At 48.1% G+C, this 288,358-nt stretch overlaps 7 protein-coding genes across 13 annotated transcripts in view; 4 read left to right on the top strand and 3 right to left on the bottom strand.

Annotated features, from left to right (window-relative positions):
- The window catches only part of LOC140187822 (bridge-like lipid transfer protein family member 2), a 109,563-nt gene extending 24,714 nt beyond the window's left edge, over nt 1-84,849 (bottom strand). Inside the window, exons 1-32 of one of the 3 annotated variants that reach the window (XM_072243609.1) lie at nt 84,741-84,849; nt 68,778-68,904; nt 68,188-68,237; nt 63,209-63,365; nt 62,945-63,063; nt 62,105-62,165; nt 59,930-60,134; nt 55,997-56,117; nt 55,277-55,389; nt 54,809-54,876; nt 50,625-50,755; nt 49,459-49,577; nt 47,276-47,439; nt 46,100-46,394; nt 42,646-42,851; nt 39,743-40,757; nt 35,242-35,433; nt 34,960-35,162; nt 34,105-34,223; nt 32,913-33,133; nt 31,340-31,530; nt 27,011-27,110; nt 23,343-23,542; nt 17,946-18,267; nt 17,353-17,510; nt 16,228-16,434; nt 13,999-14,098; nt 9,746-9,925; nt 8,760-8,881; nt 8,277-8,432; nt 7,725-7,846; nt 5,500-5,680 (exon numbers count right to left, since the gene is read on the bottom strand). In XM_072243609.1, the coding sequence (XP_072099710.1) occupies nt 5,500-5,680; nt 7,725-7,846; nt 8,277-8,432; nt 8,760-8,881; nt 9,746-9,925; nt 13,999-14,098; nt 16,228-16,434; nt 17,353-17,510; nt 17,946-18,267; nt 23,343-23,542; nt 27,011-27,110; nt 31,340-31,530; nt 32,913-33,133; nt 34,105-34,223; nt 34,960-35,162; nt 35,242-35,433; nt 39,743-40,757; nt 42,646-42,851; nt 46,100-46,394; nt 47,276-47,439; nt 49,459-49,577; nt 50,625-50,755; nt 54,809-54,876; nt 55,277-55,389; nt 55,997-56,117; nt 59,930-60,134; nt 62,105-62,165; nt 62,945-63,063; nt 63,209-63,365; nt 68,188-68,237; nt 68,778-68,904; nt 84,741-84,805 (5,790 nt within the window). In that variant the 5' untranslated portion in view covers nt 84,806-84,849. Of the gene's footprint in view, nt 1-5,499; nt 5,681-7,724; nt 7,847-8,276; nt 8,433-8,759; nt 8,882-9,745; nt 9,926-13,998; nt 14,099-16,227; nt 16,435-17,352; nt 17,511-17,945; nt 18,268-23,342; nt 23,543-27,010; nt 27,111-31,339; nt 31,531-32,912; nt 33,134-34,104; nt 34,224-34,959; nt 35,163-35,241; nt 35,434-39,742; nt 40,758-42,645; nt 42,852-46,099; nt 46,395-47,275; nt 47,440-49,458; nt 49,578-50,624; nt 50,756-54,808; nt 54,877-55,276; nt 55,390-55,996; nt 56,118-59,929; nt 60,135-62,104; nt 62,166-62,944; nt 63,064-63,208; nt 63,366-68,187; nt 68,238-68,777; nt 68,905-84,740 lie in introns of those variants that run through there. The other 2 variants (XM_072243610.1, XM_072243611.1) reach the window with 2 other exon arrangements.
- A 10,053-nt stretch (nt 84,850-94,902) lies between these two features.
- Nucleotides 94,903-120,140, bottom strand: rskrb (ribosomal protein S6 kinase related b). Its single transcript, XM_072243247.1, has 12 exons — nt 120,038-120,140; nt 119,219-119,467; nt 118,812-118,895; nt 116,756-116,824; nt 113,174-113,243; nt 108,928-109,035; nt 104,035-104,075; nt 103,622-103,649; nt 101,883-101,972; nt 101,673-101,761; nt 99,218-99,328; nt 94,903-97,233 (listed from the first exon to the last, which is right to left on the bottom strand). The coding sequence occupies exons 1-12, from the start codon at nt 120,062-120,064 to the stop codon at nt 97,027-97,029; spliced, it is 1,173 nt and encodes a 390-aa protein (XP_072099348.1). The 5' UTR covers nt 120,065-120,140; the 3' UTR covers nt 94,903-97,026.
- Nucleotides 120,141-129,569: 9,429 nt separating this feature from the next.
- On the top strand, nt 129,570-148,080 carry LOC140187522 (vitronectin-like). Of its 2 annotated transcripts, XM_072242876.1 has the most exons (8): nt 129,570-129,650; nt 133,573-133,689; nt 139,466-139,798; nt 142,607-142,746; nt 143,401-143,557; nt 143,648-143,803; nt 144,958-145,296; nt 147,839-148,080. In XM_072242876.1, the coding sequence occupies exons 1-8, from the start codon at nt 129,590-129,592 to the stop codon at nt 147,946-147,948; spliced, it is 1,413 nt and encodes a 470-aa protein (XP_072098977.1). In that variant the 5' UTR covers nt 129,570-129,589; the 3' UTR covers nt 147,949-148,080. The 2 variants fall into 2 exon arrangements, with proteins under 2 accessions (XP_072098977.1, XP_072098978.1); XM_072242877.1 differs by lacking the exon at nt 133,573-133,689 and having other exon boundaries at nt 129,586-129,650.
- A 10,043-nt stretch (nt 148,081-158,123) lies between these two features.
- Nucleotides 158,124-168,325, top strand: LOC140187529 (vitronectin-like). Of its 2 annotated transcripts, none has more exons than XM_072242889.1 (8): nt 158,124-158,202; nt 160,332-160,448; nt 162,285-162,680; nt 163,547-163,686; nt 164,867-165,023; nt 165,114-165,269; nt 166,984-167,250; nt 168,084-168,325. In XM_072242889.1, exons 1-8 carry the CDS (start codon nt 158,142-158,144, stop codon nt 168,191-168,193), a joined length of 1,404 nt encoding a protein of 467 aa, XP_072098990.1. In that variant the 5' UTR covers nt 158,124-158,141; the 3' UTR covers nt 168,194-168,325. The 2 variants fall into 2 exon arrangements, with proteins under 2 accessions (XP_072098990.1, XP_072098991.1); XM_072242890.1 differs by having other exon boundaries at nt 158,127-158,202; nt 160,332-160,370.
- Nucleotides 168,326-173,221: 4,896 nt separating this feature from the next.
- sarm1 (sterile alpha and TIR motif containing 1) lies at nt 173,222-202,990 on the top strand. Of its 3 annotated transcripts, none has more exons than XM_072242819.1 (9): nt 173,222-173,918; nt 182,217-182,832; nt 184,608-184,820; nt 186,881-186,972; nt 187,489-187,724; nt 190,652-190,751; nt 191,758-191,947; nt 195,596-195,717; nt 199,475-202,990. In XM_072242819.1, the coding sequence occupies exons 1-9, from the start codon at nt 173,368-173,370 to the stop codon at nt 199,581-199,583; spliced, it is 2,229 nt and encodes a 742-aa protein (XP_072098920.1). In that variant the 5' UTR covers nt 173,222-173,367; the 3' UTR covers nt 199,584-202,990. The 3 variants fall into 3 exon arrangements, with proteins under 3 accessions (XP_072098920.1, XP_072098919.1, XP_072098918.1); XM_072242818.1 differs by having other exon boundaries at nt 187,489-187,754; XM_072242817.1 differs by having other exon boundaries at nt 187,489-187,769.
- Nucleotides 202,991-205,278: 2,288 nt separating this feature from the next.
- On the bottom strand, nt 205,279-220,626 carry slc46a1 (solute carrier family 46 member 1). Its single transcript, XM_072242809.1, has 5 exons — nt 220,312-220,626; nt 214,909-215,746; nt 212,391-212,474; nt 208,077-208,233; nt 205,279-206,370 (listed from the first exon to the last, which is right to left on the bottom strand). The coding sequence occupies exons 1-5, from the start codon at nt 220,594-220,596 to the stop codon at nt 206,262-206,264; spliced, it is 1,473 nt and encodes a 490-aa protein (XP_072098910.1). The 5' UTR covers nt 220,597-220,626; the 3' UTR covers nt 205,279-206,261.
- A 17,817-nt stretch (nt 220,627-238,443) lies between these two features.
- Nucleotides 238,444-274,788, top strand: LOC140187644 (solute carrier family 13 member 2-like). Its single transcript, XM_072243168.1, has 12 exons — nt 238,444-238,596; nt 250,168-250,296; nt 253,396-253,532; nt 256,084-256,352; nt 258,528-258,714; nt 260,955-261,077; nt 267,318-267,533; nt 267,615-267,736; nt 269,781-269,902; nt 269,980-270,141; nt 272,663-272,800; nt 273,670-274,788. The coding sequence occupies exons 1-12, from the start codon at nt 238,495-238,497 to the stop codon at nt 273,796-273,798; spliced, it is 1,836 nt and encodes a 611-aa protein (XP_072099269.1). The 5' UTR covers nt 238,444-238,494; the 3' UTR covers nt 273,799-274,788.
- Nucleotides 274,789-288,358: the final 13,570 nt, after the last annotated feature.

The following is a 288,358-nucleotide window of genomic DNA, read 5'->3' as shown; positions in this document are numbered from 1 at the left end:
AATGAACAAAATCAGCGCAGACACCTAGTGTAAATAATGGACTACCTTCATACAATACTATCGACAATTGCATCCTCTAAATCTTCATTTTCATTGTAACATTCAAGATAATTGTTGATAACTCCAAATTCTTTGTAGTTCCTAACTCACTGAAGTAGCGAAATTGTTTCCTGTTCACTCCCAGCCGTTTCTGGCATCTCAAGCCTGAATGCTTGAAACCGCAGTGAGTAAAACTGTTCTGAATTGTCTTACTGCTCATTTGCTGCCAACTATCAGTGACAAAAATCACTGCTTTTTGAGTACAAATACATGTGACTGATGCTAAAGACTGTTTGCTCTAAGTATGGTGCCATGTCTAATGGCCATACAAATGGATGTGGCTAAGGTTAGTTAGAAACTGTTCAGCAACCGTCTCCTGTCCTAATTAAGTGGCATAGTGTCCCAAATAAATGGAGAACTCCCGCTATTTTTGTTATTTAAGACTTGTACCAAATAAGCAGCTGCCCTGATTAATCGATAGCCCAATAAACTGGAATCCACTGGAAATAAAATTACAAGAGGCAGAAGGAAGGGGAGAATCTTTTTCTTGTGGTGTCAACATTGGAGAGTATTAGTACAAGTGAAAATGTGCTGTAAAATCTGTTTTACAGCAGCAATACAGTGCAACAAAATATACCATAATTTTAAGAAATATAAAAAAATTAATAGGTAGCACAAAAGGAGAGCAAAAATAGTGAGGTGGTGTTAATAGGTTCATTATACTTTCAGAAATCTGAAGAGTGGGAAGAATAAGTTGATAAGTTGGTTTATCATTGTCTCATGCAATGAGGTACAGTGAAAAGCTTGTCTTGTGCACCGTTTCTTACAGACCAATTCATTAAACAGGAGTCTGAAGACACACACTCAGTGTTTCAGGAACAGCTTCTTCCCCTCCACCATGAGATTTCTGAACAGACAATGAAACCATCAGTACTACCTCACTATTTTGTTCTTTTCGGGTGTTATTTTTAATATATATTCTTATTGTAACTTATGGTAATATTTTAATGTATTGCACCGTACTGCTGCTGCAAAACAACAAATTTCATGATACATGTCTGATATTAAACCTGATTCTGATTCTGGGTGGATTGGAAGGCTAATTTGCATTTATATTATTGCAAGGAATTGGTTGAATAAGGCAGATGAATTTAGAGTTTTGATCATCACATGGGAATATGGGTGAAAGATGGACAGGAACAGTAACACAACATTCTAGGAGACAGAAACTGCAGACATAACAATGCATTGTGACATTGCAGTATTGATCAAGGAAACCATCATTGCTCTACGAAGGGGGCTGTCCAACATATTGAAGTTGATGGAGAGGATGATTCTTATAGTGGGGTTGTGGATCTACGACAGGATGGCACAGGCTCAGAGAGATGTCCCTTTACAGAGATGAGGAGGAATTTCTTTAGGCAGAGGGTTGTGAATCTGTGGAATTCTGTGGAAGTCATTGAGCATATTTAGAGCAGAGGTTGATAGATTCTTGATTAGTCAGGGTGTCAAAGGTTATGGGGAGAATGTAGGAGAATGGGATTGAGAAGGAAAATACACAAGCCATGATAGAATGGTGCAGCAAACTTAATGGTCTAAATAGCCTAATTCCTATGTCCAGTGGTCTTATGTCTTATGATCTTGCGTCTTATGAACTTGGAAACAAAAAGGGGACAATCATTTCTTCGGCCCCCTAACAGTTAGTAGAAGGTACAGAAGATGATGCATAGGCACATTGCAGAAAGAGGTCACAGCAATAGAGTTAGAGGAGCTGGGATCACAATGTCCTCAGTATTAACTGGGTGACCAACAGTGAAAGGCATTGACACGGTGGAATTTATTAAATGCATTCAGGAGAGATTTTGAGTCAGGATGTAAACAAGTAATCCAGATGGTGCTGAGCTGTGGTCTCCATGAAGGCTCAGATTTAGTTAGATTTTAGGGTTGTTTTTTAGGTTCATAGGGATGGTTTTGGGGACAGAGAGGGGAGTTTGGGGTCAGGTTACAATTTGGGCACAGTGATGTGGGGAATTGGAGTCCAGACTGGTCCAAGTCCAGGTCCAAGCCTTCACTCCATGTTCCAAGTCCAGCAGCATGGACATGGTCAAATGTTAGGCAGCAGACCAGCAAGGACTTTCGGGGCTCTGTCATCGGCAAGACTGGAGTTTCGAGGCACAGTTTTCAGGTTCCTGTATTCGGTGAGCTCAGCGTTCTAAGGCCTGGAGTTTGGGTCCTCATCCAACATCTGAGAGTTCTGGGTCAATTCCGAAGATTGAGGCCCAAAGTTTGATTCCAAGTCCAGAAGTTGAAGCTTTTTGACCGGAGCCCTGAGCCTGCAAACCTCTGCAAATTCACTGGGGAAATCAGGGCCCAGTGTTGGCAAATCCATGAGTTTGAAGACAGCCATTCCTGGGGTTAAAGGACTGTGTATCTGCATGGGTAGGACGAACATCTCGCCCACCTGTTTTGCTCTTATTGTCTTGTTGTTTTCTGTGTTCTACTTTGTGTTCTGTGGTGTTCTGCTGAGCGTTGTGGACATGCTTTGGACACTTGCAGGCTGCCCTCAACACATCCTTAGGTGTGTTGGTTGTTAATGCAAATGATGTATTTCACTACGTTTCCATGTACGTGAGATAAATAAATCTGAATCTGTCCCACAGGAGAAGGGGCAGTACTGGACTAATTCAAAGGAAATGTAGATGGGTAACAGGTTAAAGCATAAGAGAAAGAGTATTTAGAAGAGAGTAACCATAATGTCAAGGTAGTCATGAAAGGGAATAAGGATGGTTTGGGAATTCAGGTTGCATATCATCACAGGACTAGGTGAGGTTGTAAATTAATACATTTTTATCTCTATTTCCTTCGGAAAGGTATAATGCAGTTGGAAAATTTCAGGGACCTTGATGTGAAATTCTAGAATGTGTTATCGTAAAAAAAATAAAGTAGGGATTCTACCGTACTGACTTCTACCTTGCCAAGGCACAGCGACAACTCATGGATACCTCCTCTTATTTACCCCTCGATCATGACCCCACGAAGGAGCACCAGGCCATTGTCTCCCACACCATCACCAACCATATCAGCTCAGGGGATCTCCCATCCACTGCTACCAACACCCCGCACTTCCCAGTTCTACCTCCTATCCAAGATCCACAAACCTGCCTGTCCAGGTAGACTCATTGTCTCAGCTTGCTCCTGCCCCACCGAACTCATTTCTGCATACCTCGACACTGTTTTATCCCCCCTTGTTCAATCCCTTCCCACCTATGGTCGTGACACTTCTCACGCTCTGAATTTTTTCAATGATTTTAAGTTCCCTGGCCCCCACCGCTTTATCTTCACCATGGATGTCCAGGCCCTATATACCTCCATTCCCCACCAGGAAGGCCTCAAAGCTCTCCACTTCCTTTTGGATTCCAGACCTAACCAGTTCCCCTCTACCACCGCTCTCCTCCGTCTAGCGGAATTAGTCCTTACTCTTAATAATTTCTCCTTTGGCTCCTCCCACTTCCTCCAAACTAAAGGTGTAGACATGGGCACCCGTATGGGTCCCAGCTATGCCTGCCTTTTTGTTGGCTTTGTGGAACAATCCATGTTCCAAGCCTATACTGGTATCCGTCCCCCACTTTACCTTCGCTACATCGACGACTGCATTGGCGCTGCTTACTGCACATATGCAGAGCTCGTTGACTTTATTAACTTTGCCTCCAACTTTCACCTTGCCCTCAAGTTTATCTGGTCCATTTCCGACACCTCCCTCCCCTTTCTTGATCTTTCTGTCTCTGTCTCTGGAGACAGCTTATCTACTGATGTCTACTATAAGCCTACGGACTCTCACAGCTACCTGGACTATTCCTCTTCCCACCCTTCTCGCAATTCCTCCGTCTCCGTCGCATCTGCTCTCAGGATGAGGCTTTTCATTCCAGGACGAAGGAGATGTCTTCCTTTTTTAAAGAAAGGGGCTTCCCTTCCTCCACCATCAACTCTGCTCTCAAACGCATCTCTCCCATTTTATGCACATCTGCTCTCACCCCATCCTCCTGCCACCCTACTAGGAATAGGGTTCCCCTTGTCCTCACCTACCACCCCACTGGCCTCTGGGTCCATCATATAATTCTCCGAAACTTCCGCCACCTCCAATGGGATCCCACCACCAAACACATCTTTCCCTCCCCCTACTTCTGCTTTATGCAGGGATCGCTCCCTACTCGACTCCCTTGTCCATTCATTCCCCCCATCCCTTCGCATCGATCTCCTGCCGGCACTTATCCTTGTAAGCGGAACAAGTGCTAAACATGCCCTTACACTTCCTCCCTCACCACCATTCAGGACCCCAGACGGTCCTTCCAGGTGAGGCGACACTTCACCTGCGAGTCGACTGGGGTGATGTACTGTGTCCGGTGCTCCCAGCGCGGCCTTCTATATATTGGCGAGACCCGACGCAGACTGGGAGACCGTTTCACTGAACACCTATGCTCTGTCCACCAGAGAAAGCAGGATCTCCCAGTGGCCGCACATTTTAATTCCACATCCCATTCCCATTCTGATATGTCTATCCACGGCCTCCTCTACTTTTAAGATGAAGCCACACTCAGGTTGGAAGACCACCACCTTATATTCCGTCTGGGTAGCCTCCAACCTGATGGCATGAACATTGACTTCTCTAACTTCCATTAAAGCCCCTTCTCCCCTTCTTACCCCATCCCTTATTTATTTATTATTTTTTCCCTTTTTTCCTCTTTTTTCTCCCTCTGTCCCTCTCCCTATAACTCCTTGCCTGTTCTCCATCTTCCTTTGGGCTCCCCTCCCCCTTTCTTTCTCCCTTAGCTTCCTGTCCCATGATCCTCTCCCTTCTCTAGCCTTGTATCCTTTTTGCCAATCAACTTTCCAGCTCTTAGCTCCATCCCTCCCCCTCCTGTCTTCTCCTATCATTTTGGATCTCCCCCTCCCCCGCTCAAATCTCTTACTATCTCTTCTTTCAGTTAGTCCTGATGAAGGGTCTCGGCCTGAAACGTCGATTGTACCTCTTCCAATAGGTGCTGCCTGGCCTGCTGCATTCCACCAGCATCTTGGGTGTGCTGCAGGGACTTTAGTTGTCTTCAATGTGGATAAATCCCGAGGGGCAGATAAAATTTATCCCAGGCTACTATAGTAGACAAGGAGGAGACTGCAAAGGCCTTGAAAGGAATTTTTAAATCTTTACTGGCCACAGATGAAGTGCCATACGAGTAGAGTTAGTCACTGTACAGAAAATTGTTCTGTATTAGGTGAGGGTTAATCAGATTTGTGTGGTGCAGAAGGGCCTTCTCTGCATTGTATCGCTAAATAAATAAACTAGAGGGTTTCAGTCTGTGGCCAGCATGGACACAGTGGTCCAAGTGGCTTGTTTCTGTGCTGAACCACCCCATGACATGATCACCAAGACAGCCCTGCACACATTCTCCTTCATCCGCAATGTACCTTGCTGTACAGGAACCGCTGCAGCTCCAGCTCGGCGATACCCAGCTGCCCATCCTCCTCCGTCAGACGCCAGCGTGCCTGGGCAAAGTAAACCTCGGTGCGCCGCACCACGCTCACGTCCTCCTGCTGCTTGCGGAGTTCTAGCTTGTTTGCCCGCTGGAGTTGGAAGTCCTTAAAACACCTGGAAGGCACGGGGGTCAGACACAGGGTCAAACAGAAAGCATGGTAGCATTGCGGTTAGTGCAATGCTTTACAGGGCCAGTAACCTAGGGTCAATTCCTGCCGCTGTTTGTAAGGAGTTTGTATGTTCTCCCCATGACCACATGGGCTTCCTATGGGTGCTCTGGTTTCCTCTCATATTCCAAAGACGTACACGTCAGGATTAGTAAGTTGTGGACATGCTATGTTGCCGCCGGAAGCTGGCGGCCCCCAGCACATCTTCAGAGTGTGCTGGTCGTTGACGGGAATGACGCATTCAACCATGTTTCAATATATTTGTGACCAATAAAGTTAACCTTGTTAAATTTTAACTACACAGAATCGTGTCAGGATAATGGGATATAACAGTGTGACAGACCACATAACCACATATTTGCTCTATGAAACCATAGACCAGCATACACACCTGCTCATTAATGCAAATATCTAATCAGGCATCCACGTGGCAGCAACTCAATACATAAAAGCAATGAAGATGTGTTCAAGGGTTCAGTTGTTGTTCAGACCAAACATCAGAATGGGAAAGAAATGTGATTTAAGTGACTTTGACCATGGATTGATTGTTGGTGTCAGACAGAGTGGCTTGAATATCTAAAAACTGCTGATCTCCTGGGATTTTCGCACACAACATTCTCTCGAGATCACAGAGAAAGGTGTGAAAGACAAAATACATCCCGTGAGTGACAGTTCTGTGGGCAAAAACGCCTTGTTAATGAGAGAGGTCAGAGGAGAATAGCCAGACTGGTTCAAGCTGACAGGAAGGTGACAGTAACTCAAATAACCATGTATCACAACACCAGTGAGCAGAAGAGCATCTCTGAATGCACATGTTGAACCTTGAAGTGGATGGGCTACAGCAGCAAAAGACCATGAACATACACTCAGTGGTCCTGTACCTAATAAAGCGGCCACTGAGTATATACCACGCACAGAATATAAAGCATGATATGTTCTTCCTGAGCAGAGGCAGAGACCCATTGGACATTGGTTTGGTCTGCATCAATGTGGAGTCTGAATTTTAGGTCCTGCTGCTCTGTACATCAATACTACCAGCTTCAAATCCCTTGGCCACAAGGCCCCATCGATCTAACTCAGAAACAGGACACCAGAAGTCGTTATGTCAAGGAATTTTGTATTCTTGCAGTAATTGATAAAATCCCATCTTCCCAGAATATCCTGGAACAATTCTACACAGCCATCACAGACAGCATCTTCACATCGCCCACGACTGTCTAGTTTGGTGCAGTATCCTCTCACTATGTACAAAAATTACAGCAAACTGTCTGGCTACCAGAAAAGGTCATTGGCTGCATGCAGTTTATAATCACTGCAGGACTTGTACGTGTCCAGGACAACGTGAGCAAGAAAAATCATTGTGGGCACTACCCACCCTGCAAAGTGCCTTTTCCAAAAGTTCCCTTCTGGAAAGCGCTATTAAAACAAAAACTTCATGCCATCTTAAAAGTTTCTTCCCCCAGATAGTTCCAGATCAGCTACTCTAGTTAGCCTCTCCCCCACCCCCCCATTTACAGCATTGCACTGTAAACACTTTCAAGGAATCTACAACTCATGTTCTCAGCATTTATTTGCATTTATTACTTGCATTTTTTTATGTTTGCACTTGTCTATTTTAGCACATTGGTTGTTTGCCAGTTTTTCTTTATGTGCTGCTTTTCATTGATTTGATTGTATTTCTTGGTTCTGTGAATGCCCACAAGAAAGAGGATCTTAGGATAGTGTATGGTGACATATACATACTTTCATAATAAACTCACCTTGAGCTTTGAACTGTTCTTATAATGTAAATACATGCTGGTATTTATGTATTGATGCACATTTTATTTCATATCAGTCCTTTAATCTCTAACTTTGTTTATATAATTGTTGAATGTTGCTTTTGTTACATGTCACACCCTGACCAAATCACCCCAGCAAATTCCTTATACATATAAATGTATACAGTGAATATGGTGATTTTGACAGCCCTCTCTTCCTTGCATGCTCACCTGATGAGGATGTTGAGTTCCTCGCTCTTGGCCTGTAGATCCGTCTTCTCTTGGTTCAGCCGCACCTGCAGCTCGTGGCTCTGGTTCAACAGGGTAGTGCTACGGCTGTCGTCCTGCAGAGACTGAAACACAAAAACCAGCCGTCAGCATCCAGCAAAACTCCCCCCTTCAGGCTCAATCTCCCAGTACGCACAATCCTGCTCTCTCCCCACTACCCCGCCCCCCCCACCCACACACAAAGTTCACAGCCACACCATATCTGGTGCCTCCCAGCAATAGGCTGAGAGTTCAAACCGGGAGATTCAGGGGCAGAACTCCAGAGCACTGCACTGGGGGGAGGGGGAAAGGGGGGGTCCTTGTCTCTGGAAGTCTTCATAATTCTCAACCCTTACATTACAATGGCCTAACCCAGGCCACACCATGTGTTCAAAGTGAATGCCCAACATTAGTCTTGCAGGATTCCAGTGCAGTACCTGTTACCATTCCCTCTGATCACTGCCCCTGCCCTGATAGTGCCAGTCCCACATGGATGTAAGGGAAGTGGGAGGTTACCTTGACAATCAGGTAGATCTCTTTCTCCCACTGCCGGATCCGGGTCACGTGCATCCTGACCGCATCCTGCAGGTGGAGGATGCTGTTCCGCTGCTCTTCTGGATTGCTGGAAATCTCCAGCTGGAAACGCACTCGCTGCTTCCTCTCACTGTGCTCCTGGAACCAGAGAAATGGATGTAGCAAGCAACATCCCCACACCGGTGCACACAAAGCAGGAGGGAGGTGAGGGCATCTGTGGTTGTTCCCTTCGGCAGGACATTGTGAGGAGTGGTTTAGTGACTGGGCAATAAGTATTATTTTGTCTCTTTCACTATTTTATCAATCATTTTTCTTTCTGCATTTTATTCTTGATATAACTAATAAAGTAATTTATTATAATCTTCAACACGTGCACAGTGTGTCCTTTGTTTGTGGATACCTCTTGCTGCTGAATCAGAAAAAAACAAAAAACAAAGTCTAAGATATTTTCGTTACAGAGCTTACTTTGCGTTTGGGTTCAACGAGCAACAGCAGATTGTTAACGATATCCAAGATCATGGCGTACTGCACTGGGTTGGTGGATATCTCCAGGTCATGGTGGATCAGGGTGAATGTGTCCACAGCACCTACATGTGTAGTCAGAGCAAAAATCAGCGCAGGAAATACGGCAACTCAGCAGACACCCTCTGAGTCTCTCCCAGCCAGTCACTCCCCACCCAAATACTACTCACATCAAGGCTGTCATTCACCGACCTGCTAACTTAGCAGTAGAACATAACCAACTACCATAGTCTCCTTTTTGATTGTAAACACAAGAGGAGCATGTGTGATAGGATCAGTAGATGTCTTAAATTTTTTGGTCACTAATTATCCTTAAACAAAAATTGTGTTTAAGGATAAATAATATCCTCAGAGAAAACTTTGTTTCAAAGCTACCTCGTCTATCTGAAAGCATCAATGGTTTCTTGGGCTTCATGCTGAGTGGACAATGCAGTGTTACCTCAGTATGCAGTGGGGTAGATTCATCTGGCTGAATTGTGATTAACTCTGCCATTGACAGTCCCAAGCCCAGCTGTGAAAGCAGAAGGGTTGAGCATGGAGTGAGCAACCTCATCCTGTAAAGTCCCAGAGCCAACACAAGCTCCAAAGACCTCATTCATGGGAGAGGAAGGATCATTGCCTAGAAGACATATGAAATTGTGTGGTGAAAGCAGAAGCCACAGGGTTGATCAACCTTCAGCCCAGGACAGGGGAGCAGATGTCAGTGGTCCATGTCCCGGTAGGGGTAATGAACTAAAGAAGAAAACTTTGACATTGTGATAGAAAGTGAACAGGAATGGGAGGGAGTTAACATCTGAGCCAGGGCTGATGTCTTGTGGTGGGTTGCTTAAGGTTTGCAAGATGCAGTCTCGCTCCAGATTGCCAATCCATGCCTCTGGTATCAAATCCCACACCCATGGCCTGAGTTTAACATTGACTCTCAAACCCACCATTCTGCTTCTTCAGCAAGTCCTCCTTCTGGTCTTCATGCAGCTCAGGGGGTTTGATCTGGGTCACCAACTCAGGCTCAATATCGTGGCTGTAACTGACATAGAACATCCGGCAGTTACAGCGCGAGATGATCCTCTGCACTTGCTGGGTCTGATAGCCTTGGGCAGGGAGGTTCCAGTCTGAAGGAAGAGAAACCAGGCACAGAGTTAATCAGCCAAAACTGCTGTCAGTTCCACTCCCAGTAAACTGCCAAATCCTTAGGTATCCATCTCTGATTGGGAAGGCAACTCTCTCCAAGGAGGCTTGGCAGAGTGAAGCTCCCTTTCCCATCACACACTCTCAGGATCAGAGTGAAGCTCCCCCCACACCGTCTAATCACACACTCCCAGGGTCAGACACAGAGTGAAACTCCCTCTACATTGTAATGGTAGTTAATAGGGCATTCCTATTCCTCTCAGTTAGCCACTCCTACATGGGAGTAGGTCCCATACTGTTCAAGCAGAGTGATCAATAAAGTTCAGTTAAATATCCTGCATGCTGGCATCGTGGTGTGCTCTGCACTCTCCCTCAATATCAAACGTAACTCCGTGTCAGAAGTGGTTGATCATCAATAAGTTGGTGCTACAGGCCAGGTGAGAGTCCCAACAAGAAAGAATTTATAGTAAGACTGTTCTTGTTCACATATATCTATGAAAAATATTCAGAGACCTATCAACCTAAACTGCCTTTGCTAGTACGCTAAATTGTATGCACCATGAGGAACTCAGTCCTGGCCAGGGTTGCTAGGCAATGCTTTCAATCTACACTCAAAAGTGGATATATTTGTCTTTCTTTTCAAATCTTTTTATTGTTATATTATACAGGAAAAAAACATGAGTACATTGAAGTAACAACACTTACAATGTCTCAAAAAAGACATTATCTTAAAGATTGAAAAAAAAATTTTGTGGTAACAAAAAAAACCTACTAAGCAGAAAAGTGAGGAAAAAAAAGAGAACCCATTAGGTGTACAACCCCGGAGTCATGCGTCATACAAAAAGCTTCTAAAAGTAAACAGCAAACCGCCAGCAAGGAAAGAAAATATACTAAAAAATTTACAATTAGATCGTGAAAAAATTAAATCAATTAACTCAAATGATAATAACGAGCAAATGAGCCCCATCTTTTCTCAAAATCAAATAAAGGTTCAAAGGTTCGACTTCTAATTTTCTCCAATCTAAGACATAGCATCACTTGAGAGAACCATTGTGACAAAGTGGGAGTTGATGTATCCTTCCACTTCAACAAATGGCCCTCCTAGCTATCAATGTAACAAATGCAATAACATGTTGGTCAGACACAGAAATACCATGAATATTTTGAGGAACTATTCCAAAAAGCACAGTTAATTTATTAGGTTGTAAATTAATTTTAAGTGCTTTAGAAATTGTTGAAAAAACCGACTTCCAGAACTGACTTCAAGAAATATTCTCTTTCATACTCACACTTTCTGCCAATACCTTCAAGTTAGACATTTTTTACAAAAATATTTAAGTAATTTTCCTTACATATTGGAGGCTGACCTGTTAGATACTATTATGAGTATGAATCCTTTGATTAAGGGTTCTATTGGAAGAATTTATAATTTATTATTACAATGGGATAAGCATCCTTTATCTAAGATTAAACAGGATTGGGAAAAGGAACTTAATTCGACTTTTATGACGGAGGATTGGACGTGGATTTTGAAATTGGTTAACTCTTCTTCAATTTGTGCTAGCCATTCATTGATTCAATTTAAAATTGTACATCGTTATCATTTGACAAAGGAGAGATTTTCTAAAATCTTTTCTAATGTTGATTGTCATTGTGATAGATGTAAAACTGAGATAGCTACACTGACACGTATGTTTTGGTCTTGTTCTATATTGGAAAAGTGGATATATTTGTAATGATCTGTGGGCCACTAGCGCAGAGACACAGTCATAGCAGAAAAGTCAGTCAAACTCTCAGGGAGAGAAAAGACTACTTTTGTAGTCCAAATAAATAAAATAATAAACAAACAAACAGGAAAATGGAGCAAATACCTGCAGTACCTACCTCTACTTACCTAATAAAAGCCCTCCCCAAGGCACTCAAAAACAGTTCTTCAGGAGGTCAAAGAAAACCATGATTCAGATGGAGAGAGAGCCTTCCTTGGCACTCTAGATTCAAATAAACAAGACTGGTGTACTACCATTCAGTTGCAAAATGAGGCAGTGACATTCAACATGACACTGGGGCAGATGTCACAGCCATCCCCAATGTCTGTTCACAAAACTGGCGAAGAGAACAGGCATTACGCTAAACCCAACAAAGAAACTGCCCATGGCGCCAGGGAAACATAAGCTCAATATGAAAGGAATGTTTACTACTTCCATCCATAAAAATGAGAAACAGTTAGAAGAGGATGTCTACGTTGTCCAGAATCTCTTCTCACCACTACTGGGACGACATGCCATCGAGAAGCTGAACCTTATTGCAAAGATGGATTCACTAAACAATGTTCACTGGAGTTGTTCGCAGGCCTGGGGTACTGAAAGAAGAGTACCTTATCCAGTTAGGGCTCAGAGTGACGCCCTAATCTCTGACCACCGCAAGACATATACCCGTCCCATTGAGGAACCAAGTCAAAGCTGAACTTGAGAGAATGGAGGCACTTGACATCATAACTAGAGTGAACAGACCTACTAACTGGTGTGTGGGAATTGTTCCTGTTCCCAAGCCAGATGGCGCAGTTGAGGATTTGTGTTGAATAATGCAGTGAGTCAAGAGAAGTTTATTCTGCCCTCTGTTGAGCACACATTGGGTATGCTGGGTGGAACAAAGTTCTTCACCAAACTGGATGCAAACTCCGTTTAGCTCCTGAAGAGGAGATGTAGTGGTAATTTATAGGTTATTCCTATGCCACTCCATTAGCCACACCCACATGGGAGGAGTTCAACTATTCAAGCAGAGTGAGCAGTAAAACTCAGTTGAATAACCTGCATGCTGGGGACTAGGTGTGATCAGCATTATCCCTCAATATCAAACACAACACATACCATCCCATCACATACCCCCAGGGTCAGACACAGGGTAAAACTCCTTCCATATCATCCCATCACACACTCCCGGGGTCAGACACAGAGTGAAGCTCCCTCTACACCGTCCCATTGCACACTCCCGGGTCAGACACAGAGTGAAACTCCCTCCACACCGTTCCATCACACACTCCCGGGGTCAAACACAGAGTGAATCTCCCTCCACACCGTCTCATCACACACTCCCGGGGTCAGACACAGAGTGAAGCTCCCTCCACACCGTCCCATCACACACTCCCAGGGTCAGACACAGAATGAAGCTCCCTCCACACCGTCCCATCACACACTCCCGGGGTCAGATACAGAGTGAAACTCCCTCCACACCGTCCCATCACACTCTCCCGGGGTCAGACACAGAGTGAAGTTCTGTCTACACCGTCCTATCATATGGTCCTGGGAACAAACACAGAGTGTAGCTCCCTTTACACAATCCCATCACATACTTCTGGGTCATGGGTAGCATGAATAACCAATATTCTGTTTCTCAGTGATTAGTAATTTCTCCAGGAAAAACTTTCTTACGAAGCTACCACCTCCACTTGAGAGCATCCACTGATGCTTTTGTGGGCCTGACGACATATCAAAGTGAAGGTGTTTTTAACAATGCAGTGTGGTCCTGGTACTTATTTATTTCTTGAGACATAGCATGGAACAGGCCCTTCTAGACCTTTGAACCACGTAATCCAGCAATCAACTGATTTAATCCTAGCCTAATCACAGGAGAATTTATAATAATCAGTTAACCTACCAACCATCCATCTTTGGACTGTGGGATGAAACTGGAGCACCCACAGGAAATTCACACGGTCACGGGGAGAATGTACAAACTCCTCACAGACAGTGAAGGGAATTGAACCCGGGTCACTGATACTGTAAAGTGTTGTGCTAACCACTATTTTACCGCTTCAACCGAATGGGCAGGTTCACCTGAACTAAGTGATTAAGCAACACTCAAAAGAGTGACCTTGTAACTAAAGGATGAGAAGGAGTGAACAAGAATGGGAGGGAGCTACCCCCTCTGGGTCAGGGCTAATGCCTTGCGGTGGGTTGCTTAGGTGAGATCTAGTGCATGCTGTGAACTATAGGGCGTCCTTGCCACATGCCTGAAATCTCTCTGTTGCTACTGAATACCCACAGCCGCTTCCCCTCACCTGTTGTTGTGCTGACCATCCCTCCCACAGCCTGTCCACTCTCCATCAGTTCCGCCACAGAGTCCAGGTTCCGGGTGCGATGCTCTTCGATGTTTTTGACCTGAAGAGCAAACGTGAGTAATTAAGTGGTATTTGTCTGTTGGCATCTATTAGCAACGGACAACAAATGCTGAATTTATTTCCAGGACGCTTCAATAGGAGGGCTTTTCCCAGTTTTCTCACGTGGGCAAAAGGAGGTTTTACTACAAGGCTGGAAGTCTGCTGGGAGCCAAAGGGCCAATGTCTGCAAGTCCGAGTCGACTGAAGGCCAAAGACCAGGGCTTGACGGACTGCATACGGTTGTGGGCAAGAGGGAGAAATGGGGTTGAAGGACTGTGTAGGTACATGGGTAAGAGAGAGAAAAGGGGCCTAACCCAATCTCCGGGGCAATTTTCAATTTACCTGCGTCTTTGGATGTGGGAGGAAACTAGAGCACACAGGGGACATCCACGCAGTCACTTGGAAGGACATCCAAACTTCTTACAGATGGCATTGGAATAAAGCTCCGAACTCCAACACCCTAAGCTGTTAACGCTGCATTAACCATTACGCTACTGTGCTTAAAGTTGAAAGTAGATTTATTATCAAAATACATATTTGTCATCATATATTACAGTGAGATTCATTTTCTTGCAGGTGCTCATAGTAGAACAAAGAAATACAACAGAATTAATGAAAAACCACACACAAAGACTGACAAACAACTAATGTGATTTATCACATGTACATCAAAACATACAGTAAAATGTGTCATTTGCAATAAAAACCAACACTCAAGGACATGCTGGTAGCAGCCTGCAAAAAAATCTTGACCATGTTGTTTTGTTGCTTGTCATGTTCTGTTTTGTGTTCTGCGTTGTTCAGCCAAGCATCGTGGGCATCTTATGTTGACACTGGAATGAGTGGCAACACTTGCAGACTACCCCCAGCATGTCCTTGAGTGTTGGTTGTTCATGCAAATGACACATTTCACTGTATGTTTTTATGTACATGTCATAAATAAATCTGAATTTGCCCAGTGGGAGAGGCTGCAGAAGAGGTTCACCATGATGCTGTCTGGATTAAAGAGTACGAGCTATAAACTGAGGTTGGACAAACTTGGGTTGTTTTCTTTGGAGGGACAAAACCTGATAGAGGTTTATAGAATTATGAGAGGCACGGCGAGGTAGACAGTCAGAATCTTTTCCCCAGGGTAGAAATGTTCAATAGAGAACATGTTGAACAGAGAACATGTTTTCAAGATTAAAGGAAGAGGAAGTTTAAAGGTAACACAAGGGGCAAGTGTTAGTATATAAACAGTGTCTTCAACGGGCTGCTAGGAGTGGTAGTGGAGTCAAATATGACAGCGATGTTTAGTTTTTTAAACAGGTATGAATATGCAAAGAATGGAGGGAAATGGATCATATGCAGGCAAAAGAGATTTAGATTGAAGATAGCTTCATCTGTCATGTGTACATCAAAACATACAGTGAAATATGTAGTTTATGTCAATGACCAACTCAGTCCAAGAATGCTTTGGAGGCAGCCCACAAGTGTTCCAATTCTTCTGGCACCAACACAGCACGCTTATAATTTACAATCCCTAATCCATATATCTTGAAATGTGGAAGGAAGCCCATATGGTGATGGGGAGTACGTACAAACTCCTCCCAGACAGTAGTGGGAACTAAACCCAGGTCAAGGGCACTGGAAAACATTCTGCTAACTGTTACATTACCATGTCACCAGCTAACTTAGTTTAATTGGACGTCATGTTTGGCGTGGACAATGTGGGCCGATTGAGCTGATCCTGCTCTGTTTGTTGAACTGAGAGGGGGAAGTGGGGAGAATAACTAGGGGCTGGGGAACAGGAAAAACCAGTGGAGAACAGCACACGAGTTAAAGTGAGTGATCCTAAACCTGAGTGGATAACTTCACTCGCCATAACTGAATTGATTCCATAACTGATGGGCTAACTTGCAAGGATTCTACAACTCATTCTCAGTATTATTTGTCCATTTATTTACAGTTTACTGTCTTTGCATATTACTCCAATCTTTGTCTGTAGTTTTTTTCATTGATTCCATTGTATTTGTTTTTTCTACTGTGATTCCTGCAAGAAAATCAATCTCAGGATAGTATATGGTGACGTATATGTACTTCAATAATAAATTTACTTTGAACTTTGAAATGATGACCCAGTAAGCTCACCTCTAACCATAGCTGGCGCTCCTCATTCTCTGCAGGGTTGGTCTCCATGGTGGCAAAGTACTGCATACCGTCTAGCAGGCAGGTCCAGGCGGTCTTTTGCTTGAGAGTGTCATTGTACCAGGCTGGGTGGTACAGGCACTGCATCAGCTGCGCCTTGGCAGCACTTACAAAGACACAGCCTACTGTCTCAGCACCTCTTAACATCACCTAAGGGGACAGAGGTGGACAGATCAGAGGGCACGTGTCATGACATGTCAAAGGCAATAGGGAACGAAATAGGGTCAAAGGGCAATGAGCACTAAAAGATGGATGAGGTGTCAAGAGAGTGAGGTGGGAGAAAGTAGATACAAGGGGAACACACACAAAATGCTGGAGGAACTCAGCAGGTCAGACGGCACTTATGGAAAGGAATAAACTGTCAACATTTCAAGCCTAAACCCTTCATCAGGACAGGAAAAGAAGGGTGCAGAAGGCAGAATAAGAAAGGTGGGAGAAGAGAAGGAGTACAAGCTGGCAGATAACAGGGGAAGCCCACTGAGGGGGAAGGAGGGTGGGTGAGGAAGGGAGGGAGGGAAGGTGGAGTAAGAAACTGGGAGGCAATAGGTGGAAGGAGGAATCTGATAGGAGAGGAGAGTGGACCATGGAGGAAAGGGAGGAAGGAGGAGGGGAACCTGAGAGAGGCGATGAGCAGGCGAGAAGAGAAGGGATGACAAGGGAATGGGTAAAGGGTGGGGGGAGAATTTATCTGAAGGTACAGACATGTCAGAATGGGAAGTCAAAGTAGAATGAGTGGTCACTCTGAAAACCTACATTTTGCGACAGATGAACCGAAGGTGCTCAACAACATGCTCTCCCAATTGACGTCAGGTCTCACTGATGAAGAGGCCAGACCTAGAGCACCAGATATAATGGACAACCCGGATAGATTTGCGGGTGAATTGTTACCTCACCTGGAAGGGCAGTTTGGGGTTCTGAATGGTGGTGAGGGAAACGCTATAGGGGGAGTCCAGGGAGTGAAATGAGAGAGGGTTAATGATGGGGAGGGAGAGAGGAGATGTAGAGGGTGATTCTCTCCTTGGGGCATTGGCATGTTTCTCTCGTGACCCTTCCCAGCAATCACTCTACCTGGGAGTTCACCAGCTCGATCATCCAGTTCCGGTTTAACACATCACCTGTTTGACAGGCTACGATCCCGTACAGCTGGTCGCACACCCCAGAGTCCTCCTCTGTGAAAACGACAAACCTGTCCGTCTCCTCGATCAGCTTCTGTAACATGGAGGCACCTGGGGCAACGAACAGAGAGGTGGTGTCGTGAGGAGTGAGGAGGGTGCATGCGTTTCTTCCCCCTCCTTCCAGAGACCCAAGCAGTCACACAACACATCAGAGACAACTAAGAATTAACTCCTTTGATGCAGCAAATGTGAACAGTAGGAGCCCATAAACTACAACATGGTAATTACTGCATGAAGCAGCTTCACAGATTTGTCAAGGGATAAGTACTGGAGCCAGCTGTACCTGTAGGACCCAAAGGAATTATTACAACCACACAAGAGAGCAGAGGGGGGCTTGGGTTATAGACTGTCCAACAGTGCGATGCTCCCTCAATACTCCCTCAAACAAGCCTAGAATATGTCGTATTATTAAATGGCATGGGAACAGGTCCTCCAACCCAATGAGTCCACACTGAACTCTTTGTGGGGAATGCAGGGCCCCCTCACCTCCTCTTGCTGCCTCTCCACGCAACCGCCCCTCCTCTCTGTTCGCTGGACCTTCCTGCAGTTTTGGTTCCTGTTTCTCCTCATCTGCGCTGGAGGCAGCAGGTACTGGGGGTGGCCTTTTCGGTTTCTTGGTCTGCAGGTCGATGTCAATCTTTAACCCTTTCAGTGCCTCAGTGGATAGGTTACGCTTCAGCACAGCTGCCTTCTTGTACCCATCATAGAGGCCGAATGCCACCGTGCGGTTGGTCGGGGTCCACGATGCTCGGAGGTCAACCAGGCAAAGTCTGTGAGTGTAACCTTCCTCCTCCTTCACAGATAGCTCCTAAACAGGCAGAAACACGTCACGTCATGGCACACAGCTCAACCCATGATCAACCATATGGCCCATGCACAGTCTCAGTACAACTGTATGCACAGTCCAGGTACAACCATAGAATTCACAGATAGCCCTGTTACAACCACACTACCCACACACAATCCCAGTACAACTCATGGGGAACAGATGGTCCTGGTACAATCTTCTTCCCTCTCTCTCTTCTTACACCATAACCTCCTCCTCCTCCACCTCCCCTGACCATAGTTGCCTCTCCCACAGTTACTGCAGCAGATTCATGTGCTACTTGCAAGCGTATGGTGATTCACCTTAACTGGTACATTGTGAATAGGAAAGATTGGCTAAATATAACAACAACAAATAATATTAGAATAAAATTCATAATGTCCAGCAGTTGTTGACCTGCTTGAAGTTTTCTACGTGGTTAACGATTTTCTCAGTGTAGGCACCGTGGCCAAGAGGTTATGAGCACATTAGCCACAGAGCTTGTTGTCCTCCTTGGGTACCACTTCAGCTCCTTGTAGTGGCTAGCATATATCCACTTAATTTTACCTTCTTTTACTGCCAAGTTGGTAATTAACAGCACTTGATAAGGACTATCCCATCGAGGTCCCAGTGGATCCTTGTGCAGATACCCACTGACCAGGAATCAGGGTATGCCCTCCTTCTCATGGATCACTCCAAGCAGGAGAAGCCTTTTGAGAAGCAGGTTGTACAACTTTGGTTAATTTAACACAATAGTTAACTAAACTATCTGCCATATCAGCCTCTCTCAGAACGAGGGCTCCTGGCAGTGACATAGGGCGCCTTGTTATCACCTCAAATGGACTTTGTTTAATGTTTTTGTTTGTAGTTGTTCTGATGCTACATAAGACTACAGGAAGAGCTGTAGGCCATGGTACACCCTCATGATACTTAGTCAAGCATTGTTTGATGGTTGCATTCATTTGTTCCACTTGTCCTGATGAATATGGGTGATGTGGACAATGAAAACACCATTCAATGTCCATCAGTTGACACAATTCCAACAAACATTCACAGTGAAATGCGTTCTTTGGTCAGAGTTGATGTGACATGGCAATCCCCAACTAGGAATACAGTCCTTGATCAGTTTTTGCTGTGTATGTGGCAGAGGTTTTCCTTGCTGAAATAGCTTCCACCCATCTTGAAAACTTGTCCATTATTACCAGTACATTTGAGCATTCATGACACTTTGGCAAAGAAATATAGTCCACTTGTAAATGTAAAAATGGACTAGGTGGGGCAAGGGCACTTAATTGTGGTGCCTTTTCTGCTGCTTCATCATTTTTTACTGGCATATCATGCATCTTTCAAACATACGTTGAGTTTGTGCACCGCACTTTGGATTCCATCACCATTGAGAGAATCTGATTGGCATCTTTTGCACTCCAATGTGACCTAGAGAGTGTATTTGCTGTGCCAGATAATCTTGTATGTTCATCTGAGGTACAGTGTTCAAATTTATTTCCATAATTCCAGAAGGCAGTATAGCAGTTACATTATGGCTTACCACCCTTTTTCATTTTAAATTGGATGTGCAAGTGCACATTTTACACGCGTCATAATTGAGTAGCCTCTTAATTGGCTTATCCTTAGCATAGGAATTTCTGTTATCTCAAGTACAAGGGTGATAGATTTTTCAAAAGCATCACATTGAATCTCTTTAATTTCTCGTCTCTCATTTGCCTCGTATCACTGTTACTTTATCTTAGTATCTCTCCTGTGTTTAAACTTTAAGATAAATGATCGTGAAAAATCAAATTTTTTCACTCATTCCTGAACACGTAAAAGAACTCGGATCGAAAATTACTGAGATCCAACAAGTGGTTGAGTAATAGCTGTTGAATTTACTTAGCAATGGTTTTATCTTCAGTTTTGCACATCTTCACTCCCTTGGTCTTCATTGGAGAAAGATGTGACATAGCTGTCAATCTTATTGTTTCATCACTGTCATCCTCACTTGAGTTGCTAGGGGCCGCTGTAGGGTCCACATCATGTCCATCCTGTAATTCCTTGGAGTTCAAATGGTGTTGCTGTCTCAGAGGACTGTCCGATATGAGCTGTAATTTTCCAGAGTTCGGATGGCAGCACTGGAAAGGGAGACTGTTCAATATTGCACTGGATTGATGGTTGCCACCTTGAAAACCAAGGGGACAACACCTCCAGAAAGGTGTTGAATATATCCATCAGTACCTCAGCCTTTCAGAACCCTACCTGGTACATCACTGGGCCCTGCAGCTTTACGTGGGTTGACTCTGGCCAGGGTCTTCCTCACCTCAGCTTCAGCCAGATGAAATGTCTGCTCCCCTGGGGGGAGGAGAGCCTTACTCACCAGCAGTTTGCTCTTTGCATCAAACCAGGCGTAAATGATATTCAGTCTGTTGGGCAGTGAGGCATCCTGGTCACTGATGTGCAAGGTAGACATGTAGTCTGCAATCCTCTGAATTCCCTGCCACGTGTGTCTTGTGTCACTGGTATCGCAGAAGTGGTTGTATATTGTCAAGGGATGCTCCCGTTTCCCCTTCCTGATGGAGCAGGAAAGCGCAGTTCTTGCTTCCCTGAGAGCTGTCACATCCCCCAGTCTAAAGACAAGATTCACAATCCCTCAACCCTGCAGAGATGTCTGCAGTAAGTCATAGCTTATGATTTGCCCTCATATGGAGGCATCTTGTGATAGTAACATCCTCAGTACACTTCACTATGTAGATGGTCACAGAATCCACATATTTCTCGATGATAACATAGTTGCCATAGGTAGCAGCCTCCCTGAACATTCTCCAGCTCATGTTTTCAAAGCAGTCCTGCAGTGCTGAGATTGCCCCCTCAGGCCAGCTTTTCAGCACCTTTAGAATTGGTTTGACCCATTTGATCAGCACTTTTATGCTAGAATTAGCATTACAGATAAGTGATCTGAGAGCCCACTGCACCTGGTATGTTAGTATAAACCACATCTAGTGCATTTTCACCTCTTGTAGCAAAACCAACATGCAGGTAGATTTACGCAGGACTGCTTTTAGGCTTGCATGGTTAAAATCACCAGTGATAATGAAGATACCATCGGGGTGCTTGGTTTGAAAGTTACTGATGATGCTGTAGAGCTCACACAGTGCCTCACTGGCATTAGCAAAGGAGGGGGTATATACAGAGCTATCAACATAATTGTAGTGAGTTCCCTTGGTTATCAAAACAGTCTGCACTTCACAAAAATAAACTCAATTATCTGCAAACAGTGGGATGTCACTGCTAAAGCATCTGTACACCAGTCCTTATTTATGTAAATACTGATACTGCTACCATGGGGCTTGCTTGAGATCGCTGGGATCCTGTCAGCCCAAAACGTGCTGAAACTCTCCAGCTGGATGACATCTGGTATCGAGTCCTGAAGCCAAATTTAGTGAGAATGAGTGCGCAGATGTCCTTCATCTCTTCCTGATTCACTCTCAGGCGTAAGTAGCCCAGTTTATTTTCAAGTGAACGGACCTTTGCCAGTAAGAACAATGGGAGAACCAGCCTGATGGGCTTCGATCCAAGTTGCTCCCATATCCCAGTACGCCTACCCCTCATTTGTTTTCTTGTGCACTGCTTTCGACGGTGTCTCCTGCGGATGTCTGAGGCAGGCAACGGTGTGTGCAGTTAGCCCAAGCTGCCGAGCTCCTCTGCAGTCCAACAGTTCACTAGCGAGGTCGAATTGCTGTGCACAGTATATTTAATATTCAGCAGCGTTTTCCAATCATAACGAAGATGTACAGGACATGGACGAACTATTACACCTAGAAATGGTGCGGTCACTGTGTCTGAACTCACTGCCATCTTTTGAGACTAATTTTCTTTCAGACAATTTGAACACAAAGAGGAAGTTCTTACTGCTCGTTTAGGTGCCAAAAATTCCACTATGTCTGGACGATTGTTGCAAGTACTAGATCTGAAATCTTTGCCAATTATACCACTTGGCAGATTTTAGAATTTTAAACCAAGGTTCTTTTAGAAGTCAGGCACAAAACTTGCTGCTTCACGGTTGTTTTATTACGAGTTGAACAAAGGAAACCGGAACAGAAGCGAGTATCAGAAAGCTTACAGACAACAGACTAAGAAAATTAAGATGTCACTGCTTTGTGTTTAGCAATTTTATACCCAGAGATAAGGAAAAATTCCATTCTAATCTATAGATAAAAATAAACCAATTAAAATATATGTATTCAATATTGCAGTGTCACCCCTCTCACCCACCCACACCTCTCCCTCACCCCGGCCATGGTTGCACCTCCCCTCTTCCCCCCAACCACCCAATGCCCCCAACGATTGCCACCTCTCTATCCCGCTCCCCCCCGACCACGGTTGCCACCTCCCCACCCTCCCTCACCCTACTGACCACATTTGCCACCTTCTCTCTCCCCCCACCGACCATGGATGCCACCTCCCCTCTCACCCACTCCAGGCACAGTTGCCACCTCCACCCCTCGAACACGGTTGCCACCTCCCCTCCCCCCCCCACCAACCACGGTTGCCACCTCTCTCCTCCCCCCCACCACAATTGCCACCTCCCCTCTCCCCCTGCACCGGCCGTGGTTGCCACCTCTCTCCCCCCCCAAAACCACGGATGCCATCTCCCCTCTCACCCACCCCTACCAGGGTTGCCACCTTCCCTCCCCCACCCCGACCAGGGTTGCCACCTCCTATCTCCATCTTCCACCCCCCCAGCCACAGTTGCCATCTCCCCTCTTCACCCCACCGACCACAGTTGCCACCACTCACCCCCGACCATGGTTGCCACGTCTCACCCCAACCACATTTACCTCCCCTCCCTCCCACATGACTACCTCCCCTCCGTCCCGTCACTCCAGGATTACGACTTCCCCACCTGACATTACCTCCTCTCCGTCCCACACAATTACCTCTCCTCCCTGCCCTTTCCCTAGGATTACCACCTCTCCCTCTAACCACAGTTACCTCCCCTCCCTTCCCCATGGTTACCACCTCCCCTTGCCCCAGGATTACCACCGCTACCTCCAACCAGTTACCTCCCTCCCTCCGACTGCAGTTACCTCCTCCATTTTGTTCTGCCTCTGGTAGTTGAGGGATGAGAGGCTGAGGAGGTGAGTCTTGGTCACCTGCGCATCCAGCCGCTGCTCGGCACTCTCTTCCGCAGCTGATGTCATCAGGTAGACAGTGACCAGGTTCAGCTTGCTGTACATCTCAGTGACATTCCACTCCGAGATCGGCCGTCTCAGCACCGAGCCCCCTGCTGAGGCACACCTGTCCATGAGTACACAGGGAGGGTGTCCAGGGTTGAGACCCTCCCAGAACCCTACCCCAACACCACCCCACTCTCCACTCAAACCCAGAGAGCAGGGCAACAGCAGGTTACCCAAATGCTTCTGGAATGAACTGCGCTGATGGGATAACAAATGGTGAGAGGAGGGGAGGGGGATAGACAGGGGACAGATGGGGAGGGGGGGTGGGCCAAGAGATGAGGGAAGGGAGATGGCAATGGTGAGAGAGGAGGGAAGGGAGGGAGATGGTGATGGGGAGAGAGGAGCAGAGAGAGATGGGGAAGAGAAAGGGAGGGAGATGGTGATGGGGAAGAGAAAAGGAGGGAGATAGAGATGGGGAAGAGAAAGGGAGGGAGATGGCGATGGGGAAGAGAAAGGGAGGGAGATGGCGATGGGGAAGAGAAAGGGAGGGAGATGGCGATGGGGAAGAGAAAGGGAGGGAGATGGCGATGGGGAAGAGAAAGGGAGGGAGATGGCGATGGGGAAGAGAAAGGGAGGGAGATGGCAATGGGGAAGAGCTGTAGGGAGAGAGATGGTGAGGGGGGGTGATGGGGAGAGTAGAGGGAGAGGGAAAGGGAGGGAGATGGTGATGGGAAGATGGGGAGAGGAGGGGAGGGAAACAGTGGGAAAGAGGAGGAGAAGGAGATGGAGTCATAGAGGGATAGAAACAGGCCCTTCGGCCCATAGTGTCCATGCCAAACCATTAATTTGCCTAGTCCCCTTGATCTGCACCCAGACCATAACCCTCCATACCCCTCCCAAACATGTACTTACACAAATTTCTCTTAAATGCTGAAATCGACCCCGCATCTACCACACACGCTGGCAGCTCATTCCACATTCTGAGTGAAAAAATTCCCCGTCAGTCTCCCCTTAAACATTCTACCTTTCACCCTTAACCCATGACCTCTAGTTCTAGTCTCAACCAACCTCAGAGGAAAAAGCCTGCTTGCACTTATCCTATCTATACCCTTCAAATTTTTGTGTACCTCCATCAAATCTCCCCCCAGACTTCTACATTCTAGGGAATAAATTACTAACCTATTCCCTATAACGCAGGCTCTCAAGTCCCAGCAACATCCTTGAAAATTTTCTCTGCATGCTTTCAATCTTATTGACATCTTTTCGATGGGTGGGTGACCAAAACTGGACACAATACTCCAAAGTAAGCCTTACCAATGTCTTATGCAATTTCAACATAACATCCCAACTCCTGTATTCAATACATTAATTTATGAAGGACAAAGTGCCAAAAGCTTTTTCTTTTTACGACCCTATCTACCTGTGATGCCACTTTCAAAGAACTATGGATCTGTATTCCCAGATCCCTCTGTTCTACACTTTCCTCAACGCCCTACCACTCACCATTTAAGAACTATCCGGGACGGTCCTCCCAAAGTGCAACACCTTGCACCTCTCTCCATTAAATTCCATCAGCCACTTTTTCAGCCCATTTTTTTTTAGTTGGTCCAAATCCTACTGTAAGCTTTGATAGCCTTCCTCACTGTGGACTATAACCCCCATCTTGGTGTCATCCGCAAATTTGCAGATCCAGTTTACCACATTATCATCCAGATTGCTGATATAGATGACAAACAATGGATCCACCACCTATCCCTACAGCACTCCACTAGTCACAGGCCCCCAGTCAGAAAGGCAACCATCTACTACCACTCTCTGGCCTCTTCTGCAAAGCCAATGTCTAATCCGAAGTGACTGCCAAATGACTGAACCTTCCTGACCAACTTCCCATGTGGGACCTTGTCAAAGGCCTTGCTAAGGTCCACGTAGACAACATCCACTGCCTTGTCTTCGTCAACTTTCCTGGTAATTTCCTCGAAAGACCAAGATTGGTTAGACATGACTTACCACACACAAAGCCATATTGACTATCCCAAATCATTCCCTGTCTATCCAAATACTTATATACCCAGTCCCTTAGAACACAATCCAATAACTTTCCACCGCTGAAGGCAGGCTCACTGGCCTGTAATTTCCTGGCTTATTCTTAGAGCCTGTCTTAAACAACACCACCAGCTATCCTCTAATCCTCCACCATCTCACCGTGGCTAAGGTTGTTTTAAATATCTTTGTGAGATCCCCTGCAACTCCTGTACTAACCTCCCATAGAGTCGAGCGAAGAGATTGTCAGGTGCTGGGGATTTATCCACTCTAATTTGCCTTAAGACAGCAGACTGCCATCTGTACAGGGTCCATTACCTCGCCTATGTATTACCTCATATCCACAAACTTCATGTCCATCTCTTGTGTAAATACAGATCCAAAACATCCATTTAAGATCTCTCCATCTCTTTCAGCTCCACACATAGATTACCACTCTGATCTTCCAGAGGACCAATTTTGTCCCTTGCTATTCTTTTGGTCTGAATACATCTCTGGAAGCCCTTAGATTTCTCCCTCACCTTGTCTGTTAGAGCACCCTCATGTCTTCTTTTAGCCCTCCTGATTTCCTTTGTAAGTGTTTTCTTGCACTTCTTATACTCAAGCACCTCATTTGTTCTTGCTTGCCTACACCTGCTCTTTCTTAACCAGGGCCTCGATATTTCTCGAAAACCAAGTTTCCCTAAACCTGTTGTCTTTGCCTTTTATTCTGACAGGAACAAACTTTGTACTCTCAAAATTTCACTTTTAAAGCCTCCCAACTACCAAGTACACCTTTGCCAGAAAACAACCTATCCCAATCCACATGTGCCAGATCCTTTCTGATAACACCAAAATCACCTTTTCTCCAACTTCGAATCTCAACCCAAGGACCAGACCTATCCTTTTACATAATTGTCTTGAAACTAATGGCATTATGATCACTAGATGCAGTGCTCCCCTACACAAGTTTCTGTCACCTGCTCTGTCTCATTCCCTAATAGGAGATCGAGTATCACACTCTCTGTAGTTGGGACTTCTATGTATTGATGAAGGAAACTAACACATTTGACAAACTCTTTCCTATGATGGAAATGGTGATGGGAGATCAGACGGGGATACAGGAGGAGAGGGAGACAGTGGGAGATCAGACTGGGAGAGAGAAGGAGAGGGGGACAGTGAAGAAAGGTGATGGGAAGTAGGGAGGGGAGGAAATTATGGTAGAGTTTTTAAACGCCCTCTGCAAATGAGGATAGGACAAAGCAGCTGGATGAGTCTGCTTCACTGTTTCAGACACCTGGTTGTTTGTGTGGAGTGTAAAATTTCTGTCTGTGACCCCTGTGGATTTCCCTGGGTGGTCCAGTTTCCTCCAATATCCCAGTTCCACAGCTTCTATTTTAAGCCTGTTGAAATCTCTAGCCAATATTCAGCATCAATATTGCTACACAAATACATTGTTACTTGCTGGTACATTTGGGAACTGCTTGTGTATAGATTGACCATGTTTCTGTGATAACAAAACGCACTGGTTCTTGAATGGAAACGCAAATCTTTCTTACCCTGGGGAATGAACCTCTGTGTTCCTCGGCAGGACACGTACCCTTGGGAGCACTGCAGTTCGATACCCCGCTGTTGGGCAAATGAAGCCCAGTAATGAACCTGGGTAATGAGGGGGTGAATCACAAGGATTAGATGATCAATGTCAACAGAAATCTCACAGAAACATACCCAGGCACTCCCGGGTATATCTAGAGAGACTCCAACAATCTCTCTGGCATGTAGCATAGCATTAGCATAACACTATTACAGCACAAGCAATCCAGGCTTAGTTCCCGCCACTGAACGTATGTTCTCCCCAAGACAGTAAGGCTTTCCTCTGGGTGCTCCAGATTCCTCCCACGTTATGAGGTTGTACGGATTAGTAAGGGTTAGTAAGTCGTGGGCCTGCAATATTGGCGCCAGAAGCATAGCGACACTTGCAGGCTAGCCCCCAACACGTTCTCGGACTGTGTTGGGTATTGACACAGTTGGCACATTCCACTTTGTGTTTTTATGTATGTGTGACAAATAAAGCTAATCTAATCTAAATCTAGAGCATCCAGAAACAATTGTACGCTTTCATGAAGATCACGAAATCCAGACACTTACAGAAAATCCCTAAAGGATCTGGACAATCTGCAGTCAAGCAGACAGCCTGGTTATTCCAACAGCCATCCAGAAACTTCCAGAGATCTGGAAAAACTCGGAAACCCTGAGAGTGCAGAACTCTCAGAGACACCCGGATGGTATGTTGCCTCCTAGGTGCCAGGGTCAGGGATGCCTCAGATCACGTTCACAGCAATTTGGAAGGGGAGGGAAAGCAACCAGATTACTTTGGTACATATTGGTACCAATGATATAGGAAGGAAAAGCAAAAAAGTTCTGAAGAGAGAATTTAGAGAGTTATGCAGAAAACCAAGAACCAGGACTTCCAGGGTAGTAGTTTCTGGATTGCAGCCTCTGCCATGCACCAGTGAGGGTAGAAACAGAATGATTTGGCAGATAAATGTGCGGCTGAGAAGCTGGTACAGGGGCAGGGCTTCAGGTTCTTGGATCATTGGGATCTATTCTGAGGGAGGTATGACCTGTATAAAAGGGACGGGTTGCATCTGAACCCCAGAAGGACCAATATTCTCGCAGGCAGGTTTGTTAGAGCTGCTAGGGAGGGTTTAAACTATTTGGAAGGGGGCTGGGAACCAGACAGAAGGGATAGGACCAATGGTGAAAAAGCAAAGATAGCATGCAGTCAGACTGTCAGGAAGGGCAGGCAGACGATAAGACAAAACTGCAGCCAGTAGGGTGAGTATCAGTGCATTAGAGATGTAGAATCAAAAAGATATTGCAAATACAGTACTCGAAAGTGTTATATCTCAATGCACAGAGTATAAGAAATAAGGTGGATGATCTTGTTGCAATATTACAGATTGCCAGGTATGATGTTGTGGCCATCACTGAATCATAGTTGAAGGATGGTTGTAGTTAGGGGCTGAATGTCCAAGGTTACACGTTGTATCGGAGGGATAGGAAGGTAGGCAGAATGGGTGTGGCTCTGCTGGTAAAGAACAGCAACAAATCATTAGAAAGATGTGACATAGGATTGGAAGATGTTGAATCTTTGTGGGTTGTGACCTGCAAGGGTAGAAGGACCCTGATAGCAGTATGTACAGGCCTACAAGCAGTAGTTGGGATGTGGACTACAGATTACAATGGGACATAGAAAAAGCATGTCGAAACTGCAATGTTATGATAATCATGAGAGATTTTAACATGTGGGTAGATTGGGAAAAATCAGGTTGGTAATGGATCTCAAGAGAGTGAATTTGTTGAATGCCTATGAAAATTTTGGCTTTTTAGTGCAGCTTGCTATTGAGCCTAATAAGGGATCAGCTATACTGGATTGAGTGTTATATAATGAACTAGAGGCAATTAGGAAACATAAGGTCTTAAAGGAACCCTTAGGAGGCAGTGATCACAATATGATTAAGTACGATTTGAAACTTGATGGGGAGAAAGTAAAGCCTGATGTAGTAGTATTTCAGTGGAGTAAAGAAAATTACAGTGGTATGAGAGAGGAGCTGGCCAAAGTAAATTGGAAGGAGATGCTAGCAGGGATGACAGAACTTGAATTTCTGGGGGAAAAAATTAGGAAGTTGCAGGATAGATGGATTCCAAAAGCAAAGAAAAACTCAAATGGCAAAACAGTACATCCATGGCCGATGGGGGAAGTCAAAGCTGATGTAAAAGCAAAAGAGAGGGCATACAACAAAGCAAAAATTAGCAGGAAGATAGAGGATTGGGAAGCTTTTAAAACCTTACAGAAAGCAACCAGAGAACCATTACGAGGGAAAAGATGAACTAAATGAGTATTTTGCATCAGTCTTCACTGTGGAAGACACTAACAGTGTGCCAGGTGTTGAAGGGTGTGAGGGAAGAGAATCAAGTGCAGTTATTATTACAAGGGAGGTAGTGCTCAACAGACTGAGAGAGATAGCAGTAGAGACATTGGAGCAATTAGTAACGATCTTTCAACAATCATCGGACTCCAACATGGTTCCAGAGGACCGGAAAATTGCAAATGTCACTCCACTCTTTAACAAAGGAGGAAGGCAAGAGAAAGGAAACTATAGACCAGTTAGCCTGACCTCAGTGGTTGGGAAGATGTTGGAATCAATTGTTAATGACAAAGTTATGAAGTGCTTGGTGACAAAGGACAAGATAGAACAAAGTCAGCATGGTTTCCTTAAGGGAAAATCTTGCCTGATGGAATTCTTTGAGGAGACAAGTAGGATAGATAAAGGGGATGCAGTGGATGTTGCATTTTTGGACTTTCAGAAGGCCTTTGACAAAGTGTCACGCACGAGGCTGCTTACCAAGCTAAGAGCCCATGGTATTACAGCAAAGTTACTGACATGGTTAGAGTATTGGTAGGAGGTAGCAAATGGGAATAAAAGGATCCTTTTTTGGTTGGCTGCCAGTGACTAGTGGTGTTCCACAGGGGTTAGTGTTGGGACCACTTCTTTTTATGCTGTATATCAATGATTTAGATAAGGGAATAGCTGGCTTTGTTGCCAAGTATGTAGATGATACGAAGATTGGTGGAAGGGCAAATAATGTTGAGGAAACAGGAAGGCTGCAGAAGGACTTAAACAGATTAAGAGAATGGGCAAGAAAGTGGCAAATGAAAAACAGCGTTGGAAAATGTATGGACATGCACTTTGGTAGTAGAAATAAATGTGCAGACTATTTTCTGAAAAGGGAGGAAATCCAAAAATCTGAGGTACAAAGAGACTTAGGAGTCCTTGTGCAGAACACCTAAAGGCTAACTTGCAGGTAGAGTCAGAGGTGAGGAAGACAAATGTAATGTTAGCATTCATTTAAAGAGGTCTGGAATATAAGAGCAGGCATATAATGCTGAGGCTTTATGAGGCACTGGTGGGGCCTCACCTTGAGTACTGAGAACAGTTTTGGGCTCCTCATCTGAGAAAAGATGTGCTGGCATTGGAGAGGGTCCAGAGGAGATTCACAAGGATGATTTTGGGAATGAAAGGGTTATCATATGAGGAATATTTGACGGCTTTGGGTCTGTACTTGCTGGAATATAGAAGGATGAGGGGGAATCTCTTTGAAACCTTTAGAATGTTTAAAGGCTTAGACATATTAGATGTGGAAAGGATGTTCCCATGGTGGGGGAGTCTAGGGCAAGAGGGCACAGCATCAGGTTAGAGGGACATTCATTTAAAACTGAGGTGCAGAGAAATTCCTTTAGCCAGAGAGTGGTGAATTTGTGAAATTTGTTACTACAGGCCGCTGTGGAGGTCAGTTTGTTGGGTGTACTTAAGACGGAATTTGATAGGTTCTTGGTTGGCCACAGCACCAAAGGTTACGGGGAGAAGGCTGGGAGTGGGGTTGGTGAAGTGAAAAAAAAGAGGATCAGCCATGATTGAATGGCAGAGTAGACTCGATGGGCCAAATGGCCTAATTCTGCTCCTATGTCTTATGGACTTCCAGAGATGGTGGGAAACAGGACAGCGGGGAGCTACAGGTCATCAGGAAACATTCCCAGTCATCCAGATGCATACAGATCTGTAACTGCAGGATGAACTGCCTGCAAAGCAGCATTTACCAAAGACCAGCAAGTCCACAATGGAGTCTGGAGGTCACAGGCCTGACACGTGCATGTCTGGGCCAGAGAATAGAGGTTGGAGGCCTGATGTCCGAGAGTCCCAAAGATGGCCTGTGCTTGGGTGGAGGTCTGTCTGCGTGGGTGGGAAAAGGGCTTGCTTTACTGTTGTTGTTGTTTCTGTTGTTCTGCTGAATGGATCACTGAAGGTCAGGACAAGGCACAGTACCTGTAATTGGGGAAAGACGGGATTGAAGGACACCAGCTTGTAATGTTGGCTTAGCTTCTTCTTGCTTGGTTTCAGATTATTGAAGAGCTTCCCCCGACAGATGGGTCTGGAAACAGTTGTCCACGTGGCCCAGAAATTCTGCATCCAGCGCAAGGTGCTGCTGTACAACAGGATTCGAGACTCGGTGCTTCCTGAGTGTGGAACAGTAGTTATTATCAACTGCCCCAACATCTCAGCGACCACCAGCACAGCGGAGCTCCACTCTCCAGGTTACACTTACCACATCATTCTGGATTTTTCAAAAAATGTGAAAAAAACAACGTGCTCACTCACAGCGAAGTGTAAACACCTGGCCTCCCCATCCGAGACACAGACACATACAGCAGTATAACTCACACCCTTTTGGTACACAAACAGTCACACTAGTGTGAACACCAGTGCAATCACACACTGTTCTTGTACACCCACACTCATATAAACATTAGTGTAAACACACTGTTCCAATACACACTTGCACTTGTGTCAGAATCAGAATTATTATCACCGGCATGTGACATGAAATTTGTTAACTTAGCAGCAGCAGTTCAATGCAATAATCGAGCAGAGACTGAGTAAAAAAAAACATAATAATAAGTAAATCAATTATGTATATTGAATAGATTATTTTAAAATGTGCAAAAACAGAAATACTATACATTAAAAAATGTGAGGAAGTGTTCAAGGGTCCAATGTCCATTTAGGAATTGGATGGCAGGGGGGAAGAAGCTGTTCCTGAATCACTGAGTGTGTGCCTTCAGGCTTCTGTATCTCCTACCGGACGGTAACAGTGAGAAAAGGTCATGCCCTGGGTGCTGAAGGTCCTTAATGATGGACGCTGCCTTTCTGAGACACCGCTCCCTAAAGATGTCCTGGGTACTTTGTAGGCTAGTGCCCCAGATGGAGCTGACTAGATTTACAACCTTCTGCAGCTTCTTTCAGTCCTGTGCAATAGCTCCTCCATACCAGACAGTGATGCAGCCTGTCAGAATGCTCTCCACGGTACTCTGACAGGCTGCACCAGTGTAAATATACTGTTCCAGTACACACTTACACTTGTGTGAACACCAGTGTAAATATACTGTTCCCATTCACATTCACTCTAGTGTAAGTACCCACCGTTCCAGTACACACTCACACTCGTGGGAACAGCAGTCTAAATGCACTGTTCCAGTACACACTCACACTGGTGTGAACACCAGTGTGAGTATACTGTTCCAGTACACACTCACACTTGTGTGAACACCAGTGTAAACATTCTGTTCCCATTCACTCTAGTGTAAATACCCACCGTTCCAGTACACACTCACACTCGTGGGAACAGCAGTGTAAATGCACTGTTCCAGTACACACTCACACTTGTGTGAACATCAATGTAAATGAACCGCTCCAGTACACACTCACACTCGTGTGAACACCAGTGTAAACATTCTGTTCCCATTCACATTCACTCTAGTGTAAATACCCACCGTTCAAGTACACACTCACTCGAGCATAAACCGGCATACACAGGGTCAGTCCTTGTGGTCACACTCACCTCTGCCTGATGCATCCAGGTTCATCATTACCGAAAGGTTGACATTCCGGGATCGGAAGAGTTTATAGGAATCATGCACCTCTCCATCTGGCAGCGTTTGCAGGTTGTTTGGGGAGCACAACGCAACGCTGTGGTGGTCAAAGGGGTTTCCCTGGCAGACCCACTGGAGGTCAACGGTGAGGCGCAGGTCAGGTAAGTGAAGAAAGCAGCAGTCATCGTACCTATGGAGGAAGTAAACAATGTCACAGTCAAAGTAACATTTATTATCAAAATACATACATGTCACCATATGCTACCTTAAGATTAATTTTTTAAATTAATTTATTTACAGGAAAATAAAGAAATACAATAGAATTTATGAAAAACTATGCATAAACAAAGACTGACAAACAACTAACGTGCAAATAAAAAATAAATAATACTGAGAATGCGTTGTAGAGTCCTTGAAAGTAAAGCTGTAGGTTGTGGATCAGTTCAGTTGAGGTGAGTGAAGATATTCACTCTGGTTTAGGAGTCTGATGGTTGTAGGGTAGCAACTTTTCCTGAACTCTGTGGTGTGGGACTTAGAAGCTCCTGTATTTTTTTTTCCTGACGGCGGCAGTGAGAAGAGATCATGGCCTGGATGGTGCAGGTCCTCGGTGATGAATGCTGCTTTCTTATGCAATGCTCCATGTAGATGTGCTCAATGGTGGGGAGGGCTTGGCCTGCAAAGTACTGGGCTGTACTCACTACTTTTCCGTTACTGGGCACTGGAGTTTCCATACCATACCAGGCCACTGTTTTGCAAACAGTCAGCATACTCTCCCCCGTGCACCTTTAGAAGTTTGTCAAAGTATTAGATGATATGCTAAATCTATGCAAACTTCTAAGGAAGTAGAGGTGTTGTGCCTTCTTTGGTTGGCACTTACTTGTTGAGTGTGATGGGGTGATGCAGTCACTGAAGCAGCCCATTATACCCAACCCCTGATCAGAATAAAGGCTCACCCAATGTCTAGCCCACTCAACTAACGAATCCTATGCACTTGCAAGATGATAAACCTCACACAAACCCACACAGCATTCTCACCATTCTCCCATTTTCTCTCAGTGCAGCGCTGCCTCAATACAGAAATAACAGAGAGACAAAGAGAAGTACAAGAAAGACAGGGGAGAGGGCAGAAGAGGAGACACGTGTAGAGGGGTAGGGACGTACTTTGATGCAGTTCGCACATTGACATCAAGGTCGCCTGCAAAGCAAAATTGGCAATTCTTCCAGATGAACTGTAACTTGCTCCATTCCCAGTGCATGTTCTCGGTGGTGTTGTATGGATCCTGTAGGATGATAGTACGTAACCAGAGGCATTCATGACAGCCATCCCCTCCCACTCTGCTCTGTGATGGCATCCACCCCATCCCATCTGAACCCTGCTCACAAACCCTCCTTTCACCTTGCCACCCAACACTCTCCTCTTTCCCAAAACTTCACAGTGCCACTGTTTCAATTCCCGCCACTATCTGTTAGGGGCTCATACATTCTCCCCGTGACTGCATGGGTTTCCTCCGGGTGCTCGGGTTTCCTCCCACTTTCCAAGGATGCAGGGCTTAGGGGAAGTATGTTGTGGGCATGTTATGTTGGTGACAGAAGCATGAAAACACTGCATGACAATCCTCAGATTGTGCTGGTCACTGACGTAAACGACACATTTCACAGTATGTTTCAATTTGTCAATGAACATGTGACAAATAAAGATAATTTTCTCCCTATCTCTTTCCACCCCTCCATCTCTCATGCCCTACCCACATTACCTTCACCTTGTAATACACTTCACTCCACCTCTTTCCCCTACACCTTCCCCACTTCCATTTCTCTCCCTCACCTTTCTTCTGCCTTCATCCTCTCCCCACTTCCCTCCCTCACTCTCCCCAACCCTCTCCCTGCAGACACATGACAATTCACCCCTCCCAGTCTCTCCCTCTCTCCTCCCCATCCCACCCCTCCTTCTCCTGTCCCACCTCCCCATGTTTACAACACCCCTAGCCCTTTCTCTCCATCTCTTCGAGCTCATACCTCAGTAGCGAGCTGGTGCAGGTTGGCTTGCTCGATGTCCATTCTCCAGGTCCCATGGAAAAGCAGCCGGCTCTTGTCCCACCAGGTGAGGGGTGGGCTTGGGTCCACCGTGGGTTTGGTGAGGAGATCGATGGCCTGTCCAATCAGCGTCCAGGCTGGGTCCCAGCATGGACCCCACACGATGGTGAAGAGGGAGACCTGGGCTGAAGAGGCAAAGGGAAGTGGTGAGGAGCCCAATCCAGCTTGTCCAGAAGCACAAGAGCCAAATGCATCAGTACTTACACTCAAAGTCATGGTACCATTTCAAAGGGGGCATGTTCCTCTCAATTACAGCATCACCCCAGGGAGCTCCCAGGGACAGCTTCACCTTTCGCCTTGCACGGGGTTGTCCATCCTCCTCGGACCCAATCAGCTTTCCCGAAAGATTCCAGTCTCGTATCTCAAACAGATACCGAGGGTAATCACGGATTCGAACTGCAGGGATGACACGTGGTTAGTGACCCATGATCATTTCCGTCAGCACCACCGCCATCCTTTCTCTGCTTGGTCACTCACAGGCAGTTTGAGTCTCTCAGACAAGAGATGCTCTTCCTTGGACTGTGGGCATTGTGAGACACAAAACCCTGAAGGCGTGCACCACCAGGCTTGGTAACTGGGAGGCCTCCAAAAGTGAAATTTTGTGAGTACAAAGCTTGTATGCTGTCAGAATAAAAGGTAAAGATAACAAATGCAGGTACAGGGAACCTTGGTTTTCAAGGGATATTGAGACCCTGGTTCCAAAAAAAAAAAAGGAAGTGCATAGCATGTACAGGAAGGCAGGAACAAATGAGGTACTTATGAAGTATAAGAAATGCAAGAGAACACTTAAGAAATAAATTAGGAGGGCCAAAAGAAGGCATGAGGTTGCCCAAGCAGACAAGGTGAAGGAGAATCCTAAAGGCTCTACAGATATGTTAAGAGCAAAGATTTTAGGTTCCTCTCTTCCTTTTGATTTGAAACACCTTAAACAGGTGTCTAACCCGATAGTTAAATATACCTCACGTATTTGGTTTCAATTCAGGAAATTTTTTGATCTTAACCAATTTGGGTTAGCGATTCCTATTTTAGGTAACATATTTTTTCCTCCCTCTTTTACGGATCGTGCTTTTCAAATTTGGAAGACTAAGGGTATTTCACGGTTTTTGGATTTATTTTTAGATGGTTCTCTTATGTCTTTTGAACAATTATCTAATAAATATAATTTATCAAGAATACATTTTTTTAGATATCTACAAGTTAGAAATTTCCTAAGTACTATACTTTCTTCCTTTCCAATGCTTCCTCCTACATACATTTTAGATACTATAATTAACCTTAATCCATGTCAGAAAGGTGCATCGGCTATTATTTATAATATTATTATGAAACTTAGGAAAGCTCCATTTGATAAGATTAGGTCAGATTGGGAACAAGAATTGGGATCTATTATTTCCGTGGATGACTGGGGGCAGATTTTACAATTAGTCAATACTTCCTCTATCTGTGCTAAACATTCCTTAATTCAATTTAAAGTTGTTCATAGAGCATATATGTCCAAAGATAAATTAGCTCGCTTTTATTCTCATATTAATCCTTTTTGTGATAGATGTCTGGGGCAAATAGCCTCTTTAACTCATATGTTTTGGTCTTGTCCTACTCTGGAAACTTTTCGGAGAGACATTTTTAATATTATTTCCAAGGTATAGTTATCTCTCCTCACCCTATTACTGCTATCTTTGGACTACCTAAAATTTCCAGTAATCTTTCTCCTTCAGCCCATAGAATGATTGCATTTCTTACTTTAATGGCGAAAAGATGTATCTTACAACATTGGAAAGAGCTTAATGCTCCAACTACCTTTTTTTGGTTTTCTCAGACGATATTATGCTTGAATTTGGAGAAAATTAGAAGCAATCTTTATGACTCCTCATTTAAATTTGAACAGACCTGTAGATCTTTTATTCAATATTTTCATTTAATGTAATATATACCCTTCTTGTTTTTTTTTTACTGTTTTTTATGGAGGTCGGGATTGAGGACGTGATTTTAAGTTTTTTTTTTTAACTCTGTTTGGTTTCAAGTTAGCCCATTGCTTTGCTTTGCTTTGCTTTTAGTTAGTTGCACGGTGGGTTTTTTTTGGGGTTTTTTTTTTCCCCTTTTCTCTATTGATATATATAAAAATTAGTATACTATTATGTTACCTTGGTACGTTATGTTTAAATTACATTGTTTGTATTTTTTTGTATTAATATCTCCTGTAATTTTATTATATTCTAACAGTGTATTAGTGCCTATATGGCTTACCTTTTTGTATATTTATTCAATAAAAAGATTTAAAAAGAAAGAAAGAAAGAGCAAAGGATTGTAAAGGATAAAATTGGTCCTCCGTGAGATCAGAATGGGAATCCATGTGTGGCGACAAAAGAGATGGGGGAGATCTTAAGAGAATTTTTTGCATCTGTATTTACCCAGGAGATGGACACAGTCTATGAAAGTGAGGTAAAGCAGCATCAACTTCATGGATCCTATACAGATTACAGAGGAGGAGGTGTTTGCTGTCCTGAAGTAAATAGAGGTGGATAAATCCCAAGCGCCTGATCATCTGTTCCCACGGACCTCGCAAGTACAAAAATTGTAGGGGACTGAGCAGAGATATTTTGAAATCATCCTTAGAAACAGGTGAGGAACCTGAGGATTGGATTACTAACATTGTTCTGTTGTTTAAGACTCTAAAAATAAACCAGGAAATTACAGGCTGGTGAGTCTGACATCAGTAGTGGGAGAGTTATCGAAATGTATGCTAGGCGACTGGATATATGATTTTTTAGATAGACATGGAGTGATTAAGCATAGTCAGCATTACTTCGTGTGTGGTAGGTCATGTCTAACCAATCTTAATGAGTTTTTCTGAGGTAGATAAGAAGAAACTTGATGAAGGCAAGGAAGTGGATGTTGTCTACATGGACTTTAGCAAGGTACTTGACAAGATCCCGCATGGGAGGTTGATCAAGAAGCTTCAGTTGCTCAGCATTCAAGATTAGGTAGTAAACTGGATTAGGCATTGGCTTTGCTGGAGAAGCCAGAGAGTGGAAGTAGGTGCCTGCTTCTCTGATAGGAGGTTATGACTAGTGGAGTGCTGCAGGGATCGGTGCTGTATCTGTTGTTGTTTGTCATATATCAACGATCTGGATGATAATGTGGTTAACTGGATCAAAAAAATTGTGGATGACACCAAGATTGGGGGTGTAGTGAACAATGAGAAGACCATCATGGCTTGCAGTATGATTTGGACCAGCTGGAAAAATGGGACATGGAATTTAATGCGGACAAAGTTGCACTTTGGGAGGACCAACCAAGTCTTATACGGTGAACGGTAGGGCACTGAGGAGTGCAACAGAAGTAAGGGATTTGGGAATACAGGCTCATAATTCACTGAAAGTGGTATCACAGGTAGCTAGGGTTGTAAAGAAAGCTTTTGGCACATTGGCCTTCAAAAGTACAGGAGATGAGATGTTATGTTGAAGTTATATAAGACGTTGGTGAGGCCTAATTTGGAGTATTATGTGCTGTTTTGGTCACCTGCCTATAGGAAAAATGTAAATAAACTTGAAAGAGTACAGAGAAAATTTCCGAGCATTTTGCCAGGTCTGGAGGACCTCAGTTACAAGGAAAGATTAAAAAGGTTAGGACTGTTTTTCCATGGGATGTAGAAGATTGAGGGAAGGTTTGAGAGAGGTATACAAATATACAAAATTATGAGGGGTATTAGGGTAAATGCAAGCAGGCTTTTTCCACTGTGGTTGGGTGGGACTACAAATAGAGGTCTTGGGTTAAGAGTGAAAGGTGGAAAGTTTAAGGGGAACATGAGGAGAAACTTCTTCACTCAGAGGGTCGTGAGAACACGGAATCAGCTGCCAGCACAAATGGTGCATGCCAACTCAATTTCAATATTTAAGAGAAGTTTGGGTAGGTATATGGATGGTAGAGGAGTGGAGGGCATGGACAGTGTACAGGTCAATGGGGGTAGGCAGTTTAAATGGTTTGGCAAAAGGGCCTGCTTCTGTGCTGGACTTTTCTATGAATCTATGTGACAGCAATAAACCAATTAAACCTTTGTACCAGATAACTCTGATACTGCTAGCTCACAGAAAGCATCTTCCACCAGGGTCAATAAAACCTTTAAAAAGGACAAAGAGAGAATGCAGAGGAGATTCACCAGGATGCTGTCTGGATTGGACAGCATGTCGTATGAGGATAGGTTAAGCAAGGAGAATGAGAGGTGACTTGATGATAAGAGGCATAGAAAGAGGAGACAGCCAGAGACCTTTTTCTTAGGGTGGAAATGCCTATTACGAGAGGGTATAATTTGGAAAGTATGGGGGGGGGGGGTGTCAGAGGCAGGCTTGCTTTTTTTTAAAAAACATGGGTGATATGTGTATGGAATTGTGCTGTACTATATTCTACGTTCTTTAAAGTACCCAGATGAAAGTTGGAAGAGGGGTGGGAGAGGAGACAGAGGTGGAGAGAAGGGGACAGGTGAGAAGTGAGAAAAGGAAAGGGGTGAGGTAACGGAGGAGATTGAGATGGAGACAGAGTGACATTGTGTCAGTGGAAGAGAGGGTATAAAGATGGTGGGGCGCGGGGGGGGCGGAGTTAGAGAGTGAACACAGGGAAGATCAACCACACTGCCCCACCATCACATTTTCCAACTCAAGCCACGTACCCAAGACCCCTCAGCACCCCCATCCCCGCCCCTCAGTCTCACCAAGAAATGCTTTGGCTTGGAACTTCACCAGCCGGCACCAGTGGATGAGGAGCCGCAGGCCGTCCTTGGGGAAGGGGCTGGAGCTATCCAGCCTTTGCATCTCCTCCTGCACACGGTGTGCGCCGTGAGTGGAGGCCTCGGCCGTGGCTCTCAGCTCCAGATCAGTGATCAGCCAGGTCAGCAGGGCCTTGCGCATGGGTGTGTTGGTGTAGAGACGTTGGGAGCGTTGCACGTACATGTTAATGTTGGTCTGCTCCAGTGAGGCATACAGGTCCTCAATCTTGCGGGCGGGCAGCAGCTCACCATGCCGTTTGCGAAGGGCAGTCACCCGGGCATCCAGCAGCTTCAGCCTCTTAGCACTCTCCTTGCTCTCATCCTTCATCAGCTCATAGTCATCTCGCAGCTTTACCTCAAAGACACTGTCCAGGAAGACGAAGGAGAACTGGCCCAGGCGGAGGACTATGTCAGAGGGCAGTGGCCCCGCTGGTTTCCCCTCCTGTGGTGGACCGCCAACACGGTGCAACGCCTTCAGCCACTTGGCCACGGTCACACACTGGTCAAAGGCGCTGGAGAAATCGTAACGGAAAGGGAACTCTGCCGAGGCACTGGAAAGCTGGATGGTCCACATCCCAACTCTGGCGCCTGGAAGTGGATCCCACAGCTCCCTCTGCACCTCAGCCTCCCTGAAGGAGAAGATGTCGTGGCCGTCGAAGACCAGCACCAGCTGGGAGGCCTGCAGCTGCTTCTCCTCGCCCTGCACCCTGCCCAACACATTCACTGCCCGCAGCTGGACCACATGCTCAGGGGCAATTTTTGCGCTGACTGTCAGGTTCTTCAGCTCCAGCTCCAGACCGACGGACCTCCTACCCACACTGCTCTTGCCCACTGGCAGCTTACCCGCTGCCAGGCTTGCCTGCAGGCTCTGGTGCATTTGCCTGCCCTCCTTGAGGTGATGGTAGAGGAACATGTGGCTGGTAGGATCCCACTGTACATTGACGTCCTGCAGAGATCGCAGCTGGAAGAAAGTGAGGGAATTATACGCACATCCATCATACACTCCAACACCAGAGGAGAGGGGTGAGAGCAGCCTCTGTGAGCTGCCTCTCACAGAATTAAAATCATGTTTATTATCATGGACTGATGTCGTGAAATTTGTTGTTTCCTAGCAGCAACACAGTACATTAGAAATTACTATAAATTCCAATATTAAAGTAAGTGCAAAAACAGAGCAAAATAATGAGATAGTGTTTGAGAGTAGCTGGACCCATGTTTAGAAGAATGATTGGAGTTTTGAGAGGGAGTCGTTTTTGGGAGGATTTTGATTTACTTTTTGCTCGTTTGGTCAAAGGGCCTGTTCCTGTGTTTTATGTTCTATGTTCTATCTTATGAGGGGTGATCTCAAATTCTTAATACATATAAACATATAATGCTAATAAAATTGATTCTTGATGGAAACCTATTGAATATTGAACGGCCTAGACAGAGTGGATGTGGAGGGAATGTTTCCCATAGCGGGGAGTCTAGGACAACAGGGCACAGCCTCAGAATACAAAGACAGAGATGAAGAGGAATTTCTTTAGCCAGAGGGTGGTGAATCTGTGGAATTCATTATCACAGATGGCTGTGGAAATCAAATCATTGGATATATTTAAAGCGGAAGTTGATAGGTTCTTGATTAGTCAGGGTATCAAAGGTTACGGGGAGAAGGCAGGAGAATGGGGATGAGAAGGATAATTAATTAGCCATGATCAAATGGTGCAGCGGACTCGATGGGCCAAGTGACTTAATTCTGCTCCTATGTCTTATGGTCTAGTGGACGGTTCAGAAATATGATGGACCCCTTAGAAAAGGCTCCCATCCTTTTTACGCCATGAACCAATACCATTAGGCAAGGGGCCCATGGACTCCAGGTTGGGAACCAAAGATGCAGGAGTTAATAGGCTAATTGGTTGGTGTGGATTCATTGGCCAGAAGGGATTGTTACTGTGCTTTATCTCTAAATTTTAAAAAAAGTCTCTGCTATACCAGCAATCCTACTCCCAATGTAATCTACTCCCCTGTGATTCTCCCAACTACACCAGGTATTGTGTATGCGGACAATTAACCAATCTGTATGTCTTTGTGATGTGGGAGGAAACACAAGCACCCCAAAGAAACCTATCACAGGGAGAACAGGAAGCTCCACACAGTCAGTGTCCAGACTCTGGATTGGCACTGAGAGCTAGGAGCTCCAAAGGAGCGTTGATCTGCCCAGAGGTAACACCAAAGGTAAACAATTAGTAAATAATGGTCAAAAAAGCAGCATAGCTGCCCATGTACTCAATAACACAAGAAATTCTGCAGATGCTGGAAACCGAGAGTAGCACACACAAAATGCTGGAGGAACTCAGCAGGTCAGGCAGCATCTCCGGAGGGGAACAAACAGTCAATGTTTCAGCCCTTTAACTTTTCCACCTATCCCCTCCCAACTTGTCACTTCATCCCTCTCTCCCCCAGCCACCAATCTTCCCTCTCACCTGGTTTTACCTATCACCTGCCAACTTGTACTCCTTCCCTCCACCACCTTCTTATTCTGGCTTCCTTTCCAGTCCTGATGAAGGGTCTCGGCTAGAAACATCAACTGCTTATTCCCCTTCATAGATGCTGCCTGACCTGCTAAGTTCCTCCAGCATTTTGTGTGTGTTCCACATATGCAACTACATACTCTGGAAAACAATGCATTCCTAGACACCAGAAAACTATCTAGAATAGATCAAAGAGATAACACAAATTAGCAATAAATCAGATAGCCTTGCGAGCTTTACCCTCAGCCTGTTCACCTGACTATAAGTTGACAGGTTTCCCAAGGAACCAAGCTTTAGATGGTCTGGAGTGCCAAGTCACTTTATCCAGCGAATCCTCACCTCAAAAGACCAGCCATGTGTGAAGAAAGCGGCGGTGAACTGGGATACAGACAGAAGATGTGTGGGGATATTTTTCAGATTGGAATGGAGCTGTATACTGTTTGTTATATCCTTCTCCACTGCGAGGGATAAGCTCTCCACTTCACTGATTAAATTCTCCACACTGTTGTCAACAGTCACGGATTTCACCTGTAGAATGCTGGCACCTATCCAACAGAAAATAATCTTATTTTTAAGTTTAGCTTCATTTGAAAGAACATCGAAACAGTGAAATGTGTTGTTTCCGTCACCAACTAACACAGTCTGAGAATGTGCTGGGGGCAGCATACAAGATTACCATTCTTCTGGCACGTACATAACATACCCACAATTTACTAACCCTAACCCGCATATTTTTGGAATGCGAGAGGAAATCAGACTGGAGGAAACCCACACAGTCATGGGGAGAATGTACAAACTCCTTGGTGGAATTGAACCCAGGTCACTGCTGCTCTAATCAGTGTTTTGCTAACCACTATGCCACCATGCAGATGGGTGCCCATTGGTTGGCAAGAACATGGTGGGCCATGGCGTATGCCTCTATGGGATGAAAGAATCAGCTGAGAGATATTGGAATATCTCCCAAAAAACACATCACCCACCACCTAGGGAAATTCAGGGCAGCTACGAACACCAACCCCTCCAGCAACACTTCCATTTGTAAACTGAGTTTTTAAAGCAATCTGTCCTCTGCAAGGATGTGGAAGAACAGCCTCCTCAGAACCCTCCAGAACTGAGGCAGGTCCAGGATCCTGGCAACCATAGGATGACAAACCATAATTAATACAAGGAGCAGAATTAAATGATAGGGACACATGCCTGTCTTTGAAGTGGATGGGTGAGAGGGAGAATCAGGGTTTGTTCTACAATTGTTGCTTGTTGTGTACTGTCAACCATCAAGAGGCATGCTACGTTGGCGCCAGAATGTGCGGCAACACTTGCAGGCCGTTCCCAGCACATCCTTGGGTGTGTTAGTTATTAACACAAATGATGCATTTCTCTATTTGTTTTGATATACATGTGATAAATAAACTTGAGTCTTGATCTTGAGTTTAGAAGGTGGAGGAGATAATCTGATCAGGGTGATTAAGCCCACCAGTTCATATCAAACACCCATCCATATTAATCCCATCTCCTGGCTGTAGCATTCTATGCCCAGGTGATTATACAGATGACATGGAGAAGAGGGACATCCATTTAGGACAGAGATGAGGAGGGATTTCTTTAGCTAGATGGTAGAGTATCTGTGGAATTCGTTGCCACAGATGGTTGAGGAGGCCAAGTCATTGGGTATATTTACAGCGGAGGTCAATAGATTCTTGAATGCCCTGTCAAAGGTTACAGGGAGAAGGCAAGAGAATGAGGTTGAAAGGGATAATAAATCAACCATGATGTAATGGCAGAGCAGATGTATTGGGCCAAAAGGCATAATTCTGCTTATGGTCTTACTGTCTAAGATGTATCCTCAGGCAGGGATTGAGGAAACACAGGCTAGAATGAGTGCAATTAAAAACCACTCCTGAACAGGGGCTTGGTGGAATTACAAACTCCAAGGTGAACTCAGGTTTGGAAACAGACTGATAAAATTTCTCAGAAACATAAATTAGCAGAAATACTCAGCAGGTCAAGAAGTATCTGTGTGGAGAGTGTGACGACAAACCAAGTTATCAGAAGATTGATACTGATGAGAGAGATAAGGGAGACAATGGAGAAGTGTTCAAAATGTTAATGAGAGAGGAGAGAGATAACGGAAAAGAAACACAATTAAGAGTATTGACAGACCGGTTGCTTTGAACCTGAACTGTTTGAAGTTTGATGGACAGGTGATACCCCAGCAGGGGGATAAAAAGAACCGGTTCGCTAAGGCACGACACACACCACGAGATCACGAGATAATGAGACCCTGGAAGAGCGGTGTGCCCCCACAAGTTGGTGGGAGTTGGAGATCTGTCGCGGGAACCAACCATAGACGCACAGGGTGAAAAGGGTATGATCGGTGGGAACCTGGTGTATGTGTCCGCCCTTGCCTGGGTGCCGGGTTCACTGCGGAAGAACGGTCGTATCCGAAACGGAGGGGTCACAGTCGGTGACCACAGAAGACATAACAAAGGGTTCGCCTGAGAGCTAACTGCGAAGAACATTAAAGGTCTGTCTGAATCAGATTTGCATATTCCCTCTCTCTCCAATGGCACAACAGCGATTACTGCGAACTGTACTAAGCTGAACTGAACTCTGCGTCACTTGAGACTGATCATTTTACCCCTAGACTGCGATAGAGCTTGTTTGATTCCTATTACCCTAGTGTTGTGTACATGTGTGTTCTATCATTGCTAACCTGTTGCATTCATATCCTTACGATTAGAGTACTGTGTTACTTATTTCTTTAATAAAACTTTATTAGTTCTGGTAAACCAGACTCCAACTAAGTGGTCCATTTCTGCTGGTCTGGCAACCCAGTTACGGGGTACGTAACAAGAGTAACAGAGTTAATGCTGAAAATGAAACATTAATTCTATTTCGCTCCCCACTGATACTGTCTAACCTGCTGAGTATTTCATAAACAATATATTCTGCAGATGCTGGAAATCCAGAGCAACACACACAAAATGCTGGAGGAATTCAGCAGGTCAGGCAGCATCTATGGAAAGGAATAGCAAGTCAACATTTCAGGCTGACATTCATCAGGACTGGAAATGAAGGGAGAAGCCAACAATTTCATCAGGTTTCTGTCCACTTCCTTTCCAGTCGATAAGGATCTCAGCCCGAAACGTTCACTCTTTCGTCCTCTCCAAAGATGTTGCCTGACCTACTGAATTCCTCCAGCATTTTGAGTGTGTTGCTGAGTACTGCTAACATCACCTATTGCTATTTGAAATATCAATTCTCCAGTTTTTGCTCTTGAACATATGTCTGCTGGGAACTGAAACAGATTCGACATTATTTAATGTCATTTCCAGGACACTTGTAAAGGAGAACTAAATAATTGTTACTCCGGATTGTATGCAGCACAAAAACAAAACAATAAATATGAATACACAAGATAGCTTATATACACAGATTGATTGTATTTCATAAAGTGATGCTAGGTACAAGAATATCTGTCCATGAGATGACTGACAGCAAAAGATAAAGTAGCGGTGGTTGGGGGGGGGGGTGGAGTGATGGGTTAGTGGGTGGAAGTGTTGATCAGCCTTGCTGCTTGGGAAAAGTAACTGTTTTTGAGATTTTGGTACTGGCATGGTTGCACTGTGGCTTGCTCCCTGATGGGAGTGGGACAAACAGAACAAAGGTAGGTAATGATAGACAAGATACAGATCATCAGAAGAGGTTTGAAGGGCTGAATAGCTTACTCCTCTATCTAATTGTTGGGATTCCAGTGCAGAACGGAAAGGAACAGAGATCATTTGTGACTTACCTGCTGTACTGGAGAGAAAGAAGAGCGTGATGTCTTCCAGTTTAACATTCACTCTGGAGAGATGGATCCTAGGTTCACTGTTGAAAACCAGATCCTCACGCATAGAGTCACATTCTATGATGACTGGGTTCTCTTTTGAAGGTGCCTCCTGACCTCCCTGTATCAGAGACAACACCTTCGACAGACACTGCACTGCCGTCTCCACAATCTCCACTTGCAGCTCACTCACTGTGCCGTCCAGGTGCAGAGTGTTGGTATATTCACCAGTTAGTGACTGAGCCTGGCTGTAACTCCCCTGGAGACAGAGAGAGGACAGGGAAAGAGTCAAAGGCTGTTCATGCACCCATCCCACACTCCCAGATACTACACCTATTACATACAGGGCACCTGTCCCACTAGTCACAGTGGATTACACCCCCAGTGCTCTCCAGTGACTATATGGCACACAGTTCCATTCTACATTAACATGATCACACCCAGTCAAATGAATCACATTCCCAAGCTCTCTGATCACGTCAGGTGACACTCTGCACCCACCAACCCCATCTGACTCCAATGAGACTAGGCAGTATAACAGTTCAGCACAGATTAGATGGGCTGAAAGGCAGTTTTCTGCTGTAGTGCTCTATGACTGTGATATATTTCCTGCGTTCAATTCCCTGTAACCTGTTTGTACATTCTCCCTGTGACTGCGTGGGTTTCTCCAGGTACTCCGGTTTCCTCCCACAGTCCAAAAACATACTGGTTAGTTGGTTAATTGGTCATTGTAAATTGTCTCATAATTAGGCCAGGGTTAAATAGGTGGTCGCAGGGTGGCACAACTCGTTGGGCTAGAAGGGCCTGTTCCACACTGTATTTCTAAATGAAATGAAATAAATTTCAATCTCAGTAGCATATACCTCCTGTTAGTGGGGAGACAGGCCCTGTAATTATTTTTTGAATTCATAGTAATTTCATATGTTTGTACTGTATTGCTGCCATTAAACAAATTGACATACAAATCAGTGAAAATAAATCAAATTCAGATTCATACACAGTATGACACCCTGTCATTCCTCGGTCAAATGGAGATCATATCCCAGAGGTCTACAAATACACTAGACCATGCTCTACACTAAATTTCAATCCCCCATCCCTTTCCAATCACTTGATGTGATCCCACCCACCCCCTCTTACCTGCAGGTTCATCACATCCACGACAAGAACATCTCCCCACACATGGGTGTTGGCTGGAGGGGGTGCTCTCAGTACCTGTGACCCCTCGCCTGCTCTCCACCAAAGGCTCTTCAGTGCCAGGTTCCCTCGCCAGTGTGAGCTGCGAGACTTCAGGTGTTGAATGTCTATGGGCAGAATGAGGTTCAGTGTGTTACTGACCATACAGTAAATCCACTCCACCCCACAGGGCACGTCCTCCATCATGTACCTCTCCTGTGAGGTTCAATGTGTTACTGACCATTAGGTAAGTGCACTCCACCCCCTGGGAGTGTCCTCCATCACACATTTCTCCCATGCTGCATCCAGGCTGTTTCAGACCCGGAGCCCAGCATTTCTAACTCAAAGCAGAACTCAGACTCGGCACAATAAACCAGCGTACCCCTACCATCCCTCTGAAAGAGTTCTCTTCCCTGAGTCCTGAAAATGTTTTTTTACTATTTACTCAGCTTCTTTCTGAAGGAAAAAGCGAAAACCAGGATTGGCCCTCTTCTCATTACTACCATCAGGGAGGAGGTACAGGAGTCTGAAGTCACACACTCAACATTTTAGGAACAACTTCTTCCTCTCCACCATCAGATTTCTGAAGTCAATAAACCCATGAACACTATCTCGCTATTTTGTTCTTTTTCTACACTACACATTTAGTTTTATATTTCTCATTGCAACTTACAGTAATTGTTTTTGGACCGTACTGCTGCCGCAAAGCAACAAATGTCATGACACATCAGTGATAACAAACATGATTCTGCCAGACGGAACTGAGACAGAAACAGAGAAAATTAATATGCAAGAATGAAGTCACTTAATCTAATCACATATATATATGTTGTTCCATTTACCAAGTTTTCTATTCAGAATTGCTTTTGCTACATTAACCTCAGGAGTTCCATCACTATGTTCCATGTAAACGTGACTATCAACACCATCACTGGTGGTAGGTGTAATTACAAGACAACTTTTTGGGGTAAAAAGGAAAATAAAAAGCTAACACTGGAAATCCAGAACAAAAACAGGAAATGATGGAAATACTGAGAAGGTCAAGCAACATTCGTGGGAAGAGAGCTAACGTTTCAGAATGAAGAACTAGGAAGACAAATAAAGTTTATAAATTTGCAGAAACCAACATGAAATGCTAGAGAAACTCAGCAGGTCAAGCAGCATCAATGGAGAGGAACTGAACAGTCCTGCTTCGTGCCAAGACCCTTATCAGGACTTTATCAGATCACTTCAGGACTTGCTCTCCCTGCAGATGCTGCCTCACCTGTTCGGTTCCTCCAACATTTTGTTTGTGTTGCTCTAGACTTACAACACTGCAATCTCTCATATCTCCTTGTGAAGTTGAAGGAAGGGTGTGGGGAGAAGGCATGCACTGCAGTGACCATGGGGATAAACTCTCACTCAACAAGGTTATCTGTTCACTGAGTCAATGGGAGCAGTTAGACAGTGAGAACACAAAAGAATGTAGGAGTTGTGAAAAGCAGAGCAGGAGGACACGTCCAGCAGGTCAGGCTGGGGACATCCTCCTCTCAGAAAGAGCAAGCTGACCCAATGTCACTGATGGATGATTGTTATAGACCAATAAATCAAGCTATTGGGCAGTCACTGTTAGAAGTGAGGAGACAATTTACATGGTGAAAACGACTTAATGGATGGTTCAATGTGAACCTGATACACCAGTGCTTAACTCTCACTTCCTCTGCCAAGTACACAGGGCATGGCAAGGAGAGCCATCTGTGCAAAAAGCTCTTGAGAAAGATAAGCTTGATTGTCATATGTACATCAAAACATACAGTGAAATGCGTCATTCGTGTCACTGGCCAGCATAGTCCGAGAACGTGGTGAGGACAGCCCGTACTCGTCACCACACTTCCGGCACCAGCACAGCATGCCATGCCCACAACTTCCTGACTCTAACCTCTACATCTTTGAGGAAACCAGAGTACCCAGAGGAAACCCACATGATCATGGGGAAAACATACAAACTCCTTATAGACAGTAGTGGGAATTGAATACTGATCATGGTTAAAAAGATTCAATTCTGGAATGATGAGGTGGATGTGGGGAAGCCGGGGTGGTGGGGAGGAGAGGGGGGCTAAAGTAGGGAAGGTTAACCAATTAACTCAGTCCTTATGAATTATTTTTACCTGCAATAACAGAGCTGACACCCAGTGCGAAGGCAGGCGTTTCAAAAAACTGGAGGGAGCCACTCACATTTGTCAGTGTACAGCTGAGAGTGATGGGGATCTTGAGCTGAGGTATGGGCCTGATTAAAGACAGAACAAAACAAAGTAAAAGAGTGATCTTGTGGCATCGATTATAACATAGCTCAGCACACCAAACTGGCGGAGGTGTATTCAGCCTGACTGGGTAACATTAGTTGCGATACAGTGGGTGACACAAGATGTTGGGGACAGGGCTACTGAGGGAAAATGTAAGGAAGCCAGATTAATGTAAAGGGGAGAAATAGTCAGTGACAATGGGCTCTGGGGGAAAAGGTATTTCTGAGGAATCACGCGAGGAAGTAGAATAACAGTAGATACAGTCAGTGACACAGGGTACTAGGAGAGATGGGTAACTGACAGACAGTATGAGGATACTGGGTTAACGTCAGTGGATGTACGAGATGTGACACCCTGCAGTAGGGGAGATGCGTTAGTCACTGACAGACAGTGTGAGGGAACTGGATACAGTCAGTGATACACGGTACCAGGGGATGGTAACTGAAAGAGAGAATGAGGACACTGGGTTAATGTCACTGGATGTACAAGATGTGACACCCAGCACTAGGGGAGATGCGTTAGCCACTGACAATGTGAGAGAACTGGATTAACTTAGGGGGAGTTGGGAATACAGTCAGTGAAAGTATGTGCTAGCATTGTTGAGGGTCCAGAGGAGGTTCACAAAAATGATCCCGGGAATGAAATGAAAAGTGAAAACATATGAAAAGTATTTGATGTCTCTAGGCCTGTACTCACTGGAGCTTAGAAGAATGATGGAGGATCTCACTGAAACCTACTGAATATTGAAAGGCTTAGACAGAGTGGATATGAAGAAGATGTTTCCTATAGTGGGGTAACCTAGGACCAGAGGGCACAGCCTCAGAATACTAGGATGTAGCTTTAGAAGAGAGATGAGGAAGGATTTCTTTATCCAGAGGATGGTGAATCTGTAGAATTTATCGCCAGATGGCTGTGGAAGCCAAATCACTGGGTTTAGTGGGCGTTCATGAGGACATATAATCAGTGACACAGGACTCTGGAGTAGGGGCAGTATGTCTCTGATTGACTGGGTCGTGCAGATTGATACAAACCTTCTGGCTGCAGTGCTTGGCTCTGCTGGACCGCTGGACCACAAGGCCAGCCAATGTGAAAACTCAGAGTGCCGATAGTGAACAATGCACGTGTGGACGGTGACAGATGCAGAAATATCAATGCCCGTGATCTGTAAAGCAGAAAAGAATCATGTTCAGTCCATCATATGCAAACCATTCATACACAGTGAACTTATGCAGTGTGAATGATATTCCAAGGAAGTATAGAAGAACGAACGGGGACCTCATTGAAACATCGAATATTGAAAGGTTTAGATCAGGGATCCCAAACCTTTCTTATGCCAATAACCGAGGGGGTCCGTGGACCCCAAGTTGGGAACCCCTGGCCTGGACAGAATGGATGTGGGAAGGATGCTTCCTATAATAGGGAAGTCTAGGACCAGAGGGCATAGGCTCAGAATACAAGCACATCACTTTAGAACAGAGATGAGTAAAGATTTATTTCACCATAGGAATTCATTGCTACAGACTGCCAGGAAGGCCAAGTATTGGGTATATTTAAAGCAGAGGTTGGGAGGTTCTTAATTAGTTAGGGTATCAAAGGTGAGAAGACACTAGAATGGGGTTGAGTGAGATAATAAATAAATCAGCTATGATGGAATATCAGAGCAGACTCAATGAGCTGAATGGCCTAATTCTGCTCCTTATGTCTGACGGTCTTATGATCACTCTGCAAGGAGTCTGTCCCCAATGAGCCACTGTCAGCACTGGTCATGGGTTAGCTTCTCGACTAAAGCAAGGAGTGCAGCAATCCAAATGGGCCTGAAGTATACCTGGGATTGCTCTTCTCAATCCTGACCAGGCTGTGTTGAGAATGTCATGTGTGACACCCAGCAGACGTACCGGACGGATGATGCTAATAAGAGAGATAAGAAAGACAATGGAGAAACATTCAAAATGCTAATAAGAGAGAAGAGAGGGATTAACAGGAAAGAAACACAATTCAGCTATTGACAGACCGGTTGCTCTGAACCTGAACTGTCTGAAGTTTGATGGACAGGTTATACCCCAGCAGGGAGATAAAAGGAGCAGGTTTGCTAAGGTACGCGACACCAGGAGACCCTGGAAAGAGCAGTGTGCCCCCACAAGTGGTGGGAGTTTGGAGGTCTGGTTCGCAGGAACCAACCAGAGGCTCACAGGGTGTAAGGGTATGATCGGTGGGAACCTGGGGTGTGTGTCCGCCCTTGCCTGGGTGCCGGGTTCACCGCGGAAGAATGATCGTATCCGGAACGCAGGGGTCACAGTCGGTGACCACAGCGGGATAGAAGATATCAAAGGGTCTGCCCGAAACCAACTGCGAAGACATCCAAAAGGTCTGCCTGAAACCAAATTGCATCTCTCTCTCTGCCCCTCCAACGGTACAACAGCAGCGATTACTGCGAACTGCACTAAACTGAACTGAACTCTGCTTCACTTAAGACTGATCATTTTACCCCTAGACTGCGGTAAAGCTTGGTTGATTCCTATTACCCTAGTTCCGTGTATATGTGTGTATTATCATTGCTAACCTGTTACATTTATATCCTTACGATTAGTGTACTGTATTACTTATTTCTTTAATAAAACTTTATAAGTTTCTAGTAATCCAGACTCCAACGAGCGTTCCATTTCTGCTGGTTTGGCAACCCAGTTACGGGGTACGTAACAAGAACAAGGGAAATAAATGAGCTGGGTTGTCAGCTCATTAAATATCTTGCTCGATCAGCAAGGTAGAACCTGGAAAAATTCACATCTGCACCAGAGGCCTCAATACCCATCGGGAGTAGAAATCCTCACCAACTTATTCTGGCTTCTTCCACCCTTCTTTTCCAGTCCTGAGGAAGGGCCTCAGCCTGAAACATTGACTGTTTATTCCTCTCCATAGATGCTGCCTGACCTGCTGAGTTGCTCCAGCGTTTTGTCTACATTCAGGATGCAGTATCTCATGTCTAAACCTGGTGTCTAAAGGTCTTTGCCCCAGACAGCGCCATCTCTGTGATTGTCACCACTCCCCGAGGACTCACACCCAAAATTTTAATCATTTTACCACTGGCAGCTGTACCTTTAGTTGCCTGGGAATGTCTATTCTCACAAGCCAGAGATACAAGTGACTACCTGCTGGAATCTGCATCTAGACACGAATCATCACAGAAACTCAAACACGAGGAATTCTGCAGATGCTGGTATTTCAAGCAACACACATCAAGGTTGCTGGTGAACGCAGCAGGCCAAGCAGCATCTCGAGGAAGAGGTACAGTCGACGTTTCAGGCCGAGACCCTTCGTCAGGACTAACTGAAGGAAGAGCTAGTAAGAGATTTGAAAGTTGGAGGGGGAGGGGGAGATCCAAAATGATAGGAGAAGACAGGAGGGGGAGGGATGGAGCCAAGAGCTGGACAGGTGATTGGCAAGGGGGATATGAGAGAATCATGGGACAGGAGGCCCAAGGAGAAGGAAAAGGAGGAGGGGGGGAAAACCCAGAGGATGGGCAAGGGGTATAGTCAGAGGGACAGAGGCTCTGCAGGTCAGGCAGCATCTTTGGAGGGAAGTGAAAAGTCGACATTTTGTGTTGAGTTCCTGCACGGCCAGTGTCCAGAGGCTGGGGGAGGGGTTAAGCATAAGGCTAAGGTTGACAGTCTTTAAACCTAACCTATTTCACTACTAATATTTCACAAGGACCGACGTCATTTGTTCATACTCCTGTGAGATGCCTTAGACCATAAGACATAGGAGCAGAATTAGGCTATTTGGCCCAACCAGTCTGCTCTGCCATTCCATCATGGCTTTTTATTTTCCTTCTCAGCCCCATTCTCCTGCCTTCTCCCTGTAACCTCTGACACCTTTACTCATCAAGAACCTATCAACCTCCTTTTAAATATACCCAATAACCCTGCCTCCACAGCTGTCTGTGGCAATGAATTCCATAGATTCACCATCCTCTGGCTAAAGAAATTTCTCCTCATCTCTGTTCTTCTAATACGAGAATGCTCCTTCTGGTCCAAGACTCTTCCACTACAGGAAAAAGAACTGCTAACCATTTCAACGTTATTGAGGCAAGTGCTCCTAGCATCAGGGAGGACTATGAAGCACACATGCTAGGACCACCAGACACGAAAACAGTTACTTTTCCCAAGCAGTTACTTTTCTAAGACTGATCGACACCTCCACCCACTAACCCACCCTGCAACACCCCTCATCATTTCCTGTCAGTCACCTTATATATAGACACTCCTGTGCCTTGTGTCACTTTATGGCCATACAATCAACGTATATAAGCTACCTTATGTATTTATATTTATTGTGGGTTTTTTTTATTATAGCACTCTTTATCTTATAGTGTTTTTGTTGTGCTGTATCGGATCTGGAGTAACAATTATTTTGTTCTCTGCACTAATGTACTGGAAAAGACATTAAACAATCTTGAATCCTGATAATGAATTTGGTGGATTTATAGGCAGTACACAGCCAGGTAGCCTCTCTAGAGAAAGAAAGAAGGTGCCTGCAGGTTCTTTCTGACCTGCTGAATTTTTCCAGCATTTTGATTTTATTTCCGATTTTCTGAGATTTTTGAATTTTTATTCTTGGTCGATAAATCATACCACAAGCCACTATATCCACCTGAACTTACCTTGCTCCATCAACTTTTTCATCTTGGCTCTGAGCACAGTTGTGAGTCATAGCAAGAAACCACAGCCCATACCCTGGGAGGGCTTCACTGTTGAAGCCTATTGGAAATTAAGTTCAAAAGCCAAAAGGTAATGTTGCAGCTCCATAAAACTGATGAAACCACACTTGGGAGTATTGTGTTCAGTTCTGATCACCTCATTATAAGGATGTGGAAGCTTCAGAGGATGCAGAGGAGGTTTACCGGGATGCTGCCTGGATTAGAGAGCATGTTTTATGAGGATAGGTTGAACAACTAGGCCTTTTTTCTTTGGAGTGAAGGAGGATGAAAGGTGACTTAATAGAGGTGTACAAGATGATAAAAGGCATCCACTGAGTGGAATTTAATCGCCTCTGAGCTCCACAGGTTGGCACCTTTTTGTTTACTCATTTCTGCTCTGGGGAAAAAGTCTCTAATTTTAATGTCTTTGGAGGAAAGTATGGGGAGGGATGTCGGAGATAAATTATTCTTTTACATTGGCAGTGTTAGGCACATGGAGTGGTTGTAAAGGGCTTCACTTACCTGTAGGGAGCTGCTGAGCTTGGCCAGGGTCACGATCCGCTGCCGACTCTGGGACAGCAGCAGTCCGTCTGAGGGCATTAATGGTCAAAGTTTAAAGTTAATTTATTACTCATATGCTACCATATACTACCCGAGATTCATTTTCTTGGAGGCATTTACAGGAAAAATAAAACACAATAGAATATACAAAAAACATAAACAAAGACTGAAAAACAACCAATGTACAAAAGAGATGACAAACTGAGAACACGAGTTGTAAAGAGTCCTTGATAGTGAGTCTGTAGATTATGGAATCAATTCAGAGTAGAGTAACAGAACATGAGTATAGCACAGTACAGGCCTTTCAGCCCACGGTGACAGTGGAGACACGACCTAGTCTTCCCCTACTTTCCTGCCCTTTTATAACAAGGTGCCCTTCAATCTCGAACCAAACAGCGATCAGGACACCTCCTTTCTGACAGTGCTAACCTTCGAGATTCAGCTCAACGGTGACGGGAGGCAGCAAAAGATGAGGGATGGAGTGGTAAAAGTCATCCAGCGTATAGTGGAAGCTCAACGACTTCAGGCTCCAGTGCAGGTGTCTGGGGGAAATGAGAATACTACATATCAGGGGGTGTACAGGAAACCCTGTAATAGACAGAAATGCTGAGATAATCCATGTAACTTTGGCTCAGGTCAGTTTGCCTTGGCTGCAGAGACAAACTCCATTCTCAAGAGGAATGTCAGTGTGTGGCTCGGTCATGAGAAGCAGTGGCACGGACCTGGAGCTGGACCCATGGGTGTCCAGTGGTGTTGGAGGGGCAGCGGAAAAGAAGCACCTCATCATGGTAGAGGCGGCAGAGAGGGAGCACCTTGGGTGGGGGGAGAAGGAGTCATGCAGGAGGGACAGCAGGGAGAGAGCAACGTGGAAGGGACAACTGGGGGCCAGGGAGGAGCAGCAGGGAGGGAATGCCATTGGAGGGGCAGCAGATGCCATACATTGGGAGGGGAGGTGGAGAGAAGTACTATATTGTGGGAAGGGTGACAAGGGAGTACCACACTGCAGGAGGGATGGCAGGAGAGATGGTGCGGGGGGCTCTTGACCATGGGAGGGGTGACTGGGAAGGAGTTCTGTGGTTGGAGCATAACCAGTTGAGCTCCATACTGTTACAGGGGCAGCAATGAGAAGGTGCTACAATGCATCTGTACCTCTGCTGGCTGTTTAACAATAGCATGACACTGGTATTCTCCATCTTCACCGAAACAACTTGTGGCAGATACTCCATAAACCCAGGTCTATAAGGCACAGCATCGACCTCCTTGGCATTTTCTGTAAAGTAGTGTAGGAAGCAAACCAGTGAGCAGTACATCAGGCTTTCTGCCAGTGCACATACTGCAACATGCACAGGAGGGCAATCAGTCCCTTAAGCCCATTCTATCATCCAATGTCCCCTGGCGACTCCCTCCTGAGTCTAACTATCCATGGGTTACATTTCTTTTCATGCCTTCCTTAACAAAATACCTTACCTATCTAAGATTTAAACCAATTAATTGAGTTATCACCATCTACCCTCTATGGGAGAGAGTTCCATAACTATGTCACCCTGGCTTGTAGATGTGTTCCCTAACTTCTTGCCTGACAATTGGACTTCAATCTAAAGTCATGCCCTACGTCTCAACTGTAAACAATTTCCATTTTGGGCAGCATGGTAATGTAGCAGTTAGCATAATGCTATTATAGTGCCAGCCGGTTCAATTCTCACCTTGGCCCCCCTCCCGCTTCAGCTTCTCCCCATCTCAGTCTCCTCCTAGGATTCACCTCACCTTTCCAGAAGGAAGTTTTAATCTCAAGATTTAACCTCTTTAACCACCGATCAGGGCTCAATTCCTACCCCTGTCGGTGAGGAGTTCGTAGGTTCTTCCTGTGACCTCCAGGTGCTGCCGTTTCCTGCCACATTACAAAGATGTCCGAGTTAGGGTTAGTAAGTTGGGGAACTGCCACACTGGAGCTGGAAGCATGGTCACACTTGTGGCCTGCCCCCAGTATATTCTCAGACTGTGTTGGTCATTGATGCAAATCACACTTTTCACTGCATGTCTCGACGTACATGTGACAACTAGAGCTAATCTTTAAAAAAAATCTTTGTTGTGTGGGAAGTAATGGTCCAATATCATCACATTGGGTGCAAGAACCCAAAGCCAGCAGTGGTTATCCATTCCTAACAATCCCTCGAGTGGGGAATGCAGATGAAAATGAATCACATTACTGAAGTCACATGTAGACCAGTACAGGGAAAGACAGCAGAGTTTATGTCCTGATAAGGTTTTCTTTAAACAGTAAGCCAATGTGTTGCTGTGTGTGTTTTATTTTATATATTAACAGAGACTGTTTATCACAGCGGTCCCCAACCACCGGGCCGCAAAGCATGCGCTACCGGGCCGCGAGGAAGCTATATGATTTGGCAATATGAGTTAGCTGCACCTTCCCTCATTCCCTGTCACGGCCACTGTTGAGCCATTACGCATATGAGGTCATTACCCACGCGTCATCCATGTCAGTGCGGGAAGGAGATCAACTCCTCGAGCTTGCAAATGACGGCAGGCTGGGAAGTATGTTTGACATAACATCTCTGCCGGCATCCTGGATCAAAGTCAAAGCTAAAAATCCTGAGATAGCCACGAAAGCACTGAAAACATTGCTTCCATTTCCAACATATCTCTGCAATGAATGCAATGAAAACTAAACTGTGGAACAGATTGGACATAAGGAACCCCGTTCGACTATCGCTGTCTCCCATCACCCCTCGATAGGACCGTGTTGTTGCAGGAACACAAGCCCAGGGCTCCCACTGATTCAGTGATATTGGTGTGTTGCAATGATTTTATATGTTCATACGGGAAAAACGTGCTGCATGTTTAATATCCAAACGTTACTTAAAATGTTATGATGCTATTGACTTATATAACCATATAACAATTACAGCACGGAAACAGGCCATCTCTCCCCTTCTAGTCCGTGCCGAAAGCTACTCTCACCTACTCTAATTTTAACGCTACTCTAATTTTTCTTTGAATGATAATATCGAACCTGCCTCTACCACTTCTACTGGAAGTTCGTTCAACACTTATTTCAAGCTCCCCTGATAATTGACTTATCACTATATTCATGCGAGGAAAATATGCGCTGTGTGTTTAATATTAAATTCGTTAGATAAACCCTTTTAGAAAGGAAATTGAGTGTATTAGCCACTTATCACCGATATTCCAGTCGTGAATAAGACCCCCCCCCCCTAACAGAATCGCCAAAAACGATTTGCAGAAAAAAACGTACACGCATGCGCACTGGTGCCCGCGCAAGGCTTCATGGTCATTGTAGTCTTTTTGGGGAAAACCCAGCGTATTTGACTGCTACTCTTGTCTGTTGGCAACCCTACCACCACCCCACCTCCCCCCGGTCAGTCAGTCCGCAAGAATATTGTCAATATGAAACTGGTCCGCAGTGCGAAAAAGGTTGGGGACCCCTGGTTTATCATATGTGATTTATTTAATTAATTTGAATTTCTTCCCCCAGAAATGGGATTTGGACTCGTGCATCTACATTAAGATTGCAGAGCATGGGAAACCAGTCAGAGAGTCAATGCTAACCTGCATTCCGTATGAGTGCACTGCGACCTGATTATATTTACCACGTCCCTAAACCTCAGAAACTACTACTACTACGTCAACTCAGGCCTAGGGGTCCGGCGTTGGGCACAAAACAGAAACAGAAACACTTGATTGCAAATTACCACCAGAATCTAAAGTAGAATATGCTCCATCTGATACCACTCTCTGCCCTCTGTGGAATACTTTAAGAATACATTTCATTGGGAGTCAGAGAATTGGTATGTTACCGAAGACACTCATCAACTTCTACAGATGTACCATGGAGAGCATTCTAATTGGTTGGATCACCCTCTGGTAATGAGGGGCCACTGCACAGGATCGGAAAAAGCTGCAAAGTTGTAAACTCAGCCAGCTCCATCATAGGCACCAGCATCCCAAACATCGAGGACAACTTCAAAAGGTGATGCCTTAAAAAGGCAGCATCCGTCATTAAGGATCCCTGTCACCAAGGACATGCTACCTTCCATTGCTACAATCAGGAAGTAAGTACAGGAGCAAGACACACACTCAGTGTTTCAGGAACAGCTTCTTCCCATCCGCCATCAGGTTTCTCAATAGACAATGAACCCATGGAAACTACTTCAGTATTTTTCTTCCTTTTTGTTGAACTACTTAAAATATATTTAAATATCTTATTGTAATTTATAGTTTTTTTTATTATGCATTACAATGTACTGCTTTTGCAAGACAAGAAATTTCTGATTCCAAATCCATGCAGCCAAGTTTCCATGGATCCAATGCTTCATGACTTAGTAGGTGAACCCACCATGGAAATCTTGTGAAACACCTTACTAAGATCTATATACATAACGCACCCCACTCACCTTCTCTCTCACCTGGTCTCACCTGCCAGCTTGTACCCTTCCCCACAAGTTTTTATTTTGGCTTCTGCCCCTTTCTTTTCCAGTCCTTATGAAGGGTCTCAGCCCGAAACCATGACTATTTATTCCAATCCATAGGTGCTACCTGACCTGCTGAGTTCCTCCAGCATTTTGTGTGGGTGACACACCACATCCACCAGTCTACCTTCAACAATCTGTTTGTCTCTTCCTTGAAAAACTCGGACTTGTGAGGCATGACCTGCCCCTCACTAACCATGCTGGCTCTCTGTACTGAGACTATGTTCCTCCAAATACTCATAAATCTTGTTCCTAAGAATCTTCTCTATTAGTTTGCCTATTGCTAAGAGCAAGACTCACTGGGCTACGTTTCCCAGAGTTGTGCTCTAGAATAATATCTGCCACCCTCCAATCCTCTGGTACTACTCCTGTGGCCAGGAAGGAGACAAAGATTATTGCCAATGATGCAGTTACCTCTTCCCTGACTTCCAGTACTAACCTGGAGTATATCCTATCTGGCCCCAGGGACTTTTCTACCCTACTGGTTTTGGGCCAACGAGGGACATTGTTTCTTAAACTGCCCACAAACCTCCCTTCCCACCCTATTGGAGTTTCTGAATGCCTGGCTCCCTCTCACCTGCAGAGTCTGTGCTGTAACTTTCCTGCAAGACTCTGGGATGTGACAGAGCTTTTCGCAGTATGTGGGAACTGAAGAATCCCTCGTGGAGCTCGGTTTGTAGTGAGTCGATGACCAGCTCTGTGCTGAGCGCCTTCAGGCTGGGCAGGCTGATGTCCACAGTCACCACCAGGCTCAGTGACATGTTAGCCAGATGGAAATCCTCCTGCAAGCACAGTGAGACAATGTGGAATGCTGTTCATTGAGTTAGTGTGATGCAAAAGACCATTCTGCCCATCAGTTCCAGACTTCAGCCCAGCAGAGAAAACACATCAGTCCCATTCTCTCATAAACACGAGAGATTCTGCAGATGCTGAAAATCTGGACCTTAGCCTGAGAGTGTCAACATTTTAGGTCAAAGTCCTGATGTATGGTCTTGGCCTGAAACATCAACCATTTATTCCACTCTGTAGATGCTGAGTTCCTCCAGCAGGTGATGTATTCACTGGAGTGGGACAGAAGCTGCTTTCTAACTTATGAATTGACGGGCTAAGGTGGGAGTGATGTCCAGCCCTCTAAGGGATCAGCAGCTCCCCCAATAATTGGGCAAGACAAAGATGGTCCCAGGAAGGCAGGTAGGACACATGTTGAGGTAATGGTTAAACTGCTGGACTAGAGGAGATGATCACAGATAGTGGTCCATATCTCATAGCAGTAACTAAATAAACTTAGAAACAACAACCACAAAACTAGTGGGGTAGAACATAGAGCAGTACAGCACAGTAAAGGCCCTTCGGCCCACAATGTTATGCCAACCTTTTAACCTACTCTAAGATCAACCTAACCCTTCCCTCCCTCATAGCCCACCATTTTTCTATCATTCATTTGCATATCTAAGAGTCTCCTAAATGTCCCTAATGTATCTGTCTCTACCACCATCCCTACCAGCACATTCCATGCACCCACCAGTCTGTGTAAAAAAAACCTGCCTCTGACACCTCTCTATACTTTCCTCCAAACACCTTAAAATTATAACCCCTCGTATTAGCTGGTTGTCCACTCTATCAATGCCTCTTATCATCTTGTATACCTCTAATCATCCTTTACTGCAAAGAGAAAAGCCCTAATAGCATTGACACTGACTTCCTTACATTCTTCATTCTTCTGGAGTACGTGTGGCTCCAAAACCCAGTTTATTGTCACCTCAGAGGGACTAAGAAATGGACAATAAACGTAAGCATTGCCTGCAATGTCTACACCAACATCTACCCTCATACCCAACTGCTGTTTCCACCAAGTTTCCCACGTAGTGAGGGGTTTCCCTGGGGAAACATTCTGACGGTTTCCAGTGATTCAAGATTCAACTCCTTTCAACCCTACAACTCATCTTCTCAGTACTGTTTGCCTAGTTTGTCGTCTTTTGCACATTTTGCAATCTTTATCTATTTATAGTTTTTGTAAATTCTACCATTTATTTTTTCCAGTAAATCCCTGCAGGAAAATTAATCTCATGGTAGTAGGTGGTAAAATATACGTACTCTTAAAACAAATTTACTTTTAACTTTATACTTGACTAAAGGGCGGTATGGTTGCACAACACTTTACAGGACTGAAGACTTGGATTCAATTCCCACCGCTGCCTGTAAGGAGTTTGTATATTCTGTCCGTGGCTGCGTGCGTTTCCTCCCACAGTCCAAAGACATAGCAGTTTGTAGGTCATAGTTATTGTCCAATGATTAGGCTGGTGGGGGGGGGCACAGGGCAGTGTGGCTTATAGGGCTGGAAGGGCCGGCTCTACATTGTATCTGAATAAATAAATAAGTAAAGCTGAATGGGTGATTTCACGGAGCTAGCTTGTATCATTGAACAGAGTTAAATCCACAGATCAATTGAACTATGGAATTTTACGAAATGTAATGGTTCACAGAATTAACACAGTAGTTCTAAATAGATCTCAAATATATACTGAATATATACTTCGTTAATAAATTTACTTTGAACTTGAATGCCACTGAACTGAAAGCTTCTAACAAGCTGGGGGAAGAGCAGAGAGACAGAGCGGAGGGCGGGTGGAGACAAAAGGGAAGTATGGAGGTAGAGAGGAAGGATAGAATAGAGAGAAAGAAAACTAGACTGAAAGATGAAGAGGAGAGGAGGATGGAGAAATTGCAGGGACAGTGAACCCCTGGAACTCACCAGCTGGCTGCTCTTTATCATCTTGCTGTTCAGTTTCCTCACAGTGCTCTCGCACTTCATGCTGAAAAACAGGTTAATTCCTCACTTTACTCACAACCTTTTTAGCTGCCCTTACAGGCAAACTATTCCTCCTAGTTCATCAACAAGAGCCCTGCTTTTTTCACTGGCTGTTTGAGTGTTAGGAGCAGTGCTGCAGCTGGTAGTGTCACTGTCTCATGGTGCAGGCCAGGCGCAAGGCTAGTCTTGAACTCGGATGCTGTCTGTGTGAAGTCTGCATGTTCTCCTGCGACCGCTTTGGATTTCTCCTACATCCCAAAGACGATCAGGTCCGTAGATTAAGTGGCCGCTGCATGGTAGCACAACAGTTAGTGTAACACTGTTACAGTGCCAGCAACCTGGGTTCACTCCCCCCTGCTGTTTGTAAGGACAGAATACCTTCTCCCTGTGACTGTGTGGGTTTTCTCCAGGTGCTCTGGTTTCCTCACACAAACCAAAGATAATTGGTCACATGGGTGTAATTGGGCAGGGTGGGCTTGTTGGACTGGAAGGTCTTGTTACCATGTTGTATCTCCAAATTTAAAGTGTGCAGAGGTGTGTGTGCCTGCTATCAACTCAGTAAATTCTATTAGGTCTTACAATAGGATGGAGATGAGGCAACATTGAACCAGGGGTCCAGCTGAAGTCCCCGAACTCCCTCTCGACCTCTCCAGGGCAGGAACTTGGAGGGTACCTTCCACTGGCCTGCTGAGGTCACATAACAGCCCATGGAGGAGTGCACCAGGGTGAATCCCACACTGTCCTCTGCCTCTCACTGGCCTGGCTACGCTGACCAGTACTCACCTGCTGCCATTGCAGCTGAAGACAAGCATGCAGCTTGAGACTGCAACATGCCACAGGGACTCGGGGATCCTGGCATTTAGGACCATCATGTTCATCGAGTAGATATGGAAGGAGCACAACTGTGGGGGGAGAGGTTCATCTTTACTTAGGGCAGCAGAACCCATCCCTCACACCCCCACCCCTCCACATCACTGCATCAACCCCTCCTATGCCAGCGATGCTTATAACTGCCTACCTGTCGACATCCCACTGTGAGCCACTCACCTGAGACAACATGCGCAGTACTGATGGTTGTGGGGTCCACGGCCGCTTCTCCCTCGCACCCTCCCTGGGAATAGTCTCCATCGGTCTCTGATTTGGAGTGGCACCTTGCAGATCTGTCTGGAAGCGGACCTCTCCGACACAGACGCCAAGGTAGTGACTGCAACCCAGAGTAGCCGAGTTGAAGACAGACCTCCTGGACAACAGATCCCAGCGCTTTCCCAGTGATGGGTGTAAGACCATAAGACATAGGAACAGAATTAGGCCATTCAGCCCATTGAGTCTGCTCCGCCATTCAAACGTGACTGATTTGCTTTCCCTCTCAACCCCATTTCTTCTGCCTTCTCCTTGTAACCTTTGACGCCTGTTGAATCAGGGACTACTTCTTTTAAAGGCAGTAATTGTACCCACACCTACCACTTCCTGTAGCAGCTCATTCATGTACCCAAGACCCTCTGTGTGAAAATGTTGTCCCTCATGTCCCCTATAAATCTTTTCTCTCTCACCTTAAGCCTTTTATCTTCTGGTTTTAGATTCCTTTACCCTGTGAATATAAACCTTATCGATACCCCTCATGATTTTATAAACTTCAGTAAGATCACCTTGCAGCCTCCTTCAGTCAGGGAAGACATTCCCAGCCTATCTAGTACCTCCGTATAGTTCAGGGTCCAAGTTCAGGAATAATTATTACCCTAAAACCATCAGGCTCCTGAACCAGCATGGATAACTTCACTCACCTCAACAATGAACTGATTCTGCAACCTACAGCCGCACTTTCAAGGTCTCTACAACTCATGCTCTCAATATTATATATTACATATCTATTTATTCATTATTATTATTATTGTTTGCATTTGCAGTTTGTCTTCTTATGCATAATTTGTTCTTGCCTGTCTTTGTGTGTAGTTTTTTTATTGATTCTATCATGTTTCTTTGTATTTACTGTGAAAGTTCACAAGAAAATGAATTTCAAGGTTATATATGGAGACATATGTACTGTCATAATAAATTTACTTTGAACTTTGAAGCTCTCCAGTCCTGGTAACATCCTTGTGAATCTTTTACGCACTCTCCATCTAGCTTAATCATATCCTTCCTATAGCTAGGCAAACATAAAAGTGCTGTCTCAGCAATGACATGATGCCCAACTCCTGTACTCTATGCTCCGGGGCAGAACTCTTCGAAACACCACCCTAGACCACAGAACAGTACTTCAAGGAGGAGGTGCGAGAGTGCAGATCACAGGAAGCAGAAGGAAAAGCAGGGAGTGCTAAACGAAGCACAAGAGATTCTGCAGATGTTGGAAATCTGGAGCAACACACACAAAGTGTTGGAGGAACTCAGTGGGTCACGCAGCATCAATGGAGGGGAATAAATGGTTGATGTTTTAGACCAAGACCCTTCATCAGCATTGCACGTGTTGTTGTGCATTGAGTAAAATGGGAAAGTAGGTACAGAGAAGGAGCAGTGGTGTGAGACAGGGAAGTAAATGAGATGAGGAATATAGAGGATCAGGATGACAGTATGCCTTTGAACTATTTACACTCCCTTCACTTCCCTCTTCCTATGTACACGCTTCCCTGCACTCACCTTCTTCAGCTCCTCCTCTCCCCAATATACATTTGGATGTTAAGTCAACACACGGTGTAATCTTTGTCTGTGTAACTCCACTCAAGATCAGCTGCCTATGTTTTACTGATAAAAGAGTAAATTGAATGCCAGACCCCTACGTCAGATCATTTAGCTGAGTGTTTACATGGTGATCGGTGTGTGGATAAGAGCCTCTATCTGGCCTAGTGTGAGCCACAGGAAGCAGGAGAAGGCTGTGAGATTAGTGAACCTTCGACAGAGTGACAGTGAGAACATCTATGTGTAGGAGAGGGGCCAAGGGGAAGGGTAGGACGCGAGTGAATTTAGGATTAGACAGCATGGAGTTAGATCCTTAAACTAATCATCACCATGCTGTCCATCTAGCATAAATTTACACTAAACCCAAACTGTTTTATTCCCCCTCCCGCCACCATGGGGATAGTGTGTTCTGTTCTGGTTGTCTCATTATAGGAAGGGTGTGGAAGCTTTAGGGAGGGGGCACAGGAGATTCATCGGGATGCTGCCTGGATTAGTGTGTATAAGGATAGGTTGAGTGAGCTAGGGGTTTTCTCTTTGGAGTGAAGGATGGGAGGTCACTTGTTAGAGGGTATAAAATGATAACAGGCATAGATTGAGTGGACAGTTAGAGATGTTGTCCCCAAGTTGAAAATGGCTAATACGAGGGGGCATAATTTTAAGGAGATTGGAAGGGTATCAGACATTTTTTTTTATATACGGAGTGGTGGGTGTAAGGAACACAATACAAGGGGTGGTTGTAAAGGCATATGCATTAGGGACATTTAAGAAACTTTTACATAGCCACATGGATGATAGAAAAATGGAGGGTTTTGTAGAAAGGAAAGGTTACATTGATCTTAGAGTAGGTCAAAAGGTCAGCATAACATCGTAGGCCAAGGGCCTGTACTGTTCTATGTTTTATCCCACTAGTTTCATGGTTATTGCTTCCAGTTTATTTAGTTACTGCCATAGGATAGGACCTATCTCCTGATCAATCAAAAAGGTTAGCATATTGTGGGCTGAATGCCCTGTATTGTACTGTTCTATGGTCTCATTCCCATCATCTCTCCCAGATTCGTAGGAGCTTTCTACCATGACTACCCCAAGAATCACCATAGGGGAAGACACACCACTACAATACTGGAACAAGATACAAACAGGTGGAGAAACACAGCGGACCAGGCAGCAGATGTGGAGGCAGAGGGATGGGTGTCATTTTGAGTTGACATTAATCAGATCTGCTGAATTCCACCAGCAGTTTGATTTGTTTGCCCCAGATCCCAGCACCCGCGGTCTCTTGTGTCTTCTTAGAAATTTGTGAAGATCCAGCATGCCATCTAAAACTTAGACAAATTTTGAAAGACGTGTAGTAGACAGTATACTGACTGGTTGCATCATGACCTAATATGGAAACACCAATGCCCTTTAATGGAAAATCCTACAAAAGTAGTGGATACAACCCAGTCCATCAAGGGTAAAGCCCTCCCTCCCATTGAGCACATCTATGAAAATGCTGTCACAGGAAAGCAGCATTCATCTCATCAGGGACCCCCACCATCTAGGCCATGCTGTCTTCTCACTGCTGCTACCAGGAAGAAGGTACAGGAGCCTCAGGACTCACACCACCAGGTTCCAGATCAGTTATTACCCTTCAACCATCAGACTCCTGAACCAGTGGGGATAACTTCACTCAACATCACTCACCCCATCACTGAACTGTTCCCACAACCTATGGATTCGCTTTCAAGGAGTCTTCATCTCATGTTCTCAATATTTATTGTAAATTTATTTATTATTATTTCTTTCTTTTTTGTATTTGCACAGTTTGTCCGCTTTTGCACACTGGTTGTTTGCTCTGTTGGGTGTGGTCTTTCATTGATTGTACTGTGTCTCTTGTATTTACTGTGATTGCCCACAGGAAAATTAAACTCAGGGTTGCAAATGGTGACATATATGTACAGTACTTTGATAATAAATTTACTTTGAACTTGATCTTTGAAATACTGTACTGGATTCGAGAGGCCTGGATCTGCGACATGTTCAATTATTACCATGATTACTGGGAGAGTATCAACAAGGTGATCCTGAACCCTACAGACTGTTGTAAAAACCCATCAGGTTCATTAATAACATCTTCATGAAAACCGCCCCCCCCCCCCCACCATCCAGGCTATACTCCCTTCTCACTACTTTGACAAACATCTATAGATACACAGTGGAAAGTATCCTAACTTATGGCATGCTCAGGAATGGAAAAGTTTACAGAAAGTGGTGGATACAGCCCAGTCCATCACAGAAAAAGCCCTCCCCACCATTCAGTATAGTTACATGGAGCACTGCCACACGTAAGCAGCTTCCATCAAAGACTCCCACCATCTATGCCATGTCTTCTTCTCTCTACTACATTGGGAAGGAGGCTGTAGAGCCAGTCAAACCCATTCTAACAGGAGCCTTAGGTTCTACACCAGCCGGTTCAGGAACCCCTCAATCATCAGGCTCTTGAACCAGCATGGATAACGTCACTCCCCATATTTCTGAAATGATTCTACAGCCTACAAATTCACTTGTGAAAGATTCTTCACAACTCATGTTCTCAGTATTATTTTTTCATTTGCACATTTTCTCTTCTTTTGCGCATTGGTTGTTTGTCAGTCTTTGTTTACGCATAGTGCTTTTGTAAATTGTCTTCCTTTATTTTTCTGTGAATGCCTGTAAGAAAATGAATCTCAACTAGTATATAGTGACATATCTGTACTTCGTTAATAAAGTTACTTTTAACATTGAATCTGCCATTCTTACCTAGAATGTTCAAGTTCAAAGTAAATTTATTATCAAAATACATATAGTCTATGTCTCCATATACAACCCTCAGATTCATTTACTTGCAGACAGTCATAGTAACTAGAATAAAGCACAATAGAATCAATGAAAAACTGCACACAATTTAGGTGGACAATACAACCAATATGCAAAATAAAAACAAACTGTGCAAATACAAAAAGTAATAATAATAATAAATATCGAGAACACAAGTTATAGAATCATTAAAAGTGCGTCTATACTGTAGATTGTGAAATCAGTTCAGTGTTGGGGAGAGTAAAGTTCAGGAACCTGATGGTTGTAGGGTTATAACTGTTCCTGAACCAGCTGCTGTGGGACCTAAGGCTTCAGTTACAATGGGTTTAACTATGACTCTAGACCAGTCAATGTAATTCACTACAACTTCTCCAATTTCGTCTGACCTACCTGCGGAACTCACAGAAAATTAGATTCCGACTTTAGGCACCTGTCCCGCTAGTGCTGCATACATCCCAGGATTAAGGAGAGGAAAAAGTTGTGCCTGGAGGACACGTGCAGAGGAAAACAATACTCACGGTAACTCATGGTTCAGCAGCTTGCAGGAGACCCAGACTTTGTCCACTTCCTACAATGAAGTGAAGGGTGTTACAGAGCAAGAATTACCATCACTTTGTGGCAACAACACACATCAACACTGGGCGCATCACGACATGCAACTGAACTCAACCTCAATCACACAGGCAGCTTGTAGAAGGAGGAGAGTGAAAAACCAGAGTAATGAGCGTGGCACAGTCAATGAACATGAAGGAGAGAGTGTTACATCAGCAGATCAGGCAACATCTATGAAAATCAATAAACAGTGCGGAGGGTCTAGAGATAAAAGTCTTCAAGCATGGCGATCTGCTGAGATCAAAGGTTCCAGGACACCACTGCCTGAGGACGGGAACCCATCAGGGTTTCCCACACAGCATTGCTACTGTGGTGTGGAGGTGACAGAGGGGCAGAGTACAGTCACACACGGTGCTCCTACGCACTGTGAGATGAGCCCTCGGGCAAGTGGAGATCACCAGGCACTGACCACACTTGGGATCAGCACTAACACTCACTCATCCACGAATATGGTGATCAGACACATGCAACAGTTAGAGGCAGAATTCACACTCACCACGGTCCCTCGTGAGGAGATGGTGACACTGATGTTATGCAGCGAGAGGAGACCAACAGAGCCGATCTTGACGTCTGCGTTCAGCCAGTTGTGGATAAGCTGAGTAATGATACGGGACAGCAGCCATCTGCAGGGTACACGTGGGGTCAGTTACATCACAGCAACACCAGGGACAGATCACTAGCTGTACAATGCATGGGGTGCAGAGCCGGCAGGGATAGGTCAGTTGATGTACAACACCTGGGGTGCGGTGCTGAGTCAGTTGCTGTACAAAGCCTGGGGTACAATACTGGTGGGAACGGATCTGTCATTATATAACACCGGGCTACAGTACCAGTGGGGACGGGTCTGTCACTGTATAACACCAGGGTACGGTACTGGTAGGTCTGTTACTGTATAACACCGGGGTACGGTACCAGTGGAGACGGGTCTGTTACTGTATAACACCCGGGTACGGTACCAGTGGGGACGGGTCTGTCACTGTATAACACCGGGGTACGGTACCGGTGGGGACGGGTCTGTCACTGTATAACACTGGGGTACGGTACCAGTGGGGACAGGTCTGTCACTGTATAACACCAGGGTACGGTACCGGTGGGGACGGGTCTGTCACTATATAAGACCAGGGTACGGTACCAGAGGGGATGGGTCTGTCACTGTATAACACCAGGGTACGGTACCGGTGGGGACGGGTCTGTCACTGTATAACACCAGGGTACGGTACCGGTGGGGACGGGTCTGTCACTGTATAACACCGGGGTACGGTACCGGTGGGGACGGGTCTGTCACTGTATAACACTGGGGTACGGTACCAGTGGGGACAGGTCTGTCACTGTATAACACCAGGGTACGGTACTGGTGGGGACGGGTCTGTCACTATATAAGACCAGGGTACGGTACCAGAGGGGATGGGTCTGTCACTGTATAACACCAGGGTATGGTACCGATGGGGATGGGTCTGTTACTGTAGAACACTGGGATACATATGGTACCAGTGGGGATGGGTCTGTCACTGTATAACAGTGGGGTACAGTACCAGTGGGGACAGGTCTGTCACTGTATAACAATGGAGTACAGTACTGGTGGGGACGGGTCTGTCACTGTATAACACCAGGGTACAGTACTGGTGGGGACAGGTCTGTCACTGTATAACACCGGGGTACGGTACCAGTGGGGACGGGTCTGTCACTGTACAACACCAGGGTATGGTACCGATGGGGACAGGTCTGCCACTGTATAACACCGGGGTACGGTACCAGTGGGGACAGGTCTGTCACTGTATAACACCGGGGTACGGTACCGGTGGGGACGGGTCTGTCACTGTATAACACTGGGGTACGGTACCGAGGGGGATGGGTCTGTCACTGTATAACACCAGGGTACAGTACCAGTGGGGTCGGGTCTGTCACTGTATAACACTGGGGAACGGTACTAATGAGGATGGGTCTGTCACTGTATAACACTAGGGTATGGTACTGATGGGGATGGGTCTGTTACTGTAGAACACTGGAATACGTACGGTACAGTGGGGACGGGTCTGGCACTGTATAATGCCAGAGTATGGTACCAGTGCAGATAGGTCTGTCATAGCAACTATCTAGAGAAACAAACATTCACAACCAAGATCATAGAAAGATTTTCCATGCACTTTCTGAGGTTTCTCGGTACAGAAACACACTGGTTCAGATTTATTTATCACATGTACATGGAGACATAAAGCAAAATGTGTCATTAACATTAACAACTAACACACCTCAAGATGTACTGGTGGCAGCCCACAAGTGTCCTCACACAATCTGGTGCCAACATAGCATGCCCACAATGTTCAGCAGAGTAACACAGAACACAACAAACTATAGAACAACAAAACAAGCCCCTGTCCTCCACCCCACCCACCACATATACACAGATAGTCCTCCAACTCCAGGACAGGCCTCTGGTCTCCGGTCTAGATGAGAAGACACCTACTTCACAGATTGTAACAAGCTTCTGAAAGGTGCTCCAGAGATACAAGCCTTTACTTTACACAACATGATTTTGCAATGTTAGAGGTGTTGCTCCCAGACTGAGAAGGTGAAGACAACTGACTGCGCATCTACCTGCCAAAGCCCAGCAGAGCACCGTGGACAACACCCAGAGAAGACCCAGGGAAACTGAACTGCCATACAGCCCAGGATACAACTGGAGGTCTAAGCTCTCCAGTTCAATTTTATCAACCCCCCAGTCGTCATAGACTCACCTTCACTACTGAGCCGGTGGGAAGGGCTCTGGGGAAGCTCAGACACAGCAAAGCATTGGCACTGGATGGTGTGAACCCCGAGGTTCCAAAGGAATGTGCTGAGTTCTCCAGCGCATCTTCAATCTGAGTCTCTGCCTGGAAAGCGTCCCGACTGTGTGGAAAACATCATGTGTGGTCCCTGTACCCAAGGGCCAACCAAAAGACTTGAATGTCTACTGTCCAGTAGCCCTGACCTCACACATCATGAAGACCTTACAACAGCCTTTCTCAACCTTTTTGCCCTGAAGGAAACCTTGAAATAATTTTCAGGTCTCAGGGAACCCCTGCATAAAAATTATTGTATCTACAGCTCACGGTACGTAAGCGTGACTAGTAAGTTGTAGATATAATAATCCAAAAATAATTGTCAGTGCTCTTTTGAGTAGAGAATGAATATTTAGCCAACCTTTCTTGAAAAAGTTAGCTAAGCTTAGCTTGCCTTTTTTGAAATTAATCTTTCTTTCCCTTTCATAAATTTTAAAAACTCATAAGGAAAATATAATAAATTTCTGTTAAATAACTGACTTAAGCCAAAATGGGATTTAATTTTTCTAAAGGTAGGCTCTGTAGATTTAATTTAAATAAAGGTTGTAAACTGATTTTAATTAATGCTATTTCAACATGAAAATTTATTGACAATATTGAATAGTAAAGTTAGTAAAACCATAAGCCAAAGTAATATGAATTAAAATATAGCCAAAGACACAATTTTATACAAGATTTAAAAAAAAAACATTTTCTTACTAAGTGACATGATCAGGCTCAAATATAGGCCTAGCATGTGAAAACCGTGCTTGATTTTGCTACACAAATACTCAATTCTGGGTCAAATTTGAGATAAGCACACATAAATTTCACCTTCAACTGAAATTAGATGATCTCTATCCTTGCTCTTGACGCTTGTTAAACAAGAAAAGGCTTGCTCACACACGCAAGAAGTTGAAAACTGCAGCAAAATGTTCATTACTTTTCTGTAAATGGCAGAATACTTTTCTTTCACAGAAATACAGAACTTGTCCAGGAGCAGGTCAGTAAATCTTGAGTGCACGATCAGACTGCAACTCACAAAGTTCTTCCTCTTCTCTCAGAGTCAAGTTCTCAGGCTGAGTGAAGATTCAGAGGAAGGGTTTCTCACCCAGTCATACACTTGTGTTGAAAGGGAGGAAAAATACTGTTCAATTTTGTTCTGCAATTCTTCCAGGTGACTTTCTGATCCTTCCTCATTCTCAAGCCCAAGCAGCAGTGGGAACACTTCAAGAATTCTTCCGGCAACATGATTTTTCCAAAAATTTAGTTTCTTTTCAAATACAAGAATTTTGTCACTTGAAGTCAAAACATTTTCTCCAAGGCCTCGTAGAGACTTGTTCAGCTGGTTCATATGATGAAAAATGTCCGCTAAGTAGGCTAGTTTCCCCAGCCATTTTTCATCTTCAAAGCACTCAGCAAAATGTGGCCTACTATTTTCTTGAAAGTACTCCTGTAATTCACTTTTCAGCTCAAACACCCTGTTGAGAACTCTCCCTTTTCTAAGCCACCAGATTTCTGTGTGTAGCAGGATTGGTGTGCTCTTTGTCCAGATTTTCAGTTTTTTTTAAACATTCGAGAGTGAACTGGTCTTTGTTTAATAAAGTTAACCATTTTTGTAGCATCATCCAGAACCTTTCATTTCATCTCCATAAGTTTTTGACATCAGCACCTCTGTGAAGAAAGCAGTGTGTTGTGACAATTATCAGGATTTTCTTTCTTAATAAGAGAAACCAAGTCTCTCATGGAGCCAACCATTGATGGGACACCATCAGTACAGATACCAACACAGTTCCTCCAACTCAGACCTTTTTGTTTCCAGATATGAAGACAAAATATTAAATATATCATGGCCTTTGCTTGTTTCTGGCAACTCTTTGCAACAGAAAAGGTTTTCTTGACTTTCACCATCATTCACAAATGTTACAAATGTTTCAACATGACATTTATTGGTGAAATCTGTTGATTCCTCAATCCGGATAGAGAAGCTGTTGGTTTTCAGTTTATCACATAAAATCTCTTCAGCATCATGTGGCCCGTCATCAACACATTGAATTATCGTACTGTTTAAGAGTGGCCCCCTTCTCGCCGAACAAAAACCATGCAAGAGCCCATTCTCAAGCTGCTATATGTGCTCCTTTCACACACACAGAGGACGTGCTACAGGCCGCAGTCACAGTTCACCACGGCTGTAGGGACTTTCAAGTTCTGAAGAAACCAATGATCCTCCATCAGATGCCCTCTCGTGGCATTTACAACCCACCTCGGTCACCATTGACGACCACCCTCTCACCATGGTCAAGCAGTTCACCCATGAGCAGCGTGATCTCCAACAACGCTACGGTAGTGAGGGACATTGACAATTAACTCACCAGAGCCAACAGTGCCTTCAGGCGCCTCCAGAAAGGTGTGTGGAAGAACCACCAGCTGCGTCTGTCCACAAAAACCCAGGTGTAAAGGGCTGCCGTCGTCACAACACTGCTATACAGCTCCAAAGCCTTGTTCTTGTACTGCAAGCAAATCCAATCGTTTGAGCACCTCCATCAGTGCTGCCTCCACTCCATCATTCATATCAGCTGGCAGGATCCTGGAGAAGGCTCAGCTTCCAAGTATTGGAGCCTCCAACGGGATCCCACCACTAAGCACATCTTTCCCTCCCCCCCTCTCTCTGCATTCCGCAGGGATCGCTCCCTACGTGACTCCCTTGTCCATTCATCGCCCCCCATCCCTCCCCACTGATCTCCCTCCTGGCACTTATCCATGTAAGCAGAACAAGTGCTACACATGCCCTTACACTTCCTCCCTTACCACCATTCAGGGCCCCAAACAGTCCTTCCAGGTGAGGCAACACTTCACCTGTGAGTCGGCTGGGGTGATATACTGCGTCCGGTGCTCCCGATGTGGCCTTTTATATATTGGCGAGACCCGACGCAGACTGGGAGACCGCTTTGCTGAACACCTACGCTCTGTCCGCCAGAGAAAGCAGGATCTCCCAGTGGCCACACATTTTAATTCCACATCCCATTCCCATTCTGACATGTCTATCCATGGCCTCCTCTACTGTAAAGATGAAGCCACACTCAGGTTGGAGGAACAACACCTTATATTCCGTCTGGGTAGCCTGCAACCTGACGGCATGAACATTGACTTCTCTAACTTCCGCTAAGGCCCCACCTCCCCCTCGTACCCCATCTGTTACTTATTTTTATACACACATTCTTTCTCTCACTCTCCTTTTTCTCCCTCTGTCCCTCTGAATATACCCCTTGCCCATCCTCTGGGTCCCCCCACCCCCCTTGTCTTTCTTCCCGGACCTCCTGTCCCATGATCCTCTCGTATCCCTTTTGCCTATCACCTGTCCAGCTCTTGGCTCCATCCCTCCCCCTCCTGTCTTCTCCTATCATTCTGGATCTCCCCCTCCCCCTCCAACTTTCAAATCCCTTACTCACTCTTCCTTCAGTTAGTCCTGACGAAGGGTCTCGGCCTGAAACATTGACTGCACCTCTTCCTAGAGATGCTGCCTGGCCTGCTGCGTTCACCAGCAACTTTTATGTGTGTTGCTTGAATTTCCAGCATCTGCAGAATTCCTGTTGTTTGGAGTCACTTTGCTGCTCAGGCAGCTCCGATGGTCAAGCCAAGTTTCTCACATGGACTACTCCAGGTCACCAAAAGCAGTACTCTATGGAGAACTCAGGGCAAGAGAGACCGTGGTGTGAAGAATTTTGAGGAATCCAGAAGAGCAACTGCTGAAGAGAAGAGGAGATGCAGGAAGGGTTCTACTATCCAAGCGCATCCCAGCTGTTCCCGTGTCCCTACCGCTCCAGAGCCTGCAGATCCAGAATTGGCCCCTACAGTCACCAACCATTGCGTCGTCGCTCCTGAGGGCTTTTCACAAGCGAAAAACCAGCCATCGTCATCACAGAGCATGAAACCTTTTCAATTTCTCATACTGCATTTTGTCCTAGAATTTGACTCACTATAATTTTACATGCTGCATTATTAGGTTCTCACCAACTGCGTGAGCTTTCCTTTTCTGTGTAATAGATTCTGCTACTAAATGGCTTAATTATTGGACCTTATTACTGACTGAGTTTATTAACAAAAACTTTACTCTGTTTTGAGATTCCAATAGCCATTAAAATAGTCAGCACTTTTATGTGTCATATGGCTGTGATTTGTAGGTAAGTGTCTTTTCAATTTTGCTGGAGCAATTGCTGCATTTGCAAGTTGTTTGCTACAGACCAGGCACAATGGAATAGGACAACTTGGATCACGGGTCCATGTAAAACTCTCTGATAAGTAGCTTTCATTGTAAAGACGGACTTCCTTTGTGTCTGTTGTTGCATGTGTGCAGCAAAATGACTCAGAGGAATGAAATTCAAAAATCGCCACATTGGACTGTCAGTCATGTCTGTAAAACACAGGGGTTAATAAAATATAAAAATGGGCAAGTCCATTCAATGCTTGAAAAACACACTTCACGCTCCTCATTAGCCTACCGTCTTCCCCTTTGTGCGATACAGCGCTCGCCAATTATCAACAGCCTCACCTATCTCGCGTCAAAAACTGAGAACGGACCCAAACAAATAAACGCTGTCCAAATGTGGACTGCAATATTGGGCTGAGATTGCTAACAGGTCTGCTTGGTCACAGCTCATTTGGATAAGTGGGGCAGCTCTGTGAGGATCATGTTTCTTGACTTTTCAAGTGCCTTCAATACCATACAGCCCTCATTGCTGGGGGGGAAAGCTCCATTCAAACCAGGTTGGCATTTCCATTGTATCCTGGATAATGGACTCCCTAATTGGCAGACCACAGTTTGTGCGGTTTCAGAACTGTGTGTCAGACATGGCTATAAGCAGCACTGGAGCCCCATAGGGGACTGCATTGGCTCCCTTCCTGTTTACCCTGTATACCTCAGACTTTAGATACAATAGAGAGTCATGTCATCTGCAGAAATTTTCTGATGACTCAGCAATAATTGGGTGCCTAAAGGGAGGATGAATACAGGGCCCCTGGGGGAGGACTTTGTCAAATGGTGCAAGCTGAATAATCTGTAGCTCAACATCAGTAAAATCAAAGAGATGGTGATGGACTTCAGAAAAACTGCTCCCTGTTACCACTGATGGTGAGGATGTGGATGTGGTGAGGACCTACAAGTACTTAGAGGTGCACCTGAATGACAGACTTGAGTGGATCACCAACACAAAGGCTGTGTACAAGAAGGGCCAAAAATCATTTCTAATTCCTGAGGATACTTAGGAGTATGCAGGCCTCCCCTTCACATGTTCTACCAGTCTGTTGTCACCAGATTAATCTTCTATACAGTGGTGTGCTGGGGCAATGGCATCAACACAGATGATGCCAGCAGGCTCAATAAACTGATTAGAAAGGCTGGCTCTGTTTTAGGGGTCAAACTGGACACACTGGAAGCTGTGGTAGAACAAACGACACTACAGGACATTTCTGGACAATGCTTCTTATCCACTGTATTCCCACTTGGCTGAACAGAGGAGCACTTTTCGTAACAGTCTAAGACAACTGCACTGCTCCAGAGTGCTATATGAGGTCATTCTTACCCTTGGACATTAGGATCTATAATGAATCAACCAATAGATGGAGAAGTGATGCCGCCCCCTCCCCCCCCCCGTTAGACTGTTTGAGATAACATATTATTTATTCTTTCTTACTTCTCTTCTAATATTTGTATACTTGTGCACTTGTAATGCAACTGTGACACTGTAACACCTTTGGGATCAATAAAGTATTTATCTATCTAGGTCAGTCAGTGAGATTCGTGGCCACACAATTCCACCAGACATGATAATTTCCACTGTCAGAATGGGCAAACGAAAGTTGTCCTTTCTCATCAGTAGAGTCAAAGGCATCGGGGTCTGATGCTGACTTCAGGGAAGCACAGTCATGGCTTTTACCAAAGTCAGCATCAGACTGTCTCGTGGTTAACTGCAGCCACTATATTTTCCCTATCTTTTACCCTATAACTCCCAGATTCGAACAGGAAAAACATGTGTTTGATGCTGATTACCTATCAATACAATCAAAGGCACCCACAGGAACGCAATCAAACTAACTTTGACGTTATCTCAAGGACACATGACAAATGTTTTATCAACAACAAGCGACTTAATGAGGAGTGGAGAGGTTTTGTGTGGAAATTCCAAAGCTTGGGGCTGGGGCAAGTGCAAGGATGGAAAACAGCAATGAAGAGAATAAATTCAGGAAGGAAGAGACTGCAAATAGAAATATGCAGAAGTCTCAAGACGGGTATAGACTGGAGTAGGTTAAAGAGTTGAAATCACTGGGGTATAGTACTGGGGACGGATCTATCAATGTATTACATCAGGGTACAGTCCCAGTGGGGATGGGCCTGTCACTGTAAAACACTGGGGTACAATACCAGTGGGGGACAGATCTTCTGTCACAGTTTAACACCAGGGTACAGTACAGGTGGGGACGGGTCAGTCACTGTAGAACACCGGGGGTACAGTACCGGTGGGGATGGGTCCATCACTGTAGGACACCGGGGGTACAGTACCAGTGGGGACAGGTAGGTCACTGTATAACACATTGTTACAGTACCGGTGGAGATGGGCCTGTCACTGTATAACACTGGGGTACAATACCGGTGGGGGATAGGTCTGCTGTCACAGTATAACGCCAGGGTACGGTACAGGTTGGGTCTGTCACTGTATAACACCAGGGCACGTACGGTACTAATGGGGACAGGTCTGTCACTATATAACACAGGGGTATGGTACTGGTGGGGACATGTCTATCACCATATAACACTGGGGTACGGTACCGGTGAGGTCGGGTCTGTCACTGTATAACACCGAGGTATGGTACCGGTGGGGACGGGTCTGTGACTGTATAACACTGGGGTACGGTACTGGTCGGAATAGTTCTGTCGCTCTATACGCCAGAGTACAGGTCTGTTCAGTGCAGTACTGAGGGAGTGCCCCAATGCAGATTGTGAATCTCTTGGTTTACACCTTAAATCAAAGCTCCACCAGCCCTCAGCTGAATGGAAAAGACTTCATAGCAACTATCAGGATGTGAAATATACCTGGATTGGTTGTGTTTCAGTGCCAAGCATAAAACACAGGACACCACAATAGCAACCAACAATTGACAAGACAATAGCACTAACAGCTATGAGCAAACGTCAATCAAACTTTCATAAATGTGAACATATGAACAAACTCAATCATTATCAACAGAACAAGGAGAGCAAGAAAGACCATTTAACGGATGTTGTGCAGCAACGGGTCAGGTATTACACCCTGATGAGCCTTGCTGAGAAGTTGGATAGCTACAGGAAAGATATTTTGGAGATGACTTGTAGTCCTGATGGTGATGGTGGGTCTCCCTGATGGCAATTTGGTGAATAGGTGACAGCTTGGATGGGTAGCAATTTTTTCAGCTCTTTTCCTTGCTCTGGTAATTAACAGATCTTTTAAAGTTGGTAGTTGACAGCCAATGATCTTCTCCACTGAGTGGACCATTTGCTACAACCTGGACTTGGAGAGGGAGGTGGCGGCAGGAAACCAAATGGTGATCCAGTTGGGCACAACACCATCAATGATGGCTGAGTGAAAATTCATCAGCATACACCCTGAGCTGTGAAGTTTCCTAAGCTGACATAGGACAAACAATCTCTGCTGGGCTTTCCTAGTGATGAGCATGTGACATACCTGTCCCACTTCAATGCATTGGTAATGGGAGTTCCCAGGAATCAGAATGACTTGACCACATACTCAGCCTGGGAGGCAAGGTGGGAGATGTTGGTGGAAGTCAACCCTCATTTCCAGTGTGATACTATTAAGCTCCAAGATGTTACGAGCACACCATGCTGAAACACGGTTTACCTCTCTTTGAGAGCTGGTCATATCATTATTAGAGATGAGTCGAACTACAGTCATATCATCCATGAACTTCGGGGTTTTAATGGATTTGTCTGTGGAAGTCCCGTCATTTGTGTAGAGGACAGGAGGTGTGAAGGAACACAGCCCTGTGGAGAGTCCGTGCTCTTAGACATTGGATTGGATAATTGGAAGCCCAGCCTTACACACTGCTTCCTTCCTGTCAGGAAGTTGCATTCCACTGACAGATACTGTTATGTGCAGCTAGCTGGGCTAGCTTGCTGTGGAGCAACTCCGGAACAATAGTGTTGAAGGCAGAGCTAAAATCCACAAACTAGATCATCACATAGATGTTGGGGGAGTTCAAATGCTGAAGAATTTAATGAAGGCTCAAGTTAACTGCATCCTCAACTGAGCGATTTGCTTTGTAAGCAAACTGTAGTGGGTCAAGTTGAGAATATTGGTTCATTTAGATGAACCAACATTCTCAACTCAGATCATCGGGAGATTATCCCCGCACTGAGTGGGAGGGCTTATGTTACACAGACACACAGTGATTCAGATTTATTTATCACATGTACAGGGAAACAGAGTGAAATGTGTTGTCAACATTAACAACCAACACACCTCAGGATGTACTGGTGGCAGCCCACAAGTGTCCTCACACAATTTGGTGCCAACATAGCATGCCCACAATGTTCAGCAGAGTAACACAGAACACAACAAACTATAGAACAACAAAACAAGCCCCTGTCCTCCACCCCACCCACACACACAGATAGTCCTCCAACTCCAGGACAGGCCTCTGGTCTCTGGTCTAGATGAGAAGACACCTACTTCACAGATTGTGACGAGCTTCTGAAAGGTGCTCCAGAGATACAAGCCTTTACGCAACATGATTTTGCAATGTTAGAGGTGTTGCTCCCAGACTGAGAAGGTGAAGACAACCGACTGCGGCTCTACCTGCCAAAGCCCAGCAGAGGAATGTGGTTGATTCCTCCGCAGAGTCACGTGGACAACACCCAGAGAAGACCCAGGGAAACTGAAATGATATACAGCCTAGGATACAACTGGAGGTCTAAGCTCTCCAGTTCAATTACTCAGATAGATTGGTCAGAAAGAACCATCGGCCACATATTTCCACCAGACAATAATTTCCACTGTCAGAGTGGGCAAAGCTCTGACTTTGGAATGACATTCGGTTAGAAAGACATCCTTTCTCATCAGCAAAGTCACAGGCTGACGCGACTTCAGAAAAACACAATCATGGCTTTTACCAAAGTCACCATCAGACTGTCTCGTGGTTAACTACAGCCACTATATTTTCCTATTTTCCCTAACTTTTTCCCCTCTAACTCCTAGATTCTAACAGGAAAAACGTGTGTTTCATACTAATTACCTATCAATACAATCAAAGGCGCCCACAGGCACGATATCAAACTAACTTTGACATTCCTCAAGGACACACGACAAATGTTTTATCAACAACAAGCGATTTAATGAGCAGCTAAGCAATTTAATGAGGAGTGGAGAGGTTTTGTGTGGAAATTCCATGCTTGGGGCTGGGGCAAGTATAAGCATGAACAACAGCAGTGAAGGGAATAAATTCAGGAAAGAAGAGACTGCAAATAGAAATATGCAGAAACCTCAGATGGGTATAGACTAGAGGAAGTTAAAGAGTTGAAGTCACTTACTATAGTACTGGTGGGGACATATCACAGTGTAACTGAGGTACAGTCCCAGTGTGGACGAGTCTGTTGCTGCGTAACACCAGGGTGTGGTACAGTCACTCTGTAACACCGGGGTGCAATATTGGTGGGCTTGGGTCTGTTACTGTATAACACTGGGGTGCGGTACTGGTGGGTACAGGTCTGACACTATAGAACACCTTGGCACTGTAAAAGTGGGGATGGGTCTGTCACTGCCCACTCAATGGCCACTCTGTCAGGTATACCTGATCGTTAATGCAAATATCTAATCAGCCAGGCAACACACATCAAAGTTGCTGGTGAACGCAGCAGGCCAGGCAGCATCTCTAAGAAGAGGTACAGTCGTTAGTCCTGACGAAGGGTCTCGGCCTGAAACGTTGACTGTACCTCTTCCTAGAGATGCTGCCTGGCCTGCTGCATTCACCAGCAACCTTGATGTGTGTTGCTTGAATTTCCAGCATCTGCAGAATTCCTGTTGTTTGCGTATCTAATCAGCCAATCATGTGATAACAAAATGCATAAAAACAAGCAGACATGATGAAGAGTTTCAGTTGTTTTTGAGATTGGGGAAGAAATATGAACTAATTGACCGTGGAATGATTTTTGGTGCCAGATGGGGAGGTTTGACCATCTTAAAAACTGCTGATCTCCTGAGATTTTCAACACAACAGTCTCTAGAGTTTACAGGGAATAGTGTGAGAAAAAAACCCAGGGAGTGGCAGTGTTGTGGGTGAGAGGTCAGAGCAGACTGGCCAAACTGGTTCAAGCTGACAAGAGGGCAACAGTAACTCAAATAACCATGTGTTACAACAGTGATGTGCAGAAGAGCACCTCTGAAAGTGCAACACATCGAACTTTAAAGTGGATGGGCTGCAACAGCAGAAGACCACAAACGTACATATAGTGGCCACTTTATTAGATACAGGCTGGTTAAGGCCTCTGTCGGTCAGAGTTGACCATGGATATTGTGTCCTAGCTGCCTAGATACACAAACCTGGGCAGTACAATATGGAGAGCGAGCTGTTGCCCATGTAGGAAGATCCCCCTATCGACACAACTGATGAACCCAAAGGAATGGCAGAGTTTGGCACCAGCAGCATCGCAGGAGTTGCCAGTCACATTGAACTCAATGTAAGACTGCCTTAGGGACTCCAGCTCTGGACTTTTCTCTCAGAGTTTACTCCAGAAGCTTTTCCCAAAGCAGAAGAGGTTTGAGATCAGAGTTCTCCTTCACTAGATGACCTGGCAACCACGGCTGATGAGCCCTATCTGCCCGAAGCGACTGGTTTTAAGGTGTCAGCAATCCACCTTTGCCGGTTCTCCTGTCAGTAGAAACAGTTCCAGCAGGCTTAGTAGCTAAGCCACACATGAAGGCCAGGAGTTGGACTAGTTGTCGGAGCATACCATTGGGAGGAATTCATAGGTAGTGGGAGCTTATCCCCATTACTACCCCTAGCTATAACATTCTTAAGGAACCTAGGGTTCCTAGGTACAGGAGGTAACAAATAAAATGGCCACTGAGCATATAACACTTTTCAGACAGCATGGGCTAGATGCCAACACTGTCTGTGTGAAACTATCCCCCTCCAGTCTCCTCCAAGCCCCTACATCTCATCTTCCATAGCTCTATCAGGTCAGCCCTGGCCTCTGCTCCAAGGAAAACAAGCCAGGCTTATCCAGGCTGAAATTGAAACTCAATGCCCCAGTGAACTGGCCTGTACACTCTTCCACTGCATGGCGGTGTAGAGGTAAGTGCAATCAATTTACAGCGCCAATGATCACCGACTGGGGTTCAATTCCCACCACTGTCTGTAAGGAGCTTGTACATTCTCTGTGACCACATGGGTTTCCTCCCACATTCCAACGTTGTCCAGGTTGGGGTTGGTAAGTTGTGGGCATTCTATGTTGGCGCCAGAGGCATGGCAACACTTGCGGCCTGCCTCCAGCACAAGCTCAGATTGTGTTGGTTGTTGATGCAAACAATGCATTTCACTGTATGTTTTGTGCGTTACTTAACAAACAAAGCTAATCTTATCCTTCCATGACATGGCAACCAGACCTGCACACAATACTGCAGGTATGGCAAACCAATGCTTCCAGCTCCATGGCAGATCTTAATTAGTACATCCACGCAGGAAGGCACAGGGATTCGTAGACTTGAGCCCAAGAGCAACATGCCCTAGGGCCCCAACCATTTACTGTAGATGCCCTAGCCTTGCCTGCCCTTCCAAATGCATCGTAAGTTCAAGTTTATTGTCATTTGACTGTACATATATAGAACTAAACAAAACTTTTTCCAGACCACAGTACATCACACACCACACATTAAACAAAATATTACCACAAATTAGTTATTAAAATATAATTCAAAATGCATGTGAAGTGCGCAGCACAGGCAAATAGTAAAGAGCTCTGTCCTAACAATGAGACCTCAGTGGTGGCAGGGTATTCATTAGTCTCACATCCTGGGGGAAGAAGCTGTTACCCAGTCTGACAGTCCGAGTCCTGACGCTCCTGTACCTCCTTCCTGGTGGCAGTGGGTCAAAGAGATTGTGGGATGGGAGGCAGGGATCCAACAGTGCTTCGGGCCCTAACACACTGTACTTCAGAGGATTAATTTTACAATGCTTTACCCATTTTCCGGCTGATAGCCTTAGAGAACCTCATTTGCCGTCCACAACACCACAACCTTCCGCCCCACCTCAGAGAAGAACTTTTCGAGGGTTTAACCGTTGGTTCCCTCAACACAAACCCCAGAGTAGCAAACTACGGGGAACTGCGATGAGAACAGAGGGAAGGCGATGGGATTTGGGGGGATGTGGTGGTGGTGTAGGATGGGAGGGGAGGAGGGGGCAGCGAAACACAACAATAGCACAGCAAGGGGAACCTGCTGAGTACAGCAAAAACATCATGGCTGATAAAATACTTCACAATTCTGGTCAGTGCTTCACAATTCATCAGAAACTGACACAGCCAGCCCGTGCTCAACGAGATCCCACAAACAGCAAGATGACATCAGCAAGATGAGTTAGGTTGAATGAACAAGGTGACCAAGGACACAGGGGAGGGGGAACTTTTACATTCACTGAGAGCTGATGGAGCTCCCTCCTCATCCCTTCCACGGCGAGGAGCTCCCTCCTCACCTCCCCCTCCCATGGTGAGGAGCTCCCTCACCACTCCCTCCCATGGCGAGGAGCTCCCTCCTCACCATCCCCTCCCCCTCCCATGGCAAGAAGCTTTCTCCTCACCATCCCCTCCCACAGCGAGGAGCTCCCTCCTCATTGCCACCTCCCACAGCGAGGAGCTCCCTCCTCATCCCCTCCCATAGCGAGAAGCTCCCTCCTCATCCCCTCCCACTGCGAGGAGCTCCCTCCTCACCACCCCTTCCATGGTGAGAAGCTCCCTCCTGATCCCCTCCCATGGCAAGGAGCTCCCTCCTCACCGCCCCTCCTACAGCAAGGAGCTCCCTCCTCACCGCCACCTGCCACAGCGAGGAGCTCCCTCCTCATCCTCTCCCATAGCGAGGAGCTCCCTCCTCATCCCCCACATGGGGAGGAGCTCCCTCCTGATCCGCCCTACCACACTGAGGAGCTCCCTCCTGATCCGCCCTACGACACTGAGGAGCTCCCTCCTGATCCGCCCTACCACACTGAGGAGCTCCCTCCTGATCCGCCCTACCACACTGAGGAGCTCCCTCCTGATCTGCCCTACCACACTGAGGAGCTCCCTCCTGATCCGCCCTACCACACTGAGGGGCTCCGTCCTCACCATCCCCCCCCCACAACTATAAGGATATCCCTCCTCACCTCCCCCTCTGGGATAAGGAGCTCTTTCACCGCCCCGTCCCAGTGGAAAGCTCCCTCTAAGAATGACAAGCTTCCTCCTCACCCCCCCACCTCAGCGCGCTCCCTCAGTCCAGTCCTTCCCCAGAGCGGCGCTCCCTCCGTGCCACTCCTCCAGCGCTCCCCTTTCCCGGAGGAATTGGCCTCAGGACCTCCGCCAGCTCCAGGCCCCGCCCCCTTCATTACCATAATTTATGCGGTCTCCCCCCCTGCGCGCGCGGACTCACCGGACCAACGGCAGCAGCGCGAGCACGACGACCACCAGCGCCAGGGCGCCAAACACCGGCACCATGGTCCCGGCCCGCTGGCAGGGTCAGGGGTCGCAACCCCGGCTGCCGGACGTGACGCAGAGCAGTGTGCGGCCGCCGGAAGCGTCCCCCTCGGAGCCGAGCCACGGACACAGGAGAGCTGCCAGACAGGTATACAGGGGCTCGGTCTGTGTGGTACACAGGGGCGTGGCCAGACTGGACACATGGGCGGGGCTAGACGGTCACAGGGGCGGGGCCAGCCCAGGACACAGCTGGCCGAGCAAACTAAAGGGATTGGAGGGAAACAATGCTCGATTGAATGGTCAGCAGAGTCGATGGGCCGAATAGCCTAATTATGTTCCTATATCTAATCTAGATCTAGATTCGAAAGACCTCCGCCCAATCAGAAATCTGTACTGGGAACAAACTGCCGCTGTAAGAATAGATGGAGAAGTGGGTCAGTTTACGAAAATCGAGAGGTGTTAGACAAGAGTGTGATTTCTCCCCTGATTTGTTTAATGTGTACAGTGAAACAATATTACAAAAAATAAGAGACATCTTGGGAATCTAAGTTGGTGGTGAAAGCATCAATAGTTTTAGATATGCGGATGACACTGTGCTAATTGCAAGTACAGAGGAAGAACTACAAAACTTAATTGATATAGTTGTTGAAGAAAGTGCAAAAATGGGTCTATCTATCAATTGCAAAAAGGCAGAATGTATGGTGATATCCAACAAGAAGGAGAATCCTATCTGCAGGCTGAGAATAAACGGGGAAGACATGAAACAAGTACAGGTCTTTTGCTACTTAGGATGTTGGGTGACATCAGATGGCAGGTGCAACTTCGACATCAAAAGAATAGGGATGCAAAAGACACCTTTACGAGAATGAAGAATATACTGACCAATACTAAACTAGGCATGACAACCCGACTCAGAGTACGGAAATGTTACATTTATCCAGTTATGTTATATGGCTCAGAATGTTGGACAATATCTAGTAACATGAGGAAACGAATTGAAGCAGCAGAGATGTGGTTTTTGAGGAGGATGCAAAGAATATCATGGATGAAACGAATATCTAATGAGGATGTCATGAACAGAGCAAACACGAAAAGAGAAATAATGTATGAGATCATGAAAAGACAACTTCATTGGACATGTGATTAGGAAAGAGGAGTTAGAATGCACGGTAATTATGGGAAAGATTGAAGGGAAGAAAGCAAGAGGAAGGCAAAGACAAATGATGATGGAGACAGCAGCCAGAGAACTGGAAATTAATACCAATGAATTGATCCACTTGACCCGAAACAGGAGTGTGTGGGTCAAGGCAGTCAAAGCTCAAACTGGGCATGGCAGGCACCTGATGATGATGATGATGATATCTAATTGACCCTGGTTTCAATGGGCTGGGATACAACAGAGAGGCGAAGGCTGCTGGAAGCTTTACCAATGCAGCAGGCTTGTCCCGTCCCTGCTGTCTGCCTCAGTTCCTGTGTCACTTCCCTAGCCCCAGTGGGGACAAGGCCCTTCGATGGGCTCCTAGCTGGTGGGACTGGCTGTGTTGTGGAATGGAGGATGGGGTGTTTGTAACGCCAAAACACTGTGTCCTGTACGGTGTGAAGCTTCTGGAGTGTTGGTGAAGCTGCACACATCCAGGCAAGTGGAAAGTGTTCCACCTCCCTCCTGACCCCAGTATTGTAGACTTTGGAAAATGACTAGGCGAGATACACCGGCACGATTCCAGCCTCTGTCCAGCTCCTGTATCTGGTGTTCCCAATCAATCCAGAATCATGGACATATATATATCATGGGACTCCTTCGGGGCTCCAGCCTCCCTGTCAGAGAAAACATCTCAAACTCAAACAGTAACGAAGCTGTGATGAAAATATTTTAAACCGTACTTTCTTCTTTTCTGATTCAGCAGCAAGAGGTACCCACAAAGGAGGCCCCGTACACGTGTTGAAGGTTATAAGAAATTACTTTATTAGTTATATCAAGAATAAAATACAGAAAGAAGGTGATTGAAAAAGTAGTGAAAGAGACAAAATAAAATGTATTGGCCAATCACCAAACCACAATGTACCATCAGATTTCCGAACAGACCATGAACCCATGAACACTGCCTCACCCTGCGCTCTCTTTGTTTCTCTACGTACTTATTATCCATATCTGGAATGGTAACTTACTATATAGTAAACTATATATACAACAATATGTATATATGTACAAATATGTTCTATATGTACAAACAACAAATAAACCTGATTCTGATTCTGCTGGAGTGAAGAGCAAGTGGCTGACAGTGTTTCCAGTCCCTCCCCATTCCCTCTTTCTCTTTCCCTCTCTCCCCTTCTCCCTCTCTCTTTCTCCCTCTCCCTCTCTCCTCTTCCATCTCCCCCTCTTCCTCTCTCTCTCCCCTTCTCTCTTCCCCTTCTCCCTCTACTTCTCTCTTTCTCTCTCTCTCCTCCTCTCCCCCTCTCTCTCCTTCTCCCTCTCTCTTTCCCTCTTTCTCCCTCCCATTCTCTCTCTCTCACTTTCTTTCTATCTGCACTAGTCACAGCCCAGTCTAAGAGAAGATTCCCCTCCCCTTGCAAAAAGAAATTGTGCCTCCTAGACCACTTACTCTGATATTTTCCAGACAAATATATTTTTCTTGTTTAGGTTGCTTGTACTTTCTCAAACATTCCCACACCCCAGACAACACCATCTTAAAAGCATAGAACATTACAGCACAGTTACAGGCCCTTCGGCCCACAACATTGTGCTGACCTCATTCTAAGATCAGTCTTGCCCTTCCCTCCCTCATATCCCTCCATTCTCCAATCTTCCCTGTGCCTATCTAATAGTCTTTTAACTGTCCCTTGGTATCAGCCTCTACCACCACCCCTGGCAGCACATTCCACACACTCACCACTCTCTGTGTAAACAACCCTACGTCTGACATCCCCTCCCCTCATACTTCCCTCCAATCACCTTAAAATTATGCCCCCTACTGTTAGCCATTTTCACTCTGGGAAAAAGCCTGAAACCAGCCACTCAATCAATGTCTCCTATTGTCTTGTACCTCCTTTGTCTTATAAACTTCCATTTTGTGTTACACGTTTCAGCGTATACCAAGGAGGGATCACCAGTGGCTGACTATAATCAAGTGCTTGAGGTACTGTATGATGCCGTCTCCAAACAAGGAACAGTACACCCCGAAGCATTTCTAACCATGTTCAGGGACTGCAACCAGGCTTGTGTGAAGAAATCCCTGCCCAATTACAATCAGCATTCAACCTGTAGCACCAGAGGTCCCAACACACCAGACCACTGTTAGGCTGTAATACGGAATGCCTCCCGTTCCAAGCCCAGACTGCATTTCGGGAAATTGGATCACTTGGCTGCCCTTCTGCTGCCTGCACACAGGCAGAGCAAGGCTCCAGAGATGAGGACAATAAGTAGGAGGTTGTGGAAGGCAGAGGAACGGCTACGAGATTGTTTTGAGTAGGTGGACTGGGCCGTGTTCAAGGACTCATCGGAGGATCTGAATGAGTTCACCGCGGTTGTTACAGGCTTTATAAAAACGGTCACAGATAAGTGTGTCCCCACAAAATCGTTCAGATCTTCCCCAATCAGGAGCCCTGGATGGACCACGAGCTCCACAGTCAGGGCCAGATCAGAGGCATTCCGGTCTGGAAAACAGGAAAGTTACAAGAAGTCCAGGTATGATCACCGGAAAGCCATTTCACAGGCAAAGTGGCAGTTCCAGACTAAACAAAGGATGCTGGACAGTTGTGACAGGGCTTGAATATTATCACCTCTTATATAGTTAAATCAAGTGACATGGGTGACAGCAGGGCTTTGCTTCCACATGAGCTCAATGCCTTCTATGTTCACTTTGACTATAAAAACATGGAGGAACCGTCACAAACTCCCACAGCCCCTGATGATCCGCCGATTTCAGTCCCTGAGGTCGACGTGAAAGCACCCTTCAACAGGGTGAACCCATGAAAAACTTCTGGCCCAGACGGGGTGCCTGGCCAAGTACTACAGACCTGTGCTGATCAACCGGCTGGAGCCTTAACTGAGACCTTTAACCTCTCGCTTCGGCAGTCTGAGGTACTCACCTGCCTCCAGCAGCCTCCAATCATACCGGTGCTCAGGAAAAGCACAGTGACCTGCCTCAGTTACTATTTCCAGTGGCACTTACATCCACAGTGACAAAGTGCTTTGAGAGATTGGTCATGAAACATGTCAACTCTTGCCTGAGGAGAGACTTGGATCCACTTAATTTTACCTACCAAGGCAACAGGTCCACAGCAGAGGGCATCTCACTGGCTCTTCACTCAACCCTGGAACATCTGGACAGCAAAGATGCAGACATCAGGATGCTCTTTATTGGCTATAGCTCTGCATTCAATACCACCAGCACCTCAAGACTAATCAATAAGCTCCAAGCCTTTGGCCTCAATACTTCCTTGTGCAACTGGATCCTCGATTTCCTCACTTGTAGACCCCACTTAGTCTGATTAGCAACAACATCTCCCCCACAATCACCATCAGCACAGGTGCACCACCAGTCTTTATGCCTAGCTGTCTGCTGTACCCACTTTACACTTATGACTGTGAGGCTAAACCATCAGGAAGAAGGTACAGGAGCCTCGGGACCCACACCACCAGGTTCGGGAATGGTTATTACCCCTCAACCATCAGGCTCTTGAACCAAGGAGGATAATTTCACTCAACTTCACTTTCCCCATCATTGAAATTTTCCCACAACCGATAGACTCACTTGCAAAGACCATTCATCTCATGCTTTCAATATTTATTGTTTGTTTGTTTATTTATTTGTTTCTTTATTTGTTCACACTGTTTGTTGACTTTTGCACACCAGTTGGCGCGGTCTTTCATTGATTCTGTTATGGTTATTATTCTATGCGTTTATTGAGTCTACCCACAAGAAAACAAATCTCAGGGTTGTACATGGTGACATATGTGTCCCCTTTGATGATAAATTTACTTTGAGTTTTGAATGGAACTCTGTCCTTTTCACATGCAGTCCCAACACTTCCCCAGAGTGAGTCACAAACTGCATTCAATTTCACCAGTCCCGCTGAAGGGTTTCAGCCTGAAACGTCCACTATACTTTTTTCCATAGATGCTGCCTGGCCTGCTGAGTTCCTCCAACATTTTGTGTGTGTTGCTCGGATTTCCAGCATCTGCAAATTTTCTTTTGTTTGTGTTTTTGGTTTCACCCTGACTTTCCACAAGTTACCCTCTGGACATTGGGTGGGAAGGAACCGGGAGTCAGATGTAGAGAGCTGCCCGGTGAGCGAAACCCTGCCCAACCTGTTTCCTGTCAACTCTCTGTCCCAGCAGACAGGGTTTGGAGGGAGGGAGGTCTGGGCAGAGGTTCCCATCGTTTACCAACTTGCAGTGGGCTACCTCCCTGTGACTGTGTGAGTCCCACCCGCACCCCCCTCCTCCTGGTGGTCCATTTCCCACTCACATCCCAAAGACCTGTGGATTAGCCTGGAACTGGAGCTTGTGACCCGATACAGTTCAACAGGCAGGTCTGAATCATGTTTAGTGAGACGGGAAGGGATTAGAGTTGAGGTGGGGGGGGGGAGATAACTTCTGTCTCCTGTGGGTGCTCAAGAAAACAGTGCTAGTGGCTATGTTTCATTAGAGTTTGAGGAAACTTGGTCTGTCACCGAAGACTCTGGCAAATTTCTACAGATGTACTGTGGGGAGCGTTCCGACTGACTGTATCACTGTCTGGTGTGGAGGGGCCACTGCACAGGATCAGAAAAAGCTGCAGAAAGTTGTAAATTCAGCCAGCTCCATCATGGGCTCTGGCCTCCCCGGCATCCAGGATATTTTCAAAAGGCGATGCCTCTAAAAGTTGGCATCCATTATTAAAGATCCCTCCCACCACCCTCAACACACCCTCTTGAGGGAGTCACCAGGAAAGTGGATGAAGGCAATGCGGTGGATGTTGTCTACATGGACTTAAGTAAGGCATTTGTCAAGATTCTGCATGGGAGACTGGTGAAGAGGGTTCAGTTGCTCAGCATTAAAGATGAGCTAGTAAATTGGATTAGACATGGGCTTTGTGGGAGAAGCCAGGGAGTGGTAGTAGATGGTTGCCTCTCTGACTGGAGGCCTGTAACTAGTGGTGTCCCAGGGGATCAGTGCTGGGTCTGTTGTTGGTCATTCATATCAACGATCTTGCATGATAATGTGGTTAACTGGATCAGCAGATGACACCAAGATTAGAGGTGCAGTGGACAGGGAGGAAAGCTATCATGGCTTGCGGAGGGATCTGGACCAGCTGTAAAAAAATAGGCTAAAAAATGGCAGATAAAATTTAATGCAGACAAGTATGAGGTTTTGCACTTTGGTAGGACCAACTGAGATAGGTCTTACACAGTGAACAGTGGGGCACTGAGGAATGTGGTAAAACAAAGGGATCTGGGAATACAGGTACATAATCCGTTGAAAGTAGCTTCACAGGTCGATAGGGCTGTAAATAAAGTTTTTGGCACATTGACCTGCATAAATCACTATATTGAGTACAGGAAATGGGATGTTATGTTGAAGTTGTATAAGACATTAGTGAGGTCTAGTTTGGAGTTTTATGTGCAGTTTTGGGCACCTACCTGCAAGAAGAGAAGTTTTGGTAGGTACATAGATGGTAGGGAATAGAGAGCTATGGTCCCGGTGCCAGTCGATGAGAGAAGGCAGTTTAATTTGCACGGCAAGGACTAGATGATCTGAAGGGCGTGTACCTGTGCTGTACTTTTCAATACCTCCTCTCAATACTATCATCAGGGAGGTGTCACAACACGGACATGTGCACGTTCCGGCCAATTAACACTGAGATGGTATTTAACTGTTTTCCTAGATCCTTTCTCCCTTCCTCTCATTCCAGTCCCGAAGAGAAGATGGTGTGCGGCCGCTCCGAAATGATATCGTATTTGTAATTAGGTATCGTGCACGATCTTGATTTGATGGAGACAGACGTGAGAAGCACGGAGGAACATCTGGAGAAGCTTCTGAAATGCCCGCTTTGCTGCCGCTGCTACTGTGCAATCGAGAATCTCCAGAGGGGAAGGCCCCAAATCCTCGGCTTTGCCTATTACCTGTTGCTGGGGCTGGGGTCAATGCACTCGGCAGATATAGTACTCGGTGTCAGAGGGCTGGTCGAAGACTCGAAGTTTTTGGACGGACTCAAGAGTCAGCTGTGGTCGGGTGCTTCCAGGATGCTGCATCGGCAAGTTTGCGGCGCTGGAAGCTCATGGCAGGGAGAGCTTTTTCTTCCTTTTACCGTTTGCGTGAGATGATGGGACTTTTGAGAGACTTTGAGACTTTTTTTTACCGTGCCCATGGTCTGTTCTTCATCAAATTATGGTATTGCTTTGCACTGTTGTAACTATATGTTACAATTATGTAGTTTTTGTCAGTTTTGTTTAGTCTTGGTTTGTCTTGTATTTCTTCTGTCTCCCCCCCTTACTTTCCGCACAGTTCTCATTTAAAGTCAGCGAATTGCCGATCTGCTTCAGTCTGTCTCTGCGCTCTTCAGCCATGACCGCACATCCTGTCTGCGAGGAGTCTGAAGACCCGCACTCAACGTCTTCCCCTCCACTATCAAGTTTCTGAACGGTCCGTGAACCTATGAACACCACCTCACTATTTTGCACCTTTTTAAAATATTCCTTATTGTAACTCAGTAATTTTTAATGCATCGCACCACCGAAGACAACACATTTCCCGTCAGTGATGATAGACCCGACTCTTGCAGTGGAACGTTCAAAGGCGGAGGTGATTGAGTGCGGAGTCTGGACGGGCTCAGGGGCTGGGCAGATTTTGGATGGGATACAGGCGATTTGAGGCAGGTGGGAGCTATGCTGGTCCTCGCCCACACCCGGGGCGGGAAGTTGGAGTTAACACACTATTAACCAGTGCCCAACTACGTCAGGAGGGACGAGCATACTGGACTCCTTCCCCTTCCTTTCCAGTGATGAGGGGTCTCGGCGCAAAACGACGACTATTTATTCTTTTCCATACATGCTGCCTGCCCTATTGAGTCTATCCAGCACTTTTTTGTGTATTGCAAAGTCGAAACCAGAGCCCTCTAATCCGTGAACAGGAGCACGACTTTGTTGGCAGGTCATTCAGTGCAGCGCAGGGTCACCCTCGGCGGGCCGCTCGCTATCGCCCGGTGCGTCCGGTAAACCGAGAGCAGATCCCGGCAGCCAACCGAAGTCCAGCTGACTGGCTATTCACTGTCACCTCCAACACGGGGAGAGATACCCGCAACCCCTCTTCAGAATATTAGCACAAAAACAGTCATTGTTTACAGAAAGTTCTTTATTCCGCAGTCACAATTGGTCATTAAAAGTTTTACATTTCTGAGAAGTCAAAGGTAAATAACCCATAGTGACAGACCCATCCCCACCAGTACCGTACCCCGGTGTTACACAGTGACAGACCCGTCCCCACCAGTATCGTACCCCGATGTTATACAGTGACAGACCAGTCCCCACTGGTACTGTACCCCAGTGTTACACAGTGACAGACCCGTCCCCACCGATACCGTACCCTGGTGTTATACAGTGACAGACCCGTCCCCACCAGTACCGTACCCCGGTGTTATACAGTGACAGACTCGTCCCCACCGGTACCGTACCCCGATGTTACACAGTGACTGACTCGTCCCCATTGGTACCGTATCCCGGTGTTACACACTGACAGACCCGTCCCCACTGGTACCGTACCCCAGTGTTACACAGTGACAGACCCGTCCCCATTGGTACCGTACCCCAGTGTTACACACTGACAGACCCGTCCCCACCGGTACCGTACCCCGGTGTTACACAGTGACAGACCCGTCCCCATTGGTACCGTACCCCGGTGTTACACACTGACAGACCTGTCCCCATTGGTACCGTACCCCGGTGTTACACAGCGGCAGACCCGTCCCCACTGGTACCGTACCCCGGTGTAACACAGTGACACACCCGTCCCCACCGGTACCGTACCCCGGTATTACACAGCGACAGACCCGTCCCCACCGGTACCGTGCCCCGGTGTTACACAGTGACTGACCCGTCCCCACCGGTACCGTACCCCGGTGTTATACAGCGACAGACCCGTCCCCACCGGTACCGTGCCCTGGTGTTACACAGTGACTGACCCGTCCCCACCGGTACCGTACCCCGGTGTTATACAGTGACAGACCCGTCCCCACCGGTACCGTGCCCCAGTGTTACAGTGACAGACTCGTCCCCACCGGTACCGTACCCCGGTGTTACACAGTGACTGACCCGCCCCCACCGGTACCGTACCCCGGTGTTACACAGTGACTGACCCGTCCCCATTGGTACTGTACCCCGGTGTTACACAGTGACAGACCCGTCCCCACCGGTACCGTACCCCGGTGTTATACAGCGACAGACCCGTCCCCACCGGTACCATGCCCCGGTGTTACACAGTGACTGACCCGCCCCCACCGGTACCGTACCCCGGTGTTACACAGTGACTGACCCGTCCCCATTGGTACCGTACCCCGGTGTTACACAGTGACTGACCCGTCCCCATTGGTACTGTACCCGTGTTATTAACGACAGACCTGTCTCCACCAGTGCTGTACCCTGGTGTGACCTGATGTTCAAACACTACAGATGTGTGTTGCTGGCCCCCAGGCTGTGGTGCAGTGTGGAATGTGAACATCTGGACAGTGACGATGTATACATCAGGATGCCCCTTAGCAACTACGGCTCGGCATTCAATACCATTGCCCCTCAAAACTAATCAATAAGCTTCAACACCTGGGCCTCAATACCTCCTTGTGCAATTCCATCTTCAATCTCTTCACTCGCAGACCCCAGTCAGTTCGGATCGGCAACATCTCCTCCCAATCTCCATCAGCACAGGTGCACAAGGCTGTGGGTCTAGCCCCCCGCTTGACTTGCTTTATACTCACGACTGTGTGGCTAAGCACATCTCCAATGCCATATTCAAGTTTGCTGTGGATGGCCGATTCAAAGGGGGTGATGAATTGGAGAGAAATTGAAAATCTGGCTGAGTGGTGCCATAACAACAACCTCTCACTCAATATCAGCAAGACCAAGGAGCTGATTATTGACTTCAGGAGCAGGAACCCGGGGGGGGGGGGGGGGGGATGAACCAGAGGTGGAGAGGGTCAGAAAGTTTAATTTCCTCAGAGCTATCATTTCAGAGGACCCGTCCTGTGCCCAGAGCGTTAGTGAATAAAGCACAATAGCACCTCTACTTTCTTAGAAGTTTATGAAGATGGCACGGTATCTAAAACTTTGACAAACTTCTACATGTGTGGCGGACAGTATATTGACTGGTAGCCTCACAGCCTGGTATGGAAATGCCAATGTCTTTGAACAGAAAATCCTACAAAAAGTCGTGGATATGGCCCGGTCCCACACCATCGAGCACATCTACATGGAGTGGTCGCAGGCAGACAGCATCCATCATCTCGACCCCCACCACCCAGATCATGAACTGTTCTTGCTCCAGTCATCAGGAAGAAAATATGGGAGCTTCAGGACTCACACCACAGGGTTCAGGAACAGTTATTATCCCTCCTGATCAGAGGGGATAACTTCACTCACCCCATCATTGACGTGTTCCCACATCCAATGGACTCACTCTCAAGGACTTGTTCACTATTATTTATTGTTTATTTATTTATTATTATTTTGCTTTTACCTTTGTATTTACTGTGAATACCCTGAGAAAGTGAATGTCAGGGTTGTACATGGTGACACGATAAATTTACTTTGAGGGACAGAGGCACGGGATACACCTTTGCTGACAACTCACACAGGGCCTTGGGTGAGGGAACAATGTCACTCAAACACAGAGTGAGGGGCAGGTGGGGTGGGAAGAGGGGTAGAGATCAGGATGAGAGATTGAGAGAGGTGATGAGGGAGCAGGGGCAAGGGAACGAAGGAAGAGGTAGCGGGTGATTGGGAGAGATGGAGGTGGCGGGCGTGTCTGCCAGGGAAGGGGTGCATGTGTGCAGGGATTGCAGAGGGAGGGAGTGAGGGACGGAGGCAGAGAGGTATGGAGCGCGAGGGAAACACCATATACAGAATTAGGCCATTCGGCCCATCCAGTCTGCTCCACCGTTCGGTCATAACTGATCCATTTCCCTCTCAAGCGCATTCTCCTGCCTTCTCACCATAACCTTTCACACCCTGACTTACCAAGAACCCATCAATCTCCACTTCAAATATGCCCAATGACTTGGTCTTCACAACCGCATGCGGCAATGAATTTCACAGAGCCACCACTCTCTGGCTCAAGAAATCCCCCATCTCTGTTCTCAATTGACATCCCTCTGTTTCAAGGCTGTGCCCTCTGATCCTAGACTCTCCCCAGCATAGGAAATATCTTCTCCAAATTCACTCTAAGCCTTTCGATATTCGATAGGTTTCAATGAGACCCCCCCCATTCTTTTAAATTCCAGTGAGTACAATCCCAGAGCCATCAACCATTCCTCATACACAAAGCCTTTCATTCCCATAATTCTTGAGAACCTCTTCTGAACGCTCCCTTATGTCACCACATCCTTTCCTAAGTAAGGGGCCCAAAACTGCTCACAATACTCCAAGTGAGGCCTCACCGTGCCTTATACAGCCTCAGCTTTGATTTTATACTTGTCCTCTCGAGATGAATGCTAACATTGTTCTGCCTTCCTCACCACTGGCTCAACCTGTAGGGAAGCCTGCATGAGGACTCGCAAGTGCCTTTGCACCTCAGATTATTGAATTTTTTCTCCATTTAGAAAACAGTCTACGCTTTCATTTCCTCTATCATGCATTTCCCAACACTGTATTCCATCTACCACTTGTCAAAGGCCTTCTGAAAACCTAGATATACAACAGCCACCGATTCTCCTGCCTATCCTGCTTGTTATTTCTACAAAGAATTCCAGCAGATTTGTCAGGCAAGATTTTCCCTTGAGGAAACTACGCTGACAATGGCCTATTTTATCACGTGCCTCCAACTACTCTTAGATCTCATCCTTAATTAATCAACTCCAACACTTTCCCAACCACTGAGGTCAGGCTAAATGGCATATAATTTCCTTTCTTCTGCCTTTGTCTCTCGTTGGAGAGTGAAGCGAGGGATGGAGGGGGAAACACAGTGAGGGACAGAGCGAGGGAAGAAGGGGGAGATGGAGTGAGGGAATGTCCCATCGGTGGGGGGAGGGACTGAGGCGAGGGGAGTCCCTCACTCAGCCTGCCGGCAGCCCGGCCTCCCAGTCAAAGCCGGGGAAGAGCAGTGGGCAGGGGCTGGGCCGGGGCTGCTCTCCGCTGGGGATGCTGAACTCCAGCGGTTGCCTGTGCAGCAGCTCAGGGTCAAAGGACAGGCCGCCGAAGAAACGTTGCTCACTGAAGGCGTCGAGCCGGTGCAGGCGGAGCTGAGGGTCAGGGCACAGCAACTGGGAGGAGAGAGGGGGGCAGACAGTGAGAGAAGGGAGGGGACACTGCCCACCCCTCATGTCCCCCCAACACATCACCCTCTCCACCCACCAGCTCTCCCCTTCGCTAGCTCCTCACACCCCTCCCCCCCACTGTCCCAACTCTCCCCTACCCCAAACCCCATCCCTCCACCCACCAAAAACTCTCCCATCCCCCACCTACCCTCCTCCCCACTCCACAAACATCACACACTCTGCTGCTCACACACCCTTCCTCCTCCAGCCCATCCCGTCAGGGGCTGCAACCCGCTTGAAGCACCCTCCTCTCGGACAACACGGTCCGCATGTCACTACCTCAGGAAAGCAGCCAGCATAGTCAATGACCCCAGCCACCCAGACATCCTCTCTTCCCCTCTCCCCTTGGGAAGGTAAAAAAGCCTGAAAGCACGTCCCACCAGGCTCAAGGACGGATTCTAGCCTGCTGCTATAAGACTATTGAATGGTTCCCTAGTTACGTTAGTATGGGACCCTTGACCTCGTCATCCACCTCACTGGGGCCTTGCACCTTACAGACAGGACTTTTCCCCAGGGTTGAAATGTCCAATGCCAAACGGCGTGCATTTTAAAGAGAGAGGGGGTAGGTTCAAAGGAGATGTGAGGGGCATTTTTTTGTTGTTGCGAAGAGTGGTGGGTGCCTGGGACGCAGGAGGAGGCAGATACATCACGGGTGCTCAGGACGCCCTTCGGTGTGCGAGAAGTGAAAGGATACGGACATTGTGTAGGCAAAGGGATCAGTTTAGCTGGGTATTTGATTACTGATTAACACAACACTGTGGGGCAAAGGGACTGTTCCTGTTCTGTTCTGTCCTATGTTGTTATTGTTTATGGCCACTGCACTTTCTCTGTAACTGGAACACTTTATTTTGCAATCTGTGAATCCTTTTCTATTACCTCCACAACAGAATGATAATTGTCATAGTGTGTGGACTGGGCTCTGTAGTTCACGTTATGATGTGCTTCCGGTCACTCCTTTTTTATTGCTATTTTGTTCGGGACGGAGTGACTGAACCAAACTGAGCACTCCTACACGTTTCAAGGACTCTGCGGTTCGATGTTTTATATTCTGTGTGTTTCTCGCTCATTTTTTGCCATTCTGCACAATTTGCTCTCTTTTTTGCATGTTGGGTGTTATGTTTTCTTTGAACGGGTTCCAAGGGGTTTACTTGTTTCGTGGCTCTCTGTGGGAAGACAAACCTCAGGGTTGTACACTGCATAATAAATGTACTTTGAATGTTTGAATCTGGACTGCAAACAAAAGCCTTTCTCTGTACGTGTGACAATAATAAAACTATTATCTGCTCCAAGGGAGGTGGAGAATCGTAAACACGAGAGATTCCGCAGATGCTGGAAATCTTGAGTTCACACGCAAAATACCGAAGGAACTCAGCAAGTCAGGCAGAGTCAATGGAAATGAATAAACAGTCAACGTTTCAGGGCTCCTGCAGAGTCCTGATTATTCCCAGGAGGGGGTGTGGGTCACTGATTCCAGTTCACACGCCCTGGCACAGATTAGTGAGTAGTTCCTACCCCCGTCTGGAGAGCCCACGGGATAGGGTCCATGCTCCTCACCCCTGTGAATGGTACACACACCAGCGACGCCCTCCCCCGCCCGGGGGACTCTAAAGATGGGGACGGTACAGCAGTGTAACACTGTTGCAGTGTCAGTAACCTGCTGCCGCCATTTTCTCTGTGACCGTGTGGGGTTCCTCCCATGTTCCACACGGCGTAATGGAGTGGCTCAGGCTCGATGGGCTGAAGGGCCTCTCACTGTGCTGTACTCGAAATGAAACAACCCTAATGACTGATGCCTGGGCTCAAAAGTGACCGTATGTGTGCTGGTGCGGGACTGACCCACAGGGCCTGAGACCATCCCCTCCCGTACCGATGTCCCTGCCCGTGACTGTAGCAAGGGCACGCAGTTAATCAGACTGGCAGGAAAGGGTACCTCAGAGAGGAGGAAGGCGAGGTCCTGGCTGACGGAGGTCGGCGGAGAAACGTGCACTCGCTGCAGGCTCTTCCACATGGACGTGTGGTCACACTGAGACTCCACTGGAAACTGGGGCAGGGGGAGGGGTAGAGAGTGGAGAGGGGGTGAAGAGAGGGGAGAGGGGATGTAGAGAGGGGAGGGGTAGAGAGAGGGGGGAAGCAGAGACCTGATATGAAGCTGTAACACATTTTTAAACCTGTTTTCTCTGCCCTCCCCCCCACCACCCAGTGTGGCCTGTGAACTTTAGTAGCACCCTATCTGCAGAGACCACGGCTGTACACATGTCCGGGTATGGTCTAACAGCGAACTCTCACAAACTCCCTGTATCCGTCAGCCGCTGATGACTACATCATTCTGCAGTGTAACGCTTGGACCTGTACGGACAGGACCCACACTGACCGCTCAGACCTATGTGGATAGGACCCACACTGACCACTCGGACCTGTACGGACAGGACCCACACTGACCGCTCAGACCTATGTGGATAGGACCCACACTGACCACTCAGACCTGTACGGACAGGACCCACACTGACCGCTCAGACCTATGTGGATAGGACCCACACTGACCACTCGGACCTGTACGGACAGGACCCACACTGACCGCTCAGACCTATGTGGATAGGACCCACACTGACCACTCGGACCTGTACGGACAGGACCCACACTGACCGCTCAGACCTATGTGGATAGGACCCACACTGACCACTCGGACCTGTACGGACAGGACCCACACTGACCACTCAGACCTATGTGGATAGGACCCACACTGACCACTCGGACCTGTACGGTCAGGACCCACACTGACCGCTCAGACCTATGTGGATAGGACCCACACTGACCACTCGGACCTGTACGGACAGGACCCACACTGACCGTTCAGACCTATGTGGATAAGACCCACACTGACCACTCGGACCTGTACGGACAGCACATACTCTGACCACTCCAGTACTACATCTGGGAATTTCTGCTGAGGAAATACATTTGAGAGCCAACTGTATGACTTGCTGTCTCGCATTATACTGCCATTAAGAGTCCGATACTGGTGTCCTCTGACATGCAGTTCCAGTCTCCGCATTACAGGAAGGAAATGGAGGCTTTGGCCAGGGCGAGGAAGAGGTTAAAGATTAAGATTAGCTTTATTTGTCACATGTACATCGAAACACACTGTCTAATCATGGTAGCATCCTGGTAAACGTGGTGGTGTTGTGGTTAGCACAAAGCTAGTGCCAACGAACAGGGTTCAATTCTCACTGCTGTCTGTAAGGAGTTTTCACGTTCTCCCCATGAACAAATGAGCTTCCTCCCGGTGCTCTGGTTTCCTCCCATAGTCCAAAGACATGCAGGTCAGGGTTAGTGAGTTGTGGGCATGCTATGTTGGTACCAGAAGCTTGTGGGAAGCTTGTTGGTACCAGTACCTGTGGGCTGCTTCCAGCACAATCCTCGGACTGGCACAAATTATACATTTCACTGTCTGTTTCAATATACATGCGACAAATAAAACTAGCCTTTAATTTCCCCTCTCACCCTCTACAACCACACTGCAGAGGTAGGGGGTGAGAGGCTGGGTGCAGTATAGCTCGGACACCGAGCTGTACACACTGTCACCGCGCCTGACTGCAGAGAGGGCAGTGTACACACACACACACACATGCTGGGACACTGTACTGTGTGCATCACAGACAGCCCGTCCCAACAGCCACACTCCTTAAAAGAGGGCACAGGAGATTCTGCAGACGCTGGAAATCCAGAGCAACACACACAAAATGGAGGAGAAACTCAGGCAGCATGGGTCACGGTAGCCAAGTGGCTTCGTAATGTTTTCCAGACTGGGGTTTGATTCCTGCAGCTGTCTGTAAGGAGTTTGTACATTCTTCTATTGACTCTATGGGTTTCCTCCGGGTGCTCTGGTTTCCTCCCACAGTCCATAGACGTGAGGGTTAGGGTTAGTGAGTTGTGGCTCGCTATGTTAGCACAGGAAGTGTGGTGAACCCTTGCAGGCTGCCCCCAACACATCCTCACTGATTTAATTTGACCCAACGATACATTTCACGGTATGCTTCGATGTACATCTGACAAATAAAGCGAATCTCCTCAGGTGAGGCAGCATCTACAGAGGGGAGTAAACAGCTGACGTCTCGGGTCAGGAGCGAGTCCTGAAGAAGGGTCTCAGCCTGAAACGTCAACTGTTTATTCCTCTCCACAGATGCTGCCCGACCTGCTGAGCTGCTCCTCTGTGTGTGTGTGTGTGTGTGTGTGTGTGTAAAAGGGAATGCTACTGATGGAGTGAGGGAAGGGGGGTCCAGTGGACAGGCTGTTACCAGGGGGGTGTCAGGGAGGGAGAGGGTTGGCCCAGGTGTAGTGAGAAGTGCCGGCTCCGGCCCCACAGGCTCACCCTCCCCGATCATTACCTCACCAGTAGCCAGCGCGTAGAGGAGCACTCCCAGAGACCACCAGTCCGCCGAGTGGTTGTAGGGGCTGCCCCTCAACACCTCGGGAGCTGCAAGCAGAACCATTCCATGCATGAGCAATGACAGCAACACACCCACGGTCCCAGTACCACCCGCACACAGCCCAGCTCCTGACCTCGGCATCACAACCTCCCACCTCCCCAAGCTTACCCATGTACTGGACAGTTCCACAGATGGTGCGAGCCCTCTCTCCCCGCCAGAGTCTGCGAGACAACCCGAAATCCGTCAGCATGATGTGGCCTGTGGAAAGGAATTAGACAGAGAGAATGAGAGAGAGAGAGAGAGAGACAGAGACAGAGAGTATGAGAGAGAGAGGGAATGACAGAGAGACAACAAGAGAGAGGGAGAGAGAATCAGAGAAAGTGACAGAAAATGAGAGAGGGAGGGAAAGACGGAGGGAGGGAGGGAAAGACGGAGGGAGAGATCGAGAGAGGGAGAGTGAGAATTAGAATGAGAGGGAGGGAGAGAGCGCGAGACAGATTGCGGAAAGGAGGGGTGAGAATGTGCGGGGAGAGAGGGGTAGAAGGGAATGTGAGAAAAGAGACAGGATGACAATACTCAAAGATTCACTCCTTTCACAGAACCCTCCATGAGGAAATGTGGACTTTGCGGACTGCTCTGTCGAGCACCGAACTGGGTTGACTGATCTGTGATGTGGGCTGGACACACTGAGGCAGCCGTTGCAAATCAGACGGTCTTTGGTCTTTGTAAACGGAGGTACTGAGGACAAAGCAGGAAAACTCTGCTGACACACATCAAAGTTGCTGGTGAACGCAGCAGGCCAGGCAGCATCTCTAGGAAGAGGTACAGTCGACGTTTCAGGCCGAGACTCTTCGTCAGGACTAACTGGAGGAAGAGCTTGTAAGAGATTTGAAAGTGGGAGGGGGAGGAGGAGATCCAAAATGATAGGAGAAGACAGGAGGGGGAGGGATGGAGCCAAGAGCTGGACAGGTGACTGGCAAAAGGGATATGAGAGGATCATGGGACAGGAGGCCCGGGGAGAAAGACAAGGGGTAGGGGGAAGCCCAGAGGATGGGCAAGGGGTATAGTCAGAGGGACTATATATCCCCCTCTTCCCCCTTTTCCTTCTCCCTGGGCCTCCTGTCCCATGATCCTCTCATACCCCTTTTGCCAATCACCTGTCCAGCTCTTGGCTCCATCCCTCCCCCTCCTGTCTTCTCCTACCATTTTGGATCTCCCCCTCCCCTTCCCACTTTCAAATCTCTTACTAGCTCTTCCTTCAGTTAGTCCTGACGAAGGGTCTCGGCCCGAAACGTCGACTGTGCCTCTTCCTAGAGATGCTGCCTGGCCTGCTGTGTTCACCAGCAACTTTAATGTGTGTTGCTTTAATTTCCAGCATCTGCAGAATTCCTCGTGTTTGCGTTTTTAAAAACTCTGCTGAACTTTCTTTGGCTCCGGTAAGGCGATGACTGGCAGATCCCATCGAAAACCAGTCACCATGTCAGGATGTGTGCAGCTGCCGGGACGGAGTGGAGGGAAGAGGCGTTCAGCTGAGGCAGCTCAGCAGACACAGCTGATGTGAGAACTAGTTGAGGTGTAGAGACACAGATTGTGGGAGGCTGAGATGAAGGTGAAGACGGTGCCATTAACTGAACATACATGGAAAGGGGAGCAGAGATACAGGGGAGGGGAAAACTTCCACGCACAGTGAGGGGAAATGCGCTGGAAATGATCACCCACAAGGGGAAGGGAGGCCGATAGGCGGTGATGCCAAAAGGACTCGAGATCAGAGCCAGGGGAGTGTAAACCTGCAGGACAGTAGGGGTAGGGGCGTGGGGGGGAGTGGACAGCTGGCGGATCCGAAGGGCCGAACAACCTCCTGCCATTCAGGGAATCATTACACGATCGGCTGAGGGTTAGGTTCTCACCCCGCTCAGTCAGAAGAACGTTCTCCATCTGCAAAAGTTAAAAGTCAGAGTTCATCATTCAGTCACGGAGAAAGAGGCAGCTCACAGCCCTGTAGGTACAGCTCATCCTGTCCTCCCTCTTTACCCCCTCCCATCACCACGGTCCCAGCTACAAACCCTAATCTCCTGGTGGCCTGTGGCCCAGGTTATCTCCCCTCCCACAACAAGAACTCAGGTGGGTGACCGCTGATCTTTTGTGTACTGCACTGACTTGCTGTGCAAAAGAACAAATTTCACAACCAACAGCACTGTGCAGAAGTCGCAGGCACACGTATATAGCTGGGGCGCCCGAGACTTTTGCACAGTACTGTACTTGTACTCCACCCAGCAGCGAGGCGGCACTCGGGGCAAAGTGGAAATGGGTTTCTCCCTACCTTCACATCCCGGTGGATGACTCCAAAATCGTGAAGGAAACCTGAGGAGTCAAAGGGCAAGGGTCAAAGGAGCTTGAGTCCCCGTAACGAGTCCTGGCCACCACTATGTGAAAACTATATAAGTTTATTTACACATCAAATACAAAAGGTACAAAACTTTCAAAATTTACAAGAAAGTGAATAATTCAAATTAAAATATGATTACTACTGTCTATTAAATAGTCAATACCCCAGGAGACCCACCACTCCCATAAGTTCCCCACGGTACCCATTGCGACCGCACGCTCCCTCTCCAAGGACAGCCGGGCACGAATGTATCCTTGGAAGAGGGGCAGGCAGAATCCTCAACTTTCTGCCGCCTGGACCCATGAATGGCCAGCTTGCAGGCCCAGTCTCAAACCCCTGAGGAGATCCCCCTCACGACCCCCCCAACCCGCTGTGAGGAGATCCCCCTCGTGACCCCCCCACCCGCTGTGAGGAGATCCCCCTCGCGACCCCCCCCCACCCGCCGTGAGGAGATCCCCCTCGCAACCCCCCCACCTGCCGTGAGAAGATCCCCCTCGCGACCCCCCCACCCACCGTGAGGAGATCCCCCTCACGACCCCCCTCACCCGCTGTGATGAGATCCTCCTCGTGACCCCCCCACACCCGCTGTGAGGAGATCCCCCTCGTGACCCCCCCCACCCGCTGTCCCGTATACAAGGAGCGCGGGGCTGAAGTGATCGAGAACCTGAGCAGCCCCTCAGACACCCAGACAGGGGCTGCGACCTCTCACACTCCGTGTAGGCGTGGTACACTGACCCCCCCCCGGGCACGGAACACACAGGTGGACGGGGTGTCAGTGAACCTGCTGTACAGTACTGCCCAGTGCGACACCTTCCACCCCAGGCCCCTAGTGTACGGGGAAGGGCCCTGTGTAAAGAGATTTCCACCGGGAGCCCAGGAGCCTCCTCCGCTGTCCGATGGTAACACAGTTGAGGCCGGTCGGCAGACGGAGGCGAGGAAGTGAAAGGTGCGCAGGAGCAGCCCGTACAAGAGACGCTTTGGATCATCACAGAAGCACACAGTGGGCATCCCCATGAGACAGCTCACTCTGTGTGGGCCTCTCCCGCGAGGTGCTCGAGGCCTGGGTCCGTCAGCTGGTGGTACGGCTGGAAACCCTCCACTTCCCCAAGTCCCCAAGTCCCCCTTGACACCTACCATGATGGGATGGGGACCAGCCCCCCTCCCACAGCTAAATCACCATCCCCCGCCGGCACAGGAGCACCCGGCCTGGAAGAGACTCGTCCCCAGACCCTCAACAGCTCTTGCTAGAAGTGATGGCCACCCTGCTGGAAGTGGAGCTGAGGTGACTCATGAAGACCCCCCCCCCCCCCTTACCATTCCAGGAGCCAGATGAATTTGTCTCCTGAAACGGTGCGGGTTTCCTGAAGGAAGCTCACCGCATATCTCCTGTCCCAGAGGACACAGAGATGATGGAATCCCAGGAGAGCCCCAGTCCACCACTTATGTTCAGGGTTGCAACACTGAACTTCATGGCGCATTCTTACTGAGACCCCTCACCAGAGCCCCAGGACGAAGGAGTGGAGCTCTCCTTCGAGCCCTCCCCTGCCTTCACCCTGAAAACCTTCTCCAGCGACTCCAGGAGCCTCTGGAACTGACGCTTGGCACCTGGGGCAGCCCGTAGTCCACGGGACAGTATAATAATGCCCCTCAAAATAAACCCAAAGCCGCACCTTGGCATCCCCACCCCGCTCCAGCTGCATCAGCAGACAGTGCTGGAACGAGAATAGGTGCTCATAACCCTGTGGAGGTGCCCTGTACTGTATCGGGGTTATTTTGATCACACCTCGCCTATGGAGCACAGACAGGGGAATAGGGCCTTGTCAGGGAGATGGGGGTGAATGTCAGAGAGGATTACCGACTGCATCGGGCCCAGGACTGGCTCCACCTGCATAAAAACCCTCCCCACCTTTATCCCCTGATTCAGGGCCAAAAACACACCCCACGGTGACTTCAAATAAAACAATTCAAAATCACTACTGCAACAATGCCCTCACGGCCTCCAACAGTCTCCACCATGGCCTTTGTGTCGGCATTCCTGCTGACTGAAGTAGGCACAGTACACCGTACAGCATTCTTTACGGTCAGTAATTTGAACGGATGGTCCTCTTCGTCAGCTGCCACTCCTGAGCCCGTAGTCTGCGTGTAGGACTTGGGCTGTGCCATCTTGGAGCCGCGTCCAGCCGTGATGCAGTTTGAATTCTAGAGCTCAAACTGTACCGCTGGGGGAAGGAAACAGTCTACACCCAGCAGAACAGCAGCAGACTGTCAAAAATACAGTTCAGAGACAGGACGGGACGGGATGGAGGGGAGAAGGCGTGGATAGGCAGGGAGGGCTGTGTGGTGTTCGGAGAAACCTCAGCACCGTCTCTGCAGCAGTCGTGAAGAGACGAAACCTCCCCTGGCCAGTCCGCTGCTCAAAAGTCCAAAGTCCTCCTCACCCAGTTGCCCTGGGCTAGGCGCTCCGAACGGGAGGTGTTTTCCACTGTTACAAAGGGAATAAATCCGTCCCCACTCCCGGCAAAGTCACACTCGAAGATTGGCAAACTGCCAGCCACACCCATGCTCAGCGCCAAGACACATGGGCCAAAAAACGTCACCGAAACCCATCCTTCCAGGTAAAGAAACTATTTCAGTCCACTGCCGAGGTGATACTCCACACTCCCAAAGTCACCTGGTGGTCTCCAAAACCGTTCTTCAGCAACTTTACATCAAGTTTCCCACTTTAGGAGAGAGAGCTCTGGTACCATGAGCCTCCCTCAATACCACCCCTCCCAAAGTGTGACCCTCCCTCGGTACCACCCCTCCCACAGTGTGAGCCTCCCTCAGTACCACCCCTCCCACAGTGTGATCCTCCCTCGGTATCACCCCTCCCACAGTGTGACTCTCCCTCAGTACCACCCCTCCCACAGAGTGTCCCCCCCCTCAGTACTACCCCTCCCACAGTGTGACCCTCCCTCGGTATCACCCCTCCCACAGTGTGACTCTCCCTCAGTACCACCCCTCCCACAGAGTGTCCCCCCCCTCAGTACTACCCCTCCCACAGTGTGACCCTCCCTCGGTACCACCCCTCCCACAGTGTGACCACCCCACAGACTGTCCCCTCCCACAGTGTGACCCTCCCACAGAGTGTCCCCCCCCCTCAGTACTACCCCTCCCACAGTGTGACCCTCACTCAGTACCACCCCTCCCACAGTGTGACCCTCCCTCGGTACCACCCCTCTCCACAGTGTGACCCTCCCTCGGTACCACCCCTCCCCACAGTGTGACCCTCCCTCAGTACCACCCCTCCCACAGTGTGACTCTCCCTCAGTACCACCCCTCCCACAGAGTGTCCCCCCCCCTCAGTACCACCCCTCCCACAGTGTGACCCTCCCTCGGTACCACCCCTCCCACAGTGTGACCCTCCCTCAGTACCACCCCTCCTCACAGTGTGACCCTCCCTCAGTACTACCCCTCCCACAGAGTCTCCCCCCCCTCAGTACCACCCCCCCCACGGTGTGACCCTCCCTCGGTACAACCCCCCCCCCCACAGTGTGATCCTCCCTCGGTATCACCCCTCCCACAGTGTGACTCTCCCTCAGTACCACCCCTCCCACAGAGTGTCCCCCCCCTCAGTACTACCCCTCCCACAGTGTGACCCTCCCTCGGTATCACCCCTCCCACAGTGTGACTCTCCCTCAGTACCACCCCTCCCACAGAGTGTCCCCCCCCTCAGTACTACCCCTCCCACAGTGTGACCCTCCCTCGGTACCACCCCTCCCACAGTGTGACCACCCCACAGAGTGTCCCCTCCCACAGTGTGACCCTCCCACAGAGTGTCCCCCCCCCCCAGTACTACCCCTCCCACAGTGTGACCCTCACTCAGTACCACCCCTCCCACAGTGTGACCCTCCCTCGGTACCACCCCTCTCCACAGTGTGACCCTCCCTCGGTACCACCCCTCCCCACAGTGTGACCCTCCCTCAGTATCACCCTCCCACAGTGTGACTCTCCCTCAGTACCACCCCTCCTACAGTGTGACCCTCCCTCAGTACCACCCCTCCTCACAGTGTGACCCTCCCTCAGTACTACCCCTCCCACAGAGTCTCCCCCCCACGGTGTGACCCTCCCTCGGTACAACCCCCCCCCACAGTGTGATCCTCCCTCGGTACCACCCCCCACGGTGTGACCCTCCCTCGGTATCACCACTCCCACAGTGTGACCCTCCCTCGGTACCACCCCTCCCACAGTGTGACCCTCCCTCGGTATCACCCCTCCCACAGTGTGACCCCCCCACAGAGTGCCCCCCCCTCAGTACCACCCCTCCCACAGTGTGACCCTCCCTCAGTACCACCCCTCCCACAGTGTGACCCTCCCTCAGTACTACCCCTCCCACAGAGTCTCCCCCCCCTCAGTACCACCCCCCCCCCACGGTGTGACCCTCCCTCGGTACAACCCCCCCCCACAGTGTGATCCTCCCTCGGTACCACCCCCCACGGTGTGACCCTCCCTCGGTATCACCCCTCCCACAGTGTGACCCTCCCTCGGTACCACCCCTCCCACAGTGTGACCCTCCCTCGGTATCACCCCTCCCACAGTGTGACCCTCCCTCGGTATCACCCCTCCCACAGTGTGACCCCCCCACAGAGTGCCCCCCCAGTACCACCCCTCTCACAGTGTGATCCTCCCTCAGTACCGCCCTTCCCACAGTGTGACTGTCCCTCAGTACCACCCCTCTCACAGTGTGATCCTCTCTCAGTACCACCCCTCCCACAGTGTGACCCTCTGTCAGTACCACCCCTCTCACAGTGTGATCCTCTCTCAGTACCACCCTTCCCAAGAACTCACCGATGGCAGAGCCCAATTCGGCTGCAAAGACTCGCACTCTGCTCTCAGCCAGTGGTTTTCGAGCATTCCAGAGCCGCGAGAGGTCGCCAGCGCAATGATACTCACACACTACAGGTCGGGGGAGAAGGAGGAGGTTAGAAGAAGTGAGCTGTCACTGAGGCAGTGCTGAGATCTGAAACTTTGAGGGGTGGTCAAAGCACGCAGTGGTGATCCCAGACTACAGCCTCAATCGTGTCTGAAGCCAAACCCAACTGGGAGGTACCCAGAGCTACAAAAGGTCTAATCCACCGGTCCCCGGCCCTCCTCCCTCACAACCCGACCCATTTTTAAGACATAGAAGAGTACAGGCCTTTCAGCCCAGGATGTTGTGCTGACCTTTTAACCTACTTGAAAATCAATCTCACTTTTCCCTCCTACATAGCCCTCCATTTTTCTATTATTCATGTATCCATCTGATTATCTTAAATGTCCCTAATATATCTGTCTCTACCACCACCCCTGGCAGGGTGTTCCATGTACCCACCACTCTGTGTAAAACACCCACCTCTGACATCCCCCCTATACTTTCCTCTAATCACTTTAAAATTATGCCCTCTCATATTAGCCATTTCTGTTCTTGGAAAAAAGTCTGTGGCTGTCCACTTGATCTATGCCTCTTATCATCTTGTACACTCTCCCTGATTCCTTCCACAGTTCATGTGCCTTTCTCCTCACAAATAGGCAGAACTCCCAGTGTGAAGCATTGACGTTTTCCTCACCTCCCCAGGGTCTGCTGGTTCCTCTCCACCACTCACCCCCCCCCCCCGGCAAGTCCTGGCTCCAACCCTGATGGGCAGACAGGTGTTAACTAGGCTGCCTTCAGGCACCACTCTCCTGCCTCTCTGGTTCCCGTGTGTCCCTCTGGCTCCCTCCCTGCATTCAATCCTGCCTACAGCCTCTGCCCCTGATCTGGGGAGATATTTCCCTGGTATCCTCCTCCCCTCTCCCCAAACCTCAACATCCTGAACCCCATATTGGCTGTCAGCTTTTGATCGTGGGGTCTCCACGCTCCGCAGGGGGGTGAGGATGTGTGTAGGTGACGACCCCACCCATACATGGCTGGTTTCAGTTTGATTCCCTCCCTAGTGTTGGACTGGGCTTTAGATTTGCTATTTTACCTCTCCAGTGCCTGCTTGAATTTTTATATCATCACCTATATCCTTGTTAATTTTCCAGCCGATTCTGTATTTTCTACAAGCTTCTCCTTTTTCCTGCAGCGGGTGTCACACCATTTGAACCTGGTTATTCTCCAGGCTAATTGTTATCACTGGGATGTGGTTATCCTTCATTTAGAGTTTAGTTTATGTAAAAGACCCACTTCTCTATGTACATTCTGTTGTTCTGATTCGTTAACAACAGTTGGTGGGTGGAGATACGTCTCTACCAAAGGAGGAGCAGGGTGCTCCTTCCCTCCACCAGCCTGCGGGTCACCCTCGGGCAAGGTGTAGCAGCAGCTTCGCCCTCCCGTCAGGGTCACGTGAAGCCATGGCAGAAGGTGGTGGATGCTGGTGCATCTCACCTGCCTTGTAAAGACACTGCCCAGAAGATGACAATGGCAAACCACTTCTGTAGTATTTGCCAAGAACAATGATGGTGATGGGAAGACCATGATCACCAAGTAATATGAATGACGTACACAACATGCTTTACGCCTTAATCTTGACTTCCAAACCTCAGGATCCAACAGTACTCTGGAGCCGATGGAAAGACCCTATTCCTCCAGTCACGGGGCAGGGTTCGAGGCAGAGGCCCCGCTGTTGTTGTGCAATTCTGTCCCTCATTTCACAGTCTGACCACAAGTCTTGTCTGGTGGAAACAGGGTAGGTGGTCTTTCTTCCCCCTTTGGCAACGAACAAACAGATGGCTCCACCACCACGCCCCACTCCTCCAGCTCATGCCCGGGGACAGGCTAGGTCAGGGGAAATCATTAGGGCTTAGAGATTAGAGAGCTTAGCTTTATTTGCCACATGTACATCGAAACCTCCAGTGAAATGTGTCGTTTGGGTCAACGATCAACACAGTCCGAGGATGTGCTGAGGGCAGCCAGCAAGTATGGCAATCTTTCCAGTGCCGACATAACACACACACAATTTAGTAACCGTGACCCGTACGTCTTTGGGATGTGGGAAGAAACACATTTGGTTTCAGAGAAAACGAACAAGCACCTTCCAGACAGTGGCTGAATTGAACCCTGATTGATCAGTGACAGTAACCACTAGAGAGATTGGGAGGGAAGTTACACTAACCACTAGAGAGATTGGGAGGGAAGTGGGGGTGTTCCCCACCAGCTAGGCCCCCCCCATTTAAAATCCAGTCCTCTGTGGGAGCCCAGGACACAGGGAACAGAAGGCGGGTGGGACACTGGGCAGCAGAGAGGGCTGGGACCCTTCACTCACACACATGCCAGTGTTTGACCCACACATACCTGCTAACTGCCCCACCCCATTCCCTGCCATGGGACAAGAAGGTGCAGTTCTCAGCTGTTATCACGATACAGTCCTCAGCACAGGAGGAGGCCACTCAGCTCCTTGAACCTGTCCCACCATTCTATACTGGAGTTTGGAAAAATGGTGGGGGGGGAGGGGCGTAAAATGTCATTGAAACCTATCAAATAGGCCTGGATAGAGTGGATGTGGAGAGGATGTTTCCTATAGTGGGGGAGTCTAGGACCAGAGGACACAGATAGAGTAGGTGTGGAAAGGATGTTTCTTATAGTGGGGGAGTCTAGGAACAGAGGACACAGATAGAGTGGATGTGGAGAGGATGTTTCCTATAGTGGGGTAGTCTAGGACCAGAGGACACAGATAGAGTGGATGTGGAGAGGATGTTTCCTATAGTGGGGGGGAGTCTAGGACCAGAGGACACAGACAGAGTGGGTGTGGAGAGGATGTTTCTTATAGTGGGGCAGTCTAGGACCAGAGGACACAGATAGAGTGGGTGTGGAGAGAATGTTTCTTATAGTGGGGGAGTCTAGGACCAGAGGGCACAGCCTCAGAATAGAGGGAAATCCCTTAAGAACAAAGATGAGGAGGAAGTTCTTTAGCCAGAGGGTGGTGAATCTGTGGAATTCATTGCCATCGATCGCTGTGGAGGCCAGGTCTTTGGATATCTTTAAAGTGGCAGTTGATAGGTTCTTGACTAGTCAGAGTGTCAAAAGTTACAGGGAGAAGGCAGGAGAATGGGGTTGAGAGGGAAAATAAATCAGCCATGATGGAATGGCAGAGCAGACTCGATTAAATTAGATTCAACTTTATCGTCATTGTGCTGAGTACAGATGCAAAGCGAATGAAATGCAGTTAGCATCTGACCAGAAATGCAAAGAATAGTGTTATTTACAAAACAACTGTGAATAAAAAGTAAGTGCTACAGCACACAAATATAAAAGTACTGAGACAGTACAATATGGGTGCAATACTGCTTAGCGCTGTGATGTGAGGTTCAGCAGGGTCACAGCCTCGGGGAAGAAGCTCTTCCTGTGCCTGCTGGTGTGGGAAGGGAGGCTCCTGTCGCGCCTAATAGGCCGAACGGCCTAATCCTGCTCCTGTATTTTATGGTTATTAATACAATCACGACTGGTCGAGGTTAGTGGCATCAACGCCTCGTCTGTGCCAGTCCCTTAAACTTTCAGTCATCTCCACTTTAAAGGAGGCAGCACGGTAGTGCAGAGGTCAGTGCAGTGCTATTACAGCACCAGTGATCAGTGTTCAATTCCCACCACAGTCTGTAGAAGTTTCTACCTTCTCCCCACCACTGCGTGGGTTTCCCCTGGGTGTTCCCGTCTCCCCCCAGAGAAGGACTCTCAGGTTAAATGGCTGCTGCAGTGGGATGTTTTAGGGCAGGGGTTCTCAGCCTGGAGTCCATGGACTGCCTTGCACAATAGTATTGGTCCATGGCATTGAGAAGGCCCTGCTTTAGGGTTAGTGAGTTGTGTGCGTGCCACATTGGCGTTGGAAGCATAGTAACACGGTGTGGAACCCAGCACAGTCTTCGGACTGTGTCGGTCGTTGACACAAATGGTGCACTTCACTGCACGTTCCAATGTACATGTGACAAATGAAACTAACTTTTAATCTTTATTCTACCTCAAGGCACTAAAGGGAAAGAAGCAAGGGGAGATGCTAGTCTAGGGGCCGGTAACTAGAACACACACACGGCACTACAAAGCCACACCGGTGCCGAGATCACCACAGCACGCCTGGGAACTCACTAATGAAGAGCAGCCGTGACGTCTGCCAGCATTCCTGCAACCCCTGCACGAAGGGATGGAGGACCTGCCTCTGGGGAGGAGAACGAGAAGAAAAGAAGTGTTTCCACAAGCTGCTCTGGAGGTGCAGGCGGCAGATCGGGGTGGGGGGGGGGAGACAATGGGCTAAAGCACAAAAAGGGGTTCCGTCCCTCAAAGGAACTGAATCCATGCAGTTGTGGGGTCATCAGGCTCAGTGTTATTTCTACAGTCTTCATTTCCATAGTCATAGTCATACTTTATTGGTCCTGTGGGATATTGGTTATTTGTCTGTCTTCATTTACATACTGTTGTTAGGAAGTTTGCAAACCCTTTACAATTACCTGCTTTTCTGCATTAATTACTCATAATATGTGTTCTGACTTTCAACTAAGTCACAAGAACAGACAAACACAACCTGCCTAAACTAATAACATACTAACAATTCTACTTCTTGTCAATACTGAGTACACCATTTAAACAATCACAGTCCAGGTTTAAAAAAGTATGTGAGCCTCTGGGGTAATACCTTCTACAAAAACTATTTGGAATTAGGTGTTCCAATCAATGAGTTGAGATTGAAGGTGAATGAGTTGAGATTGAAGGTGTGGGTTGTAGAAGTGCCCTTCCCTTTAAAAAAGTCAGGTTACTGATGAAGCCTGCGCTTCTCAAGAAAGATCTCTTTATGTGCACCATGCCTCGATCAAAACAACTTTCAGAGGACCTTAGAAAGAGAATTGTAGAGATGGATGAAGCTGGAAAAGGCTACAAAAGCATTTCTAAAGACCTGAGTGTTCATCAGTCCACAGTAAGAGAAATTGTCTCTCAATGGAGTACTCAGTACTCTTGTTACTCTCCCTAGGAGTGAGTGTCCTGCAAAGATCACAACGTGCAGTGCTGAAGGAGATGAAAAAGAACCCAAGGGTAACAGCAAAGTCCTGCAGAAATCTCTAGAAGTTGCTAAAGTCTCTGTTCATGTGTCCACTATGAGAAAAACACTGAACAAGAATGATGTTCATGGAAGGACACCACAGAGGAAATCACTGCTCTCCAAAAAAAAAAAATTGCTATACATCTCAAGTATGCAAAAGTATGACCTGGATGTTCTACAATGCTCCTGGGACAAAGTTCTGTGGACAGATGAGACAAAAGTTGAACTTTTTGGCAGAAATGCATACCGCTATGTTTGGAGGAAAAAGGGCATTACACAACAACAACAAAACCTCATCCCAACTGTGAAGCATGGTGGAAGGAACATCACGGTTTGGGGCTGCTTTGCTGCCTCGGGGTCTGGACAGCCTGCAATCATTGAGAGAACAATGAATTCAAAATTGTATTAAGACTATTTTAAAAAGAAGAAAATTTTGCTTTGGAATGGCCATCAGAGCCCAGACCTTAACCCAGTTGAGATGCTCTGGCATGACCTGAAGGGGGCTGTCCATGCAAGGTATCCCAAAAATACTGATGAACTGAAACAGTTTTGTATGGAGGAATGGTCTAAAATTCCTCCTTGTCAATGTGCAAGGCTGGTCAGCAGCTCCAGCAAAAATTGGGTCAGGTTATTGCTGCTAAAGGAGGTTCTACTGGTTATTAAATACAAGGATTCCCATACTTTTTCCAGCCTGGACTGTAAATGATTAAGCAATGTGTTCATTAAAGATATGAAAAGCACAATTGTTTGTGTGTTATTAGTTTAGGCAGATTGTGAATATGTATTATTATGAGTTAGCTGAAGATCAGACCATATTTTATGAGTAATTCATGCAAAAATGCAGTTAATTACAAAGGGTTCACAAACTTTTTCTTGCAACGGTATATACAGTGCTTCATCAATTCTATTGTATTTTATTTTCCTGTGAATGCCTGCAAGAAAAGGAGCCTCAGGGTAGTGGAAAGTAACATCCACTCAGTTGCCACTTTATTAGGTACACCTGCTCATCATGTGACAGCACATCAATGCATAAAAGCATGCAGACATGGTCAAGAGGTTGTTCAGACCAAACATCAGAACAGGGAAGAAATGTAACCTAAGTGACTTTGACCGTGGAATGATTGTTGGTGCCAGACAGGGTGGTTTGAGTATTTCAGAAACTGCTGATCTCCTGGGATTTTCACACACAGCAGTCTCCAGAGTTTACAGAGAATGGTGTGAAAAACAAAAAAAAATCCAGTAGTGGTAGTTCTGTGGGCCATAACGTCTTGCTAATGAGAGAAGCTAGAGGGAAATGGCCAGACTGGTTCAAGCTGACAGGAAGGTGACAGTAACTCAAATAACCATGTATCACAACACCAGTGAGCAGAAGAGCATCTCTGAATGTACATGTCAAACCTTGTAGAGGACAGGCTACAGCAGCAGAAGACCATGAACATACACTCAGTGGCCAATTTATTTGGTAGAGCTGGTATCTAATAAAGGGGCCACTGAGTCTATATGTTCTTTCATCATTTACTTTGATTTTTGACTCAAGGACCAGGGGGCACAATTCTAAATAAGATTTAACGATGAAAAGGTGAGGAAAAGTTTCTTCCCCCCCATCGGGTTGAATCCACAGGATTCACGGGGAATGGAGCGGTCATTCAAATTGAATGGCAGATATTTGAGTTGAATCCACGGGATTCATGGGGAATGGAGCGGTCATTCAAAGTGAATGGCAGATACTTGAATTACAAGGGTGGCAAGAAAGGGGCAGAGTGATTGAGTCCACGATGAGATTAACCAGGAGTGGGGCAGTGTGCCCAAGATGCTGCTCGCCGGCACCTGATTAGAAGGTTGACACATGACGGTGACCCTATAGTTGATACAAAAATCAAACTCAAAAACACAGGAGATTCTGCAGATGCTGGAAATCCAGAGCAACACACACAAGATGCTGGAGGAACTCAGCAGGTCAGGCAGCGTCTATGGACAGGAACAAACAGGATTGGAGAAGAAGAAACCAGAACAGGGTGGGGGAGAAGGGAAGAAGTAAGAAACCAGGAGGTGATAGGTGGATGAGGTAATGGGCTGAAGAAGGAATTTGATAGGAGAGGAGAGTGGACTGTGGAAGAAAGGGAAGGAGGAGGGGCATCTGTAGGAGGTGATGAGCAAGTGAGCAGAAGGGGTGAGAGAGGAAGCAGAATCAGGAATGGAAAAAGAGAAGGGGAAGGGGGGGGAGTTTAGAGAAATCAATGTTCATGCCGTCAGGTTGGAGGCTACCCAGATACAATATGAGATATTGCTCCTTCATCCTCAAGATTGATCTCATGACAGTAGAAGAGGCCGTGGAATGACAATGGGAATGGAAAGCTGAATTGAAATTCTTACTGAAATTTCTCTTTCCTCTTCCTTTCCAGTCCTGAGGAAGGGTCTCAGCTTGAAATGTCGGCTGTTTATTTGACTCCATCGACACTGGTTGCTCCAGCATTTTGTGTGTGTGACCCATATTCCAGTAATTCCTGGAAATGGTGTGTTTGATTGTGGGCTGGGTTGGGGTTGGTGTAGGTTTCTGGGTGGGTGGGGGGAGCGGAATCAGACAGACTCAGATCTGACAGACCGGTGTCTGAGACACTTGCCTGCAGGTTCATTACCTGAATGACAACTCCATTGATACACTGTTCCAGGACTCCTTGCCGTATCACCTCTGTTTTCAGCAGCACCTTGGGAGAAACATCAGCCATCATCAGAGCCCGTAGTGTGTGTGTGTGTGTGTGTGTGTGTGTGTGTGTGTGTGTGTGTGTGTGTGTGTGTGTGTGTGTGTTGGGGGAGGGGGGGAGAGACTGCAGACAGGATAAAAAGCGTTTAAAACACGGTAAAGCAAGCTTGGAGACAGAAGCCTGAAGTTCGAAGGCTGAAGGTGGAAATCCAAAGGAGTCACAAGAGCCCGTGTCTCCAGAGACACAGGTCTGCACGAGTCCCAAAGTCAAACCGGAGACTGGCAACTCCTCATGCACGAACCGAAACTGGAGGCCTGATAGCTGCCATCTGAGAGTTCAGACTCGAGGCCCGGAGGTGACGTGTCCCGGGGCCGAATCCCAGTCAGTGGGTGGGTGGGAGGGAGGGAAAGGGGCTGGTTTCCTCGTTTCATTTTGCTGCAGCTGTTGGTTGTGTCGCTCTGCTGAACGCTGTGAGCATGCTCAGTTGGTGACCCTTGCGGACTGCCCCCAGCACACTCTGAGCTTCAGAATCAGAATCAGAATCAGGTTCACCATCACTGACACATGACATGAAATCTGTTGCTTTGCGGGAGCAGCGTAGTGCAATATAAAAAGTCTATAAACTACAATAAATATAAAAAGTGACTATAAACTACATTGATATATATATATATTAACAAGTTAAATAGGTCATGCAAAAAGGAAAAAAAATGTGAGGTAGGGTTCACACTCCATTTCGAAATCTGGTGGCGGAGGGGAAGAAGCTGTTCCTTAAATGTTGAGTGTGTGTCTTCAGGCTCCTGTATCTCCTCTCTCCAGAATGTGTGGGACCTTCGGTTGTATTGGTTGCTGACACATTTCAGAAGAAGAATCAGAATTGAGTTTAGTATCACTAGCATATGTCGTGGAATTTATTGCCTTTACGGCAGTAATACAATGCTGTACGTAATAACAAAGATAGCGAAATCAAAGGTTATGGGGATAAGGCAGGAACTGGATACTGATAGTGGATGATCAGCCATGATCACAGTGAATGGCGGTGCTGGCTCGAAGGGCCAAATGGCCTACTCCTGCACCTATTGTCTGTTGTCTATAACAAAGAAAAACACTGTGAAGTATATATATTAAATAGTAACTGTAAATATACATTAACTCTCCATATATATCCATATAGTAGTTAATTTAAGTGTGTGGAGGGAGATTCACTCTGTGTCTGACTCTGGGAGTGTGTGATGGGACAGTGTAGAGTCAGTTTCACTCTGCGTCTGACCCCGGGAGTGTGTGATGGGACAGTATGGAGGGAGATTCACTCTGTGTCTGACCCCGGGAGTGTGTGATGGGACAGTGTGGAGGGAGTTTCACTCTGTGTCTGACCTGGGAGTGTGTGATGGGACGTTGTGGAGGGAGTTTCACTCTGTGTCTGACCCCAGGAGTGTGTGATGGGACGGTGTGGAGGGAGTTTCACTCTGTGTCTGACCCCGGGAGTGTGTGATGGGATGGTGTGGAGGGAGCTTCACTCTGTGTCTGACCCCGGGAGTGTGTGATGGGACGGTGTGGAGGGAGTTTCACTCTGTGTCTGACCTGGGAGTGTGTGATGGGACGTTGTGGAGGGAGTTTCACTCTGTGTCTGACCCCAGGAGTGTGTGATGGGACGGTGTGGAGGGAGCTTCACTCTGTGTCTGACCCCAGGAGTGTGTGATGGGACGGTGTGGAGGGAGTTTCACTCTGTGTCTGACCCCGAGAGTGTGTGATGGGACGGTGTGGAGGGAGCTTCACTCTGTGTCTGACCCCGGGAGTGTGTGATGGGACGGTGTGGAGGGAGCTTCACTCTGTGTCTGACCCCGGGAGTGTGTGATGGGACGGTGTGGAGGAGATTCACTCTGTGTCTGACCCCGGGAGTGTGTGATGGGACGGTGTAGAGGGAGATTCACTCTGTATTCCTGCCCTGGTATAATGCCCAGCCTGTACTTAAAGCTTTCCATTTACTTACCTTCACTGCATAGATTTTCTTGTCGGTCCTTTGACGGGCTTTCAGAATGGGTCCCAGGGAGCCTTTGGCAATGTACTCAATGTCCTGAGGAGGAAAGAAGCAGACAGCTGCCCAAATCCCAGTTAGATCGGCACTACCTTTGTTTTTAACCATAGTTACTCACTCTAAGGAAGGGTAACTCCATTCAGAGATGTGCGATATTTAACCTCAGAGATATTTCACCCTAGCCTAATCATGGGACAATTTACAATTAACCGGTATGTCTTCGGAATGTGGGAGGAAACCAGAGCACCCGGAGGAAATCTACATGCTGGCGGGGAGAATGTAGAGGGAATTGAACCCTGAATTCTGTAATAGCATCACATTAACTGCGCTAACAGGAGCAATGAGCCTCATCCACAAAGTACCTGGAACTCCTGAGCCATCCGCTGGGATTTGTAGGGGAAAACCGGAAAGAACAACGAGATGAATCGAGGGAAGGGCCATCCAGTGCAGCCGGCCGTGCCTCGCTCCTCAGGCGGTCGCCGCTGCTCCTGGACACGTGTCCCGGCAGCCAGGAAGGGCCCTGAAAACCAGCTCGAGAGCGACAGCCCCATTTTGGACACAGCCCCCTTCCATTTCGTGGCCGGGACTAGCCGACAGGAGAAGTTGCCACCCTGCATCGGGAAACGACAAAAGTCAGATCAGAATCTGTGAGGGACGGGGAGTGGGACAGGAGGAGGCGTTGCAGGGGAGGGGAAGGGAGACAGATGGGGAGGGTGTGTGGGGGTGGGGGACAGTTGGGAGGAGGGAAAGGGGGACAGATGGGGGCAAGGGTGTGGGTGAGGGGTGGGGAAGGGGACAGTTGGGGAGGGGGCACAGTTGGGAAGGGGGAGAGGGTGGGATGAGTGGGTGTGGGGGAAGGGTACAGTGTTGGGAGAGGGGTTGTGGGGGACGGGTTCTGATGGGGACTTTTGGGGTTGGGTGCGGTGAGGGGGGCAGTTAGAGAGGGGTGTGGGAATGAGACTGATGGGGAGGGGGGAGGTAGCCAGTTGGGGAAGAGGGGGACAGGGACAGAAGGGGACGGGGGGGGTAGAAGGGTAAGTAGGCAGAAGTGTGAGGGGGGTGGGGAAAGTAAGGAGAGAAGTGGGAAGGGGCCACCCCCGCCCCCAACAACAGCGACTCCGCTCCCACCGCTGTGACCGCGGACTGCCTAGGCCCACCCGGACCCGGACCTCCCCGCGTACCCTGGCCGCGCTCCGCTCGTTTCCCATGGCCGGACACCGCGCTGCTGACAGTCACATCTCCCGGGACAACTCGGGCCGCCCGCGATCCTGGAGGACCAGCTCCGCCCGCCCGCAGCATTCTGGGATGCTGGAGGTCCGGCTCTGTTCTCTCATGGCAGCCGAGGATCGTGAGAGGCAACGCACGTTCGAGTTACAAATCCAAACTCGCTCAAAAGTGCAGTTTCTAAAATTCTGAGCCACGCCGTGGGAGGATGAACAGAGGAATGTTTCACGCCACTTCTGAAGATGTCACAGGAACGTGACGACTCATTGCAAACTGCTCCCGGCAGATTCACTCATTATTTCCATGATAATCGTTCTACTGTTTGACATCTAACTCACCTGTCACTAAGTATTGCTGATAATGTTCCTTTCTGCATTGTTGTTGTTTGACCACAGTCATGCAACTAAACCCAATTAAATTTAAGGCAGCTTTTCTTCTTCAAAAATCTCCTCCTTAAGCCCACCCTCCGCCACCTCCAGTTTAAACTTCATGCGGAATATTTTGGAGGATCAAGAACCAAGAACCAAGACCTTATTCTGCCTCAATGATTTGATGTCTATGAACTGCACGCAAGAGAAGCTTTCCACTGTATCTTGGTATCTTACATTTTACACTGCAAATAAAACATGAGCTCGCTTTATTTGTTACGTGTACATCGAAACATACAGTGAAATGCATAATTCTGCGCCAGTAACCATCACAGACAAAAATATGTGCAGGGTAGTGGGGGATGCAGCTCCAAAGTGTCGCTATGCTTCTGGCACCAACGTAGCATGTCCACAATTTACTAATCCTAATCCGTAAATTTTGGGAATGTGGAAAGAAACCCATGTGGTCACAGAGAGAATGTACAAACTCCTTACAGACCATTCATTATGTGCCGTGTCTTTTCCATGACCATGATTGTTCTAGGTAAATTTTTCTACAGAAATTGTTTGCCATTGCCTTCTTCTTGTCCTTGTCCTTACAAGACGGGTGACCCCAGCCGTTATCAATACTCTTCAGAGATTTTCTGCTGGGTGTCAGTGGTCTCATAACCAGGATTTGTGATCTGCACCGGCTGCTCCTACGACCATACACCACCTGATCCCAAGGGTTTATGGGACTCAGGTCAGGGGCTAAACAGGTGCTACACCTTGCCCAAGGGTGACCTGCAGGCTAGTGGAGGGAAGGAGTACTTCCTTTGATAGAGACGTATCTGCCCTCCACCACCCATTCCTGACAGACTGCGGAGGAACTGAATCCTGACCAGTCATCACCGGCTGCTGCCCCATCGTTCCTCCCCAAACACCAGCCAAAATAAAGCCCAGCGTAACCTTAAGAATGAGCACCCTGCCTACCATCGGGCTCAGAAATGGCAGGAACTCAATTTTGTTTCTTGTTTTGGATTTTGTCACAAAGGCTCGGCAGAGGAAAAATTCATCTTGCTTGCCATCCATGCCCAGGAAAGTCACAACATTGAGGTAGTATAAGGCAACAGCGATTACAGAATGCAGAATAAAGTGTTACAGAGAAAGTGCAGTGCAGGCGGACAATAAGACCCGACAGCCATAAGGCCAGAATTAGGCCATTCAGCCCATCGGGTCTTCACTGCCATTCCAATGGTGCGATTCGATATCAGAGAATGTATACAGTTTGGAACCTTACTCTTTGCAGGCATCGACAAAACAGATTTAAAAAGAGCAAAGAATGAATGCCAGAAAATGTTAGAGCCCCAAAGCCAGCCTCCCCTCCCATGTACCTCCCCCTCTTACTCCTCTTGACGTAGAAAAGTTCCATTCAAAACTCTGTGAGCAGCGTACTGGAAGCTGTCCTGGAGCCTGGTGGGACGTGCCTTCAAACCTTTGTGTCTTCTGCCAGATGGGCGGGGGGGGGGGGGGGGAGGAGAGAGAATGTCTGGGGTGGGTGGGATATTTGATTATGCTGGCTGCTTTACTGAGGCAGGGAGAAGAGTACACAGGTTCCACGTTAAAGTCTAAAGTCAAGGTTGTTGTCATATCAACAGGTGCGTGGTGTTTTGAAAACCTTGACCTGCAGCAGCATTCCTGGCACAGCTTTACGACCTGTGAGCAGATCGCAGACAGTCAGCAGCCTGCTGTACCCAGTCTCCACAGATGCCACCTGACCATTCTTTCAGGCTCCTTTTAATTCACATTTCCGAGCGAACTTGATCCAGCACAAAAACAAGCTGCTGTGGGACAAGCAGGTCAGGCAGGGTCTGTGGAGGGAAATGTGTTCTCCTTCCACCGTTTATCTTCTGCTTGTTCAAGAGTGGTTAATGGCATTGCCAGTACACAAGTACAAAGAAGAATTAAGTAATTGTTACTCCAGATCTGATGCAGCCCTAAAAACACAATGAAATAAAGAACACAATAATAATTACAAATAAATAAATATACATAAGATAGCTTATACACATAGGTGGGTTGTTTGCCCATAAAGTGATGCTAGGCACAAGAGTGACTGAATAGAAATGGTAAAATAGTGGTGGTGGGGGTGTGGAGGGGTGGTTAGTGGGTTAGTGAGGAGGGAGGAAGGGAGAGAGAGGGGGAGAGAGAGAAAGGGCGATCAACAGTTCAGCGACTTTAAAGAGAATGGTTGCAGAATTTAAAGGAAAAGAAAAACAATAAACTGAAAGTTAAATGCCCACACTGTGGCTGGAGGCAGCAAGTAAATGAAAACTGCTCTTTTCCAACATCTGTCAAAATGGTAATCCTCCTTCCCCGAAAAGAGCGAGGGTAAGCAGAGAATGTAAATGTTGCTGTGCTTTTGGCCAAGTCTCGACAAGACGAGAACGAAAAGAAGGGAGTAAGCGGAACAAGTGCTAAACATGCCCTTACACTTCCTCCCTTACCACCATTCAGGGCCCCAAACAGTCCTTCCAGGTGAGGCAACACTTCACCTGTGAGTCGGCTGGGGTGATATACTGCGTCCGGTGCTCCCAATGTGGCCTTTTATATATTGGCGAGACCCGACACAGACTGGGAGACCGCTTTGCTGAACACCTACGCTCTGTCCGCCAGAGAAAGCAGGATCTCCCAGTGGCCACACATTTTAATTCCACGTCCCATTCCCATTCTGACATGTCTATCCATGGCCTCCTCTACTGTAAAGATGAAGCCACACTCAGTTTGCAGGAACAACACCTTATATTCCGTCTGGGTAGCCTCCAACCTGATGGCATGAACATTGACTTCTCAAACTTCCGCTAATGCCCCACCTCCCCCTCGTACCACATCCGTTATTTATTTTTATACACACATTCTTTCTCTCACTCTCCCTTTTCTCCCTCTGTCCCTCTGACTATACCCCTTGCCCATCCTTTAGGTTCCCCCCCTCCCTTGTCTTTCTTCCCAGACCTCCTGTCCCATGATCCTCTCGTATCCCTTTTGCCTATCACCTGTCCAGCTCTTGGCTCCATCCCTCCCCCTCCAACTTTCAAATCCCTTACTAGCTCTTCTTTCAGTTAGTCCTGACGAAGGGTCTCGGCCTGAAACGTCGACTGTACCTCTTCCTAGAGATGCTGCCTGGCTTGCTGCATTCACCAGCAACTTTGATGTGTGTTGCTTGAATTTCCAGCATCTGCAGAATTCCTGTTGTTTGAGTTAAATACCTGCTTGGTGAAACAGAAATTAGCTACAACGTGCAGAACCTGGTCGGCAGTCTGCCGGCAGGGGTACATAGACACTGCAGCAGAGTCTGTGGTTGTGACCAGATCCCCCTCCTCGGCACAGTTCTCGAGGCGCCACAAACTTGTGCCTGTCAGAAGTCCATGATGGGAGATTTGTCCAGGATCTTCTCGGCTAGGATCCAAGAATGTCTCCTCCCAGCCCCCCACGCTCCCCCCATCCACGAGGTTCTGGACCTTACCTCATATCCGACGAGATGCCAGGAGGCGCCACATGGTACAGACCAGGGAACCATCCACCAAGTGGGGTGGAGAGGGAGGTGTGGTGACTGGAGCCAGGGGGAGGTAGTAACCAGCCTGAGCTGGGGAACATGGAACAGTGGATAGATCTTCATTGATGCTGGTAGGCCGATCAGCCTACCGGGCGTGTTGTTTCTGAGCACGAAGCAGAGAAGCCCTGGCTCGTCTCTAGCTGCGCTAGAACTGTTCAGTAGCAGAAACTGCCTCATCAGGCTCCTGGCCATGGAGGAGCAGTGGATGGAATCCCTTCAAAAGGGGACATGTCCAACTGGAGGTTATTGTGGGCGACCTCTGCCCACACAATTGGAAGCTCCAGGACGTGGGTTGGGAAGAGGCAAGGGCACCGCAGTGTCGACACCAACCCCTGGTTCTCTCTCTCAGTCTGGCCGTTAGGTTGGTGGCGGAAACCAGATGAGGGGCTGGCCGTGGCTCTCACAAGAGGAGCGACAACCTTCCGAAAGCGGGAAGTGAACGGAGGTCCCCGATCAGAGACCATGACCTGAGGGAAGCCGTGCAGCCTGAACTCACGAGCCGCCGGGAGCTTGGGAGGGCAGCCTTAGAGAACCGACCCACAACGACCAGAATGGTGTTGTTTCAATTAGCCGGGGCAGCCCGTTGATGAAATCCACCGAGAGGTGGGGCCCGGGGCGGTGGGGCACAGGCAGAAGAATAGCAGACTCACGGGGATCTGGCGTGATGCCTCGTTCTGGGCATGTGGGACGGGTAGAGATGAAGTCGTGGACATCCCGGGACTTAGTTGGGCACCAAAATCGTCGCTTGATAAACTCTCAGGTCTGTTGAATTCCCGTGTGGTCAACCAGACGGCAGGAGTGACCCCGTTCCAAGCACCTTGGAGCGTACCATAGAAGGGACAAACAGCTGGTTGGGAGGTCCCCACAGGGGCCAGGGGGACCCTCACTTCCACCTAGTCATAGTCATAGTCATACTTTATTGATCCAGGGGAAAATTGGTTTTCGTTACAGTTGCACCATAAATAATAAATAGTAATAAAACCATAAATAGGTAAATAGTAATATGTAAATTATTTATGCAGGAAATAAGTCCAGGACCAGCCTATTGGCTCAGGGTGTCTGACTCTCCTAGGGAGGAGTTGTAAAGTTTGATGGCCACAGGCAGGAATGACTTCCTATGACGCGCTGTGCTGCATCTCGGAGGAATGAGTCTCTGGCTGAATGTACTCCTGTGCCTAACCAGAACATTATGTAGTGGATGGGAGACATTGTCCAAGATGGCATGCAACTTGGACAGCATCCTCTTTTCAGACACCACCGTCAGAGAGTCCAGTTCCATCCCCACAACATCACTGGCCTTACGAATGAGTTTGTTGATTCTGTTGGTGTCTGCTACCCTCAGCCTGCTGCCCCAGCACACAACAACAAACATGATAGCACTGGCCACCACAGACTCGTAGAACATCCTCAGCATCGTCCGGCAGATGTTAAAGGACCTCAGTCTCCTCAGGTAATAGAGACGGCTCTGACCCTTCTTGTAGACAGCCTCAGTGTTCTTTGACTGCGTTGCTAGTGTGGTAGTAGAGGCAGATGCATTCGGGGCATTTAAGAGACTGCTGGATAGGAATATGGATGAAAGGAAAACGGAGAGTTGTGTCAGAGGGTCCGTACTGTGCATAGTGCTCTAGGCTCTACGCACTCACGTAAAACATTCATTTGGGACTCGGACATGGTCTTAGCTTCCAGGATTAAGTTTAGTTTTGGACTGCTGTCCCATCGCACGTCCTGAAATCCCACCCCACCGAATTCCAGAAATGCCGCTTCCCTTCGACCATTCAGTTCCGTAACCCCTAATCACTGTCTCAGTACAGCGACACCAAGATCACCTTGCACTCCACTCAGAATCAGGGTTAATATCACCTGCAAACTGTGCGGCAGCAGTGCATTGGAATACACAATAAAAACCTATAAATTACAATAAGAAATATGTATATATTAAATAAATGGTACAGAAAAGAGAAAAAACCATGAGACAGTGTCCATGGGTTCATTGTCCATTTAGAAATCTGATGGTGGAGGTGAAGAAGCTGTTCCCAAAACATTCAGTTTTTTTGTTTTAATTTTGTTCTTTCTTGAATGATTTATGTTTAATTTATGTTTTTCTTGCAGAAGTTAGGTGTCCGATGTTGGTACAAGTACTGTTTTCGCTGTAGCTGTGCAGACACGTACTTCCTGTCGTGGTCAGTTTTTCCTTGTAATCTGTCTTTGCCTCTCATTTGCTTCTTTTTTCACTTCCCCTCAGTACTTCGTTAAGTGACCCCAGGATTGGTAACCCGGCATCAGTTTATGTCTACACTAGTTGACCCTTCATGTGTTTGGTCATAGATAGCTACTGCAGTTTTAGCTCCCCCACCCCCACCTCGTCTCCCTCGTGTAGCTGGAGATTAAGCACCTCCGCTTCCCACTGTTTCAGTGCAGTTTCCCCCATCAGGCTGTGATTTCAGTGTACCCTGGACAGACCTGTCCTCGCTCATTCAGACTGGCTCTTCTCCAAGGTAAAGGAACAGGTTGGCTGGTCAATGCCCCCTGTCACAGTTACTGCAAACATTACAGCATTACCATCACACACATGATCAAGAAAGATCTCCTGATCGCACTTCACACAAACACCCCTTCTCGTCTTGACGTTATTGCTCTTAATATCCACAGCTTGTCTACACCATGGACTTTGCTTATACCTGCAAATGTCTCTCCCACAAGTCAGATAACTGGGTTTGTTATTGATATGTGTGCTGACTAACTTTTTATTTCAGTCTATCACCCTGCCTGGGGCATAGGCTGCTGACAGCTGCTCACCAGATTCCTTTGTCCTGGGCCAGACTTTCAAGTTGTCCCCAGGGGTAGCCCATCTTCTTAGTGTCATATCCTTCCTTTCACAGGAATGAGATCTTTGGAGCTCCTGTTGGCGTTTCTGTGGTGTTGCGTTGTTACTGGATGGGGCTGCTAGCCGCATGGTCACCCTGCCTCCTTTTGAGGCCGGGCTTGCGTCCGACCATGGTGGAGTTGAAAAGTTCAAATTTCAAGTAAACTTATTATCGGAGGAACGTACACTCAGTAGCCTCTTTATTAGGCATCTCCTGTATCCAATTAGGTGGCCACTGAGTGTATGTTCAAGATCTTCTGCTGCTGTAGCCCATCCACTTTGAGGCTCAAAGTGTTGTGTGTTCAGAGAAGTTCTTCTACACAACACTGTTGTCTTCTTTTTCTGAAGTCCACCAGCCCTACTGGGGCACAGACCACCAACAGCAGCTCAACGGCTCCCCTCTCCTGAGACTAGTCCTGCAGCTTCCGCTTTCACCACATGACGTCATAGGTTTTCCAGGCGAAGATCCTTTCTCATCAAGGAAGTGGGTTCCTGGAATTCTGTTTAACATTTCTCTAGCACAGGGTTTTGGAGGGTCACTCCACTCTTTAAGAAAGGAGGGAAGCAGCAGAAAGGAAATTATTGACCAGTTAGCCTGACCTCAGTGGTTGGGCAGATGTTGGAGCCAATTGTTAAGTGTGAGGTTATGGAGTACTTGGTGACACAGGACAAGATGGGACAAAGTCAGCATGGTTTCCTTAAGGGAAAATCTTGTCTGACGAACCTGTTGGAATTCTTTGGGGAGATTAGGATAGATAAAGAGGATGTAGCAGATGTTGTATATTTGGACTTTCAGAAGGCCGTTGACAAGGTGCCACACATGAGGCTGCTTGCCAAGTTAAGAATCAATGGTATTACAGGAAAGTTACTCACATGGTTAGGGCATTGGCGGTCCTGGACATTTCATAATTTACTGGCATAATTTACATATTACTATTTAACTATTTATTACTATTCTATTACTATTTATTATTTCTATGACTATTACTATTTACTATTCACTAATAGTAATATTACTATTACTATTCATTATTTATGGTGCAACTGTAACGAAAACCAATTTCCCCCGGGATCAATAAAGTATGACTATGACTATGACTACGGTAGGAGGTAGTGAGAGGGAATAAAAGGATCCTTTTCTGGTTGGCTGCCAGTGACTAGTGGTGTCTGCAGGGGTCGGTGTTGGGACCACTTCTTTTTATGCTGTATATCAATGATTTAGATGATGGGATAGAAAACTTTGTTTCCAAGTTTGCAGATTATAGTATGAAGATTGGTGGAGGGGTAAATAGTGCTGAGGAAACAGGAAGACTGCACAAGGACTGAGACAGATTAGGAGAATGGGCAAGTAAGTGGCAAGTGAAATACAACGTTGGAAAATGCGTGTTCACGCACTTTTGTAGAAGAAATAAATGTGTAGACTATTTTCTAAATGGGGAGAAAATCCAAAAATCTGAGATGCAAAGGGACTTGGGAGTCCTTGTGCAGAACACCCTAAAGGTTAACTTGCAGGTTTAGTTGGTGGTGAGGAAGGCAAATGCAATGTTAGCATTCATTTCAAAAGTTCTATTTGAGTTACTGTCGCCTTCCTGCCAGCTTAAACCAGTCTGGTCATTCTCCTCTGATCTCTCTCTTAACAAGGCATTTTCACCAACAAAACTGCTGCTCACTGGATTTTTGTTTTTTGTTTTCACGACATTCTCTATAAACAATAGAGACTGTTGTCCGTGAACATCCCAGCAGATACTCAAGCCACCCCGTCTGGCACCAACAATCATCCCACAGTTAAAGTCACTTAGATCACATTTCTCCCTATCCTGATGTTTGGCCTGAACAACAACAGAACCTCTTGACCACGTCTGCATGCTTTTATGTATTGAGTGCTGCCACATGATTGGATGATTAAATATTTGCACTAACAAGCAGGTATACGGGTCAGCATGCCTAATAAAGGGTCCACTGAGTGTATATGTCACCATATACTACTCTGAGATTCATTTTCTTGTCGGCATTTTCTCTCTCTCTCTCTCTCTCTCTCTCTCTCACACACACACACACACACACACACACACACACACACACACACACCCCGACACGAATGGAGTGCTGCAGATCTGAGGGGCCAGGACGGAGGGACTGTCACTGCTGGAGGGGGTGATACTGAGGGGTCAGGGCGGAGAGACTGTCACACCGCTGCAGAGGACGATACTGAGGGATCGCCCGCTGTATTTTTTTCATTGCTACGTTGAACACGTTTCCTGTCTCCCAGGATCTCTGGGATGTTCTGTGTGCCAGAGCACCAGGAAATCTGTAAACTGAAATATTGTTATCTTTTAAGCCATATCTCCAGTCATGGACAGGCTGAAAGTTGCTGCTTTATTGGTTCACCGTCAACAGTAAGCAACGGGAACCCAAACACGAAACGTTTTCTCTGGCATGCCTAATACATTCACGCTGAACTTCACGGGGGGAAATTAACAGCAAGCGGGGTAGCTATCTGTAATGTAAAAAAATCTTCATTCCCGGAAGAATACCAAAGGGTGTTGCAGATTTACAAAAATGAAAAATCGATGGGCTTCTATCTTTCGCTAAACATTACTAGAAGTTTAAACAAATGTCCCAACAACTCAAACACAAGGTGGTTAAATCCCGATATCCCATTCCAGACTCACGCAGATCTTTGGCCATGGAGCTGCGGATTGTTCTCGTCATATTTTCGTTCCTCAGCTCCGCCGCTGCCGCTGAAGGTAATGCCGACGCTCGCCCGCTCCGCTGTTGGGGTTCAGTTGGCAATCGCGTGTCCCAACCACCGATGATGGGTTTTCTTTTAGTCAGGGCAGGAATGAATCGATGAGAGACCCAGTTTAGCCAGATAAAACACACAACAGAGGACAGTACAATCCAGTGTAGTACAGGCCCTTCGGCCCACAATGCTCTGCCGACCTTTTGACATACTCCAAGATGAACCGAATCCCCCCTCCCACATAACCCTTCAATTCCTTTCATCCATCTGCCATTCAGAGTCTCCTAAATGTCCGTAACGTATTTGCCTCTACCACCATCCCGTCAGCGATTCCCACTCATCTACCACTCCCTGCGTAAAAACCTACCTCTGACATTCCCCCCCCCCACTATAAATTTCTCCGATCGTCTTAAGAAGACGGAAAACCGGTAGGACACAAGAATAATGTGACCAAGCATTGGCGGAAGATCTCAGAAAGAATAGTGAGATATCTTCTAGGAGATGCGCCAGGAACAAGAAGGAACCCTGTGGGAAAGCTGTTGGAAAAGATTCTTAGGGATAGGATCTATAGGCATTTAGAGAATCATGGACTGATCAGGGACAGTCAGCATGGCTTTGTGAAGGGCAGATCGTGTCTAACAAGCCTGATAGAGTTCTTTGAGGAGGTGACCAGGCATGTAGATGAGGGTAGTGCAGTGGATGAGATCTATATGGATTTTAGTCAGGCATTTGACAAGGTTCCACACGGTAGGCTTATTCAGAAAGTTAGAAGGCATGGGATCCAGGGAAGTTTGGCCAGGTGGATTCAGAATTGGCTTGCCTGCAGAAGGCAGAGGGTGGTGGTGGAGGGAGTACATTCAGATTGGAAGATTGTGACTAGTGGTGTCCCACAAGGATCTGTTCTGAGACCTCTACTTTTCGTGATTTTTATTAACGACCTGGATGTTGGGGTAGAAGGGTGGGTTGGCAAGTTTTCAGACGACACAAAGGTTGGTGGTGTTGTAGATAGTGTAGAGGATTGTCAAAGATTGCAGAGAGACATTGATAGGATGCAGAAGTGGGCTGAGAAGTGGCAGATGGAGTTCAACCCGGAGAAGTGTGAGGTGGTACACTTTGGAAGAACAAACTCCAAGGTAGAGTACAAAGTAAGTGGCAGGATACTTGGTAGTGTGGAAGAGCAGAGGGATCTCGGGGTACATGTCCACAGATCCCTGAAAGTTGCCTCACAGGTGGATAGGGTAGTTAAGAAAGCTTATGGGGTGTTAGCTTTCATAAGTCGAGGGATAGAGTTTAAGAGTCGTGATGTAATGATGCAGCTCTATAAAACTCTGGTTAGGCCACACTTGGAGTACTGTGTCCAGTTCTGGTTGCCTCACTATAGGAAGGATGTGGAAGCATTGGAAAGGGTACAGAGGAGATTTACCAGGATGCTGCCTGGTTTAGAAAGTATGCATTATGATCAGAGATTAAGGGAGCTAGGGCTTTACTCTTTGGAGAGAAGGAGGATGAGAGGAGACATGATAGAGGTGTACAAGATAATAAGAGGAATAGATAGAGTGGCTAGCCAGCGCCTCTTCCCCAGGGCACCACTGCTCAATACAAGAGGACATGGCTTTAAGGTAAGGGGTGGGAAGTTCAAGGGGGATATTAGAGGAAGGTTTTTTACTCAGAGAGCGGTTGGTGCGTGGAATGCACTGTCTGAGTCAGTGGTGGAGGCAGATACACTCGTGAAGTTTAAGAGACTACTAGACAGGTATATGGAGGAATCTAAGGTGGGGCTTATATGGGAGGCAGAGTTTGAGGGTCGGCTCAACATTGTGGGCCGATGGGCCTGTACTGTGCTGTACTGTTCTATGTTCTATGAACGGCGGGCTGAGGTGTCAGCGTTTTCCAGGCGCATCGGTAGCGATGTACACCACGATCAGAGGCATAGACAGAGTGGAGAGACAGGGCTTTTACCAGTGCACAAATGGCTGATCTGAGGGGACATAATTTTAAGGAGATCGGAGGGAAGTATAAGGGGGATGCCATCTTGTGCCGAGTTTTTAACCTAGTTCAAGATCAATCTAACCCTTCTCTCCCACATAGCCCCCCATTATTCGATCATCTATGTGCCTCTCTGAGTCTCCTAAATATCTGCATCGTATCTGCCTCTACCACCACCCCTCGCACCTTCCACCCACCCAGCGCTCTCCCTCTGTGAAAAAAATCAACCTCTGACATTCTCGCCCCACCTTCCTCCCGCATACATTCCTCCAATCACCTTAAAGTCGTCTAGCCGTATCCCGCCCTGGAAAAAAGCAATGCCTCTCCACACTATCAAAACCTCTCCCTTCCATGTACAGACTTGATGGGCTGAAGGGCCTGCTTTTGTGACGTGTTCCCTTTCTATGCAGGGAACAGTGGTCCTCCGGTAGGAGTGAAGGAGTGTGACCAGCATGAACTCAGACAGAAATGGGTGCTGCCCTTGTCCGTACTGGAGGCTAGATACCTCCCCTCCATCCTCTCCCTCCTCTACCTCTTCTCCTTCTCCCCTCCTCCCCTCTCCTGCCTTCCTCCCCTCCCCTGCTTCCCCTATTCTCCTCTCTCTTCCCCTCCCTCCCACAACTACACTGAGGAAGTTGCAAAGGTCAGGGAGCACAGGGCTGAGTGGAGAGAGAGAGAGAGAGAGAGAGAGGGAGAGCTCGACCCTCTAGAGTGCACACCCATCTACGGCTCAGCGCCCCCACCCCGCCCCCGCTCCCCGCAATGTGGGAGAAGATTTGTCAACCCTGAGAACCAGGTAGACTTCATCCCGCGCCGGTTCTGTGAGCCCCGAGACCAGCGTGGGAGCAAATGCCCCACCACGGGGAGAGGACGGTGAGTAGGGGGTGGGGAGTGCTCCCCTTCTGTTGCTGATTCAGGGGCACCAGGATCCCCAGTGCATAGTCCATCCCATGTCCGTGCCCCGACCCCGCTCCCGGTGGCTGCGGAGCTGGGGTTCCCACGTACTCGGGAATGTGGAAATCGAAACTGTGCGTCTGTGATTACCTCGCAGTCTCGCTCTCGTCCTTCTCCCTGTCTGTGTCTGTAGCTCTCCCGTTTCTCTCCCTGTCTCTCTCTTACTCCATTCCTCTCCTTCACTCCATCTCTCAATCTTTCTCTCTCACTCATTGCTTCTCCGTAGATGCCCCTCCATCTCTTTCCCTCTCTTATTCTCCCTCTTTCTATCTCTCCCTCTTCATCGCTCTCTCACTCTCTTTCTCCTTAGATATTCCTCCATCTCTTTCCATCTCTCTCGATCTCTCTCGCCATCGATCTCTCAATTCTCTCTCCCTCTCTCTCTCACCTTCTCTCTTCATCTCTTTCTTTCTCGCTATCTCTTTCCCTGTCTTGTTGGAAATAGGAGCACTGCACAGTGGCAGGGAAAACACTGTGGGAGGGGCGGTACTGAGGGAGGGTCACACTGTGGGAGGGGTGGTACTGGGGGAGAGTCACACTGTGGGAGGGGTGGTACTGAGGGAGGGTCACACTGTGGGAGGGGTGGTACCGAGGGAAGGTCACACTGTGGGAGGGGGTGGTACTGAGGGAGGGTCACACTGTGGGAGGGGGCGGTACAGAGGGAGGGTCACACTGTGGGAGGGGTGGTACTGAGGGAGGGTCACACTGTGGGAGGGGTGGCACTGAGGGAGGGTCACACTGTGAGGGGCGGTACTGAGGGAGGGTCATACTGTGGGAGGGGTGGTACTGAGGGAGAGTCACACTGTGGGAGGGGGTGGTACTGAGGGAGAGTCACACTGTGGGAGGGGGTGGTTCTGAGGGAGGGTCACACTGTGGGAGGGGTGGTACTGAGGGAGGGTCACACTGTGGGGGGGGGTTACATTGAGGGAGGAGTGACACTGAGGGATTACTTCACTGAATTGGAACTTGTGCTGTCTGTTTAACAGAATCCTGTGTCGGTCGCTGTGATCTTGGCTTCCAGTTGGGCACGAAGTGTCAGTGTGACGCGCACTGCGGTTTCTACTCAAGCTGCTGCTCCGATTACCAGTCCGTCTGTGTAAAAAGTAAAGTCTTCTCACACACACACACATACACACACACACACACACACATTGACACTGAGATACACACACATAGGCACACCCAGAGGCAAACAACTACATCCATCTGTGTACATGTGTCACAACCAGGAGATGTTTACGGCGAGCCTTGTCCACTCCTCTTTGCTCGGCCGTTGTAGGTCCTTGTCTGTTGAAAGTCTGACCGAGTTCTTTTGTGTATTGAGAGTGAGAGAGATTTTGATTCTTCAAGGTTTATGTAGTTTACCCGAGTTCTTGCCAATTTTACTGATTAATTTCTGTAATCGATCTTGTGCTTTGTTTGAATTGCTGAAGTCTCCGCGATTCCCGTCCTTGAGCCCCTGTACGTGGATACAGGTGTAGAGTACGCAGGCATGTCACGACTGGGAGATGTGTGGGTGCGTGATTTTGCTTTTCTGCTGGTGGGATGTCGCCAGATCCTTCAGGTTAGACAGTCAAGCCTGCACAGCAGTGCGGCGGGTACTACTGGGGTCTCACAGCGCCAGAGACCCGGGTTCGATCCCCAATCCCGACGCTACAGTGTGCAGTCTGTGCGTCCTCCCTGTGACTGCGCAGGTTTGGTATTAGAATTGGAATTGCTTTATTATAGTCTCTGTACCAAGGTACAGTGAAGTTCGTCTTGCGTAGTCTTCATACAGATCAAATCATTACACAGTGCATTGAGCTAGAATAGAAACAATGCAGAAAAATTACTGAAAGAGTGCCGGGCAGATGAACGAAAAAGTGCAAGATCGCAACGAGGTGCTGTACATTGTGAGGCCAAGAGTTCAATTTACCGTCCGAGAGGCCAGTTCAGGAGTCCGATAACAGCTGCTGGAGCCTGGTGAGCTGAAATTTCAGCCTTTTGTATCTTCTTCCCGATGGGAGAGGGGAAAAGAGGCAAAGTCCGGGCAGGTTGATTATGCTGACTGCTTTATTGAGGCAGTGAGCTGTGCAGCTGAAATTCGTGATGTGCTAAGCTGTGTCCACGACGCTCCGCGGTTTCTTGCGGTCACGCGCAGAGCAATTGCCACACCAAGCCGTGGCGCGTTCAGGTCGAATGCGTTCACTGTGCATCGGTAAAGGTTTCCCCCGGGTGCTCCTGTTTCTTCCTACACTGCTGATGTGAATTGTGCGCCCCCCCCCATCACCCACGGTGTGTGGAACCATCGAGTCATTGGGCCATAGAAAGCTACCACACAGAAACAGGCCCTTTGGTCCATCTAGTCCATGCCAAACCATTTGAACAGCCTACCATCAACCCGCACTGGACCATCCCCTTCCACACTCCTATCACCCACGTACTTATCCAAACCACGTAAGCTGTGAAATCGAGCTCGCATGCGCCACTGGTGCCGGCAGTTCGTTCCACACGCTCACGACCCTTTGAGTGAAGAAGTTTCCCCTCATGTTTCCCTTCGACTTTTCACCTTTCAAACTTAACCCATGGCCTCGCCAATGTCTTATACAACTTCATCATATCCTGTCAGCTCCTGTACTCAATACATTGATTTATGAAGGCCAATGTGCCAGAAGCTTTCTTTATGACCCTATCTACTTGTGACGCCATTTCCAATGAATTATAGACCTGTATTCCCAGATCCTTTTGTTCTACCGCACTCCTCAGTGCCCTACCATTCACTGTGCCAGACCTAACCTGGTTGGTCCTTCTGAAGTGGGACATCTCAGAATCAGAATCAGGTTTATTATTATAGGGATGTGACGTAACATTTGTTGCACTTGTCTGTGTTAAACTCCATTTGCCATTTTCAGCTCATTTTCCAGCTGGTCCAGATCCCTCTGCGAGATATGATTGCTTTCCTCGCTGTCCACTATACCCCCAATCTTGGTGTCATCTGCAAAACTTGCTGATCCAGTTAACCACATTGTCACCCAGATCACTGATGTAGATGACAAACAACAACGGACCCAGCACTGATCCTGCGTCACTCCACTAGCCACAGGCCTCCAGCCAGAGAGGCAATCATCTACTACCATCCTCTCCCACAAAGCCAATGTCTAATCCAAATTACTGCCTCATCTTGAACGCTGAGCGCCTGAAACTTCCTGACAAGCCTCCAACGCAGGACTTTGTCAAATGCCTTGCGACAGTTCATGTAGACAACATCCATTGCCTTACTTTCATCCTTGCCTTCCTGGTAACGTCCTCGAAAAACTCTATAAGATAGTTAGACATGACCTACTATCAACGATGACATAATCAGTCCATGTCTATCCAAATGCACCTATATCCAGTCCTTTAGAATATCTTCCAATGACTTTCGCACTACTGATGTCGGACTCACTGGCCTTTTATTTTTAGAGCCTTTCTGAAACAACGGAACAATATTGGCTACCTTCCAATTCTCCGGTACCTCTCATGTCGTTCAGGATGATTTAACTATCTCTGCTTGGGCCCCTGCAATTTCTGCACTTGTCTCCCGCAGGATCCGAGGCAAAAGATTGTCAGGCCTTGCGGATTTATCCACCCTAATTTGCCTCAAGATAGCAAACAGCTCCTCCTCTGTGACCGGTATAGGGTCCCTGAATTTGGTGCTGCTTTGCTTCACTTCTACAGGCTCCGTGCCCCACTCCCGAGTAAATACAACTGCAAAACTTTCATTCAAGAGCTCCCCCATCTGTGTTGGCTCCACGCATGGTTACCATTCTGGTCTTCCAGCGGACTCAATTTTGTCCCTTGTAATCCTTCAGCTCTTAACACAGCTGCAGAATCCCAAACTCCAGAAATCTGCAGATGCTGGAGGAACTCAGCAGGCCAGGCAGCATTTATGGAAAAGAGTACAGTCGACACTTCGGTCCGAGACCCTTCATCAGGACTGGCAGAAAAGATGTAAAGTCAGAGTAGAAAGGTGGAGGGAAGGGGGAGGAGGAAAAGTACAAGGTGGTAGGTGAAACCGGGGGGGAGCGGGGAGAGATGAAATAAAGAGCTGGGGAGTTGATTGGTGAATGAAATAAAGGGCTGGAGAGGGGGGAATCTGATAGGAGAGGACAGAAGGCCATGGAAGAAAGGGAAGGAGAGGGAACACCAGAGGGAGGTGATGGGCAGGTGGGAAATAAGGTGAGAGAGGGAAACGGGAATGGGGAATGGTGAAGGGGCGGGGGGGCAATTACTGTAAATTGGAGAAATTGATGTTCATGCCATCAGGTTGGAGGCTACCCAGTCGGTATATAAGGTATTGCTCCTCCAACCTGAGTGTAGCCATATCGTGCCAGTAGATGAGGTCATGGACTGACATGTTAGAATGGGAAGTAGAATTAACATAGATGGCTACCGGGAGATCCTGCCTTTTCTGGCGGACGGAGTGTAGGTGCTTGGTGAAGCGGTCTCCCAATCTACGTCGGGTCTCACCGATATACAGGAGGCCACACCAGGAGCACTAGAATCCCTTACGATTGTGCTTCTTCTCGAGCCTTATTTTAGCCCTCCTAGTTTCTTACTTGAGTGTTCTCTTACATTTCTTGAACTTCATAAGCAGCACATTTCCTCCTCCCCGCATGCACCTGTTAGACATCTCCGTATTTTATTAACCGCAGTCTCAATATCTCCTGAAAACCGAGATTCCCTCTGAGTCGGCTGGGGTGATATACTGCGTCCGGTGCTCCCGATGTGGCCTTTTATATATTGTCGAGACCCGACGCAGACTGGGAGACCGCTTTGCTGAACATCTACGCTCTGTCCGCCAGCGAAAGCAGGATCTCCCAGTGGCCACACATTTTAATTCCATGTCCCATTCCCATTCTGACATGTCTATCCACGGCCTCCTCTACTGTAAAGATGAAGCCACACTCAGGTTGGAGGAACAACACCTTGTATTCCGTCTGGGTAGCCTCCAACCTGATGGCATGAACATTGACTTCTCTAACTTCTGCTAATGCCCCGCCTCCCCCTCGTACCCCATCTGTTATTTATTTTTATGCACACATTCTTTCTCTCACTCTCCTTTTTCTCCCTCTGTCCCTCTGACTATACCCCTTGCCCATCCTCTGGGTTCCCCCCCTCCCCCTTTTCCTTCTCCCTGGGCCTCCTGTCCCATGATCCTCTTGTTTCCCTTGTGCCAATCACCTGTCCAGCTCTTGGCTCCATCCCTCCCCCTCCTGTCTTCTCCTATCATTTCGGATCTCCCCCTCCCCTTCCCACTTTCAAATCCCTTACTCACTCTTCCTTCAGTTAGTCCTGACGAAGGGTCTCGGCCTGAAACGTCGACTGCACCTCATCCTAGAGATGCTGCCTGGCCTGCTGCGTTCACCAGCAACTTTGATGTGTGTTGCTTGATTTTCCAGCATCTGCAGAATTCCTCGTGATTCCCTATACGTGTTATTTTACAGGCACCTACAAGCTTTGTACTTTCAAGATTTCACTTCTACTAAGTACACCTTCAGCAGAAGCCAGCCTGTCTCGATCTACCCCTGCGAATCATTTCTGATACCATCAAGACTGGCCATTCCCCAAGTAGAGTCTCACACCACGGACCAGAAATTTACATTGAAACTAATGGTTTTGTGATCACTAGATGCAACGTGTTCCCCTACACAAACATAAACCCTTTGGGGTTGTTTAGGGTGGCGGTAAAAACCATTCTTCGCTTAGGGAGCAGGCCAGGTGACGCGGTCAGGCAGGGAAGCGTCACTGGGCGATGAGAGCATCCTTGTGAGGGCAGCCCTGTCTGTCAGGCGCCTTAGCCCCTGGGGTTCCGTCAACTACGATGCCCAAACCTCCAAAACTGTAGGTCTCTCCCCTCTAACTAGCTACAGAGGTTGAAAACTGCCTCAGTCTCCATCCCTCCCCTCTCTGAACGCACTGTGTGACGTCACATCTGGTCAGTCTCCCACCTCTCCCGAGAGACAGTTGCTCTGAGAATACGTGTGCAACGGTGCAGAGGGAGTTTCACTCAGTGTCTGACCCCGGGAGTGTGTGATGAGACGGTGCAGAGGGAGTTTCACTCTGTGTCTGACCCCGGGAGTGTGTGATGGAACGGTGCAGAGGGAGTTTCACTCTGTGTCTGACCCCGGGAGTGTGTGAAGGGACGGTGAGGAGGGAGATTCACTCTGTGTCTGACCTCGGGAGTGTGTGATGGGACGGTGTGGAGGGAGTTTCACTCTGTGTCTGACCCTGGGAGTGTGTGATGAGACGGTGCAGAGGGAGTTTCACTCTGTGTCTGACCCCGGGAGTGTGTGATGGAACGGTGCAGAGGAAGTTTCACTCTGTGTCTGACCCCGGGAGTGTGTGAAGGGACGGTGAGGAGGGAGATTCACTCTGTGTCTGACCTCGGGAGTGTGTGATGGGACGGTGTGGAGGGAGTTTCACTCTGTGTCTGACCCCGGGAGTGTGTGATGGGACGGAGTGGAGCGAGTTTCACTCTGTGTCTGACCCCGGGAGTGTGTGATGGGACAGTGCAGAGGGAGCTTGACTCTGTGTCTGACCACCTGTGTGTGTGATGGGACGGTGAGCAGGGAGTTTCACTCTGTGTCTGACCCCGGGAGTGTGTGATGCGATGCTGTGGAGGGAGCTTCACTCTGTGTCTGACCACCTGTGTGTGTGATGGGACGGTGTGGAGGGAGTTTCACTCTGTGTCTGACCCCAGGAGCGTGTGATGGGACGGTGAGCAGGGAGTTTCACTCTGTGTCTGACCCCGGGAGTGTGTGATGGGACGGTGTGGAGGGAGTTTCACTCTGTGTCTGACTGTCTTGAGAAGTAAGTGGATTGACGTCATTAACTAACAATGTGTTCTCTTGTGATTAGCATCCAGGGACGAGTTTGTCTTTCCGCACGATGAAGTTGATGGAAGCTTCGCGAATGAGACGGACTTTTATCCCGGATCGAATTGGACGTATTGGTATGATGAAGTGAATGAGACGGACTTTTATCCCGGATCGAATTGGACGGATTGGTCTGATGAAGCGAATGAGACGGATTTTTATCCCGAAACATATGGGACGGATATCTATCCCGAACCAGAACCGGAGCCCAGCCCGGAACCAACGCCGAGCCCGGAACCAACAAATGTGTGCAGCAGTGAAAAAACATTTGATGCAATCACCGAGGTGAAGAATGGATCCTTCTTCGCTTTCGAGGGTAAGCAGGACAAAGCGTGTAGTGTCTGAAGCTCAGCTGGGACTGATATGCGTGCTCGCCCCAGCCGCTCTCCCGACGCATCCACCTCCATTGTGGACAGAGGATCATGCAGGAGGGAGTTTCCCACTTTCATAGAAACATAGAAACATAGAAAATAGGTGCAGGAGTAGGCCATTCGGCCCTTCGAGCCTGCACCGCCATTCAGTATGATCATGGCTGATCATCCAACTCAGAACCCTGTACCAGCCTTCTCTCCATACCCCCCCTCCCCGATCCCTTTAGCCACAAGGCCCATATCTAACTCCCTCTTAAATATAGCCAATGAACTGGCCTCAACTGTTTCCTGTGGCAGAGAATTCCACAGATTCACCACTCTCTGTGTGAAGAAGTTTTTCCTCATCTCGGTCCTAAAAGGCGTCCCCTTTATCCTCAAACTGTGACCCCTCGTTCTCGACTTCCCCAACATCGGGAACAATCTTCCTGCATCTAGCCTGTCCAATCCCTTTAGGATTTTATACGTTTCAATAATATCCCCTCTCAGTCTTCTAAATTCCAGCGAGTATAAGCCTAGTCGATCCAGTCTTTCATGATATGAAAGTCCTGCCATCCCAGGAATCAATCTGGTGAACCTTCTTTGTACTCCCTCTATGGCAAGAATGTCTTTCCTCAGATTAGGGGACCAAAACTGCACACAATACTCCAGGTGTGGTCTCACCAAGGCCTTGTACAACTGCAGTAGTACCTCCCGGCTCCTGTACTCGAATCCTCTTGCTATAAATGCCAGCATACCATTCGCCTTTTTCACTGCCTGCTGTACCTGCATGCCCACTTTCAATGACTGGTGTACAATGACACCCAGGTCTCGTTGCACCTCCCCTTTTCCTAATCGGCCACCATTCACATAATCTGTTTTCCTGTTATTGCCACCAAAGTGGATAACCTCACATTTATCCACATTAAATTGCATCTGCTATGAATTTGCCGACTCGCCTAACCTATCCAAGTCACCCTGCATCCTCTTATCATCCTCCTCACAGCTAACACTGCCGCCCAGCTTCGTGTCATCCGCAAACTTGGAGATGCTGCATTTAATTCTCTCATCCAAGTCATTAATATATATTGTAAACAACTGGGGTCCCAGCACTGAGCCTTGCGGTACCCCACTAGTCACCGCCTGCCATTCTGAAAAGGTCCCGTTTATCCCCACTCTTTGCTTCCTGTCTGCTAACCAATTCTCCATCCACATCAATACCTTACCCCCAATACCATGTGCTTTAAGTTTGCACACTAATCTCCTGTGTGGGACCTTGTTAAAAGCCTTTTGAAAATCCAAATATACCACATCCACTGGCTCTCCCCTATCCACTCTACTAGTTACATCCTCAAAAAATTCTGAGATTCGTCAGACATAATTTTCCTTTCACAAATCCATTCCTTTCACCCTCGTTGCCGACAACACTGGGCCCTCTGGATGCAGGGAGATCCCAAGGAATCACGCCAGCCACGTGTCCGCGTGCCTCTGTCGATGTTCCTGCTTGGCCTTCGTTACCTGGTTCCCGTGGGAAGGTGCTGGAGACACTGAACCCCACGCACCCGCGCACACGACGGCGAGAGATTCCTCCCAACAGAGCCCCTGGTAGCAGATCCAATCTGCAGCCACAGGCCACACACTGACAAGGGGAGGGACCGCCTCGCTCCCAGCCCACTGTTCAGTTCCACTTTGGGGACTAATTTGGAATTGAAATCGGTACCGCCGGCTCACAGAGTTACCGCTCGACAGACAAGGCACGGTGGAGGCAACTCTCGTGAAGGTTGAATGCGATTGGGGTGATCCCCTCTGGTGTTGGGAGGGAGGTGTGGGTTTGTGGAGGGAATAGGGGGGTCCTTAGTGAGAGTGAAAGAGGAGATTTTGAGATTTCATCTGTGCCCCTGTAAGACGAGAAATTCACTCTGTGTCTGACCCCGGGAGTGTGTGATGGGACGGTGGGGAGGGAGTTTCACTCTGTGTCTGACCCCGGGAGTGTGTGATGGGACGGTGTAGAGGGAGCCTCACTCTGTGTCTGACCCCGGGACTGTGTGATGGGACGGTGTGGAGGGAGATTCACTCTGTGTCTGACCCCGGAAGTGTGTGATGGGACCGTGTGGAGGGAGTTTCACTCTGTGTCTGACCCCGGGAGTGTGTGATGGGACGGTGTGGAGGGAGTTTCACTCTGTGTCTGACCCCAGGAATGTGGAACAGTGTGGTGGGAGCTTCATTCTGTTTGTCCCCGGGAGTGTGCAATGGGACGGTGTGGAGGGAGATTCACTCTGTGTCTGACCCCGGGAGTGTGTGAAGGGACAGTGTGGAGGGAGTTTCGCACAGTGTCTGACCCCGGGAGCGTGTAATGGGACGGTGTGGAGGGAGTTTCACTCTGTGTCTGACGCCGGGAGTGTGTGACGGGACGGTGTGGAGGGAGCTTCACTCTGTGTCTGACGCCGGGAGTGTGTGACGGGACGGTGTGGAGGGAGATTCACTCTGTGTCTGACCCCGGGAGTGTGTGATGGGGCGGTGTGGAGGGAGTTTCCCTGTGTGTCTGATCCCAGGAGTTTGTGATGGGGCGGTGTGGAGGGAGTTTCACTCTGTGTCTGACCCCGGGAGTGTGTAATGGGGCGGTGTGCAGGGAGTTTCACTCTGTGTCTGACCCCGGGAGTGTGTGATGGGACAGTGAGGAGGGAGTTTCACTCTGTGTCTGACCCCGGGAGTGTGTGATGGGACGGTGTGGAGGGAGTTTTTTCTGTGTCTGACCCATTACTTTCTTCTCCCCTCAGGGAAGTATTTCTATGAGTTGAATAATACAGGTGTAGCTGATGGATATCCGAAGCTGATTCAGGATGTGTGGGGAGTGCAGGGCCCCATCGATGCTGCCTTCACACGAATAAACTGCGAGGGAAAGACGTATCTGTTCAAGGTCCGAGCGGCTGCGGACTGGGGCCAGGCGCGGTCATTTCTCGGGGTTTGACTCTACGTTGCGGCGTTAATTCACATTGATTGAGATCCTTAGTGAGGGGTGTCGAGGCAGCAGACCGATGGGAAGATAAAAAATGTGGGTTACCCACGCACCATTCCAGACCGAGGGTCACCATAAAACTATAAGTCTGAGATGAGGTCATTTGGCCCATTTAGTCAGTGCGTTATTTCATCATGACTGATTTACTATCCCTCCCGACGCCATACTCCATCCGTCTTGCCATGACCTTTGACGCCCTTTCTAATCAAGAACCTACCAACCTCTGATTGAAATGGACCGAATGGCGGTGAGTTCCACATATTCACCACACCCTGGCCAAATAAAGTTCTCCTCATCTCTGATTTAAATGGCGCCTTTTCAGTCCTAGTCTGTGCTTTCTGGTCAAAGACTCTCTCACTATTGGAAACGTCCTCTCCACAGCTGGTGTCAAGAGTGTGTGATGAGACAGTGTAGAGGGAGCCTTACTCTGTGTCTGACCCTCGGAACACGTGTAGAGACAGATCGCCCAGATGAGTGGATGAGTGTTGTCTGGCGCTGTATATAACCCTGTGCCCGAGACGGGTGCACTTGATTAACCTGCCTCTCCTTCTCCAGGGTAAGTTTTACTGGCGGTTTGACAATGGCGTCATGGAAGCCGATTTCCCGAAGCTGATCAAGGAAGGTTTTCCCCAAATTCCGGACAACGTTGACGCCGCACTGGCACTGCCGGCATCTGGCGCCCGCGGGAAAGAGGGAGTCTACTTCTTCAAGGGTAAGGCAAGATTTCCCACCCTCTGAGTGCTGTTTAGCTACTGGCCAGATACAGCTGATCTCGGTTCCTGACCAACCCTCTCGTCTGCAGGCCGTAACTATTGGAAGTACGTCTTTAGCAGCCAACCCCGCCAAGGGGAGTGCGAAAGCACATCCATCTCTGTCCCCTTTCGGAGATACGCCCAGTTCATGCTTCTCGACTGGCAGGAAGACTTCTTCACTGAGCTCTTTGGATCACCTAGGAGAGGTAACCTTCCACAACGGCTTGTTCTCCTGATCGTGGGCTTCTCCAGCCCACTCCAGTGTGGTGTCCGGTTCTCCAGTGTTGACGCTGGTGAGGCCAACTTTGGAAGACTGTGTGCATTTCTGGTCACTTACCTGCTGGAAAGTTATCAATAAGATTGAAAGAGTGCAGAGAACAAGGATCTTGCTGGGACATTTGAGGGCCTGATTTATAGGGAAAGGTTGAATAGATTAGTATTAACACACAGAAAATGCTGGAGGAACTCAGCAGGGCAGGCAGCGTCTATGGAGGAAATAAACAGTCGAGGTTTTGGGCCAAAACCCTTCATTAGGACTTTCCTCCCTGGAACCTAGGTGAATGAGGGGAGAATTGACAATGGAATACAAAATTATCAGCGGCATCGATTAGGTAAATGCAAACAGCTTGTTTTTCCACCGACGAGAACTTGAGGTCAGAGGTCAGGGGTGAAAGGTGAACTATTGACGGGACACATGAGGGGGAACATCTCCCAGAAGGTGGTGAGATTGTCGAACGAGCTGCCGGAAGAAGTGGGTTCGATTTGACTATTTAATATTTAAGAGAATACCGGGATCGGAGGGCTTTTGAGGGCAATGGTGGGCGGGTCAATGGGACTAGACAGATTATTAGGTCGGTCGGCACGGACTAGATGGGCTGAAGGGTGTGTGTCTCTGCTGTAGTGCTCGATGACTGTATGACTCTCTCTGCGTCCTTATACTTCCCGTTTTACCTTCAGCTTCGTCCGTCTCACTTTTCCATTTCACTATTTCACTGCGCTTCATTTCATTACTGGCCATCTTGTACGACCACGAGGTATAGGAGCAAAATCAGGCCACTCGGCCCATTCTGTCTGCTATTCCATTAGTGCATAGCTAACTTATTATCCCGTTCAGCTCCATTTTCCTGCCTTCTCTCCCTAACCTGACTATCCAACAACCTAGGAACCTCTGCTTTGAATATACCCAATAACTAGCCTCCACAGATGTCTGTCGCCGTGAATTGCACATCTGGCCGAGCGCCCGGGGTGTGGTTACACATCTGGCTGAGTGTCCAGCTGCGGACACACATCTGGCCGTGACCCCGTCCTCTCCTGGAGCCCGGCCAGCCGAGCTGACACCACATTCTGCTTCCCTTTACAGGTGGTACCTTCGGGCCGTTCCGTACCGGTTATCACTGGGGTGGGCTTCCTGCCCGCATAGATTCGGCGGTGATCGGGAAACTGTTCACGGTCAGTAAACTGATTGAGCGGCACCGCGGGAGGAAACCGGTTTGGCACGGCGGGAGGAGAGCGCACCGACGCCGCAGGAGGAAACTGCACCGACACCGCGGGAGGATAATGCATCATCGCAGAGGGAAGAAGCCACATCCTCACAGCGGGAAACGATGCCCGACAAGCTCGCAGGAAGAGCACTCGTCCAGCTACGAAGACGAAACCTACATCTTTGTGCCCAGCCAGAGTGTCTACTTCTTCTCCGGAGGTAACGGCTCCACCTCCTCCCCGCGGTCCCTGCATGCCCTCCCTTCCCCCGACACCCGATCCCGGGGTTGCCACACACTGATCCCTCCCCGCCCCAGAAAATGTGGAAACACGACACCGCCAATTCGGGAACCAGAGGCTTGGTTGATGTTGGAGGAGATTAAAAAGGTCAGCACAACGTTGTGGGCCGAAAGGCCTGTACTGTGCTGCTCTTAGCAACACTCACAACATGCTGGAGGAAAGAGCAGGTCGGGCAGCGTCTACGGAGGGAATAAACAGTCGAGGCTTTGGGCCGAAGCCGTTCATCAGGAAGGACTAAAGACTGTCCAAGAAGTTGGGGGAATTGCGCTAGCTGGCAGGTGATAGACGAGGCCAGGTGGCTGGAGGAGTTGGGCTGGGATGAAGTAATAAACTGGGATGTGATAGGTGGGAAAGGTAAAGGGCTGAAGAACATGGAATCTGATAGGCGAGGAGAGTGGACCATAGGGAAAGGCGGGAAACGGCGGAGGAGAGTGAATCAGTACGGACTACAGAAATTATTGGGAGTTTGAGAAATCGGCGTTGATGCCATCAGGTTGGAGGCTGCTCGGACCTTATATAAGACGTTGCTCCTCCAATCCGAGAGTGGCCTCATCATGGCAGTCGAGGAGACCATTGACCGACACTGGTGTCGGCACAGCATGGTATTGAACGGCTCGATGTTTACGTGAACGTCGCGGCACTGAATGCGGGAGCTGGGTGTCACTGGATTGAAGTTCACGGGGCCTTATCCAAGTAGAGGTAATGGGATGGGCGATTCCAAAGTCTCGCCCTGGGTCAATTCCTTCCAAGAAAAACAGAGGTTACTGGTCGGGCAGCCTCTCGGGAGGGAGAAACTTCACCAACGTTCCAGCTCGACCAGGCTCTTGGACCGGGAATGTTCACTGGTTCTCTCCCCAGTCGCCACCCGGCCTACCGGGCCAAAATTTCACAATTAAGGAGATCAAAGATGAACTTTATCAAATGGATGTTGAAACATCGACTTATGCAGTGAAATGTGCCCCCACAACGGCTCTGGGACAGTCTCACTGTACCCAAACCTCTCCCTCCGGAACAATCTTCCCTCTCCTCCACCTGACCCCCCCCCCACCCAGCCTTAGGACACATTCTTCCCCTCCCTTCCTCCTCACCCCGATCCCCGAGACAGTCTTTTCCCCTTCCCTCTTCTCCCCTCCATCCCGTCCGGTTCAGGGACATAGTCAACATCGAATACACAACACAGGACAACGATGGACTGCGCAGGCCCGCAGGTGTTCCGGCATCAACATAGCGGGCGCACAACTTACTAACCCTAACCCTTCTGTCTTTGGAATGTGGGAGTAACGGGAGGGACCGAAGGAAATCTTCCCGGTCACGGGGAGAATGGACAATATCTTTACAAGCGGCGGCAGGAATTGAACCCGGATCTTTGTCACTGTAAAGTGTTACGCTAACCGCTACGCTACCGTGCCGCCCGCATCTGGAGGGTTTTACTGACGGTAAACCCGGGGTTCACTGATGGGGCACTCCCCCACTCCCGTTACTCTGCCGGCCCCCATCCCTTCCCCACGGGTTGCTGCAGATATTCAGAATTCCCGGCGCAGATAATCCGAGGCCCCCGCCCCATTCACAACCCCAGGAGGGTTTGTATTTTCAGGGGAGACGCTCATACGGAAGTTGGGGGCCAGGGATGGCGGCCTACCAGCGGGCAACGAAGGGCAAGAGGAATGTGTGACACGGTGATCCGGGGTTGGAGGCTGAGAGGACGGTCGGGGCACAATCCCATCCTAAAGCCCGAGCAGAGTTCAAATTCCGTTTATTGTCACTCAACCGTACACACGTATACCGCCAAATGAGACAATGTTCCCCTGGGCTAGGGTGCACATCACAGTACATATAACTCACACACAACCGTACGCATGTATACCGCCGGACGAAACAATGTTCCCCTGGGCCAGGGTGCACATCACAGTACATATAACGCACACACACAGCACATAAAGTAATATTCCTACAAATAAATAAATAATAAAGCATATTCCAGAAGATTAACATTTAGCATAAGATGTATTTACGATACAAGTAAACAGATAACACTACCTGGGCTTCCTGCGTGATGAGACCCGGGTGGTGTCAGGGAGCTCAGTAGTCTAATCGCCTGGGCGAAGAAACTGTTTTCCATCCTAGTCCTCATGCTATGGTACCTCCTGCCTGATGGTAGGGGGTCAAAGGGATTGCTTAACGGATGGTGTGGGGTGGGGTTCATTGATAATGTTAAGAGCCTTGCAAACGTAGCGATCCTGATAAATAGTCACGGTCATACTTTATTGTTCCCGGGGGAAATTGGTTAATCCCGGGGGGAAATATCTCCAGTGGGTGGAAGGGAGACCCCAATGATCCGCTCAGCCGTCCCTGCATTCGTTCGTAGAGTCTAGTGGTTAGATGTGTTGCATTTCCGTGCGAGACGGTCAGGCCGCTGTTAGTGACGCGCCTGTACTAAGCAGGGTGTTTCACTGCGATTTCAGGTGACTATTACCGGGCTGACCTGGGGACCAAGACGGTGGCATTTGCTCGGCCCCGGTATCCACGATCCATCGCTAAGTACTGGTTCAAGTGCAAGGACGTTTTCGAGTAACGACGGCCGTGGAAAGCAGCGTCCCAGGCTAAGCCGCAGATTCCGGGAACGTAGCGGGGCAAAGGGTAGGCCGCGGAGGCGTGAGGGGCAAGGAGGTTACTAGCGAGAAAATAAAATGTGAACTATCCTGTCTCCGTGATGGTCATTATCTCCATCTACCGTATCTCGGGCTCAGTGACCGCTGGAACGGGTAACACGTAAAACCGCACAAACTAGGAAACAATCCGGTGGACGGAGTCAGGGGGTCAGGGGTGTGACTGACTTACTGAGGTTTCCCAGCGGTTTAAATCTTTAACCACGGCGATGGGGATTCACTATGCTGGGTGCTCTGGAACAGGGCTCACTGGATTGGGAGACAATATACCAGAGGGTCACAGAACACAGAACAGTACAGGCCCTTCGGCCCACGATGTTGTGCTGACCTTAAGAGCAATCTAACCCTTCCCTGCCCTCAAAACGTTTCGTTGATCATCCACGTGCCATCTAAGACTTTCTTTAAATAGTCCCCAAGAGCGCCATGTAGCATAGCGGCGAGCGTGATTCCATTACAGCGCGGCAAGTTTGCAGTTCCAGCTTCAATTCCCTCCGCTCCCTGTAAGGAGTATGTCCATTTTCCCGTGACCGCGTGGGTTTCCTCCGGGTGCTCCGGTTTCCTCCCACATTCCAAAGACGTATTGGTTAGTAGGTTAATTGCCCGTTGTAAATTGTCCTGTGATTAGGCTAGTGTTAATTAGATGGGTTGCTGGGCCGCGCCGCTCGTTGGACCGGAAGGGCCCGTTCCACGTTGTATCTCCAAATAAACAAATAAGATTAAATTAAACATCCTATGGTCAAAGTCACTCGGATCACATTCCTTCCTCGGTCTGATATCCGGCCTGAACAACAACCGACCCTTTTGATGATGTCAGCCTGCTTTTGAGTTGCTGCTGATTGATTATTTGCGCTAACGAGCAGATGTACAGGGTTAGATACTGAAGTGGCCACCGAGTGCGTATGTCACCCTGTCCTATCTTGTGATTCAATTTCTTGCAGGCATTCACAGTAGAACAAAGAAATACAATAGAATCATTGAAAAACTACACACAAAGACTGACAAACAACTAACGTGCAAAAGAAAACAAATTGCGCTGTTGTCTGACCCGCCGGTGAGGACTGGCTCACGGACCTCTGGGTTCCTCCTGCTGAAGTCAGTAATCCGCTCCTTGGCTTTACTGACGCCGAGTGAGAGGTGGTCGCTGTGGCACCGTTCAACAAAGTTTCCAATCTCCCTCCTACATGCCAGTTCGTCACCAGCTTTTGACTCGACTTGCATACTGTTCATGCGGACCAGGTGATTACGCAGTGCCGGTGAGGCAGTACAAGGCAAAACAATACCAAAGCAGAATAAACTGCTACAGCTGCAGAGATGGCAGCGCAGGCAGACAACTTGTTGCAAGGTCACAACGAGGGCGATTGAGGTCAAAGATTCATCATATTGTATGAGGACACATTTCAATAGATTCAGAACAGTGGAAGACAAGCTATCCTCGGTCCCGGCGGCACGCGCGTTCAGGCTTTTCCATCTTCTGTCTAATGGAAGGGGGAGAAGAGAGAATGTCCGGGATGGGAGGGGTCTTTCATTGTGTTGGCTGCCTTACCTGCGTGCGGGAAGTGTAGATAGAGTGCATGGAGGGGAAGCTGGTTGCCGTGATGTGCTGAGCGGTGTCCACAACTCTCTGTGCTCGCAGGTAGAGCAGTTGCCGTAGCAATCGGTGATCTATCCCGATAGGTGCATCAGTAGAAATTGGCGAGGGTCGACGAGCACATGCCGAATTTTTTTCGAAGGAGCTTTCATGGCCGTGAAGTCCAGAGTGGTGTTCGCTCATAGGAAGGTAAAGCCCTCAAAGTTGACATGTCAGTGGGTTGGGACTCCCAGTAATCATCACAAGCTCCCACCTCCCACAGTCCCCACTGCACCTCCCCAGATTCTGGCATCTGCTCTTCCTTGCGTCTACACCTTGTCCCAGGCCAACGCTCATCACTCCCCTGACAACAGAGATACTGTGCATGATACCACTGTTCGTGGGAGCTCGCAGTGCTTAATTTCGCCTTGTTACACAGACCATGTCCTCATCCCGTGGGAGGGCCTGCTGTGGCTGCCCAGGGCAGGAGCTGCTGGGGGCGGTGTGTCGCGGCGGGCAAACAGTGCTGCTTTGGGGGCGGCTCCTCCCATTGGCGCTGCTCTTCCGGGGTCGCCTGGTGGAAGACAGGCCGGATTGCGTTCGTCTGAACTGCTGCGTGTTTGTTCTTGCAAACAACATCCCGTGCACCGTCAATCAGACTCAGGGACCTGGCTATCTTGTACTGTGTGTGATTGCATGTTTACTGCTGCCTCATCTCTGCTGTACGTGCCGTGTGCGACTTTGGGTACTGTGTTTTGTACCTTGGCCCGGGTTTCGTTTGGCTGAGTTCCTGGGTCATGTGTGGTCATGAATGACAATTAAACCTGAACTTGATGAATTGTAACATCACCCTGCATCGTTACAGTGGCTGAACCCGCTATAACGTCCTTTGTAAGCTCTGATGTCTGCGAGACTAACCTGGAAAGGGAAAGCTGTCTCTTAGTTTTATCATTGGTTCAGTACTACACACGAAATGCCACTAATAAGGTAATAATGAATCTGATATTTTCCCTTGTTTAAGGCCGTTCTTACTTACAGCAATCAGCTCCCACTCAGCCCCAAGTGCGCTGACCCTGCCATTATGCATTAATTTCAGAATGAAAGAATGGATTAATTACATTTATTTATTTAGTTTGCTTGTTTATGTATTTAGTGATACAGCCCGGTAACAGGCCCTTACGGGCCAACAGACCCACACCGCCCAATAACACCCATGTGACCAATTAATCTAATAACTCGTACACCTTCAGCCTATGGGAGGAAATCGGAACACGCGGAGACACTCTGGCGGTCACAGAGAGAATCTACAGACTCCTTAAAGACAGCGGCAGGAATCGAACACGAACCGCTACGTTCCGGTGCCTCCCCTGGTTACCAGTACGGGCTTTGTTTTGTTGTTATTTGTTTTGCTGTTGTGGAGTTCTCCTGAGCACTGTGGACATGCTGTGCTGGCACCAGAACCTGTGGCGCCAGTTACCGGCTGTCCCCAACACACCCTCAGCCAAGACCGTAAGAGCATTAGGAATTTTGCCCACAGAGTTTGCTCCGCCACTTCACCGTGGCTGATCCAATTTTCCTCACAGCCCCAATCTCCTGCCTTCTCTCCACATCCCTCCATGCCCTGATTAATCAAGATCCTAATGACCTTTGCACTAAAAATACAGGAGGACTTGGCCTCCACAACTGTTTGCAGCAAAGAATTCCACGGATTCTCCACCCTCTGGCTAAAGAAATTCCTCCTCATCTTCATTCTAACAGGACGCCCCCCTATTCTGATACTGTGCCCTCCGGTCTTACACTTTCCCGCCACAAGAAACATCCTCGCCACATCCACTCTATCGAAGCCTTTCACCATTCGATCGGTTTCAATGAGGTCAACTCTCATTCTTCTGAGTTCTAGTGAGTACAGGCCCAGAGCCATCGAACGTTCTTCATTCGTCAAACCTTTCAATCCTGGGGTCATTTTCGTGAACCGCCTTTGAACTTCCACGCTGCCCGCAAATTCAGCTGGTCCATTTTCGGCAGCCCTTTCCCTTTCTCGATCTCCCTGTCTGTCTCCAGAGACAATTATCCGCCGATGTCTATTACAAACTCACATCTACCTGGATTATACCTCTTCCCACCTTGCTACTCCTAAAACGCCATCCTCTCCTCTCAATTCCTCCGTCTCCGCCGCATCTTCCATTTCACGCACATCTGCTCTTACCCCATCCTTCCGCCACCCTCCCAGAGACAGGGTTCTCTTGTCCTCACCTACCACTCCACCAGCCTCCGCTTCCAGCACGTAATTCTCCGAAATTCCCGCCACCTCCAATGGGATCCCAGTACTAAGCACATCTTTCCTCCCCCCCCCCCCCCCCACTTGCTGCTTTCCGCGGGGATCGCTCCTTACGCGACTCCCTCGTCCATTCGTCCCTCCACACTGATCTCTCTTCCGGCACTTACCCTGCCCTTACTCCTCCTCCCTCACTACCATCCAGGGCGCTAAACAGTCCTTCCAGGTGAGGCGACTGTTTAGTGAGTCTACTGGGGTCACTTACTGCGTTCGGTGCCCCGGGTGTGGCCTCCTGTATCTCGGGGAGAGTCGACGTCGGTTGAGAAACCGCTTTGCCGAGAGTCTACGCTCTGTCCGCCAGAATAAGTGGGGTCTCCCAGCGGCCACCCATTCTAATTCCACTTCCCATTCCGATATGTCCATCCAGGGCCTCCTCCACTGTCGTGATGAGGTCACACTTAGGTTGGAGAAACAACACCTTATATTCTGTTCGGGTAGCCTCCAACCTGATGGCATGAACATCGATTTCTCAAACTTCCGGTAATGCCACCCCTCTCCTTCACCACCTCTCATCCCCTTTCCTCTCTCTCGCCGTATTCTCTTGCCCGCCCATCGCTTTCCTCTGGTGCTCCTCTTCCTTTTTTCTTCCTTCCATGGCCTTCCGTCTCTTTCACCAACTTCCCAGCTCTCTGCTTCATTCCTCCCCCTCCAGGATTCAACTATCACCTGGAGTTTTTCTCCCCTCACCCACCTTTCAAATGTACTCCGCAGCTTTTTATTTTCTCCAGTCCTGCCAAAGGGTTTCGGCCCAAATTGTCGACTGTACTTTTTCGCCATAGATTCTGCCTGGCCTGCTGGGTTCCTCCAGCATTTTGTGCGCGTTGCTCCTTTGAACCCTCCCCAGTGTCAGCACACCCTTTCCAAGATAAAGGGCTCAGACCTGCTCACAATACTCCAAGTGAGGTCTCATCAGTGCTTTATAAAGCCTCAACATTACATCCTTGCTTTTACATTCTAGTCCTCTTGAAATGAGTGCTGACATTACATTTGCCTTCCTCATCGCTGAGCCAACCTGCAAATTAATCATGAGGGAATCCTGCACAAGCACTCTCAAGGCCCTTTGCGCCTCAGTGTTTTTTTATATTTTCTCTCCATTTAGAAAATTGTCAATCCTTTCATTTCTTCTACCAAAGTGCATGACCATACACTTCCTGACACTGTATTCCATCTGCCATTTCTTTGCCCATTCTCCTAATCTGTCCAAGTCCTTCTGTAGGGTCTCTATTTCCTCAAAACTATCTGTCCCTCCACCTATCTTCATATCGTTTGCAAACCTGGCCACAAAGCCATCAATTCCATCATCCAAACCATTGACATATAACGTAAAAAGAATCGGTCCCAACACAGAGCCCTGTGGAACACCACTAGTCACTGGCAGCCAACGAGAAAAAGGCTCCCTTTATTCCCACTGTTTGCCTCCTGCCAATCAGCCGCTGCTTTATACATGCTAGAATCTTCCCTGTAATACCATGGGGTAGTAATTTGTTAAGCAACCTCGTGCAGCACCTTGTCAAAGGCCTCTGAAAATCCAAGTACACAATATCAACCGAATCTCATTTGTCTAACATGCTTGTTATTTCTTCAAAGAACTCCAACAGATTTGTCAGGTAAGATTTTCTCTAGTGGAAACCATTCTGACGATGACTGACCTTATCATGTGCTTCCAAGTACCCTGAGACCTCATCCTTAATGACCAAGTCCAACTTCTTTCCAACCACTGAGGTCAAATTAACTAGCTTACCGTTCCTTTCTTTTGACTCTCTCCCTTCTTGAAGAGTGGAGTGACATTTGCAATTTTTCAGTCTTCTGGAACCATATCAGAATCTAGTGATTCTTGAAAGATCATTACTAATGCCTCCACAATCTCTTCAGCCACTTCTTTCAGAACTCTGGGGTGTACACCATCTAGTCCAGATGACCTATCTACCTTCAGACCTTTCAGTTTCCCAGGAACCTTCTCTCTAGCTATGGTAACTTCATACCCCTTGACACCTGAAACTTCAACCGTACCGCTAGTGTCTTCCACAGTGAAGACTGATGCAAAATACTTATTCAGTTCGTCCGCCGTTTCATTGTCCCCCGTTACTACCACTCCAGCGTCGTTTCCCAGTGGTTCGATATCCACTCTCGCCTCGCGAATGCACTTTATATGTCTGAATAAACGTTTGGTGACCTCTTTAATATTATTGGCTAATGTACTTCTGTATTTTATCTTTACCTTCTTTGTGACTGATTTAGTTGCCTGCTATTGTTTTTTTTTTAAAAAGCTTCTGAATCTTCTAACTTTACATTAATTTTTGCTGTGATATGCCCTCTATTTGGCTTTAATTTCTCTTGTTAGCCGCAGTTGTGTCATTTTGCCTTTAGAACACTTCCTCCTCTGATGTATATATCCTGTGTCTCCCGAATTGCTTCCAGAAATTCCAGCTATTGCTGCTCTGCCATCAACCCAATCAGTATTCTTTTCCATCAATTCTGACGAACTCCTCTCTCATGCCTCTAATTCCTTTTCTCCATTGTAATACTGATATATCTGATTTTAGCTTCTGTCTCAAATTTCAGGGTGATTTCGATCATATTATGACCACTTTCCCCTAAGGGTGTCACAATGGCAGGGCATTGGGAGCAAGGGTGGACTCAAATGCAAGACACATCTTGTGAGGTTAATTAAATTTAGTTTATTGTTTGATATCAGGAGAGCTAGGCAGGGGCAGGAGTAGCGAACTGGACAAGGACTGAGGACTACGACTAGGCTGGGACCAAGGGTCTGGGCTAGGACTCGGAATCGGCTTCCAGAACTAGAGGAGACATGAAGAGGCTAGAGTATGGACTCCGAGCCCGAGACTGGGCAAGGACCCAGTACCTGGGTCTTGCCTCGGGCTCGGACCCCAGAACCAGGCATTGACATGACATGGGCTAGGGAGAGCTATGGGAACACAGAGCCTCGGTCTCAGGAGAGCAGGTACATGCAACCACGGACTCACACACAGAACAGAGCCAGAACCCCTCCTTGGGTACAGGACATAGGGCCAGGACTCATGACTCCCCGCGGGGCAACGGCAAGATGGCCTGGCCTACCCCACAAAGGCGAGGACAAGCCCAACACAAATGAACACCAGACAGTACCTACCTAGCTCCAGTGATGGAACTAGACCGACGTGCAGGCGAGGGCGAGAGGCGAGAGGGGCAGACAAGGGGGTAGGACAGAAATCACACACCGCCGGGGCCAGGACGTGGACGTGGTACTTGGACGCCGCCGGGGCCAGGACGTGGACGTGGTACTTGGACGCCGCCGGGGCCAGGACGTGGACGTGGTACTTGGACGCCGCCGGGGCCAGGACGTGGACGTGGTACTTGGACGCCGCCGGGGCCAGGACGTGGACGTGGTACTTGGACGCCGCCGGGGCCAGGACGTGGACGTGGTACTTGGACGCCGCCGGGGCCAGGACGTGGACGTGGTACTTGGACGCCGCCGGGGCCAGGACGTGGACGTGGTACTTGGACGCCGCCGGGGCCAGGACGTGGACGTGGTACTTGGACGCCGCCGGGGCCAGGACGTGGACGTGGTACTTGGACGCCGCCGGGGCCAGGACGTGGACGTGGTACTTGGACGCCGCCGGGGCCAGGACGTGGACGTGGTACTTGGACGCCGCCGGGGCCAGGACGTGGTGCTTGGAACCTCCGGGTAATGCCGAGCTCTCGACTCGGCCCGGGAACAGTAGACAGCGGCTCTTGTTTCTCTCCGGCGGGTTAACTAACGGACCCACCTTGGAAACTTTGCAGGCTCGTTTCAGCGAGGTAACTGGACAGGGTTGCTCCAGTGAGGAAAGGCGAATTACCGACACTCGCTTCGGGCGGAGACAAGGCTTGCTCCGGCCAGATAACATTAGCACACCATAACTTTGAAGACGCTCCCACGCCGACTGGCAGAAAGCCGGAGACTATAAACTACCGGTTCAGCCGAGCGTTAATTGCCTCTAATCACCAAAGTCGAGGGACATGGGAAATCAGGGAATCAACGGTCCGGATCGTAACATAAACAAGCTAAATTTAAAGGGACCCCGATCCGAACCATGACAAAGGGTTCTTTTACCTTAAGCTCTCTAATCAATTACTGTTCATTGCACATCACCCAATCCAGAATAACTGATCCCCTAGTGGTCACAAACGCGAACTGCTCCAAAAAAAGTCTGTTCGGTACTCAAGAAAATACCCCCTCTTGGTATCCAGTACCAAACAGATTTTCCCAATCTACCTGCATATCGAACTCTCCCATGACTATTGTAACATTGCCCTTTTGGTATACATTTTCTATCTCCCATTGTAATTTGTAGGCCACACCCTGACTACTATTTGGGGGTCTGTATACAACATCCATCAGGGTCTTTTTACTCTTGTAATTCATTAGTATCCACAATGATGCAACACCTTCCAACCCTATGTTACCCATTTCTAATGATTTGATTACCCACAGGGCAACACCGCCCCTCTGCCTTCCTGCCTCTCCTTCCGATACAATGTGTATCCTTGGACACGAAGCTTCCAGCTATAATCTTCGTTCAGCCATAATTCGGAGGTGCCTACAACATCATACCTGCCAATCTGTCAGTTATTCCATATACTGCGCACATTCAAATATAACACCTCCAGTCCCGCATTCACCTTTTTCGAATTTGTCCGTCTTTTACGTTGCAACTCATCCAGTTGATGCAATTTTGCCCTATAATCAGCCTCTCCTCACTGCACATTGTCTCTGTTTGTAAACCAGCCACCTCATCTTCAGTCCCCAGCCACATTAGTTTAGACCTTCCCGAAGAACTGTAACCAATCTTCCCACAATGATATTGGTCCCCTCAGGCTCAGGTGTAACCCGTCCCTTTTGTACGGGTCATACCTTCCCCAGAAGAGATCCCAATGATCCATAAATCTGAACCCCTGCCTCCTGTACCAGTCATCAGTCACACATTCACCAGCCAGAACATCCTATTCTTACCTTCACTGGGACGTGGCATGGCCATCAATCCAGAGGTGATGACCCTGGGGGTCCTGTTTCTCAGCATTCTACCTAGCTCCCTAAAATCTCTCTTCAGGGCTTCCTCAGTTTCTCTCCCTGTGTCATTGGTGCCAAAACGCACCCAGGCTTCGGGCTGCACACCCTCGCCCTTGAGAATGCCACGGACCCGGTTCCAGACTACCATGATCCTGGCACCAGGGAAGCAACAGACCATCCGGGCGCCTCCCCCCTGCCCGCAGCTCCTCGTCTCGGTTCCTCTGACGAAGGAATCTCCTGTCAATACTGCCATCCTCTTCAGCTTCCTGCTCTTCTGAGCCACAGCACCAGACTCAGCGCCAGTAGGTTGTGCCCCTCAATTGCATCTGCAGTTGCATACTTACCAGACGGGGAACGGACACAGGGGTACTCTGCGCTGACCGTGCATTTCCCCTCTTCCTACTGCTGGTCACCCACTTACCTGTTTCCTGCAGTCTGGGGGTTACACACACACACATACACACACACACACACACACACACACACACACACACACACAACACACATACACACACACACACACACACACACACACACACACACACACACACACACACACACGGAGTGTTGCAGATCTGAAGGGCCAGGAGGGAGGGATCGTCAATACAGGAGGGGATGATATTGAGGGACTTGAGGGGCCAGGACGGAGGGACTGTCACACCGCTGGAGGGGAAGATACTGAGGGATCGCCCGCTGTATTTTTTCATTGCCACGTTGAGCACGTTTCCAGTCTCCCAGGATCTCTGGGATGTTCAGTGTGCCAGCGCACTAGGAAATCTGTAAGCTGAAATACTTTTATCTTTTAAACCATGTCCCCGGTCATGGCCGGGCTGAAAGTTGCTGAGTCATTGGTTCACCGTCAACCGGAAGCAACGGGAACCCAAACACTTAACAACATTTTCTCTGGCTTGCCGGACACATTCACGCTGAATTTCACGGGAGGAAATTCACAGCAAACGGGTCAGCGATCTGTAACGTAAACAAATCTTCATTCCCGAAGAATATCAAAGGATTTTGCCGATTTACAAAAATGAAAAATCGATCTTTCGCTAAACATTACTAGAAGTTTAAACAAATGTCCCAACAACTCAAACACAAGGTGGTTAAATCCCGAGATCCCATTCCAGACTCGAGCAGATCTTTGGCCATGGAGCTGCGGATTGTTCTCGTCATATTTTCGTTCCTCAGCTCCGCCGCTGCCGCTGAAGGTAATGCCGACGCTCGCCCGCTCCGCTGTTGGGGTTCAGTTGGCAATCGCGTGTCCCAACCACCGATGATGGGTTTTCTTTTAGTCAGGGCAGGAATGAATCGATGAGAGACCCAGTTTATCCAGATAAAACACACAACATGACAGTACAATTCAGTGCAGTACAGGCCTCGAGAGCGCACACCCACCTCAGGTTGAACGCCACCGCACCACAACTGACGTGGGAAAGATTTGACAACCTTGACACCAAGGGTGACTTTCTCTTGCGCTGGTTCTGTGGGCTCTGAGGCTAATGTGCTCCTTCACAAGGGGTGGGGATTGTGGGGATGAATAGGTGTGAGAGGTTCTCCCCCTCTGCTGCTAATCCAGGGACACCAGGAGGAATCTGTGCACCGTGTTCAAGCCCAAACGCATTTCGTGCCCCCACTGCGCTCCCAGTGGCTGGCAGATGCGGTTCCCAGAGGTTGAGAAAAGTAGAAATCTAAACTCTGGGTCTGTGAGCAGCTCGCAATCTTGATCTCTCCTTCTCCATGCCTGTGTCTGTCTCCCATTTCCCCCTCCCTCTCTCTCGCCCCACTTCTCTCTCTTTAGATGGTTCTCTCTCCATCTCCCCCCTTCATTCTCTCTCTCAATCTCTCTCTCTGTCTCTCCCCCTCTCACTCCATCTCTCTCAATCTACCTCTCTCTCCATCTCTTCCCCTGTCTTGTTGGACAGTGGAGCACTGCAGTGGCGGGGCAACCCCAAGAGAGGGTCACACTGCGGGGGGGAGGAGGGTGGTACTGAAGCAGATTCACACTGTGGGAGGGCTGGCACTGAGGGAGGGTCACACTGTGGGAAGGGTGGTACTGAGGGAGGGTCACACAGTGGGAGGGGTGGTACTAAGGGGAAGGTCACACTGTGGGAGGGGTGTTACTGAGGGAGAGTCACACTGTGGGAGGGGTGGTACCGAGGGAGGGTCACACTGTGGAAGGAGTGGTACTGAGCGAGGGTCACACAGTGGGAGGGGTGGTACTAAGGGGAAGGTCACACTGCGGGGGGGGAGGAGGGTGGTACTGAAGCAGATTCACACTGTGGGAGGGCTGGCACTGAGGGAGGGTCACACTGTGGGAAGGGTGGTACTGAGGGAGGGTCACACAGTGGGAGGGGTGGTACCGAGGGAGAGTCACACTGTGGAAGGAGTGGTACTGAGGGAGGGTCACACTAAGGGAGGGCCGGTAGTGAGGGAGGGTCACACTGTGGGAGGGGTGGTACTGAGGGGAAGGTCACACTGTGGGAGGGGTGTTACTGAGGGAGGGTCACACTGTGGGAGGGTTGGTACTGAGGGAGGGTCACACTGTGGGAGGGGTGGTACTGAGGGAGGGTCAAACTGTGTGAGGGATGGTACCGAGGGAGGGTCACACTGTGGGAGGGGTGGTACTAAGGGGAATGTCACACTGTGGAAGGAGTGGTACTGAGGGAGGGTCACACTAAGGGAGGGCCGGTAGTGAGGGAGGGTCACACTGTGGGAGGGGTGGTACTGAGGGGAAGGTCACACTGTGGGAGGGGTGTTACTGAGGGAGGGTCACACTGTGGGAGGGTTGGTACTGAGGGAGGGTCACACTGTGGGAGGGGTGGTACTGAGGGAGGGTCAAACTGTGTGAGGGATGGTACCGAGGGAGGGTCACACTGTGGGAGGGGTGGTACTAAGGGGAATGTCACACTGTGGAAGGGGTGGTACTGAAGGAGGGTCACACTAAGGGAGGGGCGGTAGTGAGGGAGGGTCACACTGTGGGAGGGGTGGTACTGAGGGGAAGGTCACACAGTGGGAGGGGTGTTACTGAGGGAGGGTCACAATGTGGGAGGGGTGGTACTGAGGGAGGGTTACACTGTGGGAGGTGCGGTACTGAGGGAGGGTCACACCGGGAGGGGTGGTGCTGAAGGAGGGTCACACTAAGGGAGGGGCGGTAGTGAGGGAGGTTCACACTGTGGAAGGGGTGATCTGAAGGAGAGTCACACTGTTGGAGGAGTTGTATTAAGGAGAGGTGGTACTGAGGGAGGGTTACACGGAGGGGGTGAGGAATTACATTGAGGGAGGAGTGACACTGAGGGATTACTTCACTGAATTGGAACTTGTGCTGTCTGTTTAACAGAATCCTGTGTCGGTCGCTGTGATCTTGGCTTCCAGTTGGGTACGAAGTGTCAGTGTGACGCGCTGTGCGGTTTCTACTCAAGCTGCTGCTCCGATTACCACTCCGTCTGTATCAAAAGTAAAGTCTGCTCATAGAGCGCGCGCGCACACACACACACACACACACACACACACACACACACACACACACACACACAAACACACACAGAGTCCCACACGCATCATTCTCTGTATACAAACACACACACACACACACACGCACACACGCACACACACAAACACCCCCACCCAAGGTCGAAACTGTTGGAATTCTTTGAGGAGATTACAAGCAGAGTAGATAAAGGGGATGCGGTGGATGTTGTATATTTGGACTTGCAGAAGGTCTTTAACAAGGTGCCACACATGCGGCTGCTTACCAAGTTAAGAGTCCATGGTATTACAGGAAATTTACTAACATGGTTAGAGCGTTGGCTGCTTGGTAAGAGGCAGTGAGTGGGAATATAAGGATATTTCTCAGGTTAGCTGACAGTGACTAGTAGTCTGCAGGGGTTGGAGATGGGACTGCTTCTTTTTATGTTGTATATCGATGATTTAGATGATGAAATAGATGGCTTTGTCGCGAAGTTTGCAGATGATACGAAGATTGGTGGAGGGGTGAGTAGTGTTGAGGAAACAGGAAGGCTGCAGAAGGATTTACACAAATTAGTAGATTGGGAGGAAAGTGGCAAATAAACTACAATGTTGGAAAATGCACGGTCAAGCACTGCGATAGTAGAAATAAATGTGGATTGCTCTCTAAATAGGGAGAAAATCCAGGAATCTGAGATGCAAGGGGACTTGGGAGTCCCTGTACAGAAGACCCTAAAGGTTAACTTGCAGGGCGAGTCTGTGCTGAGGAAGGCAAATGCCATGTTAGCATTCATTTCAAGAAGTCTAGAATACAAGAGCAGGGATGTGATGCTGAGGCACTGGTGAGGCCTCACCTTGAGTATTGTGAACAGTTTCGGGATCCTCATCTTGGAAAAGATGTGCTGGCATTCGATAGGATTCAGAGGAGGTTCGCAAGGATGATTTCAGGAATGAAAGGCTAATCATTCGAGGAAAGTTTGAACGCTCTGGGTCTGTATCCCACCTAGCCAATGGGATACCTGCTCTGAGAATGCGTCGGGAATGGTGTGGAGGGAGCTTCACTCTGTATCTGAACCTGGGAGTGTGTGATGGGACGGTGTGGAGGGAGTTTCACTCTGTGTCTGGCCCCAGGAGTGTGTGATGGGACGGTGTGGAGGGAGCTTCACTCTGTGTCTGACCCCGGGAGAGTGTGATGGGACGGTGTGGAGGGAGCTTCACTCTGTGTCTGACCCTGGGAGTGTGTGATGGGACAGTATGGAGGGAGTTTCACTCAGTGTCTGACCCCGGGAGTGTGTGATGGGACGGTATGTAGGGAGTTTCACTCTCTGTCTGGCCCCGGGAGTGTGTGATGGGACGGTGTGGAGGGAGCTTCACTCTGTGTCTGACCCCGGGAGTGTGTGATGAGACGGAGTGGAGGGAGCTTCACTCTGTGTCTGACCCCGGGAGTGTGTGATGGGACAGTATGGAGGGAGTTTCACTCAGTGTCTGACCCCGGGAGTGTGTGATGGGACGGTATGTAGGGAGTTTCACTCTCTGTCTGGCCCCGGGAGTGTGTGATGGGACGGTGTGGAGGGAGCTTCACTCTGTGTCTGACCCCGGGAGTGTGTGATGAGACGGAGTGGAGGGAGCTTCACTCTGTGTCTGACCCCGGGAGTGTGTGATGGGACAGTGTAGAGGGAGCTACACTCTGTGTCTGACCCCGGGAGTGTGTGATGGGACGGTGTGGAGGGAGCTTCACTTTGTGCTTGTTTTGAGAAAGTCAGGATCAGGTTTATAAAGTAGCTGGTTTGGCGTCATTAACTAACAATGTTTTCTCTGTGGTCAGCCCGCGGGGATGAATTTGCCCTGCCGGACGATGAAATTGATGAAATCTTCGCGAATGAGACGTATTTTTATCCCGATCTGAAACCAGAGCCGAGTTTGGAACCGGAGCCAAACCCGGAATCGGAACCCACTGTAGAACCGGAGCCGAGCCCGGAATCGGAACCCACTGTGGAACCGGAGCCGAGCCCGGAATCGGAACCCACTGTGGATCCGGAGCTGAGCCCGGAATTCGAGCCCAGTGTGGAACCGGAGCCGAGCCCGGAATTCGAGCCCAGTGTGGAACCGGAGCCGAGTACGGAACCGGGGCCGGATCCAGAAACAATGAACGTGTGCATCGGTGATAACCGATTTGATGCGTTCACTGATCTGAAGAATGGATCCATCTTCGCTTTTCAGGGTAAGTCGTTCAGCCCATCGGGTTGTCCCACCGTTGGGATCGATGCGCGACTTGAAGTCTCGCTGCTGTTGACATTGGGCCCACCAGGTGCGGGGGGATCCAAAGGAATCACGCCAGCCACCTGACCAAGTGTCTCTGTCCACGACCCCGATGAGTCTTGTATGCCTTCTTTATCCAATGGCCGTGGGCAGGCGCTGGTCACCCTGCACCGTCTCCCTCAACACACATACACACACAACAGCGAGCGAGTCCTCGCTCCACGGACCCCCGTAACGATCAAATAACTCCCGATGGCTGAATGGTATTGCGAATATTCCCGACCTCACCTCCCGTAGGGTGGTGGTCGGGGGGTTAGAGGTAACCAGGAGTAAAGGAGGAGACCCTAACCTTTGCCCCAGTGTGGTGGGAATTTCACTCTGTGTCAGACTACGGGAGTGTGTTCTATGACCGTGAGGAGGGAGCTTCACTCTGTGTCTGACCCCGGGAGTGTGTGATGGGACGGTGTGGAGGGAGTTTCACTCTGTGTCTGACCCCGGGAGTGTGTGATGGGACGGTGTGGAGGGAGCTTCACTCGGTGTCTGACCCCGGGAGTGTGTGATGGGACGGTGTGGAGGGAGTTTCACTCTGTGTCTGACCCCGGGAGTGTGTGATGGGACGGTGTGGAGGGAGTTTCACTCTGTGTCTGTCCCCGGGAGTGTGTGATGGGACGGTGTGGAGGGAGTTTCACTCTGTGTCTGACCCCGGGAGTGTGTGATGGGACGGTATGGAGGGAGTTTCACTCTGTGTCTGACCCCGGGAGTGTGTGATGGGACGGTGTGGAGGGAGTTTCACTCTGTGTCTGACCCATTACTTTCTTCTCCCCTCAGGGAAGTATTTCTATGAATTGACTGATACAGGTGTAGCTGATGGATATCCGAAGCTGATTCAGGATGTGTGGGGAGTGCAGGGCCCCATCGATGCTGCCTTCACACGAATAAACTGCGAGGGAAAGACGTATCTGTTCAAGGTCCGAGCGGCTGCGGACTGGGGCCAGGCGCGGTCATTTCTCGGGGTTTGACTCTACGTTGCGGCGTTAATTCACATTGATTGAGATCCTTAGTGAGGGGTGTCGAGGCAGCAGACCGATGGGAAGATAAAAAATGTGGGTTACCCACGCACCGTCCCAGACCGATCTGCAGAATTAAGCTATTCGGCCCATCCATCTGTTCTGCCGTTCTATCATATGACCCCTGTCAACCTTATTCTCCTGACTTCTCCCCAGAGTCTTTGACACTAATCAAGAACCTAGCAACCTCCAACTTAAGTATACCCAATGAGTTGGCCTCCACAGCCGTCTGTCGCATCTAATTTCACAGATTCACCACCTCTGTCTGTAAAAAAATCCTGCTCTTGTGGACGTGCCTATACTCAGAGGCCGTGCTCCCCGGTCAAAGACTCTCTCGCTGTTGGAAACTTCCTCTCCACACCCACACTAGGCTTTCAATATTCGGTACAGTACTTTCTATAAGATCCCATTCAATTCTCCCAAACTCCAGTGAGTACAGCCGTTGGCCATTCCATACCTCAGTGTGTGCCTGGAAGGAGCCAGCGGAGGAGAGGATCGAACTGGGAACATAGGCAAAACTTAAAAGGCATTTGATAGGTACTTGGAAGGGAGTGGCTTGGAGGGTTATGGGCCGATCGCAGGCACTTTGGACTAGCAGGGAGGATGCTGAGGCCGACGTGGGACGGCGAGGAAGGAGTTTCACTGCGTCTGATCCTGGGAGTGTCTGATGGGACGCTGTGGAGAGAGCTTCACTCTGTGTCTGACCCCGGGAGTGTGTGATGGGACGGTGTGGAGGGAGTTTCACTCTGTGTCTGACCCCGGGAGTGTGTGATGGGACGGTGTGGAGGGAGTTTCACTCTGTGTCTGACCCCGGGAGTGTGTGATGGGACGGTGTGGGGGGAGTTTCACTCTGTGTCTGACCCCGGGAGTGTGTGATGGGACGGTGTGGAGGGAGCTTCACTCTGTGTCTGACCCCGGGAGTGTGTGATGGGACGGTGTGGAGGAACCTGCAAACTGTGTCTGACTCAGGGAGTGTCAGTGTAGAGACTTGCCTAAATGAGTGGATGAGTTTTGTCTGACGCCATGTCTAGCTATTTGCCCGAGACAGGTGCACTTGATTAACCTGCCTCTCCTTCTCCAGGGTAAGTTTTACTGGCGGTTTGACAATGGCGTCATGGAAGCCGATTTCCCGAGGCTGATCAAGGAAGGTTTTCCCCGAATTCCGGACAACGTTGACGCCGCACTGGCACTGCCGGCATCTGGCGTCCGCGGGAAAGAGGGAGTCTACTTCTTCAAGGGTAAGGCAAGATTTCCCACCCTCTGAGTGCTGTTTAGCTACTGGCCAGATACAGCTGATCTCGGTTCCTGACCAACCCTCTCGTCTGCAGGCCGTAACTATTGGAAGTACGTCTTTAGCAGCCAACCCCGCCAAGAGGAGTGCGAAAGCACATCCATCTCTGACCCCTTTCGGAGATACGCCCAGTTCATGCTTCTCGACTGGGAGGAAGACTTCTTCACCGAGCTCTTTGGATCACCTAGGAGAGGTAACCTTCCACAACGGCTTGTTCTCCTGATCGTGGGCTTCTCCAGCCCACTCCAGTGTGGTGTCCGGTTCTCCAGTGGTGACATTGGTGAGGACAACTTTGGAAGACTGTGTGCATTTCTGGTCACCTACCTGCTGGAAAGTTATTAATAAGATTCAAAGAGTGCAGAGAAAATTTACAAGGATGTTGCCAGAACTTTTGAGGTCCTGAGTGACAGGGAAAAGTGGAATAGTTGAAAAGTAATGCACAAAAAAGGCTGGAGGAACTTAGCAGGTCATGCGACATCTGTGGAGGGGACTAAGCAGTTGACATTTCGGCGCGATAAACCTTCATCAGGACTTATTCCTTGGAGCGTAGGAGAATGAGGAGAGATGTCACAAGTATGCAAAGTTATGAAGGGTATCGATTCGGTAAATGCAAACAGCTTGTTTTTCCATCGAGGTTGGGCGAGACGAGAACTTGAGGTCAGAGGTCAGGGGTGAAAGATGCACTATTGACGGGACACATGAGGGGAAACGTCTCCCAGAGGGAGGAGAGATTGTCGAACGAGCTGCCGGAAGAAATGGGTTAAAATTTGACTATTTAATATTTAAGAGAATACCGGGATCGGAAGGCTTTTGAGGGCAATGGTGGGCGGGTCAATGGGACTAGGCAGATTATGAGCTCGGTCGGCACGGACTAGATGGGCTGAAGGGTGTGTGCCTCTGCTGTAGTGCTCGATGACTGTATGACTCTCTCTGCGTCCTTATTCTTCCCGTTTTAGCTTCAGTTTCGTCCGTCTCACTTTTCCATTTCACTGTTTCACTGCGCTTCATTTCATTACTGGCCATCTTGTACGACCACGAGGTATAGGAGCAAAACCAGGCCACTCGGCCTATTCTGTCTGCTATTCCGTTTGTTCATGGTTAATTTATTATCCCGTTCAACTCCATTTCCTGCCTTTTCCCCGTAACCCGTGACACCGTTACTAATCAAGAACCTATCTACCTCCGCTTTAAATATCCCCAATGACCCGGCTTCCCCAGCCGTCTGTGACAATGAATTCCACAGATTCACCACCCTCTGGCTAATGAAATTCCTCCTAATCTCTGTTCTAAATGGATGACCCGCTATTCTAAGGCTTTAGTCTCTTCTTTAACACGGTAAATTTAAAGACGAGGAAGTAGAGAAAACTGTTTTCTTATCCCACTTTAAAGAAAAAACAACTTTATTTCAAGTATTGTGAAAAATCGCTTTAAAGCACAATAACTAAGAGAAACTAAATGAAATATTCTCAGCCATATCCAGGCTACACCCGCTGGGGTGCCAGTAGACTCACACACCTCTGTGGTCCCCGTGAACACGCTGCTCCACCGGGCAGGGACAAAAGCTCGGAACGTTGCCCGGCAGATAGATAGATAGAGCACTCCGCTACCCGCTTCCCTGACCCACAGATAGATAGATAGAGCACTCCGCTATCCACTTCCCTGACCCACAGACAGCTATCTGACCCAGTCTGGTAACTCTGTTTGTTCACACTTGTCCAAGTGTCCGGCAGCGGCTACACATCTGGCTAAGCATTCTGCTCCAGATACACGTCCATCGGAGTGTCCGGCTGCGCTTACATACCTGGCCCAGTGTCCGGCTCCGTATATGCCTCTGGCCGAGTGTCCGGCTTCAGTTACATACCTGGCCTCTTCCGGAGCCCGGCCAACTACTCTGCCTCCCCTTACAGGTGGTACCTCCGGGCCGTTCCGCACCGGTTTTCACTGGGGTGGGCTTCCTGCCCGGATAGATTCGGCGATGATCGGGAAACTCTTCAGGATCCGTAAGCTGATTGAGCGGCACCACTGGAGGAAGCCGTCCTGGCACGGTAGGAAGAAGCTGCGTCGGCGCGGCAGGAAAGGATGGCCGAACGGCTCGCGGTGGAGGTACTCATCCAGCGACGAAGACGACTCCTACATCTTTATGCCCAGCCAGAGTGTCTACTTCTTCTCCGGAGGTAACGGCTCCACCTCCTCCCCGCGAACTCCCTCTCCCCACTATCTGACACTGGGGCTGCCGCAGATCGATAGACAGTAGAGAACGTAGTCGCCAGCTGGGCGGGGTGCTCGTCACAGCCCGATTCTGGAAGCTGAGGCTTGGCTGACGTTGGAGGAGATTAAAGGGATCAGCAGAACGTCACGGGCCGAAAGGCCTGTGCTGTGTTGCTCTGTGAAACACACACACACAAGGCTGGAGGAACTCAGCAGGCCAGGTAGTATTTATGGAGAGGAATAAACAGCCGACGATTCGGGCCGAGACCCTTCACTAGGACTGGACAGGAAGGGGAAGGAAGTTAGAGGGATGATTGGAAACGCCAGGTGGGCGGGGGAGGGAAAGGAAGAAGAAGCAATCTGTCAGGAAGGGAGAGTGGACCATGGGGAGAGGGGGGGCACTAAAGCGTGGATATAGACAGGCAGGTGAAGCGAAGCCGTAAAAAGTGGGGGAATTGAAGAAGAAGGAAGGGGGAGGGAGAAATTACCATTAGTTTGAGAAATCGATGTTCATGCCATCAGTTCGGAGGCTAACCAGACCGAATATAAAATGTTGTTCCTCCAGCCTGTGAGCGGCCTCATCGTGACAGTCGAGGAGGCTATGGACCGACGTAAAGGCCCTGCGAACGCAGCGATCCTGATAAATATGGGTGGAAGGGAGACCCCAATGATCCGCTTAGCCGTCCCTGCATCCGTTTGTAGGGTCTAGTGGTTAGATGTGTTGCATTTCCGTGCGAGACGGTCAGGCCGCTGTTAGTGACGCGCCTGTACTAAGCAGGGTGTTTCACTGCGATTTCAGGTGACTATTACCGGGTTGACCTGGGGACCAAGACGGTGGCATTTGCTCGGCCCCGGTATCCACGATCCATCGCCAAGTACTGGTTCAAGTGCAAGGACGTTTTCGAGTAACGACGGCCGTGGAAAGCAGCGTCCCAGGCTAAGCCGCAGATTCCGGGAACGTAGCGGGGCAAAGGGTAGGCCGCGGAGGCGTGAGGGGCAAGGAGGTTACTAGCGAGAAAATAAAATGTGAACTATCCTGTCTCCGTGATGGTCATTATCTCCATCTACCGTATCTCGGGCTCAGTGACCGCTGGAACGGGTAACACGTAAAACCGCACAAACTAGGAAACAATCCGGTGGACGGAGTCAGGGGGTCAGAGGTGTGACTGACTTACTGAGGTTTCCCAACGGTTTAAATCTTTAACCACGGCGATGGGGATTCACTATGCTGGGTGCTCTGGAACAGGGCTCACTGGATTGGGAGACAATATACCAGAGGGTCACAGAACACAGAACAGTACAGCACACGATGTTGTGCTGACCTTTGAACCTACTGTAAGATCAATCTAACCCTCCCCTGCCCCCAAAACGTTTTGTTTTTTCAAATAATCCACGTGGCGGGGAGCGTGACTCTATTACAGCTCAATGCGTTTCTCAGTCCCAAGTTCAAATCCCTCCGCTGCCTGTAAGGAGTTTGTACGTTCTCCCGTGATCACATGGGTTTCCTCCGGGTGCTCCGGTTTCCTCCTACATTCCAAAGACGTACTGCTCAATCGGTCCTTTGCCCCATGCTATGGATGAAGGAGCTGAGGGCTTTGTGAGAAAGTTTGTAGGTGATACCGAGATAGGTGGGGGGGGACGGGTAGCGTTGAGGAAACAGGGAGTCTGCAGAAGGATTTTGACAGATTGGGAGAATGGGTGAAGAAGGAATATAGTGTAGGGAGGTGAATGGTCATACACTTTGGTAAAATAATAAAGGTGTAGACTATTTTCTAATGTAAACACGAGAAAAGCTGCAGATGCTGGAAATTCAAGCAACACACACAAAGTGCTGGTAGAACACAGCAGGTCAGGCAGCATCAATAGGAAGAAGTACAGTCGACGTTTCGGGTCGAGACCCTTCGACTTTCAAATCTCTTACTATTTCTTCTTTCCGTTAGTCCTGACGAAGAATCTCGACTCGAAACGTTGATTGTACCTCTTCCCATTGATGCTGCCTGGCCTGCTGCTTTCCACCAGCATTTTGTGTGTGTTGCTAGACTATTTTCTAAACGTGCAGAAAATTCAGAAATCAGAGTTGCAAATGGTCTTGGGAGTCCTGGTACAGTATTCTCTGAAGGTTAAATTACAGGTTGAGTCAGTCGTAAGGAAGCGTTCATTCTGAGAGAAATAGAACGTGAAAGCAAGGATCTGCTCCCAGTGTTTTAAGGTGTTAGTAAGACTACAGTTAGAATATTGCGAGACGCTGGCCGCTGTTTCGAAGGAAGAATGCTCTGACCTCGGAGAGGGTCCGGAGGAGATTCACAAGAATAAAAGGGGAATATTCGCGGGATTAAAACGGGAGAGTTTGATGTCTCCGGGTCTGTAGTCGCTGGAGATCAGAAGAATGATGCGGCGGGGGTCTCATGGAAACCTATCGAATATTGAAAGGCCTCGATAGAGTGGACGTGAAGAAGGTGTTTCCTATAGTGAGGGAGTCTAGGACCAGAGGGCACAGTCTCAGAATAGTAGGGCACCTCTTTAACACAGAAATGAGGAGGAACGAATTCATCCAAAGATGGAGAATCGGTGGAATTCGCCGTGGGAGCCAAGCCAAGGTGGGGACTGTTAGGTTTTTGATCGGTGAGGTGGTTAACGGCTACATGTGGAAGATGAGAGAATGGGACTGAAAACAAAAAGAAAGGCAGCGTGGCGGGGTAGAATCATTGTGTCAAGTGGTCTGATTCTGCTCATTTGACTCGCGGAGTTATGGCACCCACGGTCCTGTCGAAGTTGTTAATGACAAACAGGAGATCCCTATAGCACACGACGGTCACAGGCATCCAGGCTGAAAAATCAACCCTCTGCCACCACTCCTGCTCTTACCACCAATTGTATCCGTTTGGCTAGCCCACCTGGATGCCAGCTCAAAGTACCAAGTGGGACCCTGACAGAGACAACATCTACCATATTGCCCTAATGTACCTTCAATCAAATTGGTGAGGCCCGATTTCACAAAGCCACGCTGACTCTTACTAATCAGTCATTGCCTCTCCAAATGCAGGTACAGTAGGTCCCATCTATCAGAGTCTGTCCCAATAGCAATAGATGTCGGGCTCACTGGTCTGTTAGTTATTTAAGCCCATCACCCCTGGTGGGACACAGCAGCTCACCCGAGTCCACTGTCCAGCACCTCTACTGGGGCACAGGATACTGACAGCAACTCACCGGAGTCCTCTGTCCATAGAATAGTACAGCACAGTACAGGCCCTTCGGCCCACAATGTTGTGCTGACCCTCAAACCCTGCCTCCTATATAACACCCCACCTTAAATTCCTCCATATACCCGTCAAGTAGTCTCTTAAACTTCACGAGTGTATCTGCCTCCACCACTGACTCAGGCAGTGCATTCCACGCACCAACCACTCTCTGAGTAAAAAAACCTTCCTCTAATATCCCCCTTGAACTTCCCACCCCTTACCTTAAAGCCATGTCCTCTTGTATTGAGCAGTGGTGCCCTGGGGAAGAGGCGCTGGCTGTCCACTCTATCTATTCCTCTTAATTATGTTGTATGCCTCTATCATGTCTCATCTCATCCTCCTTCTCTCCAAAGAGTAAAGCCCTAGCTCCCTTAATCTCTGATCACAATCCATACTCTGTAAACCAGACAGCATCCTGGTAAATCTCCTCTGTACCCTTTCCAATGCTTCCACATCCTTCCTATAGTGAGGAGATCAGAACTGGACACAGTACTCCAAGTGTGGCCTACCCAGAGTTTTTTAGAGCTGCATCATTACCTCGCAACTCTTAAACTCTGTCCCTTGACTTATGAAAGCTAACACCCCATAAGCTTTCTTAACTACCCTATCTACCTGTGAGACAACTTTCAGGGATCTGTGGACATGTACCCCCAGATCCCTCTGTTCTTCCACACTACCAAGTATCCTGTCGTTTACTTTGTACTCTGCCTTGGAGTTTGTCCTTCCAAAGTGTACCACCTCACACTTCTCCAGGTTGAACTCCATCTGCCACTTCTCAGCCCACTTCTGCATCCTATCGATGTCTCTCTGCAATCTTTGACAATCCTCTACACTATCTACAACACCACCAACCTTTGTGTCGTCTGCAAACTTGCCAACCCACCCTTCTACCCCAACATCCAGGTCGTTAATAAAAATCACGAAAAGTAGAGGTCCCAGAACAGATCCTTGTGGGACACCACTAGTCACAACCCTCCAATCCGAATGTCCTCCCTCCACCACAGCCCTCTGCCTTTCTGCAGGCAATCCAATTCTGAATCCACCTGGCCAAACTTCCCTGGATCCCATGCCTTCTGACTTTCTGAATAAGCCTACCGTGTGGAACCTTGTCAAATGCCTTACTAAAATCCATATATATCACATCCACTGCACTACCCTCATCTATATGCCTGGTCACCTCCTCAAAGAACTGTATCAGGCTTGTTAAACACGATCTGCCCTTCACAAAGCCATACTGACTGTCCCTGATCAGACCATGATTCTCTAAATACCCATAGATCCTATCTCTAAGATAGAATCACCCCTACTGGAGCACAGGCCACCGATAGCCGCTCACCAGAGTCCCATGTCCTGGGTCAGCCTTTCAAGTTGTCCCCAGTTGTACGCCATTTTTCCTGGTGTCAGCTTCAAGGTCGCGTCGTCAGGAGTTCTTTGGCCGGCTTCTCTTCCGCTTTGCCACGACACCGCCTGCCTGGTGATATTGCTACTTGGCTTTCGGTGCACGTGTTCTACCCATTGTCCCGGATGACGATCGGCCACGTGTCTTTCGGCTTTCACCACACGACTTCATACTTCTTCTAGGCGAAGATTTTCCCTCTTCCAGGGATGAAGTATTTGGAGCTTCTGTTTCCGTTTCTGTAGCTCTGTGTTTCTTTTACGGAATGGGGTTGCTAGTCCCATGCCGAACCCTCCTTCTCTCGCAGCCAGGCTTGGGTCCGTCCATGGTGAAGGTAAACTGGTTATTAATTCCTAGGATTTTCCTTGCAGCCTTTCTTAACAAAAGCACAACCGTGGTCCCCGTGTCACCTCACCATGGTTAACGATGATACAAACATCTCCACACGGCGGCCTAGAAAATTCACCAAATCCTCTACTTCCTCAGGAGCGGAAAGAAATGTGGCATGTCAGTGTCAGAGTTTACCAATTTTTAATCAATGCACCCGAGAGAGCATCCTTTCCAGATGCACGGTCTGGCTCTACCTGTGGTCACAAAATAAAACTGCAGAGTCGCAATGACAGCTCAGCGTATCATCGAAACCGGATCCTTCTCCACCGACTCTGTCTGCACGTCTCCGAGCGGGCGGAATAATCAAACCCCTCCCACCCCGGGTATTTTCACTTCTGCTCTCTCCCTTCAGGCAGGCGATACAAACGCCTGAAAGCGCGGCGCACCAGGATCGAGGGCTTGCGCTGCACTTTTTCGGCAGCCTTCGAGTTCAAGTTTATCGTCATCTGACTGTCAAGGTTCCTCCGGACCGCAGTGCGCCCACGATACGTTTATCACACACCACATCAACAAAACATTTTCGCAAATAAGTTTATAAAATATAATTCAAGGTACATGTAGTGTACAGCACAAGTAAACAGTTTGCTATCCGAGTGACGAGACCTCGGAGGTGATACAGAAATTTCACGGTGAATTTCATGATCAGTAGCCCAAAATCAATAAGATACACCCAAAAGTATTCAGGAAGCAAAATCTTTATTCTCCAGAGTAATCTGCTTACATTGGCAATGGAGCGAATGGCCCCGCATTTGCTCAGACTGAAATTACGTTGTCAGTGGACAGAACGATTGGGTTCCCCCTGTATTCCGAGTTAACACGAGTGGGGATCCGCTTTTCTGTTCCGCTTCCAGCAACGGATTTTTCACCGCATCCAATGACATCATACTGCGGCTGCGCACTCGTTGCGGAGCCTTTGTCCCTGCCGCTGTCCGTGGTTACTGGAGGCAGCCGCTCCCGTCCCTGGGCTGTCCGGAGTCCGGCCGCTGACCCGACAGAATCCACCTTCCAGCCAGGGTTGTCCAAGCTCTCTTCGGGGCCGACTGTCCGGTCCCGGGTGAATGTTAATTCTGACCTGGTCCTTTCGGGTGTCCGTGGATCCCGTCCCGTCCGGTCTCGGTCCTGATCTGGGGTATCAGTGCGTCTTGTCCCGGAGTGTGTGTGTATTCTTTCCGGTCCTCTCCCGGAGTGTCCGTGGGTCCTGCCTCGGGCCTGACCCGGTTTTGTCTCGGGTTTCTACGGCTCCTGCCCCGGACAGGCTGGGTGCTATCCCGCTCCCACGGACCATGCTGAGCCAGAGTCGGCGGAAGAAGCTGGTGAGCCCGCCGGGCCCGGACAGCGGATCGGCGCAGGACCTGCGGGAGGCTCTGTCCGCCCTGCGGAGCGACCGGACGGAGGAAGAAAAGCGCACGCACTTGGCCTACATCCACCATCTGGTGAAGGAGGCCTGGCAACTACCGGGACAGGGCAGGGAAGTGGCCTCAGCCATGTGCCGAGAGATCCGGCTGCAGGGAACCTTGGAGCTGCTGGTGGAGATGATGCAGTCTCGGGGCACTGACACCCGGTATGAGGCGGGCAAACTCCTGGAGCAGGTGCTCATCACGGAGAACCGGTGAGTGGGGCGAGGAAAGGAGTCACAGAGAGAGAGAAAGGTGCTCCCCTCCCACCCCTCCAATTCCCCCTTCTCCTTCTTCCCTTCACCCACCACCCTTCGCATCACACTCCCCCGTCCCCATTCCCACATCACTTCCCCCGCCCACCACCCTTCGCATCCTCTTCCTCTCCGCTCCCTCTTCCTCTCTCCTCCTCTTCCTCTCCCCTCCATTCCCCTCCCCTTCCTCTCCACTTCCCTTCCTTCCCTATGTTTTTATGATATGGACCAATACCATTAAACAAGAGGTTTGTGGACCCTAGATTTCCAGGGATATGGGCCAATGTGCAGGGATATGAAATTGCTCAAGTTCATTCTGTCGGGACCTCGGTAGGTACCATTGAAAGTTCAGAGGAGGAACAAAACTTGGGTTGTTTTCACCTGAACTTCGGACGCTGCGGAGACCAGATGGAAGTTTAAAAATCATGACTGGTACAGAGAGGGTAAGCGGTCAGAATCGCTCTCCCAGGGTCGAAATGTCAAAGACGAGATACGAGAGGCTGTATGGGGTGGCACGACAGCGTAGCGGTTAATGTAACACTTCACAGCGCCAGTGACCCAGGTTCCATTCCTCCGCTGTCTGTAAGGAGTTTGTACGTTCTCCTTGTGACCGCGTGGGTTTCCTCCCACACTCCAAACGGTTAAGATTAAGATTATCAGCTTGATTTGTCACATACTTGCACGTTGAAACATCCAGTGAAATGCAGCAATTGCATCATCAAATCAGCAAAGATTTGCTGGGGCAGCCCACAAGTATCCAGGCTTCCGACTCCAACATAGCCTGTCCACACCTCACTAACCCAGGGGTTCCCTGTCCACACCTCACTAACCCAGGGGTTCCCTGTCTGCAACTCACTGACCCAGGGGTTCCCTGTCCACACCTCACTGACCCAGGGGTTCCCTGTCTGCAACTCACTGACCCAGGGGTTCCCAATATGGCCTGTCCACAACTCACTGACCCAGGGGTTCCCAACATAGCCTGTCCACACCTCACTGACCCAGGGGTTCCCTGTCTGCAACTCACTGACCCAGGGGTTCCCAATATGGCCTGTCCACAACTCACTGACCCAGGGGTTCCCAACATAGCCTGTCCACACCTCACTAACCCAGGGGTTCCCTGTCTGCAACTCACTGACCCAGGGGTTCCCAATATGGCCTGTCCACAACTCACTGACCCAGGGGTTCCCAACATAGCCTGTCCACACCTCACTGACCCAGGGGTTCCCTGTCTGCAACTCACTGACCCAGGGGTTCCCTGTCCACACCTCACTGACCCAGGGGTTCCCTGTCTGCAACTCACTGACCCAGGGGTTCCCAATATGGCCTGTCCACAACTCACTGACCCAGGGGTTCCCAACATAGCCTGTCCACACCTCACTGACCCAGGGGTTCCCTGTCTGCAACTCACTGACCCAGGGGTTCCCAATATGGCCTGTCCACAACTCACTGACCCAGGGGTTCCCAACATAGCCTGTCCACACCTCACTAACCCAGGGGTTCCCTGTCTGCAACTCACTGACCCAGGGGTTCCCAATATGGCCTGTCCACAACTCACTGACCCAGGGGTTCCCAACATAGCGTGTCCACACCTCACTGACCCAGGGGTTCCCTGTCTGCAACTCACTGACCCAGGGGTTCCCTGTCCACACCTCACTAACCCAGGGGCTCCCTGTCCGCAACTCACTGACCCAGGGGTTCTCAACATAGCCTGTCCACAACTCACTGACCCAGGGGTTCCCTGTCCACACCTCACTGACCCAGGGGTTCCCTGTCCACAACTCACTGACCCAGGGGTTCCCTGTCTGCAACTCACTGACCCAGGGGTTCCCTGTCCACACCTCACTGACCCAGGGGTTCCCTGTCCACAACTCACTGACCCAGGGGTTCCCAACATAGCCTGTCCACAACTCACTGACCCAGGGGTTCCCTGTCCACAACCCACTGACCCCGGGGTTCCCAACCTTTCTTACACCATGGACCCCGATCAATAACCAGGGGGTCCGTGAGCAGCAGGTTGGGAACCCCTACTCTAACCCTAAACCATACCACTATGGAATATGTGAGGAAACTGGAGCACCCGGAGAAAACCATGACTAAGGTTACCCATGTTCTTGTAAAGTTGATCAATCTCACAGTGCAGTGTGACCCTTCCCCAGTAACACCCCTCTCACAGTGTGACCCTCCCTCGGTACCAGCCCCTCACAGTGTGAACCCCTCAGTACCACCCCTCCCACAGTGTGACCCTCCCTCATTACCACCCCTCCCACAGTGTGACTCTCCCTCAGTACCATACCTCCCTCGGGACCACACCTCCCACAGTGTGACCCTCCCTCAGTATCACCCCTCCCACAGTTTGACCCTCCCACAGCGTGACCCTCCATCAGTACCACCCCTCCCACAGTGTGACTCTCCCTCAGTACCACCACTCCCTCAGTGTGACCCTCTCTCAGTATCACCCCTCCCACAGTGTGGCCCTTTCTCAGTACTACCCCTCCCACAGTGTGACCCTCTCTCAGTACCACCCCTCCCACAGCGTGACCCTACCTCAGTACCACACCCCTCCCACAGCGTGACCCTCCCTCACTACCACCCCCCACAGTGTCACTCCCCCCAGTACCACCCCTCCCAAAGTGTGACTCTCCCTCAGTACCACCCCTCCCACAGTGTGACCCTCCCTCAATACCACCCCTCCCACAGTGTGACCCTCCCTCAATACCACCCCTCCCACAGTGTGACCCTCCCTCAGTACCACCCCTTCCACAGTGTGACCCTCCCTCAGTAACACCCCTCCCACAGCGTGACCCTCCGTCAGTACCACCCCTCCCACAGTGTGTCCCTCCGTCAGTACCACCCCTCCCACAGTGTGACCCTCCCTCAGTACCACCCCTCCCACAGTGTGACCCTCCCTCAGTATCACCACTCCCTCAGTACCACCCCTCCCACAGTGTGACCCTCCCTCAGTACCACCCCTCCCACAGTGTGACCCTCCCTCAGTATCACCCCTCCCACAGTGTGACTCTCCCTCAGTACCACCCCTCCCACAGTGTGACCCTCCCTCAGAAACGTCCCTCCCACAGTGTGGCCCTTTCTCAGTACCACCCCACCCTCAGTACCACCCCTCCCACAGCGTGACCCTCCGTCAGTCCCACCCCTCCCAAAGTGTGACTCTCCCTCAGTACCACCCCTCCCACAGTGTGACTCCCCCCAGTACCACCCCTCCCAAAGTGTGACTCTCCCTCAGTACCACCCCTCCCACAGTGTGACCCTCCCTCAATACCACGCCTCCCACAGTGAGACCCTCCCTCAGTAACGCCCCTCCCACAGCGTGACCCTCCGTCAGTACCACCCCTCCCACAGTGTGACTCCCTCAGTACCACCACTCCCTCAGTGTGACCCTCCCTCAGTATCACCCCTCCCACTGTGTGACCCTCCCTCAGTACCACCCCTCCCACAGTGTGACCCTCCCTCAGTACCACCCCCCCTCAGTGTGACCCTCCCTCAGTACCACCCCTCCCAGTGTGACCCTCCCCCAGTACCACTTCTCCCACAGTGTGACCCTCCCTCAGTACCACCCCTCCCAGTGTGACCCTCCCTCAGTACCACCCCTCCCACAATGTGACTCCCCTCAGTACCACCACTCCCTCAGTGTACCCTCCCTCAATACCACCTCTCCCACAGTGTGACCCTCCCTCAGTACCACCCCTCCCACAGCGTGACCCTCCTTGAATATTGAACCTCCCTCATTATAAGAAGGATGTGGAAGCTTTGGAGAGGGTGCAGATGAGATCGACCAGGATGCTGCCTGGTTTAGAAAGCATGTCTTATGAGGATAGGTTGAGTGTGCCAGGGCTTTTCTCTCTCGAGTGAAGGAGGACGATTAATGACTTGAGAGAGTGGTACAGGATGATAAGAGACATATATCAAGTGGACAGCCAGAGCCTTTTTCCTAGGGTAGGAATGACTAATACCTGGGGGGTAATTTTAAGGTGGTTGTAGGAAAGCAGACGGATGACAGAGGTAGTGTTTTTTTGACACACAGTGATGGCTGTGTGGAGTTTGCTGCAAGGGTAATAGTAGAGGCAGATAGTTTAGGAACTTTTAAGAAACTCTTAGATAGGTACATGGATGAGGGAAAATTGGAGGGCTCTGTGGGAAGGGAGGTTTAGATTGATCTTGGAGTAAGTTAAGACATTGCCACAACATTCATAGGGAATGCTCTCAATACAGATGGCATCTTAAGAATCTCCTCTGCACCCTCTCTAAAGTTTCCACATTCTTCCTACAATGAAGGGATCAGAACTGAGTGCAATACTTCACGTGTGATCACACAGCACCCTGATTTGGGAAGCTGTCACCATTGCTTCGTCACTGATTCTAACCTCTGAAACTACCTCCCCAGCAGCTGAGTGAGAACACCTTCACCATAAAGGCTACAGTGGACCAGAACTGAACTCAATACTCCAAGTGTGGTCTACCCAGAGATTTATTGAGCTGCAATACTACCTTGCGGCTCCTGAACTTAATTCCAGTGAGTAATGAAGAACCATACACCGAACATTACTTTAATCACCCTATCGATCCAAGCAACACACAAAATGCTTTAGGAACTCAGCAGGCCAGGCAGCAGCTATGGAAAAAAGGACTCTTTTCCATAGATGCTGCCTGGCCTGCTGGGTTCCTCCAGCATTTTGTGTATGGCTCGGATCTCCAGCATCTGCAGGTTTTCTCTTGTCTATCAACTTGCACGGTGCCTTTGATGGATTTATGGACGTGGACCACAGGCGGTACAGCAGGCAGTGAAGAAAGCTAATGGCATGCTGGCCTTCATAACAAGGGGAGTTGAGTATAGGAGCAAAGAGGTCCTTCTGCAGCTGTACAGGGCCCTGGTGAGACCACACCTGGAGTACTGTGTGCAGTTTTGGTCTCCAAATTTGAGGAAGGACGTTCTTGCTATTGAAGGAGTGCAGCGTAGGTTCACAAGGTTAATTCCCGGGATGGTGGGACTGTCATATGTTGAAAGATTGGAGTGACTGGGCTTGTATACTCTTGAATTTAGAAGGCTGAGAGGGGATCTTATTGAAACATATAAGATTATTAAGGGATTGGACACGCTGGAGGCAGGAAGCATGTTCCCGCTGATGGATGAGTCCAGAACCAGAGGCCACAGTTTAAGAATAAGGGGTAGGCCATCTAGAACGGAGTTGAGGAAAAACTTTTTCACCCAGAGAGTGGTGGATATATGGAATGCTCTGCCGCAGAAGGCTGTGGAGGCCAAGTCTCTGGATGCCTTCAAGAAAGAGATGGATAGAGCTCTTAAAGATAGTGGAATCAAAGGTTATGGGGATAAGGAAGGAACTGGATACTGATTGTGGACGATCAGCCATGATCACAGTGAATGGCGGTGCTGGCTCGAAGGGCCGAATGGCCTACTCCTGCACCTATTGTCTATTGTCTATTGACCGTAAGGTTCCTCTGTTACTTTGGATCTGCCATTAACCCTGTACTCTGCCTTCAAATTTGGCCTTCCAAAGTATACACCTGACACTTCTCTGGATTGAGCTCCATCAGCCACTTCTTAACCCATCTCTGCAGCCTGCCCTGTGTCTTTCAGCACCCCATCCCATGTTTTACATTTGTTCCAGCATGTACCACTGTACAAAACCCTCTGGCTGCCCACCCTCCCCCTTGAGAAATTTCTACAAACCTCTCGGAGACATCTTTGAGCCTGGTGCGCGGGAGTCTACGCACTCTCCTGGCATCTGTTCTGCGGCCACATTATGTCCTGTCTGACTCACTCATCCAGTGGCCAGAATCCCACGTCTGCAGATCTCTGGGAATCCACTGGGAAGGTCATATCTGCAAGTCTGTGTCTGATGGCGACTGGAGGCTGAAAATGGCCTGCCTGAACCTGGAGAATGTGTATGGTCTCAGATGGCTGGGAGGGAGAACAAGGGCTTGTTTTGTTGCCTTGCACCTGCAAAATGCTGAAGGAACTCAGCAGCTCCAGCAGCATTCAAGAAATCAACCAGTTCAAGATCGTTTAATGCCATTTCCAGAACACAGGTGTAAAGGAGAATGAAATAATTTTCTTTCCATAGATGCTGCCTAACCTACTGAGCTCCTCCAGCATATAGTTCAAAGTTCAAGGTAAATCTATTATCAAAGTACTTGTACGTCACCCACAACCCTGAGATGTATTTTCTTGTGGGCATACTCAATAAATCTACAGAATAATAACCACAACAAAATCAATGTAAATCTGCCCGGCTAGGGTATTCCAACTAGAGTCCAGAAGATAACAAACTGTGCAAATACTACCAAAAAGAAAGAAATAAATATTGAGAACTTGAAATGAAGAATTCTTGAAAGTGAGTCAGTAGGTTGTGAGAACATTTGAATGATGGCACAAGTGAAGTTGAGTGAAGTTATCTCCTCTGGTCACGGGTCCGATGGTTTTGGAGTAATAACTGTTCCTGAACCTGGTGGTGTGAGTCCTGAGGCTCCTGTACCTCCTTCCTGATGGCAGCAGTGAAAACAAAGCATGTCCTGGGTGGTGGGGGTCTGTAATGGTGGATGTTGCTTTCTTACGACAGTGTTTCTGTAGATGTGCTCAATGGTGGGAGGGCTTTACCCATGATGGACTAGGCCATATCCACTGACTTTTGTAAGATCTTCCATTCAATGGCATTGGTGTTTGCATAGCAGGCTGTGATGCAGCCAGTCAATATATTGTCCACTACACATCTTTAGAAGTTTGGAGAAGTTTTAGATGTCATACCAAATCTCCCCTAACTCCCAAGGAAGTAGAGGGCGTGGTCCTGCTTTCTTTGTAATTGCACTTATTTGTGGGCCCTGGACAGGTCGTCTGAAATAGTAACACCTAGGAATTTAAAGTTGCTTACCCTCTCCTCCTCTGATCCTCTGACAAGAACTGCTCAAGCACCTCTGGTTTTCCTTCTCCTGAAGTCTATGATCAGCTCCATGTGAGTGTTCCTCTGGATTTCCAACTTCTGTACAACTTCTTGTTGTTTGTGTTGTGCTGTTGTTCTGTTGTTTGTGTTGTGCTGTTGTTTTGTTTGTGTTTGCTGAGCATTGTGGCCGTGCCATATTGACACTGGGATGTGTGCTGACACGTGCACAGCACATCTTTGGGTGTGTTGCTTGTGAACACAGATGAGGCATCTCACTCGATGTTTCAATGTACAGGTGATAAAAACAGTAAATGTGAGTCTTGAATCGCGATTGTGCCTCCTATCGCTATCCGTCTTGCTGATCCTGATTAGAGATTGCTCTTACTCGATACTGCTTAACTTGCTTTTGTTCAATCAGAACCTGAATCGGGTTTAATAATGGGGTCGGAGTCCACAGGACACTCAAAGCTGCCGCGCAGGTTGACTCTGTGGTTAAGAAGGCATACGGTGTATTGGCCTTCATCAATAGTGGGATTGAGTTTAAGAGCCGAGAGGTATTCTTGCAGCTACGTAGGACCCTGGTCAGACCCCATCTGGAGTACTGTGCTCAGTTCTGGTCGCCTCACTACAGAAGGGATGTGGAAACCATAGAAAGGGTGCAGAGGAGATTTACAAGGATATTGCCTGGATTGGGGAGCATGTCTTATGAGAAAAAGTTGAGTGAACTTGGCCTTTTCTCCTTGGGGCGACGGAGGATGAGAGGTGACCTGATACAGGTGGATAAGATGATGAGAGGCATTGATCGTGTGGATAGTCAGAGGCTTTTTCCCAGGGCTGAAATGGCTAGCACGAGAGGGCACAGTTTTAAGGTGCGTGGAAGTAGGTACAGAGGAGATGTTAGGGGTAAGTTTTTTATGCAGAGAATGGTGAGTGCATGGAATGGGCTGCCTGCAACGGTGGTTGAGGCGGATACGATAGGATCTTTTAAGAGTCTCCTGGACAGGTACATGGAGCTCAGAAAAATAGAGGGCTATGAGTAACCCTAGGTAATTTTTAAGGTAAGGACATGTTCGGCACAGCTTTGTGGGCCAAAGGGCCTGTATTGTCCTGCAGGTTTTCTACGTTTCTTTTACTGGTATATGTTGTGAAATTTGTTTTGTGGCAGCAGTATATTGCAATACATAATAAAAAACTATAAATGACACTGTGTACATACAGTACATATGTCCTGTATAAAATTAAATTAAATGAGATAGGCAAAAATAGTGAGTTGGTGTTCATAGACTTACTGTACTGCCCATTGGGAAATCAGTTCTATGTTCTGTAAGGAGTTGATTGCCTCCCACAGGGATCGCCTGGCGCGGACTGAGCTGCCCGCCATTTTGCAGCTGGCCATGGAGCGGGAGGACGTCACCCTGGCAGCCATCGTCTCAGGGGTTCTGCAGCACATGTTCAAGCACTCTGAGGTGACCACCCGTCTCCTCATCACCAATGGCGGCCTGGACTTCATACTCTTCTGGTGCCGTAGTGCCGATGTCGTCGTCCTGCGCCACTGCGCGGCTGCCCTTGCCAACTGTGCCATGCACGGGGGCCACAACAACCAGCGGCTGATGGTGGAGAAGAAGGCGGCAGACTGGCTCTTCCCGCTGGCCTTTGCCATGGACAGGATGGTGCGCTTCCACGCCTGCCTGGCCGTCACTGTCCTGGCCACCAACAAGGAGGTGGAGAAGGAGGTGGAACGGTCGGGAACGTTGGAGCTGGTCGAGCCCTTCGTCGCTTCCTTGCAGCCCGACGAGCTGGTGCAGAGCTGGCTGGATAGCACGGAGCACTCGCAGGGCCGAACGGCCTGTGAGCTGCAGAGGCTGGTTCAGCTGCTGGACAGCTCCCGACTGGAGGCCCAGTGCATGGCAGCCTTCTACCTGTGTGTGGAGGCCGGCGTAAAGGCCCGACAGAATAAGACCCAGGTACCCGGCGGGCAGTGGGGAGGGGCAGGGAGGGGAGGGAACTTGGGCGTTGGAGGAGGGATGTCAAGAGGGTGGAGAGGGTCTTGGAGTGAACAGGAGTGGGAGGGAGGAGGGAGGGGAAGGGGAGAGGAAATGGGTATCTGAGGAGGGTCTGAGGGGGAACAGGAGTTGGAGGGGGAGGAGGAAAGAGGTCAGAAAGAGTGGAGAGGGTGGAATTCTCTCACTGTCTCCATTCCATCCTATCATCCAGTGAAAAGTTCCCTGGATCTGAAGACCAGAGCTGAGGCATCACCCCCCCACCAACAAGACATTGTTCCCTCCCCTCCCATTCCAGGGTCTCTGCTCCCCCACCCCTACTTTTCCTTAACTCTGATTAACCCCTCCCTCCCCCTGTGCCTCAATGATCCCCACCACCCTTTACAATTTAAGTCATCTTCACTCTTCCCTCCGTCTTCACTGGCAGCCATGGTACATCAACCTTGTGAAGGGTCTCAGCCTGAAACATTGATTGTTTTCCTCCTGCACAGATGCTGCCAGACCTGCTGAGTTCCTCCTCCTTCACCTTTCCTCACCCCTCTCTTTTCCCTCAACCCCCTCCTCCCTCCTCGCTCTCCTCCCTCACCACCTGTCCTCCCTCAACTGCCCCATCTCATCTCCCCCTCCTACCTCACTTCCCCTCCTCACTCACCTCCCCTCCTCTCTCACTGTCTTCCTCTCCCCTCAGAGGGTGGGAAGGATTAAAGGGACATTCTGTATGTCCAGTGAGAGCAGGGGGAGAACAGCACTCAGGGATAAAGGATGCCTGGAGCTGGAGGATGCAGGAGAGGTCCGAAGTGAGTTCTTTGTGCTGATGTTCAGCAGGAGGAGAGCGGTGTGGGGGTGTGATAATGTCCGGAGTTATTTTGAGATCAGGAAGTAGGTGATGCTGGGTCATGGGAGAGCACTAACTTGTGCAAGTCCCCAAGAGCTGATGGGGTCTCTCCCAGATTTGCCAAGGCATCAGGGGCGGGGGGAGAGATTGCTGGGGCCTTGACCAAGTCTTTGTGTCCTCACTGACAACGGGTGAGGTGCCAGAGGACTGGAGAGTAACAAATGTTGTTCCTTTGTTTAAAGGAGGAAATTATAGACCAGTGAGTTCTTAGAGAGGATTCTTCAGGATTGGACTTCCAAGCGTTAGGAAAAACGTGATCTGATTAGGGACAGTCACCACAACTTTACGTGGCCAGGTCATGACCTTTAACATGACTGAGATTTTTGAGGAGATGATTGCAGAGAGTAGGGCTGTGAATGTTGTCAACATAGCCTTTTGACAAGGTCTCTCCTGGAAGGCGGATCTGGGGGTGAGGATGCATAAGACTGACGGTGACACTTGGTAGTTTGAATTCAGAATTGCCTTGCCCATTGAAGACGGGGTAGTAGTGGAGGGTGTTATTCTGACTGGAGGCCCATGATCAGTGGTGTTCCACAGGGATCAGTACTGGGACCTCTGCTGTTTGCGATGTATAATAAATGACTTGGACAAAAATGCAGATGGGTGGGTTAGTAAGCCTGAAGATGATCCAAAGCTTGGTGGATTTGTGGATAGTGTGAAGGACTGCCAAAGGATCTCCCTCACCACTGCATCATCCCCCTCCCCGCCAGTAGATCTCTCCTCCCTCCCCACCCACCCGTCACTCCATCTCTCCCTCCGCCACTACTGGACCCTCTTCCCAGGGCTGGGTGAGACTGGCTGGGGTCAGTGCACTCTGTGATGGGGGTGGTGTGTCTGTCTCCAGGTCCTGCATGAGGTGGGGGCCACACAGAGCCTGAAGCGGATCGTCAGCTACTCGGGCTGCGGCACCGTGTCCGCCCTGGCCAAGAAAGCTCTGTGCTTGCTGGGAGAGGAGGTCCCGCGCAGACTCTCCCCAACCGTCCCGAACTGGAAACCTGTCGAGGTCCAGACCTGGCTGCAGCAGGTCGGATTCGCCGAGTACTGCGAGAGGTTCTGGGTAAGCTGGGGTGCTAGCACGGGGAGAGTGGGCCGAGTGGTCGGTGCCCCGTGTAGCTTGTGCGGAATTCACTTGGGGAACTCGTGAGAAACGGGCAGGAGTCACCTATCTGACCCATCGAGCGTGCTCAGCCATTCAGTAAGATCACGCTGATCCGGCTCGACCGACCTTCCTTTTCCCCAGAATTACTTCCACAGCTGCGCAAAAATCTATCGAACCGTTTTAAATGTAGTTAATGAGGTAACCTTGACTGCTTCCCTGGGCAGAGAATTCCACAGATTCATTACTCTCTGGGAAAAGCAGTTTCCCCTCATCTCTCTCCAAAATCTATTCCCCTGAATCTTGAGGCTGTATTCCCTAGTTTTAATGATAAAGATTAGCCTTAGACGATGTTTGCATCAACCACCAACACAGCCCGAAGATGCACTGGGGTGACCACACTTCTGGCACCAACATTGCATGCCCACAACATACTAATTCCAAATTCAAAGTACCATTTATGACCAGAGTACATCGGTACATGTCACCACATACAACCCGGAGATTCTTTCCCTTGTGGACACACTCAGCAAATCTATAGAATAGTAATTGTAAACAGGATCAGCTAATCCTAACTCGTACGTGTTTGAAATGTGGGAGGAACCCACGTGGTCACGGGGAGAACTCTGTACACACGGTGGCAGGAATTGAACCCCCATCACAGGTGCTACAAAGCATAACACTAGCTGTTTGTATTTCAAAACGCAAACACAAGGAAATCTGCAGATGCTGGAATCTCAAGCAACACACATCAAAGTTGCTGGTGAATGCAGCAGGCCAGGCAGTCCTGACGAAGGTTCTCGGCCCGAAACGTCGACTGTACCTCTTCCTAGAGATGCTGCCTGGCCTGCTGCGTTCACCAGCAACTTTGATGCGTGTTGCTAAGCATTTCCCCTGGTTCCAGTTTCACTTATCAGTGGAAACAATTTTCTTGCCTCTATCTATCCCGTTCATAATTTTATATGCTTCTACAGATTCCTGCTTGTTCTTCTCAATTCCAATGAGAAGAACGTCAAACTGAACGACTCCAACCCCTTCCCCTTCACAAATCTGGAATGTCTGTCCCCATCTCCACAATTCTGGAACAGCCCCAACTCCTTCCCCTCCACAATTCTAGAATGACATCTTCCCCTCCACCAGTGGATTTCTGAACAGCCCATGATCTCGTGAACAGAACAATGTTACTACTCCGTTTTGAAATTTATAGATTTTATTAGACCATTAGACATGGGAGCAGAATTAAACCATTCGGCCCATCATATTTGCTCCACTATTCTATCATGGCTGATTTATTATTCTTCTCAGTCCCATTCTCCTGCCTTCTCTCTGTAATCTTTAACATCCTAACTAATCAAAAACCTATCAATCTGCACTTTAAATAAACCAAATGACTTGGCCTCCACAGCCATCTGTGGCAATGAATTCCACAGATTCACCACCCTCTGGCTAAAGAAATTCCTCCTCATCACTGTTCTAAATGGACGTCCCTCTATTCTGAGGCTGTCCCCTCTGGTCCTAGAACCCCCACCATAGCAAACATTTTCTCCACCCACTCTCTCTAGGCCTTTCAACATTCGATAGATTTCAATGAGATCCCCTCCCCCCTCATTCAATTAAATTCCAGTGAGGCCCAGAGCCATCAGTTTCCCTTCCTCCTCAGTCTTTCATTCAGGGCGTCTCCTCTGAACTCCCTCCAATGTCAACACATCCTTTCTTAGATATGGGGCCCAAAACTGCTCTTGATACTCAAGTGCGGTCTGACCAGTTCCTGACAAAGTCTCAGCATTATATTTTGTTATTTTGTAGTCCTCTCCAACATTATATTGGCCATCATTACCTCCGTCTTCCTATCGTGCCACACCTTTGTTATAGTGTTATGTCTGGATTGACTGTGGTCACGGTACTGTGACGGGCTTCCACCGTGCAAATAATTGTGGTTCATGTCAGGGAATTCTGTGTCAACTGCTATGTGTCCACTAAAGCTACTGCTTCAGCCACAGTTGGATCTCTGTCCCCACCAGGACCTGCAAGTTGATGGAGACCTCCTACTGTTGGTGTCTGAATCAGAATTAAAGGAAGACTTGGGAATACAATCCAGCATCACTCGAAGAAGGTGGGAGAATCTTTCTCTTACTTCCTCATTGAACAACCCATTATGTAGAGTAGAGGGAGCTTCACTCTGTCCAACGCCGGGAGTGTGTGATGAGACAGTGTAAAGGGAGCTTCACTCTGTGTCTGACCCCGGAAGTGTGTGATGGGACGGTGAGGAGGGAGCTTCACTTTGTGTCTGACCTTGGGAGTGTGTGATGGGACGGTGTGGAGGGAGATTCACTCTGTGTCTGACCCCGGGAGTGTGTGATGGGACGATGTGGAGGGAGTTTCACTTTGTGTCTGACCCCGGAAGTGTGTGATGGGACGGTGAGGAGGGAGCTTCACTTTGTGTCTGACCTTGGGAGTGTGTGATGGGACGGTGTGGAGGGAGCTTCACTCTGTGTCTGACTCCGGGAGTGTGTGATGGGACGGCGTGGAGGGAGATTCACTCGGTCTGACTCTGCTTATGTGAGCGGACGGTACTAAGACTGTGATGTTTTAAACCAGTTCACTGAGGGATGAATTTGCTTTTCCATAGATTTCTACGGGAACTGCGGGAGTTAAAGATAAATGCCAACTACTCCACCTGCGACCCCGGTAACCTGGCTGACTGGCTGGCCGGCATCGATCTGTACTTCCGACAGTATACCTACCATCTGGTGCACTGTGGGATTGGGAAGGAGACGTTATCCCGAGTGACAGAGGAGCAACTGAGAAGGGATTGCGGGATCGAGAACGGAGTTCACCGGGCCCGGATCTTTGCCGCAGGACAGGGTAAAATGCCGGACACACACCGGGATATAGGTGAATGCTCTACAGGTGGGGAATCCCCCTCCTCCCTCGGACGTTCCTGTCCTTGTCGGAGTGCTTCTGTCTCAGGCTCCTTCTGTCCTCAGGTTACCGATACAACATCGAAACGCGGAGTGAAACACGTCCTTTGCGTTGCCGACCAACACAACCTACCCGTGTGCAGGGGCAGACTGCAAGTGTCGCCACGCTTTCTGGCACCAACATAGCATGCCCACAATATCACAAACAGCAAGATGGAACGCAATAAGGAATAAACAACAAAACGACACAACGAACCCCTCTCCTCCGTCCCGGCCACCCACCCACATACACTGTCCTCTCACCCCAGGACGGGCCGTCTTCTGCAGCCTCCTCGTGACTCGCAAACGCTGGGCCCGACTTCCCCCGTGATTCGACTTCACTTCCAATCGGCTTTCAGGCGTCAATTCGAACCTGCTCTGCCTCCTGTCTCTCCGCCTTTCCCGCTTCCAGTGTCCTGTAGCTGCCGCTTGCCTTTCTGTTTTGCCTCTGGTAAGCAGAGTCCGTCTGCTTTCACCTCTCTATCAAGCCCCGTCAGGCTGCCGGGCAGCCGTTCACCCCCTGCTCTCTCTGACAGACAGTGCACCCTTCCCCCCCCCCCCCCGCCATAGGCAGGCCCTCCCCTCTGCCCCCTTGGACTCTGCAAGTATTGGGCATTGCTTGTTCTCCTGCTGATCGATGTGCTCCTAGCTCTCCTTGTCTTTTGCTGCTGAGGTGTGGAGGTCTGGGTGTGGCGACGCTGTTGGAGACCGAATCCTTGCCATGGCTGTGCTCAGATTTATAAACTAGGTTTGTGCCCATGGATCGCTACAGCACAGTGCAGGACATTCAGCATGTCATGTTGTGGGATAGTCCAGGCTATTCGGCCCGTCGTGTTGTGGATAGTACAGGCCATTCGGACCAGCCTGTTGTGGGATAGTACAGGCTATTTGTCCCATCATGTTGTGGGATAGTACAGGCTATTCGGCCCACCATGCGGGGCCAACCCGTTTCACTGCATCTCATCCTCTCCACGTAGAACATAGCACAGTATAGGCCATTCGGCCCACAGTGTTGTGCCGATCTTTTTACCTACTGTCAGAACAATCTAACCTTTCCCTGCCACATAACCCTCTATTTTACCAACATGCATGTGCCTTTACCAGCAGCCTGGCAGCATGTTCCACACACTCACCTCTCTGTGCCAAAACCTTCCCCTGACATCTCCCCTACTCTATCCTCCAGTCACCTTAAAATTATGCCCCCTTACATTAGCCATTGTTATTCCTAGGACAGAGTCTCTGACAGTCCGCTCTATCTATGCCTCTCATCATCTTGTATACTTCTATCTTCCTTTGCTCCAGAGAGAAAAGCCCAAGCTCACTCAACCTGTTCTCATTTGGCACCCTCTCTAATCCAGGCAGCATCCTGGTAAATCTCCTCTGCACCCTCTCTAATCCAGACAGCATCCTGGTAAACAACCTCTGCACCCTCTCTAATCCAGGCAGCATCCTGCTAAATCTCCTCTGCACCCTGTCTAATCCAGGCAGCATCCTGGTGAATCTCCTCTGCACCCTCTCTAATCCAGGCAGCATCCTGGTAAATCTTCTCTGCACTCTCTCTAATCCAGGCAGCATCCTGGTGAATCTCCCTCTGCACCCTCTCTAATCCAGGCAGCATCCTGGTAAATCTCCTCTGCACCCTCTCCAATCCAAGCAGCATCCTGGTAAATCTCCTCTGCACCCTCTCTAATCCAAGCAGCATCCTAGTAAACCTCCTCTGCACCCTCTCTAATCCAGACAGCATCCTGGTAAACCTCCTCTGCACCCTCTCTAATCCAGGCAGCATGCTGGTAAACCTCCTCTGCACCCTCTCTACACTTCCACCACATCCTTCCTGTAATGAGGTGACCAGAACTGAGCACAAAATTCCAAGTGTGGTCCCACACCACCCTGACTTGGGGATCTGTCACATGCCTTTGTTACTGGTTCTAGCTGCTGGAAGATGGTAGGGCAGCAGTTAGCGTGACACAATTACAGCTCGGCATGTCAGAGTTCAGAGTTCACTCTGTAAGGGTGGTCCGCTCGGAATGCATGCACTTCCTCTGGTTGTTACAATTGCCTCCTGCAGTCCAAAGATGTAGCGGGTAGGTGAACTGTCCTGTAGTTGTGTTAGGGTTAAATTGGGGTTGTTGGGGTTAAAGGCCGGAAGGTCCTGTTCTGCAATATATCTCTAAATAAATGAAATGTGTAACTCCTTCCCCAACAGTGGAGTGGGAACTGTCACCATGTGCGCTGGAAGTGTGGGACCCTGAGTGTGGAGGGAAGACAGACTCCGCTGCAGAGACGGTGCCCAGAGTTTATTCATAATCATTCCAACAGAACATCGCTGGCTCGGCCAAGTGATGACGCGAGAGACATCGCATTCTCAAAACTAGGACCCTGCGATTAGTGCTAATCAGTCGTCCACTTAAATAATACAAGTAACGCAGAATCCCAGAGCCTATCAAAATAAACTCAACAGGTGAAACAGAAAGTACCAGGAGACTGCGTTACACAGAGCAGGTCACTTGAGAAAAACACACAGAACCCCTCAATAATTAACAACTCTCAAATAACCAATCAGGGGCTCTGACAGCCTCGGAGCCCAACACTGTCTGGCTGCCCCACACAGGCCCGAAGAACTCAGTTCAGGGAACAGCTCCACTACAATGATGACATGAGCTCTAGGAGGCAGCCCACCTCTCTGCCACTCCACCGACTCAAGGGGACAGGATATATCAACTAGCAGAGGCCACATCCTGAGCACTGCAGTCCTTGCCTGATGCAAGGGTCTCACTCTCCCCCCCCCCACCCAACCCAGTCCGCTAAAGCTTGTCTTTTCTTGCTTTCCAGATCTGCAGCCCAACCTGCCCTGTGACCTGGTGGAGGCCAAAGAGGAAGCTCCCGATGTCTTCATCAGTTACCGCAGATCCACGGGTTCACAGCTGGCCAGGTTTGTGTTCAGTCCGTGAAGCTGAGGACAACTTGTTGAGTGGGCCCAGGGGTAAGGCCGAGGGGTCGATTGTCCCACTGGGGACTGAGGGTTCAGTTGTTCCACTGGAGGCCGAGGGTTCGGTTGTTCCAGTGGGGACTGGGGGTTCAGTTGTTTCACTGGGGACTGAGGGTTCGGTTGTTCCACTGGGGACCGAGGGTTCGGTTGTTCCACTGGGGACCGAGGGTTCGGTTGTTCCACTGGGGGCCGAGGGCTCGGTTCGGTTGTACCACTGGGGACTGAGGGTTCAGTGGTCCCACTGGGGACTGAGGGTTCAGTTGTTCCACTGGAGGCCGAGGGTTCGGTTGTTCCACTGGGGACTGAGGGTTCAGTTGTTCCACCGGGGACTGAGGGTTCAGTTGTTCCACTGGGGATGGAGGGTTCGGTTGTTCCACTGGGGACCGAGGGTTCAGTTGTTCCACTGGGGGCCGAGGGTTCGGTTCGGTTGTTCCACTGGGGACTGAGGGTTCGGTTGTTCCAGTGGGGACTGAGGGCTGTGAGGGAGCTTCCAGTGGAGGCCAAGGGTTGTGAGGGAGGTTCCAGTGGAGGCTGAGGGTTGTGAGGGAGATCCTGCCAGATGAGGGTTGGGCAGGTACATTGACGTGAAACAAACAGTGAAATGCATGCTTTGTGTCAATGAGGAAAAGAGTCCGAGGATCGTTGCCATGCTTCCAGCGCCAACACCGCATGCCCACAACCGACTGACGAACCCACACACCTTTGATGAAGGAGGGAACTGGGGCACGTGGGGGAAAGACACGTGGTCACAAGGGGAACTGAGAGTTCTGGCGCTGTAAAGTGCTGCCCACGTTGGGCTGATGGTTGCCCCCTGTGAGTGAACCTGGTGGGAGGGGGGAGCACGTATTGATTGATATTGAAGCTGTTCAGCCGGTGGCCCGTGGCTGGTGCTGATGGGGAAAGGCGTGGGACTCGCTCTGACCCTGCCTGCTCCTTCCTTCTCACACAGCCTTCTGAAGGTCCACCTGCAGCTGCGCGGATTCAGTGTCTTCATCGATGTGGAGAAGCTGGAGGCCGGGATGTTCGAAGACAAACTTCTGCAGAGCGTGAAGAGGGCCAGGAACTTCGTGCTGGTGTTGACAGCCAACGCACTGGACAAATGTATGGGTGACCTAGAGTTAAAGGACTGGGTCCACAAGGTGAGACATTATACAAGCAATAACACAAACAAAAGTCTGGAGGAAGTTAGCAGGACAGGCAGCGTTTATGGAGGGGAATGAACAGTCAGTGTCTCAGACCAAGACCCTTCATCGGGACTGGAAAGGAAGGGGAAAGAAGCCGGAGTAAGGGAAGTTGGAGATGGGAGGAGGTGTACAAACTGGCAGGTGATAGGTGGAGTGGGTAGATAGGTGGGTGTGGGAGGGGGAAACGAAGTGAGAAACTCAGAGGTGATAGGTGGAAAAGTTAAAGGGCTGAAGAAGGAATTGGATCGGAGAGGAGAGTGGACCATTGGAGAAAGAGAAGGAAGAGGGACACCCTAGGGAGGTGATGGGCAGGTGAGGAGTAGGGAAGGGCAGAGAGGGAAAAGGAATGGGGAGTGGAAAACAAGAGAAGGGACATTAATCTGGGTATTGGTCACCTGCACCAAGGAACAGTAAAGACCTTTGTTCTGTATGTGGTCTATACACCTCATTACACAGTGCAGTGAGGTAGTACAAGGTAAAACAGTAACAATATGCAAAAAATAGGTACGACAGTTACAGAGAATGTGCAGTACAGGGCAGACAGGTGCAAGGCCATGGGTAGATAGAGGTCAAGGGTCCATTATGTCATACATTCAACAGTTTTATAACAGCAGTTATAGGATCTGTCCTTGAGCCTGGTGGTAGGTGCCTTCAGGCTTTTGTACCTTCTGCCTGATTGTGAGAGGGGAGAGGGGAGAATGTCCGGGCTGGGGTGGGATCTTTGATACTGCTGGCTGCTTTACTGAGGCAGTGGGATATGTAGAGCCCACGGAGGGGAGGCTTTTTCCCGTGATGTGTTCTCTGTGTCCAAACTCTCTGTGGTTCTCTTGCTGTGACGGGCAGAGCAGTTGCCGTCCTGATGAATCCAGATCGGACGCTTCCTCTGGTGCGTCAACAAAAATTGCTGAGGATCAAAGGGGACATGCTGAATTTGTTTTGCCTCCTGGGGAAGTAGAGGCATTGGGGAGCTCTTGGTCATCACCAGGACACTGATAATGTTCACTCCCAGGAACCTGATGCTCTCAACCGTTGCAACCTCAACACCATTGATATAGACAGGAGCCTTTAAAGAAAGGAGGGAAGCAGCAGAAAGGAAATTATAGACCAGTTAGCCTGACCTCAGTGGTTGGAAAGATGTTGGAGGCAATTGTTAAGGATGAAGTTATGGAGTACTTGGCAACATAGGACAAGATAGGACAAAGTCAGCATGGTTTCCTGAAGGGAAAATCCTACCTGACGAACCTGCTGTAATTCTTTGAGGAGATTACAAGTAGGATAGATAAAGGGGATGTAGTGGATGTTGTATATTGGACTTTCAGAAGGTCTTTGACAAATTGCCACACACGAGGCTGCTTACCAAGTTAAGAACCCATGGTATTACAGGAAAGTTACTGGCATGGTTAGAGCACTGGCTGATTGGTAGGAGGGAGTGAGTGGAAATAAAAGGATACCTTTTTGGTTGGCTGCCAGTGGCTAGTGATGTTCTGCAGGGGTCAGTGTTGGGACCACTTCTTTTTATGCTGTATATAAGTTATTTAGATGATGGAGTAGATGGCTTTGTTGCCAAGTTTGCAGATGATACGAAGAATCGTGGAGGAACAGATAGTGCTGAGGAAACAGGTAGGATGCAGAAGGTCTTGGACACATTAGGAGAATGGGCAAGAGAGTGGTAAATTAAATACAAAGTTGTAAAATGCATGCTCCTACGCTTTGGTAGAAGAAATAAATGTGCGGACTATTTTCTAAATGGGGAGACAATCCAGAAATTTGAGATGCAAAGGGACTTGGGAGTCCTTGTGCAGAACACCCTTAAAGGTTAACTTGCAGGTAGGGTCGGTGGTGAGGAAGGCAAATGCAATGTTAGCATTCATTTCAAGAGGTCTAGTATACAAGAGCAGGGCTGTGATGCTGAGGGATAAGGCACTGGTGAGGCTTCACCTTGAGTATTGTGAACAGTTTTGGGCTCCCTACCTAAGAAAAGATGTACAGGCATTGGAGAGGGTTCGGAGGAGGTTCACAAGGGTGATTCCAGGAATGAAAGGGTTATCATACGAGGAACGTTTGATGGCTCTGGGTCTGTACTCGCTGGAATTCAGAAGGATGAGGGGGAATCTCATTGAAATCTTTTAAAAGTTGAAAGGCTTCTTAGACAGAGTAGATGTGGAAAGGATGTTTCCCATGGTGGGGGAGTCTAGGACAAGAGGGCACAGCCTCAGGATAGAAGAGTGTCCATTTAAAACAGATGCGGATAAATTTCTTTAGCCAGAGGGTGGTGAATTTGTGGAATTTGTTCCCACAGGCAGCTGTGGAGGCCAGGTCATTGGGTGTATTTAAGGCAGAGATTGGTAGATTCTTGATTGGACACAATATCAAAGGTTACAGGGAGGAGGCTGGGGAGGGGAGAAGGATCAGCCATGATTGAATGGCGGAGCAGAATTGATGGGCCAAGTGGCCGAATTCTGCTCCTATGTCTTATGTGAACCCTTCCTGAAAACAATAACCTGCTCAGTTGTTTTACTGAACTGAGGGAGAGTTTGTAGTCACAGCACCGTGTGAGTGAGGGAAAAAGGCTCCTCCTTCATCAGAGGCTGACTCCACAGGTTCACTGTCCCTCCTACATCACCGCACTCCCTCTGCATCGGTGGGGTTGAGGTAATTGGATGAATCAGGGCAGCACCTTAAGAAGACCCAGTAGAGACCTCTCCTCCCACAAGGAATTACAGGGGGAGGGGTGCTGAGCGATATAGAAGGGGGAATTGCACGGTTTGGAGAAGTAGGGGAATGGATGGGGTGGAGGGGGTAGTAGGTGAGGGAGTAGACTGAATCAGTCTGCGATTTTAGAATTTGTGTGGACACAGAATGACTCTCCTGAGAGCTGGGGATCAGCACCAGAGGATTGTTGCTTCTCATTTCCTGAACACTGAGCGGTGACCAGTGGGGAGGGTGGGGGTGATGTTTGTGACCTAGGGTCTAGGCATAATTCCCATCTTAACCAGGGCAGAGACAGGAAGAGCCCAACCAAAACGGGGAAACAGCCTTGAGCTGCACAGAGCAGCTTCCGCAGGCAGGGGGCAGCGTTGAGCAACAGAGCTCCAGATGACACCCAACTCTCACCCGTCTCTGTGTGTGAGAGAGATCCGACCCCCAGTGAGAAGAGGTGTGGGTGGGTGGGTGTGTGTGTGTGTGTGAGAGAGAGAGAGAGAGAGAGGGAGAGAGAGAGAGACAGATCTGACCCCCAGTGAGAGGGTGTGTGTGTGTGTGTGTGTGTGTGTGTGTGTGTGTGATAGAGAGAGAGAGAGAGAGACCGAGACAGAGAGATATGACCCCCAGTGAGAAGGGGGGTCACAGGTGGGTGGGTGTGTGGCACGAAGGGAATGTTACTGGCCATTTCAGGGAAGGTTTGTGGTTAACTGTCCCTTCTTAGGACAGGGACTATGGACACTCACCTCCTGACAGCTTCCACAGTCAGGACGGTGGGAAACAGAGATTGCCGTGGAAGGGGACCTGTTTCAGCTGAGTTCGGCCGAAGGCTGCAACAGGACCAACCCCGCCTGATGCTTTTGTGTGACCGTCTGACCGTCCGCTCCTCTGCCTCTGTTCCAGGAGATCGTCATTGCCATGTCGTACAAGAAGAACATTGTCCCCATCATCGACCAGTTCTGCTGGCCGGACCCCAACCTCCTCCCGGAGGATATGAGAGGCATTCTTGAGTTCAACGGTGTACAGTAAGTGGGGTTCCTGTTGCTGGTGGCAAGGAGGTGGGCAGCCCTGGCTAGCCGGCCAGTCTGTCGCGGACTCGGCGAACTCTCCTGGATGCTTGGGGGGCCTTTCAGGTGGATCCAGCACTTGAAAGCTCTGTCCTGGTTACGTGAGAGAGACTGCCCTCCTGAATACACATTCCCCTTCTCTGGGTCTCAGGCTGTCCGGCATCGACCTTGCGTCTACCTATCTGTGGGCAGTAAGTCAGTGGGTAACGAGAACACCAAAGCTACCATGGAGGTCGATAGGGTGTTAAGAAGCCGTACGGTGTGTTGACCTGAATGGTTTTGGGGACTGAGTACCTTGGGGCACGGTGGCATAGCGGTTAGCGTCTCGCTATCACAGCATCAGCGACCCCGGTTCACAATCCCCCACTGCCTTGTAAGCAGTACGGACCTTCTCCCCGTGACGGTGTGCATTTCCTCCAGGTGCTCTGGTTTCCTCCCACATTCCCATAGGGTTACTGAGTTGTGGGCAACACTTGCAGGCAGCCCAGCACGATCCTCACTGATCCGATTTGTATTCCTTACATAGGAGCAGAATTAGGCCATTTGCCCTTTTCAGTTTGCTCCATTCTTTTATCATGCTGATTTATTTTCCCGCCCAACCCCATCCTCCCGATTTCTCCCTTACTCATCTAGAACCTGCTTTAAATATGCCCAGTGACTTGGGTCTCCACAGCCGTCTCTGCCAACGAATTCCACAGCTTCACCAGCCTCTAACTGAAGAAATTCCTCCTCATCTCTATTTTTGTATGATGCTGTGCCCTCCCTCCGACTCCCCCATTATAGGAAACATCCAATCTATCTCAGCCTTTCAATATTTGATAGGTTTCAATGAGATTCCTTCCTTATTCTTCTCAACTCCATTGAGTACAGGTCCAGAGCCAACAAGCACTCCTTATATGTTAACCCTTTCATTTTCTCTGGGATCATGAACCTCCTCTCGTCTTTTTGTAATGACATAGAACATAGAAATCTACAGCACATTACAGGCCCTTCCGCCCACAATGTTATGCTGACCATGTAACCTATTCCAGAAACTGCCTAGAATTTCCCTTGTGCACAGCCCTCTATTTTTCTAACCTCCATGTTCCTATCTAAGAGGCTCTTAAAAGACCCTATTTTATCCAATTCCACCACCACCACTGGTAGTGAATTCTACGCATCCACCACTCTCTGTGTGAAAAACTTACCCCTGACATTCCCTCTGTACTTATTTCCAAGCAACTTCAAACTATTCCCCCTTGTGCTAGCCATTTCAGCCCTGGGTAAGAGCCTCTGGCTATCCACACGATCAAAACCTCTCATCATACACGCCTCTATCAGGTCACCTCTCATCCTCAGTCACTGCAAAGAGAAAAGGCCAAGTTCCCTCAACCTGTTCTCATAAGGTACGCCCTCCAATCCAGGCAACATCCTTGTAAATCTCCTCTGCACTCTCTCTAGAGTACCCACACCCTTCCTGTAGTGAGGTGACCAGAACTGAACATGGTACTCCAAGTGGGGTCTGATCAAGGTCTTATATAGCTGTAACATTACGTCATGGCTCTTGAACCCATTCCCACGGTTGATGAATGCCAACACACCATACGCCTTCTTACACAGTAGCTTTGAGTGTCCTATGGACATGCACCCCAAGATCTCTCAGATCCTCCTCACTGTCAAGAGTCTTACCATTAATATTATATTCTGTCTTCAAATTTGATCTAGCAAAATGAACCACTTCACATTAACCTGGGTTGAACTCCATTTGCCACTTCTCAGCCCAGTTTTGCATCCTATCGATGTCCCGCTGTAACCTCTGACAACCCTCCAGACGATCCACAACACCCCCAACCTCTGTGTCATCAGCAACTGCCTAACCCACCCTTCTCCTTCTTCATCCAGGTCATTTATAAAAATCACAAACAGGAGGGGTTCCAGAACTGATCCCTGCAGAACACCACTGGTCACCAACCTCCATGCAGGATACAAACCATCTACAGCCACCCTTTGCCTTCTGTGGGCAAGCCAATTCTGGATCTACAAAGCAAGGTCTCCTTGAATCCCATTCCTCCTTACCTTCTGAAGGAGCCTTGCATGGGGAACCTTATCAAATGCCTTACTGAAATCCATAAACACTACATCCATTCCTCTATCTTCATCAATGTGTTTTGTTACATCCTCAAAGAATTCAATCAGGCTCGTAAGACATGACATGCCCTTGACAAAGCCATGTTGATTATCCCTTATCAGATTATGTCTCTCCAAATGCTCATAAATCCTGCCTCTCAGGATCTTCTCCAACAACTTGCCCACCACTGAAGTCAGACACTTATCTATAATTTCCTGTGTTATCTCTACTCCCTTTTTTGAACAAGGGAACAACATTTGCAACCCTCCAATCCTCCAGTACTTCTCCCATCTCTATTGATGATGCAAAGATCATCGCCAGAGGCTCAGCAATCTCCTCCCTCGCTTTCCACAGTAGCCTGGGGTATACCTCATCTGGTCCTGGTGACTTAATCTAACTTGATACTTTTTAAAAGCTCCAGCACATCCTCTTTCTTAATTTCCATATGCTCAAGTGTTTCAGTCCATGTAAGTCATCGCCACGATTGCCAAGGTCTTTTTCCCTGGTGAATACTGAAGCAAAGTATTCATTAAGTACCTCCACTACCTCCTCCGACTTCATGCACGTTTCCACTATTGCACCTGATTGTCCTATTCTCACTCAGCTCATCCTCTTGCTCTTCACATACTTGTAGAATGCCTTGGGGTTTCCTTAATCTTGCTCACCAAGACATTCTCATGGCCCCTTCTAGCTCTAATTCCATTCTTAAGCTCCTTCCTAGCAACTGTAATTTTCTAGAGCTCTAACAGTACATAGTTTCTTGAACCTTTTATAAGCTTTTCTTTTCTTCTTAACTAGATTTTCTACATCCTTTTGTACACCATGGTTCCTTTACCCTACCATCCTTTCCCTGCCTCAATGGAATATACCTATGAAGATCGCCATGCAAATGTTCCCTGAACATTTGCCACATTTCTGCTGTGCATTTCCCCAAGAACATCTGCTCCCAAGTTCCTGTCCAATAGCATCATATTTCCCCCTTCTCCAATTACAGTAAATGTTTTCCCCAATTGTCTGCTCTTATCCCTCTCCAGTGCTATGATGAAGGAGATAGAGTTCTGGTCACTACCTCCGAAATGCTCTCCCACTGAGAGATCTGACACTTGACCAGGTTCATTTCCTAATACCAGATCAAGAACAGCCTCTCCTCTAGTTGGCTTATCTACATATTGTGTCAGGAAACCTTCCTGAACACACCTAAGAAATGCCACCCTGTCTAAACACCTTGCACTAAGGAGATACCAGTCGGTATTAGGAAAGTTAAAATCTCCCATCACAACCACCCTGTTACTACTGCACTGTTCTAGAATCTGCCTCCCTAGTTGCTGCTTGATATCCCTGTTACTATTGGGGGGTCTATAAAAACACCCAGAATTATTGCCCCTTTCCTGTTTCTGTCTTCCACCCACACTGACTCAATGACTTCCTCCTTTTCTGCAGCCGTGACACTATCCCAAATTAGCAATGCCATTCCCCACCTCTCTGTTCTGGAGATCAGGACGGTGTGTGTTGCTGGCATGGTTTCCTTGGGGCTGATTTTACTGCCTTGCATCTGCTCTGAATTTGCCCATGGTGTGGCCGTCAGTCACTGTTCGCTCCCTTTCACAGGTGGGTCCATGAGTATCAGGATGCCAGCATGGAGAAGATCCTGCGGTTCCTGCTGACACAGAATGGCTGCCCGGTGCCAGCCGGCACGGATTCAGAGAGGCATGCCTAGCCCTCACCTCGACGCCGTGCCTGTCCTTCACCCCCATAGAGAACCCATGGACTCCTGTTGTGTACGATCGCTACGAGCAGCGGATGTCGGTGCTGATAATGTGGAGGGTGGATGGGCGGGGTCAGCGCTGGACACTGGTGGTCTTGCGAGGAAGAGGGTGTCCCGAGGCCCTCTGCTGGCAGTATGTGGTGGGTAGGAAGGGGCCTCTTCTGGCAGTGGGACCCTCACTCTGATCACTGAGACCCTCAGGGTCACTGGGGCAGTAACGTGGGTTCATTTAGGGAGCTGGGCACACATGAGACATGCCAACATGCACTCCCAGCAACACACAATTAACCACACTCACAGCTAACCACTAACTTGCAAGTACACACATCTAACACACTCACTTATTCATACCTATCCACACTCCCCCTTGATAGCTCACATCTGTACATAACTAACCCACTAACTCACACTGACACACTCACCTGCACTTACACAACTATGCAACCTAACACACACTAACTCACAGCTACACATATCTATCCATAAGTAAGTAAGTAAGTAAAGTAAAGGCATCCGTTAGTTTTGCGAGACCATGGATCTGCGCCTGGAAAGTCTTCACTCTCCAGGGCACAGGCCTGGGCAAGGTTGTATGGAAGACCGGCAGTTGCCCATGCTACAAGTCTCCCCTCTCCATGACACCAATGTTGTCCAAGGGAAGGGCATTAGGACCCATACAGCTTGGCACCAGTGTTGTCGCAGAGCAATGTGTGGTTAAGTGCCTTGCTCAAGGACACAACATGTTGCCTCAGCTGGGGCTCGAACTCACGACCTTCAGGTCGCTAGTCCAGTGCCTTAACCACTTGGCCACGTGCCCATAAGGCTATAAGATATAGGAGTAGAATCGATCCATTGAGTCCGCTCTGCCATTTCATCATGGCTGATCCATTTTCTCTCTCAGCCCCAATCTCCTGCCTTCTCCCTCTATTCCTCCATGCCCTGACTAATCAAGAATCTATCACCCTCTGCCTTAAATATACCCAATGACTTGGCCTCCACAGCCACTTGCGGCAATGAATTCCAGATTCATCACTCTCTGGCTAAAGAAATTCCTCTGTTCTAAAAGAACGTGCATCTATTTTGAGGCTGTGTCCTCTGGTCCCAGATTCCCCCACAATAGGAAACATCCTCTCCACATCCACTCCATTGAGGCCTTTCAACATTCAATAGGTTTCAATGCAGTCACCCCTCATTCTTCTGAATTCCACTGAGAAGAGGCCCAGAACCATCAAGCGCCCCTCATATGACAAACCATTCAATCCTGGAATCATTTTTGTGAACCTCCTTTGAACCCTCTCCAATGTCAGCACATCCTTTCTTAGATAAGGAGTCTGAAATTGCTCACAATACTCCAAGTGAGGCATTGCCAGTGATTTATAAAGCCTCAACATTACATCCTTGCTTTTCTATTCTTGTCCTCTCAAAATTAATACTAACATTGCATTTGCCCTCCTTACCAGACTCAACCTGCAAATTAACCTTTAGGGAATCCTACACAAGGACTTGGGGGTCCCTTTGTGCCTTAGATTTTTGAATTTTCTCTCCATTTAGAAGTCTTCCCTTTTATTTCTTCTACCAAAAGGCATGACCATACACTTCCTGACACTGTATTCCATCTGCCAGTTTTTTGCCCATTCTCCTAATCTGTCTGAGTCCTTCTGTAGGCTCCCTACTTCCTCTAAAAATCTGCCCCTCCACCTACCTCTGTATCGTTCGCAAACTTGGCCACAAAGCTATCAATTGTCATCCAAATCATTGACATATGATGTAAAAAGAAGTGACAGACCTCTGTGGAACAGCACTTGTCACAGGCAGACAACCAGAGAAAGCTCCCTTTATTCCCAATCTCTGCCTCCTGTCAATCAGCCAGTGCTCTATCCGTGGTAGTACCTTTCCCGTGATATCATGGACTCTTGTTAAGCAGCCTCATGTGCGGCACCTTATCAAAGGCCTTCTGAAATTCCAAGTGCTCAGCTTCCACTGATTCTCCTTTGTCTATTCTGCTTGTTATATCTTCAAAGATTTCCAACAGATTTGTCAGGCAAGATTGACTTGAGGAAGCTGACTATGCCTGTTTTATCATGTGCCTCCGAGTACCCTGAAACCTCATCCTTAACAATCAACTCTAACATCTTCCCGAAACTGAGATGACAAAGTTATCTACCGCCCTGTAGCTCCTATCACCTTCTCATTCTCCTGTATGAGCTGAAGGTCACTGAGCTGCAGCTCCAGTTCCTTAATATGTTCTCTGAGGAGCTGCAGCTCAGTACACCTTGTGCAGATGTTGTTATCGGGAGCCTAGAGGTCTCCCAGAATTACATCTTACACACAGAAAAACACTGCCCCCGGAGCCATTCTCACTGTATTACAGACAAGGAATGAAGAATTAAGAAAAAGAGTAACTCACCAGATGCTTACCTCGCCCAAGCCACTCCAAATACTGACCCACTCACACAATAGCCGCTCCACTTGAGCTTGCATTATTTTTATTTGCCCGTTCGAATGAATCTTGCTCAGCGATTGGTCGCTGTCCAACTTCTAGAAGCTGCTGTGAGGGCAGAGCTGATCGAAAAGATAGCTCTCCTCATACTCCCACTCAGCAACTGGTTGCTGTCCAACTCCTAGACACTGTCACACTGTCCACACTCACACCTAACTACAATGCCACACTGTTCACACTCACACCTAACTACAATGCCACACTGTCCACACTCACACCTAACTACAATGGCTCGGACCAACACAGCCACACACACATAACACACGGAATTAGGCTCAGACCCTACATTCAGCTACAACTACTTATCCACACTCACCAGCACCAACACAACTACACACATCTAACACTTGCACGTAACACGCACTAACTCACAGCTACCCACACTCTATACACACGCTAACACATGTGAAAACACTCGGGACACATTGCAGACATATACCCCATGCAGACCCATAGCACACACTTCCCCACCCTCACCCACATGAAAACACTCGGACACACTGCAGACATAAACCCATACAGACCCACAGCCCAGCCTACTGTGTGCCAGATCACAGCCTGTCTACTGATGGCCACCCCAACAAGCTCAGCCCTGTGGCATTTACCTACACAGGTAATGCCCGCCTCTACTGGTGTTCCTTTGTGCCTTTACCTTCCCTCCAGGGGTAACACCAGCCCCTTGAACACCACTGAATACCTCCCTGATTCCCATTCACCAGGCCCAGGCCTTGGATGGGTAGATTATTGTTAGAATCTCAAGTAATGCATACTCAGCTAATAACTCTGTGCTTTAGGATCAGGAAATCTTTGCAGATTGTAGAAAGACTTTGTCACAACTCATTAAAAATATTTCCCATGAGACTGTGAAACTTTGCCCTTCAATTTACTGCTCTGGACAGCGCACTGCGATACAACACTATGTGGTGGTGTAGGCTATCAGGAGGAGCGTGGTGGGGGGGGGGGTGGGAGATATAAACAGAATAAGTGAATGGGCAAGGAAATGAATATTATTTAGCAGAATAGGACATCAGCCACTGGGAAAAATAGACACAGATGTTTTAAAGGTGAGGGGCTGGCAGGGACCCTGGTGTCACTGAAGTTAATCTGCAGGTCCTATGCGCTGGCATTCGTTGACAGAAGTTTTGTTCACAAGAGCAGAGAGTTCTTGCTCTGAGTACAGGGCTAATGGCAGGGCTCTTAGCAGTGTGCATGAACAGAGGGATCTTGGCATCCACGTCCATAGACCTCTCAAAGTTGAAGAAAAAGTGGACAGAGTGGTTAAGAAGGTTTTGGCCTTCACTAGTCAGGGGATTGAGTTCTAGAGCCGCAGGGTAATATTGAGCTCTGTAAAACCCTGGTTAGACCACACTTGGAGGACTGTGTTCGGTTCTGGTCACCTCATTACAGGAAGGCTGTGGAAGCTTTGGATAGGGTGTGGTGGACGTTTACCAGGATGCTGTCTGCATTAGAGAACATGTCTTATGAGGAAAGTTTAAGTAAGCTAGGGTGGTACCGAGGGAGGGTCACACCATGGGAGGGGTGGTAATGAGGGAAGGTCACACTGGGAGGGTCACATTGTGGGAGGGGTGGTACTGAGGGAGGGTCACACCGTGGGAGGGGTGGTAATGAGGGAAGGTCACACTGGGAGGGGTGGTACTGAGGGACGATCACACTGTGGGAGGGGTGGTAATGAGGGAAGGTCACACTGGGAGGGGTGGTACTGAGGGAGGGTCACACTGTGGGAGGGGTGGTATTGAGGGAGTGTCACACTGTGGGAAGGGTGGTACTGAGGGGGGGTCACACTGTGGGAGAGGCGGTACTGAGGGAGGGTCACACTGTGGGAGGGGTGGTATTGAGGGAGTGTCACACTGTGGGAAGGGTGGTACTGAGTGGGGGTCACACTGTGGGAGAGGCGGTACTGAGGGAGGGTCACACTGTGGGAGGGGTGGTATTGAGGGAAGGTCACACTGTGGGAGGGGTGGTACTGAGGGAGAGTCACACTGTGGGAGGGGTGGTACTGAGGGAGGGTCACACTGTGGGAGGGGTGGTACCGAGGGAGGGTCACACTGTGGGAGGGGTGGTATTGAGGGAGGGGTGGTACCGAGGGAGTATCACACTGTGGGAGGGGTGGTACTGAGGGAAGGTCACACTGTGGGAGTAGTATTGAGGGAGGGTCACACTGTGGGAGGGGTGGTATTGAGGGAGGGTCACACTGTGGGAGGGGTGGTACTGCGGGAGGGTCACACTGTGGGAGTAGTATTGAGGGAGGGTCACACTGTGGGAGGGGTGGTACCAAGGGAGGGTCACACTGTGGGAGGGGTGGTACTGCGGGAGGGTCACACTGTGGGGGGGGGGTGGTACTGCGGGAGGGTCACGCTGTGGGAGGGTCACACTGTGGGAGGGGTGGTATTGAGGGAGGGTCACTGTGGGAGGGGTGGTACTGCGGGAGGGTCACACTGTGGGAGGGGTGGTATTGAGGGAGGGTCACACTGTGGGAGGGGTGGTATTGAGGGAGGGTCACACTGTGGGAGGGGTGGTACTGCGGGAGGGTCACGCTGTGGGAGGGGTGGTACTGAGGGAGGGTCACACTGTGGGAGGGGTGGTACTGAGGGAGGGTCACACTGTGGGAGGGTCACGCTGTGGGAGGGGTGGTACTGAGGGAGGGTCACGCTGTGGGAGGGGTGGTACTGAGGGAGGGTCACGCTGTGGGAGGGGTGGTACTGCGGGAGGGTCACACTGTGGGAGGGGTGGTATTGAGGGAGGGTCACACTGTGGGAGGGGTGGTATTGAGGGAGGGTCACACTGTGGGAGGGGTGGTATTGAGGGAGGGTCACACTGTGGGAGGGGTGGTATTGAGGGAGGGTCACACTGTGGGAGGGGTGGTATTGAGGGAGCACTCTCAGTAACTCCCTGCTAGCAGTGCTGTGCTCTCTCAGTACTGTGTGCTGACTGGGCTGTGTTCCCTCAGCACTGCCCCACTGACCGCATTTCCATCGCGAATTAAGTACATCGCCATGCATTGAAGTCAACATCTTGGGGGTGGACTTAAACCCACGACTTCGTACCGGAGCGTGGGAGAGGTTGCTGATCCCGTGACTCTTGCACCTTCACAAGAGGATGACGCTGCAGGCTGGAGGTTCCCTCTGCCCTGCTATCAACCGGACCACCGTACAAACGGCTGCAGGGCAGCAGAGCTGAGTTTATTCACAGCACTTGTCCTTAAAACACGTTAACATCTTCCTTTCCTTGTACATGACAAGAAAACCACCACAGCAAGTATTTCTGTCCTGCCTTGTCCAACATGGGAAAAGTATAATCAAGTAAAAGTCCTGGAAAATTATGATCTTGTGATAGCACCGGGTCTGTGTGGGTCTCTTCTGGGTTCTCCCGTTTCATCCCACGTTCTACACATGTACGGGTTGCGGTTAGTGAGTTGGGTGCACACTAGGTCTGCGCCAGAAGCATAGCACCATGTGCGGGCTCCCCCACCCCCAGCACCTCCTCAGACTGTGTTGGTCATTTACAAAAACACATTTCACTGTATGTTTCCATGTACACGGTGACAAATAAAACTAATCTAATCCATAAAATAAATGGTGCATGAACTCAGCAGATCAGGCAGCATCTATGGAGGGGTATATAGCCTCAACATTTTGGAGTGAGGCCCTTCATCAAGCCCTGACATTGACTCTTTATTCCTCACCATACACACTGCCTGACCTGCTGAGTTCCTCCAGCAGTCAGTGTGTGTTGCTCTGAATGTCCAGCATCTGCAGAGTCTCTGGTGTTTAGGATCCTGTAGTACTTAATTTTTTTTTGGTCATTTCTGAAATTTAACTAATTTCATTGGTAATACATTTCAAGGTGCATAACCATTCCAGGGAGAGAAGGGTATAAAGAACATCGGAAAGGGCAGAGCAGGGAGACTATAGAGTAACTCTGACTGACAGCCAGTAAGGGGTGGACGGGCTGAAAAGCCTCCCTCTGTGCTGAATGATTCTCCAGTCCTCGGAGTACTAGCTGTCACCATCAGAGATCGGGGGTAGACTTAGTGGAATCTGAAGAGCTGGTGGCTCAGGGCCACCATTTGGATAAAAACTGGATGGGTGACAATGGGAGACATCGCGGGAAGTTCACTCATTCACAATGGAGGAGGCGTCACAACCACTGCTCAGGGGGTCATCTCGGGGGGAGCCTCCAAAACGGCGATATTGCAACTCCGTCCCTCTGCACCCCAGGATCCTTAAAGACAAAAGCATATCAATAACATCAGACATCCAGAGACTGTGACAGAAGCATCTAATCCATGACGTCCCAGCCCTGGGAGCAAGTGACTGGAGAGTATAGGGAGAGCTTTCATCTAATTCTGTGCCCTGCGAGTGTGTGATCAGATGGTGTAGAGCAGGGTTCCAAACCTGGGGTCCAAAGACTCCTCAGTTAATGGCAGAAGTCCATTGTATAAAGAACGTTGGGAACCCATGGTGTAGAGGAGCTTCACTCTGTGTCTGACCCCGGGAGTGTATGATGGGATGGTGTAGAGGGAGTTTCAATCTGTGTCCGACCCCGGGAGTGTGTGATGGGACGGTGTGGAGGGAGTCTCACTCTGTGTCTGACCCCGGGTGTGTGTGATGGGACGGTGTAGGGGGAGCTTCACTCTGTGTCTGACCCCAGGATTGTGTGGTGGGACGGTGTAGAGGGAGTTTCAATCTGTGTTTTTCCTTTTTTGTTTTGAAGAGCTAACTCCTTCACTGTCTCCCTCTCTTTTTTTTGCCAACTCTCTCTCTCTCTGCATTTCCCCCCTCTCCATTCCCCCCTTCCTCTTTCCCTCACTCCCTCCCTCTCTCTTTCTTCCATTTTCTCTCTCTTACTCCCACTCTCTCTCTTGCTATCACCCAGTCTCTCCCTCTCTCTTATTCCCACTCTTTCCCCCACTCATTCCCCACTCTCTCTCACTATACCCCTCTCATTCTCTCTGTCCCTCTATCCCCACTCACTCCCAGTCTCCCACCTATATTCCCAGGCAGAGTGCATTCATACTGACTGGCCCACCTCATGGCACTGTATGCCCCCTCCCGTGCCCGGTGCTGGGGCTGTGAATGGGTGCGGCTCCTCCAGGTCACTTGGAGGAAGGCCGATACCGATTGCTGACAACACTGTTCTATTCTCGGACTGCTCTCGCTCTTGATAACACAGCCGCATCGGCATTAAAACTGCTGATAGATGATTCTTATCGGGGCACTGATAACGCATTTCCTGCACACTCAGCCCGAGCTGTGGAACTGGGCAGGTAATGCAACTAACAAAGGAATCACACAGATGGAATACAAGGACGTCACTTTACAACGGAGAGGAGGGGGAATTTCTTTGGCCACAGAGCAGTGAATCTGTGGAATTCATTGCCACAGATGGCTGTGGAGGCCAAGACATTGGGTATTTACAGTGGCAGATGGTAGAGTTTTGATCAGTCCACACATCAAAGGTTACGGGAGAAGGCCGGAGAATGGGGACTGAGTCAGCAGACTCAATCGGCTGAATTCCATAATTCTGCACCTATGTTTTATGGTTTTATACTGGGTAACAATTTAACAGCACTTTGGGGACACACAAGCAAAGCATGTCAAAAGCAGAGATAACCCAGAGAAAAGCCCTCTGTTTACCTAATAATCCAAATGACAAACCACTTTTACCCCATGAAAAACTCTTTACCCTAAAGCCCAGTGAAGAAATGTTTTCCCAATCACTTAATGAAGAATTTTGTTTGTTCAATAACACAATTAAGAATCATTTTTACCTAATAACTCACTCCTGAAACATTTCCCCAAAAGTTCTATAAATACTGTTTACCCACTAAAGCAATGAAGAACTGTTTATGGAGTAAACCAAATGAAGAACTGTGTTTGCCCACTGAAGTTTTCCTGACAATCCACCACACAAGAGAGCTACCTTACCAGATAATCCCCGCTGGAATGAAGAGGAGAGCAGCACCGAAGAGAAACGAGAATCCCTTCATGAAGTAGAGTGTTGCAGGATACAGGGAGCTGAAGACCACTGTCGATACTAGAGAGCAGGCACTTTCCACACAAGCCACTGAGGCAAACAGGGCTCCTGGTGGGAGAGAGGAGAGCCATCTCAGACAGACCACCTTCTGACTGCCTCCCTGAAGGCACCGGCGAGGATTCCACCTCACACGTAGGAGCTACCCAACCTGCAGAGCTGTGTCAGGGTCTGCCGGGTCATAAATCCAGATTATGGAGCACCGGTTCAAATTAGAACACAGATCAGACTTTCGGCCCATAAATTGTGCCAACCTTTAAACTAGGCTTGATTAGATTAGCTTTCCTCCAAGACGACCACAACTGTGTTGTGGTTTGGAGACTTGTGAGCCTCAATAACCTGGAGAGCTCTACTGGCTGGTGTCAGGGCTTTTCTGCTTTGGCTCTTGGCAGGGCCGCCCATGCCAAACAGGTCAAAGGGTAGAGGCCAGACTAAGAATGGTCGGTCCATCGGTCCTCCAGGTTCAGGGGGTTCAGCTCAGGGCTAACAACCCTGACTGGTCAGAACAAAACTGTTAGTGAAACAGCAATGAAGAATGCTTCTACATCTGGGAGGCCAAGGACAGACATGGAGGAGCTTCATTGCTGCCCTAACACCGCTGGCAAACGGGCAGTAAGTCAGCCGAGCCTAATGTGCCACATGTACATTGAAACACGAGTGAAAAGGTGACACTTGTGCCGACAAGTACAAGCTGCGCTGGGGGCAGCCCGAAAGCATCTGTTCTGCACTGTATCGCGAAACACTATTACAGCTCGAGGAGTTGCAGTTCGCAGTTCAATGCCGGTGCCATCTGTAAGGAGGTCGTACGTCCTTCCCGTGAGACCACGTGGATTTCCTGCCACCTTCTGGAGACGTACCAGTTACTAGGTTAATTGGTCATTGTAAATTGTTCTGTGATTAGGCTACCGTTAAATTGGTGGCACGGCCTGTTGGGTTGGAAAGGCCTTGTCCATGGTGTTTCTTGAAATATATAAATAATTTATGGTCATCTCTGTGACTGCGTGGTTTTCTTCTGGGCGCTCCAGATTGCTCTACAGCCCAGACATATGGGTTAGTGTTGGTAAGTTGTGGGCATGTAATGAAGCATGGTGACACTTGTGGGCTGCCTCCAGAATATCCTGGGACTGTGTCGGTCGTTGACACAAATAATACATTTCACTGCGTATATGTGACAAGAAAAACTAATCTTTAATCTTTAATCCAGAGCAACTCACACAAAATGCTGCAGAACTCAGGTGGTCAGGCGGTATCTATGGAGAGGAACAAACAGTCGATGTTTTGGACCGAGACCCTTCATCGGGACCGGAAAGGAAGGGGGGAGAATTCAGAGTAAGAAGGTGGGGGGGGGGGGAGGGAGGAGGAGTACAAGCTGGCAGGTGAGAGGTTAAGACCGGGTGGGGGGGGGTTTGAAGTAAGATTCTGGGAGGTGATAGGTGGAAAATGTAAAGGGCTGGAGAATAAGGAATCAGATAGAAGAGGTAAAGGGGGGGGGGGGACCAGAGTGGAGAATTGAAGGGGAGGGAGGGGGAAATACTACCATACGTTTGATAAATCGGTGTTCATGCCATCAGATTGGAGGCTACCCAGATGGAATATGAGGTATGGCTCTTCCAACCTGACAGTGGCCTCATAGAGGAGGCCATGGACCCACACAATGGAATGGGAATAGGGATTGGAATTAAAATGGCTGGCCACCGGGAAATCCTGGCTTTTGCGAATGGAGCGAAGGTGCTCGACAAAGCGATACATTTCACCGTATGTTTCGATGTGCATGTGACAAATAAAGGTAACCGTTAAAAATCTTCATCTTTGTTCTGCCTCACACTGTGAATGAGCGCAGCTCAGCGCTGTCACTGCACAGGGGACTGAATAGCGTCCCAGTTCCTGAGCAAACTGACTAATCCCACTAGCGTTGACAATCACCTCTCTCCAGCCCACACCCTTCAGGGAACTGTTGATATTCTCCACAGATCTGTGTTTTATGAGTTCCCTATCGATCAGAACAAGGTCAAAACTGTAAAAACAACTAACCTTCGCTCATTCAATATCAATTAGGGATTTTATTTTAGCGTTTTACAGCTGAGGATAACAACGATGCAGGGACCATAGACATTCAGGAAATCACCCTCTCAAAGGCAATAATGATCACTCAGGTCACAACAGCCCTAGTATTTACCTTTGATCTGAGAACACTGTTTGCAGCAATCGCTCATCTCACTGATGGTAATCTACTGACTGTACAAGATGGGGGAAGGATATGGAAGCTGCACCAAAACAAGGGTTAATGTCATGTCCAGGCAACCACAGTCAACAGCAGGGCTCCATAGGTTAAAAAGCCCCTGGTTTACAGATGGTGTGCAATCAGCCCACGAAAGACAGACCTCGGAAGAGCAGAGGTTTCTTACGCACAGCAGGTGACCGGAGCCATTTGGCACATAGGGACAAGATTCACTGTGGCTTTTCAATGATTCCATTGTGTTTCTTTGTATTTACCATGAATGCCTGCAAGAAAATGAACCCCAGGATTGTATATGGTGACAGAGTTAAAAAATACACGTGGACTAAGATGTTAACTGCCCTGTGCTATCACCAGCGGGATCATCACTTGATCTGCCACCTGTCTTCAGGAGTTTCGGCCCGCTTATGATCAAGACTCCCTCGAGGTGGTGGGCCAGCAGTGCTAAAGCACCACCTCCCACTGGTGAGCTTAAAAACTTGGCATCTGTCTCTATCAGAGATGTTGGTCGCTTCCATCCAACAGATAGTCTGCTCTTCAGGTGTCTATGCAACTACTGAAGAGTTTGCAAAAGATGTATACACTGTCTGACTATCTGCTGCTCTGGACATACTTGGTCCACACCCATGCTGATCCCATCTCTGCTGCCTCAGCTACAGCCCTGCTGGTGAACTTGATCTCTCTTCTAGTGAAGCCAAGGTCACGCAGCCACTTCTGGAGAGTGAACGCAATAAAGCCACGGCAGCCTACTTCGAATGGATAGCATGAGACCTTCCACCCTCTGTCTCTGCACTCGGATCTTAATTCTGCATACTTGGTTAATTTGCGCTCATGGGCTTCATCGATGTTGTCTTCCCAGGGGGCTGTGAGTTCACCAATAACCACTTCTCTACTGGTGTCAGACCATACGATTATACCTGGACGCAATGTGGTGAAAGCTGTTTGCTCCGGGAACTGCCTTTCCTGTCCAGGTTGGCCTTGACACACCAATCATTGGCTGAAGAAAGTATGCTTGATCGTGAGCCTGCGCTGTACACCCTTGACCTGGAGCCTTCTTTCACAAATGATATGCGATGTTCTGTGCAGCATGGCGCATGAGATAAGTTGTATTTTAGTAATTTACTTTGAACTTCCTGAACTCTGAAGGTAAGGATGCAAACAAAGGATTGTAGGGTGACACTTACTATTGGTCAGTTACTTTACTAATTCTAAAGTATTATTTGCCATAAACATGCAGATTCTATTGGCTATAATACCTGTATTGTTGTAGTGTGATTGGTGATTGATCAGCCAATAAGGAATTTGAACATCCAGTTGGCCAGTATCTGTATCCAACTGGTTTACTCTGTATAAAGATGCCATTTCTTTGTTAAACTTTAGAACAGATTGGTGACAGGGGCCGGGTTGTTCTCCGTGTACACAGGTAAATAAAGTCTGATTGAGGAACCAGTGTGAGTTTTCCGAGTCCAGTTAATCGGTGGCGATAGGGAAGGGAGACCTGGAACAGCACATGGCCTCACTTCCGCCACCATCCAAGATTACGGAACAAGCTGGGAATCTGTAGGTCAAAGACATTGGTGAGTACACCACGACGTCAGATCCACACCTCTGAGATCATTAGATAAGGTTTTCAGCTGAGTAATAGCAGCATTTTGTGTTCCATTTCGAGATACAGCACGGTAACAAGCCCTTCTGGCCCAATTATCTCCACATGACCAATTAACCGACTAACCCGTTTGTCTTTGGCCTGTGGGAGGAAACTGGAGCACTGGGAAGAAACCCCACAATCATGCAGAGAACATAGAAACCCCTTGTGGAGAGCAGCGGGAGCTAAACCTGGGCTGCTGGCACTACATTAGCATTATGCTGCAGTGCAGCCTCAAACTTTTAACTTCAGAGCTTCTGCAGCTTTTGCATTTTTACTCTTGGTCACTGAATCAAACCACAAGCCGCTGTGTCCACCTGAACTTACCTTGTTGTGTCACCTCCACCAACTTTGACATCTTGGCTCTAAGCACGGGAGTTGTGGTCATAGCAAGAAATCGCAGCCCGTATCCTGGGAAAGAGCAAAGGGAACTTGTTAACACAACGTGGTACCACTTGAAACAACCCCTCCACACCTGCTGGAACACAGCCATGGGTCTCCATTTGAAACTTTCATCATTGTTGACAAGGAAAACCAACCTACCAATGACGAATGGCAGAGCAGACTCGATGGGCCAAATGGTCTTGTGGTCTTACTGAGCTCCTCTAAAAGGAATATAATGCTGAGGCTTTATAAGGCCTCGGTCAAACCGCACCTCAAGTACTGTGAGCAGTTCTGATCCCCTTATCTAAGAAAGGATATGCTGGCATTGGACAGAATCCAGAGGAGGTTCACGAGCAATGATTCTGGGAATGAAAGGGTTAATGTACGAGGAGTATTTGATGGCTCTGGGCCTGTGCTCACTGGACTTCAGAAGAACGAGGGGGAATCTTATTGAAACCTGCTGAACATTGAAAGGATGAGATAGGGTGGACATGGAGAGGGTGCTTCCAGTAGTTGGAGAGTCGGACCAAAGGCATAGCCTCAGAATAGAAGGACAACTGACAATGGGATCGCACAGATGAGAATACAAGGACAACCCTTGAGAACAGAGATGAGGAGGAATTTCTTTAGCCAGAGGTTGGTGAATCTGTGGAATTCATCGCCACAGATGGCTGTGGAGGCCACATCATTGGGTATATTTGAGGTAGATAGGCTCCTGATTAGTCAGGGTATCAAAGGTAATGGGGAGAGGCAGAAGAAGGGTTGAGAGGGATAATAAATCAGCTTTAATGGAATGGCAGAACAGACCTGATGGGCCAAATGGCCTAATTCTGCTCCTATGTCTTATGGTCTTATAACATTGAAGTTGTACACGATGATGTTGAGACCAAGTCTGAAGTATTGTCTGTAGTTCTGATCAGCTGCCTACAGGAAATATATCAATAAGAGAAAATTTACATGGTTGTTGCTGGGACTTGAGGACCTACGTTATACAGTGTGGAATTTTTGGGGATGAACATCATTGAGGAACTCTTCTGGTCTGTCAACACAAACTCAGTAGTAGGGAAGGCACAACAGAGACTATATCACCTGAGTGAATTGCTGGCCAACTTTTATCGAATTGATTATATGACTTACGTCCTTACACGAGGAGTAAAAATCTTTACATTACGTCTCCATCTAAATGTGTAAGTAATAGTAATTTACAATAAATAGTATGTACAACAGGACAGTCAATATAACATAGAAATACAGTTATGTCAGCATGAATTAATCAGTCTGATGGCCTGGTGGAAGAAGCTGTCCCGGAGCCTGTTGGTCCTGGCTTTTATGCTGTGGTACCGTTTCCCGGATGGTAGCAGCTGGAACAGTTTGTGGTTGGGGTGACTCAGGTCCCCAATGATCCTTCAGGCCCTTTTTACACACCTGTCTTTGTAAATGTCCTGAATAGTGGGAAGTTCACATCTACAGATGCGCTGAGCTGTCTGCACCACTCTCTGCAGAGTCCTGTGATTGAGAGAAGTACAGTTCCCATACCAGGCAGTGATGCAGCCAGTCAGGATAGAGACAGTGAGCATACTGACATACGGAATGACAGTGTGGGACTCTAGCTGCAGCAAGACGGATCACAAAGTCCTCCAACGGCTGATTAGGACAGCTCAGCACATCATTGGGACTCAACTACCGGACCTGGAGACAATCTACAACTCTCGATGCCTACGGCGTGCTCATAACATTATTAAAGCCCCATCCCATCCCGGACACTGTCTGTTCAATCTCCTGCCATCCAGTAGGAGATACAGAAACATCTTGGCCAAGACAGTGAGACTGAAAGCAGCTTCTTCCCGAGGGCTGTTGTGCAGCTGAATGATGCTATGCTCTAGCTTGACGATGACCTTTGAGTGTTATGGAGCATCGAAGTCATTTGTTGCATGTAAGTATGTTTTTTTTAAATTAAGCCATACCGCATGCATTGTAGATATATGTTTTGCACAGACTGGAGTAGCACTGTAATCTCATTGTCTTGAGCAATGACAATAAAGTTCTGTTTTATGGAAAGGCTGAATCGGTTAGGACTTTATTCCTAAGAACATAGGAGAATGGGGGAGATTTGATAGAGGAATACAAAATTATGAGGAGTATAGATAGGGTAAATGCAAGTAGGCATTTTCCACCGAGGTTGGGTGAGACTAGAACGAGAGGTCATAGGTTAAGGGTGAAGGGTAAAATGTTCAAAGAGAACATCTCCGCTCGGAGGGTGGTGAGAGTGTGGAACAAGCTGCCAGCAGAAGTGGTGGATACGAGGTTGATTGTAACACTTAAGAGTAGTTTGGATAGGTACGTGTGTGGGAGGGTGTATGGAGAGCTCTGGTCTAGGTGCAGATTAATGGGACTAAGCAGCATAACAGTTTGGGCACTGACTAGGGCCTATTTTATGTGATCACGGGGAGAAGGAACATACCTGTGAACATGAGAGAGCTGGTGGCAGCCACTGAAAACAACACCAAGCCTGCCATGTTGGACAAGAGGCCGATCCCTGCGATGGCACTGTCTCCGGAGCACAGCTTCATCACCTTCAGTCCCAAGAGGCTACTCAGGTAGGTCAGGTGCTCCATTGCCAAGCCGTACCCAACCAAATCAGACTGCCAGCACAAGGGCGAGCTCAGCTCGAAGAGAATCAGGACGTCCTTCACTCCGAAGTGTACTGTTACCACTATGAAAAGGGAAAGGGCGTACAGCCAAAGGCCGAGCCTGCCGCTTGAGTACAGGCGGTACACCGACCTGTAGTGTTCAACTGTGAAGAGCCTGGCCGGTTGCTTTGTGGACACAGACTCCCGTACGAAGGCAAAGCTATAGGCCGCAGTGGCCAGGTTCAGTGCCAGCACCAGCCAGAACGGATTGGTGAAACCCTGAGCCTTGCTCCACTGCCCCCCGATAATGCTGCCAACCATCCCCGCAATGCCCAGGCACGACTCCAGCACAGCCACGCGGATGGTGCGCGATGACCTGTCAGTGATGTCAGCAATGTAGGAGAAGCAGCCGGCCAGGATGATACTGAAATCCCCCAGCAGCGCACTGAGTAGGCGGCCGATCAGAAAGTACACGACTGGCAGCTCCTGGTACATTACGATGAGGTACAGGGCTGACTGCAGAGCCAAGCCCAGGGCCGGCACAATCAGGATCGGTCTGCGTCCGACACGGTCACTCCACGGTCCAAGCAGGGTCACAGAGAAAAGTCCCACAGCAAAGCCCCCCACGTTGATGTACAGATTCCAGTGTGAGGTTATTGTCTCTACCTCCTGTAAGGCAAATCACAAAATAACTGTCAGCATCTCCCTCCAGCACATTCACATTCAGATTTAGTTATCACGCTTTGGAACTCTGGGTAGTCAAATTCAGGCCTCCTCTTTTGTCAGTCAGGCCACTCTCAGGCTGGTGGAGCAACATCTCATATTCCGTCTGCGTAGCCTCCAACCTGATGGCATGAATATCGATTTCTCCAACTTCCGGTAACTATTCCCCAGCCTTCCCTCTTCAATTCCCCACTCGGGCCTTACACCTCTTCTCCTCACCTGCCTATCACCTCCCTCTGTTGCCCCTCCTCCTTCCCTTTCTCCCATGGTCCACTCTCCTCTCCTAGAAGATTCCTTCTTCTCCAGCCCTTTACTTTTCCCACCTATCACCTCCCAGCTTCTTGCTTCATCCCCCCTTATCAGCTGACACCTCCTAGCTTGTCCTCCTTCTCTCCCCCACCTCCTTATTCTGGCATCCTTCACCTTCTTTCTGGTCCTGATGAAGGGTCTCGGCCCGAAATGTTGACCAGTTATTTATTTCCACAGTTGCTGCCTGACCTCCAGCATTTTGTGTGTGTTGCTCTGGATTTCGTGTTCCGATTCACATTCCATTTATTTATCATATGCACATCAAACCAGACATCGTCATGTCATTTGTGTCAGCCACCATCTAAACCTGAGGATGTGCTGGGGGCAGCCTGCGAGTGTCACCACACATTCCAGCGCCAACGCAGTGCGTCCACAATGTTTAGCAGAACAACACAAACGACGAGGATAAAACAAGCCCCTCCCCCCCACCACCTCACCAACTGACCCACTCTCACACACAAACAGGACTCCGGCCTCCCATTCCTGGCCCCAGCCTCTCAGACTCAGACACCAAGCCCTCAGCCTCCAGGCTTGCAGACGTTAGGGCTTAGCCAACCCCAATTTCCCAAACTGTACACACCGCTCCATCAAATCCTCACACCACCCAAATTCTGAAACCAAACAGGTGCTGTCACATTCAGTGAGGATGAACAGAAATCACCCCGGGATCTCCACCACTTGGGTAAGTGGGCCAAGGAAAGGCAAATGGAGTTTAATGCAGATAAATGTGAGGTGCTGCATTTTGGGATGGCAAATCAGGGTGGGATTTTCATAGTGAACAGCCACACCCTGGGGCGTGTTGCGGAACAGGGAGGCGTTGGAGGGTAAATATTAACTGTCCTGAAAGTGGCATCACAGGTAGACAGGGTGGTGAAGGAGATTTCTGGCACACTGACCTTCATCAGTCAGGGTACTGAATACAGAAGCTGGGATGCTAGGTTCCATTGGGTGGGAATACTGCATTCAGTTTTGGTCACCCTGCTAAAAGAAGGATCCCAATAAACTGGAAGAGTACAGTGAAGATTATGGGAATGTTGCTGGGACTCAGGAGATTGGGTTACAGGAAGAAGCTGAGCGGGTTCCGACTTTACTTAGATGATAGGATACTTGGTAGTGTGGAGCAGCAGAGGGATCTGGGGGTACATGTCCACAGATCCCTGAAAGTTGCCTCACAGGTGGATGGGGTAGTTAAGAAAGCTTATGGGGTGTTAGCTTTCATAAGTCGAGGGATAGAGTTTAAGAATTGCGGGGTAATGATGCAGCTCTATAAAACTCTGGTTAGGCCACACTTGGAGTACTGTGTCCAGTTCTGGTCGCCTCACTATAGGAAGGATGTGGAAGCATTGGAAAGGGTGCAGAGGAGATTTACCAGGATGCTGTCTGGTTTAGAGAGTATGCATTATGATCAGAGATTAAGGGAGCTAGGGTTTTACTCTTTGGAGAGAAGGAGGATAAGAGGGGACATGATAGAGGTGTACAAGATAATAAGAGGAATAGATAGAGTGGATAGCCAGCGCCTCTTCCCCAGGGCACCACTGCTCAATACAAGAGGACATGGCTTTAAGGTAAGGGGTGGGAAGTTCAAGGGGGATATTAGAGGAAGATTTTTTATTCAGAGAGTGGTTGGTGCGTGGAATGCACTGCCTGAGTCAGTGGTGGAGGCAGATACACTAGTGAAGTTTAAGACACTACTAGACAGGTATATGGAGGAATTTAAGATGGGGGTTTATATGGGAGGCAGGGTTTGAGGGCCGGCACAACATTGTGGGCCGAAGGGCCTGTACTGTGCTGTACTATTCTATGTTCTATATCAGAGAAGTGTAAAAAATCATAAGGAGCAAACTTTTTCCTGTGGTCACGGAATCAAGAACTAGAGGGGATAACTTTAAGATGAGAGGCAAGAGATTTAAAAGGACCCTGGGAGGCAATTCCTGCACAAAGAGGGTGGTCAGCATACAGAACGAGCTGTTGGAGGAATCACTTTAATACCACTGGAGCATGTCCTGAAATTTCATGTTTTGTGGCAGCAGTACAATGTAGTATATAATTTTAAAAACCTACAAATTATAATAAGAAATAATATTTTACATATCTATATAGAAAGTAAATTAGTGCAAAAAAGAGAGGAAGAAAATAAGTGAGATAGTGTTCATGGGTTCATTGTCCATCCAGAAATCGGATGGCGGAGGGGAAGAAGCTGTTCCTAAATCGCTGAATGTGTGTCTTCAGGCTCCTGTATCTCCTCCTTGAGAAGAGGCCATATCCTGGGTGACGGAAGCCACCTTTTTGAGGCATCACCTTTAGAAGGTGCCCTTGATGCTGGGGAGGCTGGTGCCTATGATGGAACTGGCTGAGATTGCAACTGTCTGCAGCTTTTCGCGGTGAGTAGGTACAGTATATTAACACATTTAAAAGACGGCTAGACAGGTACGTGGATAGGGAAGGTGAAGCGAGGTAAGAGCCAAATGCAGTTCGATGGAACCAGCTCAGACGGGAAGCTTGGCCAGCAGGGACCAGATGGGCCGAGCAGCCTATTTCCATGCTGTATCACTTTATGCCTCTGTCACTAGGACCAGATTGCCAAATGAACAAAGGAAACAATTCAGGGATCTGCTCCAAGACTCCGAGTGGAAATGGAATATTGGCTATCAGCTCCTGGGAATATTTGGCCCACCACCATTCCCAATGGAGATGGAAAAATTTGGGATAGCAAAACTTTGATCCACCACTTTGTTATTATTAATACTGTTCTACGAATCTGTGGTGGCCAGTGCTATCATGTTTGCTGTTGTGTGCTGGGGCAGCAGGCTGAGGGTAGCAGACACCAACAGAATCAACAAACTCATTCGTAAGGCCAGTGATGTTGTGGGGATGGAACTGGACTCTCTGACGGTGGTGTCTGAAAAGAGGATGCTGTCCAAGTTGCATGCCATCTTGGTCAATGTCTCCCATCCACTATATAATGTACTGGTTGGGCACAGGAGTACATTCAGCCAGACACTCATTCCTCTGAGATGCAACACAGAGCATCATAGGAAGTCATTCCTGCCTGTGGCCATCAAACTTTACAACTCCTCCCTTGGAGGGTCAGACACCCTGAGTCAATAGGCTGGTCCTGGACTTATTTCCTGGCATAATTTACATATTACTATTTAACTATTTACAGTTTTATTACTATTTATTATTTATGGTGCAATCGTAAGGAAAACCAATTTCCCCTGGGATCAATAAAGTATGACTATGACTTAATTCTCCACAGATGACAAACACACATGAAACTCGGCTGTTATTTTGTTTGGAAACCCTTTGCAAAGTATTACAAATACATGCGCTAACAGATAACTGTTACTACTTGTTTGTTTTTGTATTCTACAATTATTGATGACTGTGTTGTTTATAGATATTGCATAATCAATATTGTGTGTTTATTCAGAACTTAATCTTCATTTTGATCTTTGTAATCTCCTTTGTTTACGCCTATTTTATTATCTGACCGGGCAGAGGATGTTTTTACCTGGGAGAGGTGGGGGGGGGGAGAAGTTTTTCTGGAGCATCATATTGGTGTAAATCTATGTGCAGGATGGGGTGGGGTGATCTGTAGTGGGGGTTGTACAGGACTGTACGTGAGCTCAAAGACGTAACTTCCCTACTTTGTGTAGCTTTTGTTCATCTCTTTTGTATCTGGATGTGCGTGTGTGTGTGTGTGGGGGGGGGGGTAGGCTTAAATTAACAGGGAACAGCCCTTTTCTCAATGCTCTAATGTTATAGATCCAATCAGTATTTTTAGGTCTGGTCATTGGGTTTAGTTTTGACCATTTGGTGAGCAGGTTTTGTTTTATGGCTTAGTTCTAGAGTCTAGCAGATTCCAGCTTTGACCACCGATTATTCTGTGAAATTAATGATGGATCATCCCGTGAAATCCGTTTGCTAAGTCTGTTTTAAATATTGACGCCCTGAGCAATCTGTTATTTTGTGTACTCGGTTTCGAATGCTGATTATTCTGGTTTAAAGACATATTATCCCAAGTAACTGGTTATTGATGGTCGATCCTCCGGAGTAACCGGTTACTGATGATCGGTCCTCCGGAGTAACCGGCTACTGGTGATCGCTTATCCCCAGTAACCAGTTACTGACGGTCGGCCCTGAATAGCCGGCTACCAGTGTTCGAGTAAGCGGTCAGCGACGAGCAGCGGCTGCCTCACCCTCTCCAGCTGGACCTCGGGCCCCCGCGACCTGTTGCAACCTCGGCTCCGGTTGCCGCTGAATCCCAGCTCGGCGCTCACCCTCTGGAAGATGTACTGCGTGGTGAGCGGGACCTGCAGCACCAGGGCCAGCATGGCCATCAGCAGCACGGGCTCTACCGTCACGCAGCAGCAGTAGCTCCGCAGCCGAGCCCCCAGGCCCGGTGCCCGAGCCGACCCCACGACGGGGGACGGGGACGGCAGCGGCGAGGCTTCGGCTTCGGCTTCGACTTCGACAGCGGCCATCTCGCCACTGGGGGCGGGGCTAAGACCTGTCAATCTCCGCTCTCCCCGCGGTAAGCCCCGCCCCTCTAACCAGCTCCGCCCACGGAGCTACGTCACGCCATAGCCTTTGCCACGCCCATGCTGGGTTCCCGTTCGCCGCCGGTACAGTAGACTAATTTCTCCCAGCCCCGCTCCATGATACAGTATTTCTCTTTGTTCCACACCATCCTACTTTTTCCTTTGCCAAGCCCCTGTCAAATTTACCCTTGTCCCACCCCAAGCTAATTCCATTTGCCACCCTATGCTAATTTCCATTTGCCCCACTCAATGCTTATTCGCATTTGCCCTGTCCAAAGTTAATTTCCCTTTGCTCTGCCCCATGCTAATTTCTATTTGCCTTGCCCCTTCATAAGACCGTAAGATACAGGAGCAGAAGTAGACCATTCGGCCAAGTCTGCGCCGCCATTCAATCATGGGTTGATCCAATTCTTCCAGTCATCCCCTGCTTTCTCCCCATACCCTTTGCTGCCCTGGCTAATCAAGAACCTATCTATCTCTGCTTTAAATACACCCAATGACTTGGCCTCCACAGCCTCTCATGGCAACAAATTCCACAGATTTACCACTCTCTGACTAAAGTAATTACTGTATTTATGGTTTTATTACTATTTAATTATTTATGGTGCAATTGTAAGGAAAACCAATTTTCCCCCGAATCAATAAAGTATGACTATGACTATTTCAGCGCATCTCAGTTCTAAATGGACGTCCTTCAATCCTGAAGTCATGTGCTCTTGTCCTAGAATCCCCTACCATGGGAAGTAACTTTCATAATTTTCCCTTTGTTGCAACCTCATGCTAATTTTTACCATTTGTCCCACTCCTGCTAATTTTTGCCCTTTACCTCCACCCCACGCTAATTTTTGTTAATTGATCCACCTCCTTCCTGATTTCTGCCCTTCCCCACCCCAATGTCCTTTTGATAATTCCTGCCCTCCTCACCCCCATCCCATGGTAATTGCTGTCTATTGCCCCAACCTCATGCTAATTTTGGCAAATTACTACCCTGCTCCCCTACCAATTTGGCTCTTTGCCCCAGCTCCTATGCATAGTTGTCCCTTGACCTGCCTCCCATTCTAATTTCTGTCTTTGCTCCACCCTTTGTAATTTCTATGCCATCTCTTTGCTAACACATAGCTTTCCCCGAACACTTGTCAATCAACACCAACCCATTTTCCCACCCTCTTGCCAGTTTTCACTATTTTCTTCATTCCATTCTTTGCTTGAAATAACCTCTGGTAATCCGTCAGGCTCTGAACAGTTCTAAAACAGTAGATTACCATGGGTATTACAGTATTCACTGTTCTAGAACAGTTCTCACCCTGATAGATTACCATGGGTATTATTCACTGGGTGGAATCATTCTCATCCTGATAAATTAATAGTAATAGGCGTCTGTTAGTCTCGTGAGACCATGGATTTGCACCTTGGAAGGTTTCCAGGGCGCAGGCCTGGGCAAGGTTGTACGGCAGTTGCCCATGCTGCAAGTCTCCCCTCTCCATGCCACCAATGTTGTCCAAGGGAAGGGCATTAGGACCCATACAGCTTGGCACTGGTGTTGTCGCAGAGCAATGTGTGGTTAAGTGCCTTGCTCAAGGACACAACACGCTACCTCAGCGAAGGCTTGAACTAGCGACCTTCAGATCACTAGACGAATGCCTTAACCACTTGGCCACCCGCCAACACAGATTACATATTACCAGGGGCATTATTCCCTGTCCAGAGCAGTTCTCTCCCTGATAGATTACCAGGGGTATTATTCACAGGTCCAGAAGTGTTCTGAGGTGGGGATTTCAGGAAAGGGAAGTGGAGGGAACACACACCAGTCCTCATTGAGGAGCCAGCAGTTGAAAGGGTGAGTAGTTTCAAGTTCATGTGTGTCAACATATCAGAGGATTGATCCTGGACCCGGCATATTGATGCAGTCATGAAGAAGGCACAGCAGCGGCTATATGTCATTTGGAGTTTCAGCTGATTTCAGGTTCAAGTTTACTGTCATCTGACTGTGCATATATACAACCAAATGAAACAATGTTCCTCTGGACCACGGTGTACCCACACAACATATATCACACACAGCACATAAACCAAAATATTACCATAAATGAGTTAATACAATATATAATTCAGAATGCATGCAGTACAGTGAACAGTAAACAGCTCGCTGGCCTAGTGATGAGACCTCGGCAGTGGCAGGGTAATCATTAATCTCACACCCTGGGGGAAGAAGCTGTTACCCAGTCTGACAGTCTGAGTCCTGATGCTCCTGTACCTCCTTCCTGGCGGTAGTGGGTCAGAGAGATTGTGGGATGGGAGGTAGGGATCCTCAACAGTGGCTTGGGCCCTTCACCTGCAATGTTCCTAGGTGGTTTATTCTACCCTCTGTAGGTCTTGCGGTCTGATGCCTTGCAGCTTCCGTACCACACAATGATGCAGCCAGACAGGACACTCTCCATGGTGCTCCTGTAGAAGGTTGTTAGAGTGGGGGCAGGAGGCCTTGCACATCTCAATCTCCCCAGAAAGTGTAGACACTGCTGTGTCTTCTTGACCAGCGAGGAGGTGAGGTGGATCCGGGTTAGAGTGTCCATTATGTACACACCAAGTAACTTAGTGCTCTTCACTCTCTCCGCGGCAGAGCCATCGATGTGCAATGGAGAGTGGTCGCCCTGAACCTTCCTGAAGATCACAATCGTCTCTTGTCTTCTCCACGCTGAGACTCGGTTTGTTGTTCTCAGGCCGTTTGAGCATCTTCTCCATCTCCTCTCTGTACGCCAACTCATCATCGTTGCTGATGAGGCCAACCAGCGTTGTATCATCAGTCAACCTGGTGGTGCGGTTCGAACTGAGTCTGGCAGTGCAGTGGTGAGTCAGCAGTGTGAGCAACCGGGAGGTATGTCACCAATGACTCGGCACGTTTCTACAGATGTGCCGCGGAAAGCATTCTGACCGATCACATCACCGTCTGGTAAGGGAGCACCGATACACAGAATCGAAATTAGCTGCAGGAAGTTGTAAACTCAGCCAGCTCCATCATGGGCACCAGTCTCCCCAGCATCGAGGACATCTTCAAAAGGCGATGCCTCAAGAAGGAGCCATCCATCACGAAGGACCCCCATCACCCAGGACAAGCCGTCTCCTCAGGGCTACCATCAAGGAGGAGGTATAAGAGCCTGAAGACCCACACTCAATATTTTATGGACAGTTTCTTCCTCTCGGCCATCAGACTTCTGACTGGTCCATGAGTCTATGAACACTACCTCACTGACTCAGCTGGCAGAGGTGACTAACCTGGGGTTCATGGACCCCTTGCTTCATGATATTTGTTCATAGCACAGTAAAGGTTGGGAACCCCTGCCTTACGGCACACCACAGATTAGACACATCTGAAAAGTAAACTGCTTGCCGAAGGTTGCTGCAAAGTGGCTCCTGTAAATCAGGATCAGAATAGGATCACTGAGTTATAACAAGAAGTATTACACAAATTAATAGGGCAATGTCCACTGTATCCAATGATGACAGGAAACCTGTGCGGGGGAGTTTTTAAAGTGGAAAGGCCATCACACTGAGGCAGTTCCACTCTCTCAACCCTAGAAGTCCAGGTCCTGAGGGACAAGTAGCCATTACAGCTGTGGTCTTCCTTAGTTGGAGTGGATGCCCATGGACATTGTCTGTGCCTTGCATTGTTCCTCGCTCTCTACGGAACGCTGCAGGACCACCTTCCTGACTGTAGATCTCATTCGCCTACTCTGCTGGGGCTGACCTCACATGCTAGGACAGGCGAGTCCCTATCTCACCGGGGTATGAGATCGGCTGGCTACCCTCGCCTGGTTTAGCCGGCCTGTCGAAACATGTACCAGGCTGCGGCCGCTGTCACGTGCAAACAGCTACTTGGAGCCACAGGTGGGAGCTGGGTGTCCAGTCGGGACCAAAGGTGAGTCAGCTGCCCTGGAGCCGATACCATCTAGTCAAAACATTTTTTTCTTTGCCCTTGTGCTTTTCAGTTGTTTTAACTGCCTGACATCATTTACTTATGTTCTGACTAGTGGGTTGTGTTTGTTTCAAGTGTACATCCAAAAAGAAACATCTAATGTGCTGCCCAGTTTTCAGGCCATGTAAAACTTTTCTGCTCAGAGCAAAGGTTGGTCAGTGCAGTTGTCAAAAAAAATCGAGGGAATTTTGCTCCTCTCCTCTTGTCTACATAGAATATGTGTGTCCAACAAACACCACAATCACCAGAAGCCATCATATTAGTAAAACAAGAGCAAGGGATTTTTGGGGCGATAGGGAACACATGTTAAACCTGCACCAAACCTTGTGTAGACCTTGCTCAGTGAGCTGTACATCAAGTCAAAGTGGTGTTCATCCATTTGCACATGAATGAAAAGGCACTGCATGACAATGGTCTCACTGTTTTTAAAGGATTGTAATGGAACAGTCCTGAGAGTCAGGACTGGAGATCCCTGCTGGCAGAAGGCAAGAGGGCTATTAGACAGTTCAGCAGGTCACGGGATTGGAGGTCCATGCAAGTTCAGAGTTCAAAGTCTGTGGTTGGCAAGTCCTGGGGGTCAATATCGAAGCCCGAAGCCCGAAGCCTGAAGTTGGCATATCCGGAAGTCGGAGGCCCAGGGTCTGTGAGTCTGCAAGTCTGGGCCAGGGACTGGAGGCTGGAGGCCTGGAGGTGACCTTTCCTGGGCTTAGAGGCCGCCCTGTGTGTTTGAGTGGGTGTGTGTGTGACAGCATGGGAAAGGGGGTTGTTCTACTGCTCTTGCTTTGCTGCTTGTTGTGTTATGTGTTGTTCCGCCAAGATGATGGGTATGCTGAACATATGCTGATACTTGCGGGCGATCCCCAGCACATCCTCAGATTGTGTTGGTTATTAACGCATTTCACTGTATGTTTTGATGCATGTGTACATGTGATAAATAACTGAATCTGAATCTGACCACCAAGAATTCCAAAAGGTATTTGAAGAAGGCAAGACAGGGGTTATGCTTTATTAGGAGTTTGAAGAGATTTGGCATGTCAACAAATACACTGAAAAACTTCTACAGATGTACTGTGGAGAGCATTCTGACAGGCTGCATCACTGTCTGGTATGGAGGGGCTACTGCACAGGACCGAAAGAAGCTGCAGAAGGTTGTAAATCTAGTCAGCTCCATCTTGGGCACTAGCCTACAAAGTACCCAGGACATCTTTAGGGAGCGATGTCTCAGAAAGGCAGCGTCCATTATTAAGGACCTCCAGCACACAGGACATGCCCTTTTCTCACTGTTACCATCAGGGAGGAGGTACAGAAGCCTGAAGGCACACACTCAGCGATTCAGGAACAGCTTCTTCCCCTCTGCCATTCAATTCCTAAATGGACATTGAAGCTTTGGACACTACCTCACTTTTTTAATATACAATATTTCTGTTTTGCACATTTTAAAAAATCTATTCAATATATGTAATTGATTTACTTGTTTATTTATTGTTTTATTTTATTTATTATTTCTCTCTCTCTCTCTCTCTGCTAGATTGTGTATCGCATTGAACTGCTGTTGCTAAGTTAACAAATTTCACGTCACATGCCAGTGATAATATACCTGATTGTGATTATGTGTAAACCTCTGACAGAGGATAAAGTAAGACAGGCTTAAGGCTGTTGGGCTGGTGAATCTGTAATAAATGCTCTGATCTGTATTCCTAGTTCCACAATGATAATTTTTTATTGAATATAACTAAGTTGTTAAGTTTTATTACATACTGCAGATTCGAGGTTAAACCCCAAAGACTCTTCCCATCAAGAACAATCACCCTCTCTACAGCACTAGTCAGCATAATTTCTGTGGTCAGACCTTTGTTCTATGGTCTCTTGACAGGCTCCTATCTTCTTGTCTCTAAAAAATATCAGCTCACTCAGCTCTGATCTCAATGTCCAGGCTCCATCTGAGTCTCACCATCCTGTGCTCTCCAACCTCCACAGGCTCCCACTCCGCACCTCAAAATCTCACCCTCCCTCCCTAAACCAAAGACTCTAGCAAATTATTACAGATGTACTTTGGGTGGGGAGCTGGAGATATGTCTCTCAAAGGAGGTGTAAGGCACTTGTTATTTTCACTTGCCTGCAGGTCACCCATGGGCAAGTTGTATCACCTGAAACCAGGAGAGCATATGGTGGATGGTTTTATGTGCAGTTGGTGCATATCACAAATCCTGGTTAACTGACGCTTTTCATACAACCTTTGAAGAGTATTGACAATGACTGAGGTCACCCGTCTTGTAAAAACCACTTCTGTAGAAAAATCTGTCAAGAACAATCATGGTCATGCAAAGATTGTGATCGCCCATGTCATACGACACAGCACATAACGAACAAATGGACTTTGAAGAGCATGTTGACTGGTTACATCAAATTCAATTTCAAGTTCAGTTTTTGTCATTGAACCGTACACACATATACAGCCAAACAAGACAACATTCCTCCGGACCAACACAGTACATGTAACTTACACACAACCATACACACGTACAGTTTACTACCAAACGAGACAACATTCCTCCAGACCAACACAGTACCTGTAACTTACACACAACCATACACATGTACAGTTTACCACCAAACAAAACAATGTTCCTCCAGACCAACACAGTACATGTAACTTACACACAACCATACACACGTACAGTTTACTACCAAACGAGACAACATTCCTCCAGACCAACACAGTACATGTAACTTACACACAACCATACACATGTACAGTTTACCACCAAACAAAACAATGTTCCTCTGGGCCAACACAGTACGTATAACTCACACACAATTGTATAAATGTATACTGCCAAATGTTCTTCTGGACCAAGGTGCACACACACACACACACACACACACACCCAGTGCATATAACTCACACACAACTGTACACATGTATACCACCAAATGAAACAACATTCCTCTGGGCCAATGTGTACAACAAGGTATATATAACTCACACACGACACATAAAGTAATGTTACTGGAAATAACAAAAGGTGCATTTACGACAAAAGTTAAAAAGGAAACGGTATAACAATGCTGGTACTTCATATCTGATGAGGCCTGGGTGGTGTCAGGGAGTTCAGTAGCCTCATGGCCTGGGGGTAAGAAGCTGTTTCCCATCCTAACAGTTCTTGACTTAAAGCTGTAGTACTGCTTGCCTTATGGTAGGGGTCAGAAGTCGTTGGACAAAGCTAAGGGCCCTGACTTTCATCATTTGATATGGAGGTATCACTGCACTGGATTGGGAAAAGCTGCAGAGTTGTAAACTCAGTCAGCTCCATCATGGGCACCAGCCTCCCCAACACCAAGGACATCTTCAAAAGGTGATGACTGAAGAAGGTGGCGTGCACCATGGAGGACCCTCACTGTCCACGACGTGCCCTCTTATGATTACCACCATCAGGGAGGAGGTCCAGGAGCCTGAAGACGCACTCAACGTTTCAGGAACAGCTTCTTCCCCTCCGCCTTCAGATTTCTGAATGGACAATGAACACTACCTCACTGTTTTGTTCTTGTTTTCAACTTTGTTCAATATATTCTTATTGTAATTATAGCAGTTTTTATGATTCGCAAGGTATTGCTGCTACAAAACAACCAATTTCATGACCCATGTCAGTGTTAATAAACCTCATTCTAACCCTGATTGTGATTTTGGGGGCGATGAAGAATTTTCTAGCCTTTAATGTTTTAGTGAAGTACGTGGAGTGTTCCCAGGCATCACTTGTCACATCCATGGACTCGTGCCAGCTTTGCGCTCACCAGTGCAAAGTGCTTGGCAAACTTCGGTAGCCAATAACTTGTAAAAAAATCATTAACTAGCACACAGATCAACTTCCTCATTGTAAAGTGGATGATGTTGATTGTTTGAGTTATAAATAGATGGGAAGAGATCAGGGAATTTAATTGCCAGATTGCTTGCTGTTTCAGCTCAGAACGAAGGTGCCAAACATTAAAAAGAGGCATCGGAGATGGGTCCTGGGTCCTGAAGAATGTTTACATTCTGTGAGATTCCTTACAACTGTATCCTGAATTTTTTAGAAATCTCATTTGAACAAAAACTCGTAATTCCCTTTTCCTACCTATGTTATTGGTACCTATATGTACCACGACCTCTGGCTCCTCACCTTCCCACTTCAGGATATCTTGGATGCAATCAGAAACATCCCGGACCCTGGCACCAGGGAGGCAAACTACCATCCGTGTCTCCTGACTGTGTCCACAGAATCGCCTATCTGACCCCCTAACTATCGAGTCCCCTATTACTACTGCCCTCTTCTTCCTTTCACTACCCTTCTGAGCTACAGGGTTGGACTCTGTGCCGGAGGCACGGCCACCGTTGCTTCCCCCAGGTAAGCTCTCCCGCCCAACAGTACTCAAACAGGAGTACCTATTGTCGAGGGGCACAGCCACCAGGGTACTCTCTAATACCTGACACTTCCCCTTCCCCCTCCTAACCGTGACCCACTGGTCTGCCTCCCGTGGCCCCAGTGTGACCACCTGCCTGTAACTCCTCTCTATCAACTCCTCGCTCTCCCTGACCAGACGAGGGTCATCGAGCTGCAGCTCCAGTTCCCTAACACGGTCCCTTAGGAGCTGCAGCTCGGTGCACCTGGGGCAGATGTGGACGTTTGGGAGACTGGGAGACTCCAGGGCCTCCCACATCCGGCACCGAGAACAACAAGCTGCCCTCACACTCATACTTCCCCTTTCCTCAAATAACAGGGAAAATTGAAAACCAAACCTACTTTGCCTCGCCCGTTTCTGCCTAAGCCCGTTGAACCAAAGCCCTTAAGCCTTCTCTCTGCTCCCGGCTCACTCTGCTGCCCGCTGTATACGGCTGTGTTCCTTTTAAATCTTCCGCACTTCACTGCCCGATGTCACACGCCTGCGCAGTTCCGCCTCTCTTAACTCCGATGAGAAGAAGAAAAAATCAAAATGTTTCCCGCCGCACTCCTGCTCCAATTCTCAGACTACAAGTCCATCCTGCTCATCAACGACTGTGACGCTCTCTTCCTGATAGGCTGAATGTCCTTTATGCTCAGTTTGACGCACAGAACCATGTTCAGGTGAGGAAGGACCCCCTCCCCCCAAGGAGCGGGCACTCCGTCTGGTCACAGCTAATGTGACGAAGACTCTAATCAGGGTCAACTCATGTAAAACTGTGGGGTGCGATAACATACCTGGTCGGGTGCTGAGAGTCTGTGTAGCCCAGATCACAGAGGTTCTAACAGACATCTTCAACATCTCTCTGGAACACTGTGACCACAATCATCCCGGTGCCCAAAAGGACGACAGCAATCTACCTCAGTGACTACGGTCCAGTAGCACTGACCTCAACAACAATAAAGTGCTTTCAGCAGCTGGTTATAGATTGAATTAAATCTGACCTCCCTGCTACATTGGACCCTTTCCAGTTTCCTTTTCACTCACATTGGTAAATCCATGATGCCAGAGCCTCTGCACTCCACACCACCCTGTCCCACCTGGAAAATGGTGCCTCACGCGCCAGGATGCCGTTCATCGAGCAGCTCACTATTTAATATAATCACCCCTCAGAAGCGGGTGGGTAGACGGTCCTCGTTTGGTCTCAGCACCTTTCTCTGTGATTGGATCCTGCACGTCTGACAGAAAGACCACGGTGTTGGCAGAATCATCTCCAGATCTATCATGCTGAACACCATTTACCCACCAGCTCCCCAGGGCTGCGTGCTCAGCCCATGGCTGTTCACCCTGCTGACACGTGACTATACCAATGGATCCAGTTCAAACCCAATCATCAAGATCGCTGATGACCCAACTGTGGTTAGCCTCATCAACAACGACCAGGAGCTGGGGCAGAGAGAGAGGCGTCAGAGCAGCCTGCAGAATGGTGTGATACCAACAACTTGAGTCTCACTGTGGACAAGACCGAGGAGATGATTGTGGACGTTAGGAAACTGTCGGCCGACCACTCCTCACTGCACATACACGACTCCTCCGAGGAGAGGGTTAGGAGCAACGAGTTTCTGGGATTGCACAGAATGGTTGATCTCACCTGGTCCCTCAATTGCACCACTTTGGTCAAGAAAGCACAGCAGCATCTCGCCTTCCTGAGGAGTTGAGGCTCCCTCCTCCACCTCCACTCAAGCCCCGGCCTTTTCAACCAATTCTTACAGGAGCATCATTGACAGTGTCCTGACCAGCTGCATCACCATCTGGAATAGGAATTGCAAGGCACCTGACCGCAGGACACCACAAAGAATTGTGAGGACCTCTGACGGGATCACCAGGGTCTCTCTTCCACACATCCAAGATAATTATCTGGAGCGATGCATACACAGGGCCCTTAGTGTTGTCAAGGATCCCTCTCATACATCCCACAATCTCCTTGACTCCCCATCAACAGGCAGGATGTACTGCAGCATATATATATATACGTGACCATGTGGTTAAGGCGTCGGTCTAGTGATCTGAAGGTCGCTAGTTCGAGCCTCAGCTGAGGAAGCGTGTTGTGTCCTTGAGCAAGGCACTTAACCACACATTGCTCTGTGACAACACTGGTGCCAAGCTGTATCGGCCCTAGTGCCCTTCCCTTGGACAACATCGGTGGCGTGGAGAGGGAAGACTTGCAGCATGGGCAACTGCTGGTCTTCCATACAACCTCGCCCAGGCCTGTGCCCTGGAAACCTTCCAAGGCGCAAATCCATGGTCTCACGAGACTAATGGATGCCTATTTTATATATAGAGAGAGAGAGTTATAAGAAACGAGCTTGAAATTCTCACCCCACCCAACAAGCTCTTTAACCTCCAAACAATCTCCAAGACCTCCAGTCCTGGCCTCTTGTACATCACCACTTGGTTCAATACCTTCAGCTTGCCAAGTCCCAGTCTCTGGGGTTCCCTCCCCAGCCCTCTCCAGTTCGCTAAGACAGCGGTCCCCAACCACTGGACCGCGGACTGGTACTGGGCTGCAAAGCATGTGCTACCGGGCCGCGAGAAAGCTATATGATTTGGTGATATGAGTCAGCTGCACCTTTCCTCATTCCCTGTCACGGCCACTGTTGAGCCATTACGCATACGAGGTCATTACCTGCGCGTCATCCATGTCAGCGCGGGAAGGAGATCAACTCCTCGAGCTTGCAAATGACGGCGGGCTGAAAAGTATGTTTGACATAACATCTCTGCTGGCATTCTGGATCAAAGTCAAGGCTAAATATCCTGAGATAGACACGGAAGCACTGAAAACGTTGCTTCCATTTCCAACATATCTCTGCAATGAATGCAATGAAAACTAAATTGCGTAATAAACCGGACATAAGGAACCCCCTTCGAGTATCGCTGTCTCCCGTCACCCCTCGATAGGACCGTCTTGTTGCAGGAAAACAAGCCCAGGGCTCCCACTGATTCAGCGATATTGCTGTGCTGCAATGATTTTATATGTTCATACGGTGAAAATATGTGCTGTGTGTTTAATATCCAAACGTTACTTAAAATGTTACGATGCTATTGACTTATAAGTGACTTGTATAACCATATAACAATTACAGCACAGAAACAGGCTATCTCTGCCCTTCTAGTCCGTGCCGAACGCTACTGTCACCTAGTCCCACCGACCTGCACTCAGCCCATAACCCTCCATTCCTTTCCTGTCCATATATCTATCCAATTTTTCTTTAAATGATAATACTGAACCTGCCTCTACCACTTCTACTGGAAGTTCATTCAACACTTACTTCAAGCTCCCCTGTCCTCCCCTGATAATTGACTTATCACTATATTCATGCGAGAAAAATATGCGCTGTGTGTTTAATATTAAATTCGTTAGATAAACCCTTTTAGAAATGAAATTGAGTGTATTAGCCACTTATGTCCTATATTCTGGTCATGATTAACACCCCCCCACCCCGCCGAACAGAATCGCCAAAAACGATTTGTAGAAAAAAAATCGGCATGTACACGCATGCACACTGGTGCCCGCGCAAGGCTTCATGGTCATTGTAGTCTTTCTTGGGATAACCACAACGTATATGGCTGCTACTCTTGTCCGTTGGCAATCCTACACCCACCCCGCCCCCAGGTCGGCCGGTCCGCAAGAACATTGTCGATAATAAACCGGACCGTGTTGCAAAAAAGGTTGGGGACCCCTGCGCTAAGACAATCTGAACACCTGTCTCTCTGACTAAGTTTATTTCTGTTACAGTCAGCTGAATGTGGAGGAGCATTCTGCTGCTATCCATCACTTTTGGAAACTGTACCAGCGCCTGTTGGCAAAAGCAATGGGCTGCTTAGGGAGGCCAGAGTCCATGATGGAACTGACTGAGTTCACAACTTTCTGCAGCTTTCTCTTATCCTGTTGCCCTTCCATACCAGACAGTGATGCTCTCCACAGTATATCTGTAGAAATTCGCTAGAGTCTTTGATGACATACAAAATCTCCTCAAACGCCTAATGAAATATAGCCGCAGTTGTGCCTTCCTTGTCACTGGGCCCAGGATAGATCCTCTGATACGTTGCACCCAGGAACTTGAAGATGTTCACTCTTCCCACTGCTGATCCCGCGATGAGAACTGTTGTGTGTTCCCTCGACTTCCCCTTCCTGAAGTTCACAATCATTTCTGTGGTCTTGATGATACTGAGTACAAGGATCTTGTTGCAACACCACTCCACCAGCTGATCTATCTCCCTCTTGTATGTCTCCCTGTCTTCTCCCATTCCAATTCTTAACACAGTGCACAGCTGGTGGGTTCCAAACCCGTCATGTCTACATCTCAGCAGGGTAATACACAAAGTTATCGTGTTCGTACATAAAGCGCGGTAAGTATCGAAGGAAGGTGCAAGTACAGAATCTTCACCTAGAAGTGTTGAACCAGGCTTTACCTGTGCTAAAGTTACCCAGACTGGATGCATTCAGGTTTTCCGACTGAGAATAAACAGGTGACCACACGAGCTCTGATCATCCCAGTGCTGTCCTGACCCCGGGAGTGTGTGATGGGACGGTGTGGAGGGAGCTTCACTCTGTGTCTGACCCCGGGATTGTGTGATGGGATGGTGTGGGGGGAGATTCACTCTGTGTCTGACCCCGGGAGTGTATGATGGGACTGTGTGGAGGGAGTTTCACTCTGTGTCTGACCCCGGGAGTGTATGATGGGACTGTGTGGAGGGAGTTTCACTCTGTGTCTGACCCCGGGAGTGTGTGATGGGACTGTGTGGAGGGAGCTTCACTCTGTGTCTGACCCCGGGAGTGTGTGATGGGATGGTGTGGAGGGAACTTGTGATGGGAAAGTGTGGAGGGAGCTTTACTCTGTGTCTGACCCCAGGAGTGTGTAATGGGATGGTGTGGAGAGAGCTTCACTCTGTGTCTGACCCCGGGAGTGTGTGATGGGACGGTGTGGAGGGAGTTTCACCCTGTGAGTATCTCTTCCCCTGCTCTGAGAGTGTGTGACACAACATTCTGACTGTGTTCCTGTCTCAGATTCTGCCCCTGCTGCACATTGGGCCAACTGTTGATCTCGGGGGGTCAATGTCCACGATATCTGCACACGTGTCTGGGCATAAGAATTGGCAAGAAAATTCTTCTGGGCCGTTAGTAAACATTCCTGACCAACCCATACTCATTAACAACTACGTTTGGTTTCAAATCTTTTTTGATGGTGATAATAATGTTGATACTGAAAATCTGAAAGAAAGAAGAGGAGAGAGAGGGAGAGAGGAAGTGACAGAGAGGGAAAGAGAGAGAGATAGACAGATAAATAGAGAGGTGGGAGAGAGAGATAGAGAGAGAGAATAGAGAGAGAGTGGGTGAGAGATATAGAGAGGGAGAGAGTGATAGAGAGAGAGATAGGGATAGAGAGGTGGCGAGAGAGATAGAGAGGAATAGAGAGAGGGGAAAGAGAGACAAATCGGTAAGACAGATACAGTGAGACATTGAGATCAGTCTTCCTCAGTGACCGAGGAAATCTCTGCAACCACTGACACGTGGAGTTATTTGTTTACACTAAGCTCAGGGTGGGTTGGGCAGGTAGTTTCGTTGAATCACAAAGGGAACCTGCTGGAAATTCTTATTTCCCCCAGATAACATGTCTCCTGTTGAGAATGTATCATTTGTCGAACTGGTCTCACATCTCAGACATTGGAATGTGTCCCTCCGTAATTATGTTTAATCACGTCATAGAATAGTTACAGCACAGAAGAGGCCACTTGGCCCTTTGGTTACTTGCCAGCTGTCCGGCCCTTCCTCCACAGCCTTGCTAACTTTTCTTCACCGGATTGACTTGCCCTAGCCTCATGGTACAAACTGCCTGCAAACGCAGCACATGGAATGTTTTTTTCAGTTTTTGCTTTACTCTACAGGAGTCATCTTTAGTCCTCAACTCCTCCACCAACAGGAACAGCTCCCACCTCCCTCTCAGTCCAGAACCCTCATTTTATACCCTTTCCCTCAGCCATCTCTTCTCCAAACAGTCCCAGCCCCACTACTCTGCCTTTGGAACTGCTGTTCCCCTCATCCCAGGAAACAATCTCTGATAATCCCCTCTGGACCTTTTCTGTTGCTCTCGCACCTTGCACTCTTCCTATAATGGTTTGCCCCAAGGGTCAGTGCTGGGTCCATTGTTATTTGTCATCTATATCAATGATTCGGATGAAAGTACATGAGGCCTGAGTACGTTTGCAGATTATAATAAAATGGGTGATGTCATCAGACCATAAGATGGAAGAGCACAATTAGGCCATTTGGCCCATCGAGTCTGCTCCCCCATTTCATCACAGCTGATCCATTGTTCCTCCCAGTCCCAATCTCCCCATATCCCTTCATGCCCTGACTAATCAAGAATCTATCAACTTCTGTGATGGTCCAGTCTGTTGATTACTCATTTACCTTTAATTTCCTTTTCCCCGTGTTCCACTGGGCTCCTTGATTAGGGCACCTGATCCTCATTCGAACGGGCAGCATAAAACTCCAGTTTACATCTACTTGCCACTGGATCATCACCGTAGCCAGCGTGGCTGTGCTCGTTCCGGGGCAGCCGAGAATCGTGGACTCTAAGTTGCTTTGGTGCCCGTGGCTGCTTAGTGAATTCAGTTGCTTTTGTGTCCAGCTGAGTTGCTGGCTGTTTTGCTGCTACTCCGAGCTAAGATGCAAATTCTGTCATTTTCATGTTCGGCTGAGATTTGCTGGCCAATTGTCACCACTCTGAGCCGCCAAGAATAAGGGACCGTCTTCTGAGCTGCCAAGAACAAGGGACCATCTTCATGAGCTTCTCCATGTCTAGATACAAATGGACTGTCATTGTTTGGTTTCTGTTGTCTCGTTTCCAGCTGAATAGGTCCAGTGGTTTGCCACTACTCCAAGTTGGGAATTCTGTCTCTTCGTTTCCAGCTAAGTGATTGCTGGCCGTTTGCTGCTTCATGAGCTACTCCATGTCAAGATTCATATTGTCAGTTGTTGATTGGTTTAGTCGTCTCGTTCCCAGCTGAGTAGGTCCGGCTGTTTGCCGCTACTCTGAGCCAAGATATGAATCATCTATCTTTGTTTAGTGTTGTCGTCTCTGTGTTCCAGTTCCAGGCTCTGAGTTCAGTCCAGGTCAAGGCTCTGAGTCCAAGTCAAGTCAAGTTCCGAGTCCAAGTCATGTCCAAATCCGTCTCTGTGTCAAATCTCCGTGCCTGTGTCCTGCACCTGGGTTCTTCTCAGTCGCTCCATGCAACAATTTCTGCCTTAAATATATGTAAAGACTTGGCCTCCACAGCCACCTGTGGTGATGAATTCCACAGATGCACCACTCTCTGCTTAAAGAAGTTACCTCCATTCTGAAAGGACACCCCTTCTATTCTGAGGATGTGTCCTCTGCAGTTATATTGTATAAAATTTCTCTGACATTAAATGTACCTTTGGATCCTTTGGCCTTAGACTCTCTCATCATTGGAAAACATCGTCTCCACATCCACTCTGTCAAGGCCTTTCACCATTCAATATGTTCTAATGAGGTCACCCCTCATTCTTCTGAATTGCAGAGGGTACAGGCCCAGAGCCAGCACACACTGGCCTAAAGAACAAGCACAGAATGTTCTGCAGAGTGTTGTAGAACACAGGGATCTCGGAGTACAAGTGCATGGTGCATTGTGGGTGGAAGTGAAGTGAGACAGGGTGATGAAGGAAGCTTCATTAATCAAGGCACGGAGTAAAGTTCATGATTTGCTTTACGAGGAGTGATTGATAAGTTCATGGCCTAAGGTAGAAGGAGTCAATTTTAGAAAACCTCACACATTTATTTTTCAACATAGTCCCCTCCTACATTTACACACTTAGACCAGCGGTCAAGGAGCATACGGATCTTGGACCTCCAGAAGGTGTCCACAACAGGGGTCATTGATAAGTTCGTGGCCTAAGGTAGAAAGAGATGAGTTATTAACTTTAAACTTTCTGCATAATCACTCAAAGCGTTGAACCCAAGTGCATGTAACGAGAGCCATATAACTCATCTCCTTCCACCTTAAGCCACAAACTTATCCATCACCCATCTGTGGACACTTTCTGGAGGTCCAAGATCAATATGCTCCTTGACCGCTGGACTAAGTGTGTAAATGTAGGAGCGGACTATGTTGAAAAATAAATGTGCTAGGTTTTCTGAAATTGACTCCTTCTACCTTGAGCCACGAAGTTATCAATCACCCCTCGAATGTGCATCGAACCATTGAAACATAGAATGACATTTATTGCTTGCATCAATGGCCCACACAGTCCAAAGATGCATGGCCACAGTTACTAACCTTATCCTGTACATCTTTGGGATATGGTAGGCAACCGGAGAAACACTCCTGACTTTTCCCCAGAACTTTGCCTTCTGTCACCCTGGACAGGTAAACCAGCCAAAGAATAGCTGAGATGTGTATCTTGGTTAGCAGTGAACACTTGGGTCATTGGACCTGTTTCTGTGTCGAGCGACTCTGTGAAACTTCTGCTGGAGGGAACTCAGCACTTTCTCTGCTGGAGGCTTCCCTAAAACCTCAACCAAGTTCATTGCGGCTGTGTTACTGTACCGTGGTCACAGCCCCCTGCCCCTTATCCCCTAACCCTTAACCCCTGTCCCTGTCCCCTGCCCCATCCCCACCATCACTTTGCCTGCTCTCCCATGCCTATTAATCACTTTCACAGTGACACAGCTCCCAACCCTAACCCCATTTGCAAACACAACCTCATTCCGAATGCCAACCTCAATCCCAATCCCAATCTCAACTCTAATCCCCAGTCCCAATCCCAACCCTACCCCTATTCCCAACCTCACCACTAGCTCCATTCCCAACCACAACCTCAATCCCAGAATCCCAGCCCGATCCCCAGTCCCAACCCTAACCCCAACCACAACCAAATCCTAATCACAATCCCAACCGCAGCCCCAATCTCAACAATCCCATCCTCAATCCCAACCCCAACCCCAATCCCGACCCCAGTTCAATCCAAACCCAGGCTTTGAAGAGCGAAACCTCCAACTGGTGAACAGGAACCGTCAACGCGCCCCCGACACAAACACACACACACACACACACACACACACACACACACACACACACACACACACACACACACACACACACACACACACACACACACGTGGGATCGTAGCCACCGCCGCTGCAGGGACCCCGTGTCCGAACCCAACAGTCCCGCAGTTCTTTATCGGAAGCCAGTGTGTGTATGACACCGCCCCTCCTTTCCCCATCACCCTTACTGGGACAACATCTCCCGTCAATCAAAGAGGCGAGTTAATCTTTAATTGCCTTTTCTTTTATATACAAGTCCCCGCTATTCGCGAGTCCAAACTCTCAGTGCGACTCTCTCTCTCTCTTTCACACTCGAGGCCAGAATGAACTCTCACTGGAAAACGGTGTGGGCTTTCAAGAACGAGCTGATCATTGTTTTGGCCCTCCTGTTGTTCCTGCCGCTGCCCTTGGTTATTCCCACCAAGGTAAGGAGACCGACGCGGCGATGAGCCGCAGGACGAACTGACTGAAGCTCCGAACTCAGGCAGACTTGCGCGGGCGGGCGCCGCGCTCCCACGCCAGAGGGTACGGACCTTGGGAGAGTGTTGTGCTCAGATTTGGCTTGGCGACCCGGTTACTGTCTCCGATCCTGAGCCAGTCACAACTTCGATTACACTTACTGTTATCGGAGAGTGCAGATTGTGACTGAGGAAAACAGAGGGGCGGCGTGACTCTGTGTCTGACCCCGGAGTGTGTGATGGCACGGTGTGGAGGGAGTTTCACTACGTGTCTGATCCCGGGAGTGTGTGATGGCACGGTGTGGAGGGAGTTTCACTACGTGTCTGATCCCGGGAGTGTGTGATGGCAAGGTGTGGAGGGAGCTTCACTCTGTGTCTGTCCCCCGGAGGATGTGATGGGACAGTGAGGAGGGAACTTCCCTATGTGTCTGTTCCCGGGAGTGTGTGATGGGACGGTGAGGAGGGAGCTACACTCTATGTCTGTCCCCGAGAGGGTGTGATGGGACGGTGTGGGTGATGTTACCCTGACTGTGAGAGTGCGTGACGGGACAGTGTTGACTGGGAGAAGTGAGGTTTTGTACAAGGAAACGTCTACATTCCTCGCCTCTACGGCCCGGTGACACGGAGTCCTGGAATCTGAACAATCAGATCTGATCCATTCAGTTAATCAACTCTGGAAAAATATTTTACTATTGGCAGAAAAGCGAAGTTTTTGTTACTGACAAGTAACTGAGGTCACAGGTTCCAGGTATTTTGCATTTTGTCTGACTGATAAATCGTTGCAATCAGCAGAAGGCTCCTTAATTAACAAAGTGTAAATTCCTTTCACAGTGTTCTGCAAAACAGCAGTCACTGATAACAAACCTGTGAGCCCAAGGGGATACACTGAGCCCTGGATCATAACTGTAAGGGTCAGAGACAGAGTGAATCTCCCTTTACTTCACTGTCCCATCACACACTCCTGAAGCTCCATCCACTCCGTCCTATCGCATATATTTGGAGTTAGGCACAGAGTGAAACTCCCTCTACACTGTCCCATCAGACACTCCTAGGGTTAGACACAGAGTGAAGTTCTCTCTATACTGTCCTATCAGACACTTCTAGAGTCAGACACAGAGTGAAGTTCCCTCTACACTGTCCTATCAAATACTCCTAGGGTCAGACTCAGAGTGAAGTTCTCTCTATACTGTCCTATCACATACTACTGGGGTCAGACAAAAACTAGTGGACACAGCACTGCCCATCTTGGGTAAAGTCCTCCCCATCATTGAGCTCATCTACATGGAGCGCTGTCACAGAAAAGCAGCATCCATCATCAGGGACCTCCACCATCCAGGCCATGCTCTCTTCTCGCTCCTATCATCAAGAAAGTAGAGGAGCCACAGGACTCACCCACCAGGTCCAGGAACAGTCATTACCCCTCAACCATCAGGCTCTTGAACCAGAGGAGATAACTTCAATTGCCCTATCATTGAAATGTTCCCGGTCCCAATTATTTTTTTTACAAGAAACTCATCTTCGTAAATGTGATAATGTACACCTCTTCAGTCGTTGGAAAGAACCTCAATTTCATTCCTCCTTTCAGAATAAGTCCAGGGGAGTTTCAATTTTTATAGATAATACAGTTTCTTTTGTTCAACATAAAGTAGTGTCTGATACCAATGGGCATTTTGTTATAGTATCAGGAAAATTAGATAATAAATTAATAGTATTTGCTAACTTGTATGCACTGAATATAGATGATCCAGCATTCTTTGAGCATTTTTTTCTACTTTTGCCAGATTTAAGTCTTTACTCACTGGTTTTGGGCAGAGATTTTAACTGTTGCTTAGACCTAGTTTCAGATCGGCCATCTGCTAAACCAGTGACACTTAGTAAATCAGCCTTGTTTATTCAATCTTTTCTAATGTGATATTGTTGATGTCTGGCATTTCTTACATCCAATAGATAAGAAGTACTCATTTTTTCCCCATGTCCATTATATGTATTCTAGGATTGATTTTTTTTTATTGATAGCCAAATGATTCCACTAGTTCGATCCTGTGAATATAAAGAGATTGCTGTCTCAGATCATGCTCCTGTGTTTTTATCTTTAAATCTCCCTGGTCTCCCTCAAATAAACAGATTTTGGTGTTTTAATCCAACTTTGCTATCAGATAAGAATTTTAAAAAAAATTTGGAGAGACAAATTACTCCTTTCTTTGAAAAGAATATGCAGGAAGAGACTTCTAGTCTTATTATATGGGATGCCTTTAAGGCTTATGTCAGAGGAGAAATTATTTCTTATACTGCAAATGTTAAGAAAAAAGCTAATAAAGAGCGAATTGAACTAGCTAATCAGTTGAAACAATTAGATCAAAAATATGCCTTGGCTCCAGAACCTGCTTTATATAAAAGGCGTGTTGAAATTAAAACTAAATATGATCTTCTTTTAATATATCCAATTGAAACTCAACTTCTAAAAGATAAAGGTCAATTTTATATTCATGGAGACAAAACAGGTAAATTACTGGCCAAACAATTAGAAACCTTTATAGTTAAATAGCAAATTAAAGAAATTTGTAAAGCTAATGGTGGTAGGACAACTGACCAAAGCTAAATGATACTTTTAGAGAATTTTATTCTAAACTTTATTGTTCCCATCCTCCTAAAGATAATACTGAAATGAATAATTTCTTAGACCAATTAAACATTCCTGCACTTTCTGATGATAACTGAAAACAGTTGGATCAACCTATTTCTTATGAGGAAATTGCCGAGGCTGTACGTTCATTGCACTCGGGGAAGGCTCCGGGTCCTGATGGATTTTCTGGAGAATTTTATAAGGCTTTTTCCTCATTGCTTATACCTGATTTATATTCAGTCCTTTCGGACTCCTTTAAGTTGGGTAGATTGCCACAATCTTTTTATGAAGCTTCTATTTCACTTATTCTTAAAAAGAATAAGAATCCCACTGAATGCTCTTCATACAGACCTATCTCCTTACTTAATGTTGACACTAGGGGAACGTTGACTCAGACCATGAGAGCCCTGTGTCGGCCATTTTCATGCCTTACAAGGCTCAGATTGGAAGTCTGTGTGGGACGCCACTCCTCGCACAGACACAAGAGCAATGTGTGATTAAGTGCCTTGCTCAAGGACACAAACACGCTGTCACAGCTGAGGCTCGAACTAGCGACCTTGAGATCACTAGATGAACGCCTTAACCACTTGGCCATGTGCCCACACAAAAGTCCTATCTGAAGTTCAGGCTCGTAGGATTGAAAATATTTTACCTTCTATCATTTCTGATGATCAGACTGGATTTATTAAACATCGATATTCCCATTTTAATATTCATCATTTATTAAATGTTATTTATTCTCCTTCTAAAGAGATATCAGAATGTTGATATCTTTAGATGCTGAGAAAGCTGTTGATCAGGTTGAATGGAATTATTTATTTAAAACCTTAGAAAAGTTTAATTTTGGGCCACATTTTATTCAATGGATTAAATTACTTTATTTATCTCCTTCTGTTCAGGTTCTTACTAACTCTCAGAATTCCAAACCATTTAAACTTCAATGTGGAACTAGATAAAGTTGTCCTTTGAGCCCTTTGCTTTTTGATTTTGGCCTTGGAACGCTTAGCTATTGCTTTTCGAGAATCTAATGATCTCACTGGTATTTTAAGGAGAGGTATTATTCACAAAGTTTTGCTTTATGCTGATGACTTATTGCTTTATATTTCTAATGTTGAGACTTCAGTACCTTCTGTACTTTCTTTACTCTCCTGCTTTAGTCAGTTTTCAGGATATAAACTAAATTTTCATAAGAGTGAACTATTTTCCTTTGAATAATTTGGTATCAATTAATACTAACCTTCCTTTTAAAATTGTAAGAAATCAATTTACTTATTTGGGTGTAACAATTACTAAGAATTATAAACGCTTATTTAAAGAATTTTTTTTACCCTATTGAGTTATGTAAAGGGCACTACCAAAATGATCGCCCCTTTCATTATTGTTAATTGGCCAAATTAATTCTTTAAAATGAATATCTTGCCTAAATTTTTATACCTTTTTCAGGCCTACCCATTTTTATTCCTAAATCCTTTTTTGATTCTCTTGATTCTATCATATCTTCATATATATGGAAAAATAAACTAAATAAAGTTCATTTTCAAAATCCTAAAAAGAATGGAGGTTTAATTTTACCAAATTTTAGGTTTTATTACTGGGCAGTCAATATACGGAATCTCACGTTTTGGTTATATTATATTAACTGAGAGGACTGTCCAGTTTGGGTTTCTTTAGAAGCTAACTCTGTTTTTAAATTTTCTATTATCTCTCTGCTGGGATCCTCAATTCCTTCATTTTTAAGTAAACTAACTGATAGTTTTGTAGTTAAACATACTTTGAGGATTTGGGTTCAATTTAGAAAATATTTTGGTTTATTGAGATTTTCTCTTTCAAGTCCTATTTTTCTAACTATTTTTTAAACCTTCTATGACTGATGTAGTTTTTAAAGATTGGGATAGACTGGGTATTAAATACTTCCAGGATTTGTTTGTGGAGGAAATCTCTTTTCGTCTGAGCGGTTGTCAGCTAAATATAGCTTACCAAAAACCCACTTTTTTCGATATTTACAAATTAGAGACTTTCTGCGATCTCAATTACATACATTTCCCAAAAGTTTCAATAAGAATTTATTAGATGTAATTTTTAATTTGAAACCTTTTCATAATGGATCAATATCTAATATTTATTCTATGTTGTTGGGAATGATAAACGTTCCTTCAGACAAAATTAAAAATCTCTGGGAACAAGACTTACAGACTTCAATTTCTGAGGAAACTTGGAATGAAATGTTTTAATTGGTTAATAGCTCATCGTTATGTGCCCGTCACTCTCTCCTACAATTTAAAGTGGTCCATAGGGCTCACATGACTAAAGATAAGCTGTCTCGTTTTTATTCGGATATATCTCCCTATTGTGACAGATGTAATAATGGAGAAGCTTCACTAATTCATATGTTTTGGACTTGCCTAAGCCTTGAAAAATATTGGAAGAGAAAAGTTCCCGCACCCTATGGACCCACATTGAAGGACACTTATCTCCCTATCTATTTATTTATCACTGTTTTTGCACAGTCTGTGTCTTTTGTACATTGGTTGTTTTCATGTACTGTTCAGCATGTTCTTTCATTGATCCTATTGTGTTTCTTGGATTTGCTGTGCACCCCCACGAGGAGACAAATCTCAGGGATGGATATGGTGACAAATATGCACACACATTGATATTAATTTTACTTTGAGCTTTGAACTTGGCAGGCACAGGGTCTATGGGAGGGTTTCTGGGGCTTAATGAATTTCCATTCTGTGGGATGACAGAAGGAGCTGGGGTCCTTAAAGCAGAGAAGGTAAAGTTGGCAGCTGTGAGTTGTTAGAAGGGGGTAATTCTCCTGTGGTCTGCTTGTATGGGTGGGGCCAGAAAGCATGATGGACAATGTAGGATTGAATGGGAGCTTTCAGTAAAGAACTGGATAAATACAATTACCAGAGGTGAGAGGGCATCTTTCAAAGGACATGTGTGCTGCAAATCTTTTACCCAGAGCGTGGTGGGTGCCTGGGATGTGCTGCCCGGGGTGGTGGTCGAGGTAACTTGGATCGTGGCATTCAGAAGGCGTGAAGTCAGACACAGATGGATATGCAGAGAAAGGAGGGATGGATGTTGTGACAGCAGAAGAGATGAGTTTAATTAGTGCTTAATTACTCATTGAATTACTTCGGCGTGACATTGCAGTGTGAAGCACCTGTTACTGTGCTGCACTGTACAGGGCATAGAACAGTAGAACACTGTACAGAGCATAGACCAGTAGAACACTGCACAAGGCATAGAACAGTAGAACACTGTACAGGGCATAGACCAGTAGAATACTGTACAGGGCATAGACCAGTAGAACACTGTACAGAGCATAGACCAGTAGAACACTGTACAGGGCATAGAACAGTAGAACACTTTACAGGGCATAGACCAGTAGAATACTGTACAGGGCATAGACCAGTAGAACACTGTACAGAGCATAGACCAGTAGAACACTGTACAGGGCATAGAACAGTAGAATACTGCCCACAATGTGGTGCTGACCTTTTCACCAAGTTCAATATCAATCTAATCCCTCCCTCCTACATAGCTCTTCATTTCCTTTCACCCATGAGACTCATTACGAGTCTCTTAAATACCCCTAAAGTATCTGCCTCTACCACCACCCCTGGCAGCATGTTCCGCACAGCCACCAGTCTCTATGTAAAGAAATCTTACCTCTCACATCCCCGTTGTTCTTTCCTCCGATCACCTTAAACCCCCTTGTGTTAGCCATTTCTGCCTTGGGGAAACGTCTCTGGTTGTCTGTTCAATCTATGGACAGGAATGAGCTAAACCATGAAATTATACGCCACTGAGTCTGACATCAGTTGTGGGAAAGTTATTGGAAGGTATTCTAAGGGACTGGATATATGACTATTTAGATAGATATGGACTGATTAAGGATTGTCACCATGGTTTCATGCGTGGTAGGTCATGTCTAACCAACCTTAAGGAGTTTTTCGAGGAAGTTGCCAGGAAAGCTGATGAAGGCAAAGTAGTGGATGTTGTCTACATGGACTTTAGTAAGGCATTTGACAAGGTCCCACATGGGATGCTGGTCAAGGAGATTCAGTTGCTCAGCATTCAAGATGAGGTAGTAAATTGGATTAGACATTAGCTTTGTGGGAGAAACCAGGGAGTGGTAGTAGAGAGTTGCCTCTCTGACTGGAGGCCTGTGACTAGTGATGTGCCACAGGGATTATGTTGGGTCTGTTGTTGTTGGTCATTCATATCAACGATCTGGATGATAATGTGGTTAACTGGATCAGCAAATTTGCAATGACACTAAGATTGGGGGTGTAGTGGACAGTGAGGAAGGACATCATGGCTTGCAGCGGGATCTGGACCAGCTGGAAAAATGGCAGGTGGAATTTAATGCAGACAAGTGTGGTATAGCAATTCAGTCGGTCTTACTCTGTGAACGGTCGGGCACTGAGGAGTGTGGTAGAACAAAGAGATCTGGGAATACAGATTCAAAATTCATTGAAAGTGCTGTCACAGGTAGAGAGGATCGTAAAGAAAAGTTTTGGTACATTGGCCTTCATAAATCAAAGTATTGAGTACAGGAGATGGAATGCTATGTTGAAGTTGTATACAACATTGGTGAGGTCTAATTTGGAGTATTGTGTGCAGTTTTGGCCACCTACCTGCAAGAAACCTGTAAGCAAGGATGAAAGAGTACAGAGGACATTTAGAAGGATGTTGCTGAGTCTGGAGGACCCAAGTTTTAAGGAAAGAATGAATAGATTAGGACTTCATTCCTTGGAATATAGAAGATTAAGAGGAGATTTGATAGAGCTATACAAAATTATGAGGGGTATAGATAGGGTAAATACAAGCAGGCTTTTTCCACTGAGGTTGGGTGGGACTACAACCAGAGGTCATGGGTTAAGGGTGAAAGGTGAAAAGTTTAGGGGAATATGAGGGGAAACTTCTCACTGAGAGGGCTGTGAAAGTGTGGAATGAGCCGCCAGAACCACTGGTGCCTACAAGCTCAATTTCAATATTTAGCAGAAGTTTGGATAAGTACATGGATGGCAGGGGTATGGAGGGCTATGGTCCAGTGCAGGTCAAGGGGACTAGGCACTTTAAATGCTTTCAGCATGGATAGATGGGCTGAAGGGCCTGTTTCTGTCTGTACTTCTCTATGACTCTATGCCTCTTATCATCATGTACACCTCTATCAATTCACCTCTCATCCTCCTTCGCTCCAAAGAGAAAAGCCCTAGATACTCATAAACCACGCTCTCTAATCCAGGCAGCATCCTGGTAAATCTCTTCTGCACCTTCTCTGAAGTTTTCACAGTCTTCCTGTAATGTGGCAACCAGAACGGAACACAATATTTCAAACGTGATCTAACTGGGGTTTTATAGAGCTGCAACATGACCTCATGGCTCTTGTCCTCAATCCACTGACTAATGAAGGCCAACACACTGTACGGCTTCCTTACCTTCCTGTCAAATTGCAAGGCAACTTTGAGAGATGTATGGATGTTCATTGCTGTACCTCCACGCTGTTAAGCATTCTGCCAGTATTGTTCTATGTTCTTTATTTATTTTTGTTGTTATTTATTTTCATCCTTATTTATCTTTTATTTTTAATTTAGAGATACAGCACAGAGTAGTCTCCACAGGCCTTTCGAGTCACACCACCCAGAAACCCACCTATTTAACCCTTGCCTAATCGTAGGACAATTTACAATGACCAAATGACTTACTAACCGGTACGTCTTTGGACTGTCAGAGGAAACCAGAGAACCCAGAGGAAACCCACACAGTCACGGGTCATGACGAGTACATACAAACTCCTTACAGATGGTGTCTAAATTGAACTCTGAACTCTGAGAACCCCCCCAACCCCTGAGCTCCCGAGCTGACCGCTATGCCACTGTGGTGCACCCCATGGTCTATCTTCTACGCTGATGTTCCATGTAAAAGTTTGTAGGGGAGATCTCACTGAGGAAGAGTTTAGATCTACAGACATTAATATAACCATATAACAATTACAGCATGGAAACAGGCCATCTCGTCCCTTCTAGTCCCTGCTGAACTCTTACTCTCACCTAGTCCCACCGACCTGCACTCAGCCCATAACTCTCCATTCCTTTCCTGTCCATATCGCTATCCAATTTAACTTTAAATGACAATATCAAACCTGCCTCAACCATTTCTGCTGGAAGCTCGTTCCAGACAGCTACCACTCTCTGAGTAAAGAAGTTCTCCCTCATGTTACCCCTAAACTTTTGCTCTTTAACTCTCAACTCATGTCCTCTTGTTTGAATCTCCCCTACTCTTAATGGAAAAAGCCTATCCACATCAACTCCATCTATCCCCCTCATAATTTTAAATACCTCTATCAAGTCCCCCCTCAACCTTCTACGCTCCAAGGAATGAAGACCCAACTTGTTCAACCTTTCTCTGTAGCTTAGATGATGAAACCCAGGTAACATTCTAGTAAACCTTCTCTGTACTCTCTCTATTTTGTTGACATCTTTCCTATAATTCGGTGACCAGAACTGTACACAATACTCCAAATTTGGCCTTACCAATGCCTTGTACAATTTCAACATTACGTCCCAACTCCTATACTCAATGCTCTGATTTATAAAGGCCAGCATACCAAAAGCTTTCTTCACCACCCTACCCACATGAGATTCCACCTTCAGAGAACTATGCATCATTATTCCTAGGTCCCTCTGTTCTACTGCATTCTTCAACGCCCCACCATTTACCGTGTATGTCCTACTTTGATTAGTCCTACCAAAACGTAGCACCTCACATTTATCAGAATTAAACTCCATCTGCCACCTTTCAGCCCACTCTTCTAAGTGGTCTAAATCTCTCTTCAAGCTTTGAAAACCTACTTCATTATCCACAACTCCACCTATCTTAGTATCATCTGCATACTTACTAATCCAATTTACCACCCCATCATCCAGATCATTAATGTATATGACAAACAACATTGGGCCCAGTGGCCTCCAATCTGACACACAGTTATCCACCACTACTCTCTGGCGTCTCCCATCCAACCACAGCTGAATCCATTTTACTACTTCAATATTAATATCTTACGATTGAACCTTCCTAACTAACCTTCCATGTGGAACCTTGTCAAAGGCCTTACTGAAGTCCGTATAGACAACATCCACCGCTTTACCCTCATCAATTTTCCTAGTAACCTCTTCAAAAAATTCAATAAGATTTGTCAAACATGACCTTCCACGCACAAATCCATGTTGACTGTTCCTAATCAGACTCTGTCTATCCAGATAATTATATATACCATCTCTAAGAATACTTTCCATCAATTTACCCACCACTGACGTCAAACTCACAGGCCGATAATTGCTAGGATTACTTTTAGAACCCTTTTTAAACAATGGAACAACATGAGCAATACGCCAATCCTCCGGCACCATCCTCATTTCTAATGATATCTGAAATATTTCTGTCAGAGACCCTGCTATTTCCACACTAACTTCCCTCAGGGTCCTAGGGAATATCCTGTCAGGACCCAGAGACTTATCCACTTTTATATTCCTTAAAAGCACCAGTACTTCCTCTTCTTTAATCATCATAGTTTCTATAACTTTGCTACCTTACACAATTCAATGTCCTTCTCCTTAGTGAATACCGAAGAAAATAAATTGTTCAAAATCTCCCCCATCTCTTTTGGTTCCACACATAGCTGCCCACTCTGATCCTCTAAGGGACCAATTTTATCCCTCACTATCCTTTTACTGTTAATATAACTGTAGAAACCCTTTGGATTTATTTTCACCTTACTTGCCAAAAGAACCTCATATCTTCATTTAGCTTTTCTAATTTCTTTCTTAAGATTCTTTTTACATTCTTTATATTCCTCAAGCACCTCATTTACTCCATGCTGCCTATATTTATTATAGATATCTCTCTTTTTCTGAACCAAGTTTACAATATCTCTTGAAAACCATGGCTCTCTCAAACTTTTAACCTTTCCTTTCAACCTAACAGGAAGATGAAGATCCTGTACCATCAAAATTTCACCTTTAAATGACCTCCATTTCTCTATTACATCCTTCCCATAAAACAAATTGTCCCAATTCACTCCTTCTAAATCCTTTCGCATCACCTTAAAGTTAGCCTTTCTCCAATCAAAAATCTCAACCCTGGGTCCAGACCTATCCTTCTCCATAATTATATTGAAACTAATGGCATTGTGATCACTGGTCCCTAAGTGCTCCCCAACACAAACCTCTGTCACCTGACCTATCTCATTCCCTCACAGGAGATCCAACACTGCTCCTTCTCTAGTTGGTACCTCTATATATTGCTGCAAAAAACTATCCTGCACACATTTTACAAACTCCAAACCATCCAGCCCTTTTACAGTATGGGCTTCCCAGTCTATGTGTGGAAAATTAAAATCTCCCACAATCACAACCTTGTGCTTACTACAAATATCTGCTATCCCCTTACAAATTTGCTCCTCCAATTCTCGCTCCCCATTTGGTGGTCTATAATGCACCCCTATAAGTGTTACTACACCTTTCCCATTCCTCAATTCCACCCAAATAGCCTCCCTAGATGAGCCCTCTAATCTATCCTGCCAGAACATCACTGTAATATTTTCTCTGACAAGCAATGCAACACCTCCCCCTCTTGTCCCTCCGATTCTATCACACCTGAAGCAATGAAATCCAGGAATATTTAGATGCCAACACACCCCTCCTGTAACCATGTTTCACTAATAGCTACCACATCATACTTCCAGGTATCAATCCATGCTTTAAGCTCATCCACCTTGTTTATAATGCTCCTAGCATTAAAATAAATGCATTTAAGAAATTTTCCACCCCTTACTCTCTGGAATGAAGTGAGTGAACCTTTGGAATGAAGTGTTACTGAATTACTCCCCTCTTGTTGTTTAGGAAGCCCGATGTGGATTCACAATCCTGATCATGGCTGTGTACTGGTGCACAGAGGCACTGCCGCTCGCTGTCACTGCCTTGATCCCTGTCCTCTTCTTCCCGATGTTTGGAATCATGGAATCCTCGGAGGTAGGTTGTCAGGATCAGAATCGGGTGTATTATCACCGGCATGCGTCGCGGAATTTGTCGGCGTTTGTGGCTCAGCTTTACTCAGTGAGGGGCAGGCGGGCACTGCTCACCAGACTGAGCAGGGTGGTGTTTGCAGATGAAGCCTCCTCACTAACTCAAGCTGGAAAATTCCCGAGGGCTGCTCCAGAAGGTACGGGGGGGGGGGGGGGGGGGGTTCCTGACGAGAGGTTGCTGGAACTCGAGGGATTGCGTTATAGGGAGAAGCTGGATAGGCTGAGACTGTTGAAGGCGGCTCGGGGGTGACCTTCTAGAGGTTTATAAAAGCAGAAGGGGCTGACGGCGTTGCTGGGGTAACGGCGGTATGGGGGTATCAAAACTAGCAGCGGCAAGGAGAGCTATGCAGTGGGTCGGGTGGCAGAGCGTCAGTCCTGAAACCAGGCGGCTAGAGGGATAACTCTCCTCTCCACACCCTCAATACCCTCCAGTCAGCTGTTAATCACTCCCGCCGTAGACCCCAGAGCGTAAGGCCAGTGGTAAGAAATGGAATATTCCAGAAGATGAGCTGGCCATCGGAAATAAGGGCAAGCTGGAACAAGTGAAGCCACTTTGACGGATGAAGCTCACAGCAGTCGGACAGGAAGTGGCCCAACGGCTTTCACGGTAGAGCGAACAAATACAGCGCAATTAGTAAAAGACTACACGCAGAAAGAAATAATAATAATAAATATCGAGAAAACGAGACGAAAAGTCCTTAAAAATGAGTCCATTGTTTCTGGGAACAGTTCAGTGCTGGCAAGTGAAGTTACCCCCTCTGTTATCTCCTCAAGAGCCTGATGGTTGCGCAGATTGTCTTCTGCACGCTGGTGGAACGCTCGAGTTGGTGCGGTCTTTCATTGATTCTGTTATGGTTATTCTATGGATTTATTGAATATGACCACAAGAAACCAAATCTCAGGGTTGTATAGGGTGACATTAAGGTACTTTGAACTTCAAACTTTGAATAATGTCGATGGACAGTCTTTTTAAGGCCAATTTTATATGCCCACGTACATCAAAGCGTTCAGTGCAATGCGTTAGGTTGACTTAGCGAATGTTGTGGTTGGCAGCCCGCAAGAGTCACCATACTTGACTCGCTAACCTTAACCGACCTTTTTTAGAATGCGGGAAGAAAATGGAGCCCGCAGCGGAAACATACACGGTCCTGCAGAGAATGTACAAGCTCCTTTGCAGCAGCGGCAGGAACTGATCGCTGGCTGGCTCTGTAAAATAATCTGCTAATTGATCACACTACTGTGCTGCCCGGCGGGGCGGGGGGGGGGGGTCTAAATGAAAGCACATAGCTTTAAGGTGAGAGGGGGGAGGTTTAAAGGGGACCTGAGTGGCAGGTTTTTAACGCAGAAGGTGACGGATGTATGCGACAAGCTGCCAGAGGAGGTGTTTGGGGTAGCTACAATTATATTTACAAGACAGGTATGTGGATTGGGAAGGTTTAGAGAGGAAAGTAGGTCAAATGCAGGAAAATTGAGGCTGCTTAGGTAGATATCCAAGTGGGGATGAATGAGTTGGGCAGAGGGGCCTGTTTCCATCCCATGTGACCCGAAGAATTTGTACAACTCTTCTCCTTTTACCAAGCCCAACACATAAGAACATAAGAAACAGGAGGAGGAGTTCACCATCTGGCCCGTCGAGCCTGCTCCACCATTCAGACGATCATGGCTCACCTGACCATGGACTCATCTCCACCTACGTGCCTTTTCCCCATAACCCTTAATTCCCCTACTATGCAAAAATCTATCCAACCTTGTCTTAAATATATTTACTGAGGCAGCCTCCACTGCTTCATTGGACAGAGAGTTCCACAGATTCACCACTCTCTGGGAAAAGCAGTTCATACTCATCTCTCTCTCTCTCTCTCTCTTTCTCTCTCTCTCTCACACACACACACACACACACACACACCAATACAGTTGGTAAAACAAAAGTTTAACATGTCTGTAGATCTATCCTGGCCCAACTCCGTGATGCAATCACGAAGAAGGCACATCACTGGCTGTACATCACTAGAGTTTGAGGAGACTTGGTCTGTCACCAAAGACTCTGGCAAATCTCTACAGATGTATCGTGGAGAGCATTCTGACTGACTGCATCACCGTCTGGTATGGAGGGGCCACTGCACAGGATTGGAAAGAGCTGCAGAGAGTTGTAAACTCAGCCAGCTCCATCATGGCTACTAGCCTCCCTGGCATCAACAACATCTTCAAACAGCGATACCTCAAAAATGCAGCATCCATCATTAAGGACCACCCAGGACATGCCCTCTTCTCTTTGCTACCGTCCTTTTGCAATACTTATTTTAAAATATATTTTTATTTATAGTAATATTTAATGTATTGCAGTGTGCTGTCGTCACAAAACAACAAATTTCATGACATATGTCAGCGTTGATAAACCTGATTCTGATACTGAAAAAAATGCAGATGCTGGAAATCTGAAATATAAACAACAGAGATCTGAGAATATTCAACAGGTCAGTCAGCATCGGTGGAGAGGGAAACAGAGCCAGTGTTTCAGTTCAGAGACCGTTTATTAGAAGGGTATGTCTGAAAGGGTCAAATCTAAATTACATTTATTGTTACTGATGTACAGCATGAAATGTGTTGTTTGGGGGCCACAGTAGAGCACAATACATAAAAGTTATTACCAGTTACACAAATAAGTATAGAGTGCAAATGAGAAATTATGAGGCAGTGAACACAGGTTCGTGAACCGTTCCAAGATTTGACAGCCGATAGGAAGAAGCTGTTCCTAAAACACTGAGTGTAGGAAAAGATTTTTTCTTTGGAACAGAGCGATGGATGTCTGGAATGTAGTGCCAGGGATGATGGTGGAGGCAGATACAATATAGAGGCATTCAGACAGTTTCCTGGAAAGTTCTAGAGCAGTATCGTTAGTATTCTGGCTATTCAGGCAGTATCCAAATGTTCTACAACAATGTGCTTTGTGTTCCAGTTGCTCAGACAGTAGCTGGAATGTTCTACACCAGTGTATTTTGTGTTCTAGGAGTTCAGCTAGTATCTAAACAGATATACTTTGTTCCAGGTGTGTATGCAGTATCTGAAGGACACCAACATGTTGCTGGTTGGAGGTCTGATCGTGGCGATCGCGGTGGAGCATTGGAATCTACACAAACGCATCGCACTCAGGGTGCTACTGATAGTTGGAGTCAGGCCATCCCTGTAAGGCTCCATTATCCATTGGCTTACTGTCCCGAGGTGGGCACTGGTCGGCTATGTTCTCTTTAGCCCCACTGAGCTGCCCAGTAGTTTTATTGGTACTTGCGGTTCCAAATCCTGATCTGGGAAGAACTCAGAGAGCCTATCTGATCCCATTGTACAGCAGAGGTTCTCTGGGACAAGTGTCAACATGCTCTTCCCATTCCCATTCTAACAACTCGCTCCATAGCCTCCTCTACTGCCACAGTGTGGTTGGAGGAGCAACACCTCATATTCCATCTGGGTAGCCTCCAACCTGGTGGCAGGAACATCCATTTCTCCAACTTTTAGTAATTTCTCTCTTCCCTATTTTTCTCTTTGTCCATGAGACCATAGACCATAGACATAGACATAGACCATATACATAGACATAGACATAGACATAGACAACAGACCATAGACATAGACATAGACCATAGACATAGACATAGACAATAGACCATAGACATAGACCATAGACATAGACATAGACCATAGACATAGACATAGACCATAGACCATAGACATAGACATAGACATACACCATAGACATAGACATAGACCATAGACATAGACATAGACATAGACATAGACCATAGACATAGACTATAGACATAGACATAGACCATAGATATAGACCATAGACATAGACATAGACCATAGACATAGACATAGACCAAAGACCATAGACTTAGATATAGACATAGACCATAGACATAGACATAGACATAGACCATAGACATAGACATAGACATGGACATAGACCGTAGACATAGACGTAGATGTAGACATAGACATAGGCTATAGATGTAGACGTAGACGTAGACCATAGATGAAGACGTAGACCATAGACGTAGATGTAGATGATAGACGTAGACATAGACATAGACTATAGACATAGATGTAGACATAGATGTAGACCATAGACACAGACCATAGTCTAGACCATAGACACAGACGTAGATGTAGACATAGACATAGGCATAGATGAAGAATTAGGCCATTCAGCCTATTTGTCTGCTCTGCCATTTGATCATGACTGTTTTATTACCCCCTCAACCCTGTCTTCCTGTCTTCTCCCCGTAACCTTTGATACCCTGAATTAATCAAGAACCTATCAGCCTCTACTTTAAATATATCCAATGACAACCTCCACAGCCATCTGTGGCAATGAATTGCACAGATTCACCAATCTCTGTCTAAAGAAACTCCCCCTCATCTTGGTTGCGAAGGGATGGCCTTCCAATCCCCATTCCATTTCCCCTCTCACCGCTTCTCTTCCCCTCACCTCCCTCTGATTCCCCTTGTCCTTCTCTTTCTCCCACGGTCCACTATCCTCTTCTGTCAGATTCCTTCTTCTTCAGCCCTTCACCTTTTCCACCAGTCACCTCCCTCCCCCGCCCACCCACCTTCCCCTCACCTGGTCTCACCTGTCACCTGCCAGCTTGTTCTCCCCCTCCCCCTCCTTTCCAGTCATGATGAAGACTCTCCAGCCTGAAATGCCGACAATTCGTTCCCCTTCCACTCTGGTTCTCCTTTCAACAACAACTATCTACATTTCTATAGCTAGCAGACTGATACAAAATTTTTCACGGGGGAGGGGGTACTAGAGCAATAATTATGCTGAGCCATTTAAGGGGACTCAGAGAAAATAGGTGCAGGAGTAGGCCATTCGGCCCTTTGAGCCTGCACTGCCATTCAGTATGATCATGGCTGATCATCCAACTCAGAACCCTGTACCAGCCTTCTCTCCATACCCCCCTCCCTGATCCCTTTAGCCACAAGGGCCATATGTAACTCGCTCTTAAATATAGCCAATGAACTGGCCTCAACTGTTTCCTGTGGCAGAGAATTCTACAGATTCACCACTCTCTGTGTGAAGAAGTTTTCCCTCATCTCGGTCCTAAAAGGCTTCCCCTTTATCCTTAAACTGTGACCCCCCCCCCCCCAGTCCTGGACTTCCCCAACATCGGGAACAATCTTCCTGCATCTAGCCTGTCCAATCCCTTTAGGATTTTATACATTTCAATAAGATCCCCCCTCAATCTTCTAAATTCCAAGGAATATAAGCCTAGTCGATCCAGTCTTTCATCATATGAAAGTCCTGCCATCCCAGGAATCAATCTGGTGAACGTTCTTTGTCCTCCCTCTATGGCAAGAATGTTTTTCCTCAAATTAGGGGACCAAAACTGTACACAATACTCCAGGTGTGGTCTCACCAAGGCCTTGTACAACTGCAGTAGTACCTCCCTGCTCCTGTACTCGAATCCTCTTGCTATGAATGCCAGAGAAGTGTTTAAGGAGCAGCAGGGTGGAGAGAGGCTGAAAAGGTTTGAAAGAGGTTGGTTGGCGTGGTTGGCACAGACCTGATAACCCTCCCCTCCTCCTGTTCCATAGTGCCCTCCTCTCATCCCTGCCAAACAGGGGACGAGCAAAGAGCTCGGGAAATGCCGACGTGTTGGGAGGGGTGGTGGTGGTGGTGGGTCCAACAGGGTTACAGGTACTAGAGTGACCCTAGCGTGTGTTGTGGTGCCAGGCTGATGATGGGTTTCATGGGCACGACCGCCTTCCTCTCCATGTGGATCAGTAACACAGCGACCACTGCCATGATGGTGCCCATCGCCCAGGCCGTGCTGGACCAACTCAATGCGGCCGAGTCTGAGAGCATCGAGCTGGAAAACGTCTTTGAGAACCAGATGGCGCTGGAGGCCGAGGTGACGAAAAGTGACAACTGTGTTACCAAGGACCCCGAGAAACTCCAGACAATGGATGGCATGGAAAAAGGCAGGAACGCCACTGAGAAATGTAAGGAAACAGGAGCCGTTTATTTACCACACCAAACTATATATCCTGGTAACATGAAAGGAGGCCATTCAGCCCACTGAATCGAGGCTAGCCTGCAGAGTAATGCCATTCTCCAACTCCTTTTCCTGGGCTGGTTTTTCATTACCCCATGCTTTCCCCAGGGGAGCTCTAATCCTGTAAAACTGGATAGGTTTTCAATGTCTCCAATGATCTTTAAATAGCCCGTGTTCCATGTCAGTGCTCTTGCCAGCCGAGGCAGTGGGTGGAGCCCTAATGTGTTTTAGAACATAGAATATTACAGCACTGTACAGACCCTTTGGCCCATAATGTTGTACTGACCTTCTAACCTACTTGAAGATCAATTTAACCCTTCCCTCCCACATATGCTTCCTTTTTAATGATAAAGGTTAAAGATGAGCTTTATTTGAAACACAGAATGAAAGGTGCTGTTTGTGTCAAGGAGCGCCACTGTCCAAGGGTGTGCTGGGGGCAGCTCGCAAGTGTCGCCACACTTCTGGCGCCAACAAAGCATGCCCACAACTCACTAACCCCAACCCGAATGTCTGGAATGTGGGAGGTCTCAGAGGAAACCCATGCGGCCACAGGGAGAACATATAAATTCCTTAGTTAGCGGAGGGGAATTGAATGCCGATCAGTGATCATAGGGCTGCAAAGGATTGCTCTAACCCCTTTAACCTCTCCTCCCCACTATCCCAGTTCCAAACTTACATTCCTTAATTTTGTTCAACTTGTGTAAAACCTTCTCTCACCACAGTCAGAGATCTGCTCTCACAATGCACAGTCGTGGAGGTACTGGCAAATTTCAGATGAAGGTTCACTGGGATGATATCACATAGAGCACAGGACATAGGGCTAAAGACATGGAACATAGAACACAGAAGATAGGACATAGAACATAGAACATAGGACATAGAACATATAACATAGGACATAGGACATAGAACAGAGGGCATAGGACAGAGGACATAGGACATAGGACATAGAATATAGAACATAGGACATAAAACATAAAACATAGGACATAGAACATAGAAGATAGGACATAGGACATAGAACATAGAACAGAGGACATAGGACACAGAACATAGAACATAGGACATAAAACATAAGACATAGAACATAGAACATAAAACATAAAACATAGAACATAAAATATAGGACATAGGACATAGAACATAGAACGTAGGACATAAAACAGAACATAGAACATAGAACATAGAAGATAGGACATAGAACATAGAACTTAGAACATAAAACATAAAACATAGGACATAGAACATAGAACATAGAAGATAGGACATAGGACACAGAACATAGGACATAAATCATAAAACATAGGACATAGGACATAGAACATAGAACATAGAACAGAGGACATAGGACATAGGACATAGGACATGGAATACAGGACAGTGCTGTTCAGTTCAGGCCTTTCGTTAGTGGGACATGCCTTCAGACTTTTGAACCTTCTGCTCAATGGGAGGAGGGAGAAGAGAGAACATCCCAGATGGGTGGGGTCTTTGATTATGCTGGTTGCTTTACTGAAGTGTAGACAGAGCCCATGGAGGGGGAGTGGAGGCTGGTTTCTGTGATGTTCTGGGATGCAGTTTCTTGTGGTCATGGGCAGAGCAGTTGCCGTGATCATCCAGATAGGATGCTTTCAATGGTGCATCGACGGAGACATTCAGAATTTCTTTCGCCTCCTGAGGAAGGTTTGGAGCTGGGTGAGCTTTCTTGGCCATGTGTTTGGTCTAAGATAGACTATTGGTGATATACATTACCGATGAACATTAAAACCTCACCATCTCTGTCCAGGACACTCTCCGCGCTGCCTGCAGGTCCTGGAAGTCTTCTAAAAGCCAGTGGACAGTTTGTGGACACCTGGACACGATCGTATCCTCAGAAAAGGGGCGGGACAAAAGCCTCAACAGCTTTCAGCCAGACTTGGGAGCAGACGGACGAGGAGGTCCCTGACTGACACTCCTCCCTGTGTGCTATATGGCCTGTGTTCTACACCCTGGCCTGGAGGGACACTAGTTTGTTTAGCTATGTGAATGTGTATGGTTGAATGACAATTGAATTTGAACTTTGTTCGGGTATAGTTTATCAGTGACTTTGCTTTGAATGTAAAACTCTTTGTTGTTCACCATCCAGCCAGTGGACACCTCCAGCAGCCTGAAGGCACGGCAGAAGTAGACGAGGTAGCAAAAATGAAGTTGCAGAGGCACCTGAAGCTGTCGAAGGGAATGAGTCTGAGTGTTTGCTACGCAGCCAGTATCGGGGGCACGGCCACTCTCACCGGGACCACCCCAAACCTCATCATGAAGGGCCAGATTGATGAGTGAGTCCTGTTACAATCATCCAAGGATCCTTCACCCTGTGTACCCAACTCCCACCCACAGTGTCTGAATAACTTTAGAGCAACACACACAAAACACCGGAGGAACTCAGCAGGTCAGGTGGCGTCTATGGAGAGGAAGACCTTCATCAGGGTTCAGCCTGGAATCTCAGCCAGTTCCTGGTGTACACAACCTCTCTTTGTAACTCAGGTGCCCGAATTCAGGCAACATCCTGGCAAATCGCTTCTGCACTCTCTCTAGCTTCGTAACTTTTCTCCTCAAACAAGGTGGCTCCTTTGACAAGGGATACGTTTTGATGGTGCATTTAAGGATGGGACATTGTGCAGCGGTTTCCACTGCTGTCTTGTAGCTCCAGGTCCCAGGTTAAACGCAGACAAGTTCACTCTCCTGGTGATGAGATCTCAGTGGTGGCAGGGTATTCATTAGTCTCACAGCCTGGGGGAAGAAGCTGTTACCCAGTCTGACAGTCCAAGTCCTGATACTCCTGTACCTCTTCCCTGGTGGCAGTGGGTCAAAGAGATTGTGGGGCGGGTGGTAGAGGTCTTCAACAATACTTCGCAATGTATACAGTTGTCAGAATTGGGGTGGGAAGCCTTGCTTGCCTCAACCTCCTCAGGAAGTGTAGACGCTGCTGTGCCTTCTGGACTAATGAGGAGGTCAAACCAGTGTAGACTTACACAGTGAGTGGTAGGGCACTGAGGAACAGAGGGATCTGAGATTACAGATCCATAATCATTGAATGTGGCTTCATGGGTAGATGGGGTCATAAATAAAGCTTTTGGCACATTGGCCTCTGTAAGTCGAAGTATTGAGTATGGGGATTGGGATGTTATGTTGAAGTTGTATAGACTTCGATGAGGCCTAATTTAGAGTATTGTGTCGAGTTTTGGTCACCTACATACAGGAAAGATGCAAGTAAGGTTGAGAGTGCAGGGAAAATTTACAAGGATGTTGCCAGGACTGGAGATGCTGGGTTACAGGGAAAGATTGAATATGGAGAACTTTATTCCTGGAGCGTAAGACAATAAAGGAAGAGTTGATTGAGTTATACAAAATTATGAGGGGTATAGATAGGGTAATGCAAGCAGGCTTTTTCCATTGAAGTTGGGTGAGACTAGAACTGGAGGTCATAGGTTAAGGGTGAAAGCTAAAATATTTAAGGGGAACTCGAGGGGAAATTTCTTCACTCAGAGGTTGATGAGAGTGTGGAATGAGCTGCCAGTGGATGTGGGTTTGCTTTCAATATTTAAGAGAAGTTTGGATAGGTACATGGATGGGAGGGGTTCAGAGGGCTTTGGTACGGGTGCAAGTCAATGGGACTGGGCAGAATAATAGTTTGGCATGGACTAGAGGGGCTGAAGGGCCTATTTCTGTGTTGTAGTTCTCTATGACTCTGTAAATGATGGTTGAGGCAGGTACATCAGCCACATTTCAAACCCATATGGATGAGTACATGGATTGGAGAAGTTTGGGCCAAACGCCAGAAGGTGGGACTAGCTCACTGGGAAACATAATCAACATGGACCTGTTGGGTAGAGAGGTTTGTTTTCCTGCTGTGCAATTCTATCTACGTACAAACAAGCAGTTTACCCTTCAGCTATCAGGTTCCTGAACCAGTGTGGATAACTTCACTCACCTCAACTCTGAACTGATCACTGAACATAACCTTTGGACTTACTTTCAAGGACTCTACAACTCAATATTCTCAGTTTTACAGTATGTATCTATCTTTCTATCTATCTATATCTCTCTATGTATCTCTGTCTCTCTCTATCTATCTCTATCTCTCTCTGCCTCTCTGTCTATCCATCTCTGTCTCTCTCTATTTATCTCTATCTGTCTATATCTTTCTCAGTCTCTCTCTACCTCTCTATCAATCTATTTCTATCTATCGTTATCTCTCCCTCTCTCTCACTATCTATCTATCTCTATATTTATTCAGTTAGTTTGTTTCTATATAAGTATATGTATTTGCACAGTTTGTCTTTTGTACATTGCTTGCTTGTCAGTGTTTGTGTGAAGTTTTTCAATGATTCTAATGTATTTCTTTGTTCTACTGTGAATGCCTGTAAGAAAATGAACCTCGGGCTAGTATAAGGTGACAGATATGTAATTTGATAATAAATTTGCTTGAACTTCGATAGTTCATGTTAAATGAGATCAGTGAATCTCATCACAAGGTCCACACAAATGTATAACACTGAAGTTCTTTTGCTTTCAGCCTCTTCCCGAACAATGGAGATGTGATCAACTTTGCAACTTGGTTTGGGTTTTCCTTTCCCTGCATGTTTATCATGTTGATCCTGACATGGATTTGGCTGCAGATTTTATTCCTGGGATTTAAGTAAGTGTTGCTGTTGTCTTTGATGAGTTTTATTTCCATCCCACCGGGTATCTCTGCATTTCACTTGTTGGGGCCGGTGCTATTGGTCCAGATGTTCAGAAGGGAAGAATGAGGGTTAAATCTTAGTGCTTATGGCTATTTTATTAAGCATTACCAGAACAAAGTATGAATAAGGAAAAGGCAAAGAACAAAAAGGTTGTGGCTGTCCTATACTAAAATGGCAGGGAAGTGCAGCTGTTGGTTTAATGCATAATCCAGCCAGCATCCTGGTGAAACTCTCCTGTGCCCTCTCCAAAGCTTCCACTATCTTCCTGTCAGAATTGTACACAATACTTCAAATATGGCCCAATTAAAGTGGAATACAGCTTCACTTTGTAATGTAGTGCTGTACAGCACCAGTGATCGGCATTCAATTCCCACCACTGTCTGCAAGGAGTTTGCACGTTCTCTCCGTGACCATGTGGGTTTCCACCAGATGCTCCCGTTTCCTCCCACATTCCAAGGACGCACGGGTTAGGGTTAGTGAGTTGTGGGCACGCTATGTTAGCGCAGGAAGCAAGGCGACCCTTGTGGGCTGCCCCCAGCTCGTCCTCGTCGTGTTGGTCATTGACGCAAATGACGCATTTCACTGTGAGTCTCCATGTTTCGATGGGCACCTGACAAATAAAGCTGATCTTTCAATGTTTAAAACTAGCTCAGACTAGAGAGTTAACAGGACATTGCAGTGATAAGGAATAACCTATGAAATGAACAGGTACAATGCCATGACACAGGCTGCAGAGAAACTTCAAAAAAACAGAATCCGTTGTACTCCGATTACTGAAAATTCACACAGGTGATTATATAAAATTATAAATAAGTATGGGAAAGTTAAACTACATGAAAAATACAATTTTTAAAAATTTATGTATTTAGCAATTCAACATGGAACACACAGGCCCTTTGGCCCAACGAGCAACCCACCTATTTAAGGACAATTTACAAAGACCAATTGCCGTAACCTATTAACCGGTAGGTCTTTGGACTGCGGGAGGAAACCGGAGACCGTCTCACAGGTGGCTCTGGAATTGAACTCTGAACTCTGTGGCTCCGAGCTGTTGCACTAACCTCTCCAACAAAGTGTAAAGGGAACCTTGCCCCGAGGGATTCTTGGGACTCATCCGTCGACATCAAAGTTAAAGTGGAAGTCGAGTTTATTGTCACGCACAAGTCCATTCGGCCCAGGAGCAATGAAAATCTCACTCGCAGCAGCATCACAGGCTCAGAGCGTCAGACACAACATTCACAAGAAAAACATACATTAAACACAAATTATACGCCAGTTTTACAAGAAAAAAACACAATTAGAACAAAAACGAACATTATTTCAGTGCGAAATGATCGAAGCTGTCATAGTATTGTTGAATTGCAGTGATTTGGGTTGTGCCGAATGGCTGAAGGGAAGTAGCTGTTCCCGAACCTGTGGGACTTCAGGCTCCTGTACCTCCTGTGGAGTGGGGAGATGGCCTGGCCCGGAGGGTGGGGATCTTTGATAGTGGACGCCGCAATCTTGGGCAGCGTCTCCTGTAGATACCCCGATGGTGAGAAGGGACGTGTCCGCGTTGGACTGGGCACAGTCCACTACTCTCTCCAGTTTCTTAAGTTCCTGCGCATTCGAATAGCCGTACCAGACCGTGGTGCAGCCACTCAGGATACTTTCAACAATACTTCAGTGTAAGTTTGTTAGAGTATTCGGAGAAATGCTAAACCCTTTCAAGAAAGTAGACCCTCGCGCATTCCTTATGACTGCAGTCGGGTGCTGCTCGCCCAAGTGGTGACTGTGGGGATAGGCAGTGGTCCCACTCTGATCTCCCAGAATTGCCTCGACCTCATACAGCGCCAGTACTTGGGATTTAACAATTGCAGGATTTGATTTCACGGGGTTGGGGGGCCAGTAATTCTGAAACAAATTGGCTGAAAACTCCTACAATTCCTCATTAAGAATGTGATAACAAACCAGTTGGAAAATGTATACTGTAAACACAAAGATTCTGCCCGATGCTGAAAGTCCAGAGCAACGCACACAAGAATTCCGGAGGATCTCAGCAGGTCAGGCAGCATCTGTGGAGATGAACAAACAGTCGATGTTTTCGGCCGAGACCCTTCACCAGGAGTGGAAAGGAAGGGGGAAGATGACAGAATAAGAAGATGGTGGGGGGCTTGAGGGTGGGAAGGGAAGGAGAATAGCTAGATGGTGATAGGTGAAACCAGGTGGGTGGAAAGGCCAAGGGCTGGGGAGGAAGGAATCTGATAGGAGAGGAGAGTGGACCATAGGAGAAAGGGAAGGAGGAGGGGACCCAGCAGGAGATGATAGGCAGGTGAGAAAAAATCGAAAAAGAGGAGGAGGGACAATTTTTTTTACCGGAAGGTGAGATCGATGTTCATTCCATCAGTTTGAAGGGTACTCAGACGGAATATAAGGTGTTGCTGCTCCACCGTGAGGGTGGCCTCATCGTGGCTCAAGAGGAGGCCAGGGACCGACATGTCAGAACGGGAACGGGAATCAAAATGTTGGGCCAACAGGAAGTTCCACTTCTGGCGGATGGAGGCGAGGAAAATTGGAAAATTGGGAATTGGGTTTGAAAAAATATTCCTTCTAATCTGTATTTGTTAAGAGTTGTAAACTCAGTCAGTTCCGTGATGGGCACCAGTCACTCCTCCATTGAGGACATCTTCAGAAGATGATGTCTCAGACTCAGCTAGGTCCACCATGGGCCGTGGTCTCTCCACCATTGAGGACGTCTTCCAAAGGTGATGCCTCAAGAAGGTGGTGTCCATCATTGAGGACCCTCGGACCCTCACCATCCAGGGAAAGCCCTCTTCTCATTAGTACCATCAGGGAGGAGTCCAGGAGCCTGAAGACACTCACTCACCATCTCAGGATTAGTTTTCTCCCCTCCACCATCAGATTTCCGAAAGGTCTACAAACCCATGAACACTAGCTCACTATCTTTGCTCTCTTTTCACACTAGTTATTTAATTATTAAAATATAGTTTAATTGTAATTTATAGTATATTTTATGTATTGTATTGCACCACTGTCACAAAAGAACAAATTTCATGACATATCTCACTGATAAAAAATCCTGATTCTGATTATAATGTGAGGCAAAACCACAGAGTTCTGTATACACAAACTCTGATAGGGAGAAATCATGCTTGTTAAGTCTAACCCGCTACAGAGTGGATGGAAATGGAAGGGCGGGTAATGAATGTGATATATCTGGATTTTTAAAAGAATGTGTTAATATTCTACACAAACAGACCCAATTTTTTAAAACATGGAATAATATATGAACCATTTATTATGTATAATCCTGGTCACCCCATTACAGAAGAATGTGGAGGCTTTGGACAGGGTGCAGACAAAGTTCACCAGGATGCTGCTTAGGTTAAAGAGTATGAGCTATTATGAAAGCAACACACATCAAAGTTGCTGGTGAATGCAGCAGGCCAGGCAGCATCTCTAGGAAGAGGTACAGTCGACGTTTCAGGCCGAGCCCCTTCGTCTGGACTAACTGAAGGAAGAGCTAGTAAGAGATTTGAAAGTGGGAGGGGGAGGGGGCGATCCAAAATGATAGGAGAAGACAGGAGGGGGAGGGATGGAGCCAAGAGCTGGACAGGTGATTGGCAAAAGGGATATGAGAGGATCATGGGACAGGAGGCCTAGGGAGAGGGAAAAGGGGGAGGGGGGGAAACCCAGAGGATGGGCAAGGGGTATAGTCAGAGGGACAGAGGGAGAAAAAGGAGAGAGAGAAAAAAAGAATGTGTGCATATAAATAAATGATGTTTGGGGGCAGAATTCCTCATGTTTCAGCTATAATGAAAGGTTTGGATAAAGGCATTCTTCAATTATGTGAAAAAAAGGATGACAGGAGTGAAGGTAGGACCAATTAGAGATAAAGGCTGCTCCACGAGGCGAGAGAAGAGATTGCTGAGCCTCTGGCTAGGATCTTTATGTCTTCGTTGTCCACGGGAATGGTACCGGAGGATTGGAGGGAGGCGAATGTTGTTCCCTTGTTCAAAAAAGATAGTCGGGATAGTCCGGGTAATTATAGACCAGTGAGCCTTACGTCTGTGGTGGGAAAGCTGTTGGAAAAGATTCTTAGGGATAGGATCTATAGGCATTTAGAGAATCATGGTCTGATCAGGGACAGTCAGCATGGCTTTGTGAAGGGCAGATTGTGCCTAACAAGCCTGATTGAGTTCTTTGAGGAGGTGACCAGGTATATAGATGAGGGTAGTACAGTGGATGTGATTTATATGGATTTTAGTAAGGCATTTGACAAGGTTCCACATGGTAGGCTTATTCAGAAAGTTAGAAGGCAGGGGATCCAGGGAAGTTTGGCCAGGTGGATTCAGAATTGGCTTGCCTGCAGAAGGCAGAGGGTGGTGGTAGAGGGAGTACATTCAGATTGGAGGATTGTGACTAGTGGTGTCCCACAAGGATCTGTTCTGGGACCTCTACTTTTCGTGATTTTTATTAATGACCTGGATATGGGGGTAGAAGGGTAGGTTGGCAAGTTTGCAGACGACACAAAGGTTGGTGGTGTTGTAGATAGTGTAGAGGATTGTCAAAGATTGCAGAGAGACATTGATAGGATGCAGAAGTGGGCTGAGAAGTGGCAGATGGAGTTCAACCCGGAGAAGTGTGAGGTGGTACACTTTGGAAGGACAAACTCCAAGGCAGAGTACAAAGTAAATGGCAGGATACTTGGTAGTGTGGAGGAGCAGAAGGATCTCGGGGTACATGTCCACAGATCCCTGAAAGTTGCCTCACAGGTGGATAGGGTAGTTAAGAAAGCTTATGGGATGTTAGCTTTCATAAGTCGAGGGATAGAGTTTAAGAGTCGTGATGTAATGATGCAGCTCTATAAAACTCTGGTTAGGCCACACATGGAGTATTGTGTCCAGTTCTGGTCACCTCACTATAGGAAGGATGTGGAAGCATTGGAAAGGGTACAGAGGAGATTTACCGGGATGCTGCCGGGTTTAGAAAGTATGGATTATGATCAGAGATTAAGGGAGCTAGGGCTTTACTCTTTGGAGAGAAGGAGGATGAGAGGAGACATGATAGAGGTGTACAAGATAATAAGAGGAATAGATAGAGTGGATAGCCAGCGCCTCTTCCCCAGGGCACCACTGCTCAATACAAGAGGACGTGGCTTTAAGGTAAGGGGTGGGAAGTTCAAGGGGGATATTAGAGGAAGGTTTTTTACTCAGAGAGTGGTTGGTGCGTGGAATACACTGCCTGAGTCAGTGGTGGAGGCAGATACACTAGTGAAATTTAAGAGACTACTAGACAGGTATATGGAGGAATCTAAGGTGGGGGGTTATATGGGAGGCAGGGTTTGAGGGTCGGCACAACATTGTGGGCCGAAGGGCCTGTACTGTTCTATGTTCTAAACATCGTTGTTTTCTCTGGAGCAGCAGAAACTGAGTGGAAGACAGGACTTACTAAGGCCGTACTAAGCCAGGATCTCTCTGATTATCTGTATCTACCCCATGACTAATTTAGTAAACATAGTCTTCCCTCAGCCCGGGATGGTGGTAGAGGCAGATACATCAGGGACATTTAAGAGACTCTTAGACAGGCACATGGATGAAAGAAAAATGGAGAGTGATATAGGAGGGAAGGGTTAGATTGATTTTCGAGTAGGTTGAAAGGTTGGCACAACATTGTGGGCTGTTCTGTGCTCTGTGTTTCATGTTCTGTGTTCTACAATACTGCTGCCAAAAAAAAATCATGACATATGTGAGTGACGATAAACCTGATTCTGATATGGGTCTCCATTGTGGACTGAGAGTGGGAAGGGGGCAGGGAGAGGGGAGGGATTGTGAAGCACGGGAGACAGATTCTGTAATGATCAATAAACCGATTGTTTGGAATCTAATGACTCCGGGCTGGGTGAGTCTGCACCCACCCCCACCAGCCCCCGTCCCCGCACTCCTTCTCTGTCACCTGTCCCGCACCCCTCTCGTGGCACTCCACCCTCGCCATTCCCACTGTCCTTCGCTCCTGCCAGATTTACAAACTTGCTCTCTGCTCCACGTTGACAAATACAGCACCAAGCAAAAGTCTAAGGCAGCCTAGCTATAAACGTGCCTAAGACTTTTGCACAGTACTGTATGTTCTGTGAAATTTTCTGTGTTTTATGTTCAATTGCCAACGCTAGCTGTCTCTCTCTCTCTCTCACGCAGCTTCAAGGAAAATTTTGGCTGCCGGGCCAGCAAATCACAGAAGGATGCCTCTGCGTACCAGGTGATCAAGGAGGAGGTAATAAAGCTGGGCCCGATGACGTTTGCAGAGACGGCCGTGTTGATCCTTTTCATCCTGCTGGTCGTGCTTTGGTTCACCCGTGACCCTGGCTTTATTGACGGGTGGGCCACTGTCATTTTCAACAAAGGAGGCAAAGAGTAAGTCTTGCCCTTTCACTCTCCCCCTCTCCTGTCTGTGCTCCTCTCCTCCTCCAACACTTGTCCTCTGCTTCCCTCCAGCTATGTCACCGACGCCACAGTCGTCATCTTCATCTCGGTCATATTGTTTATAGTCCCGTCAGACAAGCCCCGGCTGCCCTGTTGGGATAGAAGCAGGAGAGATGAGGAGCAGAGTGAAGCAGGTATGGCTGTCTCTGGATTTCCGAAACCCTCTGATGTTACAGTCAGTATTGTCCATGTCAGAAAAGACAGCACACCTCCACGGCGATGAACGGAGTTGATGGGTCCAACTGGCATAAGTGTTTATTACTGTCGTTGCTGGGACAGAATCAGATTGTCCTACCTTCACTGGATGGTTTTGATGAGTTGAATTTGTAGACCATAAGACAGAGGAGAAGAATTAGGCTATTCAGCCCATCAAGTCTGTTCTATCATTCCATCACGGCTGATTTATTATCCCTCTCAACCCCATTCTCCTACCTTCTCCCCGTAGCCATTGACGACCTTACTAATCAAGAACCTATCAACCTTAAATTTAAATGTACTCGATGATCTGGCCTCAACAGCCATCTGTGGCAACGATTCCCACAATTTCCCACCCTCTGGCTCTCGGGAGATATTAACGGATTTCCATCGGGCTCTCAGGGCACTGGGGACTGTCGTACGACAGAGGGATGTTGGAATAGCAGAACGTGGCTCTCTGAAAGTGAACCCACAGGTAGACAGGGCAGGAAAGGCAGCTTTTGGTAACAGGCCTTTTTTTGCTGAGTATAGCAGTTGGGATGTTTTGGAATGTTGTACAGGATGCTGGTGTGGCTGCACTAGGGTAGCGTGTTCTATCTTGACCGCCCTTCTAAACAAAAGATGTTATCAACCAGGAAAGAGTCAAGGATGTTTCCAGGACTTGAGGGACTGAGTTATAGGGAGAGGTCGGACAGGCTAAGACTCCATTCCCTGGATTATAGAGGTGTATAAAATCGTGAGGGGCATAGATAGCGTGACTGCACTCAGTGTTTCCTCTGAGGATGGGAAATCAAGAATCATAGAGCACAGGCTTAAGGTGAAAGGAGAAAAATTTAACATGAATCTAGGGAACAACATTTTCACCCAGAGTGTGGTTTGTAGATGGAATGAGCTGCCAGAGGAAGTGACTGAGGTAGGTACGTTAATGACATTTAAAAAGAACTTGGACAGTCACATGGATAGGAAACGCTCAGAGGGTTGTGGCCTAAATACAAACAGATTGGACTAACTTAGATGGGAATGTTGGTCAGCATGGACCAAAGGATCTGCTTTCACACTGTGTGATGCAGAGCTGGGTTGAGAAGTGGCAGGCAGAGTTCAATTTGGAAAAGTGTGAAGTGGTTTATTTTGGAAGGTGGAAGGCAGGATACCAGGGTTAATGGCAGGATTCTTAGTGGTGTGGTTTAGCAGAGGGGTCTTGTTGGGCTGACATCCATAGATCCCTCAGAGTTGCCATGCAAATTGACAGGCAGGTTAGGAAGGCGTTTGGTGCGTTGGCCTTCATTAGTCGGGAGTTTGAGTTCAAGAGGCACAAGGTGACGCTGTAAAACCCTGGTTGGACCACACTTGGAATATTATGTTCGGCTCTGGGTGCCTCATTATAGGAAGGATGTGGAAGCTTTAGAGAGGGTGCAGAGGAGACTTTCCAGGATGCTGCCTGGGTTACGGAGCATGTCTTCTGAGGATAGGTTAAATGAGCTAAGGCTTTTCACTTTGGAGTGAAGGAGGCTGAGAGGTGACTTGATGAAGGTGTACACGATGGAAAGAGGCAAAGGTAGAGTGGAACCAGAGTCTCTTTCCCAGGGTGGAAACGGCTAACATGAGGAGGCATAATTGTAATGCGATTGCAGGAAAGTATCGGGGAGGATGTCAGAGGTAAGCTCTTTACACAGAGGCGGTGGGTGTGTGGAACTCCCTGCCCGGGGTGGTGGTAAAGGCAGATCCATTAGAAACATTTAACAGACTCTTAGATTGGAACATGGGTGATAGAGAGTGGAGTGTGATCTGAGAGGGAAGGGTTAGATTGACCTCGGCGTCGATTAAAAGGTCGGCAAAACATTGTGGGCTGAAGGGCCTGTATTCTATGTTCCAAGACACTCTGTGTCCTGTGTCCCTACAACAGAGTTGTTCAAAGAGGCGATGGGGGCAGGTTGAGGTGGAGGCCTCCCGACTGCAGTGGAGTAAAAGTTTTTTATCTTCCAGGTAACAGGCTCAGGTATGGCCCCGCTCCGCCCCTGCTCAACTGGCCGGTAGTCCAGCAGAAGATGGCTTGGAACGTGGTGCTGCTTTTGGGAGGGGGCTTTGCCCTGGCGAGGGGCAGTGAGGTAATAGAAATGTTTCCGACTGGAGAGCTTCCCTCGCTCCTGCGCCTGGAATTCAAGGTCATTTCTGTTTCTTGCAGAGGTCCGGCCTCTCCACCTGGCTCGGGGGCCAGCTCACACCGCTGGAGGCCATTCCGCCATGGGCCATTGTCATTCTGCTATGCCTGCTGATCGCCATCTTCACCGAGTGTGCCAGCAACGTGGCGACCACCTCACTCTTCCTGCCCATCCTGTCGGCAATGGTGAGTTGGCTCAGTGCCCCCTCCCCCCCCACTGGGTTCTCGGGGGCCTCCCTCCCCCACCTCGCTGGCCCCTTGGCGCAATGGGTCCGTGCAGAACTCAACCACCTGATTTTCCGGGTCTCCCACAGGGAGGGTGTTTCCCCTACAGCAACCCCCATCTCTCCCTGACTCTGTTCAACAGCTGTTTAATCTGAGTCCTGATCCAGTAACAAGAGGTCAAAGTTCAAAGTAAATTTATTATCGAAGTTCGTATCTCAGTGGAGCAGGATCTCCCAGCCGTTCTGATGCCATGGACCAATACCATTAGGCAAGCAGTCCATCGACCCCAGGCTGGGAACCTCTCAGTTAGAGCACCAGTGGGTAACTGATTCAACCTGTAACTTCACTGAGAACTCCACCAGGGACAGTCCCAATCCCAGCTGTGAAAGGAGAGGGTTTGGTTATGGAGTTAACAATCCCATCCCATAGAAACCCAGTGAATAATTCCACCATGGACAGTCCCAATCCTGGCTGTGAAAGGAGAGGGGTTGGGTGTGGGATTAACAATCTCATCCCGTAGAAACACAGTGAATGATTCCACCATGGACAGTCCCAATCCCGGCTGTGAAAGGAGAGGGGTTGGATATGGGGTTAACAATCCCATCCCGTAGAAACCCAGTGAATAATTCCACCATGGACAGTCCCAATCCCAGCTGTGAAAGGAGGAATGTTGGGTGTAGGATTAACAATCTCATACCGTAGAAACCCAGTGAATAATTCCACTATCGATGGACCCAATCCCGACTGTGAAAGGAGAGGGGTTGGGATGGGGCTAGCAATTCCATCCCGTAAAGACCCAGCGCAACAGAAACGCTAGCAGAAGTTCCAAGGACCTCACTCCTGGGAGAGGCGAGATCGTCGATGGGATACGCCTAGGAACAACTTGAAAGGCTGATCCCGGGCATGAGGGGTGTTGATAGGGTAAATGCAAACAGGCTTTTTCCATTGAGGCTGGGTGAGAATAGAACTAAGGCCATGGGTTAATGGTGAAAGGCGAAGTGTTTAGGGGGAACATGTGGAGAAACCTCTTCACACAGAGGGTGGTGAGAGTGGGGAAATTGCTGAAATTGCATGTGATGGAAGGGTGGGTCAATTTCAGCATTTAAGAGAAATTTGTGTAGATACATCGATTGGAAGGGTTTGGAGAGCTATGGTCCCAGTGCAGGTCGAAGGGTTAATGGGTCGACCCACACTAAACACTGAAATTATTTAAAACATGGAGCCTAGAGCATGGAACAGAAAACATACAACATGGAACATAGAATATAGAACATACAACATGGAACATGGAATATAGAACATACGACATGGAACACGGAATATAGAACATACAACATGGAACATGGAATATAGAACATACAACATGGAACATGGAATATAGAACATACGACATGGAACACGGAATATAGAACATACAACATGGAACATGGAATATAGAACATACAACATGGAACATTGAACATGGAACAGTACAGCACAGTACAGGCCCTTCAGCTCATGATGTTGTGCTAACCCATTAACCGACTCTAAGATCAATCTACTCCTCCCTTCCCACATAATCCTCCATTTGTCTATCATCATATGCCTGTCAAGGATTTCTTAAAAGTCCCAAATGGACCTGCCTCTATCACCACCCAGGCAGCTTCTTGCACACACCCACCACATTCTGCATAAGGAATTTTCTCTGACATCCCCCATATACTTTCCTACAATAAAATTATGCCCCTTGTATTAGCCATTTCTGCTCTGGGAGGAAGTCTTTGGCTGTCCATTCTATCTCTGCCTGTTATCACCTTGTACACCTCTATCAAGTCACCTTCCTTTGCTCCAGTGAGAAAAGCCCTGGCTTGCACACCCTGTCCTCATAAGACATGCTCTCTAATCCCGACAGCATCCTGGTAAGTCTCCTCTATACCCTCTCTAAAGTTTCCACATCCTTCCTATAATGAGGCAACCAGAACTGAGCACAATATTCCAGTGTGGTCCAACCAGGGTCTTACAGACCTGCAACATTACCTCATTGCTCTTGAACTCAATCCCTAACTAATGAAGGCCAGCACGTCGTTCACCTTCTTACCCTCCCCAGCAACTTGTGCGGCAGCTTGGAGGGATCTCTGGGTATGAACCCCAAGATCCCTTTGTACCTCCACACTGATCTAAACCCAGCCCTGCCATTCACCCTGTACTCTGCCTTCAAGCTGGGGCTTCCAAAGTGAATTTGATCCTTTTATGGTTACTATTCTACAGATTTATCGAGAATGCCCACAGGAAAATGAATGTCAGGGCCGTATATGATGACATAGTTATATTTTGATAAAATTTACTTTGAACTTTTGAATCACTTCATACTTCTTCAGAATGAACTGCACCTGACATTTCTCAGCGCAGCTCTGTATCCTGTTGTGACTAGAACAACCTTCTTACTATCTACAACGCCTCCACCCTTGGTGTCATCTGCTGTGTGTTGTGTTTGGATTCACAGGCCCTGAGGATTAACATCAACCCACTCTACATCATGCTGCCCTGCACCCTCTGTGCATCCTTCGCATTCATGTTGCCGGTGGCAACCCCACCAAACTCAATCGTTTTCTCCTACGGCTACCTGAAGGTGTCAGACATGGTAGGTCATTACCAGCAGGGACCTAGGATGGCCAACATCCAGAGCGTGATGAAGAGGGTAACCCTAGGAGAGTGTGATGGGACGGTGTGGAGGGAGCTTCACTCTGTGTCTGACCCCGGGAGTGTGTGATGGGACGGTGTGGAGGGAGCTTCACTCTGTGTCTGACCCCGGGAACGTGTGATGGGACGGTGTGGAGGGAGCTTCATTCTGTGTCTGACCCCGGGAGTGTGTGTTAGGACGGTGTGGAGGGAGCTTCACTCTGTGTCTGACCCCGGGAGTGTGTGATGGGACGGTGTGGAGGGAGCTTCACTCTGTGTCTGACCCCGGGAGTGTGTGATGGGACGGTGTGGAGGGAGCTTCACTCTGTGTCTGACCCCGGGAACGTGTGATGGGACGGTGTGGAGGGAGCTTCACTCTGTGTCTGACCCCGGGAGTGTGTGATGGGACGGTGTGGAGGGAGCTTCACTCTGTGTCTGACCCCGGGAACGTGTGATGGGACGGTGTGAGGGAGCTTCACTCTGTGTCTGACCCCGGGAGTGTGTGATGGGACGGTGTGAGGGAGCTTCACTCTGTGTCTGACCCCGGGAGTGTGTGATAGGATGGTGTGGAGGGAGTTTCACTCTGAGTCTGACCCCGGGAGTGTGTGATAGGATGGTGTGGAGGGAGTTTCACTCTGTGTTTGACCCCGGGAGTGTGTGATGGGATGGTGTGGAGGGAGTTTCACTCTGTGTCTGACACCGGGTGTGATGGGGCGATGCGGAGGGAGTTTCACTCTGTGTCTGACCTCGGGAGTGTAGCGGGAGTTTCACTGACCTCTCACATTGACCTCACACGCTTTTTCCCCCCTCCGTTTCTCTGATATCTGTCAGGTGAGAGCTGGATTCATCGTCAACCTGATCGGCGTGCTGGTAATCTCGCTGGCAGTGAACACTTGGGGAATGCTGATGTTTGACCTGGGTAATATCCCCAGCTGGGTAAACAGCACCGCCCAGCCTTGAGTCAGGGCCTGGATCAAGCAGCTTGTAGTCTGCCTCTCCACCGGTAACCCCGCTCTCATTGATCACGAACAGCCGCCCCGCTGCCACCAAATCTAGTCACGCAAGTGTCATATTAGCCTGGACATCCTGAGCCTTTGCACAAAGACTTTGTTACTGCCGCTGCCGCTGGTCAGCTGACTGGACACATGGACACCTTGACCTTGTCGTCAACTCCGTCGATTCGCCTCACCTCGTCACCGGCTGCACGGTTTGCACACGCCCGCCGGCATCCGCTGGGGTCGGAGACTCCGAGCCGCAGAGCTGGACCTGAGCACCAGCCGGGCTGATACATCGACTGTTTATACCTCTCCACAGATGCTGCCCGACTTGCTGAGATGCTGCAGCATTTTGTATGTCTTCCTCTGAATTTCCAGCGTCTGCAGAATCTCCGGTGTTTATCATCGGATTGCACCCGGACTCCCAAACTTCTGCCAGGATTCCAAGTGTTCACTGGCACGTTACCACATGCGTTTATCGATATGGGTGTGAGTACGCGTGTACGGGCACACTTGTGCTTCTGAATAGACATGTGTATGTACTTATAAATTACACACACGCACACCCATCAACACGCGTGTGACATGTGTGTGCACGTGTATCTGTGCATATTTGTGCTTTGTCTGAATGTGAGTGTGAATGTGTGGATGTGCTTCCGTGTGTGTGTGTGTGTGTGTGTGTGTCTGTGTGTCTCTGTGTGTGTGTGTGTGTCTGTGTGTGTGTGTGTGTGTGTGTGTCTCTGTGTGTGTGTGTGTGTCTGTGTGTGTGTGTCTGTGTGTGTCTGTGTGTGTGTGTGTCTGTGTGTGTCTGTGTGTGTGTGTCTGTGTGTGTGTGTGTGTGTGCGCGTGTGTGTGTGTGTGTGTGTGTGTGTGCCTGTCTGTCTCCATGTAGGTGAAACCTGGGAGTTTGAATTTAGTTGAACTGGAGATCATAGAAACATTAAATGAAAAGTATCCTGACATTCTGTGACCTGTTTGTTGTCTGAGGGGGTGGGAGGCTGAGAAAGGAGTGTGTATCTGCTCTCCCTGAGCAGAGGAGATAAAGAGATGATGGTGACGGCTGGTGGGGGCGGGGGGGGGTGCGGTAGAAATTGAAAAGAAGTGTGCAAAGGGCAGAGAACAGGAGACCTTGCCCCATCAGAAGACATAGAGTTAGGGTCGGAGAGAAGTGAAATGTAGGAATCCAAGAGAGACTCCTTCACCCGGAGAGTGGAGAGTGGTGTGTACCGAGGGAGATTTCTTCACCCGGAGAGTGGAGAGTGGTGTGTACCGAGGGAGATTTCTTCACCCGGAGAGTGGAGAGTGGTGTGTACCGAGGGAGATTTCTTCACCCGGAGAGTGGAGAGTGGTGTGTACCGAGGGAGATTTCTTCACCCGGAGAGTGGAGAGTGGTGTGTACCGAGGGAGATTTCTTCACCTGGAGAGTGGAGACTACCTGGAAGAGAGTGGTGAAAGCTGAGTCACTGACAGCAGTGAGAATTCTGAAGATGACAGTTGATCCCCCTGAGCATGAGAGGGTCTGGGCCAAGTTTTGGCAGAGGGATTAATATGGATGGGTGCACTCTGGTCAGCATGGAAGAGGAGGGCTGAATGGCCTGTTTCTGTGCTTCTCTCCACTGATTCAACCTTGTACCCGCCTCATTACAGGAGCGTGCTTCAGTGAAATCACCCCCACCTTCCTCCCCGCCCTTTCACTGCAGCCATGTTTGGTTCTGTCTCCATGTAACATCCCAGAGATAACCATAGATCAGGAATTTGCAGCCAGCAAGGGGCAGGAGAACAGTAACCACCAAATCCCTGGAGTCAACAAATCCCAGGGTCCTTGCAGATTTCATCCACCAGTTGAGCTCAGGAGATTTATTTCACTATTTTAGTAACAGAGGAAAAGTCAAGGAGGAAGTTCAGCATTTTAGGAACAATAATGGGGTGTTAACTTACGCAGGGAAGGATGTAGCAGATACTCTTAACTCATATTTTGCCAAAACATTCACCTGTGGAGACGTTAGTAAGTGTAGAGAAAAATAAGGCTGTTTTAAGTGACATAGGGATCTTAGAAAGTGAGATCCTGCTTCAGCTGAAAAGACTGAAAGTTAATAAATCTCCAGGGCCAGACAACATGTACCCAATGGAACTCAAAGAGCTCTGTAATTATATATACAAACCCCTAACGTGTACTTTTCAAAAGTCAGTGACAACTGGTGAAGTCCCAAGGACTGGTAATGGGCTGACATTGTCCCAGTATATATGAAGGGTGACCACACTGACACTGGTAACTATCTCAGGCAAGATAATGGAAACGTTAATAAAGAATGAGGTGGGAAAGCAGCTGATAAGAACAGGCATGTTAGCAGAAAGCCAGCATGGGTTCAAAAAAGAGAAATCATGCTGGAGTTCAAAGAAGAGGCAACTTATGATAACAATAGAGAGGTTGATATCGTTTACTTGGACTTTCAGAAGGTTTTTGAGAAGGTACCCCACAAGAGGCTAATAATAAAATTACAGGAGGTGGGGATTCAGGGTAAGGTGTGTGAGTGGGTACAGAATTAGCTCAGAAAGAGAGTTATGAGGATGGGATCATTTTCACACTCAGATGTTCCAGAGGGATTGGTTTTGGGGCCATTGCTGTTTCTAATTTACGTTAATGATTTGGATAAGCACACAACAAATAAACTAGTAAAGTTTGCCGATGACACAAAATTACGGGGACAGGCTGATAACATTTCAGGCAGTAGAATCAATACAGTGAGATCTAAGCAAAATCCAGATGTGGGCAGATAAATGGCAGATGAAATTTAATGCAAGTATATGTAAAGTATTACAAACAGGAAGTAGAAATATTAGATATGAATCTATAATGTGGGGTCTTGCGTTAGAAAGCGCACTGTATGAGAAGGATTTGGGCGTCCTGGTAAACTCATCTCTATCAACATCTAGACAATGCACAAAAGCGATCAGGAAGACCAATAGAATGTTGGGCTCAGTGGAGTTCAAGTCAAGAAATGTTCTCCTTGAGCTGTATACTGTATTTCTGAGGCCACATCCTGAGTACAATGTACAATTCTGGTCCCCGTGTTGTATGAGCGATGTGATGACACTGGAGAGAGTCTGGAGCAGGGTGACTAGACTCATTCCAGATCTGTGGGGTATGAGCTATGAAGAAAGATTGAAAGACTTAAATCTTTTTAGCCTAAGCAGATGTAGAACGAGAGGAGACATGATATAAGTGTTCAAAGACGTGAAGGGTACAAGTAAGGTGGTCATCAGCTGCTACTTCAAAACTAATCCATCAACAAGGACACGGGGCCATAGGTGGAGGCTGGTTAAGGGGAGATTTCAGACTAAGATCAGGAAGCATTTCTTTACACAGCGAGTTGTAAACACATGGAACAAACTACCTGGTTGTGTGGTTGAGAGAAGTACCTTAGAGACTTCCAAATCTAAACTCGATAGTTATTTCAACACACTATGTGAATAGGAGTTTGGCAAGCTTTGTTTGGCCGAATGGCCTGTTCTTGTCAAAAACTTTCTGATGTTCTCTAAAGTTCAAGTTTATCGTCATTCAACCGTACGCATGTATACAGAAACGAAACAATGGTCCTCTGGGACCAGGATGTAAAACCACGGAACATATATCACATACTGCACATAGAATAACTCCACTATGGACAGTCCCAGGCCTGGCTGTGAAAGGGGAGGGGTTGGGTGTGGGGTTAGCAGCCCCATCCCGTAAAAACCCAGAGGTACAGAAGCTCCAAAGGCCCCACCCCTGGGAGAGGGAGGATCTTCGCCGAGAAGACAGTTGAAGTCGTGCGGTGAAGGCAGAGCCCAGAGAGTCGATCAACCTTCGGCCCAGGACAGAGGATACAGGTGAGCTGCCGTCCGCAGCCTGTGTCCCAGTAGAGGTGATGGACAGAGGATCCAGGTGAGCTGCCGTCCGCAGCCTGTGCCCCAGTAGAGGTGATGGACAGACGACTCTGAGTTGCTGCCGATATCCTGTGCCCCAGTAGAGGTGACGGCCTTAAGTAGAAGCACATAAAATGATATTAACAGATAATAAAAAATCTTCTGTGGGTGTACAAGTTGATATAAAGTGCAAGTATGCCACGTAGTTACACGTACGACAGTATAATTCTGTCAGTGCTGCCAGAAATAACGTGTGCTGGGTGGTAGCCGCGTTTTCAAGAGGAAGTGGCTGATCAGATAAGAGCTCCTGCAGATGCTGGAAATCCAGGGCAACACAGACTAGATGGGCCGAAGGGCCGATGCCCTTCATCAGAATTCAGCCTGAGACATCAGCCAGCTCTGGGCTGGAATGTCGCCTGTTTCGGCCTGACTTGCCGGTTTCCTCCAGCATGCCGTGCCCTCTGCTCGGGATCGCCAGCATGTACGGGATGCCAACGTCTTGTGCCAGAGTGAGTTCTGGACTGACCACAGCCTGGCGCTGTCTGTGTGCAGTTCACCCACTCTCTCTCTGTGACTGCCGGGGCTGTTCCGGGTGCTCCAGGTCGGATAAGAGAAGGGCTGAGGGGGAAGGCAGAATGGAGAACGGAAAAAGAAGGGGGGAGGGGAGAAAGGAAGGGGGAGCCCTCTTCTTTCCAGTCCTGACAAAGGATCTCGGTTCAAAGCATTGACTGTTCATCCCCCTCCATAGATCCTCCAGCATTTTGTGTGTGTTACACACCTGACATATCGTGTTTTATTTTCCAAACTTACCTAGGCTCAGAGGAGAAAGGGTTAGATTGGGAAATACCCATTGTAGCTCCGTTAGTTGAAGCCATGAAATGGCCCAGCATTAAAATCACCTTCTGTCCCAGGGAAAGTATTAGAAGACATTCTTAGGGATGTGATAGCATCTTGCCGAAAGATTCACAGTAATCAGGTGACGTCCATGTGGCTTAGAGAAAGACAGATGATGTTTGACAATTTGATTGGAGCTCTTTCAAGAAGTTCAAAGTTTAAAGTAAATTTATTATTAAAGTTTGTTTATGTCACCATACACTACCCTGAGATTCATTTTATCTGTTCACTGAGCTACAATACGGAACAGACCCTAACCCAGAAATCCCCGATTTAATCCCAGCCTAATCACGGGACAATTTAGAATGACAATTAACCTACTAACCGGTACGTGTTTGGACTATGGGAGGAAACCAGAGCACCCGGAGGAAACCCATGCGGTCACAGGGTGAATGTACAAACTCCTTGCAGACAACAGCAGGAATTGAACTCAAGTCACCTGTACTGTAAAGCGTTGTTCTAAACACTACTCTATGAATCCGTCCCACAGTAGGACAAAGAAATATAAATGGTCCATAATAAAATATAATAGCATAACAATTATAGAATTAAAACTAGAAACAGAAGTGGCGTGGGCCAGAAGACGTTAGGCATCAAGCCGGGTGTGGAAAATAAAGACAGGCAGTGAGGTGGGAACATGTTGGCTGGTGAATAGACTCACCGGGAATGCATCTTTATCCAGCTTGCAAGATGTAACAGGTTGGTGTGTCGCAGGGACTGGTGCGGGGCACTGAGCCTCTGACTTGCTATTGTTTACTATTGCTGCATGTACCAAGTTACCGTGAAAAGCCTGTCCTGCATAATGTTCAGACAGATTTCTGGCATCTGCAGGAGTTTCTAGCGTGTTGGAAGGAGTTCTGACGTTTACTGGAGTGGTACCTGAAGCAGGAACCCCACGGGCTATCTGTCAGGCCTGTCCGGGCTTGAACCCAGTCTCCAGCATGGCAGTCCAGAACTCTACCCCAGGGGCTGAATGGGTGAGAATTGAGCTCAGGAGTAGAACTCACAGGAGCCCAGAATGAATATTCAGACAGGCACTTTACCAGATAGTTTGCCTTTCCAACACAAAGGCAATAATCCAAATCAGAGGGCCAGGAAGTGGTTCAATATAACAAAAACAGGAGTCAAAAAGTAGCAGGCAAGAAATTCCCCCCCCCCCAAAAAAAGCACTACATCCCAAATCAACAGTTCCAAAAAAGGGGCAAGGGTAAGGGCAGTGGATGACAGGTCAGGCACACAATCAGGTATTGGCTCAAAGCCCGAGCAAAGAACACAACAATTCACATGGAGAATACTAGGCAGAGGTGTAGCTAATCACCACAGTAACACAGCAAGGTGAGAATGTTTCGAAACCAGAAGCCCACCTAGGCCTTCTAGTGGCCAACAGTGGGATAGATCCCAAAGTCCTGACACTGCTTTCCCCACCTCCCACACCTGGCTGCACCCTCACCTGGTCTCACCATCACCTGTCACCTGTCACCCTCACCTGGTCTCACCTATCACCAGCCAGCTTCTACTCCATCCCCCCACCTCCACCACCTTCGTGTTCTGGGTTCTTCCCCCTTCCTTTCCAGCCCAGAAGAAGGGTCTCGGCCCAAAATATCAACTGTTTATTTATATCCATAGACGCGCCTGACCTGCTGAGTTCCTGTGGCATTTTGTGCCTGTTGTTCTGGGCTTGTATCTGCTGCTGTTTGGAAGGTTGGGAGGGATTTAACTGAATCAGAAGTTCGTGAGGAGTTGTGACAGGGTAGGTGTGGAGTGAAGGTTTCCTCTTGTGAGAAAATCTTTTGTTTAAAGATTAAAGAATATCTTTATTTGTCAAGTGTACATCAAAGTACACAGTGAAATGCAATGTGCACGTCAAGTCAAGCCTGCAAGGTGGGAAGTAAACTCCTTATGGACAGTGGCAGGATTCGAGCCCCGATCACATGGACAGCACTGTTGAGCAATGCATTAAATGCTGTACTGATCTAGAACCAGGGGTCAATTTAAATTGGACACTAGGTTTATTATTCTCACGTGTAGCGAGATCCAGTGAAAAGCTTGTCTTGCATACTGACCAAATCATTACACTGTGTACTGAGATAGAACAAGGGAAAACTAACAGAATGCAGAATGAAGTGTCACAGTTACAGAGAAAGCGCAGTGCAGGCAGAGAGTAAAGTGCAAAATTATAAAGCGGTCGATTGTGGGGTCAAGAGTCCATCTTGCCGTACTAGTGTACAGTAGGGTATAATCTGTCCTTGAGCCTGGTGGGACGTGCTTTCAGGCTTTTGTATTGTCTGCACAATGGGAGAGGGGTAAAGAGCGAATGCCCGGGTGTGTTGGGTCTCTGATTACGCTGAGTCTTTTACTGAGGCAGTGAGAAGTGTAGACAGGGTTGATGGAGGGGAGGCTGCTCTGCATGATGTGCTGAGCTGTGTCCACAACTCTCTCCAGTTTCTTGTGGTCTTGAGCAGAGCTGCTGTTACTAAAAGCGGCGATGCTTCGAGATAGAATGCTTTCAGTGGAGCATCGATAGAAATTGGTCGGGTTGAGGAAGTAGGCATTTGGTGAGCTTGTCTTTGCCATGTCATCTATGTAGTTCCACCAGGACAGGCTGTTGGTGATGAAGATCCTGACGGTGCAACTGGCAAGTTTACTGATAATGCAAGAATCGGGTCTGGAAGTGAGGAGGCTCCAGAGGGAGGGTGATAGGGCAGCGATCTGACAGATGGAGCATAACCTGTGAGAAGTGCCACTGTCCACTTCACCAGGGAGAAAATAAAGAGGGGAACTGTTCATTAGTTGGGAGATTGAGTTGAAGACCTGTGAGATAGCGTTGCAGCTCTATAAAACCCTGGTTAGACCACACTTGGATTATTACGTTCAGTTCTGTTTGCCTCATTATAGGAAGGATGTGGAAGCTTTAGAGAGGGTGCAGAGGAGATTCACCAGGATGCTGCCTGGATTAGAGAGGGTGCAGAGGAGATTTACTAGGATGCTGCCTGGATTAGAGAGGGTGCAGAGGAGATTTACCGGGATGCTGCCTGGATTAGAGAGGGTGCAGAGGAGATTTACCGGGATGCTGCCTGGATTAGAGAGGGTGCAGAGGAGATTCACCAGGATGCTGCCTGGATTAGAGAGGGTGCAGAGGAGATTTACCAGGATGCTGCCTGGATTGGGGAGGGTGCAGAGGAGATTCACCAGGATGTGCCTGGATTAGAGAGGGTGCAGAGGAGATTTACCGGGATGCTGCCTGGATTAGAGAGGGTGCAAAGAAGATTTACCGGGATGCTGCCTGGATTAGAGAGGGTGCAGAGGAGATTTACCGGGATGCTGCCTGGATTAGAGAGGGTGCAGAGGAGATTTACCGGGATGCTGCCTGGATTAGAGAGGGTGCAGAGGAGATTTACTGGGATGCTGCCTGGATTAGAGAGGGTGCAGAGGAGATTCACCAGGATGCTGCCTGGATTAGAGAGGGTGCAGAGGAGATTTACCAGGATGCTGCCTGGATTGGAGAGGGTGCAGAGGAGATTCACTAGGATGTGCCTGGATTAGAGAGGGTGCAAAGGAGATTTACCGGGATGCTGCCTGGATTAGAGAGGGTGCAGAGGAGATTTACCGGGATGCTGCCTGGATTAGAGAGGGTGCAGAGGAGATTTACCGGGATGCTGCCTGGATTAGAGAGGGTGCAGAGGAGATTCACCGGGATGCTGCCTGGATTAGAGAGGGTGCAGAGGAGATTTACCGGGATGCTGCCTGGATTGGAGAGGGTGCAGAGGAGATTCACCGGGATGCTGCCTGGATTAGAGAGGGTGCAGAGGAGATTTACCGGGATGCTGCCTGGATTAGAGAGGGTGCAGAGGAGATTTACCGGGATGCTGCCTGGATTAGAGAGGGTGCAGAGGAGATTCACCAGGATGCTGCCTGGATTAGAGAGGGTGCAGACGAGATTCACCAGGATGCTGCCTGGATTAGAGAGGGTGCAGAGGAGATTTACCAGGATGCTGCCTGGATTGGAGAGGGTGCAGAGGAGATTCACCGGGATGCTGCCTGGATTAGAGAGGGTGCAGAGGAGATTTACCGGGATGCTGCCTGGATTAGAGAGGGTGCAGAGGAGATTTACCGGGATGCTGCCTGGATTAGAGAGGGTGCAGAGGAGATTTACCGGGATGCTGCCTGGATTAGAGAGGGTGCAGAGGAGATTTACCGGGATGCTGCCTGGATTAGAGAGGGTGCAGAGGAGATTCACCAGGATGCTGCCTGGATTAGAGAGGGTGCAGAGGAGATTTACCAGGATGCTGCCTGGATTGGAGAGGGTGCAGAGGAGATTCACCGGGATGCTGCCTGGATTAGAGAGGGTGCAGAGGAGATTTACCGGGATGCTGCCTGGATTAGAGAGGGTGCAGAGGAGATTTACTGGGATGCTGCCCGGATTAGAGAGGGTGCAGAGGAGATTTACCGGGATGCTGCCTGGATTAGAGAGGGTGCAGAGGAGATTTACTGGGATGCTGCCTGGATTAGAGAGGGTGCAGAGGAGATTCACCAGGATGCTGCCTGGATTAGAGAGGGTGCAGAGGAGATTCACCAGGATGCTGCCTGGATTAGAGAGGGTGCAGAGGAGATTTACCAGGATGCTGCCTGGATTAGAGAGGGTGCAGAGGAGATTTACTGGGATGCTGCCTGGATTAGAGAGGGTGCAGAGGAGATTCACCAGGATGCTGCCTGGATTAGAGAGGGTGCAGAGGAGATTCACCAGGATGCTGCCCGGATTAGAGAGGGTGCAGAGGAGATTGACTGGGATGCTGCCTGGATTAGAGAGGGTGTCTTATGATAGGTTGAGTGAGCTCGGGCTTTTCTCTTTGGGGCGAAAGAGGATGAGAGGTGATTTGATAGAGGTGTACAAGATGATGAGAGGCATAGACTGAATGGACAGCCAGAGATTTTTTCCCAGGGTGGAAATGGCCATTAATTTTAAGGTGATTAAAGGAAAGTACTGGGTGGGGGGGGGATGTCAGAGGTAGGTTGGTGGTGGTGTTGAACTCACTGCCAGGGCAGTGGTAGAAGCAATAAACCAGGGACATTTAAAAGATCTAAGATAGGCACATGGATGAAAGAAAAGGGGAGGGCAATGTGGGAGGGAAGATTAGATTGATCTTGGAGTAGGTCAGCACAACATTGTGGGCTGAAGGGCCTGTACTTGCCCGACAGATTCCCCTCCATGTCACAGAACAGGATCATGTTCATTAACACTGGCACGTGTAATGAGGTGTGTTGTTTCATGGCACCAGTACAGTGCAATACATAAATCATTACTGTAAGTTATAATAAGAAATATATAAAACATAAAAAAATTATTGTAAAAACAGAGCCAAGTAGTGAGGTAGCGTTCATGGGCTCATTGTTCGTTCAGAAATCTGGTGGTGGTGAGGAAGAACCTATTCCTAAAACATTGAGTGTGTTCCTTCAGGCTCCTGTACCTTCTCCCCGATGGTAGTAATGAGAAGAGGGCACGTCCTGGTTGAGGGGGGTCCTTAATGATGGATGCTGCCTTCTTGAGACTTCACCATTCGAAGATGTCCTCCATGCCGGCGGGGCCGGTGTCCACGATGGAGCTGGCAGAGTTTACAGCTTTCCAATCCGGTGCAGTGGCCCCTCCACACCAGACGGTGATGCAACCAGTCAGACTGCTCTCCATTGTACATCTGTAGAAATTTACTAGAGTTACTGATGACAGGCCAAACCTCCTCAAACTCCTAATGAAATATGGCCACTGTTGTGCCTTCTTTACATCAATATGTTGGACCCAGGTTAGATCTTCAGAGATGTTGACACTCAGAAACTTAAAATATCTCACCCTTTCCACTGCTGATCCCTTGATGAGGACTGAAGTGTGTTCCCTTGACTGCTCCCTCCTGAAGTCCACAGTCAGTTCCTTGGTCTCACTGACACAGACTGCACCTTGTCTTTGTGATCTATTGCTGGTCCTTTGCCATCACTGGGTCTAAACTCTCCCCAACAACACAGAAGGAGCACATCCACTGGATAGATCACAGTGGCTCCCTACCACCATCCCAAGGGCAATTAGGGATGTGCGATAAGTGCTGGCTTTGTTACCAATGCCCACATGTGGGGAGAGAATGTTTAGGAATTGCAGAGGTACAGACGTAATGAATGGGTGCCAGCCCTGCAGGCACAGACTGGGAGGCACCTCAGCGTGCGGAATAGCAATTTACAGCTAATCCACAACCTGCTGACACACTCTGCTGGAGTTTACTGCAAAGCTGACAAAGACAAAATCAAACTCAAGTTTATAGTCATCTTCACAAGTACATCAGAATCCGGTTTAATACCACCAGCATATGTTGTGAAATTTGTTAACTTTGCAGCCACAGTAACAATGAAATGCATGATAAACAACAGAATTACATTAATTATATGTAAATATGTCTATTAAATAAGTGAGTTAAAATAAATAGTACAAAATAACAGAAATAAAAAAAAGTAGTGAGGTAGTCTTCATGGGTTCAATGTCCATTTAGGAATCAGACGGCAGAAGGGAAGAAGCTGTTTCTGAATCGCTGAGTGTGAGCCTTCAAGCTCCTGTACCTCCTTCCCAATGGTAACAGAGAGGTGGGGAGCCTTAATGATGGATGCCACCTTCCTAAGGCGCTGCTCCTTGAAGATGTTTTGGATACTGTGGAGGCTGGGACCCATGATAGAGCGGACTAACTTTACAAGCTTCTGCAACCCATTTTGATCTAGTGCAGTGGCTCCTGGCTCCACCGCCCCCCCCCCCCCCCAACACCAGACGGTGATGCAGCCAGTCTGAATGCTCTCCATGGTACAATTGTAGAAGTTTTCAAGTGTTTTTGTTGACAAACCAAATCTCCTCAAACTCCTAATGAAATATTGCCATTGTCTTACCTTCTTTATAGCTGCATCAATATGTTGCATCCAGGTTAGATTCTCAGAGACATTGACGCCCAGGAACTTGAAACTGCTCACTCTCTCCACTTCTGATCCCTCTATGAGGACTGGTTTGTGTTCCCTCATCTCACCCTTCCTGAAGTCCACAATCAGCTCTTTGGTCTTGCTGACGTTGAGTGCCAGGTTGTTGCTGCGGCACCACTCCGCTAGTTGGCATATCTTGCTCCTGTACGTCCTCTCGTCTCCATCTGAGATTCTACCAACAATGGTTGCATCATCAGCAAATTTATAGACGGTATTTGAGCTATGCCTAGCCACACAGTCATGGGTATAGAGAGAGTAGAGCAGTGGGCTAAGCACACACCCCTGAGGTGCACTAGTGTTGTCAGTGGGATGGAGATGTTATTCAGACCCACACAGACTGTGGTCTTCCAATTAGGAAATTGAGGGATCCAGTTACAGAGACAGGTACAGAGGCCCAGGATCTGTAGCTTTTCGATCAGAACTGTAGGAATGATGGTGTTAAATGCTGAGCTATAGTCAATAACCAGCATCCTGACATAGGTGTTGGTATTGTCCAGCAGATCCAAGATTGCGTGTAGAACCATTGAGATTATGTCTGCTGTCGACCTATTGTGGCGATAGGCAACTTGCAGCAGGTCCAGGCCCTTGCTGAGACAGGAGCTGATTCTAGCCATGATCAACCTCTCAAAGCATTTCGTCACCGTAGATGTGAGCAGCACTGCACAATAGTTGTTGAGACAGCTCGCCCTGCTCTTCTTGGACACTGGTGTAACCGTTGCCCTTTTGAAGCAGGTGGGAACTTCCAACAGAAGCAGTAAGATGTTGAAGATGTCCTTGAGTACTCCTGTCAGTTGGTTGGCACAGGTTTTCAGAGCCTTGCCAGGTACTCCAGGTACACCCTCTTGAAAGAAAGTTTGATGTCAGCCTCCGAGACAGAGATCACAGGGTCACTGGGTGTTTCACAACCTCATAGCTGTAGTTTCATTCTCCCTTTCAAAGCGAGCACAGAAGTGTTGAGCTGGTAGTGAAACCTCACTGCCTTTCACGATGTTGGGTTTTGCTTTGCAGGAAGTAATGGCTTGCAGAGCCTGCCAGAGCTGACGTGCATCCGATGCTACAAGAAACTCACAGCATCACAGGCACAGAGCATCGGATAAGCAGCATTCACAAAATAAAACATATCTACATTGCTCACAGATTTTTACAAGAAAACACCATTAGAACAAAATTTTGGTGTAAGGTTGTAATTGAAGGACTGTCTGTGTGTGACTGGGTGGGAGGGAGGAAACAGACTTGTTGATGCTTGTTCAAAGATTAATTTTAATATCAGAGAATGTATACAGTATACAACCTGAAATTCTTACTCATCACAGACAGCCACGAAACAAGAAACCTCATAGAGTGAATCATAGAAACATCGAAGCTCTGAAGCCCCCCTCCCCCTCCCTTCACACAAGCAGCAGCAAAAGCATTGACCCCCTCTCCCCTCCCCCCACCTTGCAAGCAACAGTAAAAGGTCTCTCTCTCTCTCTCTCTCTGTCTCTCTCTCTCCAGTGAGGGAGAGAGAGGACGGTCCTGCGACAAGGAGAGCAGAAACCAGCAACTCACTGTTCTGATGTTATGATCTTCCGCATCGCTTCTCAAAGCACCCCACCTCCCCCTCCCGTCTTGAGGTCTTCAATTGGAGTACTGTGCAGATGCAACAGAAGCGTTTCCGTGTAGTTCCGGTGAAGAGCTTTAAAAATCCAGTCTATAAAAGAAAGACACTGCCTAGCCAGCAGTCATCGTGGGAGTGGTCATTGTTGGAGTAGTCTGAGTCAGGGTAGTAAGGCTTTGGCTCAACAGGGCTTCGGGGAGAATGGGGGGGGGCAGGGTAAGTAGATGAGTTCATTCTTTATTTCTTTTTCTCTTAGTTAACTCTAGAGAGAATCGGGGGTATGCCTACAGAGCCAGTGTTCTGTTCCGGGTGTCAAATGAGGGGCTTCCAGGAGATTCCCAGCCTTCCCGATGGCCACATCTGCACCAGGTACATCGAGATGCAGTTCCTTAGAGACCATGTTGGGGAACTGGAGCTGCAGCTCGGTGACCTCCAGCTCGTCAGGGAAAGTGAGACAGTGGTAGACAGGAGCTACAGGGAGGTAGTCACCCCAAGGCTACAGAAGACAGATAAATGGATGATTGTCAGAAGGAAGGGAGAACGTGAACGTCAGATAGTGGAGAGCACCTGTATGGTTGCTGCCCTCAACAATAAGTACTTCATTTTGAGTACTGTCGGTGGGGCGACCTACCTGGGGGAGACAACAGTGACCCTGCCTCTGGCACTGAGTCTGGCCCTGTAGCTCAGAAGGGTAGGGAAATGAACAGGATCACAGCAGAAATAGGGTCTCTATAGTTAGAGGGACAGATAGGCAATTCTGTGGATGCAAAAAGGAAACACAGATGGTAGTTTGCCTCCCAGGTGCCAGGGTCCACGCCATTTCTGAATGCGTTCACAATATCCTGAAAAGGGAGGGTGAGCAGCCAGAGCTCGTGGTACACAATGGCACCAATGACATAGGTAGAAAAAGGGAGGAGGTCCTGAAAACAGAATACAGGGAGTTGGGAAGGAAGCTGAGAAGCAGGACCTCAAGGGTAGTAATCACGGGACTGCTGCCTGTGCCACGCAACAGTGAGGATAAGAATAGAATGAGGTGGTGGATAAATGCATGGCTGAAGAATTGGAACGGGGGCAGGGATTCAGATTTCTGGATCATTGGGACCTCTTCTGGGGCAGGTGTACAAAAGGGATG

Source organism: Mobula birostris, chromosome 25, assembly GCF_030028105.1.
Source record: "Mobula birostris isolate sMobBir1 chromosome 25, sMobBir1.hap1, whole genome shotgun sequence".
NCBI classification, from domain to species: Eukaryota; Metazoa; Chordata; class Chondrichthyes; order Myliobatiformes; family Myliobatidae; genus Mobula; species Mobula birostris.
The sequence above is the reverse complement of the archived record's forward strand: the minus strand, read 5'-3'. Positions and strand labels throughout refer to the sequence as shown.

What these genes read in the sequence shown, in the direction of transcription:
- slc46a1 (XM_072242809.1), bottom strand. Translation starts at nt 220,596, where the DNA reads ATGGCCGCTGTCGAAGTCGAAGCCGAAGCCGAAGCCTCGCCGCTGCCG. An exon ending in CAGCTCTCTCATGTTCACAG is followed by an intron (nt 212,475 to 214,908) that starts GTATGTTCCTTC and finishes GCTCTTTCCCAG; the next exon opens with GATACGGGCTGCGATTTCTT. An exon ending in GGTGGAGGTGACACAACAAG is followed by an intron (nt 208,234 to 212,390) that starts GTAAGTTCAGGT and finishes CTCTCCCACCAG; the next exon opens with GAGCCCTGTTTGCCTCAGTG.
- sarm1 (XM_072242817.1), top strand. Translation starts at nt 173,368, where the DNA reads ATGTTAATTCTGACCTGGTCCTTTCGGGTGTCCGTGGATCCCGTCCCG. An exon ending in TATAGGTGAATGCTCTACAG is followed by an intron (nt 187,770 to 190,651) that starts GTGGGGAATCCC and finishes CTTGCTTTCCAG; the next exon opens with ATCTGCAGCCCAACCTGCCC. An exon ending in TAAAGGACTGGGTCCACAAG is followed by an intron (nt 191,948 to 195,595) that starts GTGAGACATTAT and finishes CCTCTGTTCCAG; the next exon opens with GAGATCGTCATTGCCATGTC.
- rskrb (XM_072243247.1), bottom strand. Translation starts at nt 120,064, where the DNA reads ATGGGAAACGAGCGGAGCGCGGCCAGG. An exon ending in TGGAACTGTCCAGTACATGG is followed by an intron (nt 101,762 to 101,882) that starts GTAAGCTTGGGG and finishes TTCTGCTTGCAG; the next exon opens with CTCCCGAGGTGTTGAGGGGC. An exon ending in ACGCGCTGGCTACTGGTGAG is followed by an intron (nt 99,329 to 101,672) that starts GTAATGATCGGG and finishes CCCCTGCCCCAG; the next exon opens with TTTCCAGTGGAGTCTCAGTG.
- LOC140187644 (XM_072243168.1), top strand. Translation starts at nt 238,495, where the DNA reads ATGAACTCTCACTGGAAAACGGTGTGGGCTTTCAAGAACGAGCTGATC. An exon ending in GTTGGAGTCAGGCCATCCCT is followed by an intron (nt 253,533 to 256,083) that starts GTAAGGCTCCAT and finishes TTGTGGTGCCAG; the next exon opens with GCTGATGATGGGTTTCATGG. An exon ending in CAGGAACGCCACTGAGAAAT is followed by an intron (nt 256,353 to 258,527) that starts GTAAGGAAACAG and finishes TTCACCATCCAG; the next exon opens with CCAGTGGACACCTCCAGCAG.
- LOC140187522 (XM_072242876.1), top strand. Translation starts at nt 129,590, where the DNA reads ATGGAGCTGCGGATTGTTCTCGTCATATTTTCGTTCCTCAGCTCCGCC. An exon ending in CTCCGCCGCTGCCGCTGAAG is followed by an intron (nt 129,651 to 133,572) that starts GTAATGCCGACG and finishes TCTGTTTAACAG; the next exon opens with AATCCTGTGTCGGTCGCTGT. An exon ending in ATCCTTCTTCGCTTTCGAGG is followed by an intron (nt 139,799 to 142,606) that starts GTAAGCAGGACA and finishes TTCTCCCCTCAG; the next exon opens with GGAAGTATTTCTATGAGTTG.
- LOC140187529 (XM_072242889.1), top strand. Translation starts at nt 158,142, where the DNA reads ATGGAGCTGCGGATTGTTCTCGTCATATTTTCGTTCCTCAGCTCCGCC. An exon ending in CCACTCCGTCTGTATCAAAA is followed by an intron (nt 160,449 to 162,284) that starts GTAAAGTCTGCT and finishes CTCTGTGGTCAG; the next exon opens with CCCGCGGGGATGAATTTGCC. An exon ending in GGGAGTCTACTTCTTCAAGG is followed by an intron (nt 165,024 to 165,113) that starts GTAAGGCAAGAT and finishes TCTCGTCTGCAG; the next exon opens with GCCGTAACTATTGGAAGTAC.